We start from the raw sequence: 288,358 nt of genomic DNA on the forward strand, positions 1-288,358 counted from the left end.
GGATTCATGAAAGATCTAATTTTGCAATAAAACTGTGTTTGTTGTAAAGAAAAAGCAACAAAAGCATCAAAATAATGTTCAGAGTAATTTAGCAACACTTTCTTCATCTTTCCCGTATATCTAAGTAATAACTCCTTAAAGAAATATTTTTAATTAGACTTTCTCATCTGGGCTTAGTTGCAATCCCTAGCTCAGATCATCTGTCAGTTAGGTCATCTGCTGGTATTTATTAAACTGACACCAAAAGTAGCATCTGAAGACTCTAAAACTTTGAGGCATATGGCACCTGAATCTGATTTTTACAGCTTAAAGCAATCACTACTGGTAACTCATATGGGTTATTTATTGCCTAAATGCCTTGCATTTGTCTGTATATACTTAAGTGTAGGAATACTTCTTTAAAAAAAAAAATCTTATTGTCCATCTTATTCCCTAAAGGCCCTCTCTTTCCTGTTTATCATCACTTGGCCCTTGTAGACTTCTATGTCTCTAAGAACCAAGGCTTCTTCAAGCTGTCTTAACATAACTGTGTGCTACTATGAAATTTTAAAATTACTTTCAACCTTAACTCTGAAATGACTTGTTTTTGCCAAGATCCATAGAAGAATCCAAAGACAGCTTTTGTGACTTAATATTATAATTATATCTGGAATCTTCAACTTTATTTGTTGTGACTCTTCTTAAATGATCCTACCTTGCAAGCACATTTCAACAACAGATTGATCCCAATGGCATTTTAAATCTTTGAGTTATCTATTTCAGGTAAAAATTAAAACACACTATTATGTATCTACCAAATGGAGTGCAGTGTTTCAGGAATTTTAGCTTGTCGAAAACTGCTACAAACAATATCTGTTTTGCAAATGCCTTTCTCAATAGAGGGCTGAACAGTGTGTGTAAGTGTTAGCATAAAAGAATATAAAGCATATGGAGAATTATAACCAAATATACATGCAGGTTCATAATAGGTATTTCTACTAAGGATTGAGTCTCAAAATGGGAAATGGTACACAAAAACCCAGCATTTTTTCTGCTCCTTTGTGGTTTGTTTGACTTCTTTTCAGTCCCACTAAATACTTCCGTTCTATTTTTGAGATGGTTAATATTTTCATATAATCACATCGCAGCATTATCATTTTGGAGATTTCATTGTTTGATTTATTTTCTTAATTGGATAAATTATTCTTTAGTCCACTCCAGTCAGCTATAATAATTTTCAGTGAATGCAGTAATGAGTGCAAAACTGATCAAATATAAGCTTCCCTGCTGTGAAACTCAGACAATAAGCTGAGTACCTGTTAGTACCTAAGGAGTATTTCTAGGTTTCTTTTCCAAAAAAAGAGGGGAATTTTCTGATCAGACATTGACATTTCTGTCAGGAATATGTATAGGAGCACATGAGTTATGTGCAGGTCTGCTAACTGTACAGTCAGGTTTGGATATAGAATTGTGTCATTGGTGCTAGGACTCAACCAGTAAAGTATGCTCCTGTGGTTGTCTATTCTATCAACTTTACCCTGTTCAGGAGGCCAACTACTCTTTATTAAAAGATGCTGCAATGCATTGTCTCAGCTTTTACAACTGAACTCTTTAGCACTAGAGGAATTGCATATTGTAATGGTATATAGAATTAGTAGAATTAGTATGCTATACTGTGCAGAGAAAGGATAGAAAATATTATCTTAGATAAATATTACATTTTCTCCATGCCCTGTGGTATAAATGCTTTTTTCCCCCTCTTGTTTAGAAAAGAAGTCTGGAAAAGCTAGACCGGAAATAAGACTAGCAGTGTTATGTTGATATGAAGAAACAGGTTAAATTTAGTGCCCCCAAAGATGTTGAAGTTTCCATGGACCTACTTGGCTAATACTTAGTTATGTTCATGGAGTGTTAGTATTGCAACAAATAAAACCATCCTGATCCTTGTCCTTAATTCTTAATTCTTATTTCAATTTATCTGAATTAATTTTTAATTCAGAGATAGAAGTCCTATCACCATCATTAAAAAATAATTATGGCAGAACTCTTTCCAGAAATATTTACACGAATGTTTGAATAATCTTTTTTTCTTTTTTTATGCACTAGAAAAACCACCAAAGGATTATTGTGAGCGTGTATTTACACAGATCAAAAAACTATGTATACGTAAATATTAATAATATAAATACATATAGAAATTACAAAAATGGCCTTTTTTTTCAAAATTAGAGCCAATTGATATCTAAACTGTAGCAGCTTGAAGAAACATCTGAAGGTTTAAAATGCATTCTAGATAAGTCACTAATGGACTTGGATTTAGGGGTTTCGGTTACTTTTAAAAAATGAAAGTTTCTTCGTAAGACTATCAAAAATTTCAGCACTACTAACTTTGAAATATAGCTAATAGAATCATTGCTTGTAGCATCTTAAAAATAGATTAAAAGATCATGGTTTGTTTAGCTTAACAAAATAAAGACTGACAGTAAAGAGGATTTTCTATATAAATACATCAGGTAGGAAGACTCTAGGGAAGCAAAGGAAGTATATAATCTAAAAAAGTTGTTAACACATGAACAGATGTACAAGTGTGAACTGGGAATAATTATAGAATGAAAATTAGGAGGAAATTTTTTGTCTTTTGGAGAAATGTGACTTCATGAAAGAATAATAAGGGGAAATAAAACTTACCAATCTTGAAAAGGAATAAGATATGAGTCTGTACAAAAAGATTATAGTATTTGTTTACATAAGATAGATTTATGACAAAGAATGCTCTTTCCACACTTAACTCCAGAAAGTTTTTGTTCTATGTCCATTCTTTTTCTCATATGTAAAATAATTTCCACTATAGAAACAAACAAACAAATAAACACATTGGTGGATGTCTGGAGGTTGGGGCATCCCTTTTCTTGATGGTATCTAGCAACATGACAAAGGGTAATGGGATGAAGTTGGAACACAAACAGTTCCATTTAAACGCTAGTAAAAACTATTTCACTGTGGGAGTGACGGAGCACTGGAACAGGCTGCCCAGGAAGTGTGTGGAGTCTCCTTCATTGGACCTGACTGGACATGTTCCTGTGCGACCTGATCTAGATGGACCTGCTTCTGTAGGGGAGTTGGACTAGATGATCTCTAAAGGTCCCTTCCAACTACTACCATTCTACAATTGTATGATAAAAAATAGCATTATTGTGGAAATGCTCATCTCTGGGCACTCTTTCTAGCTCCAATCTTTTCCTGCTTCCAGTATCAGCTTCCTGAGTTACCTAATTCCAGTACAACTGAGTGGATAAAGAAATCTTTCCAAGGGAGTATAGCTACAGTAGTGATACATTCTGATTGTGTTCTTTGAAGCCTTGGTTGCCCTTAGGTCTGATTTTGTTGGTCTGATATTTGAGACATAAAGCTTTTATAAGATTTGCTTTCTCTGGTTATACATATCACTCTCCAATATCAGTGTGTTGCTAATATTTGTGACTTACACCGTTAGGAAAAGAAAAATATATTTTGCTTAATTACTTTCCCACAATGAATTTGAAAATTAGACTCAAATTCTGCCTTTTATGCTACACTCAAGAATGTTATGGATAGTGAAGCCAAAAAACAAACAAATAAACAAAATTGGGATGAAAGATGAAATAGAAAGCAGAGAGAATGGCAAAACAATATTACTTAGAGAAGGATGATAATGCAATGTGAAATGAATTAAAAATAGCTTAAAATTTTCCATTTTGACTTCTGGAAGTCTTGTGGATTAATCAAGCAGGCAGCTAAGCACCACATAGTCATTTGCTCACTCCCCCATGTCCAGTGGGATGGGAGGGAGAATCAGAAAAATAGAAGTGAATTTCATGGGTTGAAATAAAGACAGTTTCATAGGAGAGAAAAGGAAATAATATATAAAAGAGGTGATGCACAATGCAATTGCTTACCACCCACTGACTGATGCCCAACCAGTTCCCAAGCAGTGGCCCCTGGCCAGCTTTCCACCTACTTTATATACAGGGTATGATGTCCTATGGTCTGGAATATCCATTTGATCAGTTGGGATCAGCTGTCCCGGCTCTGTTTCCTCCCATTTTTTTGTACCCACCACTCTACTTGGTGGTGGTGATGGTGGTGGTGTGAGAAGCTGAAAAGTCCTTGACTTTATGTAAACACTGCTTTCTAACAACTAAAACATCAGTGTGTTATCGACGTTATTCTTATTACAGATCCAAAGCACAGTACTAGACAAGTGACTAGGAAGAAAAGTAACTCTATCCCATTGAAAACCAAGACAGGAAGACACTAAAAAAATCTCCTACTGTTCCTTCTAGAGTAAAAGGACTCTTCTTCAAGCATAGCACATCTAAAATTTCAGATTAAAAAAAAAAAAAAGTGATTTTAAAGTTATTTTACAAGCACAATTTTTTACTAACTTTTCTAAAAAATTAATACCTCACATATTTTCTGTTTGATGAGAACAATTTGTAACATCCTGAGGTTGGAAAGTATATCCTTGACTACTAGTGAAGTGGCATACAGGCACATAAAAATGCCTGACCCAGTTTGTAGAAACGTGATAAAGAGGAAAGGTCAGCTTTCTTGGCCTACTGTGGCTGGTTCACGGTGCATTTTTGGTCATTTGTGTTAACGTGTAAGAAGAGCATATCAGCTGTTCTGGGCATAGCAATGTCTCTTTAAGATGTTCCTATGAGAGTCTGAGCATCCTTTCAGACATTCTTCTGTTCCTTTTTCTCTCTTGTAACTCCTGAAGCGAAAAGAATTTCACTGAGTGCTTGTAGCCAAGGCATTTCTGCTGATGATTTAAATGCTGCTGGAGAGAAGGAATATTATAAAGCAATATGTATGCCCATGAAGCGTGACTGGTATAGGATCAAACCCTGAAGATTTTGTGTGGGTGTTCTGCTGAGGACAAGTACTGCTCCAGGTTATGAACATATAGAAGCATATCACAGCACCTCTTGTTCTATCTGGATAAGGATGACAGACAGATGCATCCTCAGAATTCATATCTCATACTAAATTGTATATATAATGAGATCTCTTTTCATTTGAATAGCATCGACTCACACAGGCAAGAGTTGCATTTAATGATAAGACTTACTTCAATTGACAAAAGAGCAACATCTGAAAGTCTAGACTTGCACACAGGAAGACTGATAAGCTCCATGACCTGTTTTAAAATGACAAGTGGGGAGGAGGTACTTAGACAGTAAGATGGTTCAATCATACTGGACACAAAAGAGATGCATGAAAGAAGTGCCTAAATATTACAGTGGCATGATATACTTGATATATGATATACTTGGCATGATATTTTAAGGCAGACAGACCATATGGCCTCCTTAGCAATGCGCAATGGTTTTTGCTATGTCCCACTTACTGCAAAAGAAAATGTAGTAATTTGGGATGTGCCAGATGCCTTGTCAATCATCCAGTTTCAAAATTTACCGTGCTCTCTGCCTAAACTTGTCACAAACACAGTGATATTGCTCATTGAGTAGTCAGCTCCTTACTCTGAGGGAAAATATCTTTACAACAGAATATATGAAATGGCAGGCACCCTGTCCAACAGGCTTTGAAGAAAAACTACCATTCTGTAATTACAAGAGAAAAATAAAGGCTAACTTCCAAGGTGATGAAGAGAGGCATGTAGGATGAGCATACTCATACTTTTGCCTGTTTACTAGTGCATTTACTAGTGTATTTCTCAGTTGCTGTAGCAATTCCCTAGGGTTTGTAGTGCTGAGATCAATTAATTTACCTAAAAATAGGAATTGCAGGTGAGCAGGATGACAGCTTTGAGTCTAAGGGCTGGTAGAGGTGGAGTGTCTCCTCAGTGCTAAGTTCCATCCCTTACAAAGTCTCTCTGGAATTTCCCCAGTACCTGATTAATAGTTTTGGAGATATAATTGTCTAAATAGGGAAATATCAAACATTTGCATAAGTTTTGCCTTTCAGAAGGTTAATAATCTAGGCTCTGACTTCCCAGATAACAACATATACACATTGGAGAAATAGAAATAAAAGCCAAACATCATTCACAAAGTTGTTAGATACTTCTGAGGAGAAAATTCACGTTTCTCAAGTTTCCAGTATTTTCTATAGTCATATTGAGCTTGTACATTCAGTATGAATGGAGAAAAATGGCTTTAGTAGAACCACTCACTTTGGAATTATAGTCACAGACGGACACATAACATATTCCTTGCTTTCAATGAAACTGTTAGATATGCTCAGATATGATGGATAAATCAAAATGATCATTAATTTTTCAGAGATAAAACATGACAACTCAAAACTGAGGTGTTTTTGCAAACATTTATTACTCTGGACCCTCTTCTGAGGTGTTTGACATTTTATTAAGGAAAATATTCTCAAAATTCTCCTTCTGCGTTGAAGTATTTAGATTCTCTTTGAATCTTGTAAAACATATGTAACTTCTGATTATTTGTAATTTTCTGAAACTATTAAAATAAAAAATTAAGGCATTTGTGGTCCATTTTAAAATTGTCTCAAACTGTCAAAAAAACCTGTTTTTTTGTGTCTGTAAGATTACCTTTCTATCTACTTTCTATTGTATCTAGCAACAGGACAAGGGGTAATGGGATGAAGCTGGAACACAAACAGTTCCATTTAAATATAAGAAAAAACTATTTTACTGTGAGGGTGACAGAGCCCTGGTACAGGATGCCCAGATAGATTGTAGAGTCTCCTTCTCTGGAGGTCTTCAAGACCTGCCTGGACATGTTCCTGTGTGACCTGATCTAGGTTGGACCTGCTTCTGCAGAGGGGTTGGACTAGATGATCTCTAAAGGTCCCTTCCAACTCTACCATTCTATGATTCTTACAGAATTATTCTTAATTTTCCCTTCTTCAGTTCCCATGTAGGAAAGTGTTTCTGCAGAGATGATGGTCAAACATTTCAACAGGTTACCTGGACAGATAGTGGAATCTATGTCCCTGGACATAATTGAACCTCGTCTGGACATAGCCCTGAGCAACCTTATGCAGCTGACCTTGCTTTGAACAAAGCCTTGGACTAGATGACCTCTGGAGGAAACTTCCAAGCTGGATTGTATCATTCTGTGTTATATTAATTTAATGGAACTGAATGTCAATTAATGTAACGTTATTTGAATGACTTCATACTTTAATTTTCACATATATATTATATAATATATTAAATACTTTATCACTGTATGTGTATACATCTGTCTATCTATCTAGAATATACAAATTAATACTCTAGAAGACTGTTTTGAACTCATCAGAATAAAATGGAAATAAACTGTGTATATATCACTTCACATAATTAATGGAAATTTATATCATACCATAAAACTTCACATTTATATCGTTATATGTAAATAATATTTTTCTATGAAATATTTTTCCTTAAACTTGTTTAACTGTTTCTAATATTTGTTAACTTATTTGGCCCAGGCTTTGAAAAGCTGACTCTGAAGTTTGAAAGTAATTCTGAGTATATAAAAATTAATTCATTGGATGACTTTTGTTTTGTCAAGTACATAAAGAAAATCAACCTAGTCAAAATACCACCCATTGTGCTTCACAGTTATGCTGAACATAGTGAAACAATGCAAAATGTTTGAGGAATTTAAAATTACATGTATTGTATTCACAGTACAAAAGTCATCTTGATATTTTAGCTCTCCTATGCAATTATATCACCACTAATGAAGTGGGAGAGGCCTGAGTTGTCATTTGTGCAGACTGAGAAGCACATCATGTACAACATGTTTCACTGAACCACAGAACTAGTAGATGCTGCAGTATCTCATTAAAATGCAATAGTGTTTGTGAGGACCATGTTTAGAATATAGCTTGTTTATTTTTATCAAGTAACTGGATAATTCCTGTCATTTGTTACTCTAAAGCTACTGTTTCTTGAGTACCTCAGAGAAGGATGGAATGTAATGGTATAATATAGCATAAGAGAGAAATAATACAGTGTGACAATTTCAAGGATATTCCACATTATTGCGAGTGTGATTTGATGTCCTTTCAAGTAACAGAAAGAGACTAATTTAATTCAGGCTGGAAATCTGATACTTATACCTTTTTCTGAAGCCTTAAATAGAACTCAGCTGGTACTGTCCACAAAAGGGCAAAATTAATTTATAGCAAATGAATTTATTATCCCAAAAAGAGGAACCTTTTGAGTACCTAACATCCGCTGTGAGAAGATGTTGCCACCTAAGTTTATACTTTACTCAAAAATAAATATACTTGGAATTTGCATTTTCTTAGATAAAACAGCAGAAGACATATGGTGAAATATTGACATCTTCAAACTGGTGATAAGTTACTTCACAGATTATTTGAAAAAAAAAGTGTTAGAACCAGGTTTCAGGGAGAAATAAAATGTGTAAAGGGAACTCTGAATATAAGCATTTTCTCTATGTGTGGGAATTAACGATAGGATTTTCATTTATCAGACCTTGATAAGGTATTTCCCTTTGGAGAAGGCCATTAGGTATCCACATGCATAATAACTGCCTCAGAATCTCTATTTCCTTTCTTCCTCAGCATATTTTCTCACAATAGTTATATTCTGACAGTTACTGCAGCAAATGATATAAGGAAGATGTCAGAAATCAGAGAAACTTCCAATTCTATCATCTTTAAGGAGGAAATGAATTCATATGTTTCTCACATAATATGCATAAAGTAATATAAGCAGAAAACTGTATATGACTTTGCATATAGATAGCTATAAATTTAGCTTTCTTCTTTTACTTTGAAAGTGAAATTTCTAACTCTTTCTTCCTGAAAGGTTGCTTGATCTTCAAGTACCAAAATGTTATTTCATTATAAGGTACTTATTTTTAGATGTCTTTGTGGGGTGTGCTACCAAGAATTGGGAAAATAAAATGATCTCTGTTAAAAAAAAAAAAAAAGTATTAGAAAATTAATGTATTAAAATGCTTTTATTTGTCTTTTCCTGACCCAAAATTCAATTCAATGGGGACTACAGTTAGGCAAATAACAAATAAGGTGCTCGTTCCTAATCAATGTAGATATCCCACTGCACATCATGTCAGTTGCTATACCATAATAAGCTATGAAGGTGCTTGTAAACAAAACGGACGTGCATCTGTTCTTTAATCTTGAGGAAAATATGCAATAATATATGATTTCCTAAGAATGGCCTCAATTATACTACCTATAGGAAAGAGTCTCTGGGTTGTGGCTGAGTGATGTCTGAGGGAGTGCTAATTGACACAGGTTGGAAACATGCCAGACTCCAGTATGAGTATGTGCAGTGCTGCAGACCAAGACCAGGGATGCTCATTACTGTCAAAGTAACACCTGTGCATTTTGACAGACATCTGAAATTTTCTGCATACCTTCTTTGGATGTATTGATTCTGATTGTGGATCCCTACTACAATGTCAGATATCAATTACATAATAATTAACAGCACGAAGTCTCATGGAAGATCTGCATCCTAGTATCTGGTGTCCTGAATCTACAATGCTTTTAGGTTTGTAGGATAATCTGGTAATCATAGGGAGAAATTAATTCTCTTTTGATCCTCAGACAGTGTTTGACACATTTTTTAAATATCTCCAGGGATGATGGCTCAACTGCTTCCCTGGCAGTTTGTTCCAAAGTTTGATAATCGTTTTGGTGAAGAAATTTTTCCTTGTGTTCAATCTAAATATCCCCTGGTACAACTTGAGGCCATTTCCTCTTATCCTATCACTTGTTTCTTGGGGAAAGAGAGCAAAAACCACCTTGCTACAACCTCCTTTTGAGTAGTTTTAATGAGTTATAAGGTTTCCTCTCAGGCTCCTTTTCTCCAAGCTTAACAACCTCAGGTTCCTCAGCCACTCCTCATCAGACTTGTGCTCCAAACCCTTCACCAGATTTGTTACCCATCTTTGGACATGCTCCAGAACCTCAATGTTCCTCTTGTAGTGAGAAGCCCAAAACTGAACATTGTGCTTGAAGTACAGTATGACCAGAGCTGTATACAAGGAAAGAATCACTTTCCTAGTCCTGCTGGCCACACTGCTTCTTATATAAGCCAGGATACTATTGACTTCCTTGGCCACCTGGGTTAAATTTTCAACAAGAGATCAAGGTAAGAGGTTTTTACAGAAATTTTGAATGAAAATCCACTACAATATCCTTGTATCATCTCTATTTAAAAAAAATGATAAAAAATCACTTTTAGTTTGATCAGAGAAAATTGTTAACAGCAATATTTGTACAATTGCTAAAACAGAGATGAGAAAGAAGTTGAATTTGAATTTTCCCACCTTAGTGATAGTTAGGCAGCAATGGACACAGAAAAAAATCAATCTATATTTGAAAAACGTGACTTTTCTTTTTCCTTCAGCAAAGAGCATGTGCAAGGGATGTCTCATAGAGACAGAGATACTCCAAAGATTGCACAGTATTAACTGATCAATGCCATATCTTAAATTCCCAACCTTATTTCAGCTTCTGAAAAATATTTCCTATAGTATTGTTAAGTAGTCCCTATGCAGCACAAGTATGACTTAGAGTAGCTTTAATGGCTGTATTCTTCATCACACAGAAAACCATTGCATAGGCTCCTGCCTTTTCAATCAGTATTGCTAAGTCCTCAGTATGCACAAGGTGGTAGAAAAAGTAAGATAGTTCTGATAATAAGGATTCTCAAGTTTTATGTTAGTTGAAATAGATCTCCTTTATTAAAAAAGTTACATTTAAAGAACAAAAATTTCATTGCCCATCTGTGGAAATGTTGATTTTGTGCAAGCAGAGACTACTGAAAAGTTAACAGTGACATCAGAAGAGACTGGAGATAATCTGAAGTATATTGTAAATAATGATATTGAAGAAGTTGATATCTGGATGCAAATCTAGGAACACATTTTAAACTGCTGATGTATAGAGATTGGCTTTCCCGTACTCTGAAAATAAGAAGCATAAGAAATGTGACAGATCCATGATTCAGATACTGCAGTATGTATATTGTTCCCTTTTGACTATATTTTCAATTTCTTTAACAGTTATCTTGCAGCCTACTGAATAACAACCATCAGTAATGTACGTAACAGGACATACACATCAGTGGTTCAGTATATACAGATTCATGTGTCATATAAGCTACAACATATGTAGACTGTATGATGTTAACATTTTGCCACATTAACAAGATTCATGTAGTGTGGTTTGAGGCAACAAAAATTAAATTTTTATTGTAAATCTCCAAATTCAGTGGAAGTAATGAACCATGTATTTTTTGTAAATGGATTTGTTCTATCTTAATACAGATAGAGACAGATGGTACTTAACTCTGTTGACTATATCTAAAAGCTAGCTTATACTATATGACCAAATACTGTATTAGGATAGGTTCTCATCAGACACCTGGATTCATTTGGGCTAGACAATTAGTGGCTAATAGGTAATGTTAAGTGTTGGAGAAATTAATCTAGGTTTAAAGTACAAGAAACATGTATTGCAGCAGAAATCTTTTGCAGAAGTTTTTATTTTCATAAAGGCTTTGAAGCACATCAGGTCTTTGCTGGTGTAAATCAGTAGAATTTAATTCACTGCCATCCTCAGTATTTACATCATTTGAAATTCTATTCCATAGACTTCACTAATGTGACATCTTTATGTATATGCATGCTAATTTCAGCTAGAGTGCAATTCTGAAGTCTCCTATGCATGATATTGGCAATAAACCCAAAATGATCTCTATATGTGTAGGTCTTGCTGGATCTGAGGCTTAGTTACTACTTTAACTGATCTTTTTTTTTTTTTTTTACTGTCTAAGTTTTGTAGGTAAAATAATATTGGTAAAAAACACGTTATCATTTGTTGTCACGTCTGATTTCTGTCTGTATACCAATCAAAACACATTTCTATGGAAACGGGAAAAAATTTAGGATTTACTAGGTACATCTGGTCATGTAGAGATTTTAATATATCATATTAAAGGTGCTACTTTAGGGCTAATCTGATAAAGCTCTCAAGATGAGCATGCTGTTTATCCTATTGACACAAAGCATTAAAAAGACTGTCATCATTTCCTGCTTCTGCCAGCTACACAGGAGCTATCGCTGAGGCTCAGAGTAGCAGTAAGGAATAGCTCACTAAAGAGCTTAATTGTGCTAGTCAGTCAAGCAAGAAACTGCTCCTAAAGCAGAGAAGTAAGTTAAGAATTTGAAACTATCAGAAGTATCAATTAAAGAAGAATCAGTGCTAGATAATGTTTACTCAGAAAATATCCAATGGTCTTCAGAATAAAACAATTTGGCAAGTATTTAGCTGATGTTTGTTACCAGATGATGTTTAAAACTCATTAATTAATGCTCCGAAAGATGTCTATTCTGGAAAGACTCAAAGAAAACAGAGATTTATTTATGACTTTAGATTACTTCTTTACACAAATTTGTCTTTAATCTTTTCAAAGAGAGTTTTATCACAGCTAAAATTTACTTAAACTTTAAGGTTCATACAAGTGCTAAAATTTGTGCTTTATGAATAATGAATACAAACATTATTTAGACAGTATGACCATATTTCCTTGTGAAATCTGTTGGAAACTTTTGTATTGGTTTCAGCCCTGAAGGATCATAGAATCATAGAATGATAGGGGTTGGAAGGGATCTTTAGAGATCATCTAGTTCAACCCCCTTGCAGAAGCAGATGCACCTAGATAAGATCACTTAAGAACATAATCTAGGTGAGTCTTGAAGATCTCCAAGGAAGGAGACTCCACATAAGAACGTATCCAGTTGGGTCTTGAAGATCTCCAAGGAAGGAGACTCCATATCCTCCGTGGGCAGCCTGTACCAGTGCTTCATCACTCTCACGGTAAAATAGCTTTTTCTAATGTTTAAATGGAACTTTTTGTGTTCCAGCTTCGTCCCATTACACCTTGTCCTGTTACTAGATACCATCGAGAAAAGGGATGTCCCAACCTGCTGACACCCACCATTTAGATATTTGTAAATATTAATAAGATCCTCCCTCAGTCTCCTCTTTTCTAGAAGCATCTAGATTGAGCATATGGAATTCACAATAAATTTATAATAGTACTACTTCATTTTTAAGTCTTCAACCTGTCTCAGATAAGGACTGAACATCAATGTTCAAACTAAAGAACATTTCAATAATAATCTTTTCCTAGTAGTGTCATCTTATACCCAGCAACCTGAAGAGATATAATTTTGCCAAAAACATGTAGAAGGTATAGAAGAAATTTAGATACAAGTGAAATAAAATACTAAATTACTGGAAAGACTAACTTTAATATAACTAACTTCTGTGATGGGGAAGGCCACTGAGACAGATACAATGTTTATGTAATGGTGTAGATAAAGTAGGCAATGCCCAAGTAAGACTACATGTCATATCTGATGCTCTGAGCTTGGGACAATTCTGCTTTATCCCTATGAGATTAACAGACACAGCAATTATATATCAGCATGAAGCATGATGGAGTAAGAGCCTGACCTTTCTTTGTGCTATCATATTTCCAGTGTCTGTTCTGGTTAATTCAAGATTTTACCCTCTCACACAATGTAAAACATTATGATATCTTGTATGTTTGTATGAGCATACCGTTTGGACTTCTATCAAATGCCACTGTAAGTATTTTTAGGATTGGCACAAACATACTTTTATTCTCATTATTATTTTCCTTTCTTGGTAGATTTTGGAAGCAATCTTATAGAATATACAATAGTACTTCCTGTAGGCGAATTTACGAACCTTGCCTGTCAGCTTCACTGAAAGTAATACAATGAGAAAGGCTGATGCCAGAATATATCTTATGTATAACATGCATTGTTTTGTTCATTCTGTCAAGTTCCTTGTCTAAGCTAATCATGAAGTCTTTTCTGTCTCTTTTCATGATGGGTTCTCTTGATGTATCCTGGCATTGTTTGCTTTATTGCTATAGACAGTCATCATCACTGTAGACAGTAAACTTCCATTTGTAGTTTAGATGATGCAAAATAGCCTTTCTAATTATGCAACACTTAAGGGCTGCTGCCATTCACCAGATGGGCTTGCCCATGGATATGGTACTCTCTTTGTCCAGTGGCAATGGGGAGGAGGAGGAAAGCACAAAGCCCACTTTTAGGCCAGATAAGTATTCTGTTCTGTTGAGACTGAAGCATAGAACAAAGTGCCATGTAATTAGACTGTAGCCAAAAGGAAGAGGTAGAAACCTAGAAAGTTTTATAGGGTGCTTTATATTTAATGAACAGATTTTTATTTGGAGATCTCTAAGTCACAACTTCTCATTGGCTAAAAACCAAAAGAATACATTAACTCAAAATCAAGTCTGTAATAGCAAGTGGGATACAGGTGTAAGGTCAGTGGATATGTTAGGTGAGCCGAATCCCACACTATGTTTTTATCCTTCTCATTCTTGCTGTGATATCTTCTTGAAGGTTAGGTTTCTTTGCCATCACCTGTTGAAGCCTATGCAGTGCCATGCCAATGTGCAAAAAAAAGTATTAGTAAGAACAGATTTCATTTCTGTGGTGTCTAGCCTCTACTGATGCTCAAGGTGCATCACAACAGAATAATTAAAATTCAGAAATAAGGTATCATAAAGCAAATGTAATTGAAATAATTAAAAATACAAATATCAAGTCGTTTTATCCTAATATATAACTTAAAGATACACATAAAAACAAAACTAAAGGTGAGTTATCTGATTAAAAAGAGGTTTTACTTTAAAATTTGGGAAAGAAAAGAAGCAGTTAATTAAATATTTTAATCCCGCAAGTATAAGGCTGAGAACAAAGACATGCGGTTTTGGTGGTTTTTTAGCCTTGTGGATGGGCATTGTTTCTCTGCATTGACTTTAAAGGGTTATCTTTAACACCACGAGTTATCTGGTGACTCAGGGAATCTGAAACTGAATCTACATTTACTTTTCCAATGGTTACCTTGTCACCCCAGAGTTTCTTCATTTAAGAGATAGAGAAAATTAAGGAAGGAGAGACCATGAGTGAATTTTGCATAATTTACATAAATCAAGATGGAAAAAATTGTTACTACTGGTAACCTAAAATATAAAAAGTACCTCCTCTTCAAGAAATTAGGATATGTCTGTTTAATTATTGCAAAATAATATCATGAAAATATTTAGTAAAGCTAAAAAAAACCCATGGAGCTCATGTAATCTAGATTATAAAATTAACAGTAAATTGTGCAATAAAAAAAGAGAATTTATAATTTAATAATTTGCAAAAGAACAAAGAGATTGGATTTCCAAAATAAGTTTGTCTTTTTATTTAAATATTATGGAATGATATAGTTACTCTGTAAAAAAGTGAAGTTGTACATCAGTCATTTCATTTCAATTCAGATTTTATGAGCTAAAACAAAGAAATGGAAAGGAGCGAAATTAAAGGTGAAAGAAAGTCCACTTCTCTGTAAATTATTAAATACAGATGGGAAACTCCTACACTGCAACAGATGGCCTGCAACTACAAACAAATTAGCATATAGACAGCCATTACTGAATTAAATTAGATGTGAATCTCAATATTAATTAGGATTTAAAGGCGATAGGATAAGCAGGATAAATTGCAGGTTTCTGTAGCATAGGGAAATCTGATTACAGAGGAGGAGTCTATTGGCAATTACATTGGAATTTGACACACTAATTGTGATATGAGTCACATCCAGCCCTATGGTGGAGATTATCATATTTTGTTTATCTATTTTGCACAGAGGTCAGTTTTGATCTATTACCTCACAGTGGGAATTGGCCTAAGATATGAAATAAGAAAGATTTTTCATTTCCCTTAGATAATATCTAGTGTTTCTAACGTATTTCTAAGATTAGTTCCAGTCCATTGATAAATATTCTAAAACATAATTATGTTTCCCAAAAAAGATGCATTTTCTGTCTGAAAAAAGGATGCCTCTTTGAACAGATTTGCCATTACTTTGTCATACTATTACTCTATGAGTAAATTCTTCCTGCAGTGACAGTCTGATTGAAAAAAGCATCTATGAAGACTGTAGAGACATAGGCTGTAGTCAAGAACAAGCATCTGTGCTTATGTAGATTAACTTGGAGGAGGCTAAGTGATTTCTCAAAGAGCAGGGATGTAAGACCAAATTCAAAAGCAACACTTATATTTAGCCATTGTAAATTTCCCATAGTTATTTAAATTGAATCAACACTTCTTTACCTATAAATATCATTTTGTACTAGAAAATGTACAAAGGCCCCAGGGCCTTGTGTTATATTATCATTGCTCATAACAGGCCATAACCTTTGCACTGAGTTTGCGAAGCCCCAGGGCTGAGGCTTGTCTGAGCTTTTATTTTTTTGCCTGCAGCTTTGTTTTATTTGATCTAGCTATAAAAGCACTCTAATTGACCAGTTGTCTATGTCTAACTTTTCTGTTTTGTTTGTTTCTTTTTTAAAAAAATTCTTTCTGTGGTAACAACTATAGTTTCAGGTATTAGAAATTTTACATATTTTTGACAGTCCAAGTGAAAAGCTGTTACTATTCTGTTTGTATAAACAGACCTGAGCAAAAAAACATTGCTAGACCTGAACACTTGTTTCAATTTCTTAAGCCATTCATGCTCCCACTCTTGGTCCTTAGTATGGAGAGGATACAGAAGTCTTTAACACAGTAACTCTCCATTTCTTCTGAGCTAAATCAAATGCCTTTGATTTTTTAGTTAAATGTCATTAATCAAACCATGTTTTGTGATATTGAAACAGAAAATTTGTAGCCAGTTTTACTTGGTTTACAGACTGCAAATAGACTCACTGTATTCATATTCTTTTTGCAATTTTTTGCATTTATTTTAGAAAGCTGTTCGACTTCAGTCAAAAATCAATAGGAAGCCAAAGAAAGAAACATCAGCAGCTGGGAGATGGACAGAGCTTTGGAATCAATCAATATAGTAATTTATTCATTTTGTAAAGATTTGAAGTTACGTCATTAGCCTCGTTAGAACAATTTGGAAGAAGCTTCAAATACATTGGTTGTCTTTTGTTCAAATGAATAAATTCACCATAACTATTTATTTGCTTTTAGAAAGAAAAATCTCTAATCACTAATGCACAAAATGTGGTTCCTGGTTATGAGAATAACTAACATCCATGTTTCACGATATTTCATTACAAAATTAGAAAAAGTATGTATATGTGTATGTTATTAGGGGAAGTTGGATGCAGTTCGTTTGAGGACACAAGAAAGCTCTCTTTCCCAGTCCAATGGAGCCAAATTTGACAGTCTCCAATACCCAGATTTCTCCTTCCCCACTTTGCCAGATATGAGGCTGCTGTGGTTTTCTGTTCCCAGGTCCAGCCAGCAGTAAAGCCAAGCATGTCATCTCACACACATTCACAGACATGTGTACACCCATGTACTTAAACTATGCAGACACTGTTGATCAACATACCAACATGGGAATCACAACCACACACACAGTGCTTATAAACAAGAGCAATGCAAGAAGCCTCATCCTGCTAATGAGGCTGCCAGCTACTGAGTCTTAAAAATTGCTAGCAGATTTCTCACACAAAAACACATACATGTGGATCTCTCTAGTAGCTGGCCAAGACCTATGATCCCTCCTGTAGGTTGCTGTCAGATGTGTGGCAGTACTTGATGGCTAATCTGACCTGTTAATTTTCAGAACAATGAAATACTAAGATTTTTTTTTCAAGGAATCAAGCCTAGTTAGTGATACCTGGAGCCCATGATAAAAGCTGGACTCAGTAATTTTTCAGCAGAACCTCATGTACACATCTCCATTCTACCATTGAGTTTTCAGCCTCAAGCTCTTTTTTTGAAGACCACATTATCTTAGAGCAAGGGGCAACTTCTGAGTTATGGCATACTGTAGAAGATTTTAAGTCACAACAAATTTTAGCAACTCCTCCTTAGGTTTAAAAGTCAGTAAGACTAGAATGTAAACTTGGTATTCAGGTTGCCAAACATTTAGTTGAAATTTTAAATTACTAGATAACAGACTAGAATTTGAACTGTTAAAAAACCAGACAATAGGATGATCACAGGTTTAGAAAGGGTTCTGAATGACTGAATAGGGTAAGACTCATCAGCCTGGAACAGAGAGGATTGTGGGGACAAAAAAGTAATAACAGAGATCTAAAGAATGATAAGTGACTTAGAGAAGATGGATAAGGACTAACTGACTGTTCAACAATTCTTCCAGGACAGGAATGTAGTTCATAAAATCAAACTAGTAAACGCCAAGTTTAAAAAAAAAAAAAAAAGATAGAAGAATTATCTTTCATCTTTGTGTATCTGTGTACCTGATAGAAATCTTTGGTAGCAGCCACTAAAAACATTGTGGTGGTCAGAATCTTAGATTATATTTAGAGAACAATTGCACAAGCATTTAGATGAGGGATCAACTGCATGAAAGAAAGGGAGAATCTTTCCCCAAATTCCCAGACTTCATAAAGAAAGAAACATTAGAAAACAGAATATAAAATGTATCTGGAAACATGAGTTTGCCCATATTTTTATCAATTCGGGACAATAAAAAGCCATATTTTTACATTTCACATAAGCCTTTCGTCAAATTACATTACTTACCAAGATATATTACTCTGCAGCAACCCTAGTGTAGTTATGAGAATGTGCTGCCTGCATTTATGAGTTAATATAATTTCTTTGTGCACTAGTCATTAAATGGATATATTTGTAGATATGCATTTAATATCCATCAGCAGATATGACAGTCAATAGAATATCAATATATAATTTCTTTGAAATATATATTTATTTTTTCTTTCTAGGCAATAAAAATCTGAGCTGAAACATATAGTTCATACCTGCTGTATATATTCCCATGGGAAGGAAATGAGAAAAAAATGAGTTTATGAAAACCAGGGATTCCTCTTTATAATTACCTTCAATGTGACATGTGTGAATATAAAAGGCCCTATTCTTAAACACCTTCTAAATCCTAATCAAGAAAAATACCAGAATCTTATTTTATTTTTTGTTACTTGTCTGCAATCAGAGTAATCGGTTACAATCTTTCTGGAACACTGGTTTTCTGATAATTGCTTTCTAAAAAGTTTTTAAATTATTGTCACTTAGAAATGATGATTTAGATATGTTTATATATACTTTTTTAAAAAAATCCATATTTCTAAGCTATCATTTTTACTGTAATTTATTTAAAACGTTTTAAATTGCATTCTATTTGTTCTAAATTGCATTTTAATCTGGATTGTCTAAGACCACTTAAATTCATTTCTATATTCATTTGAAATGGAACTGTTAGCCTTTCAGAAAATCACACAGAATAACAGCATCTTAAGGGGAAGGGTCCTCAAAAGATCATCTAGTCCAAGCCCCTTGCCAGAGTAGGACCACCTAGAAGAGGTCACACAGGAACTCAATCAGGAAGGTTTTGAATGCCCCCAGAGAAGGAGACTCAACAACTCATCTGGACAGCCTGTTCCAGTGCTCTGTCACACTCACAGTGAAGAAGTTTCTCCTTGTATTTCTTTGGAACCTCTTATTTTCCATCTTGTACCCATTGCCCCTTTTCCTATCATTGGACATCACTGAGAACAGCTTAATGTAACTGAAAATATCTTGGCTCCACCCTCCTGACATCTGTCCTTTACATATTTGTAAACATTAATGAGATCACTCCTCAGTCTCTTCTTCTCTAAGCTAAAGAGCCCCAGTTCCCTCAGCCTTTCATCATAAGGGAGATGTTCCACTCCATCATCTTGGTGGCCCCGCACTAAACTCTACAGCAGCTCCCTGTCCTTGGTGAACTGAGGGCCCCAGAACTGGAGAAAATATTCCAGATCTGGTCTCACGAGGGCAGAGTAGACGGGAAGGAGAATCTCTCTTGACCTACTGCTCACTCTCCTTCTCATATACCCCAGGATGCCATTGGCTTTCTTGGACATGAGGGCACATTGCTTGCTCATGATCATCTTGCTGTCCACCAGGACATTCAGATCCCTTTCCCCTACACTACTCTAACAGTGCATTCCCCAACCTGTACTGGTACATGGGGTTATTCTCTTGTATGCTGTAATCACATGCTCCACTGCAGCATCTACTTACATGACAGTAAATTGCCTCAGTGAGTGACAAGTATTGAATTTCATCTCTCCTTCATATTTGGGAAATGGTTACATGTTGAATGATTTAAAAAATGGAAAATTTAATTGAATGATATAGGAGGGAATAAGCAGAAATAGTTTTTGCTTGTATAAAGGTTTTCTACCTGTTTCATGAAAATAAGATCAGGTTTAGATACAAGATTCAGAAATACACAGGCTGAAATCAGAGAATACTAAGTAACACAATAGAGCTTAGTTCTTATGGTTAAGGGAGTATTAAATTAACTAATGTTGCAATGTGGAATTGGAGCAGAAATGGAGAGCTTTTCATGGTGCAGTTTGGTGTCTGAATGTAAACTTCAGTAACTAAATACCAAATGGCCACTCTCTCACTCTTGGCAAATCTTGCAGTTCTGCCACAAATCATATTTTGGAGATGGAAGGCAACATCCCAGGCTGTCCTGAAGCAGTAAGCATCATCAGCTACTTCTCCCATTCCCCACATCTGCACTGGGGAATATGCACTCCGTGTAACAGTGGGAAGTAGCTAAACAGAGTTGAGTTACATCTTTTTATCCCATAGTTGTGTTAAAAGATATTTCTTCTGAGCTGAAATTGCAACATCTTGATGGAAAAATTTTCTACTCTGCAGAACCTCCCTTTTAGGCAGCTCTCACAGATATGGGATGCTGAAACAACAGAGCTTTGATGGGTTTACAATGTCATGGACCGTACAGTAAGAAAGATATGGGAATTTAATAGGAGCTTATGACACTTCAAAGGACTTGCTTTACTAGTGGATACCATGTGTTTTATTCTGTGCACCTATAGTGCTTCTCAAGGATGTGTGGCATTAAATGCAGTGCTCTGTGAAAGCTTTTGAGCAGTGGTCCATGAGAGAGATTTCCATAGAGCTTCCAGTACAACCCTTTTTTACAAGACAGAGTATGATTTTGAATGTGTTTCCACTCAGCTTCTCAGCTGAAGTATAAATAAGTTTATGTAAGTTTTCCTTCATGTATCTGACCTATATGTTGTACACTTTAACAAAAAATATTCGGAGTTTTACAGAATTTATGTGGATAGCAGTCCTATTTGTAATGTATAATCTGCTTGGATTCCCATGAAAAGTAATCTTCCATAAAAGATGAGATACGCAGAGAGCAAAGCATGCACCCCACCGTTGGGGAAAAGAGCTAATTTGAGCTATTTGATATCTAGTGGTTCGAATTACATAGTTGTTTTTTGTTACAGTCTTTTGAAACGTCAACCTTATCAATGCTCCTGTGGAGAGAAGAAGAATAGAATTCTATGGGCAAAAGCCTCTGAGTCTACTGTAGCACATTGTATAGCACTGTTTACAGGTATAATGGCAGTTTGTATTTTCTTTGATGCAAATTTTAAGAGCTGTTAACTGAATTTGTACACTCTGTTGTCTTTATACATGATTCTACCATATAATTTGTTAAATGTTCAATACAAATACTTGTTTGGAAATATAAACCAATGTTAAACAAAATAAAAAGAAATTATCAACTAAGTTAAAAGTAGTTAAACTAAAAGAAATATCATTTATTCATTTTATGTACCTAACTGATCATACTGAGTGAATCAAGAGATTAGGACAGATCAAAACCTCATTCTTACACTGCTAATGAAGTGATAAAGTTTAGACATGGTATTATGCTGATATTCATAAAATGAATTGTCCAAAATGCCCAAAATAATTTTAGCTATTCATAATTATAGGAATTTACAAGGAAATTGCAAGTGAAAAATATAAAAAAATGAGAGGAGCCATCTAATTGTGGGTGATTTTACTATCCTGATTGACTTTTTTATGCACCATGTACAGAAGTACTACAGTAATTGCGACACAATCATATTAATTTTAAAAAAACTTCTCAGAGCTTGTGAGGACTTGATAGCTAGCTGAGGGCAAGTCACCTTCATGGTCAGTGACAGCATTCATTTTCAATTTACATCAGGCATTAAGTTCATAGATTGACTATCCTAAAGACTCCCATATGGTTGAGGGCTGAGGGCCCAGAACTGCTCTCTGGGTAGGAATGAAACTTTCTGAGTCTGTTTGGGGACTGGCTTATTCCTTGAGCATTTAAGAGTAGAGAAAACCCCTGACATCATATGATTGGGAAAACTGAAATTTACTAGAAGTCTGTATCATCAGAATTAGCATATTTTTTGAAATATGATAGCATATCAACAAGATATAGACGAGAAATATACCATAAACAAAATGATAATCATGCATGAAAACTGATTAACTCCCTCTTCTGAGGAATTTACAGAATATTAAGCAGCTGAACGAAATGTCCCAAACAGGCAGAAAAAACCACAATAAAACAAAATGCTAGGTGACTCTACAATAAAATGTAGAACTCTATGATATTATGAAAAAATTAAATCATCTGTAGATATGGGATCTTGGACCTTGCAAAGCCCTGTGTGAGATAATTGGGGAAATTCATAGCTCTCAAAGATATACTTTCAAATTTTCTTCATCTCGGGAAGGCAGCTGGTTACACTCTGCTACTTTCCATTGGTTACAGGCACTGCTCATGCTTTCAAGGTTAAAGCAAGCATGGTAACAAATCTATGTTTTATTTTTGGTTTTAATGAAAACTGAGAGTCTAGAGTCCCTGTTGGCTGTAAGTACTTTCTACAGCAAAATCATGGAATAAATTTGGCTATGGATTAACTTATTTCCCCACAGATTTCTTCATCTTCATATTCCCCATTTCACAACCACTATGACTTTGGGAAGATTTTCAGTAAAGTCTCACTTCCTGTAATGAGTAACAACTTCTGAGTAAAATAATGTAAAGCACATGGAAAAAATCAATTGAAGTGATAAACTTGACTGAATGATTCTGTGTATGCAAGATTTTATTGCTTCAGATTATGGTAGTCTCCTCAAAGTGATAAAGTCCATCCCTTTTACTTTCTAAGATGGTGTAGCTGGACAGGTTTAGCCTGTTATCCAAGTATGTTATCGTGTATAGACTAGTGATCATCTGTTTTCAGCTGTGCTACAAATTCCTTTTTCTTCATCTAAGGTAGCAATAGATTAATATAATAGCACTAAACTACACATTTAAGAACAGAGATTTCAGTATTACTGGACATTTGTGAAGAGAGAAGTATGAGAAAGTAATAAAATACATTATATTAAATTAAAAATAAAATTTAAATATCTGCAATGAGATGTAGCGAAGGGTTTTTTCATTGATATCAATTTATGGTTTTGATCAATAAAATTTATTTTTTAAACTGTTTCATAATGTTAGTGACTAATAAAAAACCCTCAAAACATCAGTTTAGAAGTTTTGGATTCTAAAAAGTACATTTTTTCCCTATAATAAATCAGAAGTAATAAAAAAATTTCTTGAGGAAAAGGAAGAAAAAAGGTTTTTATTTTCACATCAGTATCCCAGATGTGAAGGATATGTAAGGAGTACATAGAATCATAGAATCATAGAATGGTAGGGGTTGGAAGGGACCTTTAGAAATCATCTAGTCCAATCTCCCTGCAGAAGCAGGTCCACCTAGATCAGGTCACACAGGAACATATCCAGGTGGGTCTTAAACCTCCAAGGAAGGAGCCTCCACTGGGCAGCCTGTGCCAGGGCTCCGTCACCCTCACAGTGAAGTAGTTTTTCTTATATTTAAATGGACGTTTCTGTGTTCCAGCTTCATCCCATTACCACTTGTCCTGTTGCTAGCTACAATAGAAAAAAGGGATGCCCCAACCTCCTGATACCCATAATTTATATACTTGCAAATATTAATGAGATCCTCCCTCAGTCTCCTCCTCTCTAGACTAAATAGTCCCAGTTCCCGCAGCCTTTCCTTGTATGAAAGATGCTCCAGTCCCCTGCTCATCTTGGTGGCCCTGTGCTGGACTCTCTTCAGAAGTTCTCTGTCCCTCTTGAGCTGAGGAGCCCAGAACTGGACGCACTACTCCAGATGAGGTTTCACCAGGGCAGAGTAGAGGGGGAGAAGAACCTCCCTTGACCTGCTGGACACACTTTCGTTGATGCATCTCAGGATGCCATTGGCCTTCTTGGCCACGAGGGCACATTGCTGGCTCATATTTAGTTTATTATCAATCAGGACTCACAGGTATCTCTCTGCAGAGTTGCTGTCCAGTAGGTCAATGCCCAGCCTGTACTGGTGCATGGGGTTGCTGCTTCCCAGATGCAGGACTCTGCACTTGTCCTTGTTGAACCTCATGAGGTTCCTCTCTGCCCAACTCTCAAGTCAGTCCTGATCCTGCTGAATGGCAGCACAGCTTTCTGGGGAATCAGCCAGTCCTCCCAGTTTGGTGTCACCAGGGAACTTGCTGAGGGTATACTCTGTTCCCTCATCCAGGTTGTTGATCAAGATGTTGAACAAGACTGGCCCCAGAACCAATCCCAGAGGAACTGCACTGGCCACAGGCCTCCAACTTGACTTCGTACCATTGATCACCATCCTCTGGGCTCTGTCATTCAATCAGCTATCAATATACACATATATATCTCCTTGAAATTGTTCAGAAATTGTGTATTTTTCTGTTTTGTCTGGTTTTAAATTGCAGCACAACACAATAGATTCAGTTCTCCATTTTGTTCCTAGAAATTAAGATACTCAGGAATAAATGGTCATAAACGTTTCCATGTAAAAGACAGAATACCATCCCAGATCACACAAATATTTCTATATACTTCACAGTTGCAATTGTTTAAATTACTTCAGATTATACAATATAAGATGCATAACAATGACATATTTAAGATATGCAATTATATATAACATGTAAGGTCAGTAAAGTGTTTTTTTCTAATTTTATATCTGTAAGTTCTTAATATATGTATTTCAATAGGATTTTTTGACAAGAGCAAAGTTAATCCCACAAGTTAGAGTGTCTTGTGCTTATTTAGTCCTGTAGTATAGTTAGGTGTTCACAGCTATCCCCTCTCTATTAATAAGAAAAAAAAAAAGGAGAAAAAATATCTTGAAAATGAACTCTACATGACCTCAGAAAGAATCAATGAAATATGAAATTAAGATCTCAAAAGACCACAGGTAGAGACTTAAGATCATGAACATTTTTGTTATTGTTGCTCCTATATAAAGCTTTCTCTTTATCTTTTGCCAAGTTGTTTAAATCCTCTGAAAATTATTTTGGTCAAAAATTGAACCTTTACAATCAATTTATTTAAAAGTAGAGAACCTATCAAACAGTTGTAGTTCAGTTATTGAAAGGAGAATATCATTTGCAAAGTAAGTGTACTGCTGCTATACTGTCACTTAGTTTTTAAAGAATGAGTCTTATTAAAGATCTGCCTATGCAAGTCAGAATACTTGTGGATATCCTAATGAAATTTCTCATGAAAAAACCAAGACAAGAAGAACTTTTTTGCACGCACTTGCTAGATAGTACAAAAATTGAATGAACTTCCATTTACAATAAAATATGTCTCAGTGTTTTGATTTAGGAATTGACAGGCTTTGTGGTATTAGACTGTACATCAATTTTACGATACTGCTTTACTTAGAGTGAAATGCGTTATGAATTGCAAAACGTCAAAAAAAATTATAGTAAACCTGTCTTCTGAATATTTTACTACATGTTTTTATTTCCTTTTTTTTTCCCCAATCAATACCATGTGCATTATACTTACCAATTTTATCTTAGTTTCATCACATACTAAGGTATTATTATTTCACCGCTTCTGAACTTATCAGTGCAAGCTTATTACTTCTCTTAATTTTCCTTTTGTAGGCATGGTTGTAAAGAGTAGTTTCACAGAATCACAGAATAATAAGGGTTGGAAGGGACCTTTAGAGATCATCTAGTCCAACCCCCATGCTAAACCAGGTTGACCTAGATCAGGTCACACAAGAACACATCAAGGTGGCTCTTGAAAATCTCTAGACTCCACATCCTCCTTCCCTCACCCTTACAGGCTCCCTCACCCTTACAGTGAAATAGTTTTTCCTTATGTTCCAACTTTTTTCCATTATCCATTTTCCTTTCTGTGAGTACAACAGAAGAAAAGGGATGCCCCAACCTCCTGACATCTACCATTTAAATATTTTAAACTCTTAATGAGATCCCCCTGTAGTCTCCTCTTCTCTAGGCTGAGCAGTCCCAGGTCCTACAGCCTTTCCTCATAAGGAAGATCTTTCAGTCCCCTGATCATCTTGGTAGCCCTGCACTGGACTGTCTCCAGAAGTTCCCTGTCCCTCTTGAGCTGGGGAGCCCAGAACTGGACAGAGTTTTTTTCTACAGTGTTAAAAGTAGTGAATTAATTCTATGCTATTCTACTCCATACTTTGTGTTAACAAAGTCGTATAATTTTTATGAGTGCACTACATAGAGAACAATAAATTGCAGTGGTCTTCATTGAATGACTATAGAGACAAGTGGTCCACTATGTTAACATGACTTTATCATTTGACATATCTCAAAGGACGTTAGCCAACACATGGTTTTGTATAAAAACATGTTCACTCTTGTGCTTCAAGATGTATTAGCAGAATTCTTCCAGCCACAGGCATATTTTCTAATTTATATCTAGAGAACAAACCCTGCAAATCTATTGTCACGATTTAGCGAGGATTTGCTTTTCCTTCGTAACATGGGGATGGGACTGCGGTCCAGACCCAGTAAAGAGTTCTTGGACCTTTCCCCTGCTCTTGAGTTCAGATCCACCTCTGGCCTGGCTGGGCCAATCTGGCATCACTATTTACTATTTAAGGATGAGAATAAGAGATGTAAGAGTGGTACAAGATTAAGGCAACCACGCAGGCCCCACAGTCAGAGAAGGAGGAAGGAAGGAGCATCAGACCGGAGACTCCTCTGCAACTGGTGTCAAGAATGCAGGCTGTGCCCCTGCAACCCATGGAGGGCCATAGCAGGACTGAGAGTCACCAGCAGCTCTGGGTGAGTGCGCCTGGATGGGCGAGGGACTGTGTGAGGAGGCGGCCATGGCGCACTCCGTGCTGGAGAGCCTGCAGGCTGCAGAGCAGACCCACACAAGAGGCAAAGAGGAGCTGCAGCCCTTGGGATGAACAAACATTGGAATGGCCCATGCAGGGCTGCCCAGTGTGTGAGGTACCCTGCAGAAAAGAGGTAAGGAGCCTGTCTGACTTGAAGAGAGACAGAAGCTATTGGGAATAGACTGACTGAAACACCCATTCCCTGCCCTCCTGAGCTGTTCAGCAGGAGAGGAGAAAAAGACACCAGGATCAGGGTTCTGAGCCTAGGAAGAGGGGAGGGATGGGGAGAGGGGGATCTTAAAGGACTGGTTATGCTCTTTATCATTATACCACTCTGTGTTTTGTGTTTGTTATGTTTTGGGCTTTATGGTTATGTTTGAGTTGGTGGTGAATTAAATTATTTTCTGTTCTCTTCCCCAAGCAGAGTAGCCTTGTCCTGTCCTGAAGAAGCCTTGCCTTGTCCAGGACCATAAGCATCAATTAAGCCCTCCCTACTCTTTAGGAATTCTCAGTTCTTTGGTACTTGAGTCTAATCATGGTCTTTTGTCCCTTGATGGGCCTAAACCATAGCATCTGTGCATATAGAGACCTACTTTGATGTCATTCTCCAAATAACAGTAAACAGCAGGCTAAAGCCAGAATGAACACATGGTTTTAAAACACATTCTAAAGATGTGTTAGGTTTTTTTTATTGCAGGATGACAATTTCATCCTGCAATCTCTATACTAAAACAATCTGTTAATTCATTATATGGGATAGCTTCTAATGGCTTGATCAGTCAAAAGCAAAATAGAAAAATACAAGAAAAAACATGTAGGTAATTGTTTAGATTCTAATGATGATGTGTTAAAATATTGCTGTGTATTCCACTTTTACAATGAGATGTGTGTTTTGCATATCTTTTGAGATTCATACTGTACATCTCAGCTTCCTTACAACTGTGGGAGTTATTTCAGAGTTAATTAAAAAAACTAGTGACTGTGACTGATGCAACAGGACTCTGATTCCACATGAAGACTGAAAAGATGTTCTAGTTCTAAGACAGAATTGAGAAGTTGAGAACTGATCATAGGGAACAGAAAATAGGAACCCTTAGCTAACATATTTTGTATAAAAATGCAAAAAACTAAATTTTAAAACTAAATTGCCTCAAAAAATAGAGAAAGAAAACCTGTTATAGAGAGTGTCTACTACTGCTAACTACAGCATATAACAGAAACAGAGGTTTAGTGAAACAGTTTATGTGGAAAATGTGTTTAAAAATTTAATTTCCTTTTTAATAGGTACAATATTTTCCTGCTTCTGAAAAGTCTGATAACATCAACAACAAAATATGTCAACTATATTTTGAAAAAAGAGAAAGATAGGTAGGTTTTATACCTGGCATTCACAGCAATTTTTATTGGTTTTCATGAGCATAGCTTTTGGTAGTGTTTGAATTTTACTTTGAGATCACTCATAGAAAATTTCTGTGTTTACTCGATCCTATCCCATCATCTTGATTTATGACATTTTTTTCTCCATATAGGATACCTGAAAGAATTATTTAAAAAAATAATTTTGTGACATAGTCTCCAATGTCAAATTTAATAAGTCTGAAAACAAAGCAAAAATAAGTGGATCTTCAATTTTGATTTACAGTGAAAAACACAAACTGGCCAGGATATCTCTAGACATACTGTCTTAGAGAAAAGGTAAGTGAATGGTACTTTGGAGTACATTCCAAAACTAATACGAGAACAGAAGAAACTGAGATGGCGAGGAAATAAAGTTAGAAATTAGGAAATATGTTATAAATCAAGATGCAGTTGTGAAAGTGTGATTTAAAATCTGATTGATATAGTATGAATAAAATGGGAGAGTAAAATAACTCCTTTGTTTCTTGAAACAAATACTAATCATTTCTTCAGTCAAAAGCAAGGAAAAAACATGCTTTTATTCATATTATAATTCCTTAAAACATTTTATTGTGGTGACAGTATAATTTCTACATTCAGATTTCATGTAAGGACTTTTAAATTTTGCAATCTAGAATATTAGTAAAATGGTACCATAAGAAAAATTGAAATGAACAGATAGATAAAACAGTTTTACATCAAGAAAACCAGTGTAAAATGGCAGAATGCAGGTCTTGCATTACATGAGAATTTAAGATTAAATGTATTGCAGAATTCACTCAGACCGAGTTTCTCATGAAGATTTGAGGCTACCTAGCAGGGAGTAGACTAGTTTATTTTCTTAGTTGTCTGTAGCTTTTCAATAAACCAACATTTCCTGACTAATTTAGCAGAAATGAAACAAGTGGAAGAAAATATTAGTACTTAGCTTTATTATCAGCTTTGTCATGACTTCCTGCACTTAAATGCAGCTTCATACTTCTCTTTATGAACCACTGATTTCATCTGATGGTAAAGTGAGAATGACTACACTCAGAGTCTGACTTAGTCTAATGTAAAGTTTGTGTTTTACTGAGTTTTGATTCATTCTCAGTATGTGTGCTCCAACATCTAAAAGAGATCAGTTATAGGGGTCAGGGATGTAAGTGTTTGTACTCCTTCCTTGTGTAATATATTGCACAAAACCTGGATGTCATGGTTTAGGCTCATCCAAGAACAAAAGACCATGATTAGACTTAAGTACCACAGATCCTGGAACTTCCAAAGGACAAGGAGGGCTTAATTGCCACTTATGGTCCTGGATAAAACAGACCAGGCTACTCAGCTTGGGGAAGAAAACAAAACTTAATTTAATCCATCTTCAACTAAAACATAACAAACAGAAATACCCAACACAAAAATAATACAGAGTAGGGCAAATGATGGAAGTTCAACCAGCTCTTTAAGACGCCCTTTCCTCCAGTGTCATTATCTCCTCCTTCCATAAGCAGTGCCCGGGGCAGGGAATGGGAGGTGCAGTCAGTCCTTTCCTGCTTATCACACTCCTGAGAAGAAGTGCTCCATGACAACTCTCCCTTGCTCCAGCTTGGGATCTCTCACACAGCAGACAGCACAGCATGGGCTTCTCCAATGGGCTGCTGCAACTCCACTTCTTCTCTGGATTGGGGTCTAAACTGCTCGCTCCCTCTGACCCAGTCGCAACTCTCACCCCCTTTGTCACAGGATCTCTATTTCTTGTCGCAGGCTACAAGGAGGTCTCAGATCCGGCATAGCTCATTCTGCGTTTTCCTGACTGCAGGATCCGCATGGTTGTCCCTTCCATCTCCCTCCATGCACTTCAAATTCCTGTCCTTACATAGTGATGGCAGCTGGACAGAGGAGAGAAAATGCAATAAAAAGTTCACTAGTTGAGGTAAAGACAGGGATATCTCTCAGCAATTTCCATCACAGGCAAAATAGATTCAATTTGAGAATTAGTTTGATTTATCAACAATGAAAATGGAATAGGAAAAGAGAAGTAAAAACTGAATCTTCTTCCATCTCTCTTTTCTCCTTGGGTTTCAACCTCCTCCCGTTCAGCAGCACAGTGGGTCAGGGAGTGGGAGTTACAGTCAGTTCATCTCAGATTGTCTCTGTCACTGCTTCCTCTCGGGCAGGATGCCCCACATTGTTCAATGCTCCAGTGTAGGGATCCTCCCTCAGCAGATACTCTTCCATGAACTTCTCCAACATAAATCATTTCCACAGGCTACAAGTTCTTCACAAACTGCTCCAGTGTGGAGTCCTTCCATGGGGGAATCAGCCGTTCAGGAACAAATTGCTCCAGTGTGAGTCCACCATGGGGTCAGAAGTCCTGACAACAAACTTGATCTAGCATGGGCTCCTCTGTCTCCACAGGTTCCCAAGTTCTGACAAGAGCCTACTCCAGTAAGGGCTTCCCACAGGGTCACAGCTCCTTTGGGCATCCACCCACTCCAGTGTGGGATCCTCCTCATGCTGCAGGTAGATATCTGCTGCACAGTGGTCTCCATGACAGCAGGGGTAGGGCCTTCCTCACCATGGACTGCATCACAGGCTCTGGTGGAATCTTTACTCAGTGCTGGAGCACCTCCTCCTCCTTCTCCACTGACCTTGGTGTCTGCAGAGATGTTCGCAAATTCTCACTCCTTGTTTCTGCTGCAATTTTGCATCTGAAAAATATCTTCTTCCTCTTTTCAAATATGTTAATCATAGAGGCGTTACCTCCATGACTGGCTCTTGGCCAGCACTGAGTCTCTCTTAGAACCAGCTGCCATTGGCCCTATAAGATAACAAGGAAATTCAAGTAGCTTTACGCAGAAGCTACCCTTGTAACTCCTCTGCTACCAAAACCTGGTCTCACAAACTCACTACAATGTTCAATAAAAGTACATTCTTTCATTGCATTGTAAAATTTTGATTTTATGAAAAAAATATTGTAAAAAATGTGACTCCTCTGAACTATCAGGACATAAGCATCTTAAATGGAATCATTAATACCAGTTATAGTAAAGGCTTCATGCTTCAGTGGTTATAATATCATCATCTCACACCACAGAGAATAAAATCAGTTGTGCCCACTCAGACAATATAGTGACAAATACTTATAAAAAGTGAATAATTCTGTTCTAAGAGAGAGTTATAAGTAGTCTGTGTATAGAAAAATAACACAAAATACTAAGCAGTTGCTCATTCTGAGCTTATTTTGTAAACATTGACCATTTTTTAAAAGACAGAAATTCTATGAGAAAAACACATGTACTGTACTACACAGTAATCTATAATAAAATATGTAACATACAATATGTATTTAATTAAAACCGAATCATAAAAATTTGTAACAAATAAGCTGAATTTAAGTAGCACAGGGAAACTTGTTTCAGATAGTTTGATTTCAATATAAGACCTGAACTGTTGCTTCACTGAAACATCAGTGAAGTCACTGAAGGGAAACAATTAAATAGAAAATAGTAACAACAAAAGGCATAGTTAAGACTGTATTGTTCATCAGTGTCTCTTTCTTTAATCATCTTGGAATCTGTGATTTGAGTCTTTTATCACAGGTGTAATCTGTGAATTCACATGCAGTGTGTCTAATTTTGATAATGGATTTTACTGATTTTAGTTGTTTGAAAGACACAGAAACAGTTTTTCTTGACAGAATTTTAGAATCAAGTCAATACCTGTCCATTATTGTTCCCAACTACTTCCATAGCTAAAAACCAAAAGATTAGTTTATTTCTATTGACACAAAAGAAATAGTAATTGCTCACCCTCCATGTCTCATTGTAGTACTACTTGCTAGTTTGTTTGATTAATTTCTCCCAGAAGTACAAAAAAAAAAATATCATGCCTGTGCTAATATAATATAAAGGAAGAAAAGAGAAGTAGGCCAGGTAAGAGTAGTCAGACAACACCTACCTGAAGAAGTGACGCTGCTGTACTATTAAGCAGGAGCTGCCAGTTTTATCTCTTATTTCCTGTCTGTATAAACAAAATTGTGTAACAGTGATATAACAAATAGTATAAATGCACCATAAAGGTTTTTTAAAAGGAAGCACTCTTTCTGTGTAAGTAAAATATATTATTAATGTTTGTAGGTGTTTTGAAAAAAAGAGATAAACACATTGTTTCTGTTTTCCATATTAGCAATCTGAAGTGGAAGAATCAATCCCTAGGGATTCAGGCAGACACCTTTCTCTCCAGTAAACAAGTCATACGACTTCATCTCACTAAAAAGACAGATGTAAATAATAAGAAAGTTCCTTTGAGAGCATTTTAACACTCTACATATTGAGTAGAATGTTGGTTTATACATTTTTTACTTGAACTAGATGACATTTAGGTCTAAATAACATTTTTAAAGATACTTCCTCTAAAAATTGCAGTACCATAAGCAGACCAGCAACAAGAAATTACCCAGTAGATACTGGCAAATATGATCTGTAATACACAATAAATACCCAGAATTTATATCATTGTGCTTTCCATGAGGTACTATAGGAATAAGGATTTGAGAACAAAGAAATTATGAAGTATGTTGTCCTTTGAAAATCAAAATTCTGTAATGATTTATTCAGTCCTTACCAGTTTCATGGCACAAAGACTTTTAAAAGAAATGTTCTTCAATTGTCTCTTTTGAGACAATATATTGTCTCAATATAATTTCTTCATAGGAAAAATTTTCAAAGGAACCAACTTGATAAAAGCAGAAATGTAACCAGTGGGAAGCTTTTCCTACTTGCCTTAACGTTTAAATGCAAAACTACACAGATATCTTCCAATGGAGGAGTTGGTAAAATGAATGAAATCAATAACTCTTTCATCTGATGTCAACTGCTGGTGGCAGACTGAGATAGAGACCAAATTTCAAATCATCAAGGTTGTTAGCTATGCAAGAAAGCAACTGCAGCCATCACTGAGACTCCACGGCCATATGTGCAGGTTTTAACTGATTAATGAGTTGATCTCATGTCTGATTTCCTTCACTTTACACAACTTAACAGAATTGTAAGAGTAGATTGCAAATATGAAGTTGAACAGACTCAAATTTTTGTGCAGATGCAAACTAACATTTTGTTTCTTTTCTGAAAATGATTTCCCAGGCACTATGCAAACTTCAAGTTTCACATGAAACTTTCTTAAAGTCAGATTTTATTTTTTTTCTTTAATGTCTGATTTCCCATCAGAATCCAAGCAATGTCAGTTCTTCACAATATTAGGAATATATCTATCTGAAATAGCGTGGAGATAAGAGGTGAAGTACTTCTTTCCTTGTCATGCTATGTCTCCAAGCAGTGCAGATAGAGGAAAGTCAGTCAACAACATGCTTTTTAGAGTTGTCTTTTTAAAGACTGAAAAAGTTTGTATTGGGTTATAGTGACCAAAGTATGGAGGTAGATTTATGCAGATTATTTTGAGGGTATTTTATTTTGATTTCAGTGGGGATAACCTACTTGAGAACAATTACACTTTATCTAGCCTCTTGCATAGCCACCTGAAATTGTCTGTGTTGATCTCAAGTTTTTTATATAGGAGATGCTACATACAGCCTGACTGACTGACCATTTATATTTCTAAAGAACTGCAAAATCAGTAATGGTTTTGTGCTCTTCATAAAGACGTTTGAGAATGTAGAGAACCCAAGAGCAACTGCACACTATCTCCTGTCTTGATTTCACCTCAAGGATACACTACAGTGAACAAAAAATGACTGGCAGGTAAAAATATTGGCATGGAAAATCTCAGACTTTTTTTTTAATGTGCATCAGACTTACAAATATGGCATTCAGACAGAAATTAAAGGATAGAAAAAGAAATAAGAGATTGAAAAAGCAGGACGAAACACGAAATCTCTATTAGATAACAAACGGAAGACTGCATTTAAGAGCTAAAGGACTCCTCAGAAGAAATTGCTGTCTAAAGCTGAAACTAATGAGAGGTTTATTTTAATTGGAAGCACTTAATACTAGAATCAGGCTCAAAAGGAAAAAAAACTATTAAAAAAAGAAAAAACAAACAATATCAAGACAGACTAGTCGTACTTTTGAAATGCCATCCTCTATTTATATAGTTAATTTATTCAAGTTTTACTATGGACTTCATTAAAACTTAGGCTTTGACCTAGATTTGACAGAGATTATTTAGAGTTTGAATCTGATTCCAAGGGGAAAAAAACGTGTATGTATGACTATGTGATCCAGAATAACTGAAAGGAGTAATACATTAGGATTTTTATCAATATTTAATCTTTTTTCATTTTATTTCATTATATTATAGCAAAGACCTCACAGATCTTACAATCTAATTGATGTCTTTATTGTACAAGTTATATGGTTGCCTAGGTAGCCATAATTGTAGAGAGGGATAAAGATACACTTTTAAAACCTAATTTCAAACTAAAGTAGATTAATTGTGCCCTGAACATTTTATTATCTCTTTTTTTTTTTTTTCCCAGACCTATGACATGAACCTATGATGTATCTCTTCTATGGAAGTCTTTGCCACAGAAACTTGCAGCTAGGTTCAGGGAACCTTATGCAATTTGACAAATAAAGTGTTAAATATGGAAGAATATCCTAGGCTACATGCTACAAAGAAGAAATCATGTGATTCTCTAGGAAAAAGCAACATGGTATCTCTGTCTGTCACTTATTTTAAATTTGAATAATTGTTTAAAGAAGATGTATTATATTTTTGGAAGGGTTAGCAAATTGATTTCTATGTGGCAAAGGAGGCTAAAATCAACTTCTACAATTTGTAACAATGTCACTTGAGACCAGAAAAATATATATAGATATGTATTTACATATGTATATGAAAGTGCTTCAGAGGTCTGTGACAGCTTTTGGGATATGAGTGAATAATTAATATTAGACTCAGAAAGAGAGAAAGAACTTAAGAAGTACTTTAGAGGGGACAAACTGGTCCAGTAGCAATGATCTGTAGGATCACTTTCTTTCTTATCTAATCTGATTATTTCCTGTATAAACATAAAAAAGAAAAAGAGCAAAGGGAAAACAGCATAGCTGTTTACTTATGTTTTCTTATCACATTTCCAGAGCAGACTGGCTTTATTCAAAACCAATAGTTTTTGACAAAATGCATTTTCTAGTGTGTGACAAACATACTTGGCATTAAAAGCCAACACTAAATTCCAATCAAGTACATATTACATACACAGAATATCTTATACTAAAATTTAGTATTAGAATGTTAAACGAATTAATATGCTATTTTTAAATTCAAATATATCTTTCATGTCACAATTGGAGAGTTGAGCAGGCAGAAATCTAATGAAATTTAACAAGGGTAAATGCATCTGGGAAAGAATAACCTCATGTACCAGTACAGATTGGGGAATGAACTGTTAGAGAGTAGGGTAGGGGAAAGGGACCTGGGCGTCCTGGTGGACAGCAAGATGATCATGACCCAGCCATGTGCCTTGTGGCCAGGAAGGCCAATGGCATCCTGGGGTGTATAAGAAGGGCTGTGTTTAGTAGGTCAAGAGAGGTTCTCCTCCCCCTCTACTCTGCCCTTGTGAGACTGCATGGCAGTGGAGCATGTTCCTTATAATGAAAGGCTGAGGGAGCTGGGGCTCTTCAGCTTGGAGAAGAGGAGACTGAGGGGTGATCTCATTAATGTTTACCAATTTTTTAAAGAGAGGGTGTCATGAGGATGGAGCCAGGTTCTTCTCAATGATATCAAATGATAGGAAAAGGGGCAATGAGTATAAACTGGAACACAAGAGGTTCCAAAGAAACACTGGAACAGGTTGCGTAGATGGGTTGTTGAGTCTCCTTCTCTGGAGACATTTAAAACCCACCTGGACGAGTTCCTGTGTGACCTCTTCTAGTTGGTCCTGCTCTGGCAGGGGCTTGGACTAGATGATCTTTCGAGGTCCCTTCCAACCCTTAAGACTCTGTGATTCTGTCTGATTCTGTCCTTTGGACCTGGAAAATGCATCTAAACAGCTTTGATTACTGTTAAGACTTTGGTGGCATAAAAGCACCAGGACAATTTCAAGGCCATATCCTGTACATATTTGGACATCACTTTTTTTGCTGAATATTTAAGATCATTTTCAGAGTAAAACACTATGTCTGGATTTCTACAAGGAAATTATTATTCAGAGACAAAACACCACACTCCTGCAGACTACCTATGTTAACATCTTGAAGAAGCTGTTAGTCTGGAGAGTGATGGAGCAGTACATACTGGAGCTGGGACAAAGTGGTAATGAGTTGCAATCATCTACTTTTACTCTTTTTCCCACCTCATCTTTGTTCCTTTTCCTTCCCATTATACTCTATCTATATCCGCTCATGGAAAGAAAACATCCTCTTTGTCTATACATTTGAATAACCTCGGATTGTCTCTGTTCATGACTGTTAAGTCTCATTTATTTCATTTTTAATTGATTTTTGGTTGAGTGGTTGATTGTATTTTTTGCTGAGGTTTTGAAGCATGCTTGTATTCAGTTTGAGCTTTGTTCAGCTTCAGCTGTTGCAATAAAGTTGATGGGAGAACAAGAACAAAATCTGACTCAGAACAACCTTCTTCTTTGCTAAGCAAGAAACTGGTGCTGTATTCTGTATATTATTTCCTTTCCATATATCATAGCATTTACACATCTTTTTCATCTGTAGCTGAAATCAATGAGTAAATTTGAAAACTCAGTTAAGCAACGGTTTATCACTTTTTAAAGAATATAATAACCTTTTATTTTACTCAGAAACTTCTCTGTCATTGAACTTTTCCATGTCCACATGTTTATGCTCTGAGATAGATTTTGGAAATCCAGTTACCTATTAGAACTTCTGGCTTACTTATAACAAAGTTTTCAGTTCTCGATGAAGAAAAATTGTACTGACAAAAATTGTTTAAAAGTACATATTTTCTGATCTTAACAGAGCATTTCATAGGTATACTGCTGGGAGAAAATTATATGTACTATTTGAAAAACTGAGGTTTTTGGAACTGAAATTTTCTTGTAAAATTATTTGCCCTATGCATATAGAAACACTGTGCACTATGTTAACATGGAAATATCTCAGAACCGTACATGTAGAAGAATCTTTGTCTTATAGTAAATATTATTTTACAGGCATTGTAGCCATGAAGGGTATCTTACAGTATAAAATAAAATACAAAGTGTCTTTGTTGAGAACATACAGCCAAATTTCCCATAGAATTCAAAGAAAAGATGACAAGATGACTGTGAAATGAGAAAAGGATTTTATGGAAATAAGAATAACATTTCATTATGTTACACTGAATGTGCTTGTACTTAGTACAACAGGAAAAAGTTTGGGTTTTTTTTACAATTGTGGGAAATATTCCACGTTTCAGAAAGTTTTATTCTCTGAATAAGAAGCAATGACTGCAATTTTGACTTTCCACAAATATAGCTGAAATGGAAAAAAATCTGTTTCTCTGGAATATTTTAAAAGCCTCAACTCACCTCACATTCAGAAAAAAACTTTCAAACAGCAAAAAATCCCCTAGTAAATATAAAGTCTGTTTAAAATATATCAATGAAGGGGTTTTTTATTTATTTTTTTTAAATGTACATCAAGAAATTCGTGGAAATAGGCTTTCTTCAGAGGTAGTTTTATAATCTATAAAGCATTTCTACCATAAGGAGAAGCTGCTAACAGCAGGAACAGGAACATAATGGCTGCCAGGATCTCTGTTTTAGTTGTAGTTAACATCACTATTGGCAGACATACAGAAATCCTTGTACTTGTGCTTATCTTTCTTAGGATAGCTCATTTCTCTTCACTGTTTTTCTATGTGGTAAGTTGGGAGGCTTGATATTGTTGATTTGAAGAACTGGAGCAAGAGGGACTGTGCTATCACAAGTATCTTAAGCAGTCTTTAATTCTTAATGCTCTGCTGTGGAAAATTAGTGTGCTCAAATAATTTGCAGTGAATTTTACCGACATTTCTTTTTAGTTTAAATTAAAAAAATTAGAGTTTTTTTAGTATCACATTCACACTAAATATTATTATAATAGTCTTGCTTATAGGGCAAATTTTTAAACAATATTACTGTGTACAGTATAGCTGGAGAAACATTCTGTATTTTATCAAAATCTCAGACAACTATCAAAATGGGCTATCACAGATTTTTTTTCCCCCAATCATTCAGTATTAGTGTTCTCTAGACTACTGCTGCATTTGCTCTTTTAAGAATAAGAAGTTCATTAAAGTCCTATGGCCGAAGTGTATGACTTGGTACCTTAAAATCTGTAAAACAAAAGGTTTTTCACCTCATAATAAATTTTCTTCCAAGGTTTATTTTAAATACCTCCTGCCTGATGTAGACATACTGCTGTAGAACTGTCAGACAGAAACTTACCAAAAGAAATTCACAATAAATCAGTGTTATGTATCACAGAAATAGAGACTCATTTAAGTTAAAAGAGATTGTTGTAGTTCAAGCCCAACTGGCGGTGAAGCACCATGCAGCCATTCATTCACTCCCCCTCCCCATACCTCCCACAGGAGGGGGAGGGGAATCTGAAAAGAGAATCTAAACTCTTTGGTTAAGATAAGAACAAGTATAATAATTAAACTAAACTAAAATATAATACAATACCAGCAAGAAGATGTCACTGTTTAAGGAGGAGCCACTTTTACTTGGTAACAAGGGGATGGGGCTGCAGTGCAGACCCAGTAAAGAGTTCTCGGACTTTTGAATTCAGACTCACCTCTGGCCTGGCTAGGCCAATCTGGTGCTCTGATCACTATTTAAGGATGGGAATTTGAAGTGCTTGGGAGCAGGTGTATGAACAGTATAAGATGAGGGTAGTCATGTGGACCTCACAGTCAGAGGAGGAAGGAAGGAGGAGTACCAGATCAGAGACCTGCTCTGCAACCTGTGGCGAGAACACAGACTGTGTCCCTGCAACCCATGGAGAGTAACGGCAGGACTGAGAGCCACCAGCAGCTCTGGGTGAGTGTGCCTGGATGGGCAAGAGACTGTATGAGGAGGCGGCCGTGGCACAGGCACTGATTTCTGATACAAGCCAAGATATCATTGACCTTCTTGGCTACCTGGGCACATTGCTGGCTCATACTCAGCTGTGTGTCAACCAATCCCCCGAGGTCCTTTTCTGCAGGACTGTTTTCCAGTCACCCTGTCCCAAGCCTGTACCCTTTTATGAGGTTGTTGTGGCCCAGTATTTGACTTTGAACTTCATACAACTGGGCTTGACCCATTGGCCCCGTCTGTCTAGGTTCCTCTGAAGAGCCTTCCTACCCTCCAGTAGATCAATACTCCTGTCCAACTTTGTGTCATCTGCAAACTTACTGAGAAGGCACTGAATCTCGTCAACCAGGAGAATGCTGTGGGAAATGGTGTCAAAGGCTCTACTAAAGTCCAGGTAAACACATCCATAAACTTTTTCTCATCCACTAAGTGGATCCCAATGTTATAGAAGGGGATTGTTTTTTTCAAGCAGACCCTGCCTTTCATAAATTTAGGCTTACCGGGCCTGATCACCTGCTGTCCTGTACATGCTGTGTGATGGCACGCAAGATGAGTTTCTCTATAACTTTCTATGAAATGGAGGTCATGCCAACAGGCCTGTAGTTCTCTGGATCCTTCTTTTAGCCCTTCTTGTAGATGATGTCATATTTGCTAACTTCCATTCCATAAGGACCTTCCCCATTATCCAGGATGGAAAATGTCTTGATGATCTTTTCTGACAGCTCCCTCAGTACCCTTAGGTGAATCCCATCTGATCCCATCGACTTGTGTGTGTGTCTTAAGCAGTGTAGCATTCCACTGATCATTTCCCACCAGACTATAGGGGCTTCATGCTACTCTCTATCCGTATCTTCCAGCTCAGATGTCTCAATGTCTAAAAAACAACTGATCTTACTATTAAAGACTGAGCTGAAGAACTAAATATCTCAGCTTTTTACCCATCTTTTTTTCACTACATTTCCCGATACATCCAATAAGGAATGCTTTTTCTCCATAGCCCTCTTTTTGTTGCTGATGTATTTAAAAAAATAATTTTTTTTCTTTTTAAATAGTAACCAGATTAAGTCCTAGTTGGGCTTTGGTCCTTCTGCTTTTCTCCTTGCCTAACCTCAGAGCATCTTTGTAGTTCCCCTGAGTTACTCCCTTCTTCCAAAGGAAACAAATCATTGTTTTTTTTAACTGAGTTCCAGCCAAAGCTTTCTGTTCAGCCAGTTTTCTTCCCTGGACCCTTTTGCTCTTCAGGACTTCATATATGCTGTAGTACAGTTCTTTTGATGTGTTAAAACACAATAAAGTGTAGATCCAAGGTGGACTGTTGTTTCTATAATTGCCATATAATTCTTTCTGTAAAATTATTTTATGTTGGATAATGCTACGAAACAAGCTCTGTGGATGCAAATAGATATATGCACATTCTACTACATTTCTAAAATTCCATTATGAAATGAGAATAAACTTGAAATCTCATATTCTTGGGCATTGGCACCAGCTTTACATTCTGTAAAATAAATCAGAACCTGGGAGTTTGTCTAAAACATTAAAGTATAATTGAATACTGAAGTTAGGTATTTTTCTCCTGTGAATATGCTCACACACATTATATGTATTAATATATATATGTACATGCACTTTTGTAACTGGACCAGAATACTATAGACTAACTTAATTTTTCTTTTCTCATTTAACAGAAGAATAATATTTTGTTGAATTTTCTATCTTACTGTGAAAAACATGATGGAAATACTGCAATTATAAAGACAATTTGGCAAAGAAAACTGTCTAAAAAAGGAGCCACAATCCTAGGCTATATCATTCAAGTTATTTCAAGTAGGCAAATGGAAATGCATTGGAATTGTGATTGTGTAGACTTCAATTGGAATACATACTCTCCAAGTGAAACAAAAATCACATCAATTGCAAGGGAAATTACTGTATTATTAGCATTGGAAATTTGTCAGAGGAACAGAAACTGAAAGGAACTTTGCTCATCTAGCCTACTCAAATAAATGTTCTCTCCAAATACCAAGAAAGAAGAAATTTTAACCAGCAGGTTTGGTTAGTATTAATATTATCATTAAACAAATGAACAAAAAAGTAAATGTACTAGACTGAAAGTTAGACAAAATTTAGCAGTCCAACAACAGGCAGAAAACGTAGAACTCTGTGCAGTACTTATCTTCATGAATATAAGTACATGTGTATGATGTGGATTTCTACTGGATATCCATGAACAGCAATACAGGAGGCCCATTTAATTATTTGCCCTGTGTTCCTAATGTGAAGTCAGAAAAAAGTGTATCAATTATTGCCTGCTAAAACCCATCAGACACAGATTCATAAAAATATGTTTCTCAAAGAGACATAATGCAGTCTGGAGTGACATGTTTTCACTGTAGTCTTCAGCAATAGGAATTATTTTCAGAGTGTTTGAAAGAAACTATAGAAATTTGGAGAAGAGGAAAAGAAATTGATCTAAGATAAAAATCTGTTAAAATCTGTTTCTGTGGTATAGAATTAACAGTTTGTAGTATAAGACATTCTCTAGTATGTCTCAAAATCAGCTATACCATTCTATTCTAATTCGACTTTTGCATGAAATGATTTCTATGTACTTTCTGGAGTAATTTAAACAAATTACCATGAATGACTCTTCTCACCTTTTCATCAGAAGGAAAATAATAATACTTTTTTCAGATTAAATTTCTGATTTTTTTTCACTTTCTTATATATTTTTACCACTGAGTTCTCAGATCTTCACAGTCTTCAATCAAGACCTGATAAAGCACTATCTCCCACTTCAATAATTTTTACTTTTAACTCTTCTATTGTGTATGAAGAGAGACTTTATCAACTGCAGTCAAAGAATGTCACAGAATCACAGAATCTTAAGGGTTGGAAGGGACCTTGCAAGATTATCCAGTCCAACTCCAATGTCCAGTAGTGAGATTTTCTTCAGAGTGACCATTTCTATTTTTTTGTGTTAAAATGAAAGTGAATAATCTGTCATAATGTGACTGTCTCTTCTATTTATTGGATGATATAGAACTAACAAAGGGGGCAAATTAATATTAATCAGAAACTGAAGAATGGCTTTACATGTCAGTATTAAACATTTGTTTTCACTCTCAATTTAGGACCTGATTGAAGGGGATGAGCAAAGCACACTATAGCTTCTACAGAATTTGGAGAATGTTAAAGCTTTTAAATAGATTTTCTATTTTAACTTTTTTTTTTTAAGCTTGAAAACTAAAGAATGTATTACAGTTTGGGTCAAACCAAACATTTTGTTCACTAGTGATAAACAATTGTTCTTCATTAAAAGAAACTATTTGTCAAAAATTTTTTTCTTAGGTAATTTTATACAACTCAAAATGTTTTTTATTTTGATGAACAAAAATAAGAGTTATTTATTAACATATGTCAAATCAAAAACAGTATTTTAAGACACACTTAGGATTTATTCACATAGGTTTTTATACCACAAGAATGTATCCTATCCTATGTTACGTGTAACTATATGAACAGCAAAAGACATCCAACTGCACAACAGAAACCAGTTAGTAAGCAGATTATATGCTGACGATAAAAACTTCAGAGATGAAATGTAATTGTTTTTCACTTCACATTTTTATAGAAATGTGAGTGAAATTTATGTTTTCAGTCTCCCCTCATTCCCCATATAGCTGGATGTGTTATTTATCTATAATGTGCTCAGTAGAGACATTGAAGAGAAGCAAAGTTCTTGCTGGTTTAGATATCTTTCTATTTCATCTGATGCAGAAATACAGCTTTTGACAGAACTATGCTATCTGTGCATTATACAGTAACCAAAAGGTAAGAGATCTTATGTCTTAATAGCAGCTTCAGCTTTTACAAATGTCTCAGTGATTTTCTTTGATAGGAATAAGATATATTTCGTGATTAGCTCTGACAAAGAGCAGAGAGATCACAATAGGCTTTTTTCTTTGTCCTGTGAAGGTGAATTATATTCTTTCCTAGAACTAAAGCTTATACAACTGACATTCTTTCTTATTCCCCGGTGCTTATCTTATTACATTCTGCTTCTACTATTTTAGCAGCTATGAATACCTGATTATGTTACATTTGTTAAAGGTGGTAGTATCACTTTTGAGTATGATCTACTGTGTGCTGAGAATGAAACAATAATTTAGAATATGATCAATTAGTTTACATGTACCTCCAAACTTACTACAGCATGTGTTGCCATTTTCTTAGTTAAAAAAGTAGGAGACCTGAAAAACATTTACTACTATATGTAAAAGCTTAGGGCATGTAGTATATAGAATCAGGGGAATCAGTAATAGAATCAGTAGTACTTTATTAGTACTACTTAATGAAAAATACCTGCTCAGAGAATATTAGAAAAAGCTGATCTGAATAGATAGAAGAAATTATCCCTCTAAAGTGCCAGATATCCATAGCATGAGTACTACATCCAGTTTTGGCTGCCTGGGTAAAAGATGGATGTTCTCATATGAAGAAAGAGAGTTGGAGTTGTTCAGCCTGGAGAAGAGAAGTTTCTGGGGAAACTTTATTGTTGCTTTTCAGTACTTATAGGAGTCTTAAGTGAAAGAAAGAGAAAAACCTTTTCCCAGGGCCTGTAGTGACAGGATAAGAGGCAATGGTTTTAAACCAGAAGGAGGGAGATTTAGATTAGATATAAGAAAGAAATTATTTACTACGAGAGTGGAGAAACAGTGGAACAGCTAAACCTTGAAGGTTCTCAAGATCAGGTTAGACAGTGTTTTTTAGAAAACTGATCTAGTAAGAGGTGTCTCTCTCCATGGGTAGTTGCTGGAACTAGATGGTCTTTGAAGATCCCTTTCAATATGAACCCTTCTATAATTCTGTGATAAATGGGAGCAAGTTTGGCACAGAGCCACAATGTTTAGGAGTTGAAGCACTTGCTCTCTGAGGGGAAGCTGAGGAAGTTGAGCTTGTTCAGCCTAGAGTGGATATGGTTTCTGATGGACTGAACAGCAGCCCAGTAGAACCTATGGGAAGATTATCAAGAAGTTGGGATATAGTGGTTTTGCCTGGGCCAGGTTCTTGGTAGAAGGGGGGGTACAGGGATGGCTTCTTTAAACAAAGAGATGACAGAAGCTTCTCCTGTAGCTGATAGGGCTAATGCCAACCAATTCTAAGATGGACCCACAGCTAACCAAGGCCTGGCCAATTAGTGATGGAGGTAACACCTCTGTGAATAACATAATTGAGAAGGGGAACAGTTGCTAAACAATAGCAGCAACAGGGAGTGAGAATTTGAAAACATCTCCACAGATAACAGGTCAGTGAAGGAGGAGGTGCTTAAGCCCTGGAAGAAAGACTTCCCTGTGACCTGTGGTGAAGCCCATGGTGAGGCAAGTTGTTGTCCTGCAGTCTGGAGGCTGTTATTCCTAGTTAGATCTTTTGATATGACTTAATTATGTTTTAGTTAAACATAATTAATCCTCTCTCTATTTGGTATCAGTTCTGAAGAAAAGTTCCTTGTTGTCACAAAGCCATAAAAAAACCAGAAGATCGTAAGTTAAATATCATTATATCTAAATAATAAGAGGTTTATATGTATAAAAACTTCCTGGCTTTATAAATTCAAAGAAAAAAAAATAAATTAACAGCACTGAAATATCCCTTTAAGGCAATAAATGAATGGGAAAATGAACATAACAAATTCTGGTTTTGATAGGCAGACAGAAGAGCAGGATAAACAAATAATTATACTTCTTGAGTCCCTGAAATCCAGTCTTGTTTCTTTCTGTATGCTAAAGCCAGGTGAAGAAAAGTATAAACTTTTTTCAGTGCACAGTGTGATTTTGCTTCCTCACTTTCCTTTCTAGGTTTTCTGTTTTATAGTAATATAGCCAGTCATTAACCACATAAAGTATGCCTTATAAGTGATTCTCTTGTAAAATAGGTATTTCTAAAATAATTAAAGATGTGAAAGTATATCTTATAAGATTTCTTATTCATTATAAAATTATCACAATTGTAGCATTTTGCAATCAAATGGTTGTAGAACACATGTAAAAATCGATTGTAGCTATTATGATAGCAGTCTTTACTAACACTTTGTCCTTCAGACCAAGACTAATGGATTATCTCTCTATATAGGAAACACAATTATGGAAAGATTTACTGAAGTAAATTATTAAACAGAAGTTCTCCTCACTACTTGTTCAATTTGATAATTTCCATAAGCTCAGAGCTCTTGATAAATTTAACATTTCAGGTTTGGAGATGAGGAAAGGTATCACAGTGCCAACTCTTCCTCATTAACTTGCTCTTTGTCCTATGGATTTGTATTATATCCATGCAATTCCAGGACTCTACAGCTACCATGATCAATCAGGTAAAAATAGTGTCAAGCATGTTGGCACTCAGATACATCTATCAGTATCTACTGTCTCTACTGTTATATGTAGTTTTCTACCTAGCAGTGCTGGGATTTTCAGCCTTTGATGAGGTAAGACAAAAGGAGATGTTTTCTTTCTGTGCTTTGGTGCTCAAACTGAACTCACATAGTGACAAGGAGGTTCACATCAGTGTTCTGAAACATTGGGTTGCACAATAGTGCTCTGAGGCTGTGAGAATTTTCCCAGGAATTATGTCTAACTAATTAACAACATGCCAACAGGAATGTTGTTTCTTGACTTGGATTACTAGACATAGGTTGGAGTAGGTTAATGCTACATAAAAGTATGTGTTCAGCAGGTATGAAGTACCCCTGCAACAATGCAGTTAATCTTTTTATGTTCCAGTATTTCCCTTTCAAGGGTCTTACTCTCTTCCAAGCCTTTTCAATAAAATGTTATCTGGTAAAGTTTGATTATATGTAGCTTTTCAGAGGCTGAATTCACATTCATATAATACCTGGACAAATAGAATGTTTTTTGGAAATGAGATATTTTGGTATCACTCACCTACTGAGGGTAACCAGAACGAGGTATGAATTTCACAGAAGCTTAGGAATCCTCATGCTCACTTAACCTTATCTTTCAGATACATCTGGCTGCCATCAACTATCTTAGTAACAAGTTTCGGAATCAATAAATGATGAAGAGGTTCCAGTCTGCCATACTTGTAGAGAAGCTATGCAAGTGATCAGTCATGTTTTTTTATCAGGGATGCTCTCAGATCCATTCACTGAGGTACAGTACAGATATTCTTTCAGTTCCTGATACATCCCCAGACTGTACCACATTAAATAGGGAGCCGTTATCTAAGACATGTAAGAGAGACATGTACTGTTGCAGCTACAGTCCTCTGTCCAGAACACCAGCTGGTCCTTCCCATCAGCATTTACAGCAGAGAGAAAGAATAGTACAATAATTAGGATCCTTACTAGTTTCTTTGAAACACATTTCCCCTCTGCCATGGATTTTTTTTTTTTTTTTTTAATGTGACAGCAGCAAATCAATTTATGCTTTTTAGCCTCAGATTTCTAGTTAATAGTTTGTATAGGATAAGATTTGCTCAACAACCAATTAGAATTATTCCTCAGAATGTTGAGGAATTCCAATGTTGTGATGATGGAAGACTGTAAAAGAGTGAAAGCAGTTGCTTCATTTTGTCACAATCTGTCTTCATTGTCACTTTATTCCAGCACCAACTGTTGAATTCAAGCTCTCAGATGATGTCAGTTTGCTTTGATCAAATCTAGAGCATTTATAAAAGGTTTTTGAGATCAATGGAGTTATGATGCACTTTTAGTCTGGGCACTATTACTCTCTTTCTTACTATGTTTGTAATAGGACAAAAGATCTATTATTTTAAAACTGAAAAAGACTTAAAATTCTATATCATAGACAATACAAATTTTATTGTGGGTTATTTAGGGATTCTTTCAGCATCCTTCCCAATATCGACACTTCAAAGCTTGTTAGCTTCACATTCACATCTTTTTTTCCCTTGTACAAAAACTTTAATCTCAGTATTTCTTAGCTTTGATTATGCAATAGAGCAGAAACTGAATCCCTGTAATGAAACCTGAAATCGTGAGTATGAGACAGCAAATCAAACTTGACATCATTAGATAAGGTACAATAATAACTGAAAGCCAATTATACACAGAGGGGCAATTCTAGACCAGCAAATTTAAACGAGCATTTTAATAGCATAACTATATGTTATTCAGTACAATATAGACTTACATGACATTATTGTTATCCACCCAAAGGTGTTACAGCTTGCTGTCATAATTGCTACACAAGAAACTTTACTACATGGCAGTGCATGCCTTATAGCAAGGAAAGCTTAGATCAGAATCCCTGGAACCTGTGCTGCTTTGAATCATTTTATCTTCTCTCAAAAGGAGTTGTAAGGAGTTTATCAAGCCATATGCCTTCTACTGCTTACTTCTCTGAGGCTATACAAAACATTTTTTACTTACTAAGAGATGCTGAGGGTGATGATTATTAATAATTAATATAATTTTGCAAATCACAGTAACCATATAATTAGCCATCTAGTTTTAACACATTATTAATGAATGCTATAGAAAAAAACCCTGTACCACACTGAATATCAAATCCAAACAGATAGGATGGAATCCATTATTTTAATTGTTACAGAAAAAGAAAAGAAACACTTGAAGATTATACAGTTTACCAGAATCACAAAATAAGCTAAAAAAATAAGAGCTGTGTGTGGTAAAATCAGTACTTTTCCTAGCCTTCTCAGATTTCAGTCTATTACATTTACTTTAACATTGTTCTGGTCTTTCTAAATATACCTCACTTGCATTTTGCCTTTTAGAAAGCAGCAAAATATCACTTTTTCTTTTTTTTTTTTTAGCAGATAGTTACATATAATGTATTTATTATCATCATAATGATTACTTTAACAACATTGAGCAATTAACTATGTCATGTAGTTCAAAGACTGCTGTACTTTTAATATAAAAATGTAACTTGTGAATTGCTGTGATTACATCTAGCTCTAACATAAATTTGTTCCTATTTTTACAATGTCAACATTGTAAAAGATATAAATTAAAAATATTGCTTTCTACTATCCTTATGAAGAAATAATTCTATCAGACTATTAAATTTTGTCTTCACAGCCAATTAACTCCTTTTCATTCAACTTCAGGACTTATGGTACTGTTTGTAGATGTTTATGGCCTTGTGGGTTTTGGTTTATCCGTAGAGATCTTTTCTACCAGAGGTAATTGTTACCTTTTAAATTTTAAATGTAATAATTCTTACTTTGCAGGCTAGCACTTGATGGATAGTGTGCCTATTCAGTAGCAGTCTGAATACAGAATAGGTTTCTATGAGTGACATTGGTTTGTGTAGTTGAAAGATGACCGAACTTCTGCAAACCTTGTAAGAATGAGGTGCTGTATACTACAGAGTAGCAAACAAATTAAAAAAGACAGCTACATCATATGCTTTGCTCATCCAGCTACTGTCTGCTTATACTTTTTCACTACAAAATCTTACTTTCTTATTCAACTTTGTTACCAGATGCTTTATACTGGATTGTCAACAGCCAGCTGAGCAGCAATCTCATCTCTTTTGCAACTAATTCTTATACCTAGTACAGAAATATTTTCCAAATATCTATAGAACTTGAGAATCTCTTCAGCTTGTACCATGACTTTGCAATCCCTTACAAAAACAGAAACTGGGAACTGACTAACTGGGGAGCAGCTTTGCAGAAAAGGCCCCGGGGGTCCTAGCTGACAGAAAGCTGGGAATAAGCCAGCAGGCAACATGCCTGTATGCATCCTTCATCTGACAGCAAGGAAGGTCAATCCTAGGCTGTATTAGTAGAACAGACAGAAGGTCAAGGGGAGTGATTATCTCCTCTAAGCAACATCTGTTAGCATACATCTTGAGTTTTGCACTCCCCTCCCCACTTTAGTACAAGATAGACATTGATAAACTGGAGAGACTTCAGTGTAGGGTTGTCAGGACATGACAGTCAGGGGCCAGAGTACTTTAATCTATGAAGACACATTGAAGGAAATGGGCTTGTTCAGTTTAGAAAAAAGCCCAACAACCTCCCCTACCTATGAGGAGATCATCAAGGAGCCAGGAGCTAGCTCTTCACAGTGATGTGCCAGTGGGAAGGTCAGAGACAATGGGCATGAAGCAAGGTAAATTCAGTCTGATATAAGGGGACAGTTAGACAGTGGAACAGGTTACCCAGAGAATTTTTACAGTCTCTTTCCATCCTTCCATATCAATTGCATAGCATTAACTAACTAGTCTGTCTTAATAGATGACCCTGATTTGAGCAGGCAGTAAGCCTAGAGAAATCTTCAGGTCCCTCCTGAATTGCCCAGTGATTCTAATTTGGACTAACAACATCATAAATTGAAAGCAGAGAAGGCAGCTAACATACTCTGAACTATTTCAGTAAAAAGGAGCTTGTCCTGGAGGTAGAGCACTGACTGGATGACAATAGTTTGTGTTCATCTTCTTAAGTCTGCTGTCATTGCATTCAGGAGAAGTGATGTCAGTCTTGTGGACAATGGAAATTCAATTCTTATTTACCTCAAGCTTCTGCAATCCTTTAAAAGTGATTGCAGTCTCTTTAAAATAAAGGTAAGATAATTTAGGATCCTCCTGCTCATTGTGATACTTTCAAGAATTCATGGATACTTGTCCAGTGCTTCTATTGTAATGCCACATCATCGATAAGATCTTGAAATTAAGCTATTGACATCAATTCATATCATTGATGTTCAAAATGGTCTTCTACATAGGTCTATAGGACTTTTATCAAGCAAATCTGTATAGTTACTTAGAAGAATGATTTATATTAAAGGGGAAAAAAAGAGAAAGAGAAAGTCTATAACATATTGTGCCTTTAGAAGAAAATAGACTTGTTGTTATGCATGCAGAAAGCTGGTAAAATGGACTGTATGTTAAATATTAAAAAGCAAGTAAAAACTTTAGCTATATATTCTATTCTCCAACACTTTTGAAATTTATTCACAGTGGAAAAATCAATTTAAACTCTCAAGACTGAGAAAACTGTTAATATTTCTTTAACATGCCCTTTTTTTGGTGTCTGGGGAACAAAAGATTGATTTTTTATTACTACATTGCTAGATTTTGTCCTTTGAAAAAATTTGTACTCACACAGAAAAATTGCTTAGAACTACGTCCATGAATAAATTAGGCATAAGTACATAGCAATAATGGGCTAAATAGTGCCTTAAGATGCATAAAATATTCTTGTCAGTGGACAAAATTTTTACCAGATGAAAATCAACCACAAAACAAAGTATTTGTTCAAAACAGAGTTCATAATGCTCTCTGTTATCCAAATCCAGAAATCAGAACGTAATCTATTATTTGATTGTGGTGGTTTAGCCCTGTGTGGGTGCCAGATGCCCATCAAGTCGTTCTATCTGTGACTCACATACTCACCCTCCTAAACTGAACACGGGAGAGAGAAATATAACAAGAGGTTTGTAAGTCAAGATGTGGACAGGTAGATTGCTTAGCAATCAGCGTCTCAGGCCAAACAAGTTCAACTTGGGAAGAAATGGTTTGATTTATTAATCAACAATTAAAATAGAAAAGGGAAAATGAGAAATAAAACTGAATCTTAAACCACCTGCCCATACCTCTCCTTCTTCCCAGGACTCACCCTTCTATTCCCACAGTGGCACAGGGGATGGAGGATGTGGGTTATGGTCAGATCATTACAGATGGACTTTGTCACTGCTTCTTAGGGAGAGACTCCCTCATGCTTCCCACTGCTGCAGTGTGGGGTCCCTCCCATGGGAGATAGTTCTCAGCAAACTTCTCCAACATGGGTCCTTCCCACACTGCCCCAACATTGGTCTCATCCACAGGGGAAACAGTCCTTCAGGTACAGACTGCTTCAGTGTGGGTCTCCCATGGGGTCAAAAGTTCTGACGGCAAACCTGTTCTGGCATATACTTCTCCTTCCCTAAGTTCTCATTTCATAACAGGTACTTGCTTCAGTGTGGGCTTTCAACAGTCACAGTCTCCTTCAGATGTCCACCTACTCTGACATTGGGTCTTCTGCGGGCTGCTGGTGGATCTCTGCTCTCCCCTGGACCTTCATGAACTGCAGGTGGACAGCTGTCTCACTATGGGCTGCACTACACAGGTGAATCTCTCAGTGCCTGAGCACCTCATCTCCCTCCTTCTCCACTGATCTTGGTGTGTACAGAAATGTTTTTCTCACTCTTTTCTGCTGCTGCTGCTCTAGTTTAGCAACTGCATGGCAACTTCTTCCCCTTCTCAAATGTGTTAATCATAGAGATGTTACCCCAATTACTAATTGGCTCAGCCTTGGTCAGTGACAAGTCCATCTTGGCCCTAGGGCATTAGCCCTATCAGCTATATGGGAAGCTTCTGGCAGATTTTTGTTTAAAGAAGCTAACCCTGTAGCCCCTCAGCTACCAAAACCACCACATTGACCTAACTTCATCAGAAAAGATGGATGAAGTAAACTAAATTATGCTAATTTTAAACTGCTTTGACTTAGAAAAAACATTTGGATTCAGACATGGATCCCTCCTAAAGGTTTACATTCATATATGCAAATATATTTAACTACGTTAGAGAAGGAAAGTGGTGGTTGACATGTCCACTAGTTAAGTTTATTGGTTTCGTTGCATTTAAAAAAATGGAAGCCTGAACAAACACCTTCAACTGCAGTATGGTCCAGCATACCTTCTTCCTCTCAGAAAAATGCTCTAAAGCCCAAAAGCTAAACTAGACTGGGATATAAAGCTCTTTCTCGTCACTCCTATTTGATATGGGCTACTATGCAACTGGGAATGTAAAACTAAGAGACATTAAATAATGTGTCTCAGAGCATAAAAGAATGAGCTTTATTTTGTGTTAAAATGCTATCTGATAAAACACCTCTATTTGTAGTCTTGCATACAGATATAGACATTATCTGTGTTCTCTCCTTCAATTGTGCTATGACTGTAAAATGAGTATCTGATTGTGTATGGGGAATTCAGGATACACTTTTCTTTCATACATCTAGACTTGCAGATCCAGTTCTGAAGGTACTGTGATTCCAGACTATGTGCTACTGTGGCCATCTCATTTAGATTGTCAATTTCACTGTTAGGACCAAGCTAAGATACCCTTCTGGGCTCCTTGGCCTTGGTTTTGATGGGATTCTGCAGACTGTTCTCATCTGAGAAATATTTGTACTCAATGAATGTTAGATACTACAAGTGCACTGTGACAAATCTGTCTACTGTTGATACTTCCTACTCCAAAATACTTTCCAGCCTGGAATAGACAGCAGCAGTTTAAGCAGTAGCCTAAGAGGTACATATTTAGCACAAAGTGACCCACAAGAAGTATCTGGATTTTTAGGTTTTACTGGTAACTTACTACATAAGCTTGATGCCTAATCTCTAGCAACATTCTTAACTTAATAAATTCATAAACAGGCATACAGCAAACTTGGGTAGGAAGTATTTGTATTCAGTGATCAATTCAATTAGAAACCTATTAGTCCTGTCTTCCTAAAAGGTCAGATGGGAGGAATAACAATTTGATGACTTCTGTTATTGGGATTTTTTTTTGCTTTTTGTTTGCTGAAACCAGATCAATTACATCTCATTTTCTTCTCTGTAAAGTACTTCATGCATTTGATCATTTTCCCAGTGGTTTCCTGTTGCACATGTACACTTTGGATTTCACATAAATGGATACTTTAGCTATAGTAGTTGCATTTTCTCATTAAATATATTTATCTTAAGACATACATAACCAAAAAAATAATGTAGAGATTAGAACTGGCGGCAGATAAATCTGTATATAGCTATAGATAATATATGTTTACATTACATAATCCACATAAATAAATAAAAATTAAAAATATAAACAATGTATATTCTATATACATGCGACTATACATGTTTATGGTTCAAGGTGCTGGAAAAGTACATAGACGTGTACTAAATTCTTAAAAAAGCAGGACATATCATGCAATGATATAGTTGTTTATTATTGAATAGGACAGGTCTTTACTTCCACGTGTATAATATTATCACTAAACATTCAGTCCCACAATGAACTACTCCAATTTTAGTAGCCCTTCTCAGCCGTGAATAGACATATTTCAAATCATCCATCAGTAGTTAAAATAGGTTAGGTGCAACTACTTATATATACTTGTAATTTAGGTTCATGTTGAGCAATGGTATGCAAACATGTTAGCATGAAAAAAAATATGTCACCTATTGTCTAAGAGCAGGATATTTTATTGTGAGTAAAAGAACAGTTTAATACTCAGAGGAAATAGAGAAAATAAATTATGGGAAATTTTTCTAGAAAAGTATAATGGTCAAGAATGCTTTTCTTGATTCAAAATAAATGCAAAGTGAAGACATTGTAGTATCAGATTCCTAGTCCTTTGCTATGGTTCCCAGTTATAGATCTAAACCATGATGTGGACTAATGCTGAATACTCAAGTGTTTATGGATAATAAATACTGGAAAATATAACGGCTCCATAACTTCTTGATTGTCTGCAAAGAGTTTGGTTTTAAGCACAAGAGTTAAAAGATATCTAGGCTCCAGAATCAGCTTGAAATGGACTGTTTAACCTTGCAAAGGACTGAAAATCCCATCTTCAGCAAATGCTGGCTTTTTTATAACAAAATCATCTTCCAATTGGATTTGAAACTGTTGGGATACTTAAGTGTGAAGGATACATCTAATTTGCCAAATTTTTATTCAATGTGCTCATGTATAGAGTAATAGAAATGTCAGAAACAATAATAACTACAATCTATGATGCCTAAACACCAGAGTAGTGCATTCATCTGTGTCACTTAAGGAAGTTAAATTTAAATAGTCAGATCTCCGTGATCTCTAGCTGTACATGTGAGTGAAAATTACACTAACACTCTAGGAAGCCTAGACTCCCCATTGACCTAAATTAAATTTGCGTATCATCACTTGTGTACAATATATGCATCTCATTGTTCTTGAGAGAAGATCACAAAAGCATGGACTTCTGCATCTCTCTTCAAGGCTACTACCTGATCTCCAGAAAAGGACTTTTTGATACTCCTTGTATCAAAAAAAGTCAAGTATTTCATCAACGTCATGGTATTGTGTGGAACCGTTTCTGGTAATGGGGAAGGGGCTGTGAAGATGGCTCCTGTAAGAATTTGCTCAAAATTTTCCCTGGCTCTGAGCCAGACTTACTTCTGAGGCTGAGACAACTGGGTATCTCCACAATCCCTTTTTAAGAAGAAGCTGGAAGAGGAGGGTTCTTCCTGTTTCTTCTCCTTGTTCTTCTTTTCCAGTTGGTGGTGGTGGAAGGAGTCAGAGGAGAGAGAAGGGACCACATGGACCCAAAGAGAGGGAAGAGAGGAGGAAGTATGCTGGAGCAGAGACTCCCATGCATCCCATGGGGAAATTACAGCTGTCCCTCTGCACTCTGTGGAGAGAAGTAGTAAAACAGAGCTTTACTGGCAGTTTGCAGAGGACCCCACACCAGGGGTAGCGACTCTGCCCAGAGGAGGCCTTGAATTTGTGGGAGGGAAGCATTGCAGCAGAATGTGCTTGGAATGCTGCTACCTGCAGAGGAGTCCCACAATGGAGGAGTTTATGAGCAGAAGCTGTAGCTCTTGGGAAGAACCTATGCCTGAGAAGTTCATTTAGGACTGTATTCTGTGGGAGGGAACTCGTGTTGGAGCAGAGGAAGAATGCTCTGAGAAGAAAGAAGCAGCAGAGACCATCTATGAGGAACCAACCACATAATCTATTTCCCGACCCCCTGTGCCATTCTGGAAAGGAGGGATAGTGAAAGGAAATCTTAAAGTGATGATTATATTTTTCTCATCTTCCTACTCTGATTCTGCTTTTTGTTCTGTTCTGTTTCTTGTAGGCAGTAGAATAAACTTTTCTTACTTTCCTCTCTAAGTCAAGTAGTGGAGTCTGTTTTGCCTGGAACTACAATTGGCAGTGAGCCCTCCCTGCCCTCCACAACATCCTTGGTTAACTTTTTTTCCGCTCGTCTTGCTGGGGCCTCTGCCATCCTAAGGAGGGTGGGGGTGGATGGGGGGCACCAAGCAAGAGACTGTGTGGTTCTTTGTTGTTGGCCGGACCTAAACCACGACAGTCAAGAAAGTTGTGATTTGAACTCTCTTTGACAAAAGAAAAAAGGATAATCTAGTCATTGCTGTTTGTTTCAGTCTACCTCAGGATCATCTAGTTGTATAAATGTACTACAGGCATGAATGATGACATTGAAGAATGAGAACTGCAACAGAAGGAACAAAGTAAAGGCACATTAAAGATGTATGTTTTACAGATTACAAGACATTTCAGTGCTAAAGTGGGAAAATAGGTTATTGACTAAAATGGAATAGAGAGCTATAGTTAGATAAAGATCAATGAACTCAGTTCAGTTCTGTTCATTCTTAAAATCACTATGTTTTAATACCATAGCAGGAGAAAGTAGATTTGGAGCTTTCTGTAGCATTCCTAACATAATTTCATAAAAACACAATGGAAACAGTTTTAACAAAACAAGAACATGGCTAGATGTTGATACAGTGATTACAAATAGGTTGATCATTGTTCAAATATGTAACCGAATCCATGATTATCCAACCATGTCAAACTTTGATAGTGTCAAGTATCTTATCAAGAGACAGACGAGGTGCCAAAATGAACAAGTAGGTGATATGCATGGCATAGACAAATGTCAGAAACAAAAGCTAGCAATTCAGCTGTGAGAACAGATGGAATGTGAATCACCGTTGTTATAAGGACTCACATTCCAAGGAAAACCAGAGTAGAAATAAAACTGATGGATTTTGCATAAAATTTTACAGTCTGTAAAAAAGTGCAAAGAGAACAAAGAAAGATAGTGCAAGAAAAAGATAGCAAGAGGGAAGTGCTGGACACACACATAATGACTGCTAGATCATAATATACACAAAGGTGTATTTTCTTGATAAACGTCACACAGACCTCTGAAGTGCTTTTGACAGCCTGAGCAAGTTGTAAGCCTCTTTGTGTCAGTTGTAACATGGGACTATGCAGCTGTGTGCTGTAATAGTTAATATGAAGGATTTATACCTAGGTTAAATGTAACCAACATAATCATTAAAAGAAGATACTGTGAAGACTAGTTGCAAAAGAGCTTCATTACTGTTTTTAAGTTGTTGCTGATACTAAATTTACCAAAACTTATAGTTTAACTTTTAACCACCTTTGTGTATTTGACTTTTTTATCTTTAATAGGTTGATTAGGGCAGAGATTGTCTGTCTTCTGTGTTTTACACTGTACAATACAAATGGATGATGAGATTCTCACAGATGAGAATCTGTGAATTCTACTGCAATCTGATTGAGGTGAATATGCTTTAGCAGGAGGGTTAGACTAGATGATCTCTAGAGATTCCTTCTAACCCCCACTGTTCTGTGATTTTGTGAAATTCCATGATCACATATGGTGAATAACAATTACAATTTACCAGAAATGATAGGTAGAAAAATAGTTACTGAATTATTAATACAGTGCAAATAAATCCAGAAAAGATTAACTGATGGCTTGCCTGCTTGGTATTTTTACAGCATCCTCTAAAGCATGTGGTAAATCATGGACATATTGAAATGTGGTTGGGTCCAAAACAAAGGTCGGTTTCTAAGGGCAAGGATCATAAACATAAAATACAAGTAACTAAGGAACCGCAGCAAATTTATACTGAGTTTATGTTAGGACTTTAAAGAAGCTCTAACAGGGTTTGTAATGGGAGAGACATGAAGTCTGCTGAACCTATTTGAAAAAAGTTTTCCTAGTTTTGCAAAACAGTGACAGGAAATTCTTCATGACACCTTTTTCTTTCATTTAGAATTTCTTTGAAAGTACACTATAATAAAGGTCTGTGGAATCCATAACTATTGGGTACTCAGAAGTTCTTAAGACAGAAGGATGAGACAGATGGATAATTAAACCTCTAGTGATTTTTTCCTTTCCTGGATTATAATTAAATTTACATAGCCTTTATTGCTATGTCTAATATTTCCTTCATTGTATAACTTTGTCCTTTGATGTAGTTTTTGCTTTGGTCTGGTTTGGTCTAGTTTTAGACTTTATGCTAAAGAAAACAAAATTTCATATAATTTTTCAGATAATCTTCCAGGAAGGCTGTATAAAATAAAATAATACCTCATGGATTAGTATTAGATTGATATTCAGATTATAAATGTGTTTTCAACAGCCCCCTCTATCATGATGTCATGTTACAAACCACATCTTTAGTTTATTATCATTGACAGACTCCCTTTTTATTATAACTTGATATTTTCCAAAGTTTTCCTTTCCTTTTCGTTCATTTTGTTATAAGTTTTATTATATTTTCAGGATTAGGATTTAACAAGCAACGGTAAATTCCATTTTCTTGAATGCAATTAACTATTATTTTGATATCTCCAGATGACTTGCAGAGTAGATCTGTCTTATTTTGCATTTGTGGATTTATGTGTGTACTGATGTGCTTCACATATTATGATTCAGGTTTTAGTAAAATCAAGTAAAACTTGGCTTTTTACATCTGCATAGATCAATAATAAGAATATAAAATAATCTGCTTTCTGAGATACTAACTGCAGAGAATAACTTGTCTTTTCCAGTCTTAGAAATTGTACTGGAATTGCTATTCTATTTTGAGGTGATTTTTCATTTCTCATTGATGTTTTTATCAGTCATATTAATTTACTATGTTGGTAGATAACTACCAGATGCCTTGTTGCTTTCAAAACATTTCTATAGCAAAAAGTACAAACTATAGAGAAATGTATCATTCCAGTCTTCACTCTGAAAACCATTGGTCTTACTGATTACTTGTTTGACAGTGTTCATAAGAATTTACTTCTAACACACTGATAAAAATAGGTCCAAACCATTAATTTGCTGCAATTATTTGAATAAGAGTCTATTTTTTCTGAGTGATCCACCTTTTTCTTTACTAAATATTTCATAGAATCAGAGAATCACAGAATGGTAGGGTTGGAAGGGATCTTCAGAGATCATCCAGTCCAACCCCCTTGCAGAAGTAGGCCAACCTAGATCAGGTCGCAGAGGAACATGTCCAGGAGGGTCTTAAAGACCTCCAAGGAAGGAGACTCCACAATCCCTCTGGACAGCCTGTTCCACTGCTCCCTCACTCTCACAGTGAAATAGGATTTTTTAGATTTAAACAGAACTTTTTGTGTTCCATTACTCCTTGTCCTGTTGCTAGATACCATCGAAAAAAGGGATGCTCCAAACTTCTGACACCCAATGTTTATATATTTGTAAATATTAATAAGATCCTCCCTCAGTCTCCTCTTTTCTAGACTAAACAGCCTCAGATCCTGCAGCCTGAATACATTACTAGCATTGTTTACATACTCTAGACATAATTCTCTAGGGAGTCTTTGAGAATATTACATGAATGAGAATTGCAGAAATAAGATCATGTCATGGCTTAGGCTCAGTGGCAACTAAGTACCATGCTGCTGCTTGCTTAGTCCTTTTCCCTGTTGGGATCAGGAGAATTGGAAGACAAAGGTAAAAACTTGTGGATTTAGATAAGAACAGTTCAATAATACAATGTGAGGAGAGAATAAAAAAGGACAATAGTAATGAAGGACTATAAGAAGTGAGGCACGCACAATGCTACTGTTCACCACTCAGAACCTGATGCCCCATCCATTTGGGAGGTGATTCCTCCTGCCCCAGCCAGCTTCCCTAGTAGTATACTAAGAATGATGTCTTATGATATCGAGTATCCTCTTGGCTAATTCTAGTCAACTATTCTGGTTGTATCCTCTCTCACTTCTTGTGAAAAGTAACTCTATCCCAGCAAGACTCAGGACAGCTCATCATCAACAAATGTGGTCAAAATTAATATTATCATTAGAACGAGATAATGAAAAGTTACAATATGTTACACTGAAAAGATAAAGGGATCAATACACAGAATCACGGAATCTTAAGGATTGGAAGGGATCTTGAAAGATTCAAGCTTCTGCCAGAGCAGGACCACCTAGAGTAGGTCACACAGGAACTCGTCCAGGTGGATTTTGGATGTCTCCAGAGAAGGAAACACAACAACCTATCTGGGCAGTAATACAAAGGACTACTTTAAGTAGTACAGATCATATTAAATAGAAAGATATACCAAGACATGTTACAGTGATGAAAATTTTAATAGAAACCTTGAGATGTTTCAGAGCTATTGAAACAGGTAACTGAAACTAGAATAGTTTCATGGAATCTGATCATGATTAAAAACCCAGACTAGGAAAGTGGTGGATATTTGGTAAAAAATATAAGACACTGTTGACTGGCCTGGAGACAATCAAAACCACAGTGGAGACAGATTCATTAAAAGCAAGATAAATAAAGGTCTAGGCTTTATTTTATATTATGAAATTGAACATTGTTTAGAGATACAGAAAGTGTTCAAGTTACTAAAAAACAATTGCAAACATGAATTGTGCTTGTTTCTACCTATGGGTGTGAAATTTCCCTTACAGATCATAAAAACACCAAGAAGGGAGAAGCTAATGAACCAAAGAACAATGAACTATTTTTTTTAATGAAGGAGATCTAAGAAATAATCATATCTTGTTAATCATCTCAAGGATAGTACAAAAATGGTGAAAAGGCAGAGCAGGTGAGATTGTCAAAGTGTAAAAAAAAACCCCAAGAGCAGGAAAGCATAATAGCATAATAAAGATGGCAATGTTCAAATAAGTCTCAGGACATCCTGCATGACACAAAAGGCTACTATCTTCACAGAGTAAAATGACTCTTTGGGAAAATGAGGAGAAAAAGACTACATTACTTAGTTGATAAAAAAGTCTTTCAGCTAGTAGCTTTTATCAGAGAATAACTCATGTTTTATATCTTTGTATTCAATAATCTGATAATCATTATTGAAATGACATATATAAAGGAGAAAAAAAAGACAAAATATAGCCCTATTGCATTTCATTAAATGGAAAACATTAAACTGACTTTCAGGAGATATTTATTACGAGAAAAATCATACTTAAATATACAAAGATATTCTCAGCCATTACCTGTAAGAAATAGAGTATTTATTCTCAATTGTCATTGTAAATTTGGAATGCAAAGTAAGTCATATACTGCTGCTAGCTTAACTTTTTCCCTTACCCTATTCCAGATTTTCTGAAACTAAAAAGTTTTCCCTTCTTTATCACCTCTAAGTATGAAGGCCCCCTGAGAAGTTAAAAACAAGAGCAGGAGACCAGGCCCTTCTGAATATGATTCACTCTGAAAAAATGAGCATACATTAAACAGCTCTGCTTCCGAACGAGACTCTGCTTTTTGTGTTATTCCCTGTGTTCATTTGTGCTTCAGAAAAAACTCAAAATATTAGCAATTGGGAAATATTTACAGTTGAGCAGGCAAACTGTTTTTTCAGATGTGATTTGTCCCTAAGTGCCTCAGGAGACCACTCTTTACAAAATTGTTAATTGTTTTGCTATAAAAGCAGCAAGATATTTGAACGTGTTTTAGTGTTGTAACTTACTGGTATTTTAGGATTTAAAAACTAAAAAAAAACCCATTTCTTCCACTTTGCTCCATCTTTGTGTCCAGTTTCAGTTGATCTAAATCATATTTTCATACTTGAGAATAACAGAGATGTGATGAAACAGATTCCGATTTCATCCACAGTAACAAGAATCTTTCTACTAACTTCAGAGTGGCTATTTATTTACTTTTTTCCTTAAAATTAGTTTGAAGTCCTGTACTGTTTCAACAATGATGATATATATATGTGATAGATTTAGGAAAAATTACATATTTTTCTTTCCATGCATGATAAAGTTTTTTGTTATATATCATGTATGTAGGAAATAGGTTTTGCATAGAATAGACTCCTGGACAGAACAGGATGGAAAGAGCACAGAAAATGTTAGACTAATGACATATGCCCCTGCTAATGGGACTTGACTTCTGTTGCTATTATTATTATTACTATTAATAATAGTAATATCAGTATTATTATTATTACTGCTATTTCAAATCCAACTACTTGCTGAAACTAACTTTTTCTTTCTCCTTTTTACTAATAAGAAAATGTTGGTAATTATTTAAATCTCCAGAGATCGACTTGAAAAGTATTTAAGCTCTCATTTAATCACTTAGGCAAACAGATAAGTCTTCAAAGAAACTCTAAAATAGGAACAATTGGAGTAACTACATAGAGAAAACTATGGCAAAATGTTGGTGACCTGAGGTAGAAGAATGGATGAGGTTTTCTCTGAAACTTATTTTCATCCTTATCACAGAATCACAGAAACTTGAGGGTTTGGAAGAGACATTAAAAGATCATCTAGTCCAAACCCTTGTCAGAGCAGGACCACCTACAGTAGGACACACAGGAATTCATCCAGGTGGGTTTTGAATGTTCCCAGAGAAGGAGACTCCACAACTCACCTAGGCAGCCTGATCTACTGCTCTGTCACACTCACAGTGAAGAAATTGTTCCTTGTATTTCTTTGGAACCTCTAATGCTTCATCTTACACCCATTGCCCCTTGTCCTATCATTGGACATCACTGAGAACAACCTGGCTCCATCCTCCTAACAACCACCCTTTATGGATTTGTAAATATTAATATTTACCCCTCTGTCTCCTCTTCTCCAAGCTCAAGAGCCCCAGCCTTTCATCCTAAGGGAAATGCTCCACTCCCTTAATCATCTTTGTGGCCCTGTACCGAACTCTCTCCAGCAGCTCCCTGTCCTTCTTGAACTGAAGGGCCCAGAACTGGACACAATATTCCAGATGCAGTTTCACAAGGGCAGAGTAGAGGTGAAGGAGAACCTCTCTTGACCTACTGCCCTCAGCCTTTCTAATACACCCCAGGATGCTGTTGACCTTATTGGCCAGGAGGGTACATTGCTGTTGTATGGTCATCCTACTGTCCACCAAGATCCCCAGGTCCCCTTCCCCTATCTTATTCTCCAAGTGTTTGTTCCCCAAAGTGCACTGGTACATGGGGTTATTCTTTCCCACATGTAAGACTTTACAGTAGCCCCTGTTGAATTTCATTAGATTTCTCCCTGCCCAACTCTCCAGCCTGACCAGGTGTCGTTGAATGGCAGCACAGCCTTCTGGTGTGTCAGACACTCCTCTCAGTTTATTCTCTATCCATCCATATCTCTGTTTTTTGCATTCTTAATAAGGGCTAGACATTTTAATTTTTTGTTTCTCTTCCACAGACACAAAGATTGAATGACTTTAAGGATTCCAGCTTTTTAACTCCAATAAATTCGAGTCAGTATATATGAGGACAGAAACTGTATCACTATTTTGAGCTGAATAAATATACGATCAGAAGTTCTTCAGGTTAGATGAAAATTAAAGCCTTTATACAAATGACTATATGTGATATACATAAAATTACCAAGAAATTATGTATGAATCAACAGATGGAGAGAATATTTTTTCTTTTGTGTATATGTGTAACAATTACAGCAGAAATAATGCGGCATTTTTGTTATTGGTTTGTTTCAACATTATATGGAGAGATTATCCTACCCTAAAATAGTTAAATTTTCAAGGTTTGGGGTTTTTTGTAAGTCATTGTAAAGCCACCACTACAGATCCAACTTTTTTCCAGGATAGTAACATTTTCATGACACAGACAAGACAGAGATTCATCTCACTATATTTTACGTTTCAAACCTGAACATCAAAACCTCCCCAACTAGCCTATATTCTCTTTGAATTCAGTGGAGAAAAATATATTCTTCAAGAGGGATTTATCTTATCAGCCTTAAGTCACACTGTGAAAATGTCCTGTCTTCATTGGTGATAAAAGCAGCTTTGCAGTTAACCTTAAGTTAGGCATCTAGGAACCTCCTGGACTATGTGTGCTTGGCTGTGTGGCCATCCCAGCAAATATCAGGGTGATTGAAGTCCCCCATGAGGACCAGGGATTGTGATCATGAGGCAGCTCTTAGCTGTTTGTAGGAGGCCTCATGCACTTCCTCCTCCTGATGGTGGCCTGTAGAAAACTCCTACAATAATATCACCTGCCTTGCCCTGGCCATTACATTTTACCCATAAGCACTCTACCCGCTCCTCATCCCCACCCAGGCACAATTGGGTACACATGAATTGCTCCCTCACATAGAGAGCAACTCCATCTCCACGCCTTGTTAGTCCGTCCTTCCTGAGCAATACATAACCTTCCATGGCTGTGCTCCATTCATGGCTTCTGTCCCATCATGTCCCTGTGACCGCAATGAGGTTGTAGCCCTGCATTCACACCCACGTCTCCAGTTCCTTCTATTTATTCCCCAGGCTGTGTGCATTGGCGTAGAGGCAGCACAGGGGCTTACTCAAACACACAGGTTTCCCTGGACGGATGCAGGAGGATCCTCACTGGTTTGGCTCTTTCTCAGGGTGGTCAGCCTTCCACATCTCAGCCCAGTGTGCAGATGAAGGGCACATCTCAGGAAGATATAAGAAATTTTTCTTTTAAGCACCTTTTCAGAGAAGCAACAGAATTATACATTAAAATCTCTAGGAGGAAGGAAAAAAAAATCACATATCAAGTGATCTAGAAAACGTATTCCAGAACGGTTATTTCATGAAATGTTTCATTATTTCTATACTCACAGAAAGATTGCAATAAAATTAGTACTTTATGTTAAAAAACATAAAATTCAGTAGAAGTTTAATACATGATAATTTTGGAGGAATTACTCTAACTCATAGAGATTTTTTTTATAAGTTAATTATTTCTTATGGATTCATAACAGAAATGTATAGAGGAGGTTCTCAGAAATGGAATTCCACAGATTAGTTAAAAACAATTAACAAAATGTTATCATTCTCTAAAAAATAATACAGACTGTCTCAGAAATGTTTTTTTTCCCCAATTTACACTTTTACAGGAATGTGTGAATTATTCTACCAGACCGTAAGTTTGGGAACTTACCAGTAGAAAGAATCAAAGAGGAAAAGTTTACACTTATTTCACATTTCCAGTAATTCAGTTAAAGGATATAAATAATATTTAGCAGAGATAATAGGTTTTCCAAGGCCAGGAGAAAAAAAATTAATTTTCAAAATGAGTCAGATTTAATTTGTTTGTCTTTAATGTTCCTCCCTCTCTTAGTCAAAATAAAGATTTATTTACTTGACTACAGAGTTTAGTCATATATGGTAGTATTTATAAATATAAAAATGTCTTTTTTGTTTTGATCAGTATGTTTAAAAGTATAATTAAAAAAAAAAAAACAGAGCTAAAAATCAACCAAAACCTAGACATATTTTAATTAGTTTAAGCTTTACATGTCAGGTGAATGAAAGATAAAAGACTACTTCTTTTAAAGTTATCGTCTGGTGTCCTTTCTACTAAGATCAAAAATCTTGTAAGTGATGTAAGGACTGACTTTTCTCATTACTACAAATATTTACAATGCCAAGGTTTAACCTTCAAGCTGTGAATAAACATCAAAATGCACGGATTGACCTATACCTTTTATGTTACTAAGTGATAGAGAAGGTTAGCTATACTCAAATTTGAAAAAGTGATCATTATATAGAGAGCTCTGAGGACCACTAGTAATGAACATAATTTCACTGATTATAATAATATAATTACAGTGAAGCAGAAGAGCTCTGTATTGATTTACCTCTTTTGTGAAGATAAGCACAGTACTTGGGTTAGCTTCCTGAATGAGAGAACTTTTCTTGGCACAATGAAGAGGAAAGAAAGAATTTAACATGTCATATGTGTCACTAATGTTGTATTTTCTATATATTTTTAAAATAATTTAAAGATTAAGGTAGAGCTCTTCTACCTATATTTCAACAAGTAAACGGGAGACATTCCTTATAATCTGTTTATTTTGTAACCCGTTTATTAGGTCAAACATCTGAATTACGTGAAACAGGTGAATGCTACTGTCAAGTACTCTGAGAGCTAGATTTCGTTTTTCTGTTACCTTTTTTATTTTAAAAAATGTTTTGATAAGGCTGTTCTTCAGCGCGGACACTTTGTCTTTTTTCAGGGTGGAATGTTTGTTTTCTAGTCTTGAAATCATATAGTTACAGTCTGTATTATTTAGTTCTCACTTGAATTACATAGGATAAATTAAGTTACAATAGGATAAACGTGTTTACCTCATTGGTCAAGAAGGCACGTATAAAGACAGGCAGTTACAGATTTGACTGTCTATTTCAGTCTTAAGAACAATGGCAACAACAATAAAAGAAAAGAGTAAATAATTTAATGAATCTGAATGTACATAAAAGATAACAAGAAGATATGTTATGGTTACTGTACATTTACTGAGAGCAGCTCATATCAAGGTAATCTGAAGTTGCTTTGAAGACAAGTCACAGCCTTGTGAATAGTGATGAGCAGTAGGTATTGTTTTTCTTGATTTCTGTAAGGCTTTTAATACTATCTCACAGGGAATTCTTATGAACAATTTATAGAATAAATAGATCAGGAAACACTACTGTTTGAAAGTAGTGTTTGCTTTAATTTGGTTTAATTAAGTTTAACAGATTTTTTTTTCATTTAACTCATCCTCTAGTCATAACTGAAGTCACTCTCAAACTGATATCTGGGATTTAACAAAAATTCTAAACAATATTTTAAGTTTTTACAGGAAGGAGAGTATGAGAAAAGGGGGAAATATATTTATATTAGGGTCAGGATTTAAAAAAAAAGGAGATTTTCCTTCCTCAAAGAAAGTTTCTTCAAAAACTGGTAAGTTTCTAACAGTACTTCATGTTTGATGAACTGGCATTTTCAGATGAAAACCATTTTGTCCAGTTCTAATTAATGTGCTGCTGCATAAATCAGATTTCCTGGTTTGTGATGCAACATACCCTGTGAAATTCCTCATGTTCCACTTCTTCTAGTCAGTGGAGAGTGTAATGTCAATTATGGTTACAAATTATTGTTATATCTTCTTCAAAGACACTTTATTCTTTCTTGAAAACTGTGACAATTTGATTACCCTGAGGCACAAAATATCAGGTTAGACTTTCCTCAGATGTTAGAAAATGGTTTAAAACAAAGAATTAAGTGACTAAGTCTTTTATCATGACCACCCAACCAGGAACATTTTACACTCAGTGACAAAGCTTACAATGGAGGCAGTGGGGAATAAAAGAAAATAAGAATCTATGGTAAGACCCTGAAAAATTATGAGATTCAGTATTGATACTTACTATTATCAAGAGGGTTTTGCTGAAGACATTTCTTTTCAATTTCACTTCTCTACTATGAACAGTGGAAGACAGCTTATGTCTTGTAGGACATTTTGTTTACAAGGTTGAGTCATGTCATTCTTGTCCAGAAGCTCTATACAGTCAACACAGAATCACAGAATGATTTAAGTTAAAAAGGAGTCTGGAGGCTATCTGGCCCAAATCCCTGTTCAAAGTAGGGTCACTTCAAAATAGATCCAACAGAAGGGAGTCCTTACTTCTAATATCTCCACCTGAGACCAGCTTAGTATAAAACTTCACTTTTTTCAACACACATATTTCGAAGTTAGTATAAGCTCTCAGTGTATAGTTTCCAGGTACAAGATAGCCGTCTTTTATTAAATCGGCTCTAATTGAAAGTTAATTAATGAATTTCGGAGCAATTGGAAGAATCAACAGTTTGCTTTACCAATATAAGTTTATTTTGTTACAAGATGTGATATAATTACTTGAGGAACCATCTGGGGAAAAAATAATTTCTGCAAAGACACCAAGATGGTTCAGCAAATTCAACATCTAGGGCAGACCACAAGACAGACTGAGAGGAAAAAGTAAGACCAGCAAATGCTTTAGTCATTTCATGAAGGTGTTTAATTTAACATGGTACAATGGTTACAAGTTAGAAAACATTAATTTTGCTAATAAATAAATAAATGTATGAACAATTAGATACAGCAGCCTTGGTCAACAAAACATTGAAGATTGATTGAAGCTGATAAGTTGCATGCAGACTATACAACTAAGAATGTCCTAGCACCCTTCTGATTGCTAGCACTGAAAGCCTGGCCAGTAAAGCTGTCACAGCCACAAGCTTTAGGTCACTATTCAAGTGCAAGTAAATTACAGTGGCAAGCTTATGTTGTGGTTTAAGCCCAGACAGCAATGAAACATCATGCAGATGCTCAGTCACTCTCAACCCCATCACCCCCACCTCATGTAGGACAGCCAAGACACCAGTGAGATGGGAGGAGGAAAGATAACCAAGGGCCTTGTGGATTGAGACTGGGGCAGGGAGAGCTCACTGACAATTTTGGTCCTGAGCAAAGTAGACTCTACTTCTTGATATAGGAAGAGAATAAGAACAGTTTATTCTACTACCAACTAGAAACAGAACAGACAGGAAAAAAAAATAGAGTAGGAAGATGAGAAAATATAATCATCACTTTAATACTTCTTTTCCCCATCCCTTCCTTCTTTACACTATTCCCCTTCTCCAAAGTGTGACCTCTTCCAGGGGATGCCGTCCCTAATGAACCTCTTCAGTATGAGTCCTTCCCAAGGGCTGCAGCTCTTCACAAATTCCTCCAGCATGGTCCTCTTCTGTGACAGCACAACTTCAGGCACATTCTGCTCCAACATAATCTCCCCACAGAGTCACGGACCCTCCAGACACAGCCACTCCCTCTGCTGTGGGGTCTCACATGAGCTGCTGACAGATCTCAGCTCCACTTTTGCCCTCCATGGGTGTCAATGGAAGAGCTGCCGTCTCACCATGGCATGCAAGGGGACCTTTTCTCCAGCACGCCTCCTCCTCTCCTCCCTCACTGTCCTTGGGGTCTGTATGGTTGCTTCTCTCTCATCTCACTCCTTTCACCACCTCCAACTCCTCCTATTCTATCTTCTTCTTCTCAAAAAGTGATCACAGAGTTGCCCAATTTGCTCAGCTCCAGAGATTAGTCTTAGGGATGGGGAGTTTTGAGCAACTTCTTACAGGGGCCACCATTGTAGCCTCTTCCCTGTTAGCAGAAAAGGCTTAACACAAACCTAACGCTTCTTAAAACAATAGAACCTGAAGGAAAACATAAAAAGGATTCTTACTGTTTGAACCCTCAAAATAAGATCTATACCCTAGAGAAGATCTGAAGCAACACAGCAAAGTAGGTCATAGGAAGATAAATTCTCCCTTACGTTACAACATTTGACAGAATTAGAGAGAAATTCAGTTTAGTTTCTATGGTTTTCAGACCTAGGACAAAATAGTAATGAAACAATCAACCCATTTAATTCAGACAATGCTTTAGGAATAGCGCTTCTATGGTGATTTCTTTTTAGGAAAATTCTGGTATATGTTGGTAGATAGGAATAATTAAATATAGAGGTTTTTTACTTTAGTGTCTGGAAATACCTGAAAAACTCTGAAGTTGGATCAGAACAATTCCATGAAAACTTTTGCATGAAGATCCACTTTCTTTTACTTTTCAGTAGCTGGTGGCTTCATTTGATGACGTTTCCTTGTATTGGAAGAGGTTTTGAGCAGATAATCCCTATACTCTCTTAATCTCTCCCATTTTACCACAATGAATTTGAAGGCCAAAACACACAACTTTCCATCTACTGTTTATCACGTGCTATATAAGCACAGGAAAAAAAAAAAAAAAAGAAACCCACAGAGAAAAATATGCCACAATCCGAACAATGAATATGTTTAGACTCAGATGCATGAGTTAATTTTAAGATGAACATTTTTTGTGTGCTTCGGCAAACATTGCAGGGGAGAGATAGGAGGAACATAATGCTCTAAAAAACCCACTAAACTAATTTTTAAGGAATTCATGCAGTAGTTTCAAAATGCATATGCTTTTTAGTCTAATTAAGCATATGCTTAAGCAATTATTGATTTGATGTGCTCACTCCAGGAGTCAGAATGCAGAAAGTATTTTGTGAAACTGGCAAATATGTTGCTATGTAAATCTAAGAAAACTCTGGAGGCAGCTAAGTAGAGTTTACCTTTACTAATGGTTGTAAGAGCAGATTATTTTTTGCCAGATCTACCAAGGGAAAGAGTCTGACCTGGACAGATGGGATTATATGTAGAATAAAGATGGAAGAAAAAAAAATATAATATTTAAGCCATTCCCTAACCACTCAATGAGAGTTGAAACTCTTGGTCTCAAGTGAAATAACTCAAACCAAGTGCCAGTTGTTTTTCATATAGTTTAAGATTTGGTTCCCTTTTGAATGCTCCTTTAGGAGTGAAAAGGAGGTAGTGTTGTCCTTCCCAGGAATCTTTCTTTTTTCTTCTTTCTGGATTGATGAAACATCCTCGTTATCATCTTTGAAAAGATATTCCAATAATCATCCTGTGCAGGGCATATTGAACAAGTGTCTTCTTCTTCACAGATTTCTGAACCAAACCCATTTGTGTTTAATCCACTTTTTGATGTACCCTGGTTTTGGCTTGAACAGAGTTAATTATCTTCTGGTAATTGGCACAGTGGATTTTTTTTATTATTATATAGTGTCATATTAATGCTGATGTTTTAGTTCTTACTAAGTAGCACTTAAGTGAAGAAAGTTTCAGTTTTAGTGAGGAGATCCAGGAGAAGCTGGGAGGAAGCATGGCCAGGACAGCTGACTCAAACTAGCCAAAGGGAAATTCCATATTGTAGAATGTCATGCCTGGTATATAAACTGGGAGGAACAGTCTAGGAGTGGCAGATTGCTGCTCAGGGAGGCTCTGGGCACTGGTCAGTGGGTAGTGAACAATTGCATTGTTTTTCATTTGCCTTTTCCTGGATTTTATTTCTGTCTATTTTTTCTGTATATTTAATTGCAATTATTAATAATATTATTATTGTTATTATATTTTGGAATATTTTAGTTATTTTCTGATCTCATCCCATAAGTTTTGCTCTCATTTTTTGGTAGAGTACTCCCCACCCCATCATGGGGACAGAGGAGGAGGAAACAAGAAGCTGTGTAATGCTTGTTTGCTGGCTGGAGTTAATCCATGACAAAACAAAATCCAGCTTGCTTTCCTAACGACCTAGCTTACTGCTACAGTTTGACGTATGCAAATAATTTAAGAACATTGCATATTGCATGTGCCCGGAAAGCACAGTCCATTTCTACATGAAAGCACTTGAAAATACTTAATTTTTCAGTGATTAAAATTCCCATATTTTTTGCATCATAGGAGCAATAACAATAATAATCTTGAAGCAAAATTAATCTTGTTGTTTGACTACCAAATTTTAAATGTGATAGTAACAAGAACAAGCTTTTAGAGATACACAAACAGTATGTTTCTTTCATTTGTGTAGTTTATATCCTAATAATGTGCTGTCTTTAATTCCTTGGGACGTTTCTTGACTGCTTGCAAATTTGCACCAGTGATACTGTCTGCTACAGCATCTTAATGTCAGCCGTTATCTGTGGAAAGAGATTAAAGCATCCCTGAAGGTTTTTTCCTCTTATTTGAATAGAATTTTTGATTCATTAAAAACATTCAGAGAAGGAAAAGAAAGAAACCTATTTTCCAGTTCAAGAATACTCTGGCTATTGATGACGAACACTGTATAGATGATATTACAATATTAATCAGTACAGTTTGACAAAAATTAGTTATTGCGGGCATTGGTTTTGGAGGCAATGAACAGGGAGTCACATTAACTATTATCAGGATGTCAGAAGATACATTTGCAGGTAATAGAGAAGGTTAAAATAAATAGCCAGTAGGGATAATTATCTCCTTAGGTAATACCTTGAAGGTGCTATATTCTGATCATGAACAGGAGCCTAAACAGTCTAAATGACAATTGTGTTTGTAATCCAAATACAGAGAAATAACTTTTATTATTCCTTAACACTTTTGTATTTATTCTCTTCTAGTTTCAGAATGTACAGGCACATAAACAAACTTATTCATGGAGAGGTAGGATCTTAAATTCACTTCTCAAACGATGGGATATTTCTTTCACGATTCTTAAAGATACAGAGCTCCCAAACAAAATGCAGATTCTGGAGTAGGGCTGGCAATAACCATTAGATTTCAAAAGAGAATTGAAAAAGTATGTTATGGGAGGTCATGAAGATGATAGGGTCATCAAATACATAATAACAAAAAAGTAACTGAAGGAAGAAGGAATATTGGGAATGAGAGTGAAAAAGAGGATGGGGGGCTTTAGAAGGGAGAGATCTGACAGATAGTAGGTGTAAGAAGATGTGGAAGCAATTTAGGTAGAATTAACTCCTGTGGGTGAATGTGAGAAAATTCCATGAGTCAGAATCCTACAGCAAGACCATTTTAAGATAACAAGAAGGAAAACTGTAACATTAAACTTCAGCGGCAGAGTTGTTTCCAGTACGTTTCTTTACTTGATAAAGAAACATACTCAACAGAGATTGACTCACATCTGAGATAAAACAGAATTTGATTAATTAGAATACATGTGATATGTCTAGGAAGAGGAATAATATTTAGGATTTCAAGAATCAAGCAAAGAAAGGGAGGGTTACACTTTGCATCACTGGCTGCCCCAAGGAACATGTCAGGATATTTTAGGATGATAAAGCAAAGTGTCTGTGAGAGAAGGCCTCAAGCTCTGAAGTGTCTCAGAATGGTCTAAAATGTCTCTTTGACCAGAAAGGAGACAAGTGAGACTGATTTTTAAATTATATATATCAAATTCTAAAAAAATCCCAGCTTTTAAAAATACATATTCTATAGACTTAGGTAAAAGTTCTCTAAGTCTTTCTTCTGCTTAGTAAATGCTGTCCCATAGCTTTATTAGGATAGATATTTCATTATTTTCACATGATGAGAATACATAATGGCTTTATCATATGCAGAATAGATACTTTAAAAAATATTTTCCTTCTGCATGCCTCATTATTAACAATTTGATGATTCTCATGAGTTAAAACAAGCATAGCATCCCATGATGACTCATAAAATCTCTTAATTTAGATTTCAAGAACATTTCAGAAACTGGTAAGCCTGTGAATGAAAATCATCTAAAATCCTTGATCTTCTGGCAGCTAAAGACATCTGATTTAAAAAGCTTCCTTTCTTAGTAGGACTTTTCTGACTCCAAGAAAGCATTGTATTACAAACTTATTAGCCGGAGAGGATATTTTGCTATTGGATTCTTAACAAAGCCGTGAACTTTCCATTTTGTCTCTTGATTGCTCAAACTATACCTCTGACAACAAGGAATATGATTGACTTTTTCTTAAGACTGTTCTCTGAACACAAAACAATTTTTATAACTGAGTTTAAGGAGCAAGAGTATTTATTGCTAGGTTGGTTTAACCAATTGTAATTATTCTGACTCTTTGTATCTAATCTCAGAGACCACACATTTATCTTTTAAAATTATTTTTTCTGCTATCGTTTATATATTTTTGTTATGCTTCAATTTTTCTAATATTAACACAAAATATATTACAACTGGTACTTTATAGCATGTATTGTTTCAGACACAGAATACATAGATTTTAAGTGTTCTGTCACTTTTGTTGAAAGAGCATGCACTTTATTTTGAATTCAGCTTTGGAACATCTTTCATATGAAGAAAGGCTGTGGGAACTGGGGCTGTTTATTCTGGAGAAGAGGAGACTGAGGGGAGATCTTATTAACATTTATAAATATCTAAAGGGTGGATGTCAGGAGGTTGGGGCATCCCTTTCTCTATAGTAGCTAGTAACAGGACAAGGGGTAAAGGGATGAAGCTGGAACACAAAAAGTTCCACCTAAATATAAGAAAAAACTATTTCACTGTGAGAGTGAAGGAGCAGTGGCACAGGTTGCCCAGAGGGACTGTGGAATCTCCTTCCTTGGAGGTCTTCAAGACCCGCCTGGACATGTTCCTATGCAACCTGATCTAGGTGGACCTGTTTCGGCAAGGGGTTGGACTAGATGATCTCTAAGGATCCCTTCCAATCCCTACTATTCTATGATTCTATGATTCAGCTACCACATTGGTACCATAGGAAGACGTATATGTTAATAGACATCAAGATGACACTTTCCATGAATATTACTGTTATAATTTATAAATAATAAAACCTATTAGATATTCTTCAAATGTAGCTATGATGAATTCTCTCTACCTGTGTATATAAACTCATACGGAATATAGTCAAGTCAATGCTAAAACAATATTGATTTGGAAAGCCTAAAATATGCTTAGTGGAACTGAATACTAAGGGAAAGAAGCATATAAAAAAACTGTGTACAGGGATAAATGTTATATTACCTCAATGGGATGTGCATAACTCATTACAAGAATCCAAGAACGATTACATCCCTTCAAAAATTATAGACATATAGAAATAAAAAATTGCAAAAAAGCCACATCTATGCCACATGATGAATTAACTCTTGTGTGGACACTCTTTGACCTCCAGAAAAATAACCTCCTCTTTTTTGGAAGGGAGAGAAAAGCAGTCCATAAAAAGTATCTCTGTGTCAAGGCTTGCAGGAACTTCACAAAACAACAATGAAGAGGTAGAATGATTGGTTTTCCAAAGTGATTATTGCCAATAAACCAGTTGCTGTTTAACAGATATAGGAAGAAGCAATGGTTTTATTCATTTTCTTCCTATTCTCCTTAATGAGTTTGAAAATGGTAGTAAACTATAAAAAGTCTGTAGATGATACAAAATGTTCAGGACAGTCAGATTTAAATTTCCAGTACAGAATGACTAGCAATAAAATGACGGATGTAACCCTGTCAACAATGCAAAGTACTATGCAAGAGGGGAAAACAACCTTAACTATGCTTACACATTATCAGTCTAAGTTAACTATTACCTCTTGAGAATGTGATCTTTCAGCCAGTGTGAATGCTTCCCTGAAAACATATGTCCGCCAAATGGTAGCAGTTGAAAATGGCAGAGAGGTTTTGAATTACTAGAAAAGAAAAGGAAACTAAATAAGTTGTCATATTTTACAATATAAATCTGTGAGGGACCTCCAGGTCAGGTAATGGCATCCAGTTTTGATCACTCTAAAATCAATTAAAACATGCATGTGTTCTGAGTTCTTACACAGGCATTGAGGACATCAAGTGAAATAATCATGATACTGGGAAGAATTTTTAAATGAGGGGCTTTTGATTTTGTTTATTATTTGGATTTTTTAATAATTTTTAGAATACAATGTTGCAGACCATTGTGAAAAGCAAAAGTTTAGAAAGAGATGACATACTTTCACGCAGCATGGATTAATTTATGCTTATTTTGAAGACAAACTTATTGGCATTGCCTTCCTCTGTCATATGATGACAGAAACCTGAAAAACACTTTGTGCCAACTGAAATGTCTCAGGATCTCACAAGAATAACCCTACGTTTATGAAAGTCTCCTGGGCTTCCTTTATTACCTTTCATTACCAGTGGAGAGGAATAGAGATTTGTTCTAGAAATCTGGTTCAGACTGAGATGAATTGCATCCTAAATTATATAGCTATGGCATGAATCTGGACAGCTAGTTCAAATGCATATCTCTGCACTGTATATTCGTTACCACAGGATCTTTAGGACCACAGGATGTTTGGAAGGCCAAATATTCAGAAAAGTGATAGAATGTTTTCTTGGCAAGTAGAGTCCTTAGTGAACTTCTCAGATCAGCATACCAAGCTAATATTTACTTTTGGTATTATATGTCCTGCTAGTGATTTCTGGGCAAGTAAAATGAAAAATCTGATCATACATGGTTCTCATATATCTAGGTAACTGAGTTCTATAGACAGAATTAGTTCTGAATAAATTGCAGATTTACTGCTTTGTTACTTTCTAGAAGGCAAATGACTGACCTGGAGACATAACACAGTTTTATGCTGGACTGGTGTATAACCACAACTACTGAGGAAGATTGAGTTGATGATCTTGTGGAAGAGTATTATTTTTATTCAGGAAGAGCAAGGGCTTTAAAGTTAGGAACAAAGCCTGAAGGTTTTCTCTTTAAAGAAACCTCAGAAAACAGCAACAACTGTGTATTTTGTAATATCTATCTATTCAGTTCCTCCCTCCTTCTTGTTGTGCAAGCAGCCTCCTTATTCATGCAATTCAGAGCCATATCTGAGTCTGTTGCATTTTGACTGTTAGATTAGAAGCTCTGTGTTCACTACAGTTCACCAGACAAATTTATTATTCTTGCAACAGCCATCCTCTACTACAACATTATTTAGTGAGTTCTGATAGAATGAAAGATCTTATCCACAGCTGAATAACTAATTCAATTAATAATCATGCTTAAAAAATACTTCAGTGATTTTATGCTTTATTTTGCTTTCCTTCTGGTGTGATACCTTCACATAACTGCTGAGGTGTGTTTAAAGTTTCTGCTACTAAGAACATATGCAGATGACTCCCTTTCAAGAAAATGTCTTAACTGCATCCTCTAGTTCTGCCAGCTCTAATGGAAACTTTCACAACCTTTCATTACTACAGAATTGCCTCACTGGTGTTTGGTGCCTTGCATACTAGAGCAGATTAGTGTGCAAAACTGAAATCTTAGCAAACAAAATTACTCAGTGTCTCCTTATTTACAGAAATGACAAGTGAAGAATTTAATTTTAATTCATGTAAACATACATTTCTTTGAAGTTTCCCCACCATCACCACTACCTTGCTACCTCTCTTTTTAAAGAAAATTTATCGTATTTCAAAATATGTCTTTTGAAATCTTTCCTTTTTACACATTTGTTAAACATTTATATGGGCTACAAGTGTTATATTTTTTATTCCTTCTTATTAACAGTAGATTTGAAAGCTGATCTGAAAGCCAACTTGTTCTGCAATTAAAAAACCCTACAAATATTTACATAAGCAAATAAAATTATTTGCATAGGTCAAATATATATACATGTGGACAAATTAGTTTCTGGCAATAATCGAGTAAAGCAAGTATAATAGCAAAATTGTATTCAAAATATGATCACATTATATTATACATATGCAAGATGTCATATGCATATTCTAAAATATTTAAATTTCAAACAAAACTGCTTTTGTTTTGGAATTAAATATGATTAGATTACTTGTTTTTTGCTTTTCCCTATAATCTAAATGAGAAAAATATTTTCTGAAAGCTGAATTTAATTTGTTTATGTTAGTCAGAAACAGCATTGGAATGCTGTTACTACTTATGCAACAAGAAGCTATCAATGAATCAGATGATGATTAAATTTTGAGTTATATTGACATCTAATTTAGATTTAGATTTAATATGCTAATACGTTACAGTGTAATGGGGAAAGATCAAAATGTTGATGATAATTACTTTGAAAGTTTCAACATCATATTGCATTCATTTGACTAGTTCCATACTTGTAGATTTCACTGGGATATTCTTTTGAAACAGTTTGCAAACCAAATAATCTGCAAAGTTACTTGTTAAATGAGACTAGACATGGAATAACGGTATATAAACTACATATCATGTGTCAATGTGATCAGTAGTAAGAAACCAGGTTTCAAACTGAAAACACTTTTTAGACAGTTTTAATTTGTATTATACATTATTGCTTTCACACCAAAAAATAAACATTTTTAAAAGTGCTTTTTTGCCTGCCTGTTTGCTGTTTTTCACACTACAGAGGCAGAAAATGCCACAGTCACAGTCAAGACACTTGTAAGTAGCAAATTCTATCTTTTAATGGTTCTCATTGTAAAGAGACATCATCATTGATTCAGAGGCAGAGACAATCTGACAAGCCCATTTGTGTCCTAAGTCATAAAATGGCAAGGAAATGTATTATCTGAATTTCATAATGAAACAAACAATGGAAAGTATAATCTGGTCATTAGCTGCTTACAGCAAGTAGCTGAAGGAGAAACAAATTATGAACATTGGAAGTAAATTAAAGGGAAGAATCTCCTTGTGTTTTTTTCAATACACAACAAAAGCTTTTTTTTAAGAGACAAAGTTTATTTCCTGGAATGTAAGTACCAAGTTTCAGATTACTTTACTTGGAGTCTTCCCTTTAGCTTCAACAGAATTTTTCTTCTAGACTTCTGTAAAACTTCACTTAAAGACTTAAATTAATCAAATCCAATTACAGATAATTAATTGCAGTGCATAAGCTGTGAATATAGGCATCTGAGATTTTTTCTGGAACTGATTTTAGGCACGATGAATTACTTACTGAAATGCCCCCCTCTCTCTCTTTTCATTAAAATGGGAGCCAATAATTTCTATAATATGCTGAAAAATATTGTACACCCTTCCACTTCAAAGCAACTTCTGTCATTCAAAGTGTGAGAAAGATTTTTATGGAGTTTTATTAAACAAGTGTTGTAGATACTTCAGTAATCCCTGTGTCTTCTCTGCTTCATGGAAACATGAGTAGGATACTGAATACTAAGTTAGGAGAGAATGATGGCCCTATTTCCAGAATTGAGTTCTCAGAATTATAATATGTTAAAAAACTCCATTTGGATTCTCTTTTCTTTATCATTCATCCTCTCAAGGTAAAAGATGAGGGGACACAAAAGCACATTCCTCTCTCTCAAGAAAATTTTTTTTATCAGTAGAGACATTGTTATTATTTAGGTTCACAATAGGCAGGATGAGAGTGGTGTGATGTGGGAGTAACAACAAAAGCAGAACCAGTCAACAAAGTGACATAAATCCTAAATTTAATCTTCTATGTGTAGCAGTTGGGTATTGACTTCTGTGTGAGATCTGTCCTGCTACACACAGGACACACATCAGGCAAGGCACCTGTTGTGGTGTCTGGATGTGCCTTTCAGCTTTGAGGTATGGCAATGAAGTAGCCTCTTTGTGGTTAACAACTTCTCTCTGATTCTTTCCAAAGCACATCTAAACATCGAGTTTGAAGGCCTGTGGCCAGTGGAGTTCCACAGGGATCGGTTCTGGGGCCAGTCTTGTTCAACATTTTCATCAACCACCAGGATGAGGGGACAGAGGGTACCCTCAGCAAGTTCACTGATGACACCAAACTGGGAGGACTGGCTGATTCCCCAGAAGACTGTGCTGCCATTCAGTGGGATCTTGACTGGCTTGAGAGGTGGGCGGAGAAGAACCTCATGAGGTTCAACAAGGACAAGTGCAGAGTCCTACATCTGGGAAGCAGCAACCCCATGCACCAGTACAGGCTGGGGGTTGAACTGCTGATGAGCAGCTCTGCACAGACCTGGGAATGCTGGTTGATAATAAACTAGCCATGAGCCAGTAGTATGCCCTCATGGCCAAGAAGATCAATAGCAACCTGGGATGCATCAAGAAGAGTGTGGCCAGCAGGTCAAGGGAGGTTCTTCTCCCCCTGTACTCTGCCCTGGTGAGGCCTCGTCTGGAGTCCTGTGTCCAGTTCTGGGCTCCTCAGCTCAAGGACAGGGATCTTTTGAAGAGAGTCCATTGAAGGGCCATCAAGATGATCAGGGGACTGGGAGTGTCTTCCTTATGAGGAAGGGCTGCAGGAACTACGGCTGTTTAATCTAGAGAAGAGGAGTCTGAGGGGGAATCTCATTAATATTTTAAAATATCTAAATGGTGCATATCAGGAGGTTGGGGCATCCCTTTTTTCTATTGTATCTAGCAACAGGACAAGGGGCAAAGGGAGGAAGACAAGGGGTAAAGGGATGAAGCTGGAACACAAAAAGTTCCACTTAAATATAAGAAAAAACTATTTCACTGTGAGTTTGACAGAACCCTGGCACAGGCTGCCCAGGGAGGATGTGAAGTCTCCTTCCTTGGAGGTTTTCTAGACCCGCCTGGACACGTTGTGACCCGATCTAGATGGACCTGTTTCGGCAAGGGGTTGGACTAGATGATCTCTAAAGGTACCTTCCAACCCTACTATTCTATGATTCTATGATTTTAGACCATTACTAGAGGATGGATGTATTTTAGATCTCATCTAGCAGTGCTTTCAGGCAAGCCTCCCTCATGATGTGCTCCTTTGCCTTTCCAGCATATGCCAGAATCACCAAATGAGTTTGAGGTGGGCAGATACAGACCTTGTTTAATTTGAGCTATGCTTTTGGTTAGGTTCCATCCTGTGACAAGGCTGTTGACTTTATATTTGTGTATAAAACATTTCAAATTGAAGACTTTAGATACATCACTCTGTAGATAACACAAAATGTAACGTGTAGTACATTCTTGCTCTATCTCAGAAGCACCTTTTGTCTGCCTCTGTTTTGCTTTATCAGGGAACATGACAACCACCAATGACAAATTCTTACCTTTAGATGACAGGTCAGCTCAGTTCTGCTGTTAACTGACTTTTGATTTCCTACATCTGCTTTCCACTCCTGTGTAAGCAGCACATAGACTCATTTATTCTGTCATATCTGGACCAATTTTGATAAATGTAGAGTTTAGAGCAAAACAAAAGGTTTATTTTATATAACTGAGTTAATTCAGTTGGTCAGGACAGGAAATATTATGGGGAAGATGGATAGAGTTAGCTTCTCTTCATTTTCTCCTTCACGCTTTGAAGCCACAGTTTAGATACTGTCCCTGAAGAACTGTATATATGAATTATGTGCAGAGTAGACTTCAAGATAAATGAGAGTAAAATAGTGATGTCTACTCTATGATGTCTTAAGATACTTAGGAAAGGAAGATTAAGATCTCTCTAACAATCGGTGAAGGACAGTCTTGTCCTCAAAATCAAGTGACACCTTTGCTTGCACATCTTGTGAAATGTTCCAAATATTATTAGTGTGTCAACTGTGCTGTTGCCAAAACAAATGCTAGTAGAAAATGTGCTGCAATGAACAATGTGAAATATATCACATGGCTGTCCATCTACCTCCAGTTTTACAAACAGAAATTGTAATCCCTGTTTTTCATTTATCATTTCATATTGAGATTTGAAGTTTCCTCTTTGTTAATGTTTGCTAAAACAGATATACATCTGAAATTGTAACTACTTATGGAAACATTATTTTTAAGATTTCAGGGTGCAAGAAAATTTAAGGAAAATGTTCCTGCTAAAACTTTGTCAGTTTTATGATAAAAGTAATCTGCTTTCAGTTCATCAACAGTGCTCTGTCTCTCAAATGTGCCAGAACTTTGTAAGGATTTAGGTGGCAGCATATTTTGCTGTGCAGTCCCTGAATGGGTTTTACCTACTTGAGGTACTATATAACTGCTAATCTGCAATGGAAGAGGAGCAACAAGGAAAAAGATAGTAAAGAAACAGAAGAAAAGTCAGGATTTTTCAGTTAAGGAAATAGAAAAATGCTGAAATGCAAAGCTGAATAAAAGTTGCCAAAATTAGAAGGAGGAAGAAAATTGTACAAAAGTATAAAGAGTATATCCACAGGATAGATATTTGAATTTGAGTTTACATCATGGAAATGCACAATACTGAAGTAATTTAAAACTATTATGCTATCAGAATAGTGACAAGAAATAAACCAATCTAATTTCAAACCTAGATACTACTTAATAACAGGGAAGTATATATTCATTTTTTAATGAAAAAAATCCATAAATGGTTCACTAAATATTTATTAATCCTACTCAATGTACATCTATTTTTTTTTTTAAATACTTGTGACTGAACACTCTGTAGTTTGCTTCTGTCTTCAAAAATCAGTTTGTCATTGTCACTCACTATCCTACGTGTGGACGCACACTGAAAGGCCAAAGCACAAATACTTGCAGGATTTTAATTTATTTATATATTTGTCTCATGTAGAGTGCTAGGTCATGAAATCTTTGAAAGATTTCAAAGATATAGTATAATCTAGTATAATCTCGTTTCATAGTCATGGGTCCTTTGCCACATCTAAATTGAAACAATAATCTCTAGGTAAGCCTTATTGACATCGGTCAATATTTTTATTACGAGTTGTGAAAGAGACAAGTACCTCATAATATTTTGTCGGTACTGACAATGTCATGCATCATGTCAACCTACAATGAGGAGAGACTAATTAGAGGTTCTTTGAGAGGATATAGAAAGATAGTTTGTGCCACTGAGATGTTGGTAAGCAGATATATGTGATTACATTTAAGTCTAATTTGAGAGAAAAAACTATTGAACTCTGGAGTTTGAACGAATTTCAACATCACAGTGGAAGTGTATTATATAAGGTGATAAGGATTTTCCTAGGTATAAATTTTGCTAAAGCTTAAACTTCTGACTGAAAAACATATTGTGTAACAGGATAGATTATCAGATAATTTGTTTGACTATTATTTCAAGACCTTGTACATCTACACATGAGATTTTCCTTTCCTTTCCCATTTCTTTCTCATAAAAAACCTTACCCAATAAAACAATGCTTAGGATAGACATCAAGTTATACTCACCAATATCAGTTGCAAAAATGACGTTGCACATTATTAACTATGTTCTGCAAGGCAGAAGCACTCACAGCACCAAGAAATAATGAGAGCACTCAAGACATCTTCTTCAGTATGGGAACACTGGCAGTTCTCGGGTTGAGATACTGGCCTGATGCTCCAGTACAGTTCCTAAGATTTAACCCTACATTCAAGAAGTTATCACATTGCAGACCTCTCCTATAACTATGCCATGACACAGTCACTAATTAGCAGCAAAGGGATGCTAGACAGCTTTTACTGCTTTAGACATCAGAAATCCTGGCTGTGTATATATGTTTTTTTCCAGCATAAACCATTAAGTCGGACATTAATCCCAGATATAAGGCAGTAGGATTGTCCCCTCTGTGAAGATTAATTACATACAAAGCAAAGTGCTTGCCATCCCTCTGCCAACAGTCTATGTTGCAATGGAGTGAAGGAAAACATCTGCTTTATACACAGGTCTCAGTTAGGAAAAAGTTAACTAACACTTATAAATAGTAGTTCAGGTAGTGCTCTCTGCCCCAGTTGAGACATGATTTCTGCAGAAGACAATACACATATACCAGAGGACACTGGATTTTACTTGACATTTGAAAGATAGGAGTGGTGAAGCTGAGGATTTGTTAAAAAGGAGACAGCGTGAGAGGCTTAATTTCAGAACTCAAACCAGTATGTGAATTCAGAATTCAAAGAAATAAATTTTATTTTAACTCACCCCCTTCATTTGCGAAGGAATGTTCGTATGATCAGATATAGCTGAGGTATGCTTTACAAAGCTGTGCCTTGATGTCTTTCAGCTCTTATATGGCTGGTTGTGTGAAAACTCAGTCTTTCCATCCAAGTTATAGCTTTGATTCAGTCTTTTCCTCTATATGGCAAATGGTATGGCCTAATAAGTAAGAGCTCATGACTACTTTTACTGTACAATCGCATTGCTGGTTCTTAACTTCATCAAAACATGCACCAAAGGATTTACAAGACCATCAAAAGGCTCGTAATCTCAAAAACTTACAAATTCATTTATGAATCAGTAGTGACAGAGGTAAACTTCAAAATGGATATTTTTATTTTCATTTTACAACAGGATTTGATACCAACACCTGACTAGGAAAATAGCAATAGTAACAATGATAATATCACTCTTAATATTCATGGTATTCTTCTCTATTAATTCCGTGTAACTACTTACTATTAACATCTTGTCTTGGGAGAACATAGTTGCAGAAATGGGATGAATGCTTGCAAGGTAGGCCATTCATGATAAGTGATCTAACAACTGACTATACCTGCTGGCACATACAGATGGTTGAACTATACTAGATGTATTCATTGTGGGAAGGTGAGATTCAAAGTTTCACCACAGGAGAAAGAAAAATAAAATAGGAATCTGTGACTGTACCACTTTGAAAACTAATAAATATGGACACAATAGCTGAAACTATGCAGTTTTCTAAATAACTACATTCTAATTGATAGTACTACTTTACTAAAGCTGGCTGGGTACGTGATTTACTTAATAAAAGTGTGTCTTGATTGTTTTTTTCTGCAGTAAAGTAGTGTCAAAATGGATAACAAAATAATCAGACCAGAATTAAAATTTAATTAAACAAAACAGGAGCATGGGGGAACAGGGAAATAAGGACATCAAACAGCATTCAAAATTAATATTTATACCTCTAACAACCATACAATTAAGATCTGGCAGGAAGGGTCAGGGAAATCTAATCATTTCCCCAAAAGTAAGGATCAGATGAAGCAGCAAATTGCAGGTTCTTATTTGGGATCCAGATGAATACACAGGTCGTATAAGCCAAATCCTAAAATGAGTTTTCTTGTCTGTGTGAAGCTTAGTTGGCTGCAAACAAGATTGATGCAGTGACATCCCCATTCATCTTTCTTTTTTCAACTTTTTCATTTATTTGCTGCCTTTGATGCTGTGCAGAAGGCATATGTCAGGGAAAATTAGCAACTTATGCCCATCAATAATTATACTAACTTTCTTGCAAGCTGTGCATTATACTCTCTGATAGGACCAGATTTTTAAAAATTAAAAAATAAAAGAATCAGACATATCACTTAGGAAGATACCATGTCCTTAAATCAGAAACTCTAACCCTGAAAATCACAGTTTAGATGTCATGTCACTCTAACATAGCCTAACAACCTCATTTTTACCTTCTAAACCTGTAAAACTGCAACTATATTTTCAAGAAGCCATACATATAAGGGGAGAAAGCAGCTGCCAAGTAATTCTTGTGACTCTAGTGTGCAAATTTGAACACCACAACTACACTTAGAGTCTAGTCATATAAATGCTTTGTTTCATTCAAGATAATAATAATGAAAGAGTCCTTGAAATCTAGGACTCCTTATTTGAAAAGAAATATCATGCTACTGCCAGAAAAATGCAGGTAGTGAAATTACACTTGAGCAAGTAGACTGTTCTATGTTGAATTGTCTCACTGACTTTTTGCAGATTTAATTGTCCATGGACCTAATTGCCTAAGTATTTGCTAAAAAGCATTATACAATTGCCTCAAACTGGATTCTGAGTTCCACGGCAGGGCTGAACATCTAAAACTTTGACACTGCACTGAGTAATCCAAGTTATATTTTCAAAAGGTAGGAGCAGGAGATGGGTAGAGGAGAAACGAAGCTAAATGTGTGAAGAAAGAAGATGATATGGTACAGGAACTGTGAGGAGGGACCCATGTCCTTCAGTAGGTAAAGGAAAAGTTCTTGTTAACACTGTATACTTTCCAAGTACAAAAATGAGGGACTAGATATTTATAATAATTATTAAAGCATTTCAAGAACTTGAGAATGAACACAGATTTTTTTTTTTTTCTAAATATGACAAAAACAGATGATCTGAAAGGATATTTCACATTTCACAGACTCTGCAGTAACAGTATTGACACTTTTACTGTAATTGTGAGCTTTGATTTGTAGACTTCCCTACATGCTAGGCAGAAGTTAGCATGCAATAGGATAGCATATACTTGTTTTATTCCACATTCCATAAAAGCTAAGACACTGTCAATTAGCATTGTATTGGGTTTATTTATTAAAATGAATTGTATTAGTGTTTTAACATAATTGTTTCATAAAAGATGTTTCTCATGTCATCATGGTCTGCCTGTTTGCAAAAGCTTGTAAAAGCTGTTGGACACGGGGGAGTAGTTATTGTGTCTTTTGAAGTACAACTTTCATTTAAAGTTTTCCACACTTCCTATAGTGGTCTTACAGCAGTATCACTTCTCTGTAAATGGATCAAAATAAGCCTTGCTGATGATTAAATGTGCCATGGAATTACATATGCACAAACGTTTGTTGTCACGCAAACTGAAGAAAAAAGCAAGTGTAAAAGATGGCAATGTGTAAAAGGCAGGATAAGTACTTGATGTCAAAACTGAGCACCAAAAGTACTTCCTTTCTTCCTCCCTGTCATAAGTCAAAATGTTGTCTATGTGCTCTTAGATCTGGCAGAGTATAGAGTAAAACTGCAGGTTTTGCTTTCTGGTGCTACATTACATAGATGTTACTCTTTCACTGTCACTTTGTTAGATTGTAAACTTACTTGATTTCCATTCCCAGCTACAATAATATAAGACTATTTTTCAAGAATGTAAACTCAACATTCAAAATATATGTATGATAGCTGTCTATAAATTGTAATATACAGAGTGAGCAACACTCATCAGTTTCATATCTCAATGAAACTCTTTTATTTGAATTAGTTCCAGCTCTATGAAGTTTGTTGCTCACTTCTTGGCATAGAATACATCAAAACTATTCCACAAGATTTACTTTATTTCTTCTGGCATTCTAGCTTTTCGAATGAATGTTCTCAGTGTTTGTGCAAATGTACCCATACATTTCTCTGGGCTATAGAAAGATGGGTGAGAATTTGAAAATATTTTTCTAAATAATTTTCAAATGTTTTCTACAATTTTCTGCATTGGCATGGGACCAATGGTATGACAATTGCTAGTTAAGGGAGAATCAGAGGGAAAAATACAGGAAAGAAATTTATACATTGAAATGAAAGGTGTTTGTTTCTTTGTTTGTCAAACCATCTACCCTTCTGTAGTTTAAATTAAGCAGGAACAATTACTAATGTGTGCACTCTAAATAGTTTACTCAAACAAAAAGTTGTAGAAATTGAAGAGATGAAGTTTTACAGAAGTTTATTCTTTCTTTTCTGTCTGGGAATGGTTTGATGCACCATTGGGTATACATGAGAACTCTGAAAGGTAGATTCCTTTGTGAGTCTCCTACTAGATGATTCTGTGACACTGGAGTACAATACCATGTGAGCTGTAAGCTTCTCCTCAATTCTCTTAAATTTATAAATTTAAGATCAGGTCTTAAATCTGAAGAACTTTTTTCAGCTTTATCTGCTATCTACTTGACCTCTCATCATCTTTATGAATAGCTACCTTTATATTTTTGTCCATTTATCAGATTTTATCTGATTAAACAAAGGGATCATTGTAAGTGTAAGAAACATAAAAAAATTTGGTAACAAACTATTGCAAACTTTCTTAAAAAGTTTAATAGAGGGAGAAAAAAAATCAATTTTTGTATGCTTTTCTCTAAACTCAACTTATTGACAGCAAGTCCCCAGCAAGACTGGGGTTTGACCTGCTGGAGAGCAGCTCTGCCGAGAGAGAACATGAGCCAGCAATGTGCCCTCATGGCCAAGACAGCTAATGGCATCCTGGGATGCATCAAGAAGAGTGTGACCAGCAGGTCAAAGAAGGTTCTGCTTCTCTACTGTGCCCTGCTGAGGCCTCATCTAGAGTCCTGTGTCCAGTTTTGGACTCCTCAGTTCAAGAGCAACAGAGAATTTGTGGAGAGTCCCTCACAGAGCCACCAAGATGGTCAGGGGACTGGAGCACCCTTCTTATGAGGAAAGGCTGCAGGAACTGGGGCTGTTTAGTCTAGAGAGAGAAGATTGAGGGGAGATCTCATTAATATTTACAGTTATATAAATGGTGGATGTTTGGAGGTTGGGGAATCACTTTTTTATCTAGTGACAGGACAAGGAGTAATGGGATGAAGTTGGAACACAAAAAGTTCCATTTAAACGTAAGGAAAAACTCTGTGAGGGTAAGGGAGCTCTGGCACAGGCTGTCCAGGGAGTTTGTGGATTCTCCTTCTCTGGAGGATTTCAAAACCTGTCTGGACAGATTCCTGTGCAAACTGATCTAGGTAGACCTGCTTTCACAGGAGGGTTGGACTAGATGACCTCCAAAAGTCCCTTCCAATCCCTACTATTCTATGATATTATGATTTTGTGAAACATATTTAAATAAAAGCAAAATTAAGCTAACAATAACTTGAACAACAAGATAAGTGGGATGAATGGAAAATCAAGTAAGAAGTAATGCAAAGGAACAATCCTAGATAAAGTTAGTCAGATTCATGATTAAATGTCATCGTGATTTCCAACAGATGTGTAAGGCAATATATATATTTTTTTTTTCCGATGCCCTTTGATAGTAATATTATGTATTATAATATTGTATTTTTATACTAAAATGGCTGGTTTACCATACTAAATAATTAATTTCTTTGTTAGTATGTAACAATTAGAGGTATTGATATTTTGAAGCTTGTTCTTCACACAGCTCCTTGAATAGGTTACTAAAGTATGAATTTGATAGTGCTGTCACACAGTTCTTAAAAGTATAGAAGCAGAGTTTTTACACTGTTTAATTGCAGCTATGCAATTTCAAATCTTATTTGTCATTCATGTCACAGACTTCCAATGGATGATTCAACTTGACAATATGATCATTTGGACTGATGAACCAGCAGTAGCTAAAGTGCTGTTAGACATTTACTCCTATCTATGTCACTAGTAGATATTATTGGATCGATGAAATGGATAAGAATAAGGGCCAGACACCATATTAGGGAGGCAGCTGAAGAATAGATCCTGTTTAACTCTTCTCAAAATACTGATCTTTCGTAAAAATTCTATTAACTCTTAATTGGATTTCTAGATTAGTATACAGTAAGTATTCAAAAGAAAATATATAAAAAACAAGGCTCTGGCCTTTCCTTGTACTCCTTGTCTATTTCACCAAATCTGACATGTTACAAAATTACTGCAACTTTGTGATCCCCACATGCCTGTGAAGATTAGCCCATCATATTCACTTATGGAGATGCCAGTTCATCAACTAGAGCACTAAATACATTAAGGGTGACAGGAAGAACATACTATAATTTACTTTCTCATATCTATTACACACATATGTGGACTTATTCTACTTCCTAAGTTTCCTTTCAGACAAAATAAATGTAATCACAACCAATAACTTCCCCAGAACTGATCAGGAGTAAGGAAAGATCTACAGTCAGTAAAATGAATGTTGCTCTTCAATGAGAAAGGATTCAGAATTCACTTCCCACTCTTCCATATGTATCAGGAAGAATGTAGGAGGAATCTGTTGGTTTCTTTAAAAAACAGTTAGGTGCATGATACTTACACAAGAGGAAGCTCTGTCAGGTCTTTCATCTTCGAATAGTACCATCTCCTTCACATCCAGAAGAAAAGGGATTTGGACTAAGAGAGGTAATAATTTTAAAGGAAAAGAAGATAGATTTAAATTGATCATAAGGAAGAAATACTTTACAGTGAGGGTGATGAGACACTGAAATAGGTCATTCAGAGAAGTTGTGGACACCCCATTCCTGGAAGTGTTCAAAGTCCATTTGGACAGGACTTTGAACAACCTAATCTTGTGAAAGATGTCTCTGCCTACAGCAGGGAACTAGAAATAGATGATTTTATAATTCTCTTCCATCTAAAACTATTCTATGATTCTATGAAACATTTATAGCACTGACGACTCTTTAATTCTGTTGCTATATAACAAACATCTCATTCATAATTTATTTCTTTATTTAATCTTGCAATTTGAGGATTTAACTATGAAGTTAATTATTTGAGCAGGTTTTCTATCTGCTTGTGATGTAAATATGCCATAGCCAAGCTATATGAGGCATCATGAGATATCTAGACCAGTCATCTTGATAAATGAGAGGCATAGTTATTAAAATAAATATTAAATTAAAATAAAATGCAGCAAATGACAGCATTACATTATCATCTTAAGCATGACTTTCTTAAAGATTGTATATATTAACTAATGTTACATAGTTTTACTTACCAGGAGACAGAAGTGTCTTATTAGGCATCAATGTAAATTTAGAGAATTTTCATGTAGTTTCATCAGTATCTTTTATGATGTTCTTCCATGTTAATGTAGAAGAGTGTTTTCTTCTATCTTATCAGAACTAGTGAGACAAAGAAAGTTTGGTTTCCAAAGCTGTGTGTACAGTCCCTGTTCACAAGATCATAGTTCTCAAAAGAAACTGAACTTCACAGAACATATTCTGTGATTCTGTGATCCTTGCCCCAGATTTTCATTTGAGTCCTTAAGTACTGCAGCTACTAAATATCAGGAAAAACTGATATGTCAGAGCAAGACAGTGTGAAAGATAATTTTCTCAGTCCTTTCCTGCTCACTGAGAGTGCTGATAGCCACTGAGTTCTTCCTCTCCTCTGTGCAAAAATCCCATCAATTAACTGACACCACAGGTACTAAGCTACTCTCTTAGACTTTGAGGTTTTTTTTTTTTTTAAATGGTAAAAATAACAGCACATATGACTGAGATACATGATTTAAATTAGTATGTCAAGAGGTGCACAACTTGTGAAATTTTTCCTATCCAAAGCTAAATGGTTTAGCTTAAAACCTTTTGTTAGATAAAATATCACCTAGGTAAAACAATGCTTTTTACATCACATTGGTGAGAAATGTGGAGGAGAAGTGATAGTGTGAGCTTGGAAGCTCACTTCCCAGCTGATGATACTCTTGTATCAAAGTGTCCTCATTGTTTAGGAGTCTATCCAGGACCAAGTCCTACATTATGGCCTAAATAACACATGCTGTATTTAGGGATCAGATCCGATTGACCCATTGTATACATCAAACTAAGCAAAACACTCAATAAGAATGTTGTAAAAAAGACTAATATGCATTTCTAAGTTTATCTGGGGTTTTTTTTGATAAGTAAACATTTTCTTTGTGACATTGTATTTGTAAGATAAAAAAAAAGTCTAAGCCAGCATATCATTAGAAGAGGTGAACTAGTTCTATTGAATTACCACAGTGATTTACCTTACGTGAAAATTAAGGCTTTAACTTGTGCTACAATGCCTGTAAGTTGGAATCTTAACTTTAGTGAGACTGCTTGAGTGGTTCTTTCATTTCCCGTACAGGTCTTTTGTTTCACACATGATTAAATTATTTCTTACATTAAAATCCCAAAGGAAAAAAAAAAAAATCAATATTGTATGGTACTTAGAACTCTATGAATTTCAACTCAGACTGAAGAATCTCAGTATTTGCAGTACAGATGCTTAGAAATCAGTGAACTCATAAGAATTAGGCATTGTTTTTTGTGAAATATTTTAATTATGTTATTGTTATTCCCTATCTTAACAGATAAGGGAGAGAGAAATCATAGAATAGTAGGGTTGGAAGGGACCTTCAGAGTTCATCTAGTCTAACTCCCCTGCAGAAGCAGGTCCAGATAGATCAGAGGAACTTGTCCAGACGGACCTTGAAGATCTCCAAGGGAGGAGACTCCACAACCCCCCTGGACAGCCTGTTCCACTGCTACATAAAAAAAAAAGTTCACAAGTCAAGACAAGGACAGGGAGATCGCTCAGCAATTACTGTCAAAGGCAAAGCAGACTCAGGGCACAAATGGTTTGATTTACTAACAAACAATCATAAGAGGGAAAATGAGAAACAAATCCCCAATCTTAAAATACCTCTCCTCACCTGTCTTTCTTCCTAGGACTCTCCCTCCCCTACAGCAGTACAGGGGGACAGGGAATGAAAAGTTACAATCAGTTCATTACAGATGGACTTTGCCACTACTTCTTCTCAGATGGAGGCCTCTTCACATTTCCTGCTGTAAAAGTGTGGGGTCCCCCCCATGGCAGACAGTCCTCCATGAACTTCTCCAATGTGGGCCCTTCCCATGGGCTACAGTTCTTCATGAACTTCTTCAGTGTGAATCCTTCTCATCAGATGCAGCCCTTCACAAAGTGCCCCAATGTAGGTCATCCACAAGGAAAACAGTCCTTCAGATAATTAATGCTCTAGTGGGAGTCTTCCATGACATCAAAAGTTCTGACAGCAAACCTGGTTTGGCATGTGCTTCTCTCTCCATGTGTCCTCACGTCCTGTTGGGAAATTACTCCCGTGTGGGCTTCTCACAGGCTCACAGCCTCCTTGAGGCATCCATCTACTCCAACATGGTATCTCCGTGGGATGTGAGTGGATCTCTACTCCACTGTGGACCTACATGGAATACAGGTGGACAGCCTTCCTCACCATGGTCTTCACCACAGTTCACAGGGGAATCTCTCTTTCAGTGCTAAAGCACCTCCTCACCCTCCTTCTCCACTGACCTTAGTATCTGCATAGATGTTCTCATATTCTCATTCACTTCTGCTGCTGCCACTTAGCATCTGTGAGGTAGCTTCTTCACCTTCTGCAATATGCTAATCACAGAGGTGTTACCTCTGTTGCTAATTGACTTGGCCTTGGTCAGCAGTGGATCTATCTTAATGGCACTGGCCCTATCAGATACAGGGGAATCTTCCAGCAGCTCTTTAAAGAAGCCACACCTGTAGCCCCCAGGCTACCAAAACCTGGCCACACAAAAGTACTATAAGTATGAAAATAATCAATTCTTTCTTCCTCAGTTTATAGTTTTTAATTTCTCTCATTTGGTCGCTTAAAGATTCCAGTTTTTTAAGACAGAGTTTTGTTTGCATGCTACTCCAGGAAATAATACTAAAAAAAATTACTATCCTAGAACACCCAAAATAAGAGAGTGATTCTCTTAGCCAACTATAAAGGTGTAAATCCGACATTTTAATCTGCTTTCCTTCTACAATCACTGGGAAAACCAATCTCTCTGAGACTCATCTGATTTTGTTCTAATACAGGTGTTTAAAATACCCATAAAAAAATCTGGATTTCTAAAGTTCACAGTTCTCTACTTTTCAGATAGAAACATTTCATTCTGTAAATATGACAGCAGAATATTTTTACAGTATTTCTTTCATGTTACTTTAGCCAAATGAAATTTCTTTAGAATAAATCTATTTAGTTGTCACCTGTTTTGGAAAAATAATTTTAATCCAAACTTTACAATCCTCTCTGGTTATTCCTCAGATCATAAAGTTTTAAGGCAGTCATGCTGTTTCTAACACCCACTTTCTAAACAGTGTGCTTATATTTTAAATTAATTGAAAGAAATACCAATGCCAATTACTTTGTTATTGTCCTCTATGGCATAAATAGCAATTTGTAAAGATCTTGTGTAGTATTTGAGTTAGATCACCTCAGATATTTTATCAATTAGTTTTGTTGCTTCTGTACTCTTATTCACCAATATTCTTAATAGGATATTTAAGATGATAGTTTTGATACTATTTTTTATATTTTATTTTCGGTTAATTTCCTCTGCTCTTCAGAGTCACTAAAGCTTAAGCATTTTTATGCTTATTGAATCTCTTGATACTGAATCACTATCTGATTCTTGGGTGGGAAATTGATTTGGTACAAGAAAGCAGAGTAATAAATCATTTAATCCCCTTTGTTTAATGCCTTGAAGCCTTTTTGTACTTTTTTTTTTTCTTTAACCACGTCTCTCGATCAGCTTTTTAAAAAACCGGATAAAGCATAATCAGAGGTCTCCATAGCGTTTTTAGATTCTTGAACATTGGAGTATGAATTATCAGATCTTGTCTTTACAGTGCTTAGGTGCTAATACACTGTTCTAAATTATGGCAAATGCTGAAATTGTTGAATTATCAACAACAAAAATGAAGGATTTACAGGTATATCATAACGTCCATGTATTTAAGTAACAGGTTCTGCTGACCTTATAAAGCTCTTGAAAGAATGTTATAAATAAATAAATATTTTTCTCTCTCATTCTATGTGCTTAAGGAAATTATGTGGTTAAAATAAAAAAAAAGATTAAATTACATATATTATAAAATAACAAAATAGGAGAGGAGTTATCCTTCTCCAAATCTAACTATCTAAAATGTGACATTATAATATGAGTTATTTCACTATGCTGTCTATAGACAATGAAGACCTTTAGAAGAGTGTCCAATATTTATGAGTAACTTTTTTCAAAATGTACTAATTTCTTTCCTTTGATTAAAAGGACACCAAGATGGTTAGGTCAAATTAAGAACTGAATTTGCAAATTAATATACAAATACCACTCAAAAAATGTTATTTTTTTAGTTTGCACTATAAATAAATTTGGATGCAGATTGTCTTTATTTTATAGTTCCTTGGGAAAAAAAGCAAAATACATCTGTCAAACAGTATTCCTGAAATACTTGGTCATCTCCAGGGATAAAAAATATGTTAAGATCTGTATTTTATTACTTTTCTATATTGTCTCTCTTTTACTGTCTGGCTGTTCTCAGCTGCTAGATATTATAGATGGGATTCATTGAACTACATGCAGACTTATTTGATAAGAATATGTGAACCAGCATTCATGTGCACTTTGCAAGTCTCCTTGGTGAACAGAAAGGAACAAGCACTTCAGGGTTGCGGTTGTTTTCACTGTAAAACAGACTTCTAAAATCTGCATTAATTGTACCCTATTTATCTATTTTTGACCACAAAGACAGCATTTAGGTAGCTAGTTCAAGTGCAGAAAATTGTAGTACAGACATTTAAAGTTAGATATCATTATTTCTCTCCATAGAGACATTATTTCTGATAAATTGTTTATATATGACATCCTAAAGACTTGCTTATATCTTGTCCACGTCTATATAAAACAGGTTTAACCTGGCTGCGTGAAATACTAATAGCTGTTTACTCACTGCACAAAAAATCTCAGCAGAGAGTTACTTTCCCAACTTCTAAGACTACCTTTGAGTCTCAGGTCTGCTGTGCTAGGCTGTCAGTGCTGGTTACCTAAAAGTTAGTCTCACAAATTTTAATCTTGTCTTAGGCTGCATTCACACATAAAGCATTAAAGTTTAACATTGCTTTGGGCAACATTTATTTCAGCAATTCTTGTTTCATGTGAACTTTTTAGTAACCAGCTGCTTTAATCTCCTTCATCCGGATTATTTGGCTTAAGGAGTGCCTTAGGCCTACAAGGGTTAGCTTTTTTTTTTTTTTTTTTTTTTTTCTGGAGCATTCCTTAGGAATTGAAGTAAAAAAATGCTTTCCAAAGAATTGAACTTGAGAATTCATGTAGAAAGCATTTCTGCTGACTTAAAGGCTGCAAAAAACAATCTGCTCTCATGGACTTTGAACTTTTGTAGCCCTCTAACGACTTCACAGATTTTCTTCTTAACTCCAAACAAAAAGTGTTGTGGTAAGATGTTGAATTTAAAAGGTAATTTTATATATTTGAATAAATCATCTGAAGTGGAATCTTAAATTCAGCTTTATGTCTAGTATATGAAAAGTCCTTACTCCTTTTCAGCATTATAATACATTTATAAGCCTCAAAGTATTTATTTCTGAAAGACACACAACCTGTCACATCACTCAAAATACCACTGTATCCAACTAAAAGTCAAAAATCCAAGCAACATCAGAAAAATCAAAGACAAAATAAATGATCTTGCCTCATGTTATGACAGTGTTTCCATGGGTACAGTCTCCAGGTGCTCTTGTATTTAATCTGAGATGGAGAAAGAACAGAGAGTGCCACAGGAACTCAGTTCTCTTCACTAATGGAAGAAAAGCTTCAGTGCACTCTTTCAGTTATCCTAAGGGTTGAATGGATATTTTTCATGTCCAGATGTTCTAGTATAACACTATTTGAAGTCAGAAATACACTGTCTAGTGTAGTAGTGATAAAAATGCGTTACAAGTCCATGAATTGGCCACATTTACAAAAAAATTCTAAACCAATTTTACCCTTTCAAAGAGAAATCCTGTCCAGGTGTGTTAAATTTCCAAATGCATAAAAAAGACACATTTCTCTAGATATGACAACATATAGTCTGATAATATTAATCTCTTCAGTTGCATCAGCTTTCAGCAATGAAATCTAGAGGTCATGTGGGAAAGTTGGGTTATAGTAATGTTGGTAGTAAAGCTGTGGGCAGCAAGGTGTGTGGAGTAAGAATTTCCTAGGTTGGTTACTCTAGTTGTGTGAATGAATAGGTAAGTATCAATGAAGAACAGAGAAGCAGCAGCACTAGTCCCTATTAATCACTTGCTGTTGTGTCATCATCCCCATTCACCTATTATTATGAAAGACAGGTAAGAAAGCTCTGCAACTCTTAATAATTATAAACTTTTTACGAGCAAATGACAGTGGTTTAATATCTGTCTTATAGACTCATGTTCTGTCCATAGATCCCTGAATCTCTCTTTGTGACATTAAATAATTGTTTTGAAAATAATTATCTTATTTAATTTTCGTCTGCATAGGACTTGGGTGCAGAGGGAAAAAAAATACATACATGTGGAACTGAAAAAAAGAAATCCCAGGAATTATTATAAGGATCAAATCCTAAATTTGCTTCAGAATACTAATTTTGACAATGACAATAGCCATTATTGGATCATCCAGAAAGGCATAAGTCTTCAGCCTTAATAACCAGAGATTTGTTTAAAATGCAGAGTAACACATTTGTTATTCCTTCCTTTTTCTTTCTTTGTCTTTTTTATTTTTATTTTTTTTTGTGTAAAATCTGTCTGTCTGTTGTCTGTTGATGACTCACTTTTTGACAAATGCTGCACTTTGATCAATGTGGTCCCAGAAAAAGTCTTTCCTTTTAGTCATGAATTTCACATTATTCACAACTGAAAGGCAGTAGGTTTAGAAATTGAATTTATAAATCAAGTGGCTTAACCGTCTGAAATCAGACTTGTTCAAAAGTACAGTATTATTATTCTTCCTATAAGAACCTATCCTATTTTATTTTTTCAGTAAAGTAAGTTTAAGAAGGAATAAAATTGTCAATTGTGTATTTTTTTCCTAGTTCTAATTTTACTGTTATATACACAACAATAACAAATAATTCAATAATAATAAATCTCCTTTGCTTTATAATTTGAGCATGATGAATTGTGGCTTAGTATTTTGTCCAGTAGTAAAAAAAAAAAACCACTTTGAAATGCAGGGAGTTGGCATATGATTGCATTGTGTTGGGTTTTTAACAAACAGAATTGATACTATAGCTATCCTGTATTCTACATTCACTGCTTAGTCTCTTAAAGAAGTTATATGGATATACAGCAATGGATTATATGGATTTCAGCAATGATAAATTTACAGGTTGCAATTTATTGAAGACAACTTTAAGTCTGATCTAGTTAGGTATGACCTGCCTCCCATAATTTAAAAAATGTCTTTTCTCAGAAACAGACTTTCTGTTCAATAAAGGGTTAAATAATACTTTGCAAAATTCAGCAAAAAAATCCAATAGGTCATGAAAGCTCAGTTGAAAATCTTGGAGCTGAGTAAAAATAAAAGGAAGATGGTGTACTGCTTTTGTTATTTGCTCTTTCATTGCATTTGTTATTCTTCTTTAAAAAAAAAAACAAAACAAAACAAAATCCACCATCTTGTAGATTAGCAGATTTGAAAATATTTATATTTTTTAATGTAAGACCAATAAAGACAGAAAGAAATTTTATATATTTTCACAAAACTCTTAAAAATTCTTTTCATTATTAATCAGGAAAATAAATCAACCGATTTGACACTTTTCCCTTGTACGGATTTTTCTTTTAAAAAAGTACTAAATTGATCTCTATTTAAGATTAATGACCTAAGTGAGAGTATTCTGGTCTGTTAGTATTATTGCAGACTGCAGCTATTTCTACCTGATTCAAAAAAGAGACACAATTATTCTTCAGCCACTAGATTTGCAGAATAACTGCTGGGGATGTAAGATACTCTTAGCCAACAGCATTTCAAGAAAGTAGTCTCAGCATTATCATGTTGATTCTTCCCTATGAAAAATCAATTTTTGTATTTTCTTTCCTCTCATTGAAAGGTCAATACCTTTTACCTATTCCGTAAAAACTGGGCTTTTCAAAAGAAATACTTTTTGGTAGGAAAGGCATGCCCAGTAAAAATCCAATAAACACTATTTCAGCTCTTCTCTGCACCATTTATACTTCCTCTTTTTTTTTTTTTCAGCTTGTCTGTTGGATGTCTCTGTAAACCTTTCATTTTAAAACACCTTCTACTTAGAAACCCAGGCAACTTAATTTCCTTTCCTTTCCTGACAAATTAGCTAACCATGAATCTGTCACATACATGTTAAACAATAAACCATTAAAACATACATAGATGACGGAATCCTCTTTTCTACAGCCAGGTGATTTTTTTGAGGCAAAAGTCTGAGTCACCTCAAGGGAACATGTGAAAGGCTTAGTTGCAGAAGTAGTTGAGCTGACCATGAGGCTTTTTAAAGAATGTTCAGAAGACAGTTGTTTCTCCTCCTTTGGGAGATGTGACATTAATTGCTTTTACTAGCATCAGATAGGTCATTTTTGTAAAGATCTGATTTTACACTTACCCTACTTTGCTCAGACATGATCCCTGGAGATCCTCAGACTGCTTGCTATAGTATTAGTATCCTAATCTTTATATTTAAAGATCAGAAGGATCAAGTGCTCTAGGTAGCTTTGATTTTACTCATAATTGGTATTCATTTTGCATGCGTTCTTTTTTCTTTAACACAACAGTTTTTAAAAGAAAAATTAAACTGTAAATGAGAAATAGAAGTACTTAAATTATGCATTGATAAATTAATGTGATTCTAGGATTTCTGATCTTTTAATAGAAGTATTATCTTTAGTTGTAAAATAAAGCTACAATGAATATCAAAACTTACTAAATTAAATGAGGAGTGACTTCTATGGATATGACCACAATTACCATGTAGAAGATTATACAACAGATGCCTCAGTGTAACCATTTTAGAACTAGACAACTTCATAATCTAAGAAACTGATAAAGGCATTGAGATTATGATATTGTCATGGGAAAAACAGTGTTCTGGCTGATGCATGTGAAAGCTACCAAGTTCTCAGCATAAACCTGAGTTAAATTACTTAAGTAAGAGGGAAGGTTGCACAGCTTTTAAAGGATAATCAATTTTTTGGTTGGAGTCTCAGTTTTCTCTGCTATGACTTCATTAAAGGAATTTCTCCAAAGATCATGGAAGTTTGTAACTCCCTCTGACTTCACAGACATTGATTAGACCCTGAAAAAATCAGATCACAGATGTCCTATTGTGTTTGGCTAGAGCAGGGAGAAAAGAAGCTGGAACTGTGCTAAATTGCAGTGAATACATTGTTGATTCACAATCAATAAGACTTTATATTTCAAAGTTGAATTCAATTCCTGTCAGTGCAGCTCCCTCTCCTAGATAAGGTAGTTACCTAAGGTCTCTTACACCACTATTTTATAACCATGGCTTTATAACTCCTTCCTCCCATTCTATCCAGAATAAACAATATATAAAAAGTAATTCTCTTTAATGATCACTTTAATGATCAACACTCTCTCTTCCACCTGATAGACAGAAGTTGAGAGGCAGAGGGAAAGAGTGCAAATGTATTAGTATAGAATTAAGGCTATATGCCCTTTTACCCTCTTGTTGTGTCCAATTCAGGCCTCTTGAATATGAGTTTTTTATTGCAATTCTTACCTTTTGTGATTTAGTCTATAAATCAATTCCCTCTCATCTATATCATACTTTTTTTTCCTTCATATTTGTCCTTCATTTTTGTTTTTATATTTTGTGGCAAATGCCAAGACACAGCAAGCCACATTTTGCTTTGGAGCCAGAAAAATTCCACAACACAGCTCCACAGTTTTTGTATGTGCTTTCCCCCCTTCATTGGTATTCAAAATCCCTTGTTTGTAGTTTTCTGTTAATTCATTAATATTCCATTTCCTTCCTCTTGTCAGTCATTGATGGAAATGTCAAATGAGGATTGGGACTGATCTACAGATCAAGTACGATGTACACAAACCTCCCACCACATGTACTACAGTTGATTATTGAACTACAGCCTTTCTTAAGGTTTATAGCCCACAGGACAGAAGACTTTGTGGAACAAAGCTTTTAAATGCACACTTCATGTCACAATGTGCCATGCTGAAGCTCATGAATAATTTAGCGTTTTCTAAGAACAACTTATTGAATGTTGAAATATTGTAAAATACATTTTGTTTTCAGGGAAATCTACCTTGTGTGCTGCACTAGAACCCCCACTTGTTTATATTTTTTTTACATAAATATCTTGTTCTATAATTTATTCTCATATTCAGACAGATTTCCTTTTTTGTTTGTTATTTTTCTTTCCCCTTTTCTCCATCTCTTGAGACCATAGAGAGAAAATGTATCACTAAGTAGCTCTTAGACTGTAAATGAAGCAGGAATAATTATGGCCAACATTTATCATTTGTGGGAAACCTATAAACACTGAGTTTACATGTGGAAGCATTCATGTTTTGAAGCTTAGCTCTAATTAATAAGATTAAACATCGTGTTAAAAAAGGCCCTAATGTGTAGGAGACAAAACTTAATTCTAACAGGATTTCAGTGGTTTTTTTTTTTTCTTTTGTGCTCAGTACTATTTTCCTTCAGATTTCTAAAATCAAAGAATGGCATTTTAGAACATGAACTGCAACTTTTTATTATTACTGGCATTAAATAGCAAAAAATGTATGTAGTATATTATATATATATATACACACAGGGAGGTTGTGGAGAGTCCTTCCTTGGAGGTCTTCAAGACCTGCCTGGATGTTTTCCTGTGTGATCTGATCTAGATTGACCTGCTTGTGCAGGGGAGTTGGACTGGATGATGTCTAAAGGTCCCTTCCAACCCCTACCATTCTGTGGTTCTGTGATGTATTTAACGTTTAGGCTATGTATGTTAATTCCTCCTTTTGCTATTATTAGCTCAAATATAATACTTTAAATCACTCATAATTTGATCTAAAAAATAAGTTTGTTGTTTTTTCTTTTCCTTTACGCTATTTAACACTGTTCTGTGAATATTGAATAGCTGCATATATAGGCAGGATTTTACTTTCCTTTTGAAATCATTCTTCTTTTTGACCAATTGATTATGCTGAAATGCATTTTTGTTTGTTTGTTTTTCTCACAGGGATGTAAAAAACTGTATGAAAACAAGATAAGGAGTAACTCTGACACTTCCAAAGTATAACAACTTCCACAGAAAAAAATTGTGTTAGAACACTCAGTACTAATGTAATAACTGAGAGCATAATAACTGAGGTCAGCTCTGATCAAGTGAGATGATTTAAGATGTTTGGTACAATATTTGGAAAGAAGTTAGAATATGTGGATGGGGGATGGTAGAGCTGGGTGTTTATTGGAAAATGCTTACCTGTTTTTTCATTGTAAAATGATTGGATTTATTGCTTCCAGATGATTGAGAAACACAGTGTAGAATGGGGAGAAAAGGTCAATGTCCTCTAGCTTTATTCACAGACTAAAAATCCACCAAACTTCAACAGTGTTAATAACTGTAAAAGGGCTGTTTTGGTTGGGATACACTGTTTCCCCGAGTCATCATGTAGGGTACAATGTGCCCAGGTCCTACTATGCTGCATGTCATCAAGTAGCAGCTGCCTTAAACTCAGACAATGTTTCCTGTTTTTCTCCATATCCCCTTGACTGGATTACCTCGGTGCCAGCAGCAGCTGGCTTAAGCTTTTCCCTTCTGTGACTTTCACTTAGCTCTTCAGGGATAAGGTTGGAATTGACTGCTGTAGACACTGAGAAAGATGTTCTTTAGGGAGTAGGAGAAATGACAACTGAGTGGCTGTGCTGGAAAGGAGCCAGCATGAGGCTGACATGCCAGTCTCTGAAGTCAAGAAGCAGCTGTTGGGAGGAGGAAAGAGGAAAAAATTCCTCAGATTTCATGTTACTCAGAGGAGTATAGGCATTTCTGAATATTGGTAACTATGAGAAAATTTAAAGTACATCTCCTCTATCAGTTCCTACTATTTCTTTATGCAATAGATGAACTGTGTCCCAAGAGATGGGGAAGTGAACAGGGAGTTTGTACAGCTTAAAGACTACAGCATTCAAAGATAATGGTGGAAGAAGACAAAGACTTGGCATCAATTTATGATGTTGTCTCCAATGTGAAAAGAAGTCTCCCAGAGGGAACGATACAGCAAGGGAATTGAAAATGTTTCTGGGATCTGTTACTCAGAGCTCAAGAGCTATCCTGACCAAAGTTTAATAGTATTGCAACAATTGTGGATATGATCCTCCCTGTTGCTATTGTGAAAGTTTAAGATAATAATTGTCATCACTAATATCTCTTCCTTGAGAGAAGGAAATAGAAATAGTGACCAAAAGCGGCTAGTAAGCATATAAAGGGATGAAGTAGAAGTCAAAGTAGAATACATAGCCAATTCTTTTAATTTTACCACTTTTAACAGTATAATGTCACACACTTCTGACACACTGTTGCTGAAATTTAACATGATTGAACAAGTAGGTAGAGGCTGCAGTTACTAAGTTGAAACTATGGACAAAAAGGAACAAGAGTAGAAGCTTTGGAAATGGAAAGAGGTAAGAAGGCAGTTGAAAGACAGTAAAAAATCTGTGCTCTTCTGAAATTGTCTTTATGGAGTGAATACTTCAAATTCTCTCAGTGGAATGAACGCATCATTTTAACAATCACTGATTGAACTTAAAATGATAGGAACAAAAATGAAGAAAAAATATTTTTTCCCTCAACTCACATGATATAAGTTGCTCATTTACCAGAATATCCCCAGTATATGTCTTCAGCTTAGAGGGGGAGAAGGAAGAAAATGTAGTTAAGGGGCAACGGGTGTAAGCTGGAACACAACAGGTTCTAAAGAAACACAAGGAAGAGTTTCTTCACTGTAAGGGTAATGGAGCACTGGAGACAGTCAAAACCCACCTGGACGGGTTCCTGTGTGACCTACTCTAGGTGATCCTGCTCTGGCAGGGGGGTTGGACTGAATGATGTCCTGAGGTCCCTTCCAACCCTTAAGATTCTGTGATTCTGTAGTTCAAATAGAAGAAGTCTAGACTCTTATTACTTTGCTGCCATATGTGTCTGACTGCCTGTTTCATCTTTCATCAACCATTTGTCTAGTAATGCCACTGAATCCAGACTCTGATTGCTAGGAATTCTGCCAGCAAATTTAGCATTCCTTTTTCTGTCATTCCCTGAAGAAGATAGCAGAACACCTTTCATTTGTAATTTTACCATAACATATAAGCTAAGGAAATTGATTATTATCTCTATCATTCATAAAATTCCTTAAATACGCACTCAGTTACACACAGTGTTGACTAAAGTTTTCTTTCTTCTTTCTCACTTTCTGTAAAATAAGGCCCCAGATTTAAAAATGAAGTATGATAGAACAAAAGTGGATTTTTAAAGTTGCATAGAAAAAGGAAATATTTTCTAATATATCCATTCTAATACAAATGACTTTTTTGTTTTGTTTTGTTTTCCACTATTTTAACAAGTAGTTTAAATAATCAACATTTTTTTTTTAGATGACAAAAATTTATCTTGTGCTATAACAAGAAACTTTTTAACTGGCAGTTTAAGAACAGTGGAATATGAAGAAGATCAAAAGTATGATAAATATTAATTCAGTTAAGGCTACATACAATTAGAAAAATTCTGTAGTTTATTGTGGATTCCACCTCATTGGATACGTATTGTTTTCTACAGGACAGAAACAAAAGGAGTTTTGTGAAAATTTGTTTTATAAAGAGAAGGAAAAGAAATATTTTTTAAGTGAAAATATAATAGCACTCTAATGGATTTTATGATCTTGAAATGTGACAACAATTTAATCTTTAGTCTGTATTAATGCACATTTCTCTTTCTATCAGATAGGCATAGCAAGCCTGAAATAATGCATATATGAGCCAGAAACACCCGATAACCACCTCATTCCCCCCCGCCTACTCCCTGTCAAAAAATATCCACAACCATCCAAGGACAGGCTTTTAGATCAGGGTTGTAATTAATTTATAATTTATATCTTATTTTCCTTTATGTCTGGCTTTATTTCAGGATAATACATCAGTAGACATTATTCAACTGTTGTCCATGCATGGAGAAACTAAATGATCTAAAATAATAAAGGTGCTTAAATTTCTTTTTATGTAATTTACTTTTTATGAGAGAACTTATTTTGCTTTCCCAATCACAAGAACCAAAGAGAAAAGTAATTCAAAATAATGTAATGTTTGAAATGGATCACACGGTTTCCTCAGATTTGACTTTGTTTAATTATTGTAGGAATAAAAACTACATTCATACATTTGGGTATAAACTGGAACACAAGAGGTTCCAAAGAAATATAGGGAAGAATTTCTTCATTGTGAGGGTGACAGAGCACTGGAACAGGCTGTCCAAATGGGTTGTTGTGTCTCCTTTTCTGGAGACATTCAAAACCTACCTGGATGAGTTCCTGTGTGACCTAGTCTCAGTGGTCCTTCTCTGGCAGGGCAATTGGAGTAGATGATCATTCAAGGTCACTTCCAACCCTTAAGATTCTGTGCTTCTGTGATTCACTCAGGTACGTTCCTCTGCCTTGGATCAGTACTTCCTAAGTACCGTTCATCACCTCTTCATCCTCATTGATTCTTCACTTAGCAGTGGTTACTAATTTCTACCACCTATCTGGATTTTTTTTTTCTCAACAAACCTTATCTGAATTGATTTCTTGGAGGACAAAAAAGACAGAAACTGTTTCTGAAAGTTGCCAGAAAGAGAGGAATAGAGGGATGAATCTTACTTCTTTGTCATCCTGTTCAATGTATTTTTTACCCAGTGTCCTGTTAAAGAACAGGTCTAGGGCTTCTAAGTGCAGATACATGTGTTGTCTCTAAATCTCCCACATAAGGGTAGAAGAGTGAGCTTTCCAACTCCTAGACAAAGCTTGTAAGCAATACCAAAATGAAATACTCATCTATACTTCTAAAATACTAGGTTTATGGTATTTATTATTATTCAAAAGTCTCAATGAAGACTGAGTCACTGTGGTTGAAAAAAAAAATGCATGCTAAATGAAAAAAACTACTGGTCTATATACATTGTAATGCATATTCAAAGGCACACTGGAGATTCTCTGCTTTATCCTACTATTAAAAAAAAACAGTGAAATCAGGTTGCCCAAGACAATGTCCAGTTGGGTTTTGAATAGATCCAAAGATGCAGATTTCTGAGCTTCTCTGGGCAAACTCTTTCAGTGTTCAACCATTCTCAGGCTTATTTTTCCATTATATTTAAAAGGAATATCCTATGTCTCACTTTCTGCTCATTGCCTACTGTCCTGTCACTGGATGCTGCTGAATTTATCTCTCACTTTACGTGGCTCTGAGTTTAATATCTACCAACAGGTGTTTATACACATGGATAAGCTCACTCTGAGTCTTATGTTCACCAAACTGAAAAATTCCAACTGTCAGAAACACCATATAGCTTGGATGCTTCAATCTCTTATTCATAACTCTCTCTGGTATGAATGTACTGGGGAGCACAGGGCTGGGCACAGTATCCTAGGTGTGGCCTTAGTGCTGAGTAGATGGGTCCACGAGGATGTTCTGTAAGACAGTGTCAAAATACTCACTAAGATCAAAATAAACAACATTCACTGGTCAAACGGTGAGCTGTGAGTTTTTCTGCATCTCAGTTTTGATGACTTCTATGATTTCTTTAGACATGACTTAGCAGTGTAGTTGACAGCTAACTCTCCAAAAGCAACCTTCTAGATAGTCTCACTTGGGCTTACGTCAAATAAAGGAAACCTTTTTCTAGGTAGCAACTGGTAGAACTGGGAGAATATAATCCTGGTTCAACTATCAAAGCCCGTACAGTTGCACTGGGAATTCATTTGGCTTACTGAACTATTTTTATTGCCCTGAGATGTTTAGCAATGCTGTCAGAAGTGCATTATTCTTCCTGGAGCAGGATATGAAGCTGTCAACTGTTGAAGAATCAAGATTAAACAACAATTTTTGGTAACTACATTTCATACTAGCATTCTGTGATGTCTTTAATTAATTGGAATATTTCCACCATCAAGGTTTGGAAAGAGACTCACCCCTACAACTCTCTGGGGTCTGCTCAGATCCTTCACTTTGTATCTGGTCACGATTTCCAGTTAAATAGACTTTAGTGTAGAAAATAAAATCTCCTTCCTCTTCAAAATTTACATTTCCTTTCTTGTTGAACTAGAAGAACATATTGAGAATGTAGGAGCAATAATTCCTTCGATTAGCTTTTTTTTTCCTAAACATCAAGAAATGGTAACATTAAATACAGTAAGAGAAGATTTTTTACATGTTGCAGGTTTAGTATTTATGTGTTGTATTTTCATTACACATACTTTTAAATATGTTCACTGAAATATGCAGGATGTCATTGATTTTATTTTTGAATTTTTATTTTTGATGTTTATACTTGTAACAAAACCAGTTATTCATTTGCAAGTGACATCACTGTCAAAAGTGACTGCATCTCAAAAGGACAAGAGACTTGCTTATATTTTTAATAAGCCTCTGTGCTTTACCTGACATCTCAGAAATGACAAGATCAGACATAAAAGCAAATAAAAAAATCCAAAGGCTGTATTTTTGACACCATTTTTAAAATCTCCCTGCTCATATCACTGAGGTGATGGTATAAGAGGATGCCTGTAGCATCTATTACATGAAAACCATGCTAGCTTCAAGCTCTTTTCTTTTATGTGCTAGCTAAATATATTCTAAACTGCTTGTATCCTTCTGCCATCCTTGCATATTTTTAATGTTTCTTTAGCTGCTGGATTTATCTCCAGACTTGCAGAATTCCCACTCACTGAAGTGATACTTATTCATGTGAGCAGAGCTGATAAACTGCAGACCTCACTATTGCTGAGCACAGAACTGTGCTGATTATGATGCTACAGATTTTGTTTTCTTTCAGTAGGAAATATAGGTTTGTAAACACATTTTCCCTTCATCTCTCAAAGGAACTTACAGCAGGGTGGCTGAGATCCAAAAGCTGACTTTTCAGATGACAGTAAATCATTCTGAATGATTCCTACTTCACCTGATAAATCTTGATCTAGAAAGCCTTTGCCACAGAAATAGATATTTTCACTGTAGTGATTTTGCCTGGGCCAGGTTTTTTGGTAGCAGGGGGGATATAAGGGTGGCTTCTTTAAACAAAAAGAGTTGCTAGAAGCTTCCCATGTAGCTCACAGGGTTAGGGCCAGTCAATTCTAAGCTGGACCCTGAACCTGCCCCAGGCCTGGCCAATTAGTGATGGAGATAACACCTCTGTGAATAACATATTTGAAAAGGAGAAGTTGTTGCGCTGTTGCAAAACTACAGCAGCAACAGACAGGGAGAATGTGAAAATATCTCTGCCAACACCAAGGTCAGTGGAGAAGGAGGGGGAGGAAGGTGCTTAGGCACTGAAAAGGCTCCCCTGTGATATATGATGAGGACTATGGTGAAGTAGGTTGTTACCCTGCAGTCCATGGAGGACCACTGGGAAGTAGGTACCCACTTGCAGCCCATGGAGGAGCCCACGCCAGAGTGGATGGATGCCTGAAGGAGGCTCTGACTCTGTAAGAAGTTCATCCTAGGGTAAGTTCCTGGTAGGACCTGGGAGTCCATGGGGGAGGTGTCCATACCAGAACAGGTTTGCTGTCAGGACTTGTGATCCCATGAGGGACCCAGGCTGGAGCAGTGGGTACCTGAAGGACTGTTCTCCTGGTGGATGACCCACATTGAGGCAGAGTGTGAGGAGCTGCCCCCGTGGGAGGCCCCATGCTGGAGCAGTTCATGAGGAGCTGCAGCCCATGGGAAGGTCCCACACTGGAGGAGTTCATGAAGGAGTCCCATGGGGAGAGACCCCACACTGTAGCAGTGGGAAGTGTGATGAGGCCTCCCCCTGAGAAGAAGCGGCAGCAAAAGCCCATCTGTAATGAACTGACCGCAATCCCCATCCTCCATCCTCTGCGCTGCTGGAGGGGAGAAGACAGGGCATCCCAGGAAGAGGAGGGGTGGTAGGAGGTGTTTTTAAGATGATATTATTTCTCATCTTCCTGCTCTTATTGTTCCTTTAATAAATCAAACTTTTTTTCTCCCTGACTCTGTTTTGCCCGTGATGCTATCTGCAGAGTGATCTCTCTGTCCTTATCTCAACTCACAAGCCATTTGTTACATGTCTCTATCTCTCCTGTCTAGTTTAGGAGGGGGAGTGATTTTATGACTGGGTGGACATTGGGCTAAACCACCACAGAGACTTAGGCATCAAGCCCTTGTAATGCTTAGTGCAACATTCCCTTTCTACCTGAGTGGATTCCCTGAACCATCCAGGGGAAGTATTTATGGGGGGGAAAAAAAAAAAAAGTGTTCTGTATCTTATATGAGTATCTTAATAACTAAAGAAAAAAAAAGGTAACAGATCCTTTCACTGAAAATTTAAGTGTATCCAAGTAAACAAAAATCTTGATTCAAATCTGAATCTCCTTCTTAGGCATAATTCATTTTCAACAGGATTCAGATGTAGAGGGAAGAAGAGGAAGCACATTTTAGTCAGCTGATACTCTATCAGTGTCATGATACTGTGGTTCCCCAGTGAATGAAGATTAAAAAGAAGTGATCCTCATCCCGAACAAGGGCATATCTGCCTTCTGCTTTTGCTTCCTTCTCCACACATGTACATGCAAGATTTCTGACTTTCACTTTGTCAATTTTCCACAGAAAAACTAAGCTTGTACTGAATGTCTTGGATAATTAACACAATAAAGGAAAAACAAGCTGAGTTCTTGAACAGTAGGTCACAGGATCTCTTCTACATCTTTCAGAGAGGTGTTAGATTAGCTGAAATAAATGATGCTACTAATAAAAGACTACTAAATGGTAGCCTTCATCTAGTTCTTTTACTATGTATAGGAAGTGGAGAATAAGAAGAAACACGGTTCTATTTTTCCAGGGAAATCAGAATTAAAAATGTGTTTACCATTTATATACCTTAAAACCAACAATAAATGGACACAGAATTTTATTTTCTTCAGTAGATTTTTAATGGCTTTCTATAACTCCCATATAACAACAAATAGCTCAGCTTTTCTTAAAAGAAAGAAGAGAAAGTGAGAAAAAAAAACCCCAGCAACACATTCACAGAATCACAGAATCTTAAGGGTTGGAAGGGACCTTGGGATATCATTCAGTCCAACCCCTCTACCAGAGCAGGATCACCTAGAGAAGGTCACACAGGAAATTGTCCAGGTTGTTTTTGAATGTCTCCAGAGAAGGAGACTCCACAACGCATCTGGGCAGCCTGTTACAGTTAATTGTTCTTTTTGTGTAATCTGAATTCAAGCCTGAAATAGGATTTCACAAACTGCAAGAAAGCTGGCATGAAAAGCAGAAACTGGAGGCAGCTACTCAGTCTCACCCCTGCTTGCTAATTTTATAGTTCGAACAACAGAGTCTCATGTTACCCAATAGTTCCACTTTTCAAGGAGAATTCCTTGATAACATATAGAGGTAAAAGAAAACCCCTAATGGTTAAATTCATGTTAGAGTATCTTTATAAAGTCATGGAAAGCCAACTAAAGTTCTTTTGAAAATCACAGTACAGTCTGTTGTTTCCTTCTTAGCCTATTTGTGTTTATGTCTATCCTCATTGCTAGGGTAACTCATGTTTTGAGTAGTGTTTTCACTGCAGTGTTATAGGCAAAATAATAGTGTTTACTTCAAAACAACTCCCGAAGTGCACAGCACATTACAGACTTAAATTAAAGTCAGTAATTTCCCCTCCCCTAAAACAATCCTATCAGAATATTTTTTAGGAGACTTATCCACGCTGCAGCTGAAAAGTACTCTCACATATGTAGAATTTTAAGTCAGAAATAATCTCATTTTAGCTTTTTTCACCCTTTAATATAAAACTTTTTAATTTACAGAACAAATATGTTTCTTTCCCCTGTTATGGATAAATTCATATTCCTTTACATCTTATATGAAAAGCAAGATTCTTATTATCTACTTTTGTTGCAATACAAAATTATTCAAATAATATTTGTCTAAATAACCTATTTGATTCAGTTATTATTGCCTTTTGAAATGTACAACGGGTATTTTGATGACTTCATTGACCAAACGATAAAATAACACGCTGGAAGAGTAGCCTATAAAATGTTTTTCACTATCCTTTAATATGTGACCATGACTTTTATGTATAGCTGGGGAGATGTGATTGTAAAGCAGAAGAGAATTCATTTTAAAAAGAAGATTCAGTCTTTAAACAGTTGTAAAGCGACTTTTTTTTTTCCTATCTTTTCTATCTCCTTGTAAAATTTCAGGAATTAAGAAAGTGGATAGGTCTTACTTGGTAGTCATGAACTCCTACAGTCTGTTTTCTGGGCTATATTAGTGTATTTACAGAGATTATATAATGTTTTAAGAATTATGTGATTGGAATGATTTGGCATAGAACTTCCTTTTAGGTAGATTTTCTCTCCTGTGGAAAATGTCTTCACTCAGAATTTTCCCTCTTTGACCATGACGATGACTTACCCAGGACAGATTACTTCTATGTTAATATCTACCAGTAATTTTTGCCTATATTTTGTTTGATATGGATTGTGAACTACATTTCTAGTCATTTGCCTTGGAGACTGAATACCTGCAAAGAGGAATCAGAAATCTATACTCTTTTTTTCCCTAATGTGCTTGGTGAAGAGGATTTATTTCAAGCAGTTTGAAGTCACAGCAGTTCCTGGACCCCTTAAAATATCAGGAACAATATACAATAAAGTACTTTATCTGAGTGAAGAAGTGGAGCAATTAAAATGTCTAATGCTGCATGGTATGAGTGACATGAGATGTCACTACTGGGTGATGCAAAATTAAATGTAAGTGAAAGGCAACTTGAAGAATCCTAGAATAAAACCCATAAAGAACAGAGGATGTCACGGGGAAAAAAAATCCAAATTATTGTAAGAAAAAAAACTGTCACTGTAAATATGTATCAAATTGAAGGCCAAGTTAGGAAAGTGACCTTTGAGCCTTTTGTTACATTTTCTCTTCCCTGTCCTTCTTAAGAGCAAAGATAGACAGTTTTGGTGGCCACCTGGCACCCAGCCACTGTTAAAGCACCACAGAACAAAAAAGAAGATAATGGAAAACCACTACAACTTAAATGGTTTTCACTGTTTTCATTAGCAAACTACTACAGAATGGTTATCATGTTATTATCATGCTCTCATTGCTTTTTTCTAGGACACACCAGAATATTCCCACTTCAGCTTCTTTGATATCTTCTCCTACAGTTCTAGATGGTGAGTCACAGTCACAAAACATTGTGGATTTCACTTATCACTCATTCTACAGCATCAAGAAGTATCAGTATCATTTTCTGAACCTTCCTCACAACATTGATCAGGAACAGTTGGAAGTCCTAAGTCATAACAGAGTCATATACAGAAGCACATTTTAAATTTATATATGTATGTGTGTGTGTTTATCTATATACATAGCTGTATAAATATACATCTCTCTATATATATAGATACAGATGTATACCCGTGTTCCCTGCAAGACAGAGAAATGAAAGAATGAATCATTCTAGAAGCTTCCAGTTTCTGTCAAAGGCTAGGAGGGTCATATATCCTTGATCCTATAAGCCAGCATGACATAGGATTGTGGCTGCACAAATAGACCTCTGAAAGAAAATCCTGCAGACAAGATGCATTGACATGTTCTGTCTGTACCATTCCTGTGCAAATAAAAAGTCTGAGGTCTGACTGTCAGGTTATATGCCTCAGTGCCCATCTTGATGAACTCAAAGTAATCCAGAGAAACCAAAAGGCAGGGAATCCCAACAATCTCATCGGCATAAATGGAACCTCTAAGTTGGCTTCTCATGTGATCCCAGGAGAGCCTCAGACCATTGCCCTGAAGCACAACTCACCAACCTGAACCAACAGGAAACACTCCCTCAACCATCTTTCAGTCTGAGATGTGAGGGAGTGGATGGGACTTTTATGGGAAGAACATTTTTGGATTTTGCAACACTTCTTAGAGGGAGAAGGACCATGAGTAGGACAAATGGGCATAACAGGGTTGTGTGTAAACGGATTGCTAGACAGCATACTTATATCACTATTCCCTGTTCCTAATTATTGTGACCTGCCTTATTTAAATTCCATTTCTGTTTTACCAGGTGAAGGATTAGCTATTCTGTGTGTATGTGCATGTATACACATCTAAGTGTCATCAACCTGAGTAAGACACAGGGGCCCATGGGTCTATAATATCAGTACCTGGAGAGACTCTATGAGGCTGTGTATGTCAGCATGTAATAGCTACCCAATATCAAGCCAGAGTAGCTTTCAAGCAGAACAAAGGGCTTGAGAGACAAGTTTTGAAGCAACTATTAGCTTGAATAGGATCCTAGAGAGCCTAAGGGATTCAGGTGGTTCAAGCCAGCTCCTGGAGAGATGGTAGGGTCTGGGAGCTGACTGCTAGTAAGGCCAGAAGTTGAGAAAGGATATAGAGAGACATTTATGTATATGTGTCTGTGCAGGAGACACCTGGAGAGTCCAGAAGCCAGTGACTGGATAGTGTCTACCCAAGCCAGCTACTGGAAGTTATATGCCTTGTGTATGTATTTGGTATTTTTACGTGCTCTGTGTGTTGATCTGTGTGGCTGGCAGTGAATATGTTATAGGTGTGGATGTGTATGCCTGCTGAGAGGACATGTTCAGTCTTACTTCTGGCTGGACCTTGAAACACAAACCAGCCACAACCCCACATTTATTGGTCTGCTTTGAGCAGTGAGAAATAGTCAGAGGCCTGGGAAATACAGTTGTAGGCTTCCATCAGGTTCTAGTTAAGATATACGCACCTTGTAATTTTTACTGAACTGACACAAATCAACAAATAACAGAGTTCTAAATGCCTGCACACACTTCTATGATTAAAATCCTTTCCAGTTTTAGTTCTTTCCCTGCACCTTCTAGGCAACCAAAGATCTACCAAAAGTCAGAAACAATTGTAAGTCTTCATTTCTCAGTTGAAAGATTTCTATTTTTTTTTCAAACAAATATAGAAAAGAAAGAGAAAATTCTAAATTAATTTCTTAACTCTTCATAATGATCAAAATTAAACACTAAAAAGATAGCACTAGGAGAAGTCAGAATTTTTAATTGATTTAAAATAAGATCGTTTAACACAAATTTGGGCACAAATCACCCTTCACAGTAACCAAACTTAAATAAAAAATTTAGATCCAGAACCATTCATTACCAGTGGTCAATTATGAGGAATATTGGCAAAAAGTGGTTATGTATATATATATATATATACTTGTGTTTATACATATGAAAAACATTACATATGACAAAGGTATATAATACATATTATCACGATTCTAAACATTTTTAGTATTCATAGATTTAAACACATTTATATTAAAAAATTGCACTATTATTAGAAAACTCTTAGAAACAGTATTTCTAAAACTTAAATATTTCTTCTCGGTGAATAATGGAAAATTAAAACAAGGAAAGAAATAGACATTACAATCAAAGCAATAATATTTTATCTTAAGATGGAGGCACTACCAGCCAAAAACTTATTTATTGGACTGTTATTTTCACATAATCAAAAGAAAAAGAAGAACTGATCTTTTATCTGCCCACTTGAATAAATACATTATAGCACGTGACCTAGTCACTAATCCTCGATACACCTTGCCAGCAGAATTATATGTTGATAGTCTGAGATAAGACAAAGATCACTACTCAAAATGGACATATAAAATGAATGAAATAAAATACAAGAAGTAATAAGAAGAATATACAAAAATAAACTGGGATCATTACAAAATCATAGAATTTTGTATTAAGGAAATTATAGAATTTGCTAATTTTTACATAAGATGATTCTGAATCCTGCAATAAATTTAAACTATACAGAGTTACTTTATCTTGGGGAAGAGTGGTCAGAACTTTTTAAGCAAGGATTTTCAAAGTTTACTCCCTGCACACACAAAATTATTTTCTAATTAATTTTTATCACATGATTAAATTTTATGTTTCATTTTTAAATAATATGTTTTAAATAGAACTCTAATCTCATTAAAATTCATTTTAATAGTCCATTTGAATACTCAGAAATAATGAGTCATCAAATCTAAGTGAATCAAACTGAGGATTTCTATTCAGCAAGTTGCTTCTTACAATCAATTTTTTCAACTCTTCAGTAAGGAACTAGTCACTGTCAATGAGACCCAGCACTACTGGTCATGTTCACCTAAGCTACAATCAATCTTTAGACTCATGTGGTGGTTTAACCCTGTCTGAGTGCCAGATGCCCACCAAAGGCCTTCTATTATTCCTCCTCGTACACTGGACAAAGGAGAGAAAATATAATAAAAGGCTCAAAGGTCAAGATAAGGAGAGGGAGATCATTCAGCAATTATCATCATAAGCAAAACAGACTTAATTTGGGGAGAATTAATTAAATTTATTATCAATCAAGGCTGAGTAATGAGAAATAAAAAATTAATCTTAAAACACCTCCTCCAATCCCCCCCTTCTTCTTGGGTCTCTATCTCCTCCCCCCAGCATCACAGGGAGACAGAGAATAGGCATTGAGGTCAGTTCATCAACAATGCTCTTTGCCTATGCTTCCTCACATTCCACATGCTCCATTGTGGAGTCACTCCAGCAGGAGACAGACTCCACAAACTTCTCCAACACAGGTCCTTCCCGTGGGCTACAATTCTTCACAAACTGCTCCAGTATGGGTCCCTTCCACAAGTGAAACAGTCCTTCAGGGACTGACTGCTTCAGCACATGACCCCCACAGGCTCAAAAGTTGTGACAGCAAACCTGATCGGGCATGGACTCCTCTCTGTCCACAGGGTTACAGAGTTCTGCCAGGACTCTGCTCCTGCATGGGCTTCCCACAGGGTCACAGCTTCCTCCAGGCATCCTTCCATTCCAGTGTGGGATCTTCAAGGGCTGCGATGTCATTGTCAACTCCACCATGGACCTCCATGGGCTGCAGGGGCAAGTCCTGCCTTGCCACAGGCTGCACATTCTCCTCCCTCAGTCTTCACTGAATCTCAAGGGCTGGAAGTGACCTCAAAAGATCATCTAGTCCAACTTTTGCTACAGTTTTTGTACCTGTGCAGTGGCTTCTTCCCCTTCTCAAATATGTGAATCACAGAGTCACGAGCATCATCACTAATTGCTCCAGCCTTTGCCAATGACAGGTCCATCTTAGAGATGCCTGGTTTTGGCCCTATCAGAAATGTGGAAGACTTCTAGAAACTTTTCACAGAGGCCACCTGTGTGCTGCCAAATCCTGGCTATGCAAGCCTACTACCACCACATTCAGTGATATGTGGGTCTATATATATATGTGTATATGTGTATATATATATATGTACACCTTGACATTATGAATAATAACAACAAATAATTCACCTTGATTTCATTTTCACAGCACTATACACTGGAGTAACAATTCACCGTGTTGATTAACAAGCTTAATTCAAGCTTCTAATTAGTATTTATTTCATTAAATACATATAAAGAATAGAAAATGTTTATTTGATTATGTGACACTGTGAAGCACAGACATTTTTTTAAAAAAACTTTTATTTTTCATACATTGCTATTAATGTCTCTGTTTCTGTTCATATTGTTTGCAAGAAAATATTTTAACTGTCCCGAATTCACAAAATGTCTCAGGTGGATCAAAGTAAATTTTAAATATTTCTAACCATTGGATTATAAGGTCATATGTCATAGTAGATTTTTCAAAAATCTTACTTGAGTAGAAAAAATACAATACACTATAAGTAAAGGGACAATAATTTACTGAAATTTTCAAAATATAAAAATACGAGCATTTATAAAAGGTATCCCCTTAAAATGGGATAACATTTTTCATCCTTTTCCTGATTTCACAGAAAACGGGATTTCAAAAGATAAGAATGATAGTTGAATACAACCACTGTGAACAAATATAAATCAACAAGTTACCTAAATTCTCAGATTTAAATAGCAGGAATTTAATCCCAGCTTTCTCATTTGCCTCTATAGGTATTTTCTCAGACTGCTTTTGAAGTAGTACATCATATTTGTATATAAAAATCTGTAATTTCTGTGCATTTCTCTCCTTCATGGTATGTAATTTAGCACTCTTCATCCCTTCTCAGTCTTTCCTGTTGTAAATGCAATGGTTTTACTTTTAAATGTGTGCGCAAAATAATAAAAAAAACACATGTTAATCTCACACTGCTTTTAGATTATGAACTCAGTTACTCAATTTGTAACCTCTTATTCGGAGTTATTCTTGAATATGGAGCTATTGTTGTCTCATGCATTTTTAAGGTTTAGCACAGAAAGCTTATTTTCCCCTCTTTAGATGTAGAGAATATTTCTCTACCTCTCTAGATGGTGTTCATCACTTTCAAAGAGGCATTTCATGCTGATTTCAAGCATGTATTACTGATTTGTTTTTCTTGGTGCTACATGTTACTCTCTGTGTCCAAGTAAAAGGGGTTTTTTTCTACATGGCATGCCATTTCTTTTTATTTGTTAAATGCGTGCAGAAAAAGCAAGAAGACATCTAAATGTGTACATTATGTAAACTGCCTTTGAAAGTATATTTTAGCTGCTGTTTTAACAGCTTTCTGCAACAAAAAAGTGCTAATACTGATTACATATTTACGTTACAATATCTTAAAGCATTAATCGGTTAACTGCAGCTGATGTTCAGACAACAGACTATATGATAACAAATCAACATGGCTTAAGTAAATCACTATCTGATCAGCTAAATTTAGTTTCATAGCTTTCTGAATATCCATTACATTTGCATGGATAATTATGAAGAGTATTTCATGAAAAAATTAGCTTACATTTTAAATTCAGCTCCCATCTTTTAAGTGACTGAAATTAATCTTTTATCTGAACTTGTCTAGACTTTTCAGATTTCATGGCTTTCTATCTTGGTAACTTCATAGTACAGAGGTTTCTCGTGCAGTCAGGTGAAGAGCATAGAACAAAAGCCCAACTCACAGTGAACTGAGCTTTGTGTTCATTGTGATGAGGGCCAAGTGATCATTTCTAGCACTTTATCTTATTTTATTGCATTATGAAATACATGATAAATACAAAATTAGGAGAGAAAATTTTTTTTTTCATATTTTGAGACAGGGTCCCACCTCAGCCTATTGCACATCACTTTTCATCTTGAAGCTGTTGCCTCTTCAAATGAAGTACTAAGTAGATCCTAAAAAAGAAATAAATCAATGATGAACTGTCTTTCTTTTACTTCCTTTGATGCAGAAATTTCCTTTTTGGTTGGCATTTTTCCAGTGGCTGGTATAATAGGGAACTAATTCTTAATGGGTTGCTACAATAGAGAGGATTATTTTTTACAGCAACACTAGTTCTGCACTGTTGTATATTCATCAATTTCATTAGTATGATATATAGATGTAAATTAGATCAACACGATGTGAGTCACATATGCTGACCTTTTGCTCAAAACAGGAAGATTATAAAACTATTCCTTCCTGGGTATATGAGCAAAATGTACTCTATTTACTAGATTTTCCTACCTCTTTTAGACTTCAATTGATTTCGTGTAAAAACTGGCTGTGGACTACAGTTGATAAAAACCACATTAAACCTAACTAAAAAAAAAATCCTATCAATTTCAACAAGGTCCATCAGTAACCAGTTGAATATTTTTTCATTGTGCTACATTTTATTTGGAGTTTAATACTGATATACAATATTTCAGACAAAGATGAAGGAGCCTCAGGGAATCATCGCTTATCACACTGGCAAAGCACAGACAGAAGTTTTGCAGGAGCCACGAAAGAGGCAACTATTTTATGAAGACAAAAAGGCATTACGCATCAGTTGAGAGATCAAGACAAGCAACTCCCAGCTTCTGCTGAGTTTCTGCATAAAAAGTTCTCTCTCCTTTGGAAGGATGTTAACGACCCTTTATGTGGTGAACTCGCCTACAGTTCCAAACTTTGAGGACAGTATAAGCTCTTACATTGAGCTATTTGCCCCTGTGTAACTCAGTGGTTCCTGTACATCAGGAACACTCATAAAATATGTGACATTTATAAACAGTGGGAAAAAAAATCTCAATTTTGTCTGGAAAGGTGTTGAACCATAACAGGATACGGGATAGGAACACTAAAGTTCATCTCAATTGAAGATATTACCCGCTATGAGCAATTGAGAGAACCTCTTTCATCTAGGTGAGAACAATCACTTTGTAGAGGGATCTATATTTTTCTGTTAAAACTTGGATGACTAAATCAGAAGTAAACATGTACATTTTATCAAATGAATATCACTACTGATATGTCCATCTGCTTATTTCAAATACTGTGTGACTGAAGATGGAAGATTATTACTGTTATCTAATTTTGTATTTACTTTGTAATCTTAAACCACTGGTAAGTAAATGACACATTGAAATCATACAAAGTCTCTGTAGAAGTTTTACTAACCAGTGGGAACCCTGTAGTATTTAAAGTTTCAGCTGAGGATTTTGATAATTCAAGTCATGGATAAACCTAGAAAGCACATTTTGTGAGTTCCTCACAAAGTTGTTTCAGAGTTTTAAAGAATCATCACTGGTGCAATTCATGCCATCATTCTCTCTATAGAGGGAAAAGTATTTCTCTCTATAATTTTAAGTAGAACACTAGTCATGAATGCTAAAAAAAACTGATTGAGTATTTATCTTTAATGAGAATGTTTTTATTAACAATCTTTTATTGACTGCATTTAAAAAACACTCATTGAAAACAAATGAAAATCCTTGCAGCATATTTTGACCAAACAAACTGATTTCTTCTGATTACAAGCATAATAGTTAATAATAAAAAAAGAAAGAATGGATTTGCTGGTATAGTTATCTTTTTTTAATGATGAATGTGAAATTTGCTTTTTATCTTCCATGTTCTTATAACTGATTCCACTGTAAGACTCTGTAGTTGAGGTTAAAAGCTGTTTCTCTTCTTTTACTCCAGTAGTCAGCATTTGCTCTCTTATAAAGAATGTATTTTGGGAACATTTCCAATATATAACAACACTGTGGCTATATTAAAAAAAAAAAAAAACAAGAAAAAAAATAACACCAAATTTCAGTATTGTTTGCTTGATGGATTAGGTTTCAATAAAAGATCCTGGTAGATCTACATTGGTAAATTCTTTAGGTTGAAAACCTCACTTAAAAAGTCAGATAACTTATCCAATTCCATCAAAAAAATCCCACAGTTTATTAGTTCATCGTACTCATGTGCCAAAATGTCTTAAATCACCCTCTGTGTGTCTCTATACCACAGAATCAAGAGTAGCAGAGATATGTAGCCTTCAGGACATGGTTTCTCATTACAAAACATTTGAAATAATGCTAAAACAATAATGGCCTGAAGCATGGTTGTGTTTCCTTTTTGCTTTCTCCTAGTACAATGTGGCAAGCACGTAAATAATGTGCATATATATATAGTATATAAATAATTTAAATAAACATTGCCATCAAACTCTTTGTAAGTGAAAGAAAAATCTCAAGGCAACAACAATAATGTCCTTGCTCTCGTATCTATGACTCTGTGGTGAGCTGCTAATTTGGACAGCTTTGAGATATGATTCTTTGTACCCTGCACTAATTTAGGTTTAAAAATACCATTAAAATATGTACACCAATTAATATTTATTTTATTTTTAATATGTGAGAACTAAGAGAGAGCAGTTACGGCGCTACTCCAAAATAACCAAGTCTAGTGATTCCAGCAATGAGTTTTTATTTCAAGTGATTTCATTTGCATTTGAAAACCTTCTAATTTCATAAAAGAACATTTTCCATTAGGAGGGAAGCAGAAATTATCTTGATGGAAAAAGCTAATGTAATTGGAAGACTTTCTTTTAAAAAAATCCATATAAATCTCCCCTTAAATATTAACATAATTCCAGCATTTCTGGAAAAACAAAAAGTTATAAGAAATACAGAGAGCACCAAGATCAGAGAAGAAGGCAGCACTCCAGGTAACAGACAGATATTCGCTGCAGCTCTTGGAGGACTAATTGCTGGAACAAAAGAAATTACTCTGTACTGGCCTTATGTACCAGGTGGTAGAAGAGTCTGGAGTGAAGAAAAAAAGTTGAAATAGGGAAAAAGAGGAGGAAATGTGTTGGTTTAATGCTTGTTCATACCATTCGACTCAGTATCTATTCTAATTGTCAATATATTAAATTACGTTACACCGAGTTAAGTCAGTTTTGCCCCCAATTGTAAGCATTATGCAACCTCCTTGTCTCTATCTCAATCATAGAATTGTAGAATTGTAGGGGTTGGAAGGGACTTTTAGAGATCATTTAGTCCAATCCCCCTGCCAAAGCAGGTCAACCTACATCAAGTGACACAGGAACGCATCCAGACGGGTTTTGAAAACCTCCAGAGAAGGAGACACCTTCCCTGGGCAGCCTGTGTCAGGGCTCCCTCATCCTCACAGTGAAGTAGTTTTTTCTTACATTTAAATGGAACATTTTGTGTTCAACCTTTTTTCCATTACTCCCTGTCCTGACATCAGATACAACAGAAAGAAGGGATGCCCCAACTTTCTGACATTTGATATTTAGATATTTATAAATGTTAATAAGATCCTCCCTCGGTCTCCTCACCTCTAGACTAAACAGCCCCAGTTCCTGCAGCCTTTCCTCAGAAGGAAGATGCTCCCATGAACTTTATCATTCCTGATCTTCCTGTTTTCCCCAGCTGTCATGGAGGGAATGGGAGAGTAAGTGAGCAGGTAAGTGAGAGTTTGGATGTTAACCTAATCTGATAGAGATTTATTGATTTTTGGATTTATTGATTTATTGATTTTAGTGCTGCACAAGTAGACTGCTCCATAGCACCTACTTCTAATATCTTTTGCTTTTAGAAGACCTTTGTTTATGAAAGCTCTGTAAAAGTTATTAATAAAGATCTTATGAAGTGTTTGAAGAAGCTTTTTATCTTGTCCTTCATTACAATTTTCATGCTAGGTTTTGCTCTTCTATTATATGTCTTGGCTTTCAACTTTGTTGAATAATTGACATTGGTGCTCCTGTCTGACTGGATACAAATGAAATTTGTGTATCTTTACATGAAGATGTTCAAATATTTGTATGTCCTAAGTTAATATTTCTTTTACTTTAAAATTCAATATGGAAGTTTGAAATGGAAACTATTACCTCTTGAATAACTGTAATTATGAATGAAATGACCTATGGGCCAGAGGCATGGATTTCACTTTAAGTTGCATTTGCCTTAGAATTTTAGGAAATAGGTACACAAAGTTTCAGGATTATTTACTGACCTATAGTCCTAGCTGTCAACACTTTCTTGGCTTTGATTTTCACCGAGTCCTCTCAAGAGGATTCTTTCAATATTTTCTTCACAGTATTTACTGTTTTCTTTTAATCTGACTTCTTCAAATCTATTGAGTTTCTGCTGACATGCAAAGGACAGATAGAATTTTTGGTCTCTTATGTGCAAAACGGTACAATACTGAAAGCCACAGATTTTCTATATTTGATTCATGCAGAGAACTCCTATTAAGCGGACTCTTTAACAGTGAAAATTTCCATTTTCATTAAATGTATAAGACAGACTAAGAAACTGTCTTGATAATTTCTCTCTTAAAATCCTTTTTTTTCTAATATTGCAGAGTTGACGGTGTGAATATACCATTCAGTTCTTATAAACAGAGAAGAGAGAAATGAAGCATTAAATGTATGCTAAGTGTGACAAAAATTTTTTAATCTGAAGTTATAAATGTTTTCCTAGTACCTTATTTTCATTCATTTTCTTGTATGTCTGCAACTCCTTAAATGTTTAACTGTCAGAAGTTTTGAACTCTTGTAGAGATTGAGCAGTTCTGCTGTTGACAGAGCCAGAGAAGTTCATTGCCTTTTCTCCTAATCTTGTCAGTAGGAACAATTTATCCAGATCTGGAAATGTGTATTTGCGCTACATACATCTACCTGGAAAATGTGTTTAAAAGTAATCATAATCTTATTCAACATAGACCAAATGAATAACAAGTGCCATCTCATGATTTTTTTTTTTCCATTATGATTCAAGTCATAAACCAATTCCACTTTTTTTGTGAATGCAGTTTCCATCATGTTCTCAGAAAAATTAAAAAAAAAAACTTTATTCATTTCAAATCAACTTAACTGGTTTCAGTGTTTTCTTCACTAAAATACTGTCTATTTTAAAAATAGTCATTTGATCCAAATCCAAAACTGTTTATATGTCATACTTTCTCAAATAGATAAGATGTGATGTTTCAGCATTTCAGAATTAAAGAACAACACTGAAATGGCAAATTCACAAAAATAAATCTTATCTCACAAACAATTTTAATTATGAAAAATTTAGTTATGACATTTTCAGAGGGAGAATAAAAATTCTACTGGAGTCTTCTTGACATATTTCAGTCTGCTTTACAACACTTAGTGGTGGGGGTTTATGTAGTGAGACTGTATGTCTATTCAGAGGAAGGTGATTTTCTTACTTATGCTGGCACATTGAGACTGAATCAGTGGCAGACAATTCTTCACTTATCTCTCTTCTTGTATAGACAACTATAGTACTCAGAGTATCTTTTTTGTGGATTCTAATATATTTTTTTTTCATCTCAGAAATTTATTTTTTGTTTTAGATGTCCTCAGGTAATTTTCTTCTTTTAAAAAAAAAAAAATTAAAAAATGTGCATTTAATTTTTTGTCTCTTCATTTGTCTCTGCTGGTACTCAGAAGGAAGTGAGAATTCTTCATTACATACAAGGTGTCAACCAAATAGAGAAAGGCTTTGAAGCTGTTCTAGTGCCCTTAACATTTCAAAATTCTGATTTACTTAAAAATTCAGTCCCAACTAATAAGTAAATTTGGCTAATTGAATGGATTCTTACCAAAGAAAAAACAACCCAAAAAAACCCCTTAGAAAACCTATTACTTCTCATCAATCATTTTTTAACAAAGAAGTCCTGGTGAAATATTTCTTGCATTGTATAGTAACAAAGACCTAAATGTGTCTCCTTTTGCAAAAAAGAAAAGAGGAATCATCTCTTTCTGTATGATTAATATTTCAGTAAGCTACTTGAGAAATAAAATAGAAAGTGGTTAAAATTATTTTTATTCTTAATTAAGGTAAAACATAATCCTTAAAATAAGGGTAGAAAAAGAAATGTCAATTTAATTTATAATCAATCATTAAAAAATAATTAAATTGTTTAAGAGAAATACTATAAGAATCCAAACCTGTAGTGATATTCCTGCTCTATACACACATCTGAACAGTAAGAGAAATGTCCATTTGTATTTATTTTCTGTTTTACTAATCTTTCTTATTTGCAGAAAAAATCCCCTGTTATTACTGCATAGTAGTGAAGAATGTGTTATTAACAACTCAAAAGTCCCGAAAACTGGCAGGTGAAATACAACATATTTTAAAACTACACTACTGTGATTTCAGAGCAATGCAGTTGGATTACATAAAACTGCTTGATGTTTAAAGTATTAACTGATAAAATATTTTTACTTGTTTGTAAAAAAGTAAGTATCCATTTTCATAAAAAAACCCCACAGCTACTTAAATTAAGACTACTTATTTACTATAAGTAAAACTTCGTTTTGATGTTAAATATTAGGTTTAAAGTATGTTAATGTGGAAAGCATAATGTAAATATGAAGAGTAATGTATATTATAGCAATGTTGTTAAATATGAAGTTTAAAATTGGACCCCAATCCTACAAATCCTTTTTAAAAAGATCAAAACAATTTTTTGAAGAAATATAACATGCATTGCCTTTCCTCCTGAATAAATATTTAGTCTTTCTTGTGTTTTTTGTTACTTAGTTAGAATGTTTTCACTCCATAGATTACAGAGACAGTACTCAAGTTAAATTTTGCTCAGCATCAGAAAATTATTTGATTTTAGGGGTCTTATATATGTCAACCAATGACTTTTTTTTTTACCTCAAACTTTTCTGTTTTCATAATGATAAGCAATATTTTTTATTTACAATTTTTTTTTTAACGTGGAAATTCTTTTTTGACATAGAAATAATTCTAGATAATAATCTAGAATTCAAAGCAGTAAGTTTTGTTTCATAGACTTTTTTGATTTCCATAAATAAAATTAATAAAATAAAATTATTTGTAATTTACCATCTGTATACTATCACAGTAGCAGGCTCACGATGAATTTCTGGTTAAGCATCTGGTTAAAATGAGTGGAAGAAATCACACAATCACATTCTTTAATGTTTTCAGGAACAGCATGTGACTGAAAGGTATTTAGCTAAAGATAATTAGTGTCTGGATTAGGTCATTAGAAATTTTAACTACTTTATAGCTCTATTTCTCTTATTAACTGTGGTATATATTACCTGTTAGCTGCAAATGTGATACTTTGTAATTCTATTTCCTCTTTTTACTCTCCTTAACAAAAAGATGATCCAAATTAAACATATAAATAATATTATAACTTTCGAATAACTTGTAACAATCAGTAAATGGTTTGGAAAAAAAAATCAAAACAAAATATGGTAAAGGTATTTTTAAAGAAATCATTTTTATATATATGTTCAATATATTAACAAAATACCAATGTATAATTAGATTACTAATAACATTGAAAGAACAGCTATGTGCTCAAATAGACATCCTGCCTCTCGCCACACCCAACCATTCCCCTGCTCTGTAGTAGGTACACAGTATTTTATTTGTTATTGAACAGTACTTACAGAAGAATGAGACCCTCCTAATCCATTTCAAGCAAATAATTACTATAGGTGACAATTAGAAAGGATGTTTTTCACCTGCCAGTGGTAATTCCCAATGGGATAAATCTGAACTGAGCATATGTGATTACAGAAGTCAGTTTGGGGGTTGAAGTGGCTTGAAATCACTTTTGTATCCTTCTAATTCTGTTACTGCACAAAGATAATTCAGATAGACCTACAAATCAGTTTCAGTGCCTCTGACTTCCTGGACTGCAGAACAGACTAAGGTAGGTTTAATGTATCTACAATCAATGCAGTGCAAAGAGGACTAAGCAATCTCTGAATGATTCAAGTGGGATACCAAAAATAGCATCCTTGTAATGGCTGTCTTCCTGAATCAATTAATGCTGCTAAACACCTCACTACACGCAGCGACTTTGAAGTCACAGTAGTGTGACTTTATATTCAAGTCTTGAGTCATTATTTCTTCTGCCATTTGAAACAGAGAAACTGATTCTGACATTATATACCTACATTTCTTAAACATTAGTTGTTGAAAAGGAGTGCAGTTGCAGCCCACCATGTACTCATTCTCTCTTAATAACAGGAGCTTACTTATACTCAAATTAGGAATCAGGGAAATGACTACGAAGAAAAGCATGCAATAGCATTAACGGGAAAAGGAAGTTTTGTTTTTCATCTAAATCATATGGAAGAGGGCAGATTAAAAACCAAGCAAGAAATTAAGTCCTCTATAGCAAGAGTTGATGCAGTCTTCATGTGATAAAGGAGACTATAAATCATACAGACTGTCTCACATCATGTGGGTTTGAGTACATGTACCCCATCTGGCAATACTGATGAGGTAGCTCTAGGTCCTCTAAATCCTCCTGTGAAAGTGCAGAAGCCAAACACTTCCTTTCTGTGCACGGAGGAGGTGTACTTGCCTGTTGAGCAACACCAGAGGGGGTTCAGCAGCCTTTCTGAAAAGATTCATTTGTCATTGGCTTTCTGTAAGACTGCGTGAATTATGAAAAATATTTTACTCACTGGATTACTCACATTTATGCACAGTAAGTGGATGCAACTTGGCATGTTTGACTTCGTGGAAGTGTAGTTTTATTAGAAAGCTTCAGTCTTTGGAAAATGAGTGCAAAGGATGCTGTGACCTTTGTGAAATGGTTAGATTGAGCATTGACAAAATTATCTTAAAAATCTGTAAATTGTAAAAAAAATTAAATAGGAGCTGTTAGTGGGGCAAGATGACCTTCACTGACAAGCTGCCCAGATTTATACAGAGCTTTAAACCAGATTTAGTGGGGGAAAGGGATGGAATCTGATAAACAGATAAGGGCAAAGGTTTGCTGAAGTACTAGGAACCAGTAGGGAAAAATCTGTGAATTGTCTCAAAGGAATTAGAATGTGTTCCTTCAAAAAAGTCACATGGTCAGCAGCCCAGTTGAAGAGCCCCTATATTAATAGATAACAAACAGGTGGAAGCCGTTGTGTATGTAGAAAGCTATGATATAATCACTGTCATTGAAATGTAATGGAACAGAACACATGACTGGAGGACTACAATCTATAAACTGTTCAGAAGTGACAGTGAAAGAAGGTTGAGATGGGAGGGTTACCCTGACTCTAGAAAAAACAGCAAAACCCTAAAAAAATGACAAACCATAAAGTGGCACAGGACACTGTTGAAGTACACTGAGGATAATCATAGAATCACAGAATATCTCAAGTTGAAAAGGACCCCTAAGGATCATTGAGCCCAACTACCTGGTCCACAAAGCACTACCTAAAATTGCTCCTATAATTAACCCTCCTTGAACTCTGACAGGCTTGGTGCAGTGACTAATTCACTGGGGAGCCTGTTACTGTGACTGACCACCCTAAACTAAAAGAGATTAAATTTAGATTGGAAATAGGGGAGAAATTCTTTGCTATGAGGGTGTGAGACATTGGGACAGGTTGTTCAGAGAAGCTGTGGATGCCCTATCATTGAAAATGTTCAAGATCAAGTTGGGCAGGCTTTTGAGCAATTTGATCTAGTAAAAGTTCTTCCTACCTGTGGCAGGTTGATTTGACTAGATGATATTCAGAGGTCTCTTCTAGCCCAAAATATTGTGTAATTCTATGATTCTGTGATCAGTTCCTTTTTTTTGTTTTTTCTTTTTTTTTTTTTTTAAATCTGAGGAAGCAATGTCAGGAAGTTACCAGTTTTTTGGTTTTTTTTCTCCAGAAGGTGCTTTAATATAGATTTGCACACTATTAAACACATCAGAATTATCTCCAGGCTGAGAAATGTTTTCTTGAGTCATCATTAGTACCCAGACACATATATTTTTAAGACCATCCAGTGAATAGCACAAAAGTGGATTCACATCTTTATACAGTTACACGGATGAAATCCGTTAAGCCTGAGTGCAGAGCCTTAGTCAGATTAGTTGTTTTAAAATTCAATTTAAACCAGTTCCACTGACAGTTTTTTTAACTGGTCTAAAGAAAAGGTTTTTTCTGATCTCATTTCCAGGCTCATGATAAGGAGATCAAGATTTCCTTTTACTGAAATGAGCTCAGCAACTTGTCTATCACTGCTTCTAATTCTGTCCATGTGAATCTGGTTCTTAATACTAACTCTGTGTACTGTCTTAAGAGGTTTGTACTGTTATTGTATTGTTTGTATTTCAGAAAATCTTTCTACACAAGTAGAATTGACTGTTATTGTAGTTTTCTGAATGAAGTTATGATTGAGTGAGATACCTTCTGGTCTGTCTCCTGACTCAAATTAAGAAAAGTCTTACTCTAAATGAGATTTGTAGAGGAATTTATCATCATTGGCATGAAACAAAAGAACAGAAAAACATTGAATCTGATACATCAAATATTGTCTTATATAATGCTAAGCATTCCAGACAGATTTAGCTAAATCACAGCCCATATAACATCTAATCATTCATGTTAGCATATTATTAAATTCTTACTGTTGTAACTACAAAAGCTTGTTTATTTCACTTAGAATCATAGAATGGTAGGGTTGGAAGAGACCTTTAGAGATCATCTAGTCCAACCTCACTGCAGAAGTAGGTCAACCTAGCTCAGGTCACACAGGAACATGTCCAGGTGGGTCTTGAAGACCTCCAAGGAAAGGAGACTCCACAACTCCCTGGGCAGCCTGTGACAAGGCTCCTTTACCCTCATGGCAAAATATTTTTTTCTTATATTTAAGTGGAACTTTTTGTGTTCCAGCTTTATCCCATTGCCCCTTGTCCTGTTGCCAGCTACTATAGAAAAAAGGGATGTCCCAACCTCGTGACTCCCACCCTTTAGATATTTATAAATGTTAATAAGATCTCCCCTCAGTCTCCTCTTCTCCAGACTAAACAGCCCCTGTTCCCGCAGCCTTTCCTCATATGAAAGATGTTCCATTCCCCTGATCGTTTTAGTGGCCCTGTGCTGGACTCTCTCCAGCACTTCCCTGTCCCTCTTGAGCTGAGGAGCCCAGAACTGGACACAGGACTCTAGATGAGGCCCCAAGAGGGCAGAGTAGAGGGGGAGAAGAACCTCCCTTGACCTGCTGGCCACACTCTTCTTGATGCATCCCAGGATCCCATTGGCCTTCTTGGCCACAAAGGCATATTGCTGGCTCATATTTAGCTTATGGATAATAACGGATAAACCTGGGATGTTCTGCAGGAATTATCAGTTTAGATAAAAGAATACTAATGCCATTGTTCTTTGAGCAAGGTCTTGCCAGATAATCACCTGGAGTATCATCTGCTTTCCTAGTCATCATGATCATTCACTCAAGCAAGCATATGTTCTTTTGGAGTGATATAAGCATAGAACATACTGATCTTTCTAATCTATGGAAGTGAATGATGAGAAGAGATATGTAGATAGAAAAACTAAGCATTTTAGCATATACCTTAGGAAGTAAGCTGAGGATTAGGTTTAAATTTAAATATTAATGTATTTAAATGTAAATTAATTAATATCAATCAATGAGTAGAAATTAATAAAGTGTTGACATAAATTTAAGCAAGGACAGTGAAAAAAAGGGCTTTTTCATACTCAAGCAGAGAGGATCCATACCAATATTTCAGCAGGAAAAAAAAAAGTATATTTTCAAGAAAGACCACCTGCCATTTATAAGTGAAATTATATAATACAGTGTTAGAAGTAAGAAAAGGAACAGAACTCAGTGATCCAGAAGATCTTTCAGTTTTGCAGGCCCTGACACTAAATACTGTTTTGGGAAGGTGTAGGCTGGTGATCATTCCAAGTTATGATGACTTTTTGTAATACTTGTATATTTACACCTCAATGGAGCAGAGCAGATGAACTTTAAGATGAGAACAGAGACTCGCACAGGCATATGTACCAAAAGTGAAATCAGGTGATACCAGAATAAATACTATTTTTTACACTTTCTTAAGCTCTCTCCATTCTACACTGTGCATATTTAAATTTCTATGTTCTCAAAATTACAGAAAAAAAAAATATCCTCAAACAACTAGAACTGGACAATGCTCTTAAAGACAATAGAAAAAGTTTATGTAAATGTATTAGTGACAAAAGAAGGTCTAAGGAGAATCTTCATCCTCTAATGGATGAAGTGGATGCATAGTGACCAAGGATGAGGAAAAAGCTGGGATACTTAATTCCTTCTTTGCCTCAGTCTTCAGTAGAAAGACCAATTGTTCTCTGGGTACCCAGCCCCCTGAGCTGAAGACAGGGAGCAGAATGAATCATAGGCAAATTATATGTGACATACTGCTTCACCTCAACACACACAAGTCTATGGGGCTGGATGAGGTCTACTCGAGGGTGCTGAGGAAGCTGATGGAAGTGCTTGCCAAACCACTCTTCATCATCTGCCATCAGTACCAGCTCACCGGGGAGATCCCAGTAGACTGGAAGTTGGCAAAGATGACCCTCATCTACAAGAAGGGTTAGAAGGAAGATCCAGAGAATTACAAGCCTATCAGCCTGACCACAGTGTTGGGAAAGGTTGTGGAGTAGATTATCTTAAGTACCATTGAGACATATACAGGAAAACCAAGAGTCCAGGCCCAATCAGAACAGCTTTATGAAAGGCAGGTCCTACCTGACTAACCTGATCTCCTTCCATGACAAGGTGACCCACTCAGTGGAAAGGATTAGGACATTGTCTGTCAGGATTCTGAGTTAAGGTTTGGAAATTACAGTCTTGTGATTTGATCTGTGTTTCATCTGTCATGACAGTGATGTTATAGTGCTGTAGTACTTCAGTGTTAAATATTTTATCTTTCCAGCCACTGACTATCCAGTTCCTGAAAAACATAGACTACATGGATGGTGACATTTATTATATTGACAATAAAGATTTCAGTCGTGTAGATATAAAGTTAGGTTATGCCAATAACATTATGGTAAAGAGCCATCTTGCTCACAGACTCAACCTGTAGTCCTTCCATATACAGCATCATAAGCAATACTCATCATGTTACTGCATTTGAAATAAATTAATTTCAAGAAAAATACTATATCCAAAACCAATCTGCACTCAGCTCAAAAGTGTTGAGCTGAGTTTTCAGGTATGAACAGAAGATGGCAAAGGCTAATCTTTTATTGAAATAAAGTAACCCACTGGAATAAGACTCCTTAAACCTTTAATTCCTTGTATTTTTAACATACAAAGTCTTCCTGCTGATAGGTGAGGAAAAATAATTATTTTCCCATTCTCATTGTCCTGAAGACTAAAGTCTTCCTTTCAGACTTGTTGCTGAGAAAATTCCTTATAGCCTGCACTGGGTGTTTGTGTTATTTTTTTTTTATTATTTTAATTATTTTTTTCTACTTATTTCAAGTTTCTGATCTGTTTATTTCAGTATAGATGTCACAGCCTTTAAATATACTAATGAGCACTTATGGAAAAACGAAGGAGGTCAGTGACACAATCTTTAACTTCATTTGTTTCAGCAAAAGCTCTTGAAATACATCTCTAATTGAGAACATGAACCTTCATTCCTGTATGAAAAGAAGGAATGAAGTTATGGTTATTATAGCCCAATTTTGGAAGCAGCACCCTTGAAATATTTTTACTTACCGAAGATTTAATGAGATAAAAACCTACTGTAGGTAAGTCTTGATCATATTCACAGATTTTTTTATTGCACACACAGACATGCAGAAAAATCACACCAATTGTATTGTGCTCAAAATCATGTTACTTTCTGTGTAAGGCATTTTATGCAAATACATTATTTCAACCATTTAGCATATGTCTACCATCTTCCTAGATGTAGTTGAGACCAACTATGATTGTTCCAAGAAAAATGATTTACAGTTTTCTTTAGACAAATGGATGAGGTTTTTTGCAGATGCCAAACATTTGCATAAGTCAAAAGTAGGCTTGTCTCACCATTATTTCAGCAAATCTTTTTTAAATTTTTTTCTCTTCACAGAAAAAAAGAACTACATATGTGTTCAAAGTGTCCTGTAAAATAACAGTCTGAGTCAATGTCCTTCATACCAGGAAATTATGGTAAAGTAGGAGATATTTGAGATTAGATAGCTAATTTGAAATACAAAGTCAGATACAAATGCAAACCCATATTTTATACTCAGGCTTTTTAGAGGATGGTAATGTAGACAACATTGTGGGTAAGAACGTCATCTCATGGGAGGAAGGATATAAGCTGTATACTCTCAAAAACAAAGAACACCAGTGACTTGACCCTTGTTCTATCCATACAGTTTCCTATTTTATTGCTAGTTCACATTAAGGATTAATAATCAGATGATTTACTAAAATTAGTAATGCACAAAAATTCTATTTACATTCATCTTTCCCATCAAATGCCACTGTGAATCAATTTTCTGGTACCTTTTCCAAATGTCACATCTGCTTATCATATAATACACAATTTAATAAGCCTGTTTGTGGGAACCATCTTTACTTTTTTTATCTAGGGTTTTCTAATTTTAAATTCTCTGCATATACTACTGTGAATGATTACATAACATAGTAACAATGGTTTTATATCAAGCTAGTGTTAAACATAAGTAAAGGTTATGAGTTACTTGTTTATTTCCCCCAGCAAGCAGTTGACATTTGAACTGCAAAATCTGAGCCAAAGAGATTCATTTCTGTCAGTTCAGTGAAAAGCGTATCTAGCACCAGCTTTCTATATGCTGGAATTCTTTGGAAGGAATGTTGCACAAAACATAGCCCCATATATATATATACACAGTACATAGAGAATTTTGCAAATTATTTTCACTAAGTACCTTGTTCACATAGGTACTACCACAGCCAGAAAAAGGTATAGTTTTTCTGCAAAGCTATATCTAGCAAAGCATTTGTTTAATAACTAGAGGTTATTTAAATGAATATTTTTCATTTGTGTGAGTCATCTAGAAAATAAATTATGTAATGGCTTATGTTTAATATTGTTTTTTTCTCCTTTCCTCAAGTCAGATGAGCAGTATGATCCCTTAAAGTTACTACTGCAATATAAACAAAGAACAAGTGCTTAAGTTTTATTGCAGTTCTGCACACAGGCTGAGCATGACTAGCTACCAGTATCTAGAAAAACATTGGCCTTGCAGGGTGCAGAGTGCCTCATTGGCCTTCTCAGATAAACTGTTGGATTCAGAAGGCCATTCTTGGACAAACAAGGATGCCAAGAAAGGCAAGTTTCACTTGTGTTTATTAAAGAAACCCTGTAATAATTAGGAATATTTAATAAATAGGATAAAAATTTTAAATTCCTGGAGATAGCTTTTCTGTGAGGTGACAAGTTTCCACAAAAATTAGACAGTTTTTCTATCTAGTCCCTGACAGTGGAAAATAATTTAATAAACAAGCTTAAGAATATCACAATGAAAGTTTTGCAAGATTTTTAAGCAAGTGGTTTTAGACATTTACAGGGAAGAAGTCATAAGCCCTTAAGGAAATCAATGTTAGTATCTTTCTTCAACTCAGCTTCCATTAAACAGGATTTGCTGCAGAAAGGACTTCAGTGATAAAAAAGAATTGCTTTTAAAACCACAAAGCCTAGAATGTTCTTTTTTTTTTTTTTTTCTTTTTTTACAAGGGAGGAGGATTTGAAGGGGACAAAGGTTTTATTCACCTTCTTCATGGCACCTTCTGTACCACATCTGGAGTCCAGAAGTAGTAAAAATGTTAATCCTGGATTGCAAAAATCTAGATCTCGAGTGGTGGAAGTGAATTGAGATCAAATTTTCCATTGAAACTTCTGCAAAATAAGAATGAATGTATTATTTAAATGTTCCTTAATAAAAAAAGTCCACTAATGGCTTTTGGAGGGCATTAAAATTTTAAGCCTATTTGTAAGGAAAGCACAGTATGTGCAACGCCGTTATTGTGTATTATTATACACTTACAGATTAAAAGAAATAAAGACAAAAAGCCTGTTTTAAAACTCAGGACTAGACAGTACAGTTGATTTAATGTCTACCAAAAGGATTTCTATAGCTCCTTGGTGGATAAAATATGTATCAGTTACACCAAACAATTGAAACATTAATTAATATTTTAAAAGGATGGTATTCCTTAGATGGGAAATGTAACCACTTCTTTAAACACTCCTGAAAGCTGAGTTGCACTAAGGCCTTTAAAATGCAGTGGGCTCTCTGCTCTCATCTTATTATAAATCCATCTTCCTCTGTGCAAGTGATTTATTAGCAATTAAATAATTCAGAAATTAAAAATAGTATCATAAGTAAATAATTTAAAAGTTTATATACTACTCAGAAGCTTTTGTCACATATGCGGCCTATCAGTATCTTTTACCTCTGTGTCCCCTGGCATTTATTTTTTATGAGTAAAAAGGATTCTTAAAACAAAATCTTTCATGGCAAACATTAAGGCAGAATACTCACAGCAAGAGTTTTCTTCACACCAAGAACTCTGCAATCTTATTATTCAAATCGGTCCAGTCATGTTATTTCACTATTACATTAGAAGCTCAGTGATCCAAGTTATTCTACTCCCTGCTTTTTTTGGATGTGGAAAATAGTGCAACAGTAGTGTTGGACATTTGTGGGAACTTTTGTAGAAATATGAGAGAAATTCTCAATGTTTCTGTAAATCCATATCATTATAAAAGCAAATAAATGGATGATAGAGATAGCTATCTGTATTTAAATGCCTTTAACCAATCAGTGATTACTGGAGTTTCAGTGTGCTCTCTAAGATGTCAGCTCTGACTCCTTATTAAACCAATATTTCATCATAAACTTATGGTAATGCTTTGAAGCACATTGGTTAACATTAATTTCTGGCAGCTGAGGAATCTAATATAGATTTTTTCTGACACACAATATTTTACCTGGGGCTTACTGTTGTAAGGGATTACACTACAGGTAATGTTGAGCACCCTCCACTTCTTGTATGCAGCTCTACAAAATTCTTGTGATGATATTTGAGAAAGGAGCATAGCAACAGTATGCAGTTCCCTTTCTTCATTCTTTGTAGTCAAACACTAGTGCACTTTGTAGTCAAACACAGATTGCTCCCTAAATTTTACAAAGAAGTGTTACATATATAAAGCAATATATCTGCTTCAAAGTGAGATTCCAGAAACATCGTGAAACAAAAAGGGGATGTATTCAAGTTGAATAATATAGCTTATTTCATCATCTGTGAAAGCAGTATTAGAAATTTGTATACTCCTAGGTTTGAGTAGCATTTTAATTAGAATTTTGAAAAAAATAAAATGTCCAAACTCATTTCCCAAAATATTATTCAATTCTATATTTACATTGAAGTGCTACTACTAGAGCACTAACATATCCCCAACTAGAAGAAAAATAGCAGAAACAGAAAAAATGCATTCTGATGATTCGCAGGTCCAAAGGCAGGTAAATTACAATGTTATGTATTCAAGTTGGACATGATATTTCTCTCGGATTTCTACTAAGAAGAAGAACTAACATTGAATCAGTAGTAATTAAGTCAGAGAATATTGACTTGGAGAAGTTTAAAATATTCAGTAGAGTTTCTGCAATGCATAGTAAAGGTAATCAAACTGTATTTTATAGACGTGTTCTTGAGTCTGGGGTGGATGTCCTTACACTTTCCACTCTCTAGGAAGGGATGTGATCATCAGGTATCCTGTATTCATTTTCTTACCTGTTAAAGAAAAGAATCAATATTCCACAGAGGAGAGAAAATCACTTGGAATACTGGTAGTTGAACTTTCTGCTGCCTGCATGTTGTATTATTGGTATCTCAGAGGCTCAGGTAGAGATCAGTTTCTCCTCCTCCTGCCACTTATGGTGTCTATATGAGAAAAGTCTTCAGTGAGCCAAAGGAAAAGCCGTGATTGTAATTTTAATGATACATTTCTAGTAATAAGCTTAACAAACTTTCTCCTAGAGTACTAGTTTACATCTTTCTCTACTCCTATCACATTGTCCCTAGTGAGGGTAGTGTGTTAAATAGTAAGGGTGTAAGATTTCATCTTGCCGTTCCTCTGGACTTTTTACCTTACTCCCTCAGGTAAGAGGGAGATGTGATAAAACATACTGGTTGTACTAAATACATTTCTTATGAATTCACTAGAACTGAACTTTCTTCAAACATATTTTTTACCAGTCTGATTGTTCACTGCAAGGATGTAACACAGCATGATTTCTTTGAAAGTAAAAGGGAACTACTGAAATTAATACTTTGAGGGGAAAAGAGAGAACAGACAGTATCTGCTACCATTTTAACATGAGTAACATGGGAAACAACAATTTAAATTGTATTGCTCCATTCCTACATGGTGGGGTCTACAAAAATGTATTAAAATACAATGAAAAAGTCAATATTTATCTATCTAAAATATTTATCTATTTCAGTCCTGCAGATTTGTATCTACATTGACTAGCCAACTATCAGCAATCTCATAGGATGCAATTGCCACTTTCATATCTTTTTCCTTCGTATACTGTAGTTTCCACTCACTCCTTTACTTGGATTTACATATCCAAGTCTGGTCCATTCAAGTTTTCTTTGACTCGCTTCTGAGAAATAGAGAGATATAGTGATGATATAAAGATTGTTTTATCTACAGTAATGTGACACTGTCAACATAGAACCCTGCTATAAGCAACAATTTTATTTTTATTGCTACTGTCAACATTTATCTATCCATTTCAGCCTTTTATTCAGAAATAGCTTAAATATTGTGTGAAATGAAAGTCATGGAGTAAAGCTCAGAATTCTCTGCTCCATGAAAAATTCCCAAATTGAATAGTCAGGATGTAAAATTGATATTAAAAATTCCTTAGAAATGGAAATTGAAAAAGATTTCAATTCAGAATGCAAATAGACAAAAAAGATTGTAGTGGTTAAAATTAGGATATTTCTAGTCACGACTTTTTCCTTCAACAATGGAATTATTAATCTTCTAGAGAATAACATGAGCTTACATGATATGTAGCCTTCAAATTTTCCAGGCTTTAATTATTGTCTACTTTGGACATATCTGCTCTAAGCATGATGTAATTTCTTACTTATTAACTCCACAATTGTCCCCCTAACAAATATTTTTTTCTAGTATTCCTGCAGACTCTTCTAAAAGTCCTGTCAACAATGATATCTTTTAATTTATTAGAATAAAAATTTTCCATGGTTTATTTGAATCTATCTCAAACTGTATTTTTGGTGACCTCTATTTCTATATAAAAATACATTGTTTTAAACTGATTCGTATTCTGTATCTACAAGCACTCATGATCTCTCCTAGTGCTTACTGAATTTACTTATTCTAGATATATTTATTTAAATATGTACCTAGCAAAGAACTGTGCATTTTGACCAAGAAAAAACTGATAGGAATAAGGAAAACCAAGAAATGTTATTTCTGTTTTCAAAATGAAAGGTGACATTCATAAGAATATTTGAACAGAAATATTTTATCATTTTACTATCTTTACTTACTGTAGAGTCCACCAGTTGGCAGCATGTAGGACATCATCTTTCCTAAAAAATTTAACTGTTGTATGATGTACAGATTTATGAGAAGCAGATTTGACAAGATGCTGAAATTACTTTAAACAGATTTATTATCTTTATTGGTATAAAATGCTATACTTGAGCATATGGTTTCAGTAGTATTACTGTTAATTCAAACTTGAGTAATTTTAAACAGAATACAATAGAAAATCCAGATGTTACAGTCAGCAATGGTTTTGGTCAAATAGGGATTAATATGACTAAGGTCCTAGCTAAATATATAACTTGCTACAGTTTGATCCAGAGACTATAATTCAGGGTTGAAAAATAACTATATTCTCCAGCAAGTGGATCTAGACAAAAATATGTCATATCAAGGGATCACAGAGCTATATGCATCAATTTTAATTTATATTACTTTAATCTTGGGGAAAACTGAATGAAAAATAATCATCAGTGGTATTCTATTCTAGAAATGCTTTTCTTGTTATGAGTTGTAGACTGATGCATGCAATAGCCTAGATATTTTGCTGCCATTATCAAGTTGCATTAACTCCTATCACTCTTTCTAAGTTTAGTGGTTAACATGTAATTAGAAGTGGCTTTGATAAAATACTTCATCGAGGGAGGTCACATCTCATTTCTCCAAGAAGAAATGTCCTACCAAAAAAGTAATTTTGCAGAATTCTGTGGTAAGAAAGAGTTGAGGCTTAAAACAGAAATGCTTCATCAGACCAGCACCAGGTTACACTGTTAGAGCTGAGACTATATGAGCTTATTATCCAGGGATAAAATTTTCAAAATAAACTGTTTCCATTTCTGGAAACATTTAGATGACTTTATAATTAGAGGGAAAAAAAACCACATAAAACCTCCCAAATAAACAAAACAAACCCAATCAAAAAATAAATATATATCTCTCTGAATAACATTAACCTGAAGATGGATCACTTTTTTTTTTTTTTTTAGTGAGTGTAGAAAGGAAAAAGAAAAATGAATTTTAATTGCATTCAAATGTATTCAAACCCACACATATGAGATAAGACTATCAGTGATACAATCAACTTGTTTTAATAATATGTTATGCCATGTGATAAGAATGCTCAAGTGAGTATTCCTGCATATTTTACACGTGATCTTGAAGAGTAGTGGTATTTTTGTGTACAGATCTGTCAGTATGCAACAAGTTGACTAATGATTCAAATGCTATTATCAGTTATATGAAGAAATTTGTAGTGACCTTGTTCCTCACCTTTTCATTTTTATTTCATTTAAAAAAGAAAGCTGAAAGGGCTACTGAAAAAGCTTCAAACTTAGAACACTTGATTGAAAATCAAGTTAGATTATATAAATCTATTGACAGAATCATAGAATAGTCCAGATTGGAAGGCTCCTCGAAAGATTTTCTGATTGAACCTACATCAATTTATCTAGTGGTGTGTACAACTGCATCTGGAAAACCTCCGATTATGATCACTCTGCCATGTCCCTGGGGAAGTTGATCCACTGAATGAATTTTTTTTTACTGTAAAATTTTTGTTATTACATTCACCTGAAACCTCTCCCAGTGAAACTTGTAGTCATTACCCTTGTTTTTTCTACCTGGCTTCTTGCAAAGAGGGACTCTCCTCTTTGTAGCCACCCTTTAAGTTTTGGAATATTTTGATGACCTTCCCTCAGAGGCTTCTCTTCTCCAGTGAGAGAAGACCTAACTCATTCAATTTTTCCTCACAGGGCATGTTCTCCAGTGGTTTGATCTCTTTCATGATCCTTCTTTGGACCACTGCAGTCTATCTACACCTTTCTGGAATTGTGAGGACCAGAACTGGACACAGTACTCCAGGTGCTGCCTGACAAGTGTAGAGTGGGAAGATCACCTCTTTATCTCTGCTAGTAATATCCCTGTGGACGCAGCCCAAGATCTCATTTGTTGATCTAACCAATGTATTTTAGTCCATCTACTTTTCTTACTATGCTGAGTTCTATTCCTTTCATTAGTATGAGAAATTAAAAATATTATAAATAAGGGTTCCATTACTAAGCTAGAAGGCCTAGGCAGTTCTTCTGTATTATGATTATTCTTACAATATTAAATTTGTCTGGAGGTACATTGGTTTCATGAATTTTTCAAAGTTTTCTGTAGTCCGGAACTCTCTGGTCACCTTTAATGAGAAACAGATTAATTTAAAATCTCAGATATTATATTTAAAAAAACATTCTGTCAAAATTCCACTCTTAAAAGAACATTTCTGGCCATTACAAGGTCAAATAAAAACAAAGTTTTAGGTTTTGAAGTTTGTTCTTTTCTGACAAGCATTCTCTTATATGTGATGTTTCTTACTGAGTACCACCGTTTCCGGAATTCTGTGTCAGTTTATGGTTTAGTGGAACCAAAGCCTTATGCTGAAGGTTGTCTCCTGACACACAGAATTATCTATATTTTGATATCTGTAACCAGGAACTAGAAAATAACATAAACTCTGAATTTCAAATCACAGTTTTTTAAAACACTGTTTGTTAGCAAAGAAAGCAGCATAATCAATACTCCATTCTGAGGTTCACTTCTAGTTCTAATGCAAGAAAAAAAAAAACCAAACCCAGAGTTTCACAGGTCAAGATTTATGCCCATTATTACCTAGTAAAGTGATAGAATTCAACATATATGAGAAAATAGAAAGTTATTTCCACTTTAATGTTATAATAGGTGCTTTTGATGGTAAGATTTACATACAGACAGGTACATAGGATTTCATCAGCTGCATCCAAGTAAACTGAGGGAATTGAACCAAGATCATTACAAAGCCATTATACATTTTTTGAAGGAGTTGGGTATGGAGAGTGGGTGGGTCACTACTGACTGGAGAAAAGCAAATGTCTCACCCAGCTTCTGAAAGACAAACCGGATAACCTGGGAAAATGGAGGTGAGTCAGTTTTATTTAAGTCCCTGGGAAAATAATGGATCTTCCATCAGTAAATTACCTCTGATGAACATGATTATCTTCCGTCATAAACAAACTGGAACTGTGTTAGAAGGGAGAGCATCAAATATCATTTACAACAACTGTACAAATCTTTCAACACTGGCTCCTACAATATTCTTGTATCCAAGTTAGCATGACCTATTCAAGATCTAGATTGATGGATCAGATGTTTTGTGTGATAGACCTGTTTGAATGATTGGACTCAGTAGACAGTGGTTAATGAGTTCTACTCTCCCTAGACACCAGTAGCAAGTGGAGTAATGCCGGGGATAGCTGTGGGGGATCAGCTGTACTTTATAACATAATTGATGCGGTGATGGAGTGCACTCTCATTAAGCTTACAGATAACACCAAATTGGGGTAAACACTCAATATGCCAGGCAAGCTTGTATTGAACAGGAAGAAATTCAAACCATAGAGTGAAATCCTAATGCCCTTCATCATATTAAGTTTCCGAAAAAGTCAAAGAATAACCTACACTACATGGATGGTCAGTCAACATATACTGTGCCTGACTTATTCTACTATTCCATCACTGCTTAATGGTGAGATTGTAAAGACCCAAGACTGGTAAGGACAAAATTACTTCATAAAAATTATACTACTGAAAAAGCTAACTTTGCAAAATGACACTAAAGGGACTAATGAAGGAAATATTCATGTGAAATTCTTTATTTCTAGCATACTTGGGTAAGACTTGTGGCACAACTGCACAGGCTCACCACCTCTTGGAAGTGTATCAAGGCTCTACTTTGTGTGAGGTCAGCAGCTCAGGCATTGGCACAGCTGGCACACACCATGCTGCAGCCAAGTACAAGAGGAAGGAAGGATTCTTCTGTACATACTGCCTTAAGGACCATTCTTTGCAATAAAATTGTTTTGATGTGAGTATGGGGAAGAAGAAGACCAGTCCTAAGCAAAATGCATGTTGGCAGCATAGCTCAACTTTTTGTAAGACAAAAATAAACGAATGAAAACCAAAACAACATGAAAACTTATTATAGTTTAATTACGCTGATGCATAACATGAAAGGCCTGTTTGGAAGTTTATGTAGAATGGTTATGAAGTATACAAAAATAAATGGGAAGTTAGCTGTTTCTTCCTCTTTTCTGTGAATATGTCTGTTTCATTATCAACTTTTTTCCCTTCACAGCACATTTTATAGCCAAAATGTCATTGCATTAAGAATTTTAGCCTCATTTGCATAATGTTGATAGCTCAAAGACAGGTTTGCTTAACTACCCATACAGAAACAGAATTGCTGCAATCCCGGAAGAAATGGATCTGCTTACTAAAAAAAAAATAAGTATCTAATACTAGACTGTCAGCCAGAAACTGATTTTGCTGCTAATGCAAAGAGTTTTATTATCTCAACTAAGCAGACATGTGTCATTAACTTAAAAGAAAACGTCCTAACAATCCCCTACCTCACAATGCTCGTATTGTGAGGAACTTGTTGAAACAAGGACTTAAGTTGACAGGGGACAAAAAATCCAAAGTTAGGACATACTGTATGACATTTTTTTTTTTTTTCCTTTTTGAAAAGGAACTTAAAAAAAAAATCTTTGTTGTCCTCAAAATAGTGTTTCAAACTCTGATCAATTAAGACAAAGCCAAAAGAAGTACATCAAGTTTTCTAAATGTTATTGTAACAGGATCTTTTCCCCAGGTCGTAATGGTTAAAACATTCATAACTGCATTGATTGACATCAGCTCTGGATCTTGTCTGTTGAGGAGAATTTTAATCTTAAATTAAGTTTAATCTTAATCAATTTTCCTTTAAATAAACAAATTAACTAGTTCTTCAACAAATATATGATACAGTTCTATTTACTGGAAAAAAAAAATCCCCAATTTTCTGCATATTTCATGACTTTATATTAGAGATATAAACTATACTATGAGAGACAAATGAGAAATTTAACCAGATTAAGTATCTTCTTATCTACAAAAAAAAAATTTTTGAAAACTGCTGCACAGTTTTTAGTAAGTACTTGATACTTACAAAAAATCATGTGATCAACATGAACAATTCAGTATGGAGTTCCATATAACATGAAAAGTTATATTTACTATTAAGAAAATACTGATCGTACTGTAAAGGAAGTATTTTGGATTTTTTCCATTTTCTCCAGTTGGTGTTTGTAGTTCCTAAACACGTTTTTAAAACCCCAAATTAATTAAAGCAAAATAAAATAAAACCAAAGATCCATTTTTGGTTCTTTGAAGTAGTAGAAAATATTTTTAGCAATATGTAAATATTGTGAAAGCATATAGGATCCTTTTTTAAGCACTTATTAGGAGATCACAAAATCCTGTGGTCAAAACTATTTTTTCCCTAATAATTCTGGATAATTATTAGGAATAATAATAATTATTCCTAATTATTCTGGATAATAATAATTAATAATTCTGGATAGTTTTTAAAGATTGATGAAATATGTAAATAATAAATACTATTACTCTTTTTAAAGTTATGGGAGCAAGTACTGGCCATGAGTCTAAGGAAGGAAATACACAGAAAGATTGTTATCACTTAGCAAAAAAACACTCACTGTGAAATGATGGAAGCTCAGAAATATGAAGAAGGAGTTTATGAAAGAAAAGTTACAAAAGCTAGTAGTCTCAGAAGAATTTCATGAAAGTGCTGAATTAATGACTTTTTTTTGTAGAGGAGGATCAGTTCCTTTTCCAATAAATTTCAATTTGTTTCAATCAGAAATTACAAGAGAGTAGAAAAAAAAGAGACATGGATTCAAATAACACCATGTAGTCCAAACCTGTTGGAATTAAAGGTATTTGCAATGGTTAAATACTGAACTATGTTCAGTTCTGTTTTATGCTGTGCCTCAGGCAGGAGAGAGAAAAGGAAAGAGAAAAGGGAGAGCAAATGGATCTCGAGCAGACGTTCTTAGGGGATTCAGAAAGCTAGTATGCTTGTAAAGTTTAAGAAAAAGAAAAGAACAAAAAATAGAATCATAGAAACATTTAGATTGAATCACTGAGTCTAACAGCTAACCTAGTATTGCCCCATCCACCACTAACCATGTCCTTCATTGTCATGTCTACACATCTTTTAAATATTTCCAGGGATGGCGACTGAGACATTTGCCTGGGCAGCCTGTTCCAATGCTTGACAACCCTTTAAGTGAGGATATTTTCCGTAATATCTAATAAATAAAAGCATAACAACAAAAAACTTCAGTTAGAATCATTACTGCAGGGCTTCGAAAAGGAAAAAACAGAGACAGACAGGGAAAGGCAAATGAGAAGAATTGTCAGTGATGATGAGTGGAAGTGTAATGGACAGGCAAAAAAAAGTTAGAAAAATCCTTTATTACATAAAATAAAACACATGGTCCTTTCCACTACTCCTTTTCCTCCTGTAGATCTTCACTGTCAGATATCGCTGGAGGCAGAGGTTCATTCCGGTTTTGTAATTTAAGATACAGTACAATCAAGATATGAGACTTTGTTCTAGGAAATAGCTTGAAAATCAGTGGGATTTAGAGATGGGTTTATCTTCCTAATCCACTTGTCTTGTAACTTGGTTTTATATTATTTATCTCCAAAATAGTAGGTAAGAACTGTTTGCTGAGAAAAGAGGTTACACTGGATTATTATATGTATTAAATGTGTATCTACAGGCTTTAAATCTATTGCTTTCAATGCTGGTACCTGATGAAAGGTTTCCTTCTTGGAATCTTGAAGTGCTTCTTACAATTTTTTAATAGCCTATTAAAGGCCTTGATTATGGAAATTTTAGTTAATCACGTCTTGTTTCTCATTATAATTTTCTCACATATAGCCATTGTCATTGAAAAGGACATTGTTATATTTTCCAAGATCTAGAACAGATTTAAAAATGGTATGTTCTTCCTCTTTATTGTAGCAGCTTGGCCATTCCTTTTTTTTGTTTGTTTTATGCACATTTTTTCATATTGTATTTCAGACAGACCTTTTATTAAATATTTGTGTTGAATACTGAGAATGATCTGAGCACAATCTCCTTCAAGAAATTAAAATTCATCTTTTGAGAGAACCTATATACCTAAGCAATTTTAAAAATATAGATGAAATGAATAGTAAGCTAAAAAACAAACCTACTAAACACAATTTACTGTTTTTCACATGCTTAGAAACAAAAGACATGCTGGATTGACCTTTAATCAATTGAGTTGACTTTTAGTCAAGTCAGCTAAATATCACCTAGACAGAGAAAAAGGTAAAATTATACTCAACTGAAAATAAAGGTCTCCCCTTTATCTTTTCGTTTTACAACATAAGTGCTACTTTAATGGTGTTCCAGTCTTCCCAAGGCACTTAAAGTATGTACTAAAACTACATGTTATTTTCCATATAATTTGAGAAATAAATTTTTCACCCTTGAACTTAACAAGTTTCATACAAACTTTTACCCACAAAAGTTCATGTTTTTTATTTTTACAAGGACTTCTAACAAATCATCAAGAACTTTGGATGACGGTAGTCTCTAGGTCCTCTCTGAGTATCCAAGTGCACAGAGATCAATAGCAAGGAAAACATGTATTGTTTGAGTTCTATTATTAAAACTATAGTTTCTAAGCATTAAATAGTTGGTGCTTATGCATCTTTCCAGCCTAAAGGCAAAGGCTACTTGAAAGAGAGAAGTTAGTAGAAGGTAGAAAAATGAAAATCTACTTCCTCATCTGTGCAAGACGACAAAACCTATCTTCTGGTTCATGAGCTGTTTTTCCATGAAAGTTTTTAGAGGTATTTCAGTGTACTTTTCAGAAATCCATCCTAAGATTATCTCTAGAGAATTCTCATGTAAAATTTTGGTCTTGATTAGTTAAAAGCAAGATTCTACCTACAGTTTGGAAAGTGATCTTTGATCTGAATGGATGACTGATCCAATACAGATGCTCTGATTTTAATTCTATAACTAAGGTTTCATAATTTTTTAAACAAGAAAAATATACAAAAGAATTTATGATGCTCATAAAATGATGATATCACCTAGCAGCAGTGACCAGATGATTTGGACTGCCTGGGAAAGGTTTATTGTTTGTTTGTTTGTTTTCTTATGTAAATAATCTTCAGTTTCAAAATTTATTAAAAAATAAAAGAAAATTGTATGAAATAACAAAGAGGGGCAGGAATATTGTTGAAGATTCATCAAAATTTTGTTTTATAAAGCATGATTTTTTTAAAAACATAGATATTATTGTATTGTAACCGATGAAAAAAAATCCCAAAAGCAAAAATGGATACTCTAAAGATATTCCCCTCAAAGGCTGAAATTGATTTTTTTCTCTTTGTCATATTGTGAATCAGTCTTTACTTTCTATAAGATACAGTCTCAAAAGTCTGTGCACCTATGTTCACAGATTCCCTCTGTAGGAAGAATCAATTTTATAAGATCTATAATATTCTCTTCTATAGGAAAAGAATTCTTTCTGATCTGGTCTTTGGATCATTTTTACCTTAGTCATATCTATCATATTTTCAGTGGTTTTCACTCTCTCACACTACATCTCACCTCTCTTGTTTTACTTCAGGTGAAGTGTTCCCTATAGGAAGGGATAGTGTTTCATAACTCTTGGGTGATGGATGCTTGTCAGACCATCATTGGTGAAAAGTTATCATTTTGTCATACACCTCTATGTATACCATCGTTCTGTTATTAGTTTGACTGCCTCATCTTTTTTCGACATCTGACCACAGTACAACTTTTTATGTCATATTACAGTGACAGTGTGTAGCAATTTAGAGCAAGAGATTTTCCCTTCTTCAGCTCTTACTTTTCAGTGCTTTTCATGTTTAGTGATAGATTGTTTGCATCCAGCTGTTTTTTTGGGGATTTTTTCCACAAAATACACAAAGCCAGTATACAAAGGGACTGTCTGAGCAGCAATTTTTAGCAGGAAAAATACTTACCTGCACACATTTTTTCTATTATCATTTAAATACACCAATTTATGCAACATTAAACTCTCTGAAGAGTAAACAAGTGAACAAGATTAAGAAAATTACAAACTTTGGGTTAGACCAGTAAGTAAGTTTCCCGAGGTCCTTGGCTAGGGTAGGTAACTTAGAGGTTAACTTAGTAACTATCTTATCAAGGTCACAACACACTTTTCTGCTGTTATTTGCTGAAAATATTTTACCTTTTCATCCAACAAAGTAATCATTGAGATGCACTATTGTGCTGATTTATTGGAGTATCTCCTGAATTAAAATGCTTACTTAATGTCATTAAGGAAATGAGATTATGATAAACTGAGATGCTTGTGACATGGAACATTGTTCTAATGATCAATATCTTGTAGCATTCACCACTTCTGCAGAAGACATTTATACATGCCAATTACAACCTATTAAGGTGTCATTTCAACTTAGTTTATTGCAAATTCATTGCTATCAGCTGTTTCAGAGACTTTACTGTAAAAAGACATATACATCAATTTCAAAAAGCGAGTTACTGACTCATAAGTGAAATAACACACACAGAGCATAGTGTTAAAAAACAAAACAAAACATTTAAATATTTTTACTGATAGTTAAATGACAATCTTTATGAAAATGATGAGGTGTATGCAGCACAACTAACAAGACTATACATACATAGGCTATGTTGTTTGCAGACAGAGGAAAAAAAGAGAAATTTTAAAATAAGAATTTCTATCCCTTTCATAGGTCTAATTAGCATTCTTTTGCTCTTTGGATAAAGAAGGTCACATTCTGACAAAAAGACTTATCACATTAAGTAGTGGAAACATCTGTGACAGCTGAGTTTAGCATATGTGACTTACAGAAGTCTAATAAATTATTTTACAGACTGATTTCAAAGAGAAAGTGGTTGATTAATGAATTTTATAAACTGCAGAAATGTTTTCATAAGGTCATGCTGTGATGCTGTTCTCCTCCTGTTCCAATGGATATAAAATAACACTGTTCAAGTGCAGTTAGATGGACTTGACTACACTAATAACAACAGGGCATATTGTTCCAAACATTTCTTTTTTATTTTCCTGTAAAACAATGTAATATAACCATGAACAGCAGAGACTGTTTGTCAGTTTGTATAGAACTGATAACTTTTTTTAAGAAAAAAAATTAAAGACTGAAAACTTTGCTATTATAACAAATTAGGTGGTGACATTTATTTTAAAAAAGCCATCCTTTTAAATGATATATTTTTAGTTAAGGCTAATTTAAAAAATTTGTAGTCTATCCATCTGTTTATCCATCTAACCAGACAAACAGATATTTTAATTATTATTCTTATTGAATCTTTTTCCTTTTGCTTCTTAAACACAGTTATTGTCCTGGCAAGTCACCCATCCATCTGTTAGTTGATATGATAGTGCTCATAGCAAAATAGTTATGCATTGATGGCTTATGTGTCTGCAATAGTAAGGTTAAAGACCCCAGAAATATTTTAGCTGTTAATACCTATAAGTGATAGAGCTGAGATTAAAAAACCCAACCACACACATACACAGTGCAAGCTGACTCATAATGCTTTGATTTGAGGGAATGGAGACTGTCATTAAGCAATGGTTGACTAATTGGGGTTTTACCATATCACCGTTCTTGTCTCTAAGATATTTTGCAAGTTGATTTTACAATTTTATAGTGTGTTTATGATTTAGTATGCATTAGCCCTCCTAGACAAACATTTTCACCTTCATATGTATGTACAGATATATCTTGAGAACGGTGTCTCTCAGTAGTCCTTTGTAGGTCTTCTCTCATTCTGGAAGCTTCAGAAATCTTCAATCTTACTTTATCTGAAGGATAATTAGATCTGAAGTTTTCCCTTTTATTGTACCTGAAAGCTAAGTTGTATTTCTGAAGCTGGATTTATTAGTATTATTTTAAGACATCTTAAGATACTTACATATCTAAAGTGCTATCAAGACAATTATTGTGTAGTATTAAAAAAAATGCTAGGTAGTAGTGAGAACGTTTATTTATTTATCCTTCCTCTCCCTTTTGTTTTTTTTTGTGGCATTAATTCCTCAGATTCTTACTTCTAGATAAATGGCAAATACCTGAATCAACATTTCCATTTTAGGTAGGTATAGAAGAATCAATAGGACTGCAGATTGGAAAGGAAGTATAAAATCCAGTGCCTTAGAGGAGACTGTGAAAAGGGATCTGTAAGAGATTGAGGCAGGATCTGAAGCACAGACTTAAGAAATACTTTCATGCTCATTGCACTCTCTTTTATCATCTTTTATTCTATTTTTGTGGTTTTTCCTCATTTACCTATTAGCAGTTTTACTGTGCAGAACACCAACAAAACAGTATGTAATGAAATCTCAAAAATCGTTGGAACTGATGCACCAGGAGCCTCAGTTACTCTATTACAAACACTGACTTGAAAACATAGTGATTTAGAGCTAAAATTAAAAAGCACGGCTGCCTGTTAAATATATCATTGTTCCCACTGTCTCGTATATAACTGGTATCAGCTAACCAAGTAATTCAAGTTTAAGAATGTATCAAGGATCAATTAAAAAAAAGTTTCATTTAAAGATAAGAAAAAACTATTTCACTGTGAGGGTGAGGGAGCCCTGGCACAGGCTGCCCAGGGAGATTGTGGAGTCTCCTTCTTTGGAGGTCTTCAAGACCTGCCTGGACATGTTCCTGTGTGACTTGATCTAGGTGGACCTGCTTCAGCAGGGGAGTTGGACTAGATGATCTCTAAAGGTCCCTTCCAACCCTATCATTCTAAGATTCTATGATTCAATGAATTTTAAAAAACTGCAATATTTACAAAGGCACAGTCCTCCATCTAAATACTTTCTTGATATACTCTTTGTTTTTGCAAAATACCAAAAGTTTTAACAAAGAATTTGCCTGAGTATGCTGCATTTCCATCCATAAATATTCCATTCTCAAATGTTATAGGTGAAATCCTTGCAGTTTGCACTAACTTCTTCAATGTGTTGGCTATCAGAATTGTAGGAGAAAATTCTCATGCTAAGTTGAATCTGTTGACCAGTAAAGGATTATAAAAATGTCTCCATGACATTTGCTAAATGTAACGTGAAATGAAATTTTCTAATGAGTTATAAATAGTAAATAAAGAATAAAACCATTATATGGTTAAAGATGCCAGGGAAGGTCATGGAAAAAATTCCAGTGGTAGCTTGCTACATCAAAGTATAAGAATATTAAGTAGATGAAGCTTACATTGGTAAGAGTTACCAAGAAAATCTCGGTTTGAGAAATACTGGAGAATACAAGAATTGGAAGATATATACATGGATACTGTATACACTTCAATCTGTTTTAACTTTACGTCATACCTAATTGATTCTGTGTTGGAGAAATAGCAAAATAAATAGTTGTCATAGAATTATAGAATCATTTAGGTTGGAAGAGACCTTTGAAAATAACCTAGTCCCCTGTCATGGGCAGGGACACCTGCCACCAGATCAGGTTGCTCATAGCTCCATCCTGAACACTCCCAGTAATGAAGCATCCAAAACTTACCTGGACAACCTATTCTAGTGTCTCACCATCCTCATCATAAAAAATGCTCATTTCAGTTTCTGATTGTATAATATATGTGCTCATTTGAGTTTGGAAATTTTTAGAAGTGTCCTAATGACAACCTACATAAAATACTGTCATTCAGAAGCAGAATTAAGCTGGAGTAGACAGGATTTCCTCCTCAAATTTTTGTTTCATTTCACTTTAACATGTTTCTCCTTTGGATGGTACAGCAATTGAGGCAATTTGATCAATGGTCTTTTTACCATGCCCTTTTCTCTACACATATTTATGACAGCTTTCTGCTAAGCAGTGTACAGAACTACTCCTGTATCTAATTTTTATTTTTTCCAGTCACTCCAGAACACAACACTGTAAGCTAAAACTGTTTTCTTCAGTATGCTTTGTCTCACATTTCCCATATAAGATCTTAAACCTGGCAGCATAGTTACCTTGCAGTGAATGGAAAGGCTTTCTTCTTTTCTCTATTGTTCTTACAATAGGGTCAAGGTTCTGCTGTGAGTTTGTAGCAACAGCAAACTGCAACCTCCTTGAAAACTGTAATGTTACAGCCTCTCTGTGTATGTAAAAGGGATAAGACAAGAAAAGACATCACTGTCCTGAGAATGCACATTGATAAATGTGATGCTATTGCTGGAGACAGAAGTGTAAAACTTGTTAAATTCCTTTCCTTTCCCTCTGTTGCCACCTTTCCTACTGAATACATACCGGAAATCAAGTCTATATGTGCATACACTGTTCCTGGCTTAGAGATAATTCAAGACTGTGTGTGGACAAAGGAGAATGAGGTTTGGTAGCTTACACTATGTGGATGGTAGAGGGGAATGTGAAGGACTGGGATATTAGCTTACAACTGTGGGGCATACAACTTCTGAGATGTGTTCATTTAGTTTGCTTATTTCTTTAAGCAGAGACCTGCCTCCTTTAGGTGTTTTAGGTTGGTACAGTTTGTACAGAGAATAGTTAAAGAAGACCAGGATCTGTTTGAAGTACAGGCTACCATATAGACCCTTGAGGAACTTATGCTTGTTCTCTGAAGAATGGCATATTTCAGAGACAATATTCCTACTGCAAATACATCTGTAATACATATATGAATTATTGAATTTAAAATGAAATATTCAGATCTGAAAATGGCCTATTAAAGAGAGAGGTCCTTTGGCTAACTTGTGTCTGGTTTTCAGTTCTGAACTCCCCTTAAGCTCAGATCTAGGCAGATAAGGCATTAAGCCAAGTCGTATTTATTCATTTAAACAACATATAGAAAAGAGATATCTACTATCTAACTTTCTGTTAGAAAAATGATTCTGTTTTGTCATTTAAACATGAACCTCTTAATTTTAAATTTCTGAAATTCTACAATATAATGCTATAATTTTCGTTAGGTGGATGCATTGTGTCAAAGAATATAATGAAAAATTTTTTGGACCTTTTTATTTATAAGACGGTAGAAGCTGACAGTATATCTACTAGTGGGTAACTGAGGGATAAAAGTAAATATTGTTTTATTTTTGTATTAAAGGAAGACTAATAAAAAATGTCTGTGAGAAAGACCAATGAAACAGAAATAGTAAAAAGAAATAGAACAACACAAGTCTGAGAAATTGTGAAAACCTGGGCCTTGAGAGTCATAAATATACCCTTAAATACATATGATAGCAAATATCTGAGGAGTTTTGGCTGACTCAGGTGAAATATTTGTTTGAAAGACCTTTGCCACCTTCTGAAGCAATATAAATGATGTATTTTTGACATCTGGGATATATGTCTGTCTGTAACATAAACAACATAACACAGACAAACTGCGAGGGTAAATGCAAATGTGATATAAGCAAGGCTATGACAGAAAGAGAACAGGAAATTTTAGATTATCTTGCAAAAGAAATTTGGTTGATTGAAGAATATTATGATCTAAAAATACAGCTTTGTGTTTTGAAGGAGATAAGCCTCTTTTTCTTCATCACAAATAAAGAAAAAAATAGCAAACAGTCTGAAAATTATTATCCATCATGAAGAGATGAGATTTTGCCTCTGACCAGTTAGTTTTATGAGATTATACATCCAGAAGGCTAATTCACTACATTCTCTCAGCTAAACTCACTATTTTCTTCTACTACTCATTAATGTGATGTTTGATATTTCTGCTTCTGTTTTACTTTTAATTTCTATCTCTCATCTTTTCATGTTTTGATGGATATTTTTATGATGAGGAAATTGTTTTTTTCACCCATTTATGTAGAATCCATAACATGATGTGACCTAGTTCTATTCAGTACAGTATTATCTTTACTGTTGTTAGTATCACTGACCATATCTGTTCTTAAAATATTGTTTGAATGTTCTTACCCAGAAAAGCAGGATGGCACTTTTTCTTATATAGAATCAAATAGCCTGCTCTTCAATGATTATCTAAGGTTACTCTAACCAGAGTTTGAAGTAGACTGAGCTAGGAACATAACCACAAATTCTTGTCATTGTATAAAACATGTGAAAGACTTCTGGTTGCCTCCTTTCCTGAGAGTTCTGCCTCTTCTCTGTAGCACAAGATGTCTCTGAGAAGTTCAACTATGTGAAGAGAGTCTGTCACTACTGACTTTAACTTGGAACTGACTTTGAGTGTATAGGGACATATTTATATATTTGCCTGTAGTATGTTGTCATGTTCTTTGTTATGTTCATCTTCATGGACTTTCATAGGTCCATAGTTTGGGACTGTATTTTTATGCTGTCTAACTTAAAATTAAATCCAGTACAATAAAGACTAAGGATTCCGAGTCCTCAAACACTATTACTATCTTAATAATAACTTTATATATATGTGTGTATATATATATATCTATATGTGCAGGAGGTTAGATCTGATTATTTCAGAGCAGGCTGTCAGACTTCTATTCCTTGAAAAGATATATTCTTAACAAAGGCAAGAATGCACTAACAAAGAATGATTTACCTTCTGGATCAAAGATGTCAAAAATAAAGAGACCAGAAGGGGACAGATATACTTAGATATCTGTTATGTCAGTTCTTCTGTTTGATAATAAATGTAGAAGGAAGAAAGGAAGTAAATTGACAAGTAAGAATATTCCAGGAAGATTGATAAGAGGGCAATACTACTACAGCTTCAAATGATTGAAGAAAAGCAAATAATAAAGAGAATAATAATAACACAGGAAGAAATTTATTGAACAAAATCTGTGGAAAAAAACCTGAAATACATAAACCCCAAATAAATCAAGAAAACGAAAGCAGTAAACCCAGCTTAAAGAAGAAAAGGTATACTGAAGGAAAAGATGTGGATAAAAAAGTATTGGACATGAAAAGGAGAAAAAAAGTCAGAGGGAAAATACCAGGATGACTCACAGGAAAACAGCTAGCAAAAACACATAAGTTTTTCACATTGTGTTTGGAGAAGATTTTAATTTACAGTAATAGGGTAAAAAAACAGAGCAGTGTAAGATAATATCTTAGAAAGAGTGGAATCAAAGAATGACATATGAAGTCAAGAGGTTCTCAAAAGAGCTCTATCTTGTTCAGGCACATAAAGAGAAGATCTTGTAGTTGCCATCACCTTTGATGCTCCATATTGAGAAGTGAGACTTGGTTAGCACTTTGCTGATAAATTAAAGACATTACAGTATGAATTCTCTTTCATCAGCAATATGCAGACACTACTCTGATGCAGTTATGTTGCTGAGATTCATGTGGTAGTCATCAATAAGTTACAGTTCTACTCTTGCTATTGCATATGTCAAATATTATGCTTTATTACAGCTTGTAACTCATTTTGCAGTGACTGTCTATTTCCATTTCTTGGTGCCCATTAAGGACTGTGCATAATATACAGTAATTTCAGAATTACAGAAAATTCTACTTTTACAAGAAGAAAATAATCTTCTAACTCCTCTTATTCATTCCTTCTTTCACAATGAATGCATAATCATAGTTCTGCTAAAGAAATTCTTGCATGCACAAAGTGAACAAGACATCAGCCTGTCCAGAAATGTATTCTTCAAACACTAGTAATTTTTTGCAGATTTGTTCAGAAATCACAGAATCACAGATTGACGATAGAAGGGACCTCTAGAGATCATCTTGATCAATCTCTCTGTTCAACCAGGATTACCTAGAGCTGATTGCCTAGGGCCTTATACAGATAGCTTTTATATATGTTCAAGGATGGAGACTCCACAGCTTCTGTGGATAGCCTGGTGCGAGCACTCAGTCACACTAACAGTAAAAAAAGTGGTTCCTGAAACTGCTGTTTTAGTTCACGTTCACTGCCTTTGGTCCTGTCAGTGGGCACCACTGGAAAGAGCCTGTCCCCATTGTCTATACAGCCTCCCTTCAGACATTTGTACTCTTTTGTGTGTATCCTTTGTGAATTTGTCCTGACTACTCCTGATCACCTTTTTATTCTTCCTGTGCCTTGAGATGGTTTCCAGGACTAGTTGCTTCATCTATTTATCAGAGATTGAGATGTAGCTGACCAGTCTGTAATTCCCTGGGTCCTCCTTCCTTCCCTTTTTGAAGACAGGAGTGACATTTGCTTTCCTCCAGCCTCAGACACCTCTCTGGATAATCATAGTAGTCCAAAGATTATAATGAATTTTTGTGTTCCAGCTTTTGTGCATTGACCTTAGTCTTATCACTGGACACTATGGACAAAAGTGTTGTCTCACCCCCTTGACATACATCTTTCATATACTTCTAAGTATTAATGAGGTCCCCTCTCATTTTCATCTTTACTAGACTGAGCAGCCCCAAATCCCAATACCTTTCCTCAGAAGAAAGATACTCCAGTCCCCTAATCATCTTGATGGCCCTGTGCTGGACTCTCTCCAGCAGTTCCCTGTCCCTCTTAGGCTGAGGAGCCCAGAACTGGACACAGTACTTCAGATGAGGTCTCATCAGGGCAGAGTAGTCGGAGATGAGAACATCCTTTGACCTTCTGGCCATGCTCTTGTTGATACATCCCAAGATGCCATTGGCTTTCTTGGCCACGAGGGCACATTGCTGGCTCATGGTTAGTTTATTGTTAACCAGCACTCCCAGGTGTCCCTCGACAGAGCTGCTCTCCAGCAGGCCAACTCCCAACCTGTACTGGTGCATGGAGTTGTTCATTCCAAGGTACAGGACTCTGCACTTGTCCTTGTTGAGCCTCCTTGTTGAGATTCCTCTCTGCCCAACTCTCAAGACAGTCAAGATCCTGCTGAATGGCAGCACAGCCTTCTGGGGAATCAGCTAATCCTCCCAGTTTGGTGTCATCAACAAATTTTGAGAGAGTACAATCTGTTCCCTCATTGAGGTTGTTGATGAAGAAGTTGAAGATGTTGACTCTATTCCCAGAACCAAGCCCTATGGGACCCCACTGACCACAGGCCTCCAACTTGACTCTTTTCTGTTGATCATCACCCTCAGGGCTCTGTCGTTCAGCCAGTTCTTGACCAACCTCACTGTCCACTCATCTAACCCACACTGCCTGAGCTTTTCCGTGAGGATGTAACAGGAGACAGTGTCAAAAGCCTTGCTGAAGTCAAGATCAATGACATCCACTGCTGTCCCCTCATCTAGTCAGCTAGTTATACTCTCATAGAAGACTATCAGGTTGGTCAAGCAGGATTTCGACTTGGTGAATAAATGTTGAGTCCTGATAACCACCTTTTCCTTCATGTGTTTTGAGATTAGATAAAACAAGCATAACTAAATAATTAATTTTGGCTTTATTAGTTACAATATCCATAGAAAACTTTCTCTACTCAACAAAATCATATTCTAGAATCAGTGATCAGGCACTGGTAATTTTGAAAATTCACATATTTGCACAATAAATTTAGATTTATATAGGACAAAAACATTTTAGTGGTGATGATGTTAACATTTTATGCAAAATGTTAATGACTTAGTTAATGAAAGTCTAAAAGTGAAAAGTAGTTTTAAGTAGATTCTTGTATTAGTGTTTGCATTATAATAAAATTAAGTTATATTTTTCTATATAGGGACTGGAGAGCCATAGAAAGTGAGGATGTAATAGGAGTATGAAATATCTCTTCATCAAGTTCATTACGGTTGCTATTTACTTAAAGAATTGCCTACGCAAAGGAGCGGAGATTATCTTTCCTCTTGAAATATTCACTTTATGTGAATAGTCTAGATATCTATAAATAAGATTTGAATTTGGAATTGAAATAGATTTCTCTCCATTGGGGATTATATTTCCTATTTCCAAATAAAATTATTTTTCAAGTGTCCTATGTAAAAGCCTCTGAAAATCAAGAAGTAAGGATACTCATTTTGTTTTTACTGGATTTATAACATGCATGTTAACAAAAGGGCTTACTATTACCCCATATATGACGACCTTTATCTGTAGTTTATCTTCAATAGAGTTATGACAAAGGCCGCTCCATTCCAAACTGTGTAAAGTAGGACTCATTGTCTTGTGAGTAAGGAATGAGACTGAATCAGATATTGAAGTCTTGGTAAAAACAGAAATTTCCTGATTTAGGGGAAATCACTCAATGAGATGCATCCCAATTGCTGATTGCTATCTAAAAGTAAGGCATCTAATCAAAATTGTCTAGAGTCAATAGTGAGACAAAAGCATCTGGAAAGAATGATTCATTATTTATATCTCAAATGCTGACTTTTTGTTTTTAGCTTTAGCTCTAATAATTTAAATAGAAATGATAATTTGCCCTTTTTCTATTCTTTTACTATTTAGATTTTTAAACTTGATGGGAGATGATTCTTTTGACATTTTTTAAATCCTTTATATTTTAGCTGAACAAACCTTAAATGATAAATATGAAGATGTCATAAGTAAATGTATCCCCCAGACTTCTACAACATCAGTTCAAGAGATCAGGAAAGTACAAAAATTCCATTTAAGAAAATACATGATTGTATTGCACTGCAGAAAAGTGCATGATTGATTCATTTGGGAAATAGTATCTTGTGATTTAATGGCTATACACATTTATCATAATGAATTCTATGGTCTGCTGCACTATCTGACAAAAGGTATATAATCATTTAATAATAAATCAGAATATAATATGTTGTGAATTATTATTTTTCTAACAAGTAGTAAAATAGCAAAACAAGTTTATTGTACATGTACAATATTAAAAATGGTATTTCTAGACTTTTTATTAAACAAGTCTTTAAGTAGTTTTTTGTAAAAATGTGAATGACATTTCTTCCTAATTCCTATAATGTAGTTAGCATCAATGCATGCAATCAGCCAGACCTGACCTGTACGGGTTCCTTTCATGGCAGTAGTTTATGATTGTGACATTCTCTTACATGGTGTTTAAACAGTTAAAACATTTTTTTCCCTTTACTCACAATAGAGAACAAAATTTCAAAAGAGAAAAAGAACTTCCTGCTATTAAGGAATTAGGAAATGTATTTGCAAATATATGTCTAATGGCAGTTTAAAGAAGCAATTAGTTTCAAATACATTTTGCAGTTTAATTGTGCTGAGAAATATTTCTGAAGTTTAAGGATCCAGACTCAATAATGTGAGTACAGTTTCCTATCAAAGAGTATGAGTAATACAGGAGGAAGATTAATTGCTGCAGATTAGTGTATGATATTTATGTCTCATTCATTAGTTGATAAACTCTGACTCCTAGAAAGAGTATCAGCTATTCATATAATGACCCCAAGACCTAAGATTTTCATGTAGAGAGCTTTAATTTAATGGAAGACATGAAAAATAATTTTTATTTAGGTTTACTTTTATAGCTTCAGATGAATCATGAGTCAACTAGATATTGTTCAGACAAAAATTATCTACATCGGTGTTCGTGATAAGGATTTTATGATAATGTGGCCTTTGATTTTTATCCTTATCAAGTATCCTGTCTGTTAAGAATCACAAAGAATAGATAGGAAATGTGTAGTTTGCATGAATTTCATTAAAAAAAAAGGAAGGGAAAAAAGAAAAATATTCATTTTCATCTGCAGAATATAAGTAAGAGAACCTACTAACAGTAAATGGATATTGAAGAATGATGTTGGAGACTGGAGACATTCTGAGAGAGAAAATTTTAAACAGATGATGGAATGGACCTAGTACTGATAGAAACAGATTCAAAAATAAGTTAAGGAAGAAGAAAAATAGAAATTAAAGTGCTTCTCAAGTTTAAAACCAGCCAATAGCTTAAAGATAAACTCCACAAAAAATAGTAAAGAGATATGTATTACATGTATTACTTAACTGTAATATAGAAGAGAGTTGCATAGGACAGCGTTCCCTAAAAGAGTTTTCTTCTTGCCTTTTGTTGATTCAAACCACCAGGTTATGACGTCAGTGATTTCTGTACATGATTTTTTTTTTATCTTTAAGAACCTAGGGTTTGTTTGCAAGCAAAAGACAGAAATTGCTTCAAGATTTCTTAGTGGCTGCTTAAAAAAGCTGCTGTAAGAGAGCTATCGAGCCACAGGAGAGATTCCAATGAAGGGCCATTATGGTGATTAAGGGACTGGAGCATGTCATACTTAGGGAAAGACAAGAGACTTGGGGGTGTTTTGGGTGTGAGGCCTCATCTGGAGTGCTGTGTCCAGTTCTGGGCTCCTCAGCTCAAGAGGGACAGAGAACTTTTGGAGAGAGTCCACCACAGCGCCACCAAGATGATCAGGGGACTGGAACACCTTCCTTATGATTGAAAGGCCTGGGGAATCTGGGGCTATTTAGTCTAGAGAACACTGAGGGGGGATCTCATTAATATTGATAAGTATATAAAAGATGAATGTCAGGAGGTTGGAACATCACTTTTTTTGTGCTGTATCTAGCAACAGGGCAAGGAGTAATGGGATGAAGCTGGAACACAAAAAGTTCCATTTAAACATAAGAAAAAACTATTTCAATGTGAGGATGAGGGAGCAGAGGAACAGGCTGCCCAGAGGGATTATAGAGTCTCCTTCCTTGGAGGTCTTCAAGACCCTCCTGGACATGTTCCTATGTGATCTGATCTAGGTGAACCTGCTTCTGCAAGGGGGTTGGACTACATGATCTCTAAAGATCCCTTCCAATCCCTACCGTTCCCTACCATGAGTCTGTATGCTGTTGAGAAGGTCATTCTAGAAGGTGTCTGAGATTCCCTTTGAATTTCTGGTGCTTGTGTCTTGTGTACTAAAGTTAAATCCAAAAGAGCATCTTGAGATAACAAGATACAAAGAAAACACTAAGAGACACCATATCTACACTTTCTCAGACCTGTTTAAGCTTTCTACCAGTCTTTCAGCCACACACCTTAGGAGAGTTGATTCTTTTCGATTGTATGTAAATACAAAAGTGTTGAAAGCATAGTTGTTACTATCACATGTTCTAATTTTGTTCTTGAATTTGAATATGGTGGAACAGACTGAACACTTATTCAGGATTATGCTAACAAGAGCTCTCGTCTCTACTTCGAAGTACTAGATATTTATATTAAAATTCCATACATTTTAATATATTTTCCCTATATCTTTTAAGACAAAATGTGAATTAACCTGACTGTATAGTTCTAAATCTAATGCAAGAAAATATCAAAGAATTCCCTAAAGTTGCACAAGAAGATTGAGATAAATATCTTTAACTAGAAGATGATTGATGCTACTTTAAAGTAGGTATGCCTGTGACAGAGAGAATAATTTTTTTTCTTAGATCTAAAGCCCTGACAGTTTGCTAGACTACATATGTAACTTCTTGATATTGAAAGCTGGTGAGATAAATCTTTTGAAGGGTTGTGCTGTAGTCCTTGAATTGGCTTGTCATCTTTCGCTGGTTGTACTTTGCCATCAAAAGGGCACAAATGAGTCAATAATTTTATTCCATGTGTATATATGATCTTATAATGTTTGTTTTTATCTTCATTATCAAAATGTACTTGGAAATAATAGTTGTTTGCATAGGTGAATAGACTTCCACTACATATATATCTGTGAGGTATATTCTTCTAGGAGAGAATTTCATGTAATTAAAGAAACAACTTAGTAAAATCAGAAGACTAAGCTATCCATACTGATACTAAATTAAATTACTGTTATGATTTTCAAAAGCAAAAAGAGATATATGAGATATATGCCTATGAAATACATATACTTAACATTTGTTGGATTATTTATGCAGTATGAGATTTGAAATGGTTATATAATTACGTGACATTCATGTTGACAGATTATTCATCTGAAATTTCTAATACCACAATTGGGGAAAAAAGCAGATACATATTCTCATCCTAAATTTCTTTTTTCAATCCTGTCTTTAAGAAAAAGAAAAATCAGGGGAAGCCTAAGTCAGTAAACCAGCTTAATCCCTGGGAAAACAATAAAGTTCACCTGGAAGTAATTTCCAAATATACTAAGTAGACGAAAGTAATTTGGTAACTGATAATTTGGAGTAAAAGGAGATAATTTGATAATTTCCAAATATAATAATAAGAACAAGGTAATTTGGAGTAGTTAGCACAGATTTACAAAAGGGAAGTTATATTTGACCAAGCTGGTAGCTTTCTAAAGCAAAATGACTAGTTTTGTGGAACAGGCAAGAAAAGAAGTTGTTTATCTTGAATTCAGATACGCTTTTGGTACTGTTTTCTGTAACACCTTCATGGACAAACTGAAAAATGTGGGCTAGGGTAGTATACAGTGAGCCACAGATTGAAAACAGGCTGAACCACAGGTCTGAAAGTGTTATGATCAGGAGCACAAAGCCCAGATGGAGGCTAGTGACTGGTGTTGTACTTCAAGTGTCAACACTGGGTTCAGTAATGTTTGACATCTTCATTACCTTTCAGTAACGGTGGGGCAAAATACAACCAGACATGTTTTGCCAGTGACACAAAACTGGGAGGATTGGTTGAAAGACCAGAGGATTGTGGTGCTATTCAGAGAGATCCTGATAGCCTGATTGGAATTGCATTGAAGCAGAAGGAAGTCTTGCACTTGCAGAGAGTTTGGACTAGAGGATCTCCATAGGTCCTTTTCAGCCTCAAAAATTTTGTGATTCTGTGATTCATTTAGACTATTATCTGAGTGAGGTACCTGCCAAAGCATATATGTACAGCCAGGATTTATTAAAATGTATTTATTTTCAGTTTTTACTGAAGTTCAAAGAGATATGAGGAGCTTTTAAAGATCGTTATAGCGGTGAAGGGTCCACATGTTAAGGTGTGACTAAACTGAGCCTTGGAGGGCAATGCATAGAACTTTTTTATTTCTTAGGTTTGGACTGAGAGAGAAGTCTCTATTATCTGGAATAGCCCTCTTACCATAGCTTCAATGCTCAGCTACAACAATGGGATAATGCAATTAGGCTGCTTTTAATCACAAGATATTTTATATTAACACATTACTCTGCAATGAATTTCCACTTCTGTGACAAGCTCACATGCTGCCAAGACAGAAGTCATCTGTATCAATAGCATAAACATTAGAATATCACAATTAGTCTGCAAACTATTCTTAGATATAAACATATCTAATCCTTACCTTCTTATCAGAGTCAAAAGTTCATGCTTTTTTTTACTAATATATTTGAGACAGTAATTATGATCACTAGTTTGTAATTTCTTTTCTTAAAACTAGTGATGGTAAAAGGTTGTTTAAAAAAGTTGACTATAAAATAAATATTTACAGTCTTAAAAAGACCAAACATTAAAATATAATCAATCAAAAAATCAGGAATGTTTTGCTTTCTTTTAAAAACTGAGTTCCTTAGATTCAATTTTTTAATGGAATAATTTTCATTACATTATTTTTAAAAAGTGAAAAGTATTTATTGAAATAAAACATTTTACTTTGATATTTTTCAGTTTAATTGTTTCCATAGTTTCATCCGAGATTCCGACCAGTCATATTTTAGTTGCTACAGTGTCACAGAAATGAATAGAAAAAGCAGTCATTTCCCTATCTGAAATTAAAAAAAAAAAAAATCAAACCAAAATCTTGTTATCAACTAATTAACACTGTCAGAGATAATTTTTTTTTTTACTTGGCCAAATCAAATGTTCAACAGATTTTAAAAGGAACTTTTTCAGAAACGCTCTATAGAGGAATTGCTTGTTTATACCCCTTTGTTAATCCTCATCACCTAATCTGTATCTTGAGTTAGGTTTAGAGTTGGTTATATTATATCAAAATAGGAAATCTTTGTACCTTATGCATTGGATTCTACATATTAGGTCATGTCAAAGTTCCAGCTAACATAAAATCTTCTCTTAATCTGTAATTTTTCTACAGTGCCTATAAAAAAAGTTTAAGAAAAGCACAAGCAGGTAGTGGTACTTTTCTGGTATAACCTCCTAGTACTAAGCTGTCTGAGTTCTTGAGTCAGAATTGATATCTTTGTGCTTAATAGCCCTTGTTATATTTGTCTTTCATGAATTCATCTAATTTACATCATTTCTATACTACATCATTCTTTAGGACCATAATGCCTTCATAAATAACTTGTCAAAATTCTTCAGTGTCATGGTGACCTTAAAAATATTTAGTCACAATCATTGGTGTCAAAAACCCCACAATCTCACAATATTGTATCAAAATCTCCTTATCCCTCACTGTCAAAATAGCATTATTACTTACCACATTCACATTACAATATAATAAATTAACATATGAAAAAGCCCTGGTTTTGTCTAACAGAATAAGTAGAATTTGCTGCCCTTAGTTTTATAGCTTTCTTCCTCTTTCTTATTTAACTGTGTGTTCTCAAGTTAAGATATTTACATTACAAAATCCTTGCAATTATTAAATTAAAAAGATTAAAGTAAAATTAAATATTTTGATCGATATTGAAGTATGTGATAGGGCATCACTGCTCAGTCCCCCTGAAGCTGTCTTCTCCAGACTGAACAAGCACAGCTCCCTTATCCACTCCTCAGGGATGAATGCTCCAACATCAAGCAATTTTAGTATCTGAACTCTGAACTCTGTCCAGTTAACTGACATTGATGCTGAGGACTCAAAACTGGATGCAGTATTTGTGATACTGTCCAATGCGTGCTGAGTAGAATAGTATAGTCCTTTCCCTTGATCTATAGATTCTCCCTTTAACATCTCTTTGCTGACAGATGATTGCTAGCTCATGCTCAGGTTACTGACTTCCAGAGCTCAAGGAACTTTTCTAGAGAGATACTCTCCAACCAGTAAAGTCATAGCTTCTATTTGTTGGAAAGGGTTCTTTCTCTCCAGGTACAGTGATTTTCATCTGACCTTCATGAATTTAATGATCTTCCTTTTAGCACATTCCTTCAGCCTGCCTAAGACCTTCTGGATGGCACCACTACCCTCCCAGATATCAGCTGCTTCCTCCAATCCAGTGCCATCTGCAGATCTGATAAGAGAATGCTCCATCACCTCCACTGACAATGGTGTTGAGCAGGACAAACCCTTGCATTACTTCACTGGGTACTGGCTTCCAAGTAGATTATGACCAATTAACCATGACCCCCTAATTCCAATCACACAACTATTTTTTTTGTGCCATGTAGTTGTTCACTTCTCCAGGAAGTCATGTTCTAACATGGGCACTGTGGGAGAATGTTGCTGAAATCAAGGTGGATGGCATCTCCTCCTGTCCCCTCAATTGCAGATACTGGAGTGACTGGCCTTTTTTGAAGACTTCAGATGCAATATTAGCTTTCTCCAGTCATCCAGGACCTTTCCCGATCTCCATGACCTTTCCAAAATGATGAAAAGCAGCCTTGCAAGACTCATATTTTTCAGTTTTCTTGAATGCAGCATGTGAATTGGTATGAGTCAAGTAATTGATCTTAATCCACTGCTGTGTATTCTTCTTGAACCATGTTTCTAAATACAGAGGCCTGGGACACCTTGTGGGAGACAAAAAAGGCAAGGAGAAGTACTTTATCTGTGTCTACTGTCACTGTGTCTACTCTGAAGACACCATGCTCTCATCTCAAAATTAAGCAAGAATCGTGAATTCTTATACATCTGACATGACCTTCTCTGAACTACCTAGCATTGAATGTTTAACAAGTCATTCATCCAATATATCAAATGATTTAAAAGCTATTTGTAATACATATATTTGTAAAAAAACTCTAGGTTTTTATCTCTGATGCTGAACATTTCTGATTTATTTAGGAATGAAGTTTATTTGAACTTTACATATTAATAACGAAATACAGCTTTGATTAGGAGATAATTAATCTTTCATAGCAGACACTTTTTGTGAAGGCTTTTACAGTAATTCATTGTCTAGAGAAGAAATTGTTTGAGAAGCAATTAAGAATGCATCCATGTTTATTTGGTGTCTAGTGCTTTGTAGCTACAAAATCTCTTTTCTCATATGACTTCTTCTGAGTGAAATTTTCTTCCACTCATATCAGCAGTCCCAGCATACAGCAGATTTCTTTAGTGCTACCTTCCCCATTAATTTCACAGTTAGGGAACAGGTACCATTTGTCCTGAAAAATATCTTTCAATGTGGATCCAGCCTTGATACTGAAATTATTTGAAAGATGAAAAATATTTGCTTGATAAGTTCTCACTAGCCAGAGGAGATTGTATAAATATGCTGACATACCCCATTATAACTTTCCCTGTTTATTTCTTTTATGAATTATCAGATGCTGGGTACTCAGTAATCTGATATTAAGCATCATTGCTTACTCATGATTGCCATATCCTCTTATGGCTTCCAGAGTCCACTGTGCTATCCAAACTGGTAAAGACATTTGCCCCATCAGCTCACTAATATCATTATTCTTCACATTATTCTCGGACAGCTAAAGTCTTGTGCTGCAGTGCAACAGAGCCTAGTAAACTAGTAAACTGACTGCAGCACAGAGGATGATGTCTTTATAGTAAAAAATTCCATAATCTGAAAAGTGTGGAATGATCTCAAGTGTGAAATCAGAACTTTATGGCAGATTTTGATTTTTAGTCTCTCAGCATTTAACTTCACAGGTCTGACTGTATTCTGTTGTACAGAGGGTCATGATATGGAGGGGATATAAAGTACCATTCTAGACATGACCTATTCCTAAATGAACCTTTATGTTCTTCAGAAAAGAGGAGCATACAGGAAAATCTTTGCTACTATAAAAATTCACCAGAATAGCTGACTTATAATAACCTACAATTCAGGAGGAGACGATCAGTGGCCTGACGCTCCTCATTGACATGCACAAATCTATGGGGCCAGATGGGGTACATCCTAGAGTGCTGAGGGAACCGACAAGGGTGCTTGCCAAGCCACTGTCCATCATTGATCAGCAGTACTAGCTGACTGGGGAGGTCTCATCTGATTGGAAGTCAGCCAATATAACACCCATATATAATGGACAGAAGGATGACCCAGGAAATTACAGGCCTGGGAAGCTGATGGAGCAGATCATCCTGAGTTCTGTTATGCAGCACACACAGGTCAACTAGGTGATCAGGCCCAGTCAACATGGATTTGTGAAGGGAAGGTCCTATGTAACAAATCTGACCTACTTCTATGACAGGGTGACCCACTTGTTGGATGAAGCAAAGGCTCTGGACTTTAGTAAGGCATTTGACAGTTTCCCAAAGTATTCTCTTAGAGAAATTGGCTTGAATGGGCATATACTTTCCTGAGTGAAAAACTAGTTTGATGGCTGGGTCCAACAAGCTGTGGTTAATGGAGTTAAATCCAGTTGGCAGCTGGTCAAGAGTGGTGTCCCCCAAGGCTCAGTACTGGGACCACTCCTGTTTAACATCTTTATTAATAATCTGGATGAGATTATTGCCCTTAGTAAGTCTCCAGATGACATCAAGCTGGATGGAAGTGTTGATCTGCTTGAGGGTAGGGAAGCTTTACAGAGAGATCTAGATAGTCTGGATGACTGGGCCAAGGCCAATGCCATGAGTTTCAATAAGGCCAAATGCCAGGTCCTTCTTTTCCAGGTGGCAAAGAAGGCTGATGGCATCCTGGCCTGTATCAGGAACAGTGTTGTCAGCAGGAGCAGGGAGGTGATCATTCCTCTGTACTCAGCTTTGGTGAGGCTGCACCTCTAATAGTGTCCAGTTTTGTGCTTCTCTCTACAAGAAGGACACTGAGGTGCTGGAGAGGATCCAGAGTTGGTCTACCAAGCTAGTAAAGGATTAGGAGCTCATCTTATATGAAGAATTGCTGAGTGATCTGGTGCTGTTTAGCCTGGAGAAAATAAGGCTTAGAGGAGATCTTATTGCTCTCTATAACCACCTGAAATGAAGTTGTAGTGAGGCGGCTATTGGTCTGTTCTCCCTAATAACAAGCAATAGAACAAAAGGAAATGGCCTAAAGTTACTAAAGGGGAGGTTCAGGCTGAATATGAGGAGGAATCTCTTTACTGAAAGACTTGTCAGGCATTGAAACAGGCTGTCCAGGGAGGTGGTGTAGTCATGGTCCCTGGAGGTGTTTAAGAGACAGTCGGATGTTGCACTTTGGGAAATACTCTAGTGGTTGATAGGGCTGAGACAAAGGCTGGAATCAATGATCTTAAAGGTCTCTTCCAGCTGAAAGGATTCCATGATTCTAAAGTCCCTATACCAACTTTTTATGTACCACTTAGAATTATTATCACTACTTGTAGAACTACTTTTGCAGTTCCCTGGAAGAAAATTTTGAAGATGATCTTCTGGAAGAAATTGGCCTGCATGATGTTGTGCACCTTTTACTGGGGTAATGGATCTCTACTTTTTAACTAGAGCCATACACTAAAGGCCCAATATACTGCTTTACAGTAATAGAGGCATTTATGGATGCAGAGTGTTGAGCTGTTTGTTCAATCTGAGCAAAGTAAAATCTGTCACCAAGAAGGGACTAAAGCAGAATTGAATCTAGAGTTGGGTGAGTAAAAGCAGATTAAAGTAGCAGCTGAGCTGGACTTTCCTATTTGTGTCGGTGGACCTCCCATTTCATGTGGTAGTGAAAATTAGTGGTGGTTTGGATAAGAAGTCTTTGTAATCTCAGATTAAAGAAGAAGAACAAATTAAAAACAGTCTACAGTTGATAAAATATGTAAGCAGCAAACAAATGAAATGAAAAAGAAAAAATGAATAAGGAGGGAAAAAAAGCATAGTAAGATATTATAACTAGAAAAGTGAAAATAATGGAGAGACTTATGAAGTAGTGTTAAGAATGATGAAAGATATTTTCTTTAACTGAGCCTGTACTTTGGCAGATACGTCTAATATCCAATCTATTATTGCCTTTCCATAATTCAAGCTGTTCTCTGATCAATGAGCCTTTCTTGAGATGTCCCTGTGCATAGTTCCAGAGACAGTTATCACAGCCTCTCTTTGTTATCATTTGGTCAGAAAATTCTTGCTTTTCTTATACTTTCTACTTCAAAGGTTTTGTATTCTAAAACTGTCATCTACTTTTTTTCTCCCTATAGAGCAATGCTGGTTGCTGATGCAATATAATGTTTCACTTGAGGGCTGAAGTAAAGCAGGATAATTTTTTTTGTATTTTATATTCACTACTGTTAAGACTTGTCATTGTGGTTGTTTTTTTTTTTTCTGCAGTAGTTACACAACTAAGCCATACTCAGTACTTAATCCTCTTTATTTTCCACCCATTGAAACGACTGCATCTTCCTCATGAACTAGTTGCATTTTTTAAAAGAAAGTCATATCTTGTTTTAAATTAAATTCAAATTGTTTTTCATTTACAAATGTGTCTCCACTGAAAGATCTTTGCATATTTGTTGATCTGCTTCTAAGCATTCACTAAATGTCTATGTCCTGCAGTATTTGGCTGCTCAGTCTTCTCTATATAAAAAATTAATCCAGTTTAGTAGTCCTTTCAGTTGCACATTGGTAGAATTGGATCACTGATGAAGTTCAATATAGCCTTTTTTTTTTTTCCTTGAATTTGACAGTAAGTGACCCTCAAATAACCATCAGAAGCAATTACGGCAACAGAGACAAGAACCAGGACACCACTTTGACAACTGAACATGAAAGCTAGAAAATTATATTCCTGCTGATGCTCTTTCAGCTCATGTTTCTCTCTAACAACACACCAATTTTGACAAGAAGGCTACACACCATGTTCTGATATCATACAGTGTTTGGATGATCTCTTCCAAAAGGGGACATATGCTGAGCATGAAAGTGAGAACTTGGAATACAAGCCTCTGAATTCTTAAGAAAAATTGCATCCATCTGGTGCGTATAAAAAGAGTAGGAAGAGGGCACTGCCATATTTTCTTCTCTCTATGTTTTAGAAAGAAATCGCTAGCCTTGATCAGCCCTTTTGAAATTAAACTACTAGAAAAAATTTCAGTTTCTGTACAAAGTTAGTGTCACATGGACATAAGATATCATAAGATATCTAAAAATCACTGGGTAAGGTTGTTACATTTACTGCTTTCTTTGGACTTTATAGTTGTCCAAGCCCTTTATTGTATAAATGTGAATTTAAATATTTCTCAATAATGTGCTTATTTGCTTTAACAACGAACTTAAAAATCTTTTGTGCAACTAGCAATTTACAGTAAAGAAAACCTGAGGCAGATCTAAGAATAAATTTGTGATGTCTGCATATATCTTTTAACAGATTAAGAGTTATCTGAAAGATTCTAAACACAAGCCTAAGAGTGCACAGTAAGATGTGCAACCCAGCTTGGCCCATTAACTTAAACAAAACTGTAGTACTCAAAATTCACATGCACTATATGCAACAGAATAGGTGTTCTGTGTGCTGCTGAAATAGCTCAAAGAGTACTTGAAATTATTTGCTACAGGTAGAAGGATATACTTCTATATTTTTCCTTTTAATGAAACAGATGTGTCTCTCCCATAGTACAAGACAATCTTTAATGGCACAGAGCTATCTTAACATGAGTTTTTCCTTTCTATTAAAGGAGCTACTGCAGATGAGATCTGACAAGAAAGGAGTAGAAGGGCAGAATCACCTCCCTTGACCTGCTGGCCACTCTTCTTCTGATGCAGCCCAGGATACGGTTGGCTTTCTGGACTGTAAGTGCACCTTGATGGGTCGTGTTGAGCTTCTTATCAAACAACATCTTCAAATCTTTCTCCTCAAGGCTGCTCTCAATCTAATAACTGCACACTCTATATTTGTGCTAGGAAGTACCCTGACTCACACGCAGGACCTTGTACTTATCTATGCTGGAATCTCATACTCTGCACATGCTAATTCTTGGTGTAAAATAATACAAGTTTTGTGCCCAGGAATCTTGACTCATGGATTATTGGTAATATGTGTGTCATCTCTTTCATTATTTGATAGGAATGTCTGGACATGAAGGTATATTATTCACAGATTAGTTGAGATAGCAGTTACTGAAAAGTATGTTTTTCTTCTTGTATACAGTTTTGCCCAATAGTAAATACAGATAGAGACAGATAGATAATAAAATGAAAAGATACTAAGATATCAGGACGAATTTTAAAAAGCAAGAAGTGTCACTGTCACGTGTGAAATATTCCTTACATAGTTTTCTTTGATATTTCTTTTTAAAGACAATTCAGATCAGGTTCAATGGTTTTTCTTTCTCAAATGATATTAGTATGTGTACATATCTAAATATATTTACGTTTCATATAGATGTATATATATAAATAGATAAGCATGAGAAATACATGTACACACACATTCACACAGTTTTATATGCTGTAATTATATTTGAACTGCTGCTTCTGCTTTATTATCTTTCATATCAAAACACAATGTGGCATATCGGTATCCCTGAGCTTTGGTAAAGCACTGAGAATTTCATCCTACTAGCAGTGCTGGGCTTGCTTATTTACAAATAAGAAAAAAAGCTGTCTCTTTTAGTGTGAAAGGCTGTTTCCCTAACACATTTCAAAGAGCAGGTTTCCTTGCAACAATTGTAGTTCAGTTTAATTAGGCAAAATTGCCACTGAGTCCAGAAGAGTCATCAGGTATCACTTATGTAGGATCATGAGATTTTAAAATATGCTCACTGTGATTATTTCTTCACTCCTTACAGTTCCAAGAGCTGCCTTCCTACTCATGTCTAGTTCAAATAAAAGTATGATTCAAACAGATAAGCGGATCACAGAAGTTTACAGAAATCTAAGCTTTGGAGCAGTATGTTATAAATGTCCTGGATGAATAAATTTGAAAAACACCTAAAGGTTTTTTATCTGCTCTGTCTCCAATAGCTGCTGCTTCTATTTTTTCTTTTTTACAATTTTTTACTTTTTCAAGATGTGACATTTTCTTTGGTCATTTTTCACGCAGTTTTATGTATTAGTTAGCAATATTAGTAGTTGTAAGATAAAATAATTAGCCTTCATATTAGAAAAGAACTTGTATAGCATTTATAAAATAAATATTTCTACAATATGTCATATATACAAGACATCATTTTGTCAGATAATAGTTTCATTGGCATTTGTTTGATACCTAGAAGCAGATCTGCCCAAATTTCTACTGTATTGCTGTTCATTACTCACTAGGTATTTATGGATACACTATGCTTATTTAGAGTATTTCCTGATCATTTTTCTACATGTGTGTACTATGAATATGCATCTCATACAACAATTATAAAAATTGAAGCAATGCAGACAAACAAAGCACATCTCTTTAAAAGCACAGGAAATTCACAAATAATAATCACTTGATGCCATGAAAAAATAAATGTTATGTCAATAAATACAAAGAATACAGAGCCTGGAAATCTCTGTGCCCATGTTTGAGGTCAGATATTTTTTTAATCTAGTTCAGAAACAGTATAATTCCCACATAGACATAATTTGCCTGGGTTTCCTCTAACATTTATAGATTTTTCTTACTTGTAGATTGGTGTCAGTTCCTAGGGGACTGATTTGGAACTAAGACAGAGGAAACATTACTGTCTGAATCCTTTCTGAAGACACATCCTCAGTCAACCAAATGCTTTATATGTTTTACAGCACTTAAGTGCTCAGGTATGTTAGTGGAATTCCAAACTTTGAACTTGCTGTCTTGATAATACCAGAGAAGGATAAGGTGATTTAAAACAAAACAAAACAAAACAAAATCCATATAAAGTTTCCCTCACATGAAGAATCCTGGAGATAACTGAGATGTACTAAAATTTAAGTGCTAAGAGCAGAAACATTTCAAAAAGGTTGCAAGCAATGGTGTCTATGCACATGACAGTGATTTCCATAATCTTTCCTTAAAATAAGTTGCTTTACAATTTCAGTGAGCAACTACATGCAACTTAGGCTTTCAGCTGCATTCATAGATGAATGGGAGAAACAGTGCCACCAGCCAATTTTTATATGGCACTTTAGCTGTTAGAGTATTTATTTAAAGCACAGTTCTTCCAATGTTAGGAATTAAAATGCACATATTTTACTTTCTGGGAGTAGCAAATCACCAGTTACAGACTATTCTGTGTGATAGAGCTCTTCTTATGTCCTTTTGACTCTGGACCATCCTCAAGGAATAACTCAGGATGTAACGAGTCTCAAAAACTATTCTAGAAGAATTTTATTCTGAAGTTTAGCGATTGGTGCATTTAAAGCAGAGCAGAATTTTTCATTCTTACAAAATGCTTATATTTCTCCATATGTCAGTTCTATATTTTACACAGTGTTTTTGTTACACATGAAATTAATTAAACAATTTTTAAAAAACCTCTGTAACAATAAAGGTAAATCTTATCTTCAGTATAAGAGTGCTCATTATAGATGTCATTAAATTTTTTCTTTGTCATTCTCTTTTGGCAATGACATGCAGTGAGAACATAATGCAACAGAGATTTAAGGGAACATGATTGTTCAAAACAAATGTTGTGTATGTTATTCATTATCTAGACAACACTAACAACATAAGAATAGTTACTTTTTGTATCTGTGAAATGGGAAAAAATGTTCTTGACCCTGTAAAAGACCTTGTAACATTTGTGAACTTTCTGTCATCATCTCAAATTAACACATGCTTCTTGGAAATACTTAGCAAAATCCCCTCTGAACTACAGCTTGTAATAGTTTGCAACATATTATATCGGGTTTTCAATCTGTTTGGGTTTTGGGGTTTTTTTTAGTTATTTTGTTTTTGTTGGGTTTTTCACTAGCACATAAATGTATTACAGGGTTCTTGTCAGCTCCTATGCTTGTGCAGTAGCCCTTTGTAGTGATATTAACTATCACCAAGTGTCACACAAGTGAATGAGTACTCATGAGAACACATGCAGATGTACAACAAAATTGTATGTCTACTACAGAATTGACTGTTGAGATCTCCACTGGCTAAAATACATTAGAGTCACTATTGTTCAACTGTATTAGGACCTAAATAAACCATGAACCTGATAGTAGAAGTGCTTCTTTAGGAGATAACTGTTTTAACACTAAAACTGTCTCTCCAATTCATAGACAAAGAAAGCAGAAATATAAGTTTGTAGGAAGGAGCAATAAAGCAGTTTTCCAGGGTATTTCAAAAGAAAACAGCATTGGCAATGCATTTGCTATTGTTATTCTCAATAGTATGTTATTGGTGTGCTTTAACAACTTAATGAGCAAAGTTACAATCAAGTCAGATAAGCCACAGGAGAGTAAAACCTATGCCCTAGCCTTAGCTTGTTATTATTGAATTTCTCAGCATGTCAAGGGTGGTGCAGTTCTGAGCATAAGTAAAGAACTACTTCTAGAAGCAGAAAATTGATAATAATATTCATGTTTGTCTTGTGGAAAGGGTTTCTTTTGGTAGGAAGGGAGAAATTGCAATAGTAGCACCTACAAGAAGTTGTTCAAAACTCTCCCAGGTCCCAGTCAGGACCACCTCTGGCTGAGGCAGAGCCAGTCAGACACTGCAGTGATTTAAGAAGGAAAAAATCTGAGACAGGAAGAGGAGGAGCTGAGAGAGGAATCTGAATGAGAGAAGAATGACCATGTGGACTCCATGGTCAGTGATGGAAGAGAGAAGAAGGTATGCTGGAGCAGACATCCACTGCATCCTGTGATGAGATGTCAAGCTGTCCCCTTGCAACCCATGGAAAGCAACAGTGGAGCCCACAGCAGAGCCGGCCTGAAGCTTTCCATGCACCATGGGAAGTTCAGAATGGAGCAGTCAGCTTCTGAAAGATTATAGAAGGGATCCAAGCTGGAGCAGTTTGTGAGGAGATGCAGCCCTTTGGAAGGACTCATATCAGAGAAGTTTGTGAAAGACTGTCTCTCATGGGAGGGATCCCATATTGGAGCAGGGGAAGAATGTGGGAACTGCTCATCTTCTGAGGAGAAAGGAGCAACAGAGACCATCTACGACAAAATGACCACAACCCCTATTCCCTACCACCTCCACTGCTGACAAGAAGGAGGTAGAGAAATTGGGAGCAAATCTGAGCTTGGGAAGAAGGGAAGGGTGGGGTGAAGGTGGTCTTAAAGAGTTGGTTGCATTTCTCATCATCTTACTCTGCTTTTGTGGTTTTTTAGTGTCAGATTATTTTTTTTTTCTTCCTCATACTCAGTCTGTTTTGCCTGTGATCATAACGGTGGGGAGGAGTAAGTAAATGGCTGTGTGGTGCTTTGTTCCTGGCTGAAACCAAAACAATTCAGAATTTTTTATTCCTGAAATCACACAAAATCACACAGAATGGTAGAGGTTGGAAGGGACCTCTAGAGACCATCTAGTCCAAACTCCTGTTAAAACAGATTCATCTCAATCAGGTTATGCAGGAATATGTTCAAGTGGGTTTTGAAAACCTCCATAGAAGGAGACTCCACAATTTCTTTGAGCAGCTTGTGCCAGGGCTCCATCACTCTCACAGTAAAGAAGTTTCTCCTCATGTTCAAGTGGAACTTCCCGTGTTCCAACTTGTGCCCATTACCCCTTGTCCTGTCACTGGATGCTACAGAAAACAGTCTCTCCTGACACCTACTCTTTAGGTATCTGTAATTGTTGATTTAGTCCCCTCTCAATCATCTTTTCTCCAGGCTAAAGAGTCTCTCAGATTTCCCTCTTAAGAGAGATACTCCAGTCCCCTAATTACAGAATACTTCTTGTTGGCAATGACTTCTGGAGATTGTCTAGTCCAGCCTCTCTGTTTAGAGCAGAGTCCCTTAGATCAGGTTGCTGAGATCTATCCACATAGATTTTGAATAGCTGGAAGATCAGACACTCCCTAACACACTGCAGAACACCTCTGAGCAAACTATTACAATGTTTGACCATCCTTACAATAAAACTTTTTTACTCATCACCTGTTCTTTTGCTGGACATCACTGAGAAAAGTCTGACTCCACCTTTTTTGCTGCACCCTGTAGCTGTTACTCCCCACACCTTGTCTTGAGCCTAAGCAACTCTACTTTAAGAACTTCAGTTACTTATCTGGTTTAGATTTTTTTTTTTTTTTCACCATGCACAATATTTATTTATGAAACTATTTTTATTGCTTAAGAACTTACAAGTAATTCTTTCTACTGAAGACCAAATAGAAGAATGGCTATGTAAAGAAAAATCCTCCTCTAGTAGCCACTTATAAAATTATATTCTGTATATGTGCTCATATCACATGCTTATGATGCATGTGTCAGTTTTATTTCCTTTATGAAAAGTCAAAACAACAGATTGTGATTCCAGAAAAATGTCTTTGTTTGCAAAGTAAAGATTTCTTTCTATTCTTGTGTGTCCACATGAACTGTTGCTCTGCTTTCAAAACCTCTTGATGTTTGAGAAAATGTTTTTTTATTTTTATCTTTCAGTTTTGAAATCAATGTCGTATATTTGTCTACCTTGATTTGAGAAGCTCAGTAATCCTTCAAACTAAGCCCAGTGAAATTATTCCTGTGTTTTAGCAATGCATTAAAAAGAGAGAAGAAAAAGAAATAATTCAACATGCTCAGATCAGTGCAGTGAAGATAGGGAGCTGCTGCAAAAAGCACTGGCAGAAATATCAACTGCTTAAAAGATGAGTCCCAGGCTAGGCTTCAGCCATTCAAATTTTCTCTAGATATGAAATTCTTTCACATTATTGCTATGAAAAACTTGTCCATCAGAAATACAGATTAGAAGTATAAAAAACTATCTTCAATTATTTTTGCATTTATACAAAGACGTGAAGTTTATAGTACCTATTGAATCTCCCCAGACAAATGTATGGCTGACTTTTTCAAAGAGAAAACAGTTTGATGAAATATTAAGATTACATGATAGAAAGCAGACAACAGACAACTAGTCTCAAAGTTTGACATATAATGGTATGAAATTCGAAAATGAAAACCTCAAGAACAGGACAAGTATCTTCAGCTAAGCAATCGATACAGACAATAACTGGAAGTAATGTAATAAAAGGAAGGAAAAATGTTGACAAGAAGTCTGGAAGTGTTATAATTCCTACAGAGTCTAACTTCATTCTAAAGTACACAAAGAAGTTTGGAGTCTATTATTATCCCTTAACCATAAAGTGTTAGTCTGTGATATTGTAACATACAGTACCAGTGAAACATGTTTGATAAAACCTGAAAGACTATATCTGCCTATATGGACTTGGGAGGATTGCTCTAGCTTTTAATTTCTTTCACGTATGAACTTGTCATAGGTTTCAAACTTTCTTCTCAATCAGAAACAAATTTCTTTATGCTGCCAGTAATTCTGAGGCTGCAATCTCTTGTTCAGGTCATGGTAAGGTGTCAAACATTCAGAGTACCTGTTATTGTTCAGAAATATTGCAAGTGTAATATTCTACTGCAGTGTTGTACAGCAGGTAAAAAACTTCAAATATTGCCTTGCAATAATGAAAAGTAATTATGATTTGTCTTTTCCAAATTAATATAAGTTTTATTGGAACTAACTGGAAACCCTACAATAAAGCAGATACTGTTTGAAACTGGAACTTTTCATGAAAATGAATCTGTTTCAAGTAAATTTTCCTGTCTCCACAAATAATTTGTGTGCAAAAGAGCAGAAGCCTCTCCTTTACCAGTTTAGAAGCAGAACTAAGCCTTCTGGCTCTCAACGCCTTGTCCAAGCTGCCAGACTACAGCTTCTATCTATTGCTCGTTCAGAAGCCAGGAAGATCTCTGTCTGCTTCAAAATGATGGTCAGGTTGCAGTTAGCTTAGCATTCTGAAAACCTAAATTCATCTTGTAATTTTGGTATAATGCACTGTTCACCAGCTCCTATTTCTATACTTCTGTGTAACGCTGTTACTCAAAAAATGCCTGAGTACATTTCAGCAGGATGAATTGGACCTTAGAGTGAATTATAATTTCACTAACCATATTAACATATAAATCCAGGATAGACTGTTCTGACTGGAAAGATAATTCCAACCTCTTACCAATATTTTTCGAAAGTATTATCGAATATACTGCCATTGAATCATGTTCTTTTGTTTTATTATTTGTGAGATGGGTAACAAATTTGTCCTCAGCAAGGTCTTTCTGCTGAGAAGAATGCCTTCTTCTAGGAAAATTGCTATTTCTAGGGGTTCCTTGTCAAAAGCAGTGATCATTTCTCTTCTACCCTCAGAACAAAAAGAGTATGTTTTTTGTGAACACTTGGCACCTTCAGGAGCCCCTGTCTAGAAGAGTCATTAAAGTCCGGTGGGTACTCAGAGTGTACTTCTTCTACAGCTTTTTTAAACACAGACAAATGGAGAGTCTTTTGCATGAATGGTTCACAATCAGCCTTTATCCATTGTATGTTTTTATTTAAATTCCAAAATATAGAAAAGGTATTGGAAGAAACTGCCAATCCGATTTTTGCCTCTTTAAAGGAGGTATTCTAAAACATAGTAAAGCACATGAGTATCTTGACTCTCAGATCAGCAAGTAAACAAACAAATGTTAAGGTCTTTTTGTTTTCTTGGCTAGTCATGTTTTGGCATCTCTATCCAAAACCAGTCCTATTTATGGCTTGAAGATAATTTAGATCCTCAGCACATATTGATGGAAGTTTGATCTATTCTGCCAGTGACCTACATCTTTCTTTCGTGCTCTTCTTCTGATGGTCTCTGATTTAGGTTCTCTTTAATCTGTGTTGTAGTCTCTGTGGTTTGGGATTTTTCTTCCCAACACTTAAGAAGAAACACCTGTATATCCCTGTGGTATACAAGATCAAGGCCTGAATGAAGCATCTTCTTCCTGCGCTACCATAGCTCTCTAAAAGGTACAATGAAGTGCTGTTGATATTTTAGATAGAATTGGTTCTCACTGAACAAATATACTTTCATCTGGAGAAATATCCAAGAAGAACATAGTTCAGTATTTTTCTTCCAATGGAGGAGATCTGGGTTTTTTAAAATTTCCATAGTATTTTGATTATTATTTTAGATATTTGCATTACATAAATATGTAAAAAATTAAAATTCACATTATATATGTAGTTATTTTGTATTTTAACATATCATGCATATTTAATTTCCTCAGGAAATTGATTTTTTTTCTGGAAGGCCAAGGTTTTTTTGTTTAGATTTTTTTTTTCTAAATGTCAGTATTTCTTATGAAAAGAAAATGTTGACTCATGCCCATCCTTCTAAATTGACAGGCAAAATGTGAAAATCAGAAAGGAGATGGATACATGATGATTATTTTTAAGTGTGAATGTATTGTAAATGTTCTCTAAACTACTAAATCTTATTTTTAAAATATAGATAAAAGTCACAATAACATTGTCCAAATCTTGGCATCACTCTCTGCATACCTCTAAATAACTAAGACATTTTCTTTCCAGCAGAGGGACTGTTAGATTTGAATATGAATGCATTAATTGAATTATGTCCACAAAAACAAAAGCCTATCAGATTTTAAAATAAATGTAAAGGTCACAGAATTAAAGCATTTAGTGAGCAGACCAGGTGCTTGGAAAGCTTATGGCCTTAGCAAACAAAGCAAATAAGGTAAGATCAATGAAGACAATCACAGATTGTTTGTGTTATTATGGGATGAATATATAAACTCTGTGAACTTTACTGAAAATATTGCCATGATAATGCCAGGAGGTCAATGCTTTGTGTTGTAAGCAGGTGGCCACATAAACTGTAAAATCAGTGTAAAATAATAAACTGTAAAATAATAAACTGTAAAATAAGTGATATTGTAATGGTTCACCTTATTTTTAAATGAGAACGTTTTTTACACAGACATTGTTAAGTAACAGGATGATTGGTTCAGGAAGACCTGAGAATTAACATGAGCATATAAGTCAGTAGAACGATGCAGCCTCTTCTATTTATTTCATCAGATACTACTGCAGAGACAGTGTGAGGTCTTGTTTCCATCCTTCCTGTAGCGTCTTTCTTCTTCCTATAGCAATACCAAAGGTCTTTACCTTCCCTTCATACAACTAGACAAATGCATTCTCTTTTATTTCATCATGAATGCAACCTTTTCAGTGCTCATTAGAGTAAACTTAGATAAAAGTAAGGTGCAAACTTTTTCACTCCGATCAGGGAAACTAGGATTTTGATTTTGTATAGCTAACCATTATCACCATATTGTTTTATACGAGAAGGTCTTTTCTCCCACTCAGAGCTCTATAAAGTCATTGCTTTCACAGTAAGAAATGTGGAAAACTTCTTGAAATACTAGGGTTAAATTTTTTCATACTTGAGTATGATGAGATAAATATCCATGTGCCCTTGATATCTAAAGGCAGTAGGGAACTAAGACCTTTGGATTTATTCATATCACTTAGAAATCTGTTGCAAAGAAAGAAATGAAAAAAAGACACTTTTTTTTTTTTTTTCTCCCAGGGAGAGAAAAGAACATTTCTTTGTATTGTGCCTTGATCAAGAATACTGCATCCAGCTGAGCCTAATCAAACAGAGAGAAATACATGGCAGCGTTTGTTTGCAGAATACACACACACTCCTAGACACAGTATGAGACAAGATGCCTGCTGTCAGAATTTCTTCTCTCTGCAGTGTATTGTTTTTTAAAACTCATTTTATCTCAATATGGATTTTGTTAGTGATTTTTTTTTTTTTTGAACCAAATTAATCTAGTCATGTTTTAGAGACCTGTTAAACAGATAAGTTTGCTTTCTGTCTCCAGAGTGCAAGGATGACAGTCAGAAGATAGTTTTTTTCTTTCTTTATCTAGGCCTCAATTTCTAACATCACTGAAAAACCACCAAAACCACAAGTTGGTTATTGGCAAGCATTTATGTGAGATACTGAAAAGAACATGAAAACACAACTGGTTCATACCACTGCCTCCTGCCATTTCCAGGGATGAGCAATGCTCAGTAACAGTAGATGGCTAAGCCTATTCTGAACAAGATGGAAATCTTCTTTTAATACTCCTCAGTTGTTCTCCTTTGATTTGTGAATTCTAACACTCCATGCTCGAATCCATGTAAGTTTTTACTATCAACAATGTTCTGTGCCAAAGACATACACTGAATGAAGAAATTGTTTATATACCATCACCTTCTCTTTTTGGATGTTCTTTAGTTCTTATAATATTAATTTCCTATGCATTTACTTCATTATATGCATGAATTCATACATCTTTATATAACCACCTCACTTGTCTCTTATCTGGGCTGGAAAGCTGTAACCTATTCAATGGTTCCTTCTATAGTTTAATACTTTTAAGTATTTTTGTCACACAACTGCAGACCTTTTGTAGTTCTATTACAATATTTCCATCAGAAAGAATTGTACACAATATTCAGATGTATCTATACCATGGATTTCTACCAATAAATAAAAGCATAATGAAGTTTTCCATTTTGTTCTCCATATCTTTCATAATAATTCCTAGAATTACATTTGTTTTCTTGACTGCTGCTGCATTGACCCAGCATTTTCATAGAGGTATCTGTTGTGACCCAGAATGCTTATTCCTGGGTACTCAAAGGACTTCAGGGCATTGAGGAGTATGCTAGATGGGTTGGGAGCACAAAGTAGAGTTCCCCTCTATAACTCTCATGGCAGGGGGGAATAATGAATATGATGGGGGAAAGGGATAAAACCAGGCCCACTAGAGTTGAGACTAAGGGTGGCAAGCCAGTGTCGGAGGTGAATCCTACACAATCAGCTTCCTTCTTGAGATACATGTACACCAATGCATGCAGCATGGGGAATAAACAAGAGAAGCTGGAAGTCTGTGTATGGGCAGGGGATTATGATCTGGTGGCAATTACAGAGACATGATGGGACAGCTCCCAAGACTGGAATGTGGTCATGGATGGCTATGTCCTTTCTAGGAAAGACAAGTCAAGAGACTGAGGTGGTGGAGTTGGTCTTTATGTGGGAGAGCAATTGGAATGTATTGAATTCTTTCCAGGTGAGGATGACGGGTGAATTGAGAGTTTGTGAGTTAGAATTAAGGGTTAGGTTAGCATGTATAACACTGCTGTGGGTGTCTATTCCAGGCCTCCTAATCAGGATGGAGAAGTTGATGAGGCCTTCTACAGGCAGCTGGGAGCAGCCTCAAAATCACAGGCCCTGGCTCTCATGGGGGATTTCAACTCCCCAGACATCTACTGGAAGACCTACACAGCTAGTCACTTACAGGCGAGGAGGTTCCTGCAGTCCAGGAGATTCCACAACTTCTTGATGCAAATGGTGGATGTGCCAACTAGGAGAGGACCACTACTGAATCTTATACTCACAAACAAGCAGGGTCTGGTTGGAGTAGTTGAGGTTGAGGGCAGCCTTGGCTGCAGTGACCATGGGATGGTGGAGTTCAGGATCTTGTGCATTAGGAACAGAATAACAAGCAGAATCACAACCCTGGACTTTAGCAGGACCAACTTTGGCCTTTCCAAGCAATTGCGAGGGGACATTCCGTGGGACAGGGTATTAGAGGATAAATGAGCCCAGGATGGTTGATCTGTATTCAAGGATCACTTTTTCCAAGCTCAGGATCAGAGCATCCCAGGGGATAGGACATCAAGCAAAAAAATGGAGCCAGGAGACCCATATGGTTAAACAGGGAACTGCTGGGCAAACTCAAGTGGAAGAAGAGAGTCTATAGATCATGGAAGGAAGGGATGGCCACTTGGGATGAATATAAGACTGTTTTCAGAGGATGTAGGGAGCCAACTAGGAAATCTAAAGCCTCATTAGAATTGTGCCTTGCAAGAGAGATCAAGGACAACAAGAATGGCTTCTTCAAATACATTGCAGATAAAACTAACACTAGAGGCAATGTAGGCCCACTGTTGAATGAGGCACCATTGAATGTCACCATGTCCTGGTGACAGAGGATATAGAGAAGGCAGAGTTACTGAATGCCTTCTTTGCTTCTGTCTATACTGCTGGAGACTGTCCTCAGGAGCCCCAGACTCCAGAGGAAGTCAGGTTAAAGGAGGAGGCTTTATTGGTTGATGAGGGCTGGGTTGAGGATCAGTTGAGCAATCTGGACGTGCATAAATCCATGGGCCCCAATGGGATGCATCCATGGGTACTAAGGGAGCTGGCGGAAGTCATTGCTAAACCACTCTCCATCATCTTCTTTAAGTCGTGGAGAACAGGAGAGGTACCTGAGGACTGGAGGAAAGTAAACGTCATTCAAGCCTTCAAAAATTTCAAGAAGGAGGAGCATGGTAACTACAGACTGGTCAGCCTCACCTCCACCCTGGAAAGGTGATGGAATGACTTATTCTGGGTCTTGTCTCCAGACACTTAAAGGACAAGAGGGTCATTAGGAGCAGTTAGTATGGCTTTATCAAAGGGAAGTCATGTTTGACCAACCTGATAGCCTTTTATGGATAGATGATGGTAGTACAGTAGATGTGGTTTATCTCGATTTCAGCAAAACATTTGACACCGTCTCCCACAGCGTCCTCACAGGAAAAACTGAGAAAGTGTGGGCTGGATGATCAGGTGGTGAGGTAGATTGTTAACTGATTGAAGGGAAGAAGGTAGAGAGTTGTGATAAATAAGGCAGGGTCTAGTTGGAGGCCTGTATCTAATGGAGTCCCTCAGGGGTCAGTTTTGGGATGAGTACTGCTCAATATGGTCATTAATGATGTTGATGAGGGAACAGAGGGCACTGTCAGCAAGTTTGCTGACAATATTAAATTGGGAGAAGTGATTGACACACCAGAAGGCTGTGCTGCCATTCAATGAGACCTGGACAGGCTGGAGAGTTGGGCAGGGAGAAGTTGAGTTAAATTCAACAAAGGCAAGTGTAGAGTCTTGCATCCAGGAAAGAATAACCTCATGTACCAGTACAGGTTGGAGAATGAACTGTTAGAGAGTAGTGTAGGGGAAAGGGATCTGGGGGTCTTGGTGGACAGCAGGATAGTCATGAGCCAGTAATGTGCCCTCACGTCCAAGACAGCCAATGGCATCCTGGAGTGTAGTAGAAAGTGTGTGGGCAGTAGGTTGAGAGAGGTTCTCCTCCCCCTCTCCCTCTGCCCTTGTGAGACTGCATCTGGAATATTGTGTTCGGTTCTGGGCCCCTCAGTTCAAGGAGAGGGAGCTGCTGGAAAGAGTCCAGTGCAGGGCCATCAAGATGATGAAGGGAGTGGAGCATCGCTCTTGTGATGAAAGGCTGAGGGAGCTGGGGCTCTTTAGCTTGGAGAAGAGGAAACTGAGGGGTGATCTTGATAATGTTTACAAATAGTTACAGGGCAGGTGTCAGGCTTTTCTCAATGTTGTCCAATTATAGGACAAGGAGAAACAGGTACAAACTGGAACATAAGAAACATAATGGAAAACTTCTTCACCGTAAGAGTGAGGGAGCACTGGAACAGGCTGCCCAGATGAGTTGTGGAGTCTCTTTCTCTGGGGACATTCAAAACCCACATACTCTAGGTGATCTTGTTTTTGTAGGGAGGTTGAACTAGGTTATCTTTAGAGGTCCTTTCTAAGCCTTGTTTGGTTGATAAGAAACTCAACATGAGCCATCAATGTGCACTTGCAGTCCAGAAAGCCAACTGTGTCCTGGGCTGCATAAGTGTCACCAGCAGATTGAGAGAGGGAATTCTGCTCCTCTACTCCTCTCTTGTGAGAACCCACCTGCATTCAGCTCTGATGCTCCCAACACAAGAAGGACATGGACCTTTTGGAGTGAGTCCAGTGGGCCACAAAGATGATCAGAGGGCTGGAGCACCTCTCCCATGAAGACAGGTTCAGTTGGAGTCATTCAGCCTGGAGAAGGCTCTAGGGAGACCTTCTTACAGTCTTCCAGTACCTAGAGGCCTACAAGAAAGTCAGAGAGGGACTTTTTTACACAGGTATGTAGTGACAGGACAACAGGTAATGGCTTTAAATTGAAAGAGAGTAGTCTTCGGTTAGATATAAGGAGGAAATTCTTCACTGTGAGGGTGGCAAGGCACTGGAACAGGTTATCCAGAGAAGGTCTGGGTGCCACATTCTGAAAGTCATAGAACCATAGAACGATAGGGATTGGAAGGGACTATATAGTCCAACCCCCTTGCTCCAGCAGATCTGCTTAGATCAGGTCACTCAGGAACACATCCCGGTGGGTCTTGAAAACCTCCAGAGAAGGAGATTCCACCCCCTCTCTGGGCAGCTTATTCCACTAGTCTATCACCCTTGCAGTAAAGAAGTGTTTCCTTAAGTTGAAGTGGAACTTTTTGTGTTCCAACCTATGTCCATTAGCCCTTGTCCTGTCACTGGATGCTACAGAAGAAAGTGTTTCCCCATCCTCCTGACATACACCTGTCAAACACTTGTATTAAGGTCCGTCCTTGGTCTCCTCTTCTTCAGACTGAACAGCTCCAGTTCCCACAGCCTTTCCTCATGAGGAAGATGCTCCAGTCCCCTGATCATCTTGGTGGCCCTGCGCTGGACTCTCTGCAGAAGTTCTCTGTCCCTCTTCTTGGCCACGAGGGCACATTGCTGACTCATGTTCAGTTTATTATTAACCAGGACTCCGAGATCTCTCTACAGAGCTGTTATCCAGCAGGTCAGCCCCTAGCCTGTACTAGTACATGGGGTTGTTCCTTCCAAGGACTCTGCACTTTTTGAGCCTCGTGTGGTTCCTCTCTGCCCACCTCTCAAGCTGGTCGAGATCCCACTGAATGGCAGCAAAGCCTTCTGAGGAACCAGCCAGTCCTCCCAGTTTGGTGTCATCAGCGAACTTGCTGAAGGTGCACTCAGTCCCCTCATCCAGGTCGTTGATGAAGGTATTAAATAAGACTGGCCCCAGTCTTACGTCCAAGGCCAGGTCATGTTAAAATGTTCAAGGCCAGGTTGGACGGGGCTTTGAGAAACTTGGTCTAGTGGAAAGTGTCTCTGTCAATCAGAGAGGGGATGGAATTAGATGATCTTTATTGTCACTTTCTATCTCAAACCATTCTATAGTTCTATGATTCTCTCTTATGTCTATCAACTGCAGGATTCTGGATGTGTCATTTTTGTTCAGTCCGAGTATTATCTGGACATATAATCAGTCCACACTGTTTGCAGCTTGGAAGAAGCAAGTTTCTGCTTGAAAATGCATAAGCTCAACTTCAGACATTCACCAGTACACACACAATTGCACCCAATTATCTGCTGCTTGATAACATTTACAATTTAAGCTATTTTTATCACCTAAAACAGGTTTAGACAGCTGCATCTATACTAATCACTATAGACTGCCTTTAAAGACAGCAGACAGGAAAAGACATTTTTAGGGTACTTCATCTACTTTTAAAGTGCAATTTGAAGATGTCATGGACTGAGGTGTTGAAATGTCATTTGTCTTCATCTGTAAAGTAAAGGCAATACTGGGGGCTGACCTCCAGCTAACTCAATCAGGTGGCTCCTATTTTCCCAACTGACTACAATTTAAATATGTAAATGTTCTTATGTCTAGCTTTTGAAGCCAAAGCATTGAGGTTCGAGTAGGTCTGGTCAAGTCTAAACACAGTGCAGCATTGCAGATGTCAAGAGAATGATGAGGTAAAGAGGGGAAAATCCTAGGAGGTTTGAGCTTCATTACAGTCAGGCAATGACTAAGAGAGCCTGTTCTGGATCTCACAAGCATGTGAGATACCTACCTAATTATTTTTGGTTCTTAAGTCAGTTTTGAGAAGCAGTTTACTTGTTACTTTTATTTTGTTTGTTGTGGTTTTATTTTCCGTTTTGTTTTTCTTTTCACTTCTCTTTCTAGTTGTTTAAGAGGAAAGAAATTACAAAAGAATTAAAGCCAGAAAACTCATCACTTTTTCAATTATCTTTACCTAGGCCCTGAACTCATGACTATTATATTCATGCATAACTCTTTTAAGTTGGAGATATTTTTTTCTTCTATACTTTCTCACTGATACAGATAGTGAATAATTTGTCTTATATTTTAGGTATGTAATGCAGCATAGTAAACTGGAGAGTTAAAAAAAAAAATTTAGCATAATAGGCTTATTCAAATACCTGTGTCTATGCCTTTGGCAGGTATTTTTATACAGAGAGAGAGATAAGGAGACACACATTCAGTACAGGTATTTTGTTATTCCTATTGACATTCATATCAGACATTAAAGCAGCTTATAATCAAACTGAAATTTTGTGTTGGCTTTAGGGAATGAAATATGTACATTTTTTTTTCCTTTTCTTCTTTGGCTACTACTTAAATGCCTATTTATTTAAAATTCATGGTGCATTTACTAATTATTGCCAGAGGCACTGTAATCTTAATAGGTCATAATAGGTGAAATATGTCATACTGTTTTATATGCATCCAGAAATCTTATTATAATGCAAAAAAGATGAGATTAATGAGATTTTTTTTTAATATGTCAGATTTAATAACAGGTAAAATTGTTTAAATTTATGTCTTAAAATGAGAACATGTGTCACATGGAAGCCCTGTGTGAGCCTGTTAGTATATATGATTGAGGTCTTGAATAGTGGTTCAAAGGGATTAGCTTAGTGTTTTCTTTTCCCACCCTTAGCATATGTAGTAAATCACCTTCAGTATTTTTAAACTGGGATTTTGGATCTGAGATTTTATTTTCTGAATGTCTACTGGATAGCATGGCTTTCGAATGTAGGAAACAATAGGAAAAACAGCTCAAAATTATACAATGTTACTCCTCATTCCTGTAAAATTGTCACTTGGGAAGGAGGAAGGAGAAAGCACAGAGTCATGCAATTTTTGTGCTATAACAATACATCAATTTGCATGTGTTACTAATATAAGACATAGTCTCTCTATCTGTTCAAATATTAAAGCTTGTTTACTGGAAGTAATGGAGAAGTCTAACTCTCGCTTTAATACTACTGAGGAAAATTGTGTGCTCCTAATCAGCTGAAGGGAGTCATTGGGGATGACAGTACTGATCCTCGAAGACTCTTACACATGGTTAACGCATATGCATTTTGTGAGTTTGGGAGATGAAATATTTGTGAATTAGGGAGGAGATGCTCCTGATGCAGAGCAATGAGTGCCAATGCCATGGCTTCAACCACCTTCTTCCTTGTTCTTTTTTGTGTCAATGGCCCCCATTCCAAGGGAGGGAAGCCATGATGTTTACTGTGGGTAGTAGGAAGTTCTTAGAAGTGTGCACATGAGAACTGCAGTTTTCCAAAAATTTATAATCTGTCTCCATAAAGATAGATTGTGTGTGCCTGGCAAAATATACATTACTTTTTAAAGGTGACCTCTCTGTCAAAATATCCTGGCACTACTTCAAAGATGGGACTGTTGAAAGAAAAGGCCTCTGCATGTATTTTAATAGAGATACCACCACATTCCTCTGGGTTTTATTGTTAAAGTATATATTACATTGACTAAAATGTTTTAGAAATGTACTCTGACTTTGGGTCTGTAGACCATTAGCGTGAGCATTAAAAAGCTCTACACACCAGACTCAACCTTATTTTGCCATTTTGCAGAATCTTAGAAGAGATAAGCCATGTGAAGTCATCCAGAAAATAGTTCTTCTAAAGCAAGAATTATTCTTCCATTAAGCTTTCTAACTCTAACTGTGCTCTAAATACCCTTCTTTTTAAATGTTTCAAGAGACAGTTTCTATTTATATTCTAATCTATGTCACATTCTCAACTCAACTTGTTATGATTGGGTGCAGTGAAAAGAAATCCCACAAAGATCTAGAAAAATTAGTTCCTTCATGGGAAAGAAAAAAATGAATTTTTCTCTTATTCACTATTAAGTGTATTGGCTTAGTGAAAAGGACATATTTCTAATTTCGTTAAACATAAATTTTCTTTATGTTTCAAATTTCATATTTCAACATCTTCATCAGTGACCTGGATGAGGGGACAGAGGGTACCTTCAGCAAGTTGGCTGATGACACCAAACTGGGAGGACTGGCTGATTCCCCAGAAGGCTGTGCTGCCATTCAGCAGAATCTCAGCTGGCTTGAGTGTTGGGCAAAGAGGAACCTCATGAAGCTCAAAAAGGACAAATGTCGAGTTCTGGACCTGGACAGGAACAACCTCATGCACCAGCACAGACTGGGATTGACCTGCTGGAGAACAACTGTGCAGAGAGAAACCTGGGAGTCCAGGTTGAAGATAAACTAAACATGAGTCAGTAATGTGCCCTCGTGGCCAAGAAGGCCAATGGCATCCTGGGATGCATCAAGAGGAATGTGGCCAGAAGGTCGAGGAAGGTTGTGCTCCCTCTCTACTCTGCCATGGTGAGGCCTCAACTGGAGTCCTGTGTCCAGTTCTGGGCTCCTCAGCTGAAGAGGGACAGAGAATTTCTGAAGAGAGTCCAGCGCAGGGCCACCAAGATGATCAGGGGACTGGGAGCATCTTCCTTATGAGGAAAGGCTGCAGGAACTGGAGCTGTTTAGTCTGGAGGAGACTGAGGGGGGATCTCATTAATATTTACAAACATCTCAATGGTGGATGTCAGGAGTTTGGGGCATCCCTTTTTCCAACTGTATCTAGCAATAGGACAAGGGGTAATGAGATGAAACTTGAACACAAAAAGTTCCATTTAAACAGGCTGCCCAAGGAGGTTGTGGAGTCTCCTTCCTTGGAGATCTTCAAGACTCACCTGGACATGTTCCTATGTGACCTGATCTAGGTGAACTTACGTGAGCAGGAGGATTAAACTAGACGATCTCTAAAGGTCTCCTCCAATCTCTACCATTCTATGATTGAAATTTCAATTTTAAGAGCAGAATTTTCTGTTTATTCTGGAGGTAATAGATATTTTTGCCTGTTCATTCCATTATTTCTTTATAAAATCATCTACAACCTCCATATTTTTTTCTGGTATTAGTTAAGTAATTCCATTCTCAAAGATTAAATCCCTAGATGATCTATTCTAACACCGTCTACAACTATTTAAAAGCAGGTTGTAGTGAGTTAGGGGTCAGTCTCTTCTCAAGTGATAGGACAAGAGGAAGCTCTCTCCAACTGGAACAGGAGAGGTTTAGATTGGACATTAGGAATAATTTTTTCACCAAGAGGTTTGTTAGACACTGGAACAGGGTTCTCTGGGAGGTGGGGGAATCACCATCCTTGGAGATATTTAAAATACATAAAGACATAAAAAAGATGCTTAAAGATGTGGTTTAATGATGAGCTTGATATTGTTAGATTAGTGATTGGACTTGATTTTCTAAAAGGTTTTTTCCAAACAAAATAATTGTACGATTCTACATTTATTAAATGGAAAATACATTAAAGGAAAAATGACAATAAATGGATAGCAAAAACCAAAAAATATAGAAAGAAAATGGAAATGTTTCTGAAGAAACTTTTAAATTTTTGTGCTTACTGTTTTAAAGTAATTGAAACTGATCTGAAATGTATTTATCTGCAACTACTTATAAATATTGCACTACTTGATACTTCAGTACAGATATAGATACAGAGTCTGATTATTACCTTAAATTAGACTTCTGCTGACCTGGGATGTTGAATATTCCTGAACTAGAAATATGTAGTTTCTGCCAGCATAACTGGCTTCAGCTCAGCAGAAGTAGTCAAAATTTTACTTGTGCAAATGAGTAGATTTTGTCCCAATTGTTTCAAAGAAATAGGACTGACAAAAGAAACAGTGTCTTTATAACTGCAATGGCTTCTGCCTGCTGCTGACACACTTTATGTATCACTACAGCTACAGTCTACCTTTGCTTCAATGGCTCTCTTCCCTTGAATTTTGAGGTTACAACATTGATGTGAGTCTACATTTCCAGTCCTTCTGAAAACCCAGTGTTGTCATTTTAATGCTGGAAACTCACCCATTTTTTTATCCATTCCTGAACATTACAGTGAATGATTTAAATTGTTTTATTCTTTACATTATTATTATGAATTCAAAACCAGTTCTAATGACATGAGTTCCAATACTTTGCCCCAGTTTAACCTTACATTTTATCACCATGGCAAAAAGCTATTCTTCCCCTATAAAGTTTCAGTGTAAAATACTCTTCCCATTTTAATACCTTTTTTTCCTGAGGATTTGTTCCTTTTTCCAGGGCAAGGCAATATTTTGGAGTTATTGGCAAAGAGTTTGTTAAAAATTTGGAACTAATCTGTGGAGAAATACGCTCAGGCACTACATTAGCCTATTAGGAACAGAATAATAAATATTCTCTGAAATGCTGGGCTGATAATCTGACTCCATAGCATTGCTGCTGGCTTAAGAAGACAGACATAAAACTATTCTAATTCATAAAAAATTGTCAACGTTTCCTCTATGACATCAAGATAAAATATTGTGAGTATTCCTGTTCCATTTATCTTAACACTGGAGAATATCTTTTTATAGCTTTGTTCATTTTCATTGCATATAGGAAATAGTTCTAAAGTTACTTCAAGTTCAAGTTGTTAATTGAGAATAACAATTTTTATTCAAATTATACCCCAAAAGCCTTATCAGAGCTGTGGTACTTTCTACTAAGTGAACGTATGCACAATTCCCTCATATGGCTTATGATTTACATTAGGTGAACACTGGTTTCATAAATACTTTTAAAGTACTAATCTTTATCTGCAAAATCCTAAATGACTGAGGGCTTAATTGGCTGAAGTATTTTCTGTTTACGAAATATGTTAAAGGAAAATATTGCATACTTACCAAAATAATAGTAAAAGATTTTGTTTTTCCTCACTTTTCTATTAGATTAGAGGTAAAAAGCTGGCTAAAAGAATCATTAGTCACTCTAGTTTTAATTTGTATCTCATGCAGAATACAGTGGCAAACCTGACTACATCATTTATAAGTCTGCCACTGTGGCTGCCTGCTAAACAGAGCATAAAATTAAAACTTTTGATTCTTTTTTTAAAAAAATGCTTTATAGAAAGATCTTTTATTACTGTTTATTGTGCAGAGATAGCTAACTTCAAAACAAGAAATAGTTATGGTCTTCATTCAATGTATTACATTCAGCAAGTTTCTTACAGAAGACCTACATAGAAACCCCATTGATAGCTGTCAGACTACTCTTGTGCAGACCTTAATCAGATAAGAAAATGTATTATAATATGACGCTATTTCTTTCATTCTGAGAGTTTCTCCTTGAATATTATTGAATGTCTAACTCAAATGGCTCAAATCTGTGCACAATGAAAAGAACCATACTGATGCTCTGGTCAAAACTTTGAATGAACCACTAAGAGAGCTGCCAGAAATACTTGACCTTGTGAGTCATGTGGGGACATCAGCTGTATTAATAAAGAATCAAGTAATCAAAATATTGCCTTAATAAATGAAGAATAGAACTCTTTAGAACATGTATGTTTTGCAATCGAGGACACAGAAAAGATCATTTAGCTTGTAAGACATCCAGAGAACCATGCGAGAAAGTTTTTATGAGGCAACACAGTAAGTAAGTGTAAAGCTTACATGCATGGTTTGACATGGTTTGACATGCTTTCCATGTGAGGGATCCTATATTTGCAGAAGCCATAGCTGCTGGGAAGAACCCACACCAGAGAAATTCGCTAAGGACTATGTCCCATGGGAGGGACTCTGTACAGGAACAGGGGAAGAATGAAAGAAGTCATCTGCTGAGAAGCAGTGGAAACAGTCTGTGAGAGACTGACCCCATCCTCCATTCCCTACCCTCCCAAGCCATTGAGGAGAGAGGAGGTAGAGATATCGGGAGTAGTGAGCTGAAGAAAGGAGGGATGGGGGAGGGAGATCTTAAAGTGCTGGTTGTATTTTTCTCATCTTACTGCTCTGTTTTTGCTTTTATTCCCTTCTGTTTCTTGTACGTAGTAGAATAAACTTTCCTTACTTTCCTCTCTAAGTTGAGTACTGGAGTCTATTTTTCCCAGAACCATAACTGGTAGTGAGCCCTCCCTGCCCTTGTCTTAATGCACAATATCCTTTGTTATCTTTTTTCCTCCCATGTCACTGAGGCCTCTGCCATCCTGACGAGGGTAGACATGGGTGAGGGGCACCGAGCAAGAGACTGTCGCTGTGCTTCATTGCTGACTGGAAAAAACCATGACATCGTAAAATCACAGAATCATTTTGATTGGAAAAGATCTTTAAGATCAAGTCCAACCACTAACCTAACACTGCCAGACCCATCACTAAACTAAACCATATCCCTTAGCACCTCATCTATACACCTTTTAAGTATCTCTAGAGATGGTGACTCTTGGCAGCTCATTCCAAAGTGCAGAATGAAGAGGGTTTCTAAACTAGACCAGGCTATTCCTGGATGTACTTTGTGCATAGCTGACTCTTTTTGTCCATACATTATGTTTACTGATGGTTCTAGTTGCACATTTGCAAATAGCTAATATAGACATCTCAGCATATTCCATGTAAATCAGATTACATTATAATATAATATAAATATAATATTAAGTTTAAAGCTTTTGAGAGTCCTGACTATATGGACTGTTGCAACTATCATTACTATTCTAGACCGAATTCTTAATAAAATATATTAATCTACACTACAACTGTTTTGTTAACGTACAATGTTTCTCCCTGTTTCTCCATTATTGTGATGTGAACTTTAGAATTATAAGTGTGTGGTATCTTCTTCAACAAATACAAAATACTCAGATCTCTCTTCTTCTGTCTGTCTCCCCCCAGCAATTTCTTGAAGTTTGGGATGGTCCTTCCTTCTCTGGAAGTCTTCCTTTCCCTATAAGGAAAGGAATTTGAAGTAAGAATACTGTAAGAGAAAGAAGGAAGGCATAAACATCAGAATGTTCATAGATTCTCTAAATTGTTGCATGTGGAATAATAAGATTTCTTAAAGAGGACTTTCTAATTGACCATCCTTTATGCTAAAATATAAAGATTTGACCCTGTAGTATGAAATTAAAGTTATCTTTCATTAGTAATTATATTAATTTGTATTCTTTCTATTACTTTTTATTACTTTGGTTAGCTTTTGGAAATAATTTTCTTCTATGTCAGTAGGTAACATAGATCCCTCTATATTGTGATGAAAAGCACAGCTTAAATAATTTCTGCATGCATTTGCCTCTCATTTTATCTTCTTATTTTGCTAAAGAGAGTTAAAAATCACTCTCCTGTGTTTTCTTTAAGCTAAGCTTCCAAAATCTCTTTAGTTTCTACCATATAAAAACATATTTATGTCTCCATATCTAAGTACTTTAAGCTGATTTCACACCCTTGAAGGATATGAATCCAGTGAGTAATAGGTTCCTCTGCATTTGAGACCTCTGCATTTTACACAGTGTGATTAACATGATCCTTGAAACAGATGGCCATTAAACGTTACTATGGATAAAGGCACGGAGGGTCATCGTCTGCTAATTTAACGCATTTGCCAATTTAATAGCTTCTGTGGAGGTGCAGCTTGTGGTGTACGTAAAATCAACCCATTCATTCAGGGCCCTATTTCAGATTATCTTATTTGATTTAAGTATAACAGTAATATCATTTTCACTACAATTTGTACCACTGAGATGCCTAACATCTGAGAACAAAATCTCCTGGTGCTTAAAGCTAATCATTAAAGCTAATGGGTTATTTCCATCCTGAAGATCCTGAGTTCAAAGAAGATGATAAAGGTAAAGCAAGAGGAATACGCCATAAAATCCAGAGAAGAAAATAATCACTTTACTGACTTTACAGGTATAGAAGGTGCTACTGAAAACTCTCTGCAGTCCCGAACCACAGATGGCATTTAAAAATGTTTTAGCCATGAAAACTGCATTTAATGAAAGTTTCACAAAACGTGAAGCAAGCCCTCAGTTGAAGAAGTTATAGTAAAGAGTTCATATAGCAATTTAGCTGTATTTATTTCATGTCACAACATTATTTTCTCCCTTCTTTCTTTCCGCCATACTTCCTTCTCTCAAAATGATTTAGAGTAAGAAAGTTTTCTTGCAGCTTGAAAAGAAGTAAAAATTACTGTGACGGTGTATCTGCTAAATTATTTGTCTTCTAGACCTCTAGTATACCTGCGTGCATGCTGACTTGGTTCTGCCAAAAATATTCAAGCTGATTTAAACATTGTCGTGTTAGAGTGTCCCCAACACAGATATTTCTGATGGAACAAAATTAGGAAAAAGATATTCATTTTGGCATATCTGAAAGAATAGTAATTTCAGTCAGCAAGGCATGTCAGTGTGTTGAGGAGAGCAATCTTTTCTTTCAACTCAACAGCAGTCAAGACAGCTTCTTTAAATTCAGAATATAGGATTTTCCCCTGACAGTTGCTTCAGAAGAAGACTGAATCGAGTTATCTAAGGCTACCATGCTCTTCCAAGTAATAGAGTAAGATATAAGAAGCATGGCAAAGGCAGATCCACTCAGTCAAATATCCTGTCCCTTCTAGTGACCAATATTGAATACTTAGCAAGAAAACATAACAAATAAGCATGCAATGACAGCTTCCTACCTTCTAGCAATCCGTGATTCAGAGATAAAATGTTACATTTATCTGTGTTTAGCCTTTAGTGGAGTTCTGTTCTATTAATATGCATAATTCCTTTCTAAGACCATTTATGGTTTTGGCATTCAGCAATCTCTCAAGACAAAGAATTCCACAGCCTAAGTATATACCTACTTTTATATGACTCTGAACTAAAAAGTCTCATTTGATGACCTCTTAATCACTGTGAGAAATTATGAATATTCACTTTCTTGCTAATTGTGATTTTTATACAATTATCATTTGTTTCTTTTCCATGCCTTTTTCTATTTCTGTCAAACATTTCAGATAGAGGAAGCAAAACTATACACTGAGCCCCAGCACTGAGCCCTAGGGACAACACTAGTGACTGGCTACCAACTGGGTTTAACTCCTTTCCCAACCACTCCCTGGGCCTGGCCATCCAGCTGGTTTTTCAGCCAGCAAAGAGTAGGCCCATCCAAGCTGTGAGCAGCCAGGAGAATGACATAGGAAATGGTGTTAAAGCTTTACTAAACTCTAGTTAAACTACATCCATAGTATTTTCCTCACTAAACAGGTCACATTATCATGAAAGGAGATCAAGTTAGTCAGGCAGGACCTACCTTTCACAAACTCAAACTGACTGGGCTTGATCATCAGGTTGCCTCATAATCGCGATACGATGGCACTTCAGATGGTCTGCTTCATAACCTTTCTCAGCACTGAGGTCAGGTTGATAGGTCTTTAGTTCTCCAAATTTTCTTTCTGTCTCTTCTTGCAGATGAGTGTCACATTTGCCAATCTCCAGTTAACTAGGACCTCCCTCCTTGCCAGGACTACTGGTAGGTAAGTGGAAAGTGACCTGGCAAGTCCTTCTTCCAGCTCCCTCATTACACTTTTGTGGATTCCATACAGTCTCATAGACTTGTATACATCAACATGGAGCAGCAGATCTCACACCACTTCCTGTTGGACTAAGGGGGTTTTATGCTGCTCTCCTTCACTGTCTTCCAGATCAAAATGCTGGTTGCTTGGAGAATTGGTCTTACTGTTAAAGAATGAGGTAAAGCATGCAGTAGGCACTTCAGCCTTTTCCTCATCCTTTGTCACTATGTTTTTCCTCACATCCAAAAAGGAACAGAGATTGTCTTTATCCCTCTGTTGCTGATGTATTTATAGAAACATTTTTAATTGTCTTTTATGGCAGTAGCCAAATTAAGCTGTAGATGGGCTTTGGCCCTTCTAATTTTCTCCCTGAATAATCTCTTTCTTGTAGTCCTCTTAAATTGTCTTCTTCCAAAGCTTATAGACTCTCCTTTAAAGCCAGTGAAGAAAAAAATAATTTTGCCCATAACTAGACACAATAACAGGATTATTTGTGTTTATAACATTATTTTGTCCTTTAAAGAAATTTGGGATTTTTTTTTTAAAAGGTTTTCTGTATAAAACCCTTCTTGACCCATACTAGAAAGTACTCTTTTTTTTGGATCATACTTATTCATGTTCCAATTTCTTTTATTCTTTATTATACTGTGTACTAATTTCCCTAGTAGAGAAGGCTAATTTACTAGTCTATAGTTTTCCAGATTCCACCGAGTCTTGTAAAAAAGCAAATATAATATTTGCAACTTTTCATTCTACTGATCATGATTTTAAATGATAGATTATGGGATTTGTTTGATCCTTTCATTTTTTAGTTCTTTCTGGACAGTGGATGAATACGTGATAGTTTCTTACTATTCATCTTGCTAATTTGTTCTAAAATGTCTTCTGGTAGAATGTTAGCATGTAATAGTTTCTTCAATTTACCTCATTTAAAGAAAATTTCCATGAAAAACCCCCCGTAGCTACTTTGTAGCGAACACTAATGCAAATAATGTTTTTAGTTCTCCTACTCTCCTCTTATCTTTCTTGAACATTCCTACTCCAACTTTCTCATCTATTGACCTTACAGACATTCTGGCAGTCTTCCTATTTCTGTTATATTTGAAAGAAAAAAAATTATTAGTATTTTTCAAGTATTTAACAAGGTGTTTTTTAACATTTCTTGATCTGCCTTTTTGTCTTTTGATATTTAACCTGTCAGAACTTATACTAATTTTTATTTTGTTAATTTCTAAGTTATTTAATTTTTTTTAAAGGAAGCAACAATGTCCTTTATTTTTCATTTGATCAGGAAGCCTTTTGGAGAGCTAGGCTAGCTCCTATTTTTAAATCCATTTTAGTTTGTCATATTTATGTATATTGGGTAAAGCTGAACAATGTCTGGACTGATGGCAGGATTTTCAATCTTTTAGCACCTTGGTTTAACTATTCTTCACTTATCATTCATTGCAGATATTCTTTTTGAACCTAAGAATGACGGTGTTAGAGCTTCTGGATTTCTTTTTCTATTAAGTTCCTTGAAGTCAGTAGAGCTTCTCCTCCCATTATTATTTGTTCCATAAAGCAACATAATTTATGATTATTTAATCTCTGCATGATAGCTCATCATTATATTACCCCATCTCTACTGAAACACTGAGTTTTCCTATTACTACTGTGTTTACTACTGTTGCAGAGTCTTAGTATGTCATAGTCATATGACATACCATTTAGTACCTGACAGTGTAGTTGTTTACTTGTTCTCTTTCTATTTGTGCATACAGTCCATATAATGTTTCTGTTACTTCCTGATTCATTAAGGAATTGTCTTATTCGACTCTATGCTTTAGTGATATGTGACACTGCTAAAATGTGTCAGTCTTCTACTGAAAAGACACATTGTAACCTGGAGAAATAATTTTGTATGATCAATATGCATTCTTACTATTTTCTTGGTTACCATCTTCCTATTATAATAGTCTTGTTTAAAATAAACTAGTATATTTCACCCATATTTAGATTTTTAATTCTGGCATTGCATAGATAAAATAATTTGTATCAACTACTGCCATGTTACTTGAGGATGCAGGGATTTTGTTTCCTTTGCTAGAGGATGGGTCATCACAGCTGAATGAGGAGGTATATTAACCACAGTTTCCGTTATATGAGAAAGACTGAAATTACTAAAGAACTAGAATCCAAAAGAAATAGCTGTACTCCATTTTTTTTCTCATTTTCCCCCCTCAAAAAAAAAAAAAAAAACCAAAAAAACCCAAAAAACCAAGCAAACAAGCGAAAAGAAGAGAGAGAGAGAGAGAGAAATAGAGAACAATTAATATATAATTGCTCTTACCCATTCTGTCCTCACACAAGAAAGTTTCTTACATCCAGCTGGCAAGCAATATTTTTTCATTACTCAGCTTTACTTTAGAAACACAAGGTCAGCATTTTTTGGGAGTCAGGCATCATGTATTTCAAAGACATTTGAGCTCTGCTTCCAATGTGCAGCTCTTAATCTCCCCATTGTAAGAACAATTTCATGTCAGTTACTAAATTTTATCATATTGTTCAGTAAAACTTTATAAAATCAGTTTTAAGATAAAAGTATTTTCTTTTATTGATATTTTTTAAGATTACATGATTCTTTATTTCTACCTTTGCCTTTTAAATATGTATAATTGCTAAATACATAGCAAATATAATCTATGGCCATAAAACTAGCAATTGATAGGAAGAGAGGAGGAAGAATGAACGTTGATATTTGTTTATATTTTGTTTTAACCCATGTACTTCAAGACATTTTGTAGCCTTTTTATGTGTAAATTCCTATACAAGAAAGGAAAATATACCTTAGGAGTTCAGATACTGTGTTAGTAACTGTCCTCAGTGGAATGAGTTAAGGTACCTTTATATATAAGAAAGGATGTTTTTTGATGGATGAGTGTACCATTGCTAGAATTAAACCTGGAAGTATGTGTTTAGTGTAGTTAATAAAATGAGATAATAAAATCACAATTTTGTTTAAAGTGGGGCCATAAGTTAAATAAAATCATATCTGGTTCTAGTTATGTTTCTTGAAGGCAATGACTTTCAGGCAATTGATGAGCAATAATCACCAAATAAAGCACTATATTCAATGGCAATTCTGTGTCTGCACTTTAGTGCATCCATAATAGAGGTGTGGAACTTTCTCTACAAAAGAATGAAATTGATTTGAGAGGGGAATTTTTATGACCATAAACAGAAATTTAAGGCAGAGCAAATGGCAGGAATTTGATTGAATGATGAAAACTTACTCTCAAGATCTTTCCGAGATCCCTATCTTTAGGTTATAATTTCATAAAACATAGGAAAGGGAAATAAAAAAAGAAAACTCTTCAAGACCAGAGGGAGATATAGGCCTGCATTTTCAGATCCACAAGTGTTCAAATAATAAGGTATTTGAAGCTGCCGATATTTCCAGTATGAAGCTGGTCTATATGAGGGGTAAGAACCAACTCAGAGCACAGTGAAGAGCAAACAGAAGAACATCATACATAATCAAAGAGTGTTGATAAGCCTTTGCAGATTAAAACTAAATTGTAGATACACATTACCAGTATAACCTGAGTTGAGAAACTGGGCAGTATGAAGAAGGGATGAAAACAAGGAGAAGAAAGTGCAGCAAATGTAACTACGTCTATTATTATGATTCACTGCCAGATGAATTCTTAAGTAAAGTCAGATGAAGAGCTTAATAATTTTGCTAATATACACGATACCTCAGAAATCCGTGAATTTTGTTGACGTCCATCCTAACACATTCACATAATGATTTTGAAAGGAAATAGGTTTAGGTATATCCACTTTCTAATAATTGTAAAATAATTTTACAATGCTCTTATTTCAGGCTGCAGCCATGTGCTACAGGTCTTTTTGAACCCCCACAGTTGTTATTAACTTCAGCTGCTAGTGTGTATGAACATGCTTCTCGAAAGGATGCAAAGACACAAACATCACTGAATGTGTGGTGTTATTGTAGGTTATTCTGTAGTGCTGGGGATTGTATATTACAAGTGTCACTTGTACTTCTTTGCCAAGAACAAAGGCAAGTATTTTTTTGTTTCCTCCCTAATAAATACTTATTCAGGAGTGTTGCTTATGCTGTTCCACAAGGAGAAGAGGATCCAACATGCTTTTTACAAGCCAGGATGTTATTTCTGCATAATCAGAAACACCTTTTAAGCTAATTATCTATTAATACATTGCGAAAAAAGTAAAACAATAAAAGGAAAATTCTGCAGAAAAAGTAGACAATTTGAGGGAAACTGGAGCTTTTTAATTAAATGTAACCTCTTAATTGAATGCAACTTTAATAATATGGGTCATTCAATTCTCCCTGCAATAACAGTTCTGATTATTACACTAACATAGTGGTTTTGCCAGGGTCAGGTTTTTGGTAGTGGTGGGGGCTAAAGGGGTGACTTCTTTAAACAAAGAGCTGCCAGACGCTTCTCCTGTAGTTGATAGGGCTAATGCCAGTCAATTCTAAGATGGATCCTTAGCTGACCCAGGCCTGGCCAATTATTGATTGAGGTAATGCCTCTGTGAATAATGTATTTGAGAAGGGGAAGAAGTTGCTGCACAGTCGCTAAATGGCAGCAGCAACAGAGAGTGAGAATGTGAAAACATCTTCTCTGACACCAAGGTCAGTGGAGGAGGTGCTTAGGCCCTGAAAGAAAGATTCCCCTGTGACCTGTGGTAAAGACTATAGTGAGGCAGGCTGAGGTGCTGCATAGAGGTCCATGGAGGAGCAGGGATGGACCTGTAGCTCATGGAGGACCCCACATTGGAGTGAGTGGATGCCCAAAGGAGGCTGTGGCTTCTCGGGAAGCTCAAATTGGAGCAAGTTCCTGGCAGGATCTGGGAGTCTATAGGGAGAGAGGAGCCCATGCTAAAGCAGGTTTGCTGCCAGGACTTATGATCTTGTAAGGGACCCGTGTTGGAGCAGACAGTTCTCCTGGTGGATGACCCATTTTGGGGCAGTGTGTGAAGAACCTGTGCTGGAGCAGTTTTTGAAGAACTGTAGCCTGTGGGTAGGACTCACATTGGAAAAGTTCATAGAGGACTATCTTCCATAGGAGGGACCCCACACTATAGCAGTGGGAAGAGTGAGGAGGCCTCTTCCTGAGAAGAAGCAGCAGCAAAGTCCATCTGTAATGAACTGACCATAAACCCTACCCTCTGCACCACTGGGGGGAACAGAAGGAGAGTCCTGGGAAGAAAGAGGAGTGGGGGCGGGTTTTTTAAGATTTGGTTTTAATTCTTATCTCCCTGCTCTGTTTTAATTGTTTATTAATAAATCAAACCAAGTTGCGTCTGTTTTGCCTGTGATGTTAATTGCTCACTATATTTCTTTCTCTCCCATCCAGTTTAGGAGGAAGAGTGATAAAAAAACTTGATGGGCAACTGGCACCCAGGAAGGGCTAAACCACCACAACTAAAAAGGAAGATGGAAAAATAATGCATTTAATACAGGCTACTGGCAATGAACTAGCCATAAAAGCAATTTAAATTCATTTAAACATAAAGGCTCAAAAAGAAATATAGTGAAAGCATTCTCAATTGACTTTTTAATAAGTATGGTAATACTTCCCCACCCCCTCTCCTTCCCACAAGAAACTGTGTGGTCGTGTCCTTGGAAACCTGCCTGATACATAAAACAGTATATTAGTTATAGATATCCCATATTTTCTTGGGAATTAACGAATAGTACATGTAACTTCTACATATCCCTCCATCTGAAGAGTCAAATCTCAAAAAGAAATTAAAACCTACCTACAGATTCACAAAGTTCTCAGTTCAGATTACTGATACACAAGAATGAATGCACTTCTATCACTTTATAAGTAATTGTTTTCTAATTTTTTCCTGAATGTCTTACAAATTTCTAGGTAAAAAAAACAACGTTGAATTCTGGGTTGTTTTATCTTACATCTGTATACTTTTTAACAGCAAACAAGTAAATCAAGCATGATCTTTCGAGTTCCCTTCTAACCCTTAAGATTCTATGATTCTGTGAAGATAGCAAGCAGATAATAATTATTATAGATAGATAATAGATTATAAATGGTATATAATAATAATAATAGAAAGCAGAAAAATCTTATTTGAAATAGGTATACATTAAGATAACTGTACTCTGCTGACCTAGATGCTCCATTATATAGCTTAAAAACCATCTGTCCCCAAAACCATATGGTTTCCTTTTCACAAACTGATTCAAATATCAGGATTTTTATCTAAAATCATTCTAGCAGTCTCTAAAAAGAGTGTATGATGAAGACAGGGGGCAAAATCAAGTCGTTGTTCTTCAGTTGTTCAGAATACAGGGTTTAAATCTTCTTTGACAAACTATTCTGCAAATGTTTCAAACAGCATGTCTCTTTTCCTCTCTTTCACTGATATGAAAATTGCTTCTTTTTTTTTCTTCCTTTTTTGTATTTTCTTTTCTGTCTTTCATCTGCAGGGCATTTTACATAATTCATTTTTATTACTTCTAATAGCTGAGCTGACAAGAAAAGATCTTATGTTTGATTTTATGTGTCCAGTACCTCAGTGAATCTCTGCTTTGGGGTGGTAGATTCTACTGCTGAGTGACAGGAAAGCTGACATAATTTCTCCTTTGTTATTATGGTAGAAATTGATTCACTCATATTCATTCCTAGTTAGTTCCTTGGCAAAATCTCACATAGTAAATTTCTCCTTGTCAGAAGTAACAGACTGGCCTCAGGCTTTTGGTAAATGAGAGCAACTTGCATTCCCTATCATAATGACTTGGAAAGGTAATTGTAAACAATTGGATTTGCTTGTGCAGCCTACGATTGGAAATCATGACATCATTTTTCTAGCTGAAGCACAGATCTGGATTAATCTTTCACAAGAACAAAAAGTCAGTGCTAGATTAGAGCAAAACAACAACTGATTTAGTGGAACTTTCATCTTATCTTCATATACTCCCATGACTCTATAAGCCCAGCTTTAGATCAAATTTATTAAACAGGAGTGTTCCTGTAAAGTTAGTACACCATGATCAGAACTTCCTAGCTGTTATATTTATTGTGAAGACAAATTCAAGGTAATGAAACATATTTCAATTATAATGAGTTTGCGACAGTAGGTACATGAAATATTGTTTCATTTAAATAGATTTTTATATTTTAATAACTTTTTTCTTTCTTTGTAACCCACTTGAAATATTATTTTTCAGTAAGTCAAGTTATTATTTATCTGCTGCCTACACAGATCATTTACTATATTTTGTAATCTATACATCATCAAAATCAGATAATTTCAAACAATTTTCTTGTACTTCATTTTTTTCAGACCCTTGATACTCAGTTTTATGTAATGTTGGTCTGTGAATTCTTTCACTAACCTCCTTTACTCCTCCCTTCCATGTGCTTTTATATAGTATGTTAGTTTGAACAGCAGATAATACAGTACTGTTGCAAATAGTTACAATTTCTAAAACTCTCTGTCAAAAGAGCAAATTATAAACAACGTCCTATAAGCTGTGAGTAGTTATATACTTGCATGTGTAAGACAAAGTTATTTTGTGATTAAAGTATTACAAGGACTATTTGGAAAAATTAAAAAGACACATGAATTGTTGAAATCAATGTTATACACAGGAAATAATCTTTGCTGAGCATGTATAGTAAAGTGATTTGATTCATCATGTGGTGCATTTTTTTCACACCCTTTCATTAAATTGCCATTTTATAATCTGCTTTGATTTTGAACTTTTTTTTTCCACATTTTTATCAAGGATGTGGGGCTTCATCCAGACAATGAAGGTGTGAAGGTGTGAATTTCACTAAAATAAGAGTGCTAAATGCTAATGAGGATCTGTTTGCATGATTTCAGGCATATGAAGTTTAACAGAAGTTTCATTAAACAAAGTGTTCACATCTAGGGAAATGGTCCTGTAACAAAATTAATTACGTGTACTCAAAATGTCCAAGCAGGTTCTGAATTGACTTGAAATAAATAAACTGAAGTAAATATTCTAAATATAAATATAAATGCTGATAGAAAAAAATCATTCTTTTTCTGTAATCTATAAAAGATTTGACTCTATGGTCTATGTTTGTATTGGTTTATGTGTCCAGGCCACAAACCTGGATTCTTGTGATAGATTTTTATATAAGGGTTATTTGGGGTGATGGATTCAGTTTCAGCGGAGTTTTTGTCATGGGGGCACTTTTTTTTGGTTTTATTTTTTATCCTCATCTTATTTTCTGTGCAAGATGGATAGAAGAACAAAAAATGTAAAGACATAGTTCAGTGTCTACCAAAGTATTAGATTTGATTTTGTGAATGATGCTACCTGTTCTATATTTTCTAGTTAGTTAGTGTATTATCTGCCTTTTAAGTAAACATGACTAGATCCATGGTACTCATTGGAAGATATGCTTTTGCCCCTCCAAGCCCATCATTACTTTGACAAATATTGTATATTCTTTATGCTATTCACATATTTTACATTTACAGCACTATGTAGATGCTTTCACCATGAATTTAGTAGTGCATTTTTTAAAGATCAGATCAACAGATTGCCAATAGCTCTACTTAAAGGTGTTTTGTGTTTTTTTTCATCTAGAAGATGAAAAATGTCATTACATTGAGAATCTATGTAGTGCAGTAGACAAAGATAAGAAAATGCCCTTCTCATTACAGCATGAACTCCAAATTATAATTTTTCAGTTCTCCACTCATAAAAATTCTTGACTAATTCCTTTCCAACAGCAAAATATATGGCTGGGAACCAGAGTATCAAAGAATAAATGTTGGCAGAATGTAGCACTGTGTTTGAAACAGCACAACATTTTCTTGTTTTGTAAAGTTTGATTAACTGATCCAGATTTTACATTCTTGGAATGCTTAATCTTTGCTACACAGTAACATTAAGTTGTTTTTTCTGAATGTCTTTTTTTTTTTCCTTTTTAAAAATATAAAGATAAAAGTAGCATGGGTTTCTACGTCTTGTAAACAAGAAACAGCATTTCCCTCTTGGAAATGTAATACCTAGACTATAACTTGTGAGATAATTCATAATACCATTTTGTTAATATTCTGAGATGTAACATAATAAAGTTGCTTAAGGAAATCACCAAAATGATTTTGAAGAAATTTGTCAGTGCTGTGACTTTCTTGAAGAAAGAAAAAAAAGACTATTTCAACCCATTTTTGTTTATAGAATATGAAGCTTGAAATTAGTTTTGTTATTTAATTTTTTTTTTTAGTTCAAAATCACGGTTCATTTTTAAACATAAATTGTAGCAGCAATCACACAAGACTAAAAGGAAAATACATTCAGGTGAATCCATTGGATTCACTGGTTAACATGAAAAATTTACATCAACTGCTATCTTAGGACATTTTTCATACTTTTTGTTTTTCAGTATGTTTTTATACTTTATAATTATCCTTATGTAATTGGGAATACTTTTTTTTCTTAAATCAGCTAGTTCAAAGAGCAATCTTATGTAAAAACTTCAAATTTTAAATTTTATTTACCTTTCAATATACAAATTCCTTCCCTACTCCATCAATCATGAGGAACATTTGAGATTTCACTGTAAACAAAGTACACTGTTGCTCAAAGACTATACCTCAGATAAGTACTGCTTGAGTAAGATGGTAAAAGAATACAGTAATCCCACACAAACTCTTCATACATGCACTAATTAGACAGTTCTTCCATAAATATGTGCTAGTTCCAGGACAGAACACATGAACAAATCACCACACAGTCCCTCACTCACTCCTCACTTCTGTGGTAGAATGGGAAAGAGAAAAGATAACTAAGTGCCTTGCGAGTTCAGATAAGGACAGGGAGGGATCATTCACTGTCATGGTCATGGGCAAAACAGGTTCAATACGGGGAAGAAAAAAATATGAACTTAATCCACCAACAATCCAAATAATATCAGAAAACAAATCAGAGTACAACGACAAGAAGACACAACCAACTGATTTAAGACCACCTCTTTCCAGGCTCAACTCTCTTCTCTATTTCTCCACAGCCTCCCTGTCAGCAGTGCAGCAGGACAGGGAATGGGAGTTGCAAACAGCTCATCACAGATTCTCTGTGATGTTATTTCCTCCTCCTCCTCCTCCTCAGAGGAAGACTCATATTCTTCCCCTGCTCCAAAAAGGAGTCCCTGTATGAGACAGTCCTTGTATGAGATTGTATTATGTCTAAGGTAGTTTCTAAATTTGATTGATGAAGCTGAGTAATACATAAAAAAGTATTATTTATGCTAAATGTCCAATATTGGCATATAAATTAAATTAATTACATTGTCTGCAAATGTGCCAAGTCCAGTTCAAAAGAGTTCCATGGAAGAATGACCCCAAACACTGTAACAGTAGCATCCATTCTCCCATTTGGTTGCTCTGTGTCCACCAAAGACACACTTGCTTTAGAGTGCTTTTCATTTGCTCAATCAATACACTAATTTTGACTATGTTTTTAACAGACTAGTAAATATTTTACGGTTTTTGTACTAAAGATGTAATTTATTTGATTTCTCTCTCTTTAGAGTGAGCCTTTACAAAAGGAAAGTACAGACAGATGAAAATATGAAGCATAGCCTGCAGATTTTGCTCTGATTAACTCTTCTTTCTGGTCAGAAAACTGAGATAAACCTTGCTTTTTCTTGGTTTTATTATTTACCTCTATGCAGCTGACTAGTGAGGCACAGAAGGAAGAACTAGGGTTTGATTGGTTGCAAACCTACAGTCACATTGCATTTGCCTAGACATGTGTTTGCTGCATGTGTTGGCCTTGAAAAAAAAGTTTCCATCAACTGCCAGGTGTAGGCATGAGCTTTCTTGACAACTGTTCCTTACTTAAAGGAAATAGTATTTTTTGACAAAATTCCTCACATTTACTATTTACTGTTTTTCCCAAAATGCTAGAAAAATCATACATCTTTTTATATTACAGTCTTTTCACTTTTACCTGGGACCAGAAAAAAATTAAGATATAAGTAAAAGAATAAATATTAATCCTAAATTAATAATTTTATTATTGTTATTCCTGAATTCATAATTATTTATAATTATTCAGTATTATGACAGGAGTAAAATTTCTTCCACAATTTTCTGAACTTTATGGGAGGTTCAAGATCAATTTTCTCTGGTAATGATTTTTTTTCTCATTTTAATAACACTTGAAGGACTACATGATAGGAACTTGCTTTCATTTATTTCTCCTAGATTGTCTGTAAAATGAAGATTGATTAGTGCAGATCAATCAATTTTTCAGGAAGATTTAGTGTGAGCAAAAAAGGTGTGCTTAAAGCTGATAGGATCTGAAGAAGATGATATAATCTTTATGATGTAATTATTGCTGTATTTTGCTATACAATCTTAATAAAAAACAGTATATTGATTGCATAGACAAAACATGACATCAATCATTGATAAAAGCAAGTGCATGTATAGAAAAGACTTCAGATGCTTTTTTCCACCTATGGTTTGCTCGTTTGTTAAGATTTTCTTTGTTCATTCTCCAGAAATTATTTTCCTTAGCCTCTTCCTCATTTTCCATTAACCTGTTTAAGTCATTCATAACAAGGCTTACTACTTTGACAATCATTAAAAAGGAAAAGTATGTCTAAAAATCTAAAGTTTTAAAACTGCAGACTAAAAAGAAATGACATTTCTTACAAACACAGGGAAAGGAAAATTCTTTCTATACAAGGAAAATTTTTCAATGAAGCCATTCTCCTCACTTTCTTTCTTCATTTCATTCACGAGTTTACAAAAAATATAATATTCTCCTATTTGGGACATTAAAGAAAACACTATAAACACCATAAAATCCATGCCTCTGTAAAAATTTTGCTTTCAATTTTCATAAGGATCAAGTAAATGAAAATAAGCTAGTTGCTACAGAAACAAGAAAATAGTGCATCCAGCTAAATCACAGGACAGATCTGCAGGCAAATCCAAAGCTGTTACACTGTTTCCTTGGGGATATGCCAATGAACCAAATGCTAAAAGCTGGAAAGGATTTGTATAGCTTAACATATGGCTTTCATCATGGCCAATAAATGCTTCTGGGTGTCCTCAGGTGCTGCTCCTTCTGCAAAAAAAAGAGAGAAATAGAAGGGAACCATGGCAAAACAGGATTGGGTAATTTCATAAGGACCTAGCATTATACAAAAATAACTCCAAAGATGACTTCTCAAGGTATAGTAGCAATGTCCTGCAAGATCTTCACTCAAATATTCTTCATTCACTTTAGACAAAGAAAAATTCTTTTTGTTTATGTGCCATGTTCACTGATTATTGCCAATGTCATAATATACCTGGAAATAATATGTAGCTGCTTACCTCAAGACCTAATTATCAGCCATTTTTTATTACAATTAGTTTATTAGCCATTTTTTTCAAAATTATTTGCAGCATGTCTTGTCATTAAAGGAACTTATCATATAGTACTACATAAAAGAATGTTTAGAATTCCCTTACTTAATTCCATAGTTAAATGTTACCCTTCTGTTTTAGGCACCAGCCATCTCCTTTCAATTTTACACTGAAAATACAAAGAACCACTCTTCTCAAGTATGTTCATTTTTCATGTCTTAGTCATTATTTTTACAACAAAGCAAGTTTATATTTAATTACTAAGAAAGAAAAATGCAATGGGATTTTTATAAATTAATTAAAAACATTACTATTGTTAAAAATTTTTTACAAGGACTTAGGTGGGTAGAAATAGAGGATAGGCTACTGTTGCCTTTTATTTTCACAGTCTTTTACTCTCCTACATACTCATTTAACTTACTCACAACATACACTGCATCCAGTAGCAAGGGAAAAATAGCAAGGTAGATCTACTGCATTATTCCACTTCCGGTCCTCTGATCCTTGCTTTCTTCATTGCCTGTGCTTTCTCAGTGGGAAAAAAAAACCACACAAAACCAAATATTAAAGTAAATCATCATGGAGTGACTTTTCTCATTCAGTATTATTGGAAACAAATGTACGTTATTGTCTGACAGTACTTTTGCAATTATAAAAGTACTTTCCTTCTTCAAGATCATAAATTCATACTTTGCTTTCACTTAACATTCAAACAAAATGAACTGAGCAATTTCACCTACCTATGTACCTGGGTTTTAAACTAACCTATTATGTTAGTACATACAGCCTTTGAAAGGTAATTATTCTAGATTATCAGTTGTTGACTAAGGCAATGAATGGTACTTGTTAATTTAAGCTTTCATTGGATGCAAACACTGTCTTCTCAAATGACCATGAAGATTACTGTGTTAAACATGTGTTAGAATTGTATGATGAAGTAGTTAGCCACAGTATATAATTCTTATGTGAAACAATACTGAGCAGTTCTCAAACCTTATTTTGAGAAGAAAACTAAATGAAAATGAGCTGTATAATGAAATGTGCTATATCTTTAAACAAACAAGCAATACAAAAAATACATATGAACTATAAAGAAAATAGTTTTTATTTAATATTAAAAATATCCTGAAAAAATATAGCCAAATTACTGGCAGCCATAGTGCTTGAGTACACACTATAAATCAGCTTCTGTACTGGACAGCGACTTACATTAGGTAGTAACTGCTAATTCATTAGGCATTTTATAGGTACTTTTATGATATATTCACATTGCAACAAAGAAATAGTGCTGTTCCTCTACATAATACCTAAGAAAGGAACAAAAGTGAGTAATCGTTCCCATGGCAGTAGCCATCAGTTATTTATATTTTAGATTCACACTGAATTTTTCTATGGTTGTAGAGTAGAGCAAGGAACAGGATAAAATGATTTAAAAAGGGATTAATTTAATACTTAAATATTTTGCCTTAAATCTATTATAATGAATGTCCATTAAATGGTAAATATTTTTTATATTTTTAAACTGTGAATAAATTAGTAAACTTTTTATCTTATGAGTCCATGTTTTATACCTTAGTCTTCCATAAAATGATAAGAAGTCAAATTCTATGCTGTTCTAAGCTATGTTGCATGCTATGCAAGCAATTTTTTTTTCTGATTTAGATAATGGAAAGCTCAGTGAACAATTGCAAAAATTGAATTCTTTACCTACATGTTTTCTCCCCCCAAAGTAAGATATTCTTAAAGATTTTCTTTTCTCATATTTTAATGCTTGATACTTCCCTTCACCTCAGATGATTTTTTTTTACTTCAATGTGGAGTTAATTAGCTGTTGTCATACCTTAAAGCAACAAAACTACTGTGTCAACATGTAGATTTCAGTAGCAGACATCAAGGGGGTTCAAAGTAGAACTCTGTTAATTTGTCTCCATTCTAATTCTCAGGAATTGTAACATTATTTGTAATTGTCGAAACCTGAAAAAGTTATGTATTCCATGACTGTGTTTGATACATAGTGAAGATCGTAAGGAATACCTATAATTCTGGAATATAAAAGGAAGAAAAAACGCACGGCAGAGATAAGAAAGAATTCTGCTGTTAATCATGAAAATGCAACAGTTACAAAGTTCACTAAGTAACTATAAATTTATCTTAAGTGTAGAATTTTTTATGTTATATAAAGGGAGTATTAGAAACACCAGAGTGTAAAACATCAGGGATGAAATATTATGAACTTCAGAAGAAAAGCACAAAGATATTTAACTAACTAAATCCCATTGATTTCAACTGTGCCTAGTACTTTTTGGATGTGGTCCCAGATCTTTATCTGCAACTGAAATATGCTCACTTTGTGGAAGTCTGCTATATCTATCTTTGCATTTTATCACTCTTAGGCACTTAGAGAAGGATGATATGGAGCATAATTTAGAGAAATTGCAGGCCTGATTTGTACTCTATGTACATGTCCTTCCTGTACTTAAGGTCTGTATTTGATAGTTCCTGAAAATGTAGTAAAAAGACAATACCTTTTTCCTCCTAGGACCTACTTATTCACTAATGGTCCTGTGAATTATGTACTGTAAAGGTACCCTGCCAGCTTTACATTACTGGGGGAATTTCCCATACAAATGCATTTATCAGAAAAATAGTAAATCTATCTTCCAAACTTCCTTCTAAGGTGACACTGATGGAAGCAACTATGCAGATCCAATGATAATTTTAAAGTCTTATAATGTTTATGAACTAAGAGATTGAAAAAAACAACTAGCTTTTCTAAATGATTGAAATATATTACTTGTTTCTGTGGTGAAATGGTCTATAAATTTTGCTAAAAAGAACATTAAGGATAAGAAGATCTCTTTGCTTTTATAATGACATCAATTTGATCCCTCAAATTTTATATGAAAATGTCTTTAGCATTCACTGCTTATTTTATAACATATGCTACTAACTGCATAATAAAGAAATTAAGAGATGCTAATAGAGCTAAAATGTTAATAGAGTAAAACCAGAAGACAATTTTGTCAAGAAGGTCCCAGAAAACAGTATCAAATCATAAATTTACCATTTATTTGTCACTTCATACCCAAGGCCTGGATGAAAAGATCTTGTTCTGAACGCCCTTAGCTTCTGAGCATCTACTGATACTGAATTGATTAAGTAGGAAGTGAGCATCAGAGCTTAAGTAGACTTATTATGTGATTTATTAAAAAAAGAGTTTATTTCTTCTCCAGAAAACAATAATTAGCCAATAATTTTTCTAAGAAACACCTTGCAACATGATATAAACTATTTACAGAATCATGATCATGCAGTAAACAGTCATATATCAACAGACTTATACAGTGCAATTAAATAAATAAGACGTTGAACATATGTTTCAAAGGACACATTGTGGAAATATGGACTTAACGGTAAAGTTTCCTTTTCCTGAATGAATGCATGATAGAATTGTTATATTCAAAGAGCTGCCGACTAAAAGGAAATACTAAAATAAAAATAACACAAAAATAGTTAAGAAAACAATAAAGCTTGGACACTTGTTTGAAGAGCTAAACGACTATGTAGGACCAGAAGAGATAACAAACCTTGGTAACAGTGATTGAGAACAATGTCAAAATTACTTCCATAACTGCTTCTGCAGCTGCCTAGGAATGACAGTTTCTGTTATGTGCTGCAAAATAAACATACTGTTTTTATTTAGCCCATGGAAGGACTCATGCTGAAGCAGTGAGAAATTTTGAGGGGAAGAACCTGAAGAGAGGAGCTGTTATGGACTGACCACAGGCCCCATTCCATGACCACCTGCACACCTCAGGGTAAGGAGTGGCAGAAAAATAGGAAATGAAGCAATGAAGTTGATCCTGGGACAAGCTGGATGGGGGAAGATGTTTTAAATATTCCCTTTTTTTTCTCCCTGTCCAACTCTGTTTTATCTGGCGGTTAGTCTGTTTTGCCTGTGATTGCAACTGGTAAGTGATTTCCCTGTCTCATTCTCAGCTAGTAAGATTTTTCACCTTATTTTCTCCTTTTGTCCTGTTGGGGAGTGAGCATAAGAGAGACTGAGTGGGTGTCTGGCAGCCAGCCAGGGTCAAATCACGAGCTTTTCCAATGTAATACTTGAACACATGAACATATACACATATATATGATAATTTATGATCAATATATCTTCAGATATGTTTAGAACTTCAATTTTACATAAAAATCTTCACATAGACACACAGTTTCTACATTTGTTCCATTATTATTCACTGAGTTGCATGATCATCTGTTTTTATGAACCTATGACAATTCAATTTCTAATAAGTCATGGAAATTAAAGTTCTGTGATTAAAGTTGTCTGAAAGTCATTGTCACAATATATACAGTATCAAATGTTATTCATACATTTACAAACAGTTGAAGAAAAACTTTAGTCTGAGACACTTGAATGGAGTTGACTGGCCATAATTACGTTGTCTTTTTATTAGAAAAAGCTTACGTGCATCTACTAATTTAATTGTTATAGCATTCACCTGTTCTGCTAAGGTGAGAGTATGACTTTTTGATCTTTAATTTTTCTTATCTGCCCTGGAATGAATTGCTCTTGCCTTGCTACTTGATGTTCTTTAACATTGAGATTACTTTTAGCTACAGGTTTCAAGCTTACACTAATCATTCGTAAGTTTGACTGTTACTACTTCACAGAACATTTTCATGGATACAATCTAATCTTGCTGTTTCTTCCAGGCTTTTACTAATGTGTTTCAAAACCTATACATTTCACATGTGGAGATTTCTTAGAACTGTTTCCAAGGGAAGGATTCTGGCATGAGATGTCTTTTAGGCTTTTCTGTAATGAACATTGATGGGAATAGTAAATGTAGCTTTTCTGGTAAGGTTTTATCTTATTTGAAAGTTAATGTGTATTTGGCAGTGATCTTTCTGGCAGACTTCCTATTTCTGATAGGGTTACAAATAGTTTCAATGTTATTTATTTTGTTAGTTGTCCTTCAGGCTATTTTTGAATGGTTCCAGTACAGTCTTGTGTTGAACTTCCTAGTTTGTATGCTCATTTTTATTTCCTTAATTTTAACATTGTTTTTCCCACTTGTGGAAACTGTTTGCTTAACATCTAAGAGACATAAAAGTAATTTATTCTACTAATTAATGATACCACATTTTTGTGCTTTTATAGTGTTTGTAATGCTTTTCATTTTTCATAGATGTTATGCTTTTATTGTGAGACTGATAGAGTGATTTTAAACAGATATTATTTATATTTTCTCTTTTTTTCTTCTTTTTTTTATTTTGTTGGGGGTTTTTTTTGCTTGCTTTTTTTTTTTTTTTTTATATGGCCCTCCCTAAATTGAACATTACTGTAGTGTGTTTGTACCAGTCTGATATCCTTGAAGAACTGGAAAAGAACAAGCAAAGCCAGGTTAGCAAAGGAGATGGAAAATTTTGTTCTTATTTTGTTGTTGATTTCAATGATTGTTTTCCAAAAAGCAAGATTTTTCTCAACAAAAGGAAGAAAAATGTAATTCTGGGAATTTTTGGTTCCCCTTTTGACTAAAGCAAAAAAAGCATTCTAGCCAAATTTTGTTCACCTTGGACCAGTTACAGTAAAAAAGCAATTAAACCAAAAGTTCTAAGGAAAATATAACCACCTTTGAAGTCTAATTGTAAGTATTTGGAAACATTAATCCCTGAATAGGTAGAGTTTAAATAACTAAAGTAAGACTCTCACTTAGTATAAAATGTTAACTCATTGAAAAGGAAATTTCCCCCTTACTATAAAAATCATAAAAGTGTAATATTTCTTAATAAAATTTGTAGTAGAACTATTTTTTTAAAAAAATTCTATATTTTGTTAAATACAGATGAGTTTTTGGGAACCTGTTGACATTTACCTTCTTAAAATATGCTATACTTCTTTCTTCCATAAGAAAGATGTAGTAAATCAAAACACTGAAGAAAAGAAGTTACATATGTTCAATGGCTGTCATTTTCTTATTGCAATGAGCAATGTTATGACATTTACTTACTGTAAAAAGCCCATATAAACTTACATATATTTACAGATATTACTTACATTTCAAAACCCATATAAATCTTTAAAGTATGATCTTTACAGTTATCCTATGGTTTATTTTTACCTTTACATTTGATCAAATGTGCATTAAATACATATATTACAAATATAATATTGTGGGTTTTTTCAATATTGAAGGTCTGGAAAATCATGAAATCTGAATATCTTCAAAGCCAAATTAGGTGCACTTACCAGCAAACCTCATATTTAGTGACAATGTCACAAGAATAGTTCAATCAAATTGGTAACAACTGAGGTTTTTTTGACAATATTTTCCTATGTACTTCTTTCAGATTAACTGCATAGCAGGTAAATTAGCCCCATTTTCTACAAGTCAAGGTTCTTGAATCATCTGGTAAGTATAACCTACCTGAACCAGGTATAACATAAAACCACAAGTGTTTTTTTATATTATGGCAGAAGTGACACCGGATAGGATGATACAAAACAGCCTTGTATATCATTCTATGATATATATTTGATTGTGACTGTACACTAGACTTATCTCAAGAAATGAGGTGAAATATAGAGAGCATAGGTATCTCAGAAATCTTGCTCTATTTCTGATGTATGGAATTCTGACCTAGACTTTACTTAGGAATGCAAAAAATAGTTTTAGCATAGAACAACAAGATTTTAAGATTTCTAAACATGGAGCTAGAAAATTAAGTCACATCAGTTTTCTGTATGTGAAGGATTTATGCAAGACTGGGAGAAAATGGGGAGTAAATCAACAAATGAGCCAAACAAGAAAAACACTGAAAATCTCGCCACTATCGTTATGTAATTTTTTTTTCCCATGATCCCCATTTCCGCCTGTGTATACTAAAGAAAAAGTAAATAGAATGGATTTAAAATAAATTAATCTTTACAAAACAGGATTTAAAAATAATTAGTATATTGGAGAGGCATTAGGTATGATGATACATGGAAAACAGATGACAGATATGAAAGATCCCTACAAAGATAGCAATAAACATGTTCATGCATGTTGCTTTCTAATAATATGTTTATTTACATTTTGATTTATCTTGTCTAAATTTAGTTTCATAACAGTTACACATATAAATTTAGTTACTTGAACACTCCATTACAAATGAAGAGAGGTAAATATTTCCAGAGGATGATCCATTCCATCCCTCTTTGATACTTCTCTGGCTTTTCTTTAACCATAATGAAGATTTCAACTAAAAATTCATTCCCAGTTTTTACCTTGAACTAATTGCTGAGTTATTTTGCTTAGATATCTGATTTCCTGAGAGACAGATAATTTGATTGAATTACAGTGAACAAACACTCTACTAATATTTTTGTGACTTACAGTTTTTCATCTCATTTTGACATGTGATTTAAGACATCAGCTTCATTGTTTTTGTTTTCCTGATTTTGGCTGGGATAGAGTTAATTTTCTTTCTAGTGGCTGCTACAGGACTGTGTTTTGGGTTTACATTGAAAAGAATGGCACTATCACAGGGATATTTTGGTCATGGCTGATCAGTTCTTTCACAGCGTCAAGGCCTTTTCCACTTCTCATGCTGCCCTACCAGTTAACGGGTTGGAAGTGCACAAGAAGTTTGGAGGTAGCGTGACCAGGACAGATGACCCGAATTAGCCAAAGGTCCATTCCATATCATTATACCCAGTATATAAAATGGGGAGAGTTGGCCAGGAGGGGCAAATCATTGATCAGGCGTCAGTCAGTGGGTGGTGAGCAACTGTGTTGGGTATCTGTTGTTTTTTCTTGGGTTTTCTGTCTCTTTTTTTGCTACTTTCTTTTTCATTACAATCGTTATGATTTTATTGCTTAGTTTAGTTTACACACTGTTCTTATCTCAACCTCCGAGTTTTGTTTTCTTTTCCAACTCTCCCACCATTCCTTTGGGAATCACAGCAGAGTAGGTCAGGAGAGTGAACAAACAGTTGAATGGTGCTTCATTTCTGGCTAAATCATTTGTATATATAAGATGGTTCAAATCACTTCTATGAGTGAATAATATGGAAGAGACTTACAGTTGATTTGAACAATGCAATAAGTCTGCAGAAGTATATTGAATCAGGTGGTAATTTATATCAGGATTAGAGAGACAAGCTGTAGGAGATGATCATTTATTTTCTTCCAGAAATTTTATGGGATATTTTGGACCCAAACTCTTTCATTCAGATCCCTTTTTTTCTCCTAGGCCTAAAATAGATTTACTTTTTTGAAGAATATTAATGTACTTTCCCGGTTGGTGGGATATCAAAGGGATACAGCACATGTGGATCTCTAATGCTGAGAGAATTCTTTCTTGATGGCAGTCTCCCTTGCTAAGAAATTTTTATGTTTAGTAATTCTGTTTGATTGGAATACAATTTTACTATTAAAGAATTATGTCTTCTAACTGGGATGCTTAAAATAGTGAAAAAATCTTATCCCAAGAGTAAAAAGATTTTCTATTTCATAAGTTTGTGTTTTGGGTGGACTTTTTTTTGTATTGCTTTGGATTTTTTTAAAAATTAAATGAAGATTGAACTATAAAGTCCTTGGATTAATTTTTTTTGTCGTATACTGAACATTTGTCGTGGTTAGCACAAAGACACACTTGTGCAAACTGTTGCATACAGTTCAAATGATAATAGTATTTTATTTATAAGTATAGGTAAAATAAATGCATCACTGACCGGACTGAATGTCCTCCATGAAGAAATGAAAAAATATTGGGCCAGTAGCAACTGTTAAAATGACATCATTTAATCACATGCAGCATTTACTTACAATTCTCACAGAAAAATATTTTTTTTCCTCCAAGCGTAAAGAAAAAATGTAACAAAAATTTAAACAAATGCCAATTATTTTTTTAAAGCTGTATATGTATATTCTAGTTGCATTATAATTCATCAAAATAAGGAGTAGCTTCAAGATAAGGTATCATCCATTTGAAATATCATCTGATGTTTCTTCTCTTTTATGATACTCTGGATGGCTGATTTTTCCCTACAAATATGTATCCATTTGTGTATCTGAGATAAAAAGTAACAGCAATAGCCAACATGTGTATGTCACAGGTGAGTTTCCAGCTAGGCTAAGAAGTAGGAAAGTGCCCATTATTTTGTTCTCTGAGTGAAAACTTGTATTATTTTTGTAACTCAAGATTTTTAAATTACTAGAAAATAGAATTTTTAAGTAGAACTACATGAAATGTCAAATAACTTTTGCAACGAGCTTTCTCAGAGATATTCTAATGGAAAATGAATCACAATAACTTACAAGCCTGTTACATGCAGAACAAAATATAAATATTAAAGGATATACTTCCGATTACATAGCCCCACATTTAAAGAGGTCTCAAAATTCCAACAATACACATCTAAATTAGGAACTAGCCAATAGTTCTGTTGTTTGTGTAAGAATATATATGCCTTTAATGTGATTTCAGGATTTTGTTAGGCAGGATATGTGCTTTATGAGAAATAACAAGTAACCGACGTGACAATGTGTAATCAGATTACATAAGAATGGTGAAAAAGGGAGAAATTTTCAGAAATCCTGAGAGATTAAAATCTTCAGACATCCTAAATGAGTTATTAATCTAATTTACATTTTTAGAGATAATTGAAGAAACTATGGGCTCAGACTTGTAATTATACCACTCTATAACCTCTTACTTTGTAGATTTCATTAACAGCCTCACTTTAGGTCTCCACTGTGATGAGATTTTTGCTAACAGAAGAAAAGTAAATACAATGGGATCCTGAGTCATGTATGATTTCAAGCCTCTCCTCAATATTTGTCATACATGAAAGCAGGACTCAAGCTCCTACATTTGTTACCAGCTCTTGAAAATGCTGCTCATTGTTGAGATTTTTTTTTTTTAGGAGTATTGCTGGGGTTTATTTTAGTTTGGGTTTTTTTTGAGGGATTTTTTTTTTACTATGTAATGTACCTTTTATATACTCTCCATCCTGATTTGTTTTCACTTAAATGAAAGGAGATCCAAAAAGAGCTGTTATTCTGATTTTTGCTCTTCCTTATTTTATTCTTTTCCCTTATTCTCAAATATATTACTTAGAAATGTCTTCTTTTGTGTGCACATATATTAGCCCACACAAATCAAGGTACAAGTTTACGAATGGATTAAAATACCCGCCAGCCAGTCAAAATCATTAAATAAAACTGAGGTACTTTTTCTGCTTGCTTTCCACATGATTATCTTGACAGCAGTAATCTAAAGCTACAAAGTAACATTTAGTGTAATAATCAATAGTAATTTTTTTATTTCTTCTTCCTTTATGTTATTTTTTTCATTATAATTTTATAACTCATTTTTCCTGGCCTTCTGTTCTCAAAAAGAGTTTCCACCTGTTATGCCCAGCCAGTGAGTCTTGAATGACTGTGGAGTGCATAAGCACAAAATATAAAATCAAGATCAGGTAAGAAAGCTTCAATTTTCCACTCATCTCCATTTTCATCCCTTTCAGAATGTGCAGTTATCAGCTTCCTGTTTATAGCCCAGGGTTTTGTTCAGGTTAACTGTAATTACCCAAAGTATGGTGATATATTCTCTCCACTGAATGACAGCTACTTATTCAAGGCATTAGTACATGCAAATTTGTGTTGCAGATGAAACAGAAGTAAATCAATTAAGAAAGAAAATAGGGAAAAAAGTCTGTATGGAACTCTAACAGTTACAGCGATTTCCCCTAACTGATCATGTTGCACATTCAGAATACTCATGGCTATATTTGCATAAACTTCTAAACCTCTTATTCCAACATTTTGTACTTCATAATTACTTACTGAACAGAATTACTTTTAATTTTTCTAATTTCTCAAGAAAAAGACTCTCTGTGACAGAGACTGTTTTATTGCTTTCACAAGAAATCTGCTGCTGTGAGAGTTTGAAGATGGTACTGTCTTTCAGTGGGAAAAAGAAAAAAAGCAACTCAACAAAACCACTAAGTGAATTCAGAGTAGATGATATGGTTGAAGAGATTGTGTTATAAGGCCTAGCAGGCACATGAATATTTATATTAGATACGGGTGGAATTATATAACCATCTTCAGTACATTTTCTTTTTTATTTCTTCTAAGCCACTTTTTCTTCCAAATATGATTGGTTAAGAATGTCTTCCACTTTCCCACACACCCAAATATTTCCTATTCTGGCAACGGATGGAGTGAGCACTTAAGGGGCATGTAATTATGTCTGTAGAGAAGAGGACATGAATATTGGGCTTGATTTGGTGTGATTGCCCATTTAATTTAGAATTAAACAGGACTTAATCAGCAAAGTGTTAGACATAACTGACATCTACATAGAAGACTTTTCCTTTTTGTGTTTTTTAGTAGTGCAATCTGTGTGGCAAATAGAAAAAGTGAATTGGATATTTGAAAAAATTCTTAAAAAAAAAAAAAGGAAATTGTTAGGGTCTCTTTAATTGTACAGCAACCAGATCTGAAACCACTTCTCTGCTTCAGAAATTTCTTTAAAAACGTAGTTTTGTTTTTTTAATTCCATTTTGAATACTTATTCACTACTATCTTAATTTAGTACCAAATTGTGAGAGTGCCAGGAACTAAACTGGAATAGTCCAGATAGTGAATTCTAGTACCCTGCCTCATGTTTTTTTGTAGAGAAGTTGCAGCTCACTAGGCTGGCCCTCTGAAATAACTGGCACTCATAACATAGGTTGAGCTCAAAGTAACAAGAATTTATGTAGATTTGCAAGTTATACAGACACTACTGTCCCCACATTACTTTCAAGGGGAAATTTTTCAGAGCTTATGTCTTAAAACAGATAATCTATTTGTATTACATTTAGAATAGTATCCCTTAAGTCTCTTCAAAATTGCATGGATTTTTTTTTGTTTCAAAGAGTGATTGTACAAGACCAGCCAGTCAACCTTCTGGGACAGCTCAGGTTGATGAGTGTACTGCTAACATACTACTACTATCAGCACAGCCTCCAGTGTCCTGGAGACTGCAGAAGGGAGATATTTTCTGGGAACCACTCCATATTTCCATCTCCTGTTAAGACTATTCTTTAAGAACACTGTGCAAAGTCATAGAATCATTATGGTTGGAAAAGACTTTTAAGGTCATTGAGTCCAACCACTAACCTCACACTGCCAAATACATCACTAAACCACATCCCTCAGCAGCTCATCTATGCACCTTTTAAATATCTATATGATGATTCCACCACCTCCCTGGGCAGCCAGTTCCAATGCTTAACAACCCTCTCAGTGAAAAAGTTTGTCTTAATGTCCAATGTAAACCTCCCCTGGCACAGCTTGAGCCCATTTCCTCATGTCCAGTAATGAACAACCTCACTTCAACTCTCTTTCATGTAGTTGTAGAGTGATTATATCTTCTCGCAGCCTTCTCTTTTCCAGACTAAAGAACCCATTCCCTCAGCTGATCCTCAAGCCCTTCACCAGCCTCACTGTCTAAACAATTCCTCTTCTTTCTTCATCTAGTTGGTATCATTCCTTAACTTTCATGTACAACATGCTCCCTTAGTCTCCTTTTTATCCCAAACACATTGAATCAATTTCATCTTCAATATGTTTGTTAACATCATTCACCATGGTGGCCAACATCTGGAATGGATAAAGTCATTTGATCAATGATGTTTTCAGTATTGATATTTCATGACAACATTTTGTTTGTTCGTGTTTTCAACCAACTCTATTTTGTATATATCCATAAATCCAAGAACAACACGTCTTGAATGGGAGGGGATTTCTTTTAAACCATGCACAGAAATGGTGCCACTTTGCTAGTTTAAATCCGTAAAGATGCCAAATATATTTTCAAGAAAGATTCTCAGGTAGATCTGGATGGAGAAGGTTGGATTTATACAGACAGTAATGTATCTTGGGTATGGCAGGAACTATTCCTCATACTCTGCTTACCTGCTTTTCCAATGATGTGTCTGAATTTTTTTGCCTCTACATTTTCACCCTACACAACAATTAAGAAAGCATGGTGTATGTGTACAGGTCTGTGCTGGGGTTTGAGGTGAGGGCAGCGTAGACATATGTTCCAATAAATGAAAATAAAACAGGTAAGTCTAAATATAGATCTATCAGCCCTGTAACACTACCTTTTTCAAGATGTCATGTTCCACTTCTTCTCTATTATATTAATCCCTTTCTTCCCATATGTGTTATATTTATTACCTGCCCCTGAGAGTAACTGGGCCACATTTCTCAGACACTCAGAAATTCAAAAACATTATTGATCTCATATAAAAACTCTCCTGAGGCACTTGTATGAAACAATCTTCTAAAGGAGGAGATAAATAACGTATTGCATAGTAGTTGGCAGGTGCTTTGTTGGCTGGAATCCATACATACTATGAAGGAGGGATATGAATACCTTTCAAACCAGATGATCATCTGGAAGAATATTGGAAACAATTTTTCAAGCAGAACAGTAAAATATTTATTGTCTTTGGCTTACAGCATCCGTGCAAAGGTTGCATTCAATTTCCACGCCTGTAACGTTTGTACTGAGCCTTCTATTGTTCATTAAAAGCTCACAAATTGATCAAATTTAGCCACAGTGTAGGTTAACTTAGCTTGTCTTTGAGTTTAGCTGCTCTCTGCATCCACTGTTTGACAAAATAAGTACATAAAGCAGTACTTATTGATAATATAAACTAGATTGAAGAGTTTTACATGTAAATAACATTTATAGTATTATTTGAATGTCGATTCCATTGAATTTATGCTGACATATGTTTTTTTTCTCTTGCTAAAAAGACAGAGCTACACTAAATGTATCTTAGTGGTTCCACTGAAAGCAACAGTGTCTTGCTACGCTTTTCCACAGCCACAGACTCCATTTTAAGGACGTTTCAGGCACTGACAGTATCCTCCCTTTTCCACAACATGGTCTCCATAAGGAAACAGAAGTTTCAAAATAAAGGCCACCTGGCAAGACTGCACATGACAGTCTAATATCCAACTTCTGTTGTCTTACAACAAATAAAAATAATTTTTAAAACCCATGCAGAACAGATAGATATGTGAAGGACTAAGAACAAGAATAACATTGATCTATTATGAAATCACCTCATTCTCCCTGTAGATGACTCTAACCCAAACAGAGAGTACAGTTGTAGATGCAAACACTCATGATAATGGAGATGTACATTAAACTGTTCTGGAGAATGATAGATAGTCTTTATTTGAGATTTTTAACTGCGAGACCTTATAAGATGTTTATGTCGCACCTGTATAGTAGAAACTAAGTATGGGTTTCATTTCACCTAAATCTAGACTTTCAAAAAAAAGATCTCAAAATCTGAGTAAATTTCCCTACACTCCCTTTCTGAATGAGAATAATTGCAAATAATTTTAACCCCTCTCAACTATGTCAGAATTATAGAATAATAGAATTGTAGGGGTTGGAGGGGACCTCTAGATCACCTAGTCCAATCCCCCTGCTCAAACAGGTCTGCCTAGGTGAAGTCACTCAGGAACATGTTCAGAAGGGTTTTGAACACCTCCAGAGAAGGAAACTCCACATCCTGCCTGGGCAACCTGGTGCCAGGGCTCCCTCACCCTTACAATAAAGAAGCGTTTCCTTCAGTTTCAGTGGAACTTTTTGTGTTCCAGTGTTATGGTTTTGTGAGAAGCCACTTTTGCTTAGTAACAGGGGGAGAGGGCTTCAGTGCAGGCCCAGTAAAGAGTTCTTGGACTTTCCCCTGGCTCTGAGGTTTGGACCCACCTCCAGTCTGACCAGGCCAATCTGACATCTCTGTGATCCCTCTTTAAGGATGGGAATTTGAAATATGTTGGGGGAGATGGAAGGGAAGGACAAGATGAAGGCAGACACACAGATCCTGCAGCCAAGAAAAGACAGAAGGAGCAATGCTGGAGCAGAGACCTCCTTGTAGCCCTCAATGAGAAGCAGAGACCTTGTGCCAGAAAGGGTGAGAGATGGAGACTCTGTGTCAGAGGGTACGAACAGTTTAGACTCCAACCTTGAGAAGTTGAACTGGGGTTGCAGCGTCCCATTGGAGCGGCTTGTGCAGGGCTACCCGGTGTGTGGGAGACCCTGAGCTGGAGCAAGGGAGGGCTGTCGAAGAGCACTTCTCCTCAGGAATGTGATAAGCAGCAAGAGACATCAGGAAAGGACTGACTGCACACCCCATTCCCTGCCCCCGGCACTGCCTATGGTGGGGGAGATAATGACACCAGGCTCTGGGCTCTGACCCCAGAAAAAGAGAAGGGATGGGAGAAGGTGATCTTAAAGAGCTGTTTACACTTCCATCATTTGCCCTACGTTGTATTATTTTTCCTTTGGATATTTCTGTTTGTTATGTTATAGTTGGAGACAGATTAAATTAAGTTTTTTTTTCTTCCCCAAGCTGAGTAGACTGGTCTGTTTGTCCATGACCATAAGCAGACCATGCAGGCCTCTTGCCTCCTTTTCCTGATTTTCTGCTTGTGGGGACAGACTAATCTTTACCTTGGAGGAAGTGGCACTTGAAGATCAACCATATAGAATCTTCTACCATATAGAATCATGTACCATGAGATTCTTCCAAGCAGTTCTTTGAAGAGACCAAAGTTAGCTTGTCTGAAGTCTGGGGTCAAAATGCAGCTTGATGTCCTGCTTTTTCCACAGAGGGTCTTGAACTCCACTATCTCATGGTCACTGCAGCCAAGGCTGCCTTCTACCTTCAAATCCCCAAAGAGATCTTTTTTCATTTTGATGGATTATCTATAGTGAAGTGATAGATTATCTCTAAGGAATGTATATTTCTTTTCAGTGCACATAAAAGCAAATTAGTTTAGAAATAAATGTCTAATTTTAAAACTCTTAGGTTAAAAAAGATAGCTTAATGCTAAGAATGCTTTTTCACATTTTTTGCTGAAGGCCTTGCAAAATACACATAATGTGTCTGCTGAATGTGGATTTACACAATTGATTGAAACATAGTTTAAACATGGATATCCTTCTGATATTTTAATGATTGTTGTTAAAGGGTTTTTTTCTATATCAGAGCACTTCAACTGATCTATTTAGATCAGTTAAATTATTACTTGTACGGTCAATTCACTTTTAGAAATTCAGAATGCTTTCACGTTCTGAGTACAGTTAAATTATTAAAGTAGAATTTAAGCTGGAAAACTAATTGATAAATATAATTTATTTGACATATTTTATCTTTTGTTTGAAGATTATCTTGCCCAGATGAAATATAAAGCACATATCTTTTGTGAATAATTATTTAAGTAGAGCAGTCTAGCAGCAGTTTTTCAAAATCTGTCATCTTTTAAATTAATTTTGACTGCATATTTGGGTTAACTGCTACTGTTCCTGTCACTTTCTTTAGGATATGCATTGTAAGAGCATCACTTTTGCTATAACTAAACTATAAATCAAATATTACAGAATCAAAATTAATAATCTACTTTGTCTGCTTTTGCTGCTTCAGTTTAAACTGAGTGATGAACAATCACATTAATGTGACAGTATACAGGGCAACACAGAAAAACATATTTAGAATATATGTCAGACTATTATAAAATATCTGCTTAATTTGATATTTTCAAATACACTTTAACTAACTCTTTTCGTCTCATACCAATAATAGTTTGCTTTTAAAAATGCTCCTATCAAAATTACCATGAAACCATTACATTGTTTTATAGAATTAAGGTATTGAGAACTGTCAAAACTGACACTGAGTTACTAGTTTTTCCATGTAGTTGCAGTCAAACCTTCCTAGATGAAACTCTCTTGCTGTTCTATTTTTGATGTAATTTAATAAATATTTTAGGCTACTTCAGCATTACTGCTTCTAGCTTCTGATTAAAACCAATATAGAGATTTGGCTTACTCTGTGGTAAGCTGTATCAGGATGACTGATCCAGAAAAAGAAAAATACTACTATATTTTTACTGGGATAGTTTTCAGATGGATCTGTTCCTTGAATAATTCACTGGACAACTACTGAATGACTTGTCAGTGAAAGATGAAGCAGTTTGTTTTAGTAACTACATCATTTTATACCAGTCATTTAATATTTAAATTGTTCTCTAGATTCCAGTAAATGAAGAGTTGTTGTCTACTGGCAGTCTCATGTGACTTTAAAAGTAAAAATTAAGCAGTAGATATGGTTTAGTATATAGGACAGGATATAGTGTAGAGTTCATGTCAATCAGCTGTTGATGTCTACTGGGTACAGTGTGAGATACTCCTTAGATAAAGAAACTAAAATTTAGATGTCTATATGTAAATATCTACAGTTATGCTGGGTGTCTGAGCTTCTATTGAATAGCTCAGACTTTTTGCCTAATTGTAGACATCTGAAACACTACTTAAAATGTCCTAAAGGATTCTGCTACCACCCCAGAAAGGAGCCTCAGATGTCTCAGATACTGTAGGAAGTCTACAGGCTTTATTTTGTGATAGATATAAATTAATTTAGTATTGATGTCAGTATCACCCATGGTTTCTGTATCAAGTCAAGACTGTTTCCATTTCTAGTAAATCGATTTTACTTACAGTGCAACTTTTCTCTTTCAAGGCCAGTTCTAATACGGATCAAATGAACTGTGCTTTCCCCTGATTGCAAAGGAATTCTAGACTACTAGCTTGGAGGTAGAGTTGGGTAGGACAAAAGTGTAATGGTATGTCCTTTCATTTAGAGTGTCCTTGACCTAAATTACAAAACTCAGAGTACAGAAAATAATAAAATCCCACATTCTTTCTAGCATGTTGTTGCATTATGCTTTATACTTTGGAATTGTCTCCAAACTGTCTAAAACTAGGTCAGTTGTACCAAAACAGGTGACTAGCTTCGGGCACACAAATTTATACATGTTGGACTTGAGATGAGAAATAAAAGCCTCAGAATCAATTTCTAAATGATCTGAGTGCTGAACAAAATAAATAACCCTGAAATTATTAATCAATTTAGCTTCCACCATATGAAAATGAAAACCTTAGTGACTTCTGGTTGAAGTGACGATTATCTCTTTTGAAGCTTATGTTTGGAAAATAATAATACCCTCACTTCCTGCACCTCTTGGGCTGGGATCAAGAGGTTAGCTTTTGATGCACCTAACAGTGTAGACAAAAAGGCTCTCACGCACATCTGCAGATGTAGTAGCTTGCATATTCAAAAGATTTTACAGGTGGAATGACATAAAGAAGTTTGTGGTGCCTCTGTGACTACTACTGTTCCTAGCGGTCATATTCAGTGCCTAATGAGGTGTTTAATTGCCAATGACACCAGTGAGTCTAGTCTATAAAATACATACTAAAAACAACAATAAGATATAAACTAAAATTAATGTTTGATTTCTGTTTGATTTTATTTTAAAACAAGTTTAAACTAGTATCTGTTGATATTTCAAGCCAATTACTGAGTAATGCAATGTTTTAATTGCAGTATTTTTGAGGCAGTTGAAAGGAATCCAATAATTTAAATCAGCATTTCCTTTAAAATAACCCTGGCATCATGAGATTTGGTCTCAAAACACTACTGTTCCAATTGCTGAAAAATTAATAATGAGTATCTCGTGTGAAACCAGAAATGTTATGCAGGCTAGTAGTTGACAGAGTTTATCTGGTTACACATTAGGATGCCAATTAGTATTTGGTCAATTTCATTAAATTTTAGAGAGTAAGGGTTCACAGGTAGTGTACTTAAACATCTAATCTATTGATGAGTAAAATTAGGTTTAATTTGGAACATCTGTTGGAAATTATTTCTGACTATAACATATAAACCAAACTAAAATTATAAATAAAAATAATTACTTGTGTCTGACCTATCAAACAGTTTTCTTCTAACATCTATAATTCTTTGTTCCATTATGAAATCATTAAAGTGGGAACAGTTGTAAAAATATGTAATATATGTGACAATTATCTTAAAAATGCTTGAAATGCTATGGTGGATCCAATCATTAAATGGTACCATAAATGCAAAGTAATAACATTCAAAAAAGCACCTAAGATACACTCTCAATCATATGAATATCAGACTGCTTCACTGGTGCACTCAAGACACTTTGAAAAACAAATGAGCTCTTCCTTTGCAAATGTATATATATTACACCTCCAACAACGTGTGTGATTACTCACTACCAAGCAATTTTAACATTCTAGTAAATACTATTCCAATGAATGTTCATTCTCTTACTCTTTCATTTCCTCAAGATGTATTGGGAATCCAAAATAAAACCTAGTGTATAGGAAAGCTTACAGATCAGAACAAATATTTTATGTGAAGCTTATGTTGTAAGATTTGCTTATTTTCATCTGACAAATAATTCCCTAATGTTTTATCATTTGTTTCATCAACAGTTATAATTTTATAGCTACTAATACACACTGCATCAAAGAATTTAATATACCATAATGGTGGAAACATTACAATGAATTTAATCCTGCAGGAAAAACTAGTAGTTTGATATTTTCCCTCATTTTTCACTTCCTTTCTTGACAGGGAAATAATAAAAAATAATGGAATGTGAAAAATGTTCCTTGAACTGAAGAGCTGGATGAAGAGCAATTACTGTGTTGATTTTAATTGATAACTACTGATCAGTGCCAACCACAGATTTAGTTAACAGGATGATGATTGTTCTATTGGCATTAATTATTTTTAAGAGCCAGCCTTTATACACCTAATCATATTGGACAGTATCTTTTTTCCTATAAGCATTCAAATGAATGTTTACACAAGAGTCCTACTTACTGTGAGGAGTGTGTAATAATTGGGAAATCAGAATCTAAATTACTATGATAAATTCTGTGATATAATAGTGACTATCTCCATATCTATGCCATGAGCTCTTCTAATCCTTATTTGTCTTCAGTGTATGCTTTCATGCATTGGAAAACTTACACTTTAAAAGACAATCTTGTTCATCATCTTTGGCTCTTAGTGGTTAAATTTACCTGATCAGATAAGCTGTCTTCAAGTGAAATCAAACTTGAGATATCATTTACAGTCAGAGTGGTTCAGATATTTCTTAGTCATATCCTAGGAGTTACTATTTCTCTCCATCTGCTACATAGTCTCGATTGACAGTTCTGTTCATTAGAAGCCAGTATTTAGAAGCAAAAATATTTTTAAGATAAATACTATTCTACATGTGCATGTGAATGCATGTGTGTTGGTACTTATAGTTTAAATTTCTCTGTTATGAAAGGTAAAACAAAATAAAAAGAAAAATAAAGTGCCAGATATCTAAAGATTATCTGCAAAATGGTTGCAGTTTAGTCCTCACAGATTAACCACTGGCTGATATGAACAATTTTGCGCTCTGAAGAGAAAGATTTTATTCTCTCTCACCGACGGTCAATATGAACTGTTTGAAACCATGTCATAATTATGGCTGTAATGAAGGAAAATGAACAAGACAAAACCAAATCACTTTATCTTCCATTAGACTGGGATTTTGGGATATGCCTTTTCTATAACATGCCAGATGTGAATGTGGCTTCTTTCACAGCCCACTGTTTAATCTGTCACAATTTATCTACTCCCAGATGTCCATGTGCTGAGAAAGATTACAAAGGACTACCAATAAAGTGCTGTTTGGCAAATTTACTAGATTTACATGCCTTATTATTTAATGTGCTCAAGATCAAACGGACTTCCAAAACTTATTTTAACATTTTTAATTCTTTGAGGTTTATATCTATGGCTGCTAAAAAAATTCAAAAACTCTATACATTATTTTGAAGGTTGATGTAATGGTTAGCTGTGTGATCATCTGGAATTACATCAAATCATTTGTTTCTAGTGCTCATGCCATATACTATGATCATTTCCTCATGTAGATGAAGTTGCCTTCCTACTAAATATGACTACCAGAAGACTTTAGTTCATCAAGTATTCACATAAATTGAATAATATGGTGATGTAAGCATGACCAAAAAGCTCTGATTATTAAAGTAGAATAGAAAGTGATAGAATCTACTTCTGTTTATTATTATTTCCACTTTGATTCTACCATGTACAGAATGAACAGGAGATATCTATAATTTTATTTCATTAAGCCTTTAAACAGAGTGTAGATATCTTACCTTTTGGAGTAGCTTAGCACTATGACCACTATGAGTGGTATGACCACTCCTTTGATATGAGATTAATGAAACAGACTTTCTGTACTGATAGAGATAGATACAAACCCATCACAAAGTACAAGAGTTGATAAAGAAACTCATCCTTATCTCCTTAGGCACCAGATTCAACTCATAAGCAAAAAGATTTCTTTGTTTTTTTTTTTTTTCTGCTGTCTACAGCATCCTTTGTATCCAAACATTGACTACAAATTTTACAGTAGATGTAATAAGTATTTCTACCGATTCTACTGATAATGTAATAATATGCACTCAATGCTTATCACTCCTCAGCCATCAAATAGGCTTGTTCATCCAGTGATAACATGAAATGCCTAACAGAGTGTCTTTAACTCAGTACAACATGACTTCAAAGAAAATTTTACTATGCCAGTTGTCTTGGGATTTTCTATGGTTTTTTGTTTGTTTGGTTGGTTTTATTTTTTTTATTTAATGGAGGAATAGAAGCTGCCAGTTGTGGTATAGCCTCAAGACCAACACATTATTTTTATATTTTCATAATTTTCTTCCATGTTTTTATTTTAAAAACAAACCTGCAAAAGCTCTTAACTATTGAAATTTAAATTTGTTAATATTGCAGATTGCAGATAATTGATAGTTGTTATATATGTTCTTGCTCTGGCAAAAGAGTTGGACTAGATGACCTTTCAAGGTCCCTTCTAGCCCTTGAGATTCTGTGATTCTGTGATTACTGTTAATTCCAAGTACTTCTTTCAGTTGCTGAACTACTTCAGCATATTGTGTGTTCCACATAAACGTTAACACTTTTCAAACACAATGGTGGCTTTGTTAATTTTATTTACAGCTCTTTGAAAATGTTCTCAGTTTGCCTTACTGAGTGTTTTCAAAATGTTTTGATAGTTCTTACTTGAGTGAATTTGGAAAACTCTCTTTTTTTTTTAACACTAAGAATGAATGTTTAAATATTATACAAGTCAGGTCCTATTCACTGAAAAAAATACAATAAATTAATGTTGAATTGTGAACACAGTTTTGAAGCCTTGAAAAAAGTTGTTTAAAATATTCTTACAAATTTTAACCCAAACAAGACTTTAAGAGAAAATTTTGTGTTGGATGTAGTTTAATTATGTATTTTGAAATTTTTTCCATTACACTGAATATATTTTAATATTTTTCAAAAAGATTGTAGCATGACTTAAGAATTTGAGCTATGCAGCGCAAGAGAGAGAGAAAAAGTACTGTTACTCCCAGCTCTTACAGTTTCAGAAGCACTTGTACTACAGTATTCTGTGTTTAGGCATCCCTGTAAGATTTAAACAAATATATGAAATTTTTTCTTCTATGTCAGATATATTTCTTCACTTTTTTATAATTTTAGATTAATGTCAGACTTAAGCTGGTCTGTGAACAATTCAAGTTCACTATAAATGGAACAATCTCTTTTATTTCACTTCATCACCATTGCTCCCATAGTAAATAGCATATTATATTAGATCCTAATCTCTCTTACACATACAGCCTTTTCCTCCATATCAAAACTAATCTCCCAGTTTTTTTAACCATAGACAGCCAAAGCAATCTCCACTGCCATTCATGTTTTGAGGATAAAGCTCCTTGGACTGCAGACATCTCAGGTACTTACCTTACATAGGGCTGTATATCCATGCTAGTTACCCTATATTTCCTTTTTGGCCAATGATAAATAATCTTTGAGTGGAAAAAAATTAGGACTAAATTACTCTCCTCTATTAACAGACCTACTATACTATGCTAAGAATTATGATGCAGAAAAATTTATTTCTTTCCATATAGTAAATTATTTCTGAGTTTTGTAAATCTTAATTTGATGTTAGTATTGCTATTCCTTCTCCATTTATCTTTTTCTGTCTAGTTCTCATATCATTCTTCTAAAATGTATATAAAACTAGTAAATTTTTTTTAAAGATGAGAGAACTGTGCAGCTTAATATATTGGACTTAAAGGCTTTCAAATGGAAGATTCTGGACCTAAGGCATTCTCTCTACTCAAATTGATGGAAAAACAGCAGAACTAACCAATGGATTGTGTATTCATTCTGAGTAAATACATGAATGCAAATATGTTGCCCAAGTAAGGAATTTAACCATCAGTTCTCCTGTTTCTTTCTCTAACCTAATAGGCATGGAACTATTTCTTTGAAAGATAACTTAGGGAAAAAAAAAAGGGAAAGGAAAATAGGAAAAATTTCACTTAAATGAGGGAAATAAAAAATTAGAGAGATAGACTTCAGATTCCTCAGTGTAAATCAGGTGCTTAACAACAGAATAGTATCTTCATTGGAATGGAAGAACATAGATTTTAATTACTTTAGATAATTTGTTTTTCGGGAGATTTTAAGTCTCATTGCAGCAAAAATAAATCTTGGGAACTTCCTTTTTTACCTTGTGAAACTCTTGAGGTTTTGGCTTAGCCAGATACCTTTTTGGAGTCCTAATTTCTGTCAACAAGTGAGTTGGTGTCCAAAAGACAGTCACAGAGTTTGTTGAAGCTAGTGTATTTGTCAAATATATTTTTAGGCTGAATGTAAAGAACAATTAATCATTTCTATGTACCAAAGATAGTTGGAGGCAACGGGATAATCATTCAAAGAAAATAGTCGATTAGAGTTAGTTTGAACACAGTCTTTGGACATATGAATAGATTAATTTATGACAATTCTAGCCATCCTGAATTTTAACATAATTATGAATATAGGACAAATATAAAAACTTATATGAACACTTTTAGGTAAATAAGAGTTAAGCATCCTGTTTAAAAGGCTTCTTAGTGAATAGTTAGCACACACATTTTGTAATGCACTGCCTTCTTAGTTTTCCTAAGGAGGAAATAGGAAATATCTGAAGAAATAACTGTCAGTGTCCATGTTCAGAGCTGCAAAACTTTTTTGGTAAACAGTTTTCTGTCTCTTAGAATGTGAAGCAAAGAAGTTTTGTCCTCTTTTATTTCAGTTACAATTGGTGAAAGACTAATTGGGTTCATATTCCTGTTGCAAATAAACAAACCTATGTATGCAGGGAATACATTTCTGGTAACCAACTTTTCCTCTTAGTAGAAGCCCTTGTTCCTTTGTCTGTTAGCCAGCTATTCAAATCAACTTGGTAGTTTATCTAGAAATCTTCATTCAATGTTATTTTCCTTGCCTGCTGAATTTTACCACTTACTCTTCTCTCCGAATCCCCTTGGTGGTAAACCTTTGCTATGCTACTAAGTTTAATTTTCCAAGATTGTTTCTTTTAAGGCCCTGCACAACTGCCTACATAGATTTAATAGACTCACTTAGGGAAGCAAGCATTCAAGCATTTCTCATCTTGAATGACGCTTGAAGAGTCTGGCCAAGAGAGAACAGCAGGGTTGGGGTTTTTTTACAGCCAATTTTGCTGTTGTGCAATAAGTAGTCTTCCCTGACCCCTTTTCATTAGTAAATCTATTTCCCCAGACAGATGGCTTTGAGTCTTGCCACAGCCTGAGATGAGAGCAGACACAAATATTCATTTCACTTACATATCAAATTCCTAACACAAAGGAACAAGATATTTGTAACCACAAAACAGGCAGTGAGTGACATAGACAATGTTACGCTGTATATGTATGTTTGTGTATTTACTTATTTATCAGTAATGTCAGTGCATTTTTTCTTCACAGTTTGCTCCTAGGAATACAGTAGGATCTTGTGCATACATATTTTCAAGCTCCATCAGGCAGGAAATTCAGTACTCTAAACCAAACATTCTTCCATATACTTCTTTAACTACTGAAGAAATACAAGTAACTCACCTAAAAACATTACTTCGTGTTTATTGATTTGCAAACGGAAGCACAGAGTTTTACTTGGACATGAGACTATGTCATCTGAACAGCAGGGTTTAGAATTACAAGTATTCACAACTCATTACAAAGTCTCTCATGGGCTCCAAAATCTGGTTATATTTGGAGCAATACCAAACCTGTGATTCTATAGCATGAGAATTTTGTTTGTTTGTTTGACTTTTTAAATATATCATATGACTGAAAGCATAGATAGTGAAAAGATTTTAAAAAATACAGTTCTGACTCTGTAGTTGACTAAGGTAAAAGACAGAAACTGTATTTTTCCTGGGTGCATTGATTTCTTAAGGAAAAAAAGAATATTCAAAGGTTATGCATGCTTTATATTCATTTTACACTGAAGAGAGATGATAAAATGATGAATTCCCTTCAACATCCTACCTGCTTGCTTCTTTCGTGACATTAAAAGTAAAAAGAGTTCACATCCCCTACATGTTACTCCTAACAGTAACATATGTATCTTGAAGAAGACTGAAAAAGTTCCTCCAGACTGGGGATACTGTTTGACCTCCAGGAGGAGCCTCTTTTCCACTGAATGAGAATAGAATGTAGGATAAGAATAGAATAATGTAGGACAAGACCTTTTGAGTTTGTCGCACCTAGACAAAGTACCTGAAAGTAGGTGGTGTGACTGCCTGACTGAATATATTTCCTGCAGAAATATGTATCTTGTTTGCAAACTTTGTACAGCTTCAAGCTTTATTTCATTAAGATCAGGTTCACTGAAGAGAGGAGTACTAAATCCCAGGTAATAAATGTTATTATTCTTATTTTTCTTGTTTCTGAATCTACTTCCTGTCTTCTCTGCTTTTTAAATTTTCTATATTTTCTTCTCCAATGCATGTTAGAGGTGGTTTTTAATAGCTTTTTAATTTTATCAAAATAAATATTTCTCTTACAGAATTTTTGCCTTTATAACATGTGAAATAGTCACCACCTTTGTAGCCTTCTACTATCAGTATATAATTGATTTAGTGATCCTAATGTTTAGTGAGTTGTATTAGAAAGATTTTCTTGTTTGAATGTTGTGAGTTTGGGTTTTTTTTCTTAGTTTGCTTTTAATGGCAATTTCTCACTTATTTCCAGTATAGAGATTACAGAGGTATGTTTAAATTTTATGCCAGCTAACTATTGACCAGATGATTGATGAGAAAGAAAATGTATAAATAAAAGAAAAAATGTAGATTTTTTATTCTCATCCAGGACCCTTTATCAGTAGTCTAATACTACTAGCATTAGTCTAATACTAACATTTGTTCTAGTAGTCCATTAAATGTATGATAAGCACCGTGAGCATCCCATGACTGTGACAGATTTGAACTTCTCAGACTGATCTAACACTCCACAGACTGAACCATCTAGGTATCTTGTTTGGAATACAAGAATGGAAGAGTACCCTCTCTGCATTTTATGTTCTTTCTCCATTAAATGGCCACTGTTTTGGGGGATTTTAGGCTAAGTAGTCTGTACAATAGGAGAGATTTCAGTAGAAAAGAGAATAATAGAATCACTGAAATCCAACACTGAAGGTTCAAACTAAATTGTGAAAGGCAGGATCTCAACAGTGGTTGTGGAGTTAGAAGACAGAATTAGTTGGAAAACCATGGATCTGGAAGTGATCAAAAACCACAAACCAAGACACGGTAATGCAGTATTTTCTGTAATTTTAAGCATGCCTGCATTTTAAGACTTCTGTTATTTATGCTTAGCTATTGCTAAGCTATTAACCACAATGTCTTGCTTCTAACCTGCACCCCACGTCTGAATGATATAGAGTATTATTCATGCTATTGTTTACACAATAAGGGCAGATGAAGAGGGACTTGGATGTGACACAGCAGGAAACATTGGAAGAAGCTGTGGTTGATTTGGCCTAGAGATGTCTTCCATCTTTTAAGAGTTATGTCTTAGATTAAACCTTTTCTTAATCTTCAAAGAAAGTAAATTAAATGCTCTCCTTTCATATGCTGCTGCCTAGTGACACAGAGAAGGTACCGCTATATTTCACTAAAGTCATGAAATAGTAAACTTTTTTTTAAGACAGTAGCACCAGAAATGACTGTGGATTTGATTATCTCACATGCCTTTTTTTTCAGCACTTACATGTTTTTCTGTCTTCTCTCTCCATTTTTCACACCATTTTACTAGTTGGCCATTCAAAGAAAATATTGGTGAGTCAGACCTAATCATTGTGTTTAAGCTCTGAATGAAAGAGTTGATGTAGTTCCATACAAAATACTCACGTTTTTAGTAATTCACACATATAGTATGCTATTTTAAAGTATTTGATGAAGTGAACTGAAGAAATCTCCTCCCTCATCTCCACAGCTCCAGAACTTCTCTACTGAACAACCTGTGATAACATCAGGTAACAAAATATGGTAGGGATAGGGATTCTTCTGAAATGTGAGAATCAATGCGACGTCAAGTGTGCAAGCAGGAAGACTGGAATTAGAAGAGAGTCAAAGAGTGGGAATGAAAATTATTATCTTGGCCCCAAGCAGCTATGCATATGAAAAGTACATGTGCATATTCTGAAGTTCTTAAGTCTTGGCAGATGTGTTTGTGACACCTGTGTGCAATGTCCTCTGTAAACCAGAAAATTGTGAGAAAGGGATTTGCAATGAAAAGAAAACAGCTCTTTACCTTAAAAAAAGTAGTAACTCCTGAAGTGGTATGAATCAGACAAACAGATGAATATTTTATATTCCTCTTCATTAGAATTGTAGTGCTGAGCCAAGATTCATTTTGCTCCAGTGAACACAATATCTGGATAAGATAGTTAGCAGACATTTAATTAGAAAACATCAGAGTTCTAATTGAATGTAGTATTATTATTGAGCAACTGTGATGAGTCAGCTGACTGTACATCACTGCACTTTAAAAGTAATCCAGAGGCTGAATCAATATCTAACAGCTCAGGAACTTTTCTTATTTTTACATTTATATATAACTGTAGGTATATAATCTGAACTGTTATTGGGAGGAATTTGTACTGTCATAGTCTTGGACTTCATAGAAGTTTATGAATCAGAAATCTGCTTGAGAATTTAGCTTGTAACTATGAGTAAAAAAAAATCAACCAATCAAGCAAGGAAAGCTCAGAGTCAATGAATCTGGCGTTACAAAGCATGAGCTAGTTCATCTCTATGGTAAAAAATAGAAGCAGTTTCACATCAAGATCACATGAATAATTAATTTACCTTTTAATCAAGAACATGCTCTGAATGGAAAATAGATGTGAAGTGGTATGTTACTTTTACTGAAAAACACATTATTGTTGGCATGATTTAACCACTGAACTGTGCTCTAAGAAGAGAAAATGCCTCTGCCATTAATCTTTAATAAGCTATACCAAGTAACCTAGCTGTAATTTAACAGACTATAACCAATAATTCCACCTCATCTTAGATATTATATGACATTAATTTATTGAGAGAATATTGCCAATAAAAAAAAAAAACCTGTTTGGATTTTATACAAGGATGCTAGTCTATAAAAGTTTGTGAGTAAAATTTTATTAATACTATCAAAGAAATTCAGTTGTGATTGCCAGATGTATCATATGTATTTTTCTGGGTTCTGATACTTCAGCTTTAAACAGTGAAAGAAAGAGGTTACATGTAACTTGGTTTCATGATTACTTTATGACACTATACAGGCAATGACCTCATTAACTCACGTATTTTCAAATTTGATTTTACAAATGTGGTACAAACCCACTATTTGCATTAATAATAGTTATAATTATAACAAATAATTTGTGATAAATTGCATGTTGCCTTAAAGAAGATGAGACCTGAAATAACTGGAATGAAAAAAAAAATCCAAACCCAATAAGGCCTTAGTTTTGTAGGTACCTTTATAAAATAAAACAATAATAATAATTTAAAAACCCACAGAACCATGCTTTCCATAATGAAAATTTTAAGATAGGGTATGATATATATCTTTATTTGTCTGCATTTAGTTTGTAGATGCCAGAAATATGTTGTTAGAAAAACAAAGAGTTATGCTTACTAAATTATGATCAGATACTTTTTGCCTATGTAATATATTTATTTTTATCTATTATACACGGAAAAAGAATTATTCCTAACAAGTAATCTGAGATGACTGGAAGAAAGACTACAGAGGTAAAAAAAAATAAGTACAATTGTCAATCGATTCATTTGTGCAACTAAGTCATTGTATTAGGCTCATGGTTTGGATTCTAGTCTCTATAATGGGCTTCCTCTATAATTTGGGTTTAAGACCAATTCATATGCATGTTCCATTTAAAAATCCATAAATAGATCCAAAATGTTGATCAGAGCAGGTTTCCTTCTTCATATTTTTCTACTTTTTAAAACTCTATTTTACTCTTCTGAAACCTCTGAAGAGAAAAAAAAGATTGGGTAAAATCAAACCATTTCCCCCCTGAAAACTGATTATGAAATTTGTTCCAGCAAAGTTGTTGTCATGAATAAGCTGGTCTCCTGTCAGCAACAACTGAAAGCAGACATTGAGTTGAAAGTAAAATTAAAAACAATAACAAAACCAAAGCACAAAACCAACACACTGTAAATTATTAACCATTCATAAAGTCTTGAATTTTGTTTATATATACCCTTCAGTGTTATTCTGTAGTACTCAAATGTTCACTCATTTCTTGTTGAACTAATTAGAAGAACTAATTTACATAACACTGAAATTTCTTCTCCCTGAGTAAAAAGTATAAGTTTAAAAGAACACATTCTATAAGAAGAATTTGTCTGTATTATCTACGGAAATTACACAATACTGAAAATAAGGCAAAGATCTGCCTACCAGAATCTAAAATCTTTACTGAACAATCTAAATTTCAGAGATTTCAAAGGGCTTTGGTGGATTTCCTTTTTTTTTCCTACCGTCAAATAAACTAGTATTTATATGAACATTACAGATTACGTTTAATGCCAGAATATAGAGCCATAATACATCCGTAGAATATGACAGAATATGTGTTTTAATAAACTCGGTGAAAAATATTTTAGAAATCAGAACAAGTGCCGAATGAGATCCTGTGTGTGTAACAAACCCAGGCTTCCATGAAAAAAAGGCTAAAGATGGGCTTTAGTAAAAGATGTCAGTCTTACCTGTTGGAATTGACAGATTATATTTATTGCACACTTTTGGCACTACCACATATACTATTCCAAAGAGATTCTAAACTAAAATGCTTTTCCAGAAAGGGATAAACTTATTAAATTTTTTCCAGGGGTTATTTTTAGGGATATCTGATAAAAGCTGCTTAAATGTCATATTTTCCTTAAGTTAAATCAATTTCATATTTCTTCAGAAGCTCAGATTTTGTAACTGATGCACCATAGTTTGCTGTTTTAACTGCAGTTCTCAAGGTACTTCAAGTGATCTCTGATGACTGAAGTGTCAAGAACAAATCATTACTCCTTTTCATTCTTGCTAACACTACAGAAGAAAAACCATGGCTGTACTATTTCTTCTCAAGTGTAATTGTGAAAACAAAGTACTGATTTAAAAACAACAAGACCTGTACAGATTTTCTAGCAGGAGAAAAATGCAAAGTTTTTTCTCTTTGGAGACATAAAATAAAGACTATGACATGGAAATCTACTGGATTTTCATCCTGAAAGTTGTTCTCAGCATCTGAGATTGCTATGACTGACTGTGAGAATATCACAGCAAAGAGTAATTTGATAGATATTTAATAAACAACTGTAAATTTATCTGTATACTCTCCAGAAGTGTTGAGATTCCTCATAATTTATAATAAAACATTGAGATACTGCCTTTATTTTAGAAGTTCTTTTTATTATAATTCAATGATTAGTATATTTTCTACAATAGAGTCATTCAGATGAATACGAATACCTGAAGACAATAACATTTACAAGAATGAGGTCTTTATGGGCTCAGACCTTTGTGTAGCATTTGACATTGTCTGGACGTGGCTGATAATAACAAAGTTAGCATAGAAACTGCAGAATGAAGGCGTAAACAACATATTGATCACTATGAAAGTTATAAACTTTGTGGAAGCTGCCAGTTCAGCAGACTGTGAGTTCCAGTAATGGCAACAGTCAGCTATCAGGCACCAAGTCAGTAACGAATAGGTTATTCTCTACTCAGTCCTGTAACTGAGGAATAAGATGAGAGGAAACAGCTTCAAATTGTGCCAGGGGAGGTTTAGATTAGATATTAGGAAGAACTTTTTCACTCAGAGGTTTGTTAGATAATGGAACGGGCTGCCCAGTGAGGCGGTGGAGTCACCATCTCTGGAAGTATTTAAAGCTATGTAGATGATGTGCTGAGAGACATGGTTTAGTAGTGGACTTGGCAGTATTAGGTTAGTGGTTAGATTCAATGATCTTAAAGCTTTCCAACCAAAACCATTCCATGATGCTACAATCACAGGCAAAACAATTAATTAAATTAAATTAATTTATTACCAATCAAATCAGAGTAAAACAGTGAGAAAGTAACCCAAACCTTAAAAAGTACCTTCCTCATCTTTCCTTCTTCTGAGACTTAACTTTAGTCCCAATTTTCTCAACCTCTTCTCTCACCAGCAGTAAAAAGGGATGGGGAGTGGGAGTTGTGGTTAGTTCTTCAAATATTGTTTCTACCACTCTTCCTTTCAGGAGGAGGGCTCTTCACACTTCCTCTGCTCCAGTATGAGATCTCTTCCACAAGATACAGTCCTCCATGAAGTCCTCCAACGTGAGTCCTTCCCATGGGCTACAATTCTTCACAAGGGCTCCAGTGTGGGGCCCTTCCATGGGAGAAGCAGTTCTTCAGGAACAGACTGCTCCAGCCTGGCTCCCCCACGGGGTCACAAGCCATGACTGTGCACGAGTTCCCAGGACCTGCTAGGAACCTGCTGAAGCATGGGTGTCCCACAGAGTCACAGCCTCATCCACCCACTCTGGTATGGCGTCCTCTCCGAGCTGTGGGTGGATTTCTGCTCCACTGTGGCCTCCATGGCTGCAGGGGTAGGGCTGTCACACCATGGGCTGTATCAGAAGCTGAGACGGAACCTCTGCTCTGCTGCCTGGAGGACCTCCTCTCCTTCTTTAAGTATTTTCTCTTCTCTCTCTTCTGTCTGCTGTTGTTATTGTGCAGATTTTTTCCTCCTTTTAAAATAGGTTATCAAAGAGGTTCTTCCAGTACTACTGATCATCTTGGTCTTGGCCAGTGGCAACTCCTTGGAGCTGTCTGGCATCAGCTCCAATATATGTTAGGGAAGCTTCTAACAGCCTGTTGTAGAGGCCCTGCCACTACCAAAACCTTGCCATGCAAATCCTGTACAGAAACATTTTGCTCTTAGTGGCAAATTTTTTGAATCTGTAAATCAGCAGTGTCCACTTATTTTAAAAAATGACCTAATTTGCATTTCAAAATTGTACTCGTAACACTGTGGGTGTGGGAACTGTCAGATTGGCTAAGAAATGCCCAATATTGATTATGTTTAAGAAAACTCGTTACCAATGTCAATAAAATGAATAAAATCAGAATAAAAGTGTTTCTACACAGGAGATTGATTCAATCCAGACAGATCATCAAGAGAATTTTTCTCATGGGCACAAAAATTACATAAAGTGGAATACTGATGCTTGATCATAAGACTAATAATCCTGCAAATGCTTATATATAGTTGGTAGACTATTCATAGACTAGTCATATGGATCTAGTAAGAGGAGCCCAGAACTGGACACAGCACTCCAGATGAGGCCTCATCAGGGGGGAGAAAAACCTCCCTTGCCCTGCTGGCCACACTCTTCTTAATGCATCCCAGGATGCCATTGGCCACCTTAGCCACGAGGGCACATTGCTGGCTCATATTTAGTTTATTATCAATCAGGACTCCCAGGTCTCTCTCTGCAGAGCTGCTCTTCAGCAGTTCGACCCCCAGCCTGTACTGGTGCATGAGGTTATTCCTTCCCAGATGCAGGACTCTGCACTTGTCCTTGTTGAATCTCACAAGGTTCCTCTCTGCCCAACTCTCAAGACAGTCGAGATCCCACTGAATGGCAGCACACCCTTCTGGGGAATCAGCCAGTCCTCCCAGTTTGGTGTCATCAGTGAACTTGCTGAGAGTACACTCTGTCCCCTCATCCAGGTGACTGATGAAAGTATTAAATAAGATTGGCCTCAGTCTTATGTCCAAGGCCAGGTTATGTTCAGGTTATGTTGAACAAGACTGGCCCCAGAACCGATCCCTGTGGAACTCCACTGGCCACAGACCTCCAACTCAATTCTGTGCCATTGATCACCACCTGCTGGGCTCTGTCATTCAGCCAGCTCTTGATCCACCTCACTGTCCACTCATCCAAGCCACACTGCTTGAGCTTTCTGATGAGGATGTTATAGGAGACAGTGTCAAATGCCTTGCTGAAATCAATGTAGATGACATCCACTGCTCTCCCCTCATCTAGCCAGCTGGTTATGCACTCATAGAAGGATATCAGATTGGTCAGAAGGGATTTCCCCTTGGTGAATCCATGTTGACTCCCCTTGATAGCCATCTTATCCTTCCTATGTTCAGTGATAACAATCAGGATGAGTTGTTCCATCACTTTTCCAGGGATGGAGGTGAGGCTGACCAGCCTGTAGTTTCCTGGGTCGTCCTTCCTGCCCTTTTTGAAGACTGGAGTGACATTGGCCTTTCTTTAGTCCTCAGGCACCTCACCTGTCCTCTATGATTGCTCAAAAAATGATGGAGAGAGGCTTAGCAATCTCACCAGCCAGCTCCCTCAGCACTCTATGATGCATCCCATCAGGACCCATTGACTTATGAGCCTTAAGCTTGGCCAACAAGTCTTTAACCTCTTCCTCTTCCACTCAGGACAAGTCCTCTGCTGTCATGGCCATCCTGTTAACCTTGCCAGACTGGGCTTCCTGAGCATTGGCCTTGGCTGTAAAGACTGAAGCAAAGAAGGCATTCAGTACTTCGGCCTTCTCTGCATCCTCAGACACCAGGGCACTCTCAATGTTTAGCAGCGGGCTCACATTCCCCCTGGCCATCCTTCTGCTGCTGATGTACTTGAAAAATGCCTTATTACTTTTTGCTTGGCCAACAAGTCTTTAACCTCTTCCTCTTCTACCCAGGGCAAGAGATATATCAGTAAACTCTAGATCTGGAGTGGTGAAAGTAAAAACAGTAGTATATTTATAATATGAATTGCATACAATTCTATGTGCATTGAAAACAAACTTGCATGGTAGAATCAATAAAAAAATTTAAAACTTATATACCTTTTCCTACCATGGTCATTACATTTTAATTCCCTTCCTTTTAAGCTCAAAGTAGGGTAAGATACTGAAATCAAGTGGTGAGGTCTTATATTGAAACAAACGGGTGTGAAGAAATTCCTCTGCAGATATGGACACATGAGATATACCATTGCAGTTTTATTTGCAGCCACTTCAAGTATTAGCTTCTAGGACAAACCTTGCAAACCAAAAAAATCTGATGCAATTAATGTATCACATTTACACCTACAGGACAAGGGGTAATGGCTTGAAGCTGGAACAAAAAAGTTCCATTTAAATATAAGAAAAAACTATTTTACTGTGAGGGTGATGGAGCCCTGGAACAGGCTGCCCAGAGGGGTTGCAGAGTCAATATGTATTATGAGGAGAGCAGCTAAATCTAAACTTAACAAAACAAATAATCATTTATCTTTGTAGATAACATGACTATAAACTTATGTTCTAGTTTGCAAAGGAAAAATAATCTATTTAACATCTTAATTTTTGTCACTTAAAATTTTTTTTCTTATTAAGCTGAAATTATATCAAGTCTTTAAGGGGTAATTTAGTGATTTTTGTAATTATTGAGCACAACCTGGCTCATTTAAGTGGTTATTTTCCATTATTTAAAGTTTTTCATCCTTTCTTTTTTCTATTGCCATATAATTGTTTTCTTTTAATCATTCCTTTTGACATCTTCTATCTGTCAAATTGATTACTTTTATGCTTACCTATGTCTTAGGAATTGTCATAAAAGGAATTTCTGGTGCTAACACAGTCACAGCGATGTGAGTTCTTTGGGTAAGTTTCTTCTTAAACTTTAGCGATGTAAATAGTAGGTATCTGACCTAAAGCTAGTCCATGAAGAAAAAAATTGTGCTTCCATGACATTATTCTTCCTAGTGATTTCAGAAACCTGTTTTAGAGGGGGATGAATCCCTCTCTGTCATTGCCTGTACTTTCCTGTTAAGAGCAGAAGTATTATACTGTACTAAATATTTAAATAGAGAAGAGTTCAACATATAACTGGTAACTCCACTTACCCTGTAATCAAATTTATCCTGAAGATTTATTCCTGTTGAGACGAAAGTAAAAGATAATTCCAGTCATATCTACATGATCATGTCTCTCTCAAACCTCTCCTCGATAGTGTACAGAGGGCAACGCAAGTCCTTTCAACTGACAACCACCCTCAACAGGAACGGTTGCTACCTCATGGCAGCAAAATTTTCTCAGTCAGCAGATGTATACTCAAACTTCCATCCTGTCAGCTGCAGAATTCCCTCTGGTCTGTTTAGCTCAGCACATTGTGCTCAATACTCAACAATGGGTTTTCTAGATGACTGACTTTTGGAACCCATTGCTACTCCCTCCCACAGACCACATTGTCTGCCATGTGTTTGGGACCTGATTGTACTTCATTCTTTTGAAAAGTAACTTATAGCAGCAGAGTGCCTAAGGATGAGGCACTTACTAGTTCTTTTCCTAAGTACATTGAACAAATCCATTCAGAAAATCTGGACACTTTTTTATATCAGAATAAAGCTTACCTGGGCAACTGTATGATAAATAACAAAACAAAATATAAAGTAAAAAAAAAATCTATGTTAAAAGGATAAACAAAGTTTTAAACAAAGGCCATTATTTGAGAGCGAATGAGGTAGTAAGCAGGGTGAACGTGGGAGGAGAAGATAGTAAATGACGTGACTGGGATTGTAGGGTGTTCCTATCGAGCAGCTTTGCACAAGGTAGACCTTGCAACAGAGCAACAAATCTGTCATTTCTTTGATATTTACATCTGATTTCACCCTTTGGCTCAGACACCTGGATTGCTCTCGCTAATACTGGGAAGGGAAATGTCAAGAAAGGGTGGACCGGACATCCTGATTTCCTAACTGGCACATACTCAAACAGGAGACATAATATTCATTATCCAAAGAAATAAAGACTGAAGTGCCTGTCTGACACCTTGTTCTTTTACTGTGAATTGTTTTGTATCATCATGCAAATATTTGCATTAGTGCTGTTAATTCACATTTACATTGCTCTGAAGTAAAAATACGCTGACAGAGTTCCTATAGCAAAATATTCCCCTAAGGCTTTGCTCTTCACTGTCTTGCCTGCAACCAGGAGCCCTACATGGTGCACATATTTAGTACTAATATTTCTACATATGAAGCTTTACACTGAAATTAGAAAAATGTGGAATAATCAAAATTTAAACTGAGTTTTCATCCTCAGTGGCAATACTTTAAATGGTTGCCATCCAATATTAACTGTTTCCACGTCATTACCAAAGCCCAGTTAAGGATGACTTTATCTTGAATATTCTTACATGAAAAAGATCTAGCAGGGACTGGTAATTGGCACCGTGAGTTATGTTACATCTTTTAAAGTTTGCGATATAGGAATCCTTCCAAAATAAATGAGCATACCCTTTGCACATTTACACATTTCAATAATTTCTGCCTGTCAGAATGGTGGGTTTGGAGCAGAATTAAAGTAACCACACATGAACATAACCAGGCATATTGTGACCCACGTAGGATGAATTGGGACAAAGTTCATACGACAAATGAAAATTCTCTTGAGTTCCTGAAGTGTTTTATTGATGCTAAACCCAATACAGTTGGCCAGTTCAATCAGGTGAGTGATTTTTTCCCTCATCCATATCTGATGTCTCGTATCTGTGACTTTCTCAAGTAATTTTAATCTACTGTACTGCTGGATGTTATGTCTATTTTTTTTTTTAAGGAAACATGAAGTAAATTTCAAAGCACAAAGAAAGAGCAGTGCACTTGAGCTACACTTTTTCGACAGCAATGATTTATGAGGTTTGACAATGCAATTTACAGATTTTCTATTTCTGCATTCAGAATATGCTCTGTGACTAACAGGAACTCCTATTAATTACCACATGAAATAAAGTCATAGTTGTTGTGACATAAAATATGGACTATTATTTTCAAAGTACACATTTGATCATGTATCATAGTTGAGTGAATTCTGAATCAGCATAAAAGAAATTTCATAATGATTTGTTCAAGTTTGTGGTATACAAGCCTGTAGTCATTTGACCTAGCTTGCACAGCAGCACTATGACAGTCTCTCGCTTGGTGCCCCCATTCGCCCCCACATTCATTAGGATGGCAGAGGCCAGCGAAATGGGAGCAAAAAGATAAGCAAGGTTGTTGCGGATTAAGGCAAGGGTGGGGAGGACTCTCTGCTAAATATGGTCCCGGGCAAAATAGACTCCAGTACTCAACTTAGAGAAGAAAGTAGGAAAGTTTATTCTACAGGAAACAGAACGGAATAAAAGCAAAAAGGGAGTAGGATAATGAGAAAATTAAAACCAGCACTTTAAGATCTCTCTCTGCCATCCCTCCTTTCTCCCCAGGCCCAGCTCACTGCTCCTGATATCTCTACCTCCTTCCCCCTCAATGGCTCAGGGGGGCAGGGAATGGGGAACGTGGTCAGTCTCTCACAAATGGGCTCTACTGCTTCTCCCTTCTCAGATGAGGATGACTCCTTGCATTCTTCTTTTGGTGAGACATGGGGTCCCTCACACGGGACACAGTCATTAGTGGATATCTCTGGCCTGGATTCTTTACCACAGTTGCAGCTTCTGCAGTTATAGGGTCCCTCTCTCTGGACAAGGCCTCTTCTGGCCATAATTTTAATGAAGAAAATCACTACCTCTGGCTCGGGATCTGTAGTGAAGTGATTGGGTCTCTACCACAAGACATGGCCTCCTCCGGCCATAGTCACTGTCCCTGGCGTGGGACCTTCAATGAAGTGAATCTCTACCCCTGGCTCAGGGCTCTTAGCAGAATGAGTCGCTGCCCCTGGCCTGGGGTCAGCTTTAGCAACATGAGTCTCTTCCCCTGATACGGGATCATTATCAAAATGAGTCTCTACTGCTGATGCAGGGTCTTTAAAGAAATGCAAACAAATCACGGCTTCACCAGTCCTCTCTGTAGAATGCAGGAGAGTCTCTGCTCCAGCACATCTCCTTCTCTCATCACTGACCTTGGAGTTCACATGGTTGTTTCTCTCTCTTCCTACTCCTTGCACCACCACCGGCCAGAAAAGAAGAAGGGATAGAAGAAGGAAGAAACAGGAAGAATCCTCCTGTTCTGGCTTCTTCTTAAAAAGTGATCGTGAAGGCATCTAATTGGCTCAGTCCCAGAAGTGGGTCTAATTCAGAGCTGGGGAGAATTTCGAGCACCTTCTTACAGGAGCCATCTTTACAGCCCCTTCCCCCTTACCAGAAAAGAGTTTTACGTCAAATCATGACAAAAGCAAAGCAAAATCCCATTTCTCAGCCAAGTAAAAAAAAGTCGACTGTAAAGGGAAAGAAAAAACAAATCAACTACAGCAAATTAGTTGTTTAATATATCTTGGCAGTTTCAGGCATATTTAAAGCCAACTTTGGCAGATTACAGGCCTGGATTTGCTGTGTTTCTATTATAATAATGCAACGTAACGTGAAAGAATTGCTTCATTGGTGTGTTTACTACTGAAGAGAAACTGGCTTTTTATAATTATGCATCCTTATTAAAATTTACAGAAATTGAAAAAGATAAAAATAAACCAATAGAAAAATTATAAGTTTTGAATTCTCCCAGTTGCATGTGTGTAACATTTTCACTACTGTTAAAAGGATTTAGGTACCTGTATGCAAAGATAAGCATAACTGATTGTATTTTTCACTGTAATTTGCCTTGCATTTTTTTTCCTGCTAAAAATTTTATACTAGACAATTGCATTTATTATAATTTGACATTTTAAATAGTTTTAAAAGTAAACTAGATTTAAAATTTCTCTGATATAGGATATATTAATGGCTCCACCAATTCTATTTTTTTCTTATGAATGTCTCTAATCTTAAGTGTCCGTTAACATAAAACATTTTGAAAACTCAATTCAAGCACTTTTTCCCTGCTTTGCTAATTCTTGCTTATTTTTTCATATCCATGTGTTTGCATTATATGACATAAACTTTTTTTTCTCCCCAGAGTCAAGGTAATTTCCTGTAGAACCAGTACTGTAAGAGTGGTCTGAAAAATAACTAAGCATATAGGAGTGACAAATCTTAAACCATATTAGGATGCATTCAGTGCTTTGAATACCTGAGTGATATTCAACAGAGAGATGATGAAGTCAATGAATAAAGTCACAGAGAACTACAAAATAATTGCAACATATCACCCCGACATGACCCAATGTACTCTTGCATTGATGCAACATCACAGTGAAAATATTGCAAAGCAATATCAAAGTACCCTGCTGTGATTACTTTGTGGTTCTCCATGACTATTTGACACTGTTTTTCTTATCTTCTCTTTGCTCTTACTCCTGACTTCTTAGAGAAGCCAGATTATTTCACATAGTACATCTCTTTTCCTCTCTTTTTCTAACCCCTCTTTCACTAATTTTTCCTGTCATGTATAATTTTAAGATACCTGGTTTTATTTGTTCTGAACTTCATGAATGTCATTCAGGCAACTGCAGAGGTCTTACTCTGTGTATTTTCTGGCTATAGACAAAAGGAAAAGAACTTTATAAAGTCTTATTGAATATACAGACACTACAGACAGAGATCAAAAAACAAACATGTCCCTGTACTCCAGAAGGTTCCTACTAATTATAATGATAATATAAGGAAATATGTTAACTTTTTTAAAAAGGAGAAGCATCAAGCTTTTGGTACCTCAAATTTCAGCCCTAATGCAAGATATGAGAGGTACAGATTCAGCATAACACACAGCTTTTAAGTTCTTACAGATTTAAGGCATGCAGCCTTTTTCTTTCCTGTGAAATTACTTTCCATGAAATATAGTCTTCAATTTGCATTTTGCACTGCTACTCTCCATTACTTGATCCTCCATTCATAGTTAACTCTTGGAGCACTCACTACTGGATAATGCCAGCTGTTGAGTCAGCAAAATGAATTCAGTTCAGATACTATGATTACAAAGTCTTAGCTTTTAGTCTCTGAAGATACAACCACCTGCTTTATTGCAAAGAAAAATGACTCATATAGAACATAGACAGATATCTGAATACTCAGAGTGAGTTTTATATGATGCTCAGTATAAACTTAATAGGGAAATATAATGATGTACCCCACAGGAAATATAACAATAGCTAAAGGTAAATTTAGGAGATTTACATTTGATGAATGTGTAAAAAAAAGAAAAAAAGAAAAGCATAGGGGAACTTTACTCTCTCTGTTCATACTTATTATCTCACATCTAAAACATTCTGAACAAAAGGACAGGAGAAAATTTCTGGAACAAGTGGGCTATGACACTCCGGGATATGCTTCTACCTTATAGATATGAGTGCTGCTCAAAGGTAAGGAGAGCGATACTTTTCAAGGCTATTCAATTCAATGAATATTCCATCCCTATTAGAAACCAGAGAAACTACTGTGCTGATTCTGAATTTATTGAGAGAACAATGTTGTTAGCATACTGGTGTTTTAGTTGTTTTTAAGTAAATCTTATCTTAAGTCAAGGATTTTTCATTTCCCATGCCTTGTCAATGACGAGGTACACAAGAAACTGAGAGGGAGTGTCATGGTTTTGTCCAGCCAGCAATGAAGCAGCACGACAGTCTCTTGCTCACTGTCCCCCATCCACCCCCGCCATTCTTGAGATGATGGACACCCCAGAGAGATGGGAGGGAAAAAAATGACCAAGGATGTTGTGGATTGAGACAAGGGCAAGGAGGGCTCACTGTCAATTAGATATCGGGCAAAACAGACTCCACTACTCAACTTAGAGAGGAAAGTAGGGAAGTTTATTCTACTATCTACATGAAACAGAGCAAATGAAAAGTAAAAATAGGGCAGGTAGATGAAAAAATACAGCCAGTTTTTTAAGTTCTCCCTCCTCCATCCCTCCTTTCTTCCCGGGCTCAACTCACTGCTCTCAATACCTCCTCCCTCCTTAAAGGCACAGAGGGGTAGGGAATGGGGGATGTGGTCACGTGCTCAGTCTCTCACAGATGGTCTCTGCTGCTTCTCTCTTCTCAGAGGAAGATGACTCCTTGCATTCTTCCCCTGCTCCGATATGGGGTCCCTCACACAGGACACAGTCCTTACAAAACTTCTCTGGTGCGGGTTCTTCCCAGCAACTACAGCTTCTGCCAATACAGGATCCCTCACATGGGACACGGCCTTCTCTGGGCGTAGTCAGTGCCCCTAGCATGAGGTCTTTAACAAAGTGTAAACAAATCTCTGCTTCACCTCTCCTCTCCATAGGATGCAGAGGAGTCTCTACTCCAGTACACCTCCTCCTCTCTTCCCTCACTGACCTTGGAGTCCTCATGTTTGCTTCTCTCTCCTCCCACTCCTTGCACCGCCACCAGACAGAAAAGTAAAGAAAGAAGGAAGAAAGAAGGATCAGGATGAACTCTCCTCTTCCAGATTCTTCTTCTTCTTCTTAGACAGTGATCATGGAGTCATCTAATTGGCTCAGCCCCAGAAGTAGGTCTGATTCATAGCTGGGGAGAATTTTGAGCAACTTCTTACAGGAGTCATCTTTACTGTCTCTTCCCTATTACCAGAAATGTCTCCACACAAAGCCATGACAGCTCTACTTGAACTAGCTAAGGAGGGCTGACTTGAACTTGCCAAAAGGGTGTTCCATACCACAGAATGCTATGCCAAATATAGAAATTGGGGGAAGCTGGTGGAAAGGTCCAATCATTGCTTAGGCATTGGTCTGTGGATGGAGAGCAATTTCAACATCTTCATCAACAACCTGGGTGAGAGAACAGAGTGCAACCTCAGCAAGTTTGCTGATGGCACCAAACTGGGAGGACTGGCTGATTCCCCAGAAGGGTGTGCTGCCATTCAGCGGGATCTCGACCGGCTTGAGAGTTGGGCTGAGAGGAACCTCATGAGGTTCAACAAGGACAAGTGCAGAGTCCTGCATCTGGGGAGGAACAACCTCATGCACCTGTAGCGGCTGGAGGTTGACCTGTTGAAGAGCAGCTCTGCAGAGAGAAACCTGGAAGTGCTGGTTGGCAATAAACTCAATGTAAGCCAGCAATGTGCCCTCATGGCCGAGAAAGCCAATGGCATCAAGAAGAGTGTGGCCAGCAGATCAAAGTGGGTTCTTCTCCCCTTCTACTCTGCCCTGGTGAGGCCTCATCTGGAGTCCTGTGTCCAGTTCTGCTCTCCTCAGCTCCAGAGGGACAGGGAACTTCTGGAGTCTAGTACAGGGCCACCAAGATGATCAGGGAACTGGAGCATCTTCCCTATAAGGAAAGACTGTGGGAACTGGGGCTAACTAGCCTAGAGGAGACTGAGAGGGGACCTCGCTAATACTTATATTTAAAAGGTGTATGTCAAGGGGGTGGGACAACACCTTTTTCTGTAGTGTCCAGCGATAGGACTAAGGATAATGGACAAAAGCTGGAATACAATAAGTTCCACTGAAACTTAAGGAAAAAATTTTTTATTGTAAGGATGAGGGAGCCCTGACACAGACTGCCAAGGCACGTTGTGGAGTCTCCCTCTCTGCAGGTTTTCAAAACTCACCTGAATGTGCTCCTGAGTGACCTGATGTAGGTGGACCTGATTTAGCAAATGAGTTGGATTGGATGATCTTTAGAGGTCTCTTCCAGTCCCCAGCATTCTGTCATTCTGTGTTTCTGTAATTGCACTGGGCATCATTTGGGATTTTTTTCTCATATTTTTGTTATCTCTTTTTGTTGCTGCATGGTGCTTAGTTACATTTGGTAAAGACTCAGTCCCATAGACTGCCCACAGGTGTTGCCGATTAAATTGTCCTTACATGCATAGGAGCTTTGGGATATAATGCCTTGTGTTTGACGTGTTTGCAAGACAGAATTCAAAATATGAAGAAATTATATGCTTATTATTATTAAAAAAAAAAAGAAAACCAAACCAACACAGACACTCAAAACTCTCTCTACTTCATTAAATGTCTACTCTCAGAAGGTATCTAGCATTTCCTATCATGACAAATCCACATTTCCCAAAGTCATGACAGTGTCCCCTGGAGAAGAGAGTCTTAGAACAATAGGTTAGACACTGCTCTCCCTATTTCCCACAGCAATTATAAAAGCTTAAATAACATTTATATAATTTTATATTAAGACTATAAATAACTCTGACTAGCTATAGCTGGGCAAAGAAGAACCTTGTGAGATTCAACAATGACAGGTGCATCTGGGGAGGAACAACCAGTACAGGCTGGGGAGAGCAGCTCTGCAGAGAGAGACCTGGGAGTCCTGGTTTATAATAAGCTAAATATGAGCCAGCAATGTGCCCTCATGGCCAAGAAAGCCAATGACATCCTGGGATGCATCAAGAAGAGTGTGGCCAGCAGGTCGAGAGAGGTTCTGCTCCCCCTCTGCCCTGCTGAGGCCTCATCTGGAGTCCCGTGTCCAGTTCTGGGCTTCTCAGCTCAACAGACACATGGAACTTCTGGAGAGAGTCCAGCACAGGGCCAGCAAGATGATCAGAGGACTGGGAGCATCTTCCTTATGAAGAAAGGTTGCAGGAACTGGGGCTGTTTAGTCTAGAGAAGGGGACACTGAGGGGGGATCTTATTAATATTTACAGACATCTAAATTGTGTATGTCAGGAGGCTCGGGCATTGCTTTTTCCTGTTGTATCTGATCTTTTTCCTGTTGTATCTATTAACCATTAGGCAGTTTACTCTCCTGAACTCCCTTAACTTTCTGCTCCAGAGTGCCAGGTAACATTCTGGTCCAGAGCAACAGATAATTAGTACTGTTCTTGTTCAGAACACCAGATAATCAATAGCTTAAATCAGTTAGTTAGCCAAGTGATTTTGAAATATATACAAATATGTATAATTTGTGTAATAAGGGACTAATCGATAAGGGTGATGTCCTGTGTAAAAGTAACAAATAACCAATCAAGGTAAAGGGTAAATTTAATGAACAATCATAAGCGGCTTTTATGCATTATGTAAAAGAAAAAAATATTATTTGATATAAATATCTGTTAATTTTAAGGCCGTGCTCCCAGTGCGTTGCCAAGTAAAGGACAACTGTGCTTATCTAACTTTATGTAGATAAACTTTTCTTCCCCAGCAGATTTGGAACAATGGGATGAAGCTGCAACACAAAAACTTCAATTTAAACATAAAAAAACCCTATTTCACTGTGAGGACGATGGAGCTCTGGCACAGGCTGCCGAGGGAGAGTGTGGAGTCTCCTCTGGTGGTTTTCAAAACCCATCTGGACACATTCCTGTGTGACTTGATCTAGGTGGACATGCTTCGGAAGTGAAATTGGACTAGATGATCTCTAAAGGTCCCTTCCAACCCCTATCACTCTGTGATTCTATGATTATATGATAATGGTATTGAAATTATCATCTGTGAGTGTGTTTGTGAGGGGAGCACAGAGATAAAAGAAATCATTAAGGGTCAATCTCAAATTTATAAAGTGTAATTTTTTTCAGCGAACAAACGGCTTGTCTACATCTAAGGGGTGTCACATAGTACTGTTAGAAGGATCTCTTTTAGGTAGATTTCTATAAAGAAATGCGTCTAGGACTCATCATCCTGTTAGCTCCTCGGATAACCAACAGAAAAGAAAGATATGAGCTTTCTATGGAAATCTGCAGAAAGCACAATCTCTTTGCTTCTATTTTATAAGAATTGAGTCACTTCCCTTAGGAGGACAAAATGCCCATTTTTGTATGTCAGATTGAGGTGTTGACAATGTAGAAGTCCATATTGAGCTAAACTCAAAGATCTTCTTCATAGTCAGTAAAAAGTAATAGGGAACTCCACTAAATTTTCACAATATACATTTAAAATTAATAAGATACTGTTCCATATATGACCATTTCAAATGCTTACAACTTTTACACAGGGAGGCTAGATGACTACCTTAGACATAAACATTCAGATTGCCCTCATCTCGAAGATAAGCAAGATTCACGTCTAAGAGCTCATCTTAGGTGTCAAAAACTGATATATTGTGTCTAATTTAGCTGTCACAGTCTCAGTGGGTTCCATTTGCATTTCTGTTAGTCTAATATTGCAAAAGTCGTTATTTACATGATGCTAGTAAAAGAAACAACACATTTTTATGCTTTTTATGAAGACTTTAGACAAGTTTTCCATTTAAGACTTCTGTTACCTATGAAATAATTTACTGAACATTATAAAGATAATTAATGTTTCTGAGCAAATTAAAGATGTCTATTGCAGTGACTTGGGGATTCTGATTTCCTCATTCAGACTCATCTACCTTTCTTTTAACATCTATTTCCTAGCCACTGGCTGCTAAACAGAATGATAGGTGATTAATCTAAAGAAAATATACGTTCTAAAAACATTTACTGTGACAATTAAAAGTAGACTGATTCTAACTTACGTGATTTATCATACTCATCCAGTCATATAATCCAGTAGACAAGTGCTGAAATAAGGAAGTCTATTGTCATGATAACAAAGGCTAAATGAACACTGACTAATTCAGATTATTCTCACTGATTCCAAACTCTACCTGACCAGGAAACCTGTCAAAACATGTCATACTGAATATATGATACAAAACTCTGATATAAGGCACAACTTCTAGATGTGCAATTATTGAACAACTTTGAGTGTGGTCAAGAACAGTCTAACACCATATTCTGGGTACTTTTGCTATGCAGTGGTGTCATCACATTGAGAGGTCTACTTGATTAAGTATTTTGAGATGTACTTTTATAGCCTTCCATGCACACACTGTTCATGGAAGAAACATGCATTGGACTTCAAGAATAAAGAGGAAGCCAACTACTGCATCGCTGGCAGAATAGACAAACTCAAGTCCCTGTATTTTGGAAAGAATTGCAAGTTTTAGTTCAAATATTGACATGAAATTGTCTTTCCTAAGATCTACAAAGCTGACCTGATCAGCTCTGTCTGGCTTTTTCTAATTTTACTACTCTGAAGAATGAAGACTATAGGAATATACTGTGAAGCCTTGCAGTAGCAGGGTTACTTCTTTTAAAAGGAAGAAGGTTGAGGTTAATCACTTTATTTTATCATATGCTTTGTCTAAGAAAACAAGGTAAAGTACTTTCTCAAGTGAAAGTGATAGACAGAAACAATTCAAACCAAGCTCAGTTACCTTGTTATTTTGATCTGTTCTTTTTTTTTAAAAAAAAAAGTTGTTTCCTATACTAGACTTGTGTGGATGGCACATTAATGCAATATTTCAGTTTAATAGTTGAAAATATTTGACTAAAATTGTCTTTCATTTAATTGTTAATGGTTTTCTAAAGCAATTTCCATAGAGCAAAAATTACCCATTCAGGGTAAATTGCATCATTTCATAGGAGTCATGTTTTCACATCATGATTTGCTTTTTCTCTGTTGAACTAGAAGCATTGTAGTAAAAAATTCTTCTTTACTGACAAGTTAAAAATTTGTTTGCAAGAAAAATGCCAACTAGATTTAAATCCAGCATTTCAATTAGATATAAATCATAGTATACAGTGATAAAAATCATGTTGAGACAAAACCTTAATTGTATAACACCTTTTCTTCTGATTAATTTTGTGAGGCAGGAGATTTATGAATTATTGACTATAGCAGACATAATCCAATGCACTAGAGGAAAGTACTTTTATTGGTCTGCTCTACAATAGTTAACTCAGAGAACAGAAAACTAGTATTAGGAAAGGCATACAGCTCTGCACTCACAAGAACCACATGCGTGCTAATATTTGAGACTGAAGTACTGCTTTTAGATATCTTCAAGTAAAAGTCTTTGTATAAGGTAGGTATCTGAGCTTCTATTATAGTCAGTAGAAACAGAGAATTAGTTAATGTTGCCTTAATTATTTTACTTAAATATAAGCTTCTAATGACATTGGAGACACTCTAGGATATCCAAGACATCTGCAAGGATCCAGCTGTGGAAGACTCATGACCTTCTGCAAGGGCAGAGAGTGGTAGAGAGAATAGCCCAAGCAAACTCAAATTACATTGAGTGTCTCTGTGTAAACATATTAATCAAGTTCTAGGTTTCCACATTAGACTGATCCAATACTATTGCAGACTCCATGAACTGTATTGACTTGATCTCCACTAGCTATGTAGCTATCTCATAATGATATCTACGGATGGAGTCCCAAATGTGTTATCCTTGTACTTGATTATGTCCCTTAAGCTAAGTCCAGATATAAATACATCACCATCTCATGATGTCTAAGGGTATCCAAGATATTTAACACAGTAGTATCAAATATAGTTCAGTACCTAAATATAATTGAATATATGACTATCTTCTTCCAGAGAAGTAGCTAGAAGCTAGCCAGGATATCCTTGTATATGTCAAATGATTCTGGATGTCTATGTTTAGATGATTAAACGTAGATGTGAATTTGAACTTTCCAGTCTAATTAAAATAGCTTACGGCTTCCAGTATAAATGGTTGCTAAAGAATTATACTGATAATAGCCAAGTAATCTGAAAAATAAATTGTCTTCAGGGGTTAATGCTTCTGAATCTGAATATTAACAAATTATTTAGTTGTTCATATAGTTTCTTAAAAGAATTGAGCCATCACATTTTTTAAGTTCAAAAATCAAGGTGACAAATTTTCAATGTTTTAGCCAGAGTAAAAAGACTCAGAAGTCATGTCTGAAAAAACAGCAGAAGACCTAAGTTGTTACACGTATGTGCTAAAGTGAGCTATTGTAAATCTTGTGTCAGCATTCTATTTCAAAGAACACTGAAGGAAAAGATACTAGCAAATTTGCTTCCTAATATTTTTTAATTAAAATTATTTCTTATGTTCTGAATCATACTTATGATGTTTTCTCTCTGTATTAAGTCTTTGCTTACTAAGAAAAATAAGGTGTTCTGAAATGGCTTGGTACTCACACTTGTCAAGATGTTTAACCATATAATCATGAAGATAGAATTTTTTTAACAGAAAAATTACTTTTGATTCAGCAAAGAGTTAAACTAAGATGCAAGAGAAAATATATGGAGCAGAAATACAATCATATGTGCTGAAGAAGTGTTCTTGATATATGGGAATAGAAAAATAATGGATGTTAAATAAAAATTTTCTGTTATCTAATTACTATAGCAGAAGTTATGCCTTATGATTAATTCAAAGTTTGCTCTCTTTACCCAGGAAGGCTGCAATCATTGATTAGTGTTAGTCTCTTGAAAGTCCTGTTTCACTGGCTGTTGTTAATTGAGATCAGTTGAAGGATGCCCCATGTGTGAGACTGAGCAAGTAAGTCCTCTGGACTGGCAGTGATTTATGGTCTTCACTTTTTTCCATGCCTTAGCTGAGTCTTTTCTTCCTTTCATGTAAGCTGTGACTTTTGGTTTTTGTGTAGAGAAGTTATCATAGGATAGTATCAAATGAATTTTGGATACTTTCTAATCTACTTTATCTTACAAATTCTTTCCTTTCTCTAGCATGCTTCTTTCCCTGTTCGAGATGAAAAGAACTTAGTCACCTTGGCATCCATGGTATTTTTCACAACCTTTTTGTAGGCTTGAGTTCCCTTCTATTCAGACCTAGAGCAGAAAGGAAAAAGTGTTGAGTTCCTATCTTATTCCTTCTTGCAGGGGCACTGGGAGTAAAAGAACTTTGTACATTACTTGAAAAAAAATTAAAAGGATTGCTTTTCCTAATCAGCTAATTTATTATTTCATTCTGTTGCAGGCTAGCTCGCTCAACAAAGCAAGTGAAGACTATGCAAGTCTAACAGATTAGTTCAATGATATACTTTGTCAGATAATGTGGTGACTTTTTAAAATCTTCAATATTAACTATTGATAATTTCTAAGGGGAATGGGTTTCTTAATACTCAATAATGCTCTGGTTAAGAAAAGTATCAATTTTTAGGATCACTAGTTTTTAAGAGTTTGACAGAGAAGAAAGTGAGACATCTTGCTACCTCATGGTCTTCCTTCTCAGCTACACAGTAGTTAAAACCTTACTTTATTAAGGATTCCTCAGATCAAACAATTCTTTTTAACTACAGCACATTGATACAAGAGTTGGAACTATATAAAAAGGTGGAGAAAAAGTGAGAACATGTTCTGTGAAGGTTTCAGCATTGCTCTTATTCTTAGGGAAGGCAGCAGGCACTGGAAGTGGTCCAGGCAAGAGGACTGTCTCATTGTTTTGCAAATAGTGTTACTACAATACAAGATTACTAAAAGACTTTTAGTTTTATTGTTACTCTGATTGCATTTTAATATTACTTATTCAGAGGAATGAGATATGTTAAATGGAAGTTAAGAGTGGTAATTCAACTAGGAAGCATTTCTAAAACTTCAAACTAGAATGTCTTGAAAAAAAAGTATTTATCATGGAAAAAGTCATAGAAAGGAAGAAAAAGAAGACAATTTTGAAAGCTTTCTAACAGATCCCAATCTACTGGGTCAATATGTTATTTTGAAAATTACATTTGAGTTTCACTGTAATCCCTAATTTGAGATCACATTGTGAAGGTGAAGAAAGACATCAAGTTGAGAAAAAGACTGTCAGAAGATCCTGATCAAGATTTTTTTTAAAAAACAAAAGAAAACAGCAGGCTGAAAAATAGAATTGGAGCAGATTGGAAGTACTGTTGAAAAACTGGTCAGTACTGTAGTAGAACCTTCATACACACATATCTTGGGCAAACAGACCTGCTTTTTCTCTTTGTTTGTTTTTTTTTTTTTTTCTTAGCAATTGAATTTATAAACCATCAGAGGCCTTTTTTTTTCTTGTTCTGTTGTGTAGTGTTGAGGCACAAATTACCTAGACACACAGTTGTATCTTTCACAGACTGTTGGTTCTTTAATTGAAAAAAAGCCTTGGAACAAATTTGAGGTAAAGAAAATTTTGTGTTATCACCACATAATTGATGCTCCTCTGAATACACCAAAGAATCTGGATATTAAATGAAGTTTTTTTAAAAAAGAAAAGCCAAAATTGTGATGAAAATACAAAACACAAATTGAGTTTTTTTATTTTTGTGTGTATATGTTTTTTTCTTTTCTTTTCTCATTAAGATAAAGATTAGTACTACAAGAACAGTTTATGGAGTAAGAATATACTGTTTATTAAAGAAACTGGCTTCTTTAAAACCTTAAATGCAATCTTGATATTTCAAAGTCACTAAGAGTTGTGACAAAGTCACCAGCTTTTATTCAGATAAGGGAAAATATCAGGAGAGATATTTCTGGCAATACTTCAACTGAATTATATAACTATGAAGACATTAAGTATTTGATGTTCTGTGATGTCTAGCATATCCACTGAAGCATTTTTAACACAGGCACAGTTATGAGAAAATGTGGGTTTGATGGATGACAAATAAATGACCTCAGCACCTATCCATAGTCAAGTGGAGATCTGAATTGGGAAAGATGATTCCCGAGAAAGTCTCTCCTATAAGACTCTGATAGGGAAGCTGGTGAAATTTAGGCTGGATGAACAGGAAATGAGGTGATCTGAAAATTGGTTGAATGTCTGCAAATGAATGATGGTTGATATATTTGACAGTGGGATTGAGTGCATCCTCAATAAGTCTGCTGATGACATCAAACTGTGTGTCAACACACTGGAAGGAAGGGATACATCCAGAGGGACCTTGACAAACTTCAGATATGAGCCCTTCAGAACTTCATGAAATTCACCATGACCAAGTACACGATCCTGCACATGAGTTAAGGATATTCCAAGCACAAATATATGCTGGACTATGAGAACACTGAGAGCAGCCCTGAAGAGAAGGACTTGACAGTGTTGGTTCAAGCTCGATATGACCCAATAATGTGAACTTGCAGCCAAGAAAGCCAATTCAAAAGCAATGTGACCAGCAGCTCAAAGAGGTAAATCTGTACCTCTGATCTACTCTTATGAGACTCCACCTGCAGTACCGTGTCCAGCTTGGAGGCCTTTACTGTCAGAAGGATATGAACCTGTTGGTGCAAGTCCAGAGGGCCACCAAGATGACCAGAGGACTGGAGCATGTCTCCTATCAAGACAGGCTAAGTTGAGGTTGTTAAGCCTGGAGAAGAGAAAACTCCAGGCCTACCTAAAGAAAGCCAAAGAGAGACTTTTGACAGAGACATGTAATTATAGGGAAAGGGGTAATTGCTTTAAACTGAAAGAGAGGAGATTTACAGAATCACAGAATGCTAGGGGTTGGAAGGGACCTTTAGAGATCATCTAGTCCAACCCTCCTACAGGAGAAGATCCAGTGTCAGGTTGGTCTGATGTTTCTAGATGTTAATGATTTTGGCCGTAATTGAGTAATTATTTTAGGACTTAGTTATTTCTTAACTAATTTTCTTATTTCTTTCTTCTTCTTGACTTGAATTGTTAATTCCATGGCATTTTTCTATTCCTGACTTATCTCATTCACCCACAAACTATTTTTACATTACTGAAATCGTCAGCCAAAACATATGGATGCCTGTTCAGTAGTACCAGCTGCCTGCAGTACTTCATTTCTTTGGTTCCTGATTATGCCTTCCGATGATTTCTTGTTGCACTTCCTTATGCCAAGCTGTTAATCTGACATCTTCTAAAGTGACAAAGTAAAATATAAAAAAAAAATATATTGTGGTAGTAACAACTAAAGGTTATGTAAGAGTATAAATTTTTTATTGTCTTGTGTCAGATTAAGATAGAACCTAGTTTAAATATTTATTTTGTAAATATGTTTTGTGATTATTTTTTACATCCTGTGCATTTTATTTTTTAGTCACCTTAACCCTGTTCAGTGATCTTCACAGTCTGTTTTCCTACCTTTTAGTTCACCGTATCTTACAATTTAGCATTCTTAGTTGCCAAGAACTTCTGAATTTATGAACACATAGCATTTTCATTCTTTTTGTTTAACATTTTATAACATTGAAACACAAAACTTAAACAATCTGATGTTAACATTATGGGCATGCTGCTACTCATTAAAAACTCCTATTGACTAGAGTGCATGAAAATCCTGTGTAAGACTTTTAAAAGTTGGGGTTTTTTTTTAATATTTTTTTAAGTGTTCCCTTAAAAATGAAACTTTTTTACTCCAATGTAATAGCTACGAATTAACTGGGGTGTCCAATGACAAACAATAATGGCAGCTAGTAAACTCAGCAAATTATTTTAATTTCTAGACCCACAGTCTGGTGTCTTATATGCAAATGTATCTGAAAATAACCATATTTTGGAGAGTTTTAATCTTAAATAGAAGATTTTTCATCAGTAACTGAGAAGAGCTGAGAATAGAAATGTAATTCTGTTTCACAGATCTGAATTTTCTGTTAACCATAAATGTCTTTGAATTTTTAAATTTGAATTGGAAGACAAAATACCTAATGTGTAAGAAATTTCTGGGTGGGATGTTATGGATCCTAGAAGTTATAAAGTACCCAGGTCTACATCTGGAAAGGTAGGCCCAGATGATAGTCCATGAGAACTTGGTCTTCTGAGCAGCTGGGCACTTAGAAATGCAAGTTGGTGGAGCTTCTCAACCAGGCAACCTGAAAGCAAGCCAAGAGCCTTGAAGCATTGGCTAGGCAGAGGAACCTGGGAACCATGACTCTCAACTCCTCAACAGCCTGCCAGGTGGACTGCTGATAAGTTGTGAGCCTGGAAATCCACCAAGAACCTTCATAAAAGGCAGGTGGATAAACTAGCAATGTAGAAGACTATTGGAAACTTGCCTCCTTTCTGTCACAACTTTGTCAAAATCATGCTGTCTCCTGAAAACACTTTGATGAATTTGTAGTCTCTGCTCCATCTGACAATTTCCAAAGCACTCTGATTCTGGAGCCTACCATTTGTGAAGCTCTTCACTAGGAAATCAAATGTTCTTTGGAAACATGGTTTTGTTCAACTGACAAAAATCCACACTAAACTAGCTGAAATATTCCTTCATGCATGACAAATGAAATTTTGTTTGCCTAACTTCTTTTTAACATTTTCAGTTTGTTGGAGTGTTCAGCTGCACTTTTGAGATAGAGAATATTCTTTTCGGCTTCTGTACTTATTTTTCAGATATTTGCCTATCATTTTGGAATGAAATGACAGTAATGAATTATGTTAGTGAAGTAACACAGCTAACAACTACTTTATTAAAAAGTTCGTATTCTGACAAATATGTCTGATACTGAATAAGAGGGAAGTTAAAGCATTTCAATATGTAATTTTATTATTTAATGATCTATATAAGTTTATTGTTAGTATAATCTATATGATTTGAAAACTTGAACGACCAGATGTAAAGAATTGAAGCTTGTTAATAAAGTAATGTTCTAATTTTTGAATCTTCATATTGTTAGAACAACTCTCAATAAAGGAAATTTCGTAAGGATTTCTTGCACTTCACAGGAACATTAATGAGAATAACACAATGGTAACACTTCAACAGAAGTTCAGCAGTTCTCAAGAGTATTGCTTACACATATGTAACCTGACTGAACTAGCAATTGCTACATCTTTTGGATTTCAAAAGGATTGTTTGTTATTATGTTATTTCTAAACAGTTATTATGTTTAGAAATTTCAAAGGGACAAAAGGATTGAAATCAAAGCAAATAAAACCTGACAATTTCTTATTTTTTACATATCCTTGAAGAGTTTTAGGTAATTTCATGTCCTGTCTCACTGTATTTTTTTTTCCCCAGTAGTTATCATATCTGGGGAGGTTTCTTTTGTTGGGGTTTGGAGGGTTAGATTTTTTTGTTTAAATTTTTAAAAATTCTGTTATTTGGTCTACTTCAGATGTTGCTATGCTTTCATTTGCCAGAAACCTAATGTCAGACTACATTTTATAGGTATTATGCAGTGACACCTAATTACATCAGATGCTCCATCTAATTTTTTAATTGAACATTTTAAACATTGGAAAATTTATATCAAAAATTTTATAAGATGCATCTCGGCAAAGCCTTAATGAGGTATCGACGTATAAGCCAGATGTTCAGGTTTTTTATTCCCACAGGTTTCATGTGGTAACCTTAGGTCTTTTGAAATTGTATCAATTAACTCATAGTAACTTGTTTGTATAACATCTTTCTAGAAACTTGGAAGTCTCATCACCTCTATTTTCTACTCATCAAATATTGTGTTGATAAATTGATTAGTTTCCTTAAAAGTATATTGATCATGCATTAAACAAAGATTATAACAATTCTCTGGAAAGAGAAGCCAACAGAGACATAGTTTCACTTCTGTTATTTCAGTGAGAATATATTTGTTCTAGCAAACACCCTGAAGTCATCAGGATCGTTACCGCTCGAGGTGACAATATGGAGGTTGTACTGATGTTCCTCTTTGCTGAAAATCACTGTACACTTACAGGACATTTAAGTGCCTAACTTAAAAATTAATGTTTGACTCTGTCTTTTTTTCACTAGTGGTTACAGATCACATTTCTTTTTAGTTGGTGTAGACTGCCCATTTCAAGAGGGCAATCAAATAGTCTGGCCATTCCAAGTATTTAGACCTTTTTTTCATGGTTCAAAGCACCCTTCCCTGAGAACGTAACTCTTTGGATTAAACTCTTGAAAGATCATAAATACTGTGCAAACATGCTGCAGAAATTGAGGCATTAGTTTGATATATGACTACCAGAATGCTAGCTTCTTGCATCTCTTGCAATAATAAGAAGAAAAATGAAGAAAGAAAAAAAGAAAAAGAGGAAAAGTTGTCTGTTGGGTAATACAGATATAGTGACCTTGTTTCATGGGAAATGGAGAGAGAATTGGGCTGTTATAGTCTTGTATCATGCTGTTATGAGTAAAGTCACTGTAAGAGAAAAGAGAGAAAAGTTTAAATTGACTGCTGTAAGAAATGAAAAGTTACAACAGGATCTCTGTAGCAAATTATACCTTCTGATCAGACAACCTCCTTTTTTTTTTATATTTGGTCTTTCAACAGTGAGAAATTGCCTGTACAGGCAAAAATATTAATTTCTTTCTAGTTTCCATTTTAATTTGATCCAGGGAATATTTTCTGAAGTGTGAAAAATAGATTTTGAACGTAGAACAAGGGTACTACTTTCAAATCTCAGACAAAACTGAGTTTTCTTTAGATAGTAAAATCAGGAATTCCCATTAAGAGTACAGAGCAGCAGGCATGTTTTTTCTAATGGTCTAGATTTTTTTAACTTTCAAGAAAAATTTAAGATATTGTATGGTCAAATAAAGGAAAGTTCCTTCCTATCTTTTATCATGTTTTAAATTATCAAGAAAGAAAATTTGTATTGTCACTTTCAAAAGAATTATTTTTAAAAGTCTCTTTAGTTAACAATTTTTAACTTGATAACTAAATATATTTCTTTTTAATATATTTCTTAATATCCTTTTGGGTCTTATGTTCTCCTCCACACTGGTAACTTTTGTAAATAAGTTTCACAGATCGTATAAGTATAAATATATACTTATAAATAATCTTATATTAAATATAAGAATATTTAAAAGCTTTTACCTGAATGTATCATTAAATACTCAAGTATTCTCCAATAAAAAACTGCACTTATGAATGCAAATATTTCATTTCAAACTTCTATTACTTTTCCTGTCCCCATCTTCCTTCATACTGATGAATCATCTCCTTTCTATACTAAACAGTGTCTTTTATGTTTTTTATCGTCTATGAAAGATTATACCTGGTTTTAGGATTTGAATATGAACAAGAAGCAAGGTAGATCTTGTGATTAGTGTTCCGGTCTAGGCTTGTCGGGTTATACAAATTTCCCCAAACATCCTTGAATCTTCGAAAGTATTTTGAAAATTATCAGAAAATGTGTTCTTTGCCTATAGTTTACACTGCTCTCATAGCCATACTATGAGGAGAGAGATTTTATTTCAACCTTGTCCTACAGACACTATATGCTGTTGCTGCTTCTATCCGTTCAATTTGTCATTCTCATCTCTATCTGATAAAGTTGAGTCAAATTGACCAAATCCTTCCCTCCCTAGCTGAAGAAGGTCTGGTTACAAGATTCCACATGTAAAAGGATGTACAGGCCAACTTTCAGGAAGGAGAACTTTCTAAAGAGCTTTTAAAATTATGCAAGTGCAGCTAAGGAATTCCATATCTGCTCTCAAGAGTGATCTCATTGAAAGTAAATCCATTTGTCTGTCACCTATTGAAGTCTACATAATCCAGGAAAACTCAAATGTGTCATTCTATGTAACTCCATCTTTAGGTTCTTATATTTCAGGCTTACAAAATTATAGGGCTACATATATCAGTGCTACTAAAGACTAACTTTTCAATACATGGAAGTTGAGTCAACATTTCAGAAGACTCACTCATGGCTAAATACTTGAAAAATTATCTGATTTTTCTAAAGGGTTTAGTATCCAGTGGCTCAGGAATCCAAGCTGACTGAGAGTTCACCACATCAGCATCTTTGGAATGCAACTTCTCTGTATACAAGAGCACTATTGCACTAGAAAACAACTGAATTTTCTAGTTCACCTTTTAAGTTTCTTGAGTGTTTTGATTTTGTTTTTATATTTATTTTCATAACTAATCAAGAAACAGGCATGTAATAATTGTAAAACTGTGAGTCTAACGAGTTCTGTATGAAAATCTATAATCGCTCAATGTCTGCATAGTTGTAAGGTGTAGAACCCATAAGCTGTGTGCATATGGCTTTGGTTTACTACTGCAAATATTTGTTTGTTTGTTTTAGTTAAATGGAATTAAAACTATTAAATCTATTTTTTTCCCCCAGTTTATGTAATAGATTCAGATTCACTTTTCAGTTTTATAAATGGTTTTGAAAATTGACTTTATTGTATGAGATATTGCATGTACTGGCTGAAAGACTATGAGGCACAGATTCTGTTTCAAGAATCTCATACTGTAAACTATGACAAGATCATTTACATAAGTAGAGGCTAATTTTCTAAGGTAAGTTATATATGTGTCTATACCATAGATTGAGAGGAAAAGTGGAACAGTATCAGATGGCCAAAAAGAATCATGACTATGCATGCATACAATTTTAGATCATTTTTATTAAACATTGCAATATAATAACTAGTTTTAATTTTCTTCCTATGATGATAGGGTAATGGATCAGATTATGTTCATGTTATTTACAGCCAGAGAGTCAGTCCAAAGTTAATGATTTTTGAGTTATCACTCTCACAGTGAGAAATATGATTATAGAAAAGTTTTCTTTCAGTAAATTGTGCTGTTACACCAAAAAAAAAAGCATTTTTCAGTTCAAATAACTAATCACAAAGACAACAGAGAACATAAACAAAACAAGAATTAGTTATTTCCAGCTTGAACTATTCTGAACTTGCTTCAGCCTTGCATGCTTTTGCATTTATTCTAAGTTGGATTGAAAGGAGAGGAAAAGAGAGAGTAGAAATGAGGGGAAAGTATCTGGGGAGAAAAATAGAAAGGATAAAAAGTATTGAAAACAAATGTAAAATTATACAACATAAAATATTAGATAAGGAGGTAAAAATAAAAAACAAAACCAAAACCAAAACAAACCCTAAAAAATTCCAGAAGTCAGATCACCATTTATCCCAACCTGTATTATATTGCCCTGGTGAAGCCTCATCTGGACTACCGTGTCCTGTTCTGGGCTCTCCAGCTCAAGAGGAGCCATGATATTCAGACAGTCCTTTGTAACTAATACCTGGAATTTTTCTCTAAAACTTAAATAGCCCTTAAATAGCCTTTCACTAAACAAGAAAAACTCTCTTCAAAACATGCCACTCTCTACTCAGCAATTGGTAAGAACAACCAGGATCACTCTCTTCTATAATACCAATAGTGTGAGAGGACTGTTTATACCTTTGACCAGTTTTTCCATGACTGACATCTGAATGATCCATTTCCATCTTTGATTTCTTTTAATTTGCATTCTTTTTTCTCTTTGTATCTTTTCTCATAGATTTCTGTTGCTAATCAACTTGTACTCTGATATTATTACTGACTCTCGATATTACAGAGGAACTCATACCTTTGCTGATTTTCAATGTCATAGTGATTCTCTTCAAAGCTTCATGTTCTGTTTTCCTGAGTACTGGAATTAAATAACAAATTGATCAAACTTCTGGCACAGAACTACCTATATTCTTACTTTGTAAGGAATATCTCAAAATATCAAAAAGAGTGTGAAATTCTGTTTGCTTTTATTAAAGCAAAAAAACCAGAACAAGTAACTATTTAGAAAAACAAGATTCAGACTTTCCAGGTGCTTAGAATAAAGGCTGAAAACCCAAACTTCACTTTCCCACAGCTCTTTGTTGTGCAGATGCTTTTCTAAGGTGTTCTCTAGACACCAGTTTTCAGTAGCTTCACAGGTTACATCAAAGACCACATAGACTGTTCTGGATCTCTAGGGAAAATGTCTTTCTTTTCATCAAAACTGAAGCTAATCTGTCTGTTTACTTCTCTTTTGGGAGTCTTCTTTTTTTTTTTTTTTCTTCTTTTCTTTTTTTTTTTTATTATTACTATATGTCCTGTTCCTTGTTGATCATTACCTGAAGTCAAGATATTTCTACTAGTGGAGAAGGACTTCTTGTCTATTTCAGACTAAACTATCAGAAAGACATCCTGCAAAATTTTTTTTCTGATCTTTGATGCAACTATGAAAAATATTTATATTTAACAGAACATAAGAACATAAGTCTTCACAGTAGAAACAGTACTAGAAAGTGAATCCATTTATAAAACAGTTTATTGCTGCGAGCAATAATATTGCAGATTTTCTCTCTCCATACATCTGTCAACCTGTTCCATACATCACAACATGTATCTCCTTCATCTGTAGCAATTTAGGTGTTTATGTGGTTATAAAATGGACCAATAAACAGATTTTGGATAAATATGATCCCTTCCAGAGAATTCTTAAGTGTGAATGACCTCACGGTAAATCCCTATGAGCTACCATACTGGAATAACTGAAGGGCAGTAACAGCCTAATTGATTTCTTATAAAGTTTCTGCCTTATAAAGTTTGCTTTGGGAAGGACTCTACCTACATCCTAACTTGGGAATATTAGGCACAATGTAACATGGCTATGATATCTCCTCCATGTTCAGTGTAATTCTGTTCAGGGTCAGCTCCACAGAATCAAACCATACAACAGATGAACTAACTCCTTTGTAATCTGGTAGTGGTCTACAGTCCATCTTTATTACTTTTGGTGATTAAAGAGTCATCACTGAAACTTTTCTCACATCTTCTTTCTCTCATTCAGTCTCAGGGCATTCCAAGTCATACTGAGAGTCATTTCTTACCTGTGTTGTGCACAATTATTGTGTTATTGTGCTAAGTAATGATATTGCTTTACAACATTTCTCCATGAGCTTGGATGTCATGCATCAGGCACATACAGGATACCTGCAGGATTTGGGATTCTGTTAGTTTATCAGAATGTAAATACAAAACAGAACTACATAGGAACAAGAATTATTTTTCTTCATTATTTGAAGGGTGAGTGTTCCTGCCTGCTATTTGGTTAATTTACATGTGGGACTTTTGCCTTTTAAGAACAAATTCTGCATTTTATACAAGCTGACAGGTACATGTTTTCAGATCTATCAGTAGTGTCTCATAATGCCCAGAACTCTTAAATTTCATTTTTCTCCCTAAGTGGGAAGGTAACAACTTTATTCAATGTTGAGAACAGAATAACTGATTTTCTTTTCTTTCATGAAAGACAAACATAATGGATATCCAGGTCAAAATATTGTAAAAGGTCTGTCTAAACAGCATATTTTCTAACATTAGGGAATTCTTCAGTTTCCTCTGATGAAAAGGATTCAATGTTTTTTTTGACCTTGGTCCTGCCACCCACCCAAAAATGTCCAGACAAACATCCAGAGCACAGTTTGGGATCAGATGTAGGTGGGAGTATGGGAACTGACATGAGCGAAGTTACAGAGCCTCAGTGAGAACATGGAGGTGAAGACAGAACTGAATGATTCCAAATGAATCTTATAGAAAAAAGTCAGTGGGTTGGTGCAAGTTCTGAGATGACAGGAACTATAATACCTAGATAAGGTGAGGTTTAGTGATACAAGGTTTAGAAGTATTTTCCACATGATTGCCTTCCACATGATTGGCTAAATTTGTCAATCTTTTGAGTTGATAACGCTTTAAAAGTAGAGATTTAGTGAAGGCAGAGAGGTCCTAAGAGGACTACGAAACATCTACTAGGACTATTTGATTCTGAAATACCATACCTTTCTTCTCTTTTGGAATGGCTCCTGGAATTCTTCATAGGCTGGGTTTTGAGACTTCCAACTTCTATATAGATTTTCCCCCCACAGTCCTTATCAAGGCTGTAAATTCTCTGGGATTCAGTAACATTTGCTGATTGCAGTCAAATCAAATAGATTGATCAATTACAGATTTAAATAACCTGTGATTTAGTAAAGCTACTGCATTTATCTCAGTAGTCTATATGAGCTGAGGAAATATTAGAAAGTAATCAGAGAAAGTTAAAAATAAATACATTTTTATATGTTTATACATATATGTATGTATCTCCTGGTATCTGCACCAGGCAGACAACTGACAATAAACCTGTATGTCCATCTAGTTGTAAGAAACATACTAATTAATGCTTTAACTGAATTTTTATTATTATTTTTAGAACTCTTCTTAACAAAAATGAAGACTGTAAAATCATATTACATGATGATGAATGATATCCAAGCGTTTGAATTTGTTTCCTATGCTGGAAGTAAGTTACAGTTAAAAATAAGAATTTGCTAGAATAGAGACACTTATCTTAAACAGAGTTGCTAAGAATTGAATCTGACCTGTACTGATTATTGTTGTTTTGAAGAAGGATTGTATGAATCCTCTGAACTTCTTCCAGTATTTCAATAGAATTGAGTAGATATGTGCACAATTGGTTCATAGAACTTTACATTTCTGCTTGAACTGTTCATTTACTCTAAATAGGAAGTGCAGATGAAGCCTTCAGAGAGCACAGATAGGTAACTGAAAGCCCTATTATTACAAAAAGTAATGAAGCAATCATGTAAAATTAACTAGAGTCTAACGGTAGATGATATGAAGTAATATAACAACATGTGAAATGGAGGTGGAGAAGAGACTGCATGAAATACTACATTTACCAGTAAGTACTTAATCCTTTCATTCCTTAAAAATGAAAGACTGTGGAAAAAAATAAGTGGCTCAAGTTGTGCCCTGCTATTCTAGCCACTTCATCTCACAATCCCTGTCATAAATACACTGAGCTCTGTCTCACAAGTGTTGAGTTTGTTGCTTCTTCTTACCCCTAACAAGTGGTTCAAGAATATCTCTGATTTGATCATTAAGAAGTTTAATCTCACCCCAGATTAAATTTTTCATCATTGATTTGCTCTTCTGTGTGATGTGATAGTTCATCAATAAGTGCTGATGGACTTTTCTGCTGGTTTTAGTGGTTGTAGTTAATGAACTACAAAATGGACTGGATATCAGAAATGTCACTCTGGCTTCTTCCACTGGGACAATGTGACTAGAATAGAATGCAAACCATTGGCAAAGTGCTGGACAAATGATAAAAAAATGTCACAAAACTGTTCAACAAGATGAACCTGAGTGGGACCAAATTTTACTCTCTTTATAACATGTGCTCCAATCCACTTTATATAAAGAGATGCTTTCAGATTTGGGGCTTCATACTGTATATACATAGCCTAGTAAGAATCCAAACGAGTAATTTTAACTTTGACTTCTTAGCTACGATTTGGTCATGATCTTTTGAACTTGATGTAAATAACATAGTTTTTCCAAGGCCAGCTAATCCAAGTTCCATATTGCTTCATTAATCTGCTGAGATATATATAACCTAGTATTTCTTAACTTTGTATAAGCTGCAATAGGTAACAGTTCTTTGATAGATACCACCTTTAATCTTTCTTATTACTTACATTTATGCCTAAAAATATTTCATTGACAGTAACAGACAGCAATCGAGTAATGTCTTAGCCTTCCTTAGCTGGACAGAATAAGTCACATTATTTAGTTCCCTGTTGAGTAGTAGCTGCTTCATCCTCTGAACATTTTCATAGGCCTTCCTGTTCTTATTCCATTATGAGTTCTTTTTTCATGAGCATGAGTAACCAGAGCCATATATGTATTCTGTGCAAAGGCTAACTTGAAATAAATTGTACAATGGGACCAACTTTTCCCTGCCTCTGCTGGAAATCTTTGTTCTACTGTACTAATATTTCATTTATCTTTTTCATAGCTACATCTAGTTAACAGATGGAAAATGTTCTGTGATCAACAAACAGATAAAAGTCCTTTTATCTGTTTTTCTATAGATAAGCTTCTAGATTGATGTCATGGACATTTATCTTATTAGATTTGAAGCATATGATCCTGCATGTTTATCAATTACATTACATCTTAAAATTCCTAACATCACAATAATAAGCTCTCCCTATATGTATTCTTTTCTTATGGACAGCATTTCCCAACTTTTATCTCATCACAAATTCTCTGAGCCAGATCCTATCTTTCATGGTTTGGACAAAAATAATTTAAAATATCTATCCTAAAAATTGTTCTTTTCAAATACCACTCAGTTGATAGCTGATCTTTCAAAATCCGTTGTCATCTTCACTTCAGATTGCTATTCCTCCTTTGCTTTTTATTTAATCTATAGTCCTATCTTCACTATATTTTTAAGAGAATTTGAATTTTGCAGAATTCTAAGAGATGCTCTGCTTTAGTCCAAGTTCGGGAAGTACAGTAAGCCTCATCTATTTAAAAAAACAAAACAAAAAATTGGCAAATTCTATTATCATGTTATGATTGAAAAACCATTTCATTTTTTATTTACTAAATTCTTCTATATTCCTACTACTTTACTCCAAGACTGTTCAAACTATAGAAGTCAGAGAACTTCTAAATCTCTTATTCTTAGACAAGAACATTAAAATTTCTAATTTCTAATATTGACTAAACTAAATGAAATAACTTTATTTTTTATTCACTTGGGTTGGAATTATTTCCATTCTATATGTTCATTTCAATGAATCTACTTACCTTTCCTCTTATAATCAAAATTTTACTTTTTTTTTGAAGGCAAAGACCAAACATTTGCTTAGTTTGAGTCTACATCCTGAACTTATAGAAACCTCATGATTCTTTCAGACTTAACTTAATTTATGAAACTTACAATGATGTTGTCCTTTTTATTGTTAAGTCATGTGTCCTGCAAATTTGTGGAAGCCTCCTTTAAAATAAGAATTCCACAGACTCATCTCCAGCATAAAATTTCCCTAACTGAAATGTATACTTGGAATCTAATCAAACCAGGATCCTTCATTAGATATTTAGATACGTGTTACTGAGAATCTGTTGTTTGGGTTTTAGATTGCTGGAAGGAAATGACTATGGTAAAATTGAATTTTCTTCTCTGGGTATCTCTATTTCAACTTCAACATTGAGTAAGATTATAGCTGGACATTTAGGTGGAGTTATTGGACTGATTGTAAAACATTTTGGTACAAATGAACCTGAGATCTCTTACATCTATTACATACTCTGGTTCTATTTTCAGATGCAGAAGAATTTTGCAGTACATTCCCTAAACTTCCGTTTGTGAACCTTTTTGACTATTAAAACATTGTTCCCTCTATAGCTAGCAACTTGATGACTGTGAATAAACATCTTCGTTTTAAATGCTTTGCTTAATTAAGACTCTTAAATAAGAGTTAGCCAGACATATGTGTTTTCTGATATATCTGTCCCATAGGGACATTCAGGATATGTACCATTCTTCCATTTAAAAATGAAGATTTATCGTTAGACATGACAATGAATTTTAGATTTTCAGGAAGTAAAGAACACTAATACCTGTCAGTGCATAATACATATTTCCCATCTTCCTCAACAAACTCCTGTTACAATCTATTTTTAGCTTAGTATGAACTGAAAGTTGAATAGATTCTGGGAATGTTTGTAAGATTTAATAGAAACACAGTAGGTGTTTCTATTATATGTTCACACACCAACTCTATGACCATCATGATGCAAAATAATAATATTTATTTTTCATTTCCCGGGACTGTGAAATCTTTGCATATATTTAATGACAGTAGAAAGTGTTCTCTATTACTGCAAAATGTACCCTAAGTATCAAGTAATGAAGATTTTTTATATTTATTTTATAACTTTACTGTTGAATCAATTCTGTTAAACAATTCCTCAAAGAGAAAACTGGCAGACAGTTGGAATATGAAAGACAACATACAAGGTGTCCTGAAGCAAATTTTTACTAAAGGCTTAATTAATGTGTTTCTTGCTAAGTGATTTGTTTATTATCTTACTAATCATATTCTGAAAAGAATATTATTTATTTTCTCGAGCATATAGTTTGTAATGTGGTTTTCAACAGGAAATATGGCCAAATTATGGCAACTTTTCTTTAGGGAAGAGCATCATGCTGCTTTGAGAACTGTGTACAAAAAAAAGCCTTTTGCTCTTAACGTTCAGTATATTATTACACATGTCCCAAGTGGTATAATCAGTTCTACTGAAGTGCAACTATTGATTCTTTAATTTCATTCTGCTTGGGAATACTGAAGATTTTTTTTTGTATTCAATATGTGAAGAGAATTTTAGGTGATAAAACTCATACCAGAATAAAGAGTTAATAACAGAGCAGTTTCTAAATTACTATTATTTTAAGTCAACACATCCTTTGCTCTCCTTAGACAGTTTTTTTTTCCTTCAAAACAGGAAATCTACTGGTTTAACATGGATGAAACATAATGATCTGGGTTGTACATTAATTCGAACTAGATGGTCCAACAGGATCCCCCAGAGACAGTACATGAAACAATGGATTACAAAGAATAAAGTAAATCCAAATCAATTGAAATATTATTGGAAAATGAATAATTCTGATAGATTAATATTTTCTAAAGGATAGACTAGTGAAAAGTAGTTCTAACTCACATCAGGACCATCTAACACCATCAGGAAGACAGTTGTTCAGTACAATCCAAACAATGTTCAACTTATAATGTTATAATGTATAGATTTTTGATAATTAAATTGTTATTCATTGTTGATTTTTCTAGGGCTAGTTCCTTCTGTTTCCATTTCTATTTTTTAAGTATCAGGAATTCAAAACTCTTTGGGACTTTCTTGAAAGGCATATTCAATTTCAAAATTAGCTGGACTTTGTCACAATAGTAACCACACACCTGATTGGCATCATGTTTTCAACGGTATTTGCTTCTGAAATACTATCATGCAGTCGTTCATACATATCTGTGTATAACAGGTTCTCCTGTTTAGTTTTATGTGAGAAATCACTTAGAATGCTAGCATAGCTGTCTTGACTGACTATATCCTAAATTTTATGATGAAGGCTATGTCATCTGTGATCTTGCCTCTGCTTTTATTCAAAGAGCTTGCAATGTAACATGGCTTATTTTAAGTCAAAAAACTTTTTAGTTATCTAATTAGATATTTTTATACCTGTAGGTTGAGACATCTGTAAGAAATTCCTTATAGACCTAAGAATTAAATCAAATTTTAATTGTGAAAGATATGCAGAACCAAGAACTTATTTGTCAGCTCTATTCCTTACATTTCCTTACTCTCATTTTAAGGTGCTCTGGTTTCCTTTTAAAATTTAATACATATTTTTAGAGTAACTTCTTCTTTTAGTTTTCTAAAATGCTGGACAATCTTACAGGTATGTGTCTCTGGAAGAATACATGGTTCTTGTTTTTTGAACTCTTCTACCAGTGTAGTTTTTAAGTCTTAGAGCTTGTGTTTTATTTTCTAAAATATTTTGCTTATATTTATGGCAATTTCAGCTGCTTAGAAAAGGATGAATCCCCTGGGACACAAGAATTGGAAACATTTCATTGATTTTACTCAGCTAAGTTACACAATCCATGCATCAAAAAAATAGGGGCTTTTTTGTGGGTATGTTTCCAGTTTAAGTCTATGAAAGATAATTTTTAGAGGACTATGGTTTGAAATTAATTTTATTCCTCTTGATCTTGGTTTTGTCACAAGATTTAAAAAGAGATTCTGATGTTTGGAAGACTCAACAACTAAATGTGGGTAAAATTTAGCAGTATTCAAAATTTCATTGATAAGTATTAATTTACCTGTTGCCTTACTTTTATATGGATTGTTAGGTATGTCCTTATGGTTTCCTTTCCCTTTCCCTTTCCCTTTCCTTTCCTTTCCTTTCCTTTCCTTTCCTTTCCTTTCCTTTCCTTTCCTTTCCTTTCCTTTCCTTTCCTTTCCTTTCCTTTCCTTTCCTTTCTTTTTTTTCCTTTTCTTTCCTGATTTGGTAAAAAAAAAAAAATCCCTAAAGTTAGGATTTCTTTCATTTTACAGATCATGTGGTAAAGTAAAAAATAAAAAAGACGTACAATCCAAGTCAATAGGTAGAATTTTGTAGTTTGGTTTAGATCCAAACTAAGTATGACTGGCTTTCTGTGTATTTTTTTTTTTTTAAATTTAGTCTTGAGGTAGTCCTATATTTAATGCCTGCATCAGTCTGCACATCCACAGGACTGCACTGGTCTGGAGAGCTTAGAAAATTCTCTGCCTTTGAAATTTATTGTTTTGTCAAAGCCAAGTGTGTCCTGAAATATTCTGGTTTTCATATTCCCTTTATTCCTAAAAAAAAAAAAAACACAACCAAAACTAAGCCCCACCTCCTAAGCAACAACAAAATACTAAAAAAAAACCAAGTCAAGGAAAAAGAACCCAAATCCCCCCATCCCTCCCTGTTATGAGTAAATCAAAATTGTAAGATTTGTGTTCCTGTTCTGAATCTGATGTAAATCTACAGAATCAGTCTCTGCACTTGTCCTTGTTAGACATCATGCGATTCCTCTCTGTCCAACTCTCAAGCCAGTTGAGACCTTTTGGAATGGTAGCACAGTCTTCTGGGGAATCAGCCTGTCCTCCCAGTTTGATGTCATCAGTGAACTTGTTGAGGGTATACTCTGTCCTATCACCCACGTTGTTGATGAAAATGTTGAACAAGACTGGCCCCAGAACTGATCTCTGCTGAACCCCACTGGCCACAGGCCTGCAACTTGACTTGGCTTGACAGATGACCATTCTCTGGGTTCTATCATTCAGTCAGGCCTTGATCCACCTCATTATCCCTACATCCAAGCCACACTGCCTGAGCTTTCTGATGAGGATATTGTGGGAGATAGATAGTGTCAAAATCTTTGCTGAAGTCAAGGTAGATACATTCACTACACTCCTCACATCTAGCCATTCAGTTATATCATCATAGAAGGCTATCAAGCAGTATTTCCCCTTGGTGAATAGTGATGACTCTAAGAACTGCTGGTGAAGACAATCCATATCCAAGCCTATGTGTGAACACTGTCAGTGTCTTCCCTGAGAAAGAGCAGGTCTTCTGGCTATTTCTCTGGCAGCTGAAAAGAACCCTAAAGCATCATAAATACAACTGAGCTATGAAATGGGATCTCGATGCAGTCTATAGATAACACTCACTACTTTGAGTACTTTGTCACATCACGACATGTTTAAACTTACACAGAGCCTTAACTCACTAATTAAGTGAACTCAGTTAATGCTAGAGTTATGATGTGGAACAGCTGTACAGAGTCAAAGAATCTAACAGCTGATGCATGCTGTATTAATCTTATGGGACTATGATGTCTCCTGATTCAAGAAAGTCCCAAATGTTAGGGATCCAGGTGGAAGATTATTATACAACATCTCATTTGTGGTATGAATATTCCCCAGTCTCTATATTTAGTTTAAAAGGTAAGAGTAGGCACAGACAGATAGACAGTGCTTCGTTACCTATTTTTTCAGCTTTGATAGACACAGCTTTAGCAATTCATCCCATTTTACCATATGTTATGACCTATATATAGGTCATATCTCTGGAGAGCCCAGGTATGAATAATTTTTTTTTAAGAAATCTGATTACAAATTACAAACTTTTTTATATTATGTATGAAATAAAATCAAAATTAATAGAGGATTCCATGGGAAAATAACTTAAGATAAATAAGTCAAAGAGGCAGGTGTCACAAGACCAGCAGCAGTCTCAATATCTTTTTGGTAAATCCACTAATGTTCAGAGGCAACACTGTAAGAAAAAGTCTTTTGGGGATCCACACAGAATCTCTGAATGAAGAAACAGAAACAGCAGTAACCAAAGCCTTGTTGGTTCTATTATTGACAGAAACAGCCATTTTGCAAAACTTCTAAGGACATGTTGTAACAGGAATTCAAAAGGTTAAAAGATGGGATGTCCAGAATATAAATCACTATGTAGTCAGTCTCTATTTGTCTGGTTTCTTTCTACTGCATCCTCTTCTCATACATTTGAATGCTCCTATTCAATTTGGAAAAAAAAGATCTGAGAAATCTTTTTTGATGCCTAGGCTCTCTAGAGCTAGAATGAAACGTTGACAGTAGAAAGCAGATCATAGAATCACAGAATGGTAGGGTTGGAAGGGGCCTTTAGAGATCATCTAGTTCAACCCACCTGCAGATGCAGGTGCACCTAGATAGGTTACACAGGAACACATCCAGGCAGGTCTTGAAAATCTCCAAGGAAGGAGACTCCACAACCTTCCCGGGCAGCCTGTTCCAGGGCTCCATCACCCTCACACTAAAATATTTTTTCCTTATGTTTAAATGGAACTTTTTGTGTTCCTGATTCATTCCATTTCCCCTTGTCCTGTTGCTAGATACAACAGAAAAAAAGGAATGTCCCAACCCACTAACATTCACCATTTATATACTTAGAAATACTAATGACATGCCCCCTCAGTATCCTGCTGGCAACACTCTTCTTGATGCACCCCAAGATACCTTTGGTCTTTTTGGCCACAAGGGCACATTACTGGCTCACGGTTAGTTTATTATCAACCAGGACTCCCAGGTCTTTCTCTGCAGAGCTGCTGTCAAGCAGGTCAGTCTTTCAAGACGGCAAAGAAGTACTATGCAGCTACTTGCTCACATCACCTCCCATAGCCCCCATCTTCCATAGGATGGTGGAGGCTGCAATAAGATGGGAGGAGAAAAGATAACCAAGGGCCTTGTGGATTGAGATAAGAGCAGAGAGGGCTTGCTCCCTTATTACAGCTCCAGGCAAAGCAGACTCGACTACTCAACTTGGGAAAGAAAATAAGATCAGTTTAATCCACCACCAACTGAAAACAGGACTCACTTCTGGGGTTGAGTCAATTCAATGCCTCCACAATCACTTTTTAAGAAGAAGCAGCCAGAAAAGGAGGATTCTTCCTTCTTTTCTGGCAGGTTATGGAAGGAATTGGATGAGAGACAAGTGACCACGTGGACACCAAGGTCAGTGAGAGAAGAGGAAGCAGAGGCAGCGGTGCTGGAGCAGAGGCTCCCCTGCATCCCATGGTGAAATAGCAACTTTTCCTTTGCAACCTCTTGAGACCAATGGCGAAGCTGAGATTTGTTGGCAGTTCATGAAGGACTCCACACCAGGGGTAGTAACTGTGTCCCAAGGAGACTGTGAATTTGTGGAAGGACAGTATTGCAGCCAAAGGTAGCATGGAATACTGCTGGCCACAGAAGAGTCCCATGCTGGCGGAGTTTGTGAGGAGGTGCAGACTTCAGGACATATTTAAGCAGTCACTGTGATGCCATCAGAAGAAAATGTCAGCATGGACTTCTTTCTCCAATATTTTTTCCATGTAAATATTTGCAGAAAGTAATGGGTTCAAATTGCTGAAGAGATAAGAACATGCTGGATTTTTTTTCATTTTTGCTTTTTATATCGTGCAAAGAAACAGCTCATTTCTCTGAAGAACAAATTATATTAATTATTTATACTCAAATATATTTACAATTGAGAGATTAAGGCTGATGTATCAAGTTTGAAGTGTCCCATCATTGTTTACTATGTGCAGATAATTCCATAGAAGGCTAAAAATACGAGATAAGGGCAAGTTTTGTATGAAGAAACTGTCCTGTCTATTGAGATAAAATTTTATTGTGTATTATGCACGGTATGCTAAATGCTGTTTACTATTGTTAATGGAGGAGGTGGCTTCATTGAGGTAGCATTATCTATTTAAAATTTCTGATGCATTAAAAATGATCTGTCACCATCCATGTATGAAAAAGCAATCTGCTTTACATTTAACTTTCACAGAATCTTTTTTTTTTCATTTCCGTTCCATCAAAAGTAACAGTATATGTGCTCATTCTTAGTATATTCAAAATAAAACTAAAATGGTTTTATCATTGTACATAAACTGTCCCCACTCAAAAAAACATGTCAGCATACAGTTAACTTTGTGTTTAAGAATATGCAGCATCAAGTTGAAAATAATGTATGTAAAGTTCAGTAGTTTACTTCCTCAGAATATCAAATTTAAATTTTCAAACATCTGGAAAACTTTAAAGATATTCTGCAGCTCAGAATGCAGTCCAGAATTCATTGTTTATTTGATAATTTTCTATTTTTCTCAGCATTTCTTCATTGTTTTCCAACAGGTTAATATTTCTTAACATTTCTTTTGAAATATTATTTTACAGAATTAATGGCTTTGATCACTATTTAATTTTCCAATCATGTCATCACACATGAAATTGTTTCTAATCTATAATTAGATAGGCATTGTCTAGGAAAAGCACATTCAGAATTCACTGCTCAGTAGTTATTTAGGGCAAAGCTTCAAAGTGTTCTGCCTGTGAGGATTCAAAACATTAAAATCTGGTCACATTAATATTTGCAAATATCTTAACCGGTGGTGAAATTCAGAACACTAAAGTTGGATATACTTTTTAAACAGTTTCCATGGACAGGTCAGGCCAGATAGGTACCATGAGCTCTATGCTCAGCAACTGTCTTTGTCTCCCTTTGACAGTACTGACCCTGTAGATGGAAAAAGGACATTTTGAATAGGATTAATCTTACCAAATGTAGAGCCAAAAATATAAGCTGCTCTATCTGTACTAGTCATCAAACCTTTCTTTATAGTCAATGGGAACAGGAAGATGATTTAGGATGAAATTAATGTTATGTCAATCTGAATGTATTCAACTTTCAGATGAGTCATACTTTAAAAGAAGAGTATTCTCTCTAGTGGCTTTAAAGGGCACCGGAAGATACTTATTTGGATCTAGGTATCTCCTATATCTAGGTGGGATAAGGTCTATATTTAAAGATTGACAAGATGGTGAGGAAAAAAATAATTTCATAATGATTGCAAATTATATAATTGTAGTAAAACTCTTAGAAGTATAGTATTTTGTAACAACACATTTTTCACACGCTACATAGGAAAGGTTATTCTTCTAACCTTTGATCAGGTAGAACATCTCACAATTTGAGAATTTTGCTGAAAAAAAAAGGAATGAAAATTCTATCTTTCTTTACCCCTATAGATAAATATATATGCGTGTCCATATATAGGTGCATATATGTACATATATATAGGTCACTGACCAAATAACTGTTGGTTTTAGAGCAACCCGCTGTGTCAAACTCCTGTTCTTGTAAGTAAAGAAATACGAACAGTCCTAATTAGGATGATGTTGTATAGTTCATTAAGAGAGGGAACAGGATACTCTTTTTGATACTAAAAGTAAAAAATTTTTATTCTACTATTAACTGTAATTCAGTCAGTCTCTCAGGTTATCAAATGACACAGGAAAGACTTTGCTCAAGGACATATTTTTAAGTGTTTCTAACTCTGTATTTAGTAAATTAGTGTAAGGCTACCTATCTTTATGTTATTTCAGCTGTTAAAGTTCTAAAATAAAAATGATTTTCTGTCACAAAGTGCTAGATACTATTTAAAGCCAAAAAAAATATGCCCAAGGACATTGAATGCTCTGCATTTCTCTGTCATCTGCTTTACTCATGCAGCAGAGTCTATTTGACTAGCTTATTGGATAGGAAACTCAGAAATGAAATATAAGAAAATCGAAATCAAATGTTATTCTTTTTTATTTTGAGGACAAGGTACTTTCAAAGTTATGTAGAACTTCAAGACTCTGACACATAGGATACAGAGCTGAGAGTAAGCAAATACTACCAGCTTTAATAGCCTAATTTGAGGAAACTATGGTCATCAGTCTTTTTCATGTTAAAAATTCAGGATTCATTTTATCCTATAGTTGAGAGTAAAATGACCTCTCTCAATCACTAAAAATAGACATTTACAAACAAGTAGACATTTACTTACCTTAGAAAGCTACAACACATTTAATCTAAACTGCACTCTAACTATTGGCTGAATTCTAACCTCGTTTACAGTAGTTAAAATTAGCTAACTCACTGATGTTAGTCAGTATGAACTTGAGGAGAAATAATACATAACTATAAAAACTTACTGGAATGGTAACTCAGACATTTCTCCAGGTAGCCTGTTCTAATGCTTCATAACCCTTTCACTGAAAATTTTCCTGTCTAATCTAAACATCCCCTGGTGCAACTTGAGGCTATTTCTTCTTGTTCTGTTACCTGAAGCTTGGGAGAAAAGACCAACATTCACCTTGCCACAATCTCCTTTCAGATAGGTGTAGAGAGCAATCTCCCCTCAGCCTCCTTTTCCCCAGGCTAAACAACCTCAGCTCCCTCAGCCACTCCTCATCAGAATAGTGCTCCTGACCCTTCACCAGATTTGGTGCCTGTGCTTGGATACACTCCAACACCTCAATGTCCGTTTTGCAGTAAGAGGCCCAAAACTGAACCTTACTTTACATGTTCTCTAACATGTGTTCACTAAAGCCTTGCATGCTATTGTTCCAAGAAATAGTGTAGCTGTGAGGTTTTGTAAATCTATAGACCAAATGAATGCTGTTTTCACATTCTCACTCTCTGTTGCTGCTGCCATTTAGCAAATGCTCAGCAACTTTTTCCCCTTCTCAAATACATTATTCACAGAGGCATTACTTCAATCACTAGTTGACCAGGCCTTGATCAGCTGTGAGTCCATCTTAGAATTGATTGGTTCTGTAGCTCCCCTACTACCAAAAACTGACGCAGGCCAAATCACTACACAAATATATATCGACGGAGATAGAGATAGAGATGATATAAATAGAGATATTTTAGAGTCAGTATAATTGCTAAACCATTCTAATCTGTTTGGGAACAGAAAACAAAAATAGCAATTCCTTTGCCTGCAAATTAAACAATATTTACAAAAATTGTCACACTTATTTACATATTTGCATTGCTGCCTAATTCTTAAGGCCTTAAAACTATGATGCTACCTTTTCAACCTGAGACAAGTTGTGCACAAAGTATGGAGTATGTGTCCAATTGAGTTGGATAAAATATCTGGCCAAGTTGGTCAACAGCTTTGGGGTTTCTCTCTCCTGAGAAACAAGGCACTGAAAGGATTCTTAGGCACAGAAAGGATTCAAAACTACATTTCCTAAGACAGTAGTCTCCAATAACTTAACTAAGGTAGACTGATCCCTTAGTCATCAGGCTATAGCTTTGAGATGAAGACATTAATCTATGAGTCCTTAATAACTTGAACACGTATATTTTCATATAATATTGACCGTTTTGAGACCTAGGGATTGAAGTATAGTTGCAAATTGCTGCCTGAATATCTAGTTCCCAAATTTATCTTTTGCTTACCTGTTTCTCCTCTTGTAGTCCTTTTTATAGTGTCATCTACAGGACCATTAAAGATAGCCTATTCTTTTCCTTTTATGTTATATACCTGGAAATAACATGCTGTAACTACTATCCTGGAATGCAGTTCACGGTTCATTTGAAGAAACAAAATTTCCCATTTGTTGGATGCCTGTCATGTAAAACACAGGTATTAACATTATCATGATCTTTTCAAAAATACATTTACTCTCCAAAGAGATTTCAATGATTTGTGTAGTTGAGTGGACAAGGAGTTATTAATCTAAGCTGAAATGAGGATAGAATTTGAGACCTTGCTGTGCCTGACATACCCTATTTGTTATTGCCAAGCTGGCTTTCCATATTTCCTTGCAAGCACTTTCTACTCCCCTGTGACTTTGACAATATGAAAAACACTGTATCTATTTTTCACTGATATCCAAGTTAGCTCCAAAACAAGCACTTTCAGAATGCCTTGTTCTAATTTATAAGGAACTGTACACAGAACAGCTAGTATGAATCTGCAAACATGCAAACAATACTGAAAATACTGAACGAGAAATTATTAGGGGGGAGCTGTGGATCTGTATGGAAAGGTTATACCAACAGTTAAATTTTGCTTTCATTTATGATAAGAACAACCATCACTAGGTTCTCACAAAAATACAAATGTCTGTAATGAACATGAAAGCCCTATATTTGAATAGCATTATCAATACTACAATGGTACCATAGAATTATAGAATAGCTAATTTGGAAGGGGCCTTTAAAATTCATCTAATTCAAGCCTCTAAATGTTTTCAAAAGTTACGCAATTTCATACATATGGCAGTCAAAACATCAGAACACTTACGTGTCTACACTTTGATAAAGTCTTCTGCAGTCACATCTTGTTCTATGGTTTTTTCCCCACCTAACCTATTTGATATTCAGTTAACATGATGGAAATGTCTTGCGATGTAGACAACAGATTAATATTTGATTGCATTTTATTAATAATTAGTTTTAAGCTTAGGGGTTTTTTCCTGTGACCCATTATCAAAATTCTTCTTAGAAGAAAGAAATAACATTTTCCTTATGTACTTTTTATGACATTCAACACTTGTTAGGGTGCTGAAGTTCTAAAAAGACGTCAATAATCAGTTTTCATAACACTACTTTTCCATTATCTCTCCAGTAGGTAAACCGAACTGCATGCTAGAATGAGCACAGTAGGCTTCTGCCCCTATTTAAACAATTTATGCATAGTTTTTGCACCTTATTTTTCTTTAAATATAGTATGTATTTTAAAAGCACAAGCCTGATTAATTTATGTGACTCCATGCTTTTGTCAGAATTTCTGCCAGAAAAGAAATCCAGACTATTAAAGCAGTCATAAGCAACTGTAGGAACACATTAAAATTCAGTTAACTGTTTTGCCTTTCCTCACATGGAATTTCATGGCATAGTAGAATCCAGTTCACTAGGTCCTTTTTCAGCTACCCTAACACTTTTTTTGGCTATGTCTTTCTTCAATTCTTTACCTTCTTTAGTAGAAAAACTACATCTTTTAAGACAAATTTATTGTGACTGAATTTACTGATATCAAATATATTTGGAGAAATGTGATGATTTCAGCATATATTCTAAGAAAACAGGCTAGCTTCAAAGCTCAGTTTCCTGTCTGATTTTGGCTAGCTTGCTTATTCATCTTCTTTGCTTTTTAATTTTATGCAATTTTGTCCACACACTCTTAGGAGAACGATTACAAAATCATCCATCGTTCAGCTCCTGAGTAAGGAGACTAGGGAGTTTCCTAAATACATTATCTCTATTTTCAAAATATTTTACCACAGACTTTCCCCACACATTCAGCTAGAGACAGATATACAGCTCATCACAAGTTTGAGCACACTCGCACACGAAATCTTATGTTAGTTTCAGACCATAAGTTTGATGTCTTAGGCATGAGGTTCAGACACTGGAGCACTATTTCCCTCTTGTTTCCAAATGTTCTCATCTCCTGTAGCGGCTATGTGGTAGACACTGATTTGCTCCGGGTGCCAGCATGTCCCCACACACTGTCATGTAGACCAGCTCCTGGAAGAGTTATTTGAGGGTAGCGGAGGTGGGGTTCATCAACATCTTAGCATTGCTTGAATAGAAGATTTATTCTGCTAAGGCAATCCCAGCTCACCACGCAATCTATTGTGTAATCTGCATGCTCTTCCTAGCCAGCAGCCATGTGGGCAGGCAGAGGGTCTGTGTGAATAGAGGAAAGCACACAAAGTATGAGAGCCATCATTTGTTGATCTCTGCTACTCCAGCAGACAGATGATTTTTTAGTACAATAGCATTAGACATCCTTTAGATATACTGTTAGAATATTTTTACAGTATCACTTTTAATGTTTTCCAAAGAATCTATTTCTGGTAATTTTATGTAAAGAAATTATACCAAATTAAACATTTTAATAACAACTTTGTGAAAAACCGATCAATTTTTCCATTATACATTGGAAAAGCATTTTGAGAAAGCTTTTTTTAATTGTCTCCTATTCAGACATTTTCTTTCAGAGTTGATTCTGGCTTATAAGTGTTCTGTCTTTGCGTTATTATGAAATAAAAAGTCACTTACACCTGCGATAAGTAAATATGAAAAAATAAGATATTTACAGCAGAGTCCTCTTGTTTTTCCTCTTGATTTGGGTTTTATAGTTTAATTTTTGTTTTATTTTGTTTTTTCATCCTCTTTCCTTTTCAGAGTTTCCATGCATTTATTTATTTATTTTTATTCAATGGCTCAGTTCCTTTTAGTTTAGATCAAGACTGGGTTATTTGGTGTCACAGCAGTTTAGACATAAAAGCAGTTTACAAGAGTGGGAAAAAGACAACCAATGGTACCTTATAAATAGGTATTTTAAATGCTGACAAGCTCTCAAAGTGAGTGAAATTAATTTTCCTTGAACACTAGCAGCTGAAGAGCAGTCACAAAGGTGATAGATTGCTACACAAAATACACCATTATACATTGCATAGGTTAGGGTATTTATTTACAGCATTATTTACAGTCTTCTTGAATTTTCCATGTAAAAATATTCTTTCATAGATATTTATGTCAAGATATTGAGGCTATAGGCAGTGACATTTGTGTTTATATTCAGGACCAGAACATAGGTAATCTTAGGGATCATATCACCACCCTCTGGATGTTCTTCACAGTGTTAATACAAACATGGTAGTTCTTTCCACTCTCAAATTATAGTAATTTTAATAATGGGTTTTATTATTAAAAAAAAAAATTCTGAGAAAACAAAGGGAATTTCTCACTCAACTTTTATTTCTATCTATAGAAGGATAAAATAAAAAATGCAAGTTTACCTACAGTAAAACAAGAGATTTCAGAAAAGTCAGGTGTAGTTCATAAGAAGAATTCTTCACATTGGTTATATTTCCCATAACACAGGTAGAGCTGTGTGAAATTGTTTTTGCTATCTTATTCATAGCTTTTTGTGGCTAAATCAGCTACATTACATTTGGGAATTCTAGTCCTTCAAGAAGCATGATTTATAGAAGGCCAGTAGGCTGATTTAAAGTTCCTATAACACAAGGACTTAAAAAGTACATGGTAATAATTTTTTTTCCTTTTCTGAACGGGGGATATTTGCTTAATTTGTGTATTTAGGATTATGTTCATGCAGCAGAATGTTGTGATTCACATAAAATCTATCTAAATAAAAAAAAACCAACTTGGATAAATGCTCTACACTATAGAAGAACAAACTAATAAGAATTTATAGTTACATCATTGGAAAAAAATCACAAAACAATCACTTTTCAAGGCTTATCAGAACGCAAATAATTAGGAAATATGACTCTACTCATATGACTGTCGTGGTTTTGCCCAGCTGGGGCAAAGGGGGAAAAAAAAAAAAATCCAAGAAAAAAAAAAAAATCAAACCAAAACAAAACAAAAAAAAACCCCCACACGACTCCTCCCCCTCCTTACAGAATGGGGAGGGAATCGGAAAGAAGAGAAAAGAGCCCACATAAGTTGAAATAAGTACAATGTACTACCATACAAATTGGAAAAGAAAAACTATTAAAAAAAAAAAAGGAAATACTACAAAGAAAAACTGGTGAGTGACACAGTTACTCACCACCCGGGACCTGACCTAAGCCGCCACTCTGGACTGGCAGCTGAAAACCATGACCCTGTAAGAGGGCTCTTTCTGGCTAGCTCCCCACGTATATACTGGGCATCACATTAGGATGGTATCAAATAGCTACTGGCTAGCCTGGGTCAGCTTCCCTGGCTGTACCCGGTCCTGGTTCCTCACAGGAGTTAACCCTATCCTAGCTCAAACCAGAACAGACTGAGACCCAGTGCTTTCCCAGTAAGCACTTGGAAAATTCAATGTTTGGTAATCATCTGAATCTCTACCTACAGTTTCTGGACACACCACCTGCCTAGTAGAAGGAAAATGGCACAGAGGGAAGACATATTGATATGATATTTCACTATTTTTTTAATGCATTTGATTTAACCTCAGATATACAACTTGTAAATTTGCAATCCGTGGAATTTTAGCAGGAATGAGTTACACTGGGTAAATCTGTGTTTTTGTATCTTTCAGAACTTTGTAAGCAATAAGCTGGAAAGAAAGCAGACAAAATCTTGTGAGCACGGGATAAAAATAGTAGTTGGTGATCTGTCACAAAAACTTTCCTCTCAGTATTATGTTCTTTGGAAACCAGTGTAAGGAAGTAACCATAAAGATGGTCAAACACTAGAACAGGTTCCCCAAAGATGTTGTGGCATCTCAATCCTTGAAGACATTGGCTGCACAGGACTCTGAGCAATTTGATCTAATGGGACTTGCTCTGAGTACGGATGTCAGACTACAGGACCTCCAGACATCTCTGTAACCTAAAATACTCAATGATTCTTTGAAAGAAATCCATGCTTTTTCCTTAGAAAGGAAGCAAGTTGCTGCTTAAAAAATCATAGCAGACAATACTTTCCTAGCTCTGTGCATAAAGATCAGCCTTTTGGTGCTTCCTTACAAACTTTTTTGCTTCCACAATTTGCACCTTTTCCTTTCTCATTCCACTAATGTTGTCATCACTAAGGTTGTCATACCGTGTAATAGTTCCCAGTCTTCGTTTGTACTCCAAAGAAACTTTTATTCTTGTCTGCCAGTTTTCTCATATGTCTCCAAGTCTCCTGTGCTGCTAAAGAGAGAAAATGAAAGGGAAAAATATTTTACATTATAGTAATATAAAATCTCTGAGTCTGTTGTTCTCTGTCAATATCGGGGTCCTAATCTGTAGCTTTTACTTGAAACTGAGGCATGAAATTTGTTCTTTTTTAATTTTCATATTCAAAAAAGATATAGAAAATAATTTTCTATTGATTCTTTACACTGTCCACTTTATTTACATACTTACAGACAATCAGGTCTTTAAAAGTCTGAAAAACAGGATTTATGCTGAAGAAACCTGATTAGAATAAGTAGATTTTGATCTTGCTGGTATTGTAGCACCACAGAATAATTCTCTCTTAATTGCTACTGCTGTCTCCTGTTGTATTCACTTGGACATACAGACTATGACGTTAGACACTCCTGCTCATGTACACTGTACTTTATTATTCTTGTGTATGATTTGACTTGATGGATTTAGCTCATTGGGTGACTGCTTTGAAACTATGTGGTGTGAGTATGAACTGTTAGTACTACATAGAGAGATGAATATGTTGGCATCAAGTACTCTGGTCTCAGGTGTCACTAAAATCAATAGAAGTTTCTCACCTGTAAGTAAGCAAGATCCTGACAGAATTAGGTCCTTAAAGTCTCAAGACTCAGCCAAAATACTTTTAATCTCATGAAAAAAAAATACAGAATTTCCTCTCAAACAGTCAAAACTTGTAAAATATGATTAAAACTACCAGGACAGAGATCTTATGAATCAGCCATTCCATGTGATGCTACAAGCAGCAGAAAAAAAACCCCAAAAAACAACTGTGAGACAATGTTATCACTATGTAGCTGACAGCCCATGGCAAACTAACAGTGAATAAAAGTAGTCTACTGACAACATTAATTAACTAGGGTTATCATACTACTGAGTGATGTAGAAGAAAAGAAGACATTATTGACGAAAAAGAGATGCAAAGCAAGCAATATGAGACAGTAAAAGAGATGAGGAAACAGGCTGAAGTGAAATGGAACAAATAATTTTTCAAGGACAAGAGTGCTTGAGAAAATTGATCATCTTGGAGGGAAAAATAAACCATTGATTCAAAAGCAAAAGAATGCTGCAGCAGAAAATTATTGAATATATGTATCTTCACAGAGATAAATGGAAGCAGGATGGAATATGTGAGAAGAAAAAGAAAAATGTCATCTTTAAATTGCCAGCCCTAAAGTGATATAGAGAAACAGAAATAATACATTAATTTTTATATATTTTTTTCTGATATACTAAAATAACTGCAAAGCTGGACAGACTGTAACAGTGGAGGGTGAAAACCTGGAACTCAATGAGTGACAGCATATAAAGTTTTAGCTAGCTTCAGCTATATTAATGATAGTTTCTGATAGACATTGTTAAGCTCTATTTGTCTTTGACTATCTAAGCCAAAAGTTGGATTCTGAAAGACATGTATAAAGATTCTCCTTTTTGACAGAGGTACAGGAATTTTTGAGCTGATATACTTGTGAATGTAAAACTAAAAAAATTCACCCTGCTGTCTGTTGACATTTTCATGAAAAAATTCACTATGGTTACAATCTGCTTATAAAGAAACTTTGTGTGTGTAATTGGTAATAGGCTAACAGTAAAACCAAGTGTATTGCACCATAAACTTGTAGGTAGCCTGTAGGCAGTTTATAAGGCTGCACTAACTTGCTGTTCTTGCGCAAGAAACGTCTCCAGTTCACAAACCCAGATTCTGACTCATTTAAACTGTATTTACATTATTGATTGTATCAGATTAATTTCTGATACATAGATGTGCTTTAGGTTTCAAAATGTCTTTGAGAAGATATAGTGGTTTTGTCTGGGCCACGTTTTGGTACCAGAGGACTACAGCGGTGACTTCTTTAAACAAAGAGCTGCCAAAACCTTCCTCTGTAGCTGTTATGACTAGGGCCAGTAAATTCTAAGATGGATTCTACAGCTAATCAACACCTGGTCAAATAGTTATGGAGGTAACACCTCTGTGAATAACATATTTGAGAAGGGGAAGTTGCTGTGCAGTTATAAAACTCCAGAAGCAACAGGGAGTGAGAATGTGAAAACATCTCAGCAGCCACCAAGGTCAATGGAGAAGGAGGGTGAGGAGGTACTCAGGCCCCAGAAAAAAGACTCCCCTGTGACCTGTGGTGAGGACCATGGTGAGGCAGTTGTGCCTCTGCAGTTCATGAAGGATCATGGGGAAGCAGAGAGCCACTTGCAACCTGTGGAGGATGCCATGCAGGAGCGAGTGGATGCCTGAAGGAGGCTGTGACTCCATGGGAAGCTCACACTGGAGCAAGTTCCTGGCAGGACCTGGGAGTCTGTGAGGAGAGAGGAGCCCACAACAGAGCAAGTTTGCTGTCAGGACTTGTGATCATGTGAGGGACTCAGGCTAGAGCAGTGTGTTCCTGAAGGACTGTTCTCTCCGTGGATGACCCACGTTGGGGCAGGATATGAGGATCTGTCCCCATGGGAGGCTCCATGTTGGAGCAGTTTGTGAGAAACTGTAGCCCATAGGATGGACCCACGTTGGAGAAATTCTTGCAGGACTATGTCCCGTGGGAGGGACCACTCAATGTAGTGGTAAGTGTGAAGAGCCCTCCCCCCTCCCCGAGAAGAAACAGTGGTAAAGTCCATCTGTAATGAACTGAGTAATGAACTGACCATAACCTCCCTCCCACATCCTCCTGTACTTCTGGGGAAAAAGAGAGGACAGTCCTGAGGAGGGGTGAGTGGAGGCGTTTTAATATTCTTTTTTTTTTTTTTTCTCTCATCTCCCTGCTCAGTTTTGATTGTTCATTAATATATCAAATTGTTTCTCTCCCAGTTGAGTCTGTTTTGCCAATGATGCTAGTTGCTGAGTGGTATCCCTGTCCTTATCTTGACTCATGAAGTTCTCATGATATTTTTCTCTTCGCTTTCCAATTTAGGAGGGAGAGTGATAGAATGACTTAGTGGGCATCTGGCACTCAGCCAGGGCTAATCCACCACAGAAGAGCATTGAGTTGTTTCTTTTTGCAGATGAATATTAGAGATAAAAGCTGGATAGAATGACAAAAGGAGGCAACTGAAGAGTGGTGTGGATGGCTGCAGGTAAATGGCAGAGCCAGAGCTCACTTTAGCTATAATTCAATATCTTGACTTAGTGAAGCTGGAACCACAAGGTAACACTCATGATGAATGTAGTGTAGGGGTACTGGAGACAGCATTTACCTTCCTTGGGTCAGCAAAAATGTGATTCTAAAAGTGCTGGAAATGTCTGTTCTCAGCATATCTCTTCTTCTGTGGCTTCCCCAAACTTGGTATGGATTCATAAGAATATTAACAGGATCCTAAACAATGAAATGACAAACTGTCATGGGTTTATATGGAACCCTTCCTGGTAATGGGGAAGGGTTGTAAAAATGGCTCTTGAAACTTTCCCCAGCTCTGAGTCAGACTCACTTCTGAGGCTCAGCTAATTAGACTCCTCCATGATGACTTTTTAAGAAGAAGCAGTCAGAAGAGGAAGGTCTTTTCTTCCTTTCCGGGAACCATGTAGGCCTCAAAGTCATTGAGGGAAGAGAGGAGGAGGTGTGTTGGAATAGAGACCCCCTTGTGTCCTGTTGTGAGACAGCAGATGTTCCCTGTAACCTGTGGAAAGGAATGGTGAACTTGTGATTTGCTGTCAGGTCATGGAGGACCCCATGACAGAGAGGGAGGCTGTGCCCAGAGAGGTTTCGGTTCTTTGGGGAGGCTGTGTTGGAGTAGAATGTGCCTGGAGGAGTTTGTGAGCAGAAGCTTTAGCTGTTAGGAAGAACTCACGCCACAGAGGTTAGTTAGGGACTACATCCTATGAGAGGGACCACGTGTTGGAGTAGAGGAAGAATGTGAGGAGTTCTCTGAGGAGGAAGGAGCAGCAGATACTATCTATGAGCGACTGACTACAACTGCCATTCTCTATCCCCCTGCCCTGCTGAGGAGGTAGATATATCAGGAGCGGTGGGCTGAGCAGACAGAACTGAAGTGAGCTGAAGAAGGAATGGATGGTGGAAGGAGATCTTGAATGGCTGATTGTATTTTTCTCATCATCCTGCTCTGGTTTTGCTTTCTGTCTCTTCTGTTTCAAGTAGTTAGTAGATTAAACTGTTCTTATTTTCTTCATTAAGTCAAGTATTTGAGTCTGATTTACCCAGAACCAAAATTGGC

Source organism: Colius striatus, chromosome 1 (assembly GCF_028858725.1).
Source record: "Colius striatus isolate bColStr4 chromosome 1, bColStr4.1.hap1, whole genome shotgun sequence".
NCBI lineage: Eukaryota > Metazoa > Chordata > Aves > Coliiformes > Coliidae > Colius > Colius striatus.